General features: G+C 42.0%; 1 protein-coding gene across 1 annotated transcript; it reads left to right on the forward strand.

Moving 5' to 3' along the window:
• Positions 1–10,703: 10,703 nt before the first annotated feature.
• LOC127651349 (receptor tyrosine-protein kinase erbB-4-like) lies at positions 10,704–224,654 on the forward strand. The gene is made up of 27 exons (XM_052137124.1): positions 10,704–10,899; positions 55,324–55,475; positions 81,468–81,654; positions 128,164–128,298; positions 130,297–130,362; positions 140,004–140,122; positions 140,343–140,484; positions 140,609–140,722; positions 140,837–140,963; positions 145,938–146,011; positions 154,191–154,281; positions 155,668–155,867; positions 157,145–157,277; positions 163,263–163,356; positions 165,046–165,200; positions 165,953–165,997; positions 166,439–166,571; positions 169,527–169,649; positions 169,754–169,852; positions 171,322–171,507; positions 196,482–196,637; positions 217,605–217,680; positions 217,806–217,952; positions 219,494–219,591; positions 219,695–219,865; positions 222,305–222,614; positions 223,822–224,654. The coding sequence occupies exons 1-27, from the start codon at positions 10,704–10,706 to the stop codon at positions 224,652–224,654; spliced, it is 4,362 nt and encodes a 1,453-aa protein (XP_051993084.1).
• Positions 224,655–288,358: the final 63,704 nt, after the last annotated feature.

A 288,358-nucleotide genomic window follows, 5' to 3' on the forward strand; every position in this document is an offset into this window, starting at 1 on the left:
ATAATAAAATGTTATTGATTTTTCAGAAAATGTAACTATATAGTGATATATATCGTTATTGTGATATAAAATTACTCATAACGTGATATAGGATTTTGGTCATATCGCCCACACCTATTTGTTTCTATTCCACACTTATACATAATATACACTTTTAGTACCTAAAAATATGTAGCCATTTTCGTGCTTTGTTCTCCATGACCTCAATGTTTGTTGTCCAGGTGAGGTCGTAAGACATTTGTAGTTCAAGTAATCTGAAGTCCTTGATGAATTAAGCAAACAAGTCATTAATGCAGATAGGGACGTGAGATGTCCTTTGTTTTCTGAAGTCAATACAAATATCCTTGTTTTGCTGACACTCAAGGCTAAACTGTGTTTCTGTTTCTTACTCTCCTCTTTGTATACAGATTCATAATGTCCCCTGATTAAACAAATAATGGTATTGTTTCTCAGCATTTTTATAATCCAGTTGCAACCGTTTTGGGCCAAAGAGTATCTTCAAAAATCACCAGGTCTGGAGTTTTCACTCCAAACTAAAATATTTAACAATATTTTGTTAATCATGGTGGTCACATAGGAACGGAAAGGGAAAATATAAATTATATATATATATATATATATATATATATATATATATATATATCAGCCACCGATCAGCCACAACATTAAAGCCACCTGCCTAATATCATGTAGGTCCCCTTCGTGCCACCAAAACAGCTCTGACCCATCGAGACATGGACACCACAAGACCTCTGAAGTTGTCATGTGGTATTTGGAAACTTCTTCCTATAGTGCATACTGCTGCAATCTTTTCCCCAGGTAAATGATGCACATGCACCCGGCCATCCCCATGATCTAAAAGAAAACATGATTCTTCAGACCAGGCCACCTACTTCCATTGCTCCATGGTCCAGTTCTGATGCTCACGTGCCCATTATAGGCACATTCGGCAGTGGACAGGGGTCAGCATGGGCACTCTGACCAGTCTGCGGCTACACAGCAAGCTACAATGCACTGTGTTCTGACACCTTTCTATCATGGCTAGCATTACGTTTTTCAGCAATTTGTGCTACAGTAGCTCTTGATCAGAACAGACGGGCTAGCCTTCGCTCCCCATGCACATCAGTGAGCCTTGGGCGCCAATGACCCTGTCACTGGTGTCCTGAAAATAGATGCTACATTTCAGGATGTGCTACCAAAGCTATATTCGCATAGTGTTAGGGTTTGGGGTAGGGTTAGGTCTTAGTACAGCCTTGCACCATATCACACTGATCTGATATCTGATAGTTATGCAGGTAGCACATCCTGATATGTATTATCTGCCTGACAAGATGTGATACCGCGGTTAACACATTTCATGCTGTTGTAATACAGATTCTCCAGTGCCTCCCGACATATGCTACCCATGTTTTAACTTTACATATCACTGTTTTTACTGCTGGTAGCACATCCTGTGCAGGTAGCACAGATTTTCAGAACACCAGATCACCATTTGCCCTTCCTTGGACCACTTTTGGTAGGTACTAACCACTGCGTACCGGGAACACAACACAAGACTTGCCGTTTTGGAGATGCTCTGACTCAGTCATCTAGCATCACAATTTGGCCTTTGTCAAAGACGCTCAGATCCTTACGCTTGCCCATTTTTCCTGCTTCGAACACATGAAATTCAATAACCAACTGTTCACTTGCTGCTTAATATATCCCACCCCTTGACAAGTGCCATTGCAATGAGATAATCAATGTTTTTCACTTCACCTGTCAGTGGTTTTAATGTCGTGGTTGATCGTGTATATATATATATATATATATATATATGTATATGTATATATATATATATATATATATATATATATATATATATATATATATATATATATAACACCAAACAGCCACAACATTAAAACCACCTGCCTAATATTGTGTAGATCCCCCTCGTGCCACCAAAACTGTGCCAACCCGCATCTCATAATAGCATTCTAAGATGCTATTCATCTCACCACAATTGTACAGAGCGATTTTCTGAGTTACCATAAACTTTGTCAGTTCGAACCAGTCTGGTCATTCTCTTTTGACCTCTCTCATCAACAAGGCGTTTCCATCCACAGAACTGTCGCTCACTGGATGTTTTGTGTGTCTGGCATCAATTGGAGTAAATTTTAGAGACTGTTGTGTGTGCAAATCCAGGGAGTTACAGCAGTTACAAATGAAAGAATCAAACCAGCCAATCTGGCACCAACAATCATGCCATGGTCCAAATCACTGAGTTCATATTTTCCCCATTCTGAAGGTTGATGTGAAAATTAACTGAAGCTCCTGACCCATATCTGCATGATTGTATGCACTGCATTGCTGCCACATGATTGGCTGATAAGATAATCTCATGGATGATTGTTGGTGCCAGATGGGCTGGTTTGAGTATTCTGTAACTGCGGATCTCCTGGGATTTTCACACACAGTCCCTAGAATTGGTGAATGGGTTGGTGCTGTTTGGCGGCTCGAGGGGGACCTACACAATATTATGCAGGTGGTTTTGATGTTGTGGCTGATTGGTGTATATATATCGTGTGTTTATATACCGATCAACCACAACATTAAAACCACTGACAGGTGAAGTATATACATTATATATATATATATATATATATATATATATATATATATATATATATATATATAGATAGATAGATAGATAGATAGATAGATAGATATTTGCAAGTGATTGGCATTTTATTGTTGCGTTGCCTCCTAAAATAATTTAAAAGAAGCTAAAACATTGAGAGAGACACTAGGTGACTTTACAACTTAATTAACAAAGACATTGTTGGAATTTGTTTTAACAGCACGCAATGTGTTTTTAGAGTACAGTTTAGCTTGCTGTTTGCTGTTTGTTTTGCTTTTTCTCTGAAGGGAAAGTTCTGAGAGTTTGAAGTAAAATGTTTATAATTGTTGTCAATTTTGTTAATTGCATGTTCATTTAGCCATTTAAATAGTTTTTTAACTATTTAAATGGCTAAATGAATACCATCAAATATTTATATTTAGAATATTTACATGCACACATATTAAAATTCCTCAATGTTAGGTAGCAGATCTGTGTTTTCTATCTGTGTTTATTCCTCTCAAGCTGGATAAAATTTAGCTATAGTTGTTTAGAAGTTGTGAGATAGTTTGGGTTGGTTCAGCATGGGTGTTACCTCCATATCAGCCTCTAGCTGATATAAGATTATTTATAGAACTTCCCTGTTCTAGAAACTTTTAAAATGCTATGATGAAAAGATTCTGTAAATAAAAAGCTATAGAGGCTTTTGAAAAACTTTTTCTGTAAGTTTGAATATTTTAAATGGTTTAAGGGATTACAAAGACTGGGCTACAAGTCAAGAAGAGCATGCAAGTCGAGATTGGGAACCTAAAGTGCAAAAGAAGCACCACAAAATGACATGATTGCTTCAGCAATTAGATTTTATTTTATATTGCATTTGCTTTTTATGACATTATCGGTTAGGTATATACATTTTAATGTAAGGTGTTAGGATTTTAAACTCGATAGAGCATTAACCTTAAAAAAAAAAAAAACTCATATGAATGGAAGAAAATTTAACTCACTTTTAGTGTCACACAGTAAAAATTTCACCTCGGAACTGCCACAATACGTGTAAAATAACCACGTTGTCAAAAGTAGATGCAGAGACGAGAGACACTGGATCTAATTGCAGGCTTTTAATGATGACAGAGAAACAAACGTGAACTCATACAGCAAAAACAAAGAAATGCAAAACTAGACAGTATATTGTAAAGCAGTTAAATGGAAAGGAGGAGGCGAGAACCGGCTTGACAATATAAATAATAGTTTATGAAGAAATAAACGAAAAACACACAAACATAAACACACAGAGCAGCTGCCTGTAATTCTCTCTCTTTCTCTCGAGAACCGCCATCACCGGCCGCCTTTATCCCTTGCACGCCCCCATCAGGCTGATTGGGGACTAAGTGTGCGTTGTTACATCCCGGCCCAGCCCTCCTTCACTATACATTCCTCCCGGCATTGCCTCAGGCCCCCTCCCCTTCTGCCCTGTCTGCCGGTGGGTCATCCTATCCTTCCTCGACCTGGGAGGAGGCAGGAGGGTAAAAACAACAAAAAACGAAATAGGCGAGGGATAATGGCCAACACGGAGCGACAGAGAGAGAGAGAGGGGGAAAAAAACTCACTCACTGGTTCTCTGATGCGCCGTCACATGGTCCCTGATCACTCCTCCACCCTTTCAGACAGAGGCAGCTGCTCCTCCCCAGGCGGACAGGAGTCAGACTGACCCCCAGCGGACAGAACTTCCCTCCGCGTTCTCGTGACCCATGGGTACTCTCCTCTGCCCCTGGCAGTGGCCCTACCACTCCAGGCGGTCGGGGAGTTGCTTCCCTCCACTCCTCATGGACGGCGGTCCTCTCGACCACTCCGCGTTTCTGGGGGACGGCAGGGCACTCCTCCGCCCTAGCAGGGGCTCCTTTGCTCCAGGCAGTCGGGGAGTCCAGTCCCCACTCACCTCATGGATGGCAGCCGTTCTCCGCATCCAGGTGGTCGGGCTACTCAGTCCCCCAGCAGATGGCAGCGTCAATCCCCTGGGTGGACGGCAGTGTCAAGGACTCAGCGACGGGCATCCCTCCTCCTTCCCGGATTTCGGCACCAATGTAATTAGTTCATTGGAAAGGAGGAGGTGAGAACCGGCTTGACAATATAAGTAATCGTTTATTGAAGAAATAAACAAAAAACACACAAACCTAAACTCACAGAACAGCTGCCTGTAATTCTCTCTCTCGAATCGATGTCACTGGCCGCATTTATCCCTCGCACGCCCCCATCAGGCTGATTGGGGACCGGGCATGCTTTGTTTCATCCCGTCCCTGCCCTCCTCCGCTCTACATATATATACATGCAAGGGTTAATGAGTGAATGTAAAACAGGTGAGAATGATTTGAACAGATGGCCGTAATGAGGGCAGTGCATTATGGGAAATGTAGTTTTGGAAAACACTTCTAAATAAGAGTCCTAGGAAACATGAGGGAGATGCAAAAATGTTATCATAGTCCATTCATTTTCATGAGATCAGATTGACTTTCTCATGAGAAATAACACAAATTAACATTAGGATGAATATTTGGGTTAAGATTTGTCTTAGGGCTGTGTTTAGGACTTCAACATCTAATAGAGTTGGGGTAAGGGTTAGGACTATTTTTGTTTGATAAAATTGTTCCTGTAGCTCAGCAGGTCTTGCAGCCAAGATTGTTGTTTTGATCACATATGCTGGCAAAATATATTCCTTGAATGCACTATAAGCCGCTTTGGATAATAGCATCGGCTGGATGCCTACTTGTCAAATCAGGGGTGTATGTGCATGGCCACTGATAGCCAGCATCCTCAATACAGCACATGCTGGGCTTTTCAGCTGAAAAACACTTTGACATGTCCACACAGAGGAAATCGACTATAAGTGAACTCAGTCTTGTAATCTTTCTGTTAAAGGTTATCGTATCATTGGGGCATTTTGTTGCTTTACTGTAAAGAAATATATTCTTAAAAAAAAAGCCATGGGCACTAGGGGTAGTGTCAACAGTCCCCAAGCCCTGCTGTGAATTCCAAGGTAAGAGTTAGAGCTGTGTTCTCTGGGGATTCATTACTTCAGCCTGTCTGCTGTGGGGAGAAAGATGAATGGAGCTCAGCTCAATGTACCCAGCCTTGCCCCAGTACATCAAGGACTTCTCTATCACCACTCAACTGTGTCTCCCAACACATATCTCTCTCTTCTCCCACCATTTACCACAGCACACCATGTGTTGTCTGTTTTTGCTCCATGTGTTTTGTCATTAAAGTGTTTTCAGATTTATTCTGATGTGATTATGAGTGAGGCTGTTGATATTTCATTTTCTAAATAAAACATTACGAAAGTTAACTTGTGTTTCCTGAAGGAAATGCCATTGCTTGCAAAGCAGAAATGGAATGGTGTTAACATTTTAGGTAAGCTTAGATGTTAGGCTTGGATTTTGCATTAATACAATGCTGAATCCAAGAAGCTTTACTGTTGTCATAAAACTCAGTGCTTGCCTTTTTTTCAGTCGGCTCTGCATGAGAATCAACACATATCTCATTGTTACTATATTTAATTGTTGGATTTACTTGTGCCATACAAATGTTTTTTGACAGCTGCTGTTATGAATGAGGCAGCGAAGGCAGATGAGGAGATGCGGTTCCAAATGCAGTTCAACTTTTATTGATAACTAAACAAACAAGGCAGGTCCACGGAAAATACGGGAACAAATGAAAAACCCTCAATGGGGAAATAAACACAAGACTGAGGAAAAACACGGGCAGGGGAAACATTCCAGGCTAACAACAACATTCAACAAACGACAAGGTAATGGAGGAACGGGCAGGGTTATATACACACAAGGCAGGATGATTACAAACAAGACACAGGTGAGAACAATGACAGTGAACACGAACGGTAACAAGGAGACTATGGAGTTAAATAATGGACAAAAGTGAAAACTAAGGAGCAAGGTGAAACACTACAGGGTAATACATGACATAGCCCCCCTCAAAGGATCGGATCCCAGACGATCCTAAAAACAAACATACAAAAAAAAAAACAGAATCATCCAAGGAATGAGGGGGGGGACTGGCAGACCACGGAGAGCACAAGGGGACACCAGACAATCCAGGGGGGGGGCAAGGGGCAGATAGGTAGACCAAGGGGGGCACAGAGGGCAGACAGGCAGTCCAAGGGGGCACAGAGGGCAGACAGGCAGTCCAAGGGGGCACAAGGGGCAGACAGACAGTCCAAGGGGAGCACAAGACGGGGACTGGGTCAGGTGGCCTGGGAGCTGGCCAGGTCTGGGGGACCGGGGAGGAGCCGCCATAGGAGGCTCTAGAGGCGGAGCCAATGGAGGTGGCGCCATAGGAGGCTCTAGAGGCGGAGACCTGGAAGGCTCTGGAGGCGGAGCCGATGGAGGTGGCACCGTAGGAGGCTCTAGAGGCGGAGCCGATGGAGGTGGCGCCATAGGAGGCTCTAGAGGCGGAGACCTGGAAGGCTCTAGAGGCGGAGCCGATGGAGGTGGCACCGTAGGAGGCTCTAGAGGCGGAGACCTGGAAGGCTCTGGAGGCGGAGCCGATGGAGGTGGCACAATAGGAGGTTCTAGAGGCGGAGACCTAGAAGGCTCTGGAGGCGGAGCCGATGGAGGTGGCACCATAGGAGGTTCTAGAGGCGGAGACCTGGAAGGCTCGGGAGGCGGAGCCGTAAGAGGTGGAGCCGTAGGAGACTCAGGCGGCGGAGCTGAGGTAGGCGGCGCCGAGGGAGGTGGCGCCGTAGGAGGCTCGAGAGGCTCAGGGTGCTCGAGAGGCGGAGGCCTGGAAGGCTCTTGAGGCGGAGCTCTGGAAAGCTCGGGAGGCGGAACTCTGGAAAGCTCGAGAGGCTCGAGAGACTTGAGAGGCGGAGCCCTGGAAGGCTCGAGATGCTTGAGGGGGCGGAGCCCTAGAAGACTCGAGAGACTTGGGAGGCGAAGCTCTGGGAAGCTCGGGAGGCGGAGCTCTGGGAAGCTCGGGAGGCGTTGGCTCTTGGATGGTCATGGCTGCTGGCGCTGGCTCAGGGACGGTCGAGGCTACAGGCGTAGGTTCACTGCTGTCGGAGGCTACAGGCGTAGGTTCACTGCTGTCGGAGGCTACAGGCACTGGCTCACTGACATCGGAGGCTACAGGCACTGGCTCACTGACATCGGAGGCTACAGGCGCTGGCTCACCGACATCGGAGGCTACAGGCGCTGGCTCACCGACATCGGAGGCTACAGGCGCTGGCTCACTGACATCGGAGGCTACAGGCGCTGGCTCACCGACATCGGAGGCTACAGGCGCTGGCTCACTGACATCGGATGCTACAGGCGCTGACTCACTGACATCGGATGCTACAGGCGCTGACTCACTGACATCGGAGGCTACAGGTGCTGGCTCATTGACATCGGAGGCTACAGGCGCTGGCTCACTGACATCGGAGGCTACAGGTGCTGACTCACTGACATCGGAGGCTACTGGCGCTGGCTCACTGACATCGGAGGCTACAGGTGCTGACTCACTGACATCGGAGGCTACTGGCGCTGGCTCACTGACATCGGAGGCTACAGGTGCTGACTCACTGACATCGGAGGCTACTGGCGCTGGCTCGGGGACGGTCGAGGGCTCAGGCTTGCTCACCATGGCATGCGTGGGCTCTGGCTCGCTCACAGTGACATGCGTGGGCTCTGGCTCGCAGACCGTAGAAGGCATGAACTGGGGAGCGGAAGCCTTTCTTCTCCTCCTCCTCCTCCGGGCGGACGAAGCTGGCAGCATTGGCTCCTTGATCACGGCAGGCATGAAGGTTGGTTCGTTGGCAGATGTGAAGGGACGAACCACGGGTGAATGGAGGGTTACCACTTTGGGAGGAGCTATGGGGTTCTCCTCGACGACGTCCACGGTGAACGAGGAACCGCAGGCCAGTAGGGTCTCCTCCACGAATGCGCGGAGTGTCCAGCCGCGCGTTGCCGGTGGCAACCGCTCCTTGAGCGCACTGTTCAGGTTAGCCCGGAAAAATACGACCAGGGAGGAATCAGGGAAGTCGGACGCACTCGCAATTGCGAGAAAATCGCGGATGTGCTTCTCGACCGGACGATCTCCCTGCATCAGGCTGAGAAAATTACAGTTGGCCTGTAAAACCGCTGGATCCATGTTTGGTCGTTTGTACTGTTGTGAACGCGGACGGAGGCAGACAAAGGTTGAGGATCCAAATGCGAGTTTATTGAACAGAACAACCACGATGGGTAAAAATGAAAGCAAAACACAAAAACGCTGGAACACTGGAACTAGGAACACGGGCATGGAAGCGAACATCAACAACATTCAACAAACGACCAGGTAATGGAGGAATGGGCAGGGTTATATACACACAAGGCAGGATGATTACAAACAAGACACAGGTGAGAACAATGACAGTGAACACGAACGCTAACAAGGAGACTATGGAGTTAAATAGTGGACAAAAGTGAAAACTAAGGAGCAAGGTGAAACACGACAGGGTAATACATGACATAAAAGTGAAAACTGAGGAGCAAGGTGAAACACGACAGGGTAATACATGACAGCTGCACTGTGTTGAAGATAGTATGTTAAAGCTTAAATATTTTTTACTTAAAAATAAACGTGGCTCAAGAGTGCTGTATTAGGTTCTACTCCTTTGCACACTCTATCGCTGTCTTTAAATGCAAGTCCACTGTGCTGCATTTGCAGTGGTTAGATACACTGTAAAAAATATGTAAAAAAAAAAAAACTTAACAGCACAACCTGTATATTTTATAAAACTTGTTTTTACTGTGCAGTACCGTTGTTTATATTATTAAATGATAAACTTAACATATTCAACTTCTGAAACTGTAAACATCTTCTTTTCACTTTAGAATGCATTGTTAATCACTGTAATAATTACAGAAGGGCACATGATGTCATGAATTTCATCAACAGACTTTTTTCACACTCCGGGTTTTGGAACACGGAAGTAAATGTTTGCAGGGTAAACACTGACAGCAGTGAATGGGAGACCACAGCAAATATTGTTTTCACTTACCCATTTGCTCCAAGACCACTGCCCTATCCAAGAGACTTCTAAACCAGTCACCTTTCATATAGGCTAAATCAAACATATTAATAAACACCAGCACGTCACAAACACTTAATAAACGCTTTTTTTATAATATAGTAAGACTTGCTTTCTTCTGCACTCAACAGGAGTCAAGATGCACATCTTTCTGTTCTTTCCGCAAAGTACAGTCATAACTGCAATATGCGCGCACTCGGATCTAAATCGCGGCTGGTTTGACCGCAGTCATGCAGATGTCCGGTCCCTCAAGTTGGCAGGCAATGAAATTGACCAAACGTTCAGGGTCACTGTATTATCTACGACACATCTGTAGATATGATAGTCTTCTTCTAAGGTGTGTGACACTAATCTGGAAGTTGTCAATGACTGAGAGACATACAGCTATTTCATCTTGAGTGAATCCTTGATCAAAGTAATGACATATTCGGTCATCCGTTATGCAACAGTGCGTTTAGCTGTTGCCTCCAGATAGCCTTATTGAAAACAACTTTGTGTTATGTCGAGATCACGATGAAAATTAAGTCATGATCACGAGAAAACAACTTTTTGTTATGCCGAGATCACGAGAAAACGAGACAGAAAAATAATAATAATGTAAGGCATCTTTGAGCTTCTGTACCATCACAAGATGGCACCACAGACGGCCGCCTCGGTGTGTGTGTGTGCGTTGTTTTGTTTTGTGTTTTAACTCTTTTTTTTCCGTCGGAACCGGGAGCTCTTTCACCAGAGATGAGCTCATGAACATAAGTGGTACAACTCCAGAGGACTTATTTCCTACTTTTCTTCTCCCTACACTGGACATTTTGGACATTCTGGTCAAAGGTGCACTCACCTTTGCTCATGCAGTGAAACGCCGAAGGAGAGGGAAACGGGCTGGTGCGCTTGTGCGTCTTCGCCAGCGAGGATTATGCACACCGTTACCGGGAATATTTCTCTCTAACGTGCGTTCACTGCCAAAAAACTGGAGGAACTACAACTGCTGTTGGGGAAAAACAGGGACTTTTCTTCATCTACTGTTTTGTGCTTCACGGACACATGGCTTTGTGGATTAATACCAGGCTCTGCGCTGCAGCTGGCAGGCTTCCAATTTACAGAGCAGACAGAGACACAGAACTTTCCGGCAAACCTAAAGGTGGAGGAATCCGTTTTTTCATCAACAGCAGTTGGTGCAATGATGTGACAGTGATCCAGCAGCACTGTTCTCCTGACCTGGAATCTTTCTCCATAAACTGTAAGCCTTTTTATTCACCCCGTGAGTTTGCTTCATTCATGCTGGTCGGAGTTTAAATTCCACCGCTGGCCAATGTGCAGGTTGCACAGCGCATGCTCGCCGACCAGATACTGTGTGTGGAGCGGACCAAAACGGACTCTTTAGTTATTGTCCTTGGTGACTTTAACAAAGGAAACCTCACACATGATGTCCCTAAATTCAGACAGTTTATTAAATGCCCAACCAGAGAGGAGAACATTCTGGATCACTGTTACACCACAGTCAGGAATGTTTATCATGCTGTCCCTCATGCTGCACTGGGAAAATCTGACCACGTCATGGTCCACCTGATTCCTGCATACAGGCAGAAACTAAAGCTCTGCAAACCTGTAGTGAGGACATCAAGGAAGTGGACCAGTGAGGCTGTGGAGGATCTCCAGACATGTTTTGACACTACTGACTGGGATGAGTACACAGAGGCTGTGACGTCATATATCAGCTTCTGCGAGGACTGCTGTATTCCATCACACACCAGGGTGAGTTACAACAATGACAAACCCTGGTTTACAGCCAAACTCAGAAGGTTAAGGTTTGATAAGGAAGAGGCCTTCAGGAGTAGGGACAAAGACAGATTTAAAGAGACGAAGTACACGTTTAGCAAGGCGGTGAAAGAGGCTAAACGACGGTACTCTGAGAAGCTCCAACACCAGCTCTCAGCCAACAACTCTGCATCTGTCTGGAAAGGGCTTAGGCAGATCACCGTCTACAAGCCTAAAGCCCCCAGGCCATCAACGACCAATGCCTAGCCAACGACCTGAACGAGTTCTACTATCTTTCAAAGGAAAGCCAAAGGGGCAGTCCTGAAACCATCCCCCACGACACCTCCCAACAGCTCCAGCCACAGTGCATCACCTCCACCTCCCCCAACTCAGCAGGGGCCTGGGAACCCCCACCAATGTCCACCTTAAAGGAACCCCCCTCCACCCCCCACCCACCTCAGTGATGACTCTTTCCATCCATGAGAGGGACGTCAACAAACTCTTCAGGAGACAGAACCCCAGGAAAGCTGCTCTACCAGATGCTGTCTCCCCATCCAGCTTGAAGCACTGCGCTGATCAGCTGTCTCCATTGTTCACAGACATTTTCAACACTTCACTGGAGAATGTCACGTGCCAGCCTGCTTCAAGTCTTCAACTATAATCCTTGTTGCCAAGAAGTCAAGGACCACAGAACTTAACGACTTGAGACCCGTCGCCCTGACCTCTGTGGTGATGAAGTCCTTTGAGCGCCTTGTGCTTTCTCACCACAAAGACATCACTGACCCCCTCCTGGACCCCCTGTGGTTTGCATACATAGCCAACAGGTCTGTAGACTATGCAGTCAACTTGGCCCTCCACTACATCCTCCAGCACCTGGACTCTGCAGGAACCTACGCCAGGATCCTGTTTGTGGATTTCAGCTCTGCCTTTAACACCATCATCCCGGCTCTGCTCCAGGAGAAGCTCTTCCAGCTAAGTGTGCCTGACTATACCTGCAGGTGGATCACTGACTTCCTGTCTGACAGGAAGCAGCATGTGAGGCTGGGGAAACACGTCTCCGACTCACAGACCATTTGCACTGGATCCCCCCAGGGCTGCGTTCTTTCTCCTCTGCTCTTCTCCCTGTACACTAACAGCTGCACCTCCAGTCACCAGTCCGTCAAGCTTCTGAAGTTTGCGGACGACACCTCCCTCATCGGACTCATCTCTGATGGTGACGAGTCCGCCTACAGGTGGGAGGTTGACCACCTGGTGACCTGGTGCAACCAAAACAACCTTGAGCTCAACGCTCTAAAGACAGTGGGGATGGTTGTGAAATTCAGGAAGAACTCAGCCGTACCTGCCCCCATCACCCTCTGCGACTCCACAATTGACACTGTGGAGTCTTTCCGCTTCCTGGGAACTATCATCTCCCAGGACCTCACGTGGGAGCTGAACATCAGCGCCCTCATCAAGAAAGCACAACAGAGAATGTACTTCCGGCGGCAGCTGAAGAAATTCAACCTGCCAAAGTCAGTGATGGTGCACTTCTACACAGCCATCATCGAGTCCATCCTCACATCCTCCATCACTATCTGGTATGCTGCTACTACTGCCAAGGACAAGGGCAGACTGCAGAATGTCATCCGGTCTGCAGAGAAGGTGATTGGCTGCAATCTGCCACCACTCCAGGACCTGTACACCTCCAGGACCCTGAAGCGTGCTGGAAAGATTGTGGCTGATCTCTCCCACCCTGGCCACAATCTCTTTGAGTTACTCCCCTCTGGCAGAAGGCTGAGGTCCATCAGGACAAAAACGTCATGCCACAAGAACAGTTTCTTCCCATCCGCCACTTGCCTTATCAACAAGGCCCGGTACCCACCCTGACACTCTCCACACTCCACCTCTGGCTCTACATTCCACTGTACTACTCTGCTCTCTTTTATTTTATTCTTACTTTTAATTTATACTGTGTGGACATATTTTTATTTATATTTATATTGCTTATATTTTAATTCTTGTTTCATATATTTAGAGATTGTGTGACACGCGCCTACAACACCAAAACAATTTCCTTGTATGCGTAAAAAACGTACTTGGCAATAAAGCTTTTTCTGATTTTTTTTCTTTTATTTTATAAAAAAAAAGAAAAAATATGTATATTTTATGATAACTGCTCATTAAACAATTTATGTTTTTTTTTTTTTTACTGAAGCATTTTACAGTATTTTACCGTTACAATTACAGACTTTGTTTTACAGTGTAGATGTAATAAAAGAGATTTCATTAAAAAGTATAATGAGTGACAGCTGAATTAGTTACAAAAATGTATGGAAAAGGACAAAATTTATGACTCACATATAGCTCAAATTGCATGCACAATAATTTAGTATGCAAATATTACAATTTCGTCAAAGTGTCGGTTTAATTTTTAATGTTGACCATTTTATCAATCTATATATAATTATATATACATTCAATTGCACACCGAATATTAGAACAAAGTTTGAATTATGTCTGTGCATTCAGAGGTTTGTGCTGAAATAATTGCTGACATTTAATACTAGAAAGTTTGAGAAATATAAATACTGTTCTGCTTTGCAGATATGGAAATAATGAGATTAATCATCGTTACCTCCAGCTAAATGTTTTACATCCTTGACTTTTTGGCAGGGAGTAGCATCAAATATGCGTAACATAGAAATAAGTAAAAGCGTTGGAGGAGAGTGTGAAAGGAAAAAGAAGTGTTTAAGTGAGCTGTTACATACCTTTGACGTGTGAAGAGAACATTTCTTTTGAAAGCCACCCCCATGTTCTCATTCATCTTTAAAAATGGGAGAGATATGGTGGAAAACAGACATGAGGTGATCGAGAATGGCTGCCCCTTTAAACGGGACACTTGGCTGACAGGTTTGAGTGGGCGAACTGGAGGAGGTTAGATGACACTTTTCACAATTTTAGCCCAAAGAACTGTTTTACCTTTCTCGCATCTGTACAGCCATTTAGTACTTAGTGTCACAAATTTATTTTTTACATGACTGGATTTCTTCTTTTGAAATCAGCAAATACCTCAGGTTTTCAAAGACTTCGCATTAGAAACGAAAGGACCAGGCACAAGGTGGCAACATTTGTAACTTTAAGGCTTTAGCAATGTTCATATAAACAATGTGAGATATATATCTATTTTAAAGTTGCAGTATGTGATTTTTGGATGTTAAAATACTATCCCATCCTAGCTTAACATGCAGAGACAACTAGATAAGTTAGTCTACTTTTATATGTAGGTTTAATTCACCAAAATGTGTAAAGTCTTTGGATCTGTGGCACCATCAAAACTCTGTTTGTTTGTGTATGCCAATTAGCAAGACATACTGAAGCTACATAGGTTCAACCAATGGGGTATATTAAGTGACATTTATTCTGAATGCACTGCAAATTTGGTCAAATTTGACATGTTGACTTTAAGTGCCTCTTTAAAGTGATAATTCCCCCCAAAAAATATAATTCGCTCATCATTTGCTCACCCTCATGAAATCTCAAACTCATATGACTTTCTTTCTTCTGCAGAACACAAACAGATATTTGGAGGATATATGAAGTGTTTTTGACCATACAATGTAAGTCAATGGGGTCTAAAGCTTTCAAGCTTCAAAAAGGACATAAAGGCCGCATAAAGGTAATCCATACTGTATGTCTCAATGTTTTCTGAGCATGTTATCACTTTAGCTGAGATACTGACTCAAATTTAAATCCTTCTTAAGTATAAATTTTGGCATCCATGGTACATTTTAAAAGTACTCCCAAAAAACTTAAAATGTGATTTTCATTTCAGCTTGCATCTGCATTTTCAAAATAAAATAACAGCAGACCTGTGTCTGGTTTGTGTACAGTGCGCTGTGCATGCATCAAGCATGAGGAAGTGTGTGAATGAACTTTCTCATGAATGCTTAAAGGAGACTTGGAGATTTATAGAGAATAATGAATTCAATTTTGGTTTCTTCGCACCCAAAGTGATCGTGTCACTTCTGTTTAGCATGGACTAAAACACGTGAGTCAACTTGATTACTTTTATGTTGCCTTAATGTCCTTTGTGGAGCTTGAAGATTTTGGACCATATTGAGTTAAATAAACTAAGCAAAATGTATTTGTATTTTGCACAATGTATTTTAAAGATAGTTTTGTAAAAATACAAATCACTTTACAGATCTTTATTGTAAAGGGTTTAAACAATGTTTTCCATGCTTGTTCAATGAACCATAATCAATTAATGAACATGCACCTGTGGAACGGTCATTAAGACACTAACAGCTTACAGACGGTAGGTAATTAAGGTCACAGTAATAAAAACTTTTACACTAAAGAGACCTTTCTACTGACTCTTAAAAACACAGAAAGAAAGATGCCCAGGGTCCCTGCTCATCTGCGTGAACTGCATGGAAGCATGAGGACTGCAGATGTGGCCAGGGCAATAAATTGCATTATCTGTACTGTGAGACACCTAAGACAGTGCTACAGGGAGACAGGAAGGATAGTTGATCGTCCTCGCAGTTGCAAACCACGTCTCAATGTCAGCGCACCTCACAACTGAGCGCACGCAAGTCAGTGCTCACGTGCCTCACTCGCTTCAAGCCAGGCACAGCGGTTCCTCTCAAACGGTTCACACATTCCCTACAGCATGTGTCCAGATGTGTCGTGGTCACCACAGATGCCTCTTTACTGGGTTGGGGCGCAGTGTGCTACAGGCACCCAGCCGCTTGCTCCTGGACGGGGCCCTGCCTGCGTCGGCACATCAACTGCCTCGAGTTGTTGGTTGTACTCCTTGCCCTGCGGAGGTTTCTCCTGCTGATTCGGGGCAAGCACGTCTTGATTAGTTCAGACAGCACCGCCACGGTAGCGTACGTAAATCACCATTTATTTGGAGTCCTTAGGACTCCTTTGGAGTAAGCCGTGACTCAGGTCGCTGCACGCCACTCACATCCCAGGTGACCGCAACATGATGGCGGACGCGCTGTCGTGACAGGTCTCACTCAGTGGAGAGTTGATGCTCCACCCCCAGGTGGTCCAGCTGATCTGGGACCGCTTCGCCAGGGCACAAATAGATCTCTTTGCCTCCCAAAACATCTCCCACTGCCCGCTCTGGTACTCCCTAATGGAGATCCCTCTCGGCACAGACGCACTGGCACACAGCTGGCCCCGGGGGCTGCGCAAGTATGCATATGTCCCAGTGAGCATTCTTGCACTGGTGCTGCGTTAAGATAGCCCCAACCGCTTTTTAACTCTATGACGAGAAACATAGAGAGAGAAAAGGCCGCGGCTGGCCGGCTCCCATGAAAGTTATGTCACCTGTTTCCGTACGGGTACTGGGAACCTAAGAGCGGTATATGACACCATTTATTGGGGGTGTTGGGGAGGGTTACATGCAGCCAACCCAGCTGCTTCTAGCATGCAACAGCTTGCTGTTGCGTGCAGCTTTCCTAACACCGTAATGCGCCGTAACCTTATTCTCGGCTCCTCAGTTTAAAAACCTGACTCACAGATGCTCGCCTGCTCCACTTTATACTTGACATTGGCCTTTTCTCAAGTTCAGAGGTACGCTCTCAGAATAGACCCCTTGTGTCACTACAATCGACACAACATCTTGTTCTTTCCAACAGGAAACGGAGGTTACAACAGTAACCATGAAGTTTTACATTTACATTTACATTTACATTTATGCATTTGGCAGACCAAATCGACTTACAGTGCAATTATTACAGGGACAATCCCCCCGGAGCAACCTGGAGTTAAGTGCCTTGCTCAAGGACACTATGGTGGTGGCCGTGGTGTTAGAACCAGCGACATTCTGATTAACAGCCCTGTGCTTTAGCCACTACGCCACCACCACCAGGTGTGATGGTCGGACTCATCGGCGCTTTATCGTCGAAGGAATGGGCGTTGCACTGAGGCCTGTACTCTGGAGCAGGGTCTGGGGCAGTTTGTCACAGCATCATTGGACTGAGCTTGTTATCAATGCAGACAATCTCAACACTGTGCATTACAGGGAAGACATACTCCTCCCTCATGTGGTACCCTTCTTGCAGGCTCATCCTGACATGACCCTCTTGCATGACAATGCCACCAGCCATACTGCTCGTTCTGTGCGTGTTTTACTGCAAGACAGGAATGTCGGTGTTCTACCATGGCCAGCGAAGAGCCTGGATCTCAATCCCATGGAGCTTGTCTGGGACCTGTTGGATAGGAGGGTGAGGGCTAGGGCCATACCCCCCAGAAAAGTATGGGAAATTGCAAGTGTTTTGGTGGAAGAGTGGGGTAACATCTCACAGCAAGTACTGGAAAATGTGGTGCAGTCCATGAGGAGGAGATGCACAGCAGTACTAAATGCAGCTTATGACCTCACCAGATACTGACTGATAATTTTGACCCCTCCTTTGTTCAGGGACACATTTCTGTTAGTCACATGTTTGTGAAACTTTTTCAGTTTATGTCATTGTTGTTGAATCATTTTATGTTCATACAAATATTTACACATGTTAAGTTTGTAGAAAATAAAAGCAGTTGAATGCGAGAGGACGTTTCTTTTTTTGCTGAGTTTAGTATTAACATAAAAAAAACACATCATATATCCATCAAAATATTTTCATCATTAAAATTGTGAAGCACTTTGAATAATGTAAATGTTTAAAAAGTGCTATAGCCTATAAATAAAGATGAGTTGAGTTGAGTAATTATATTCGAATCAGCAGTCATTTGCTACTAAGTCACTAACAAAAACAACTACCAGGGATTAAATACAAAAATAACAAATATTTAAAGTATTTTCATTTTGGGTGACTATCCCTTTAAGTATAGAGGATTCTGTCAGTGTCACTCAAATTGATACCTTTCCCCCGAACACATGTTTTATGAAAGAGAAATCACTTCACTAAATGAGTAAAAGAGATGGCTCTTAAATTTAAACAGACTAGAGTGACTATGAAATGTCAAAGGACAAAAGACTTGGTAATGAATTTGAATTCAGATAAACAGTAGTGTTTAAAGTTGATATTGTATCAGTGTGTCTCCATTTAAAGGAAAGCAAAATGACAAATAAGGTATTTTTAATTTCTCAGTTAGTGTCTCATAGAGACCAATGAAATCAAATGTGGGTGTTTACCACATTTTTACAGTTGCCAGGATGTTCTCTGTGGTTGCTACGTGTTTGCCCAAGTCTAAAGAGCTCACCTGCAAGTCAGTACGATATTTTGTGCGAGCCAACTCATACGATTTCTTACGATTACGTCATCTTATAGTATTATTACTATTATTTGTTATTACTTATGGTATTTTTAGTATTATGAGGGGCGGCTGTGTTGATATAAAACACATACCTAAGCCTCAGTGAGATGATGGCAACTTTATGTGATTTTTTTAACAACAGGACCAACATTAGTAGAATGCATGAAAATATATATATATATATATATATATATATATATATATATATATATATATATATATATATATATTTTTTTTTTTTTTTTTTCAGAAATCCATAACATAATAAACATGAATTAAAATATATATATATATATATTTTTTTTTTATAAAAATGTTAAATAGTCATGTCTTTAGTACCTACACAGAAAAATGTTCTGTCGATCCTGCTGGCTGTCCGTTATTTCTCTCACCGAGTCTCTCATCGTGAATTGCATGTACGCATGTGTAAGAGAATTCAATTTATTTTAATAGAATTAATGAGGCTTTTCTATGTGTAAGTTTATAATTTAATTATCAGAGGACATGTTCTGTAATTATATCAAAGTAAAATTACTGCTTCTAATTAAATACATTGTAACTGTTAATTATTAAGTAAATCTACCTAAATTTACTAGGTAAACTGAAGATCTTATTTCCTTGGGTATATTTTAACCAACGTGTGTGAATAGTAATTCACAGCCCCCAAAATCTTAAAAAGATGTGTTCATGCCATCCAAGATGTGTATAGCTTTCTTTCTTCAACAGAACACAAACAATGATTTCTCAGCTCTGTATGTCCATACAATGCAAGTGAATGGGTGCCAAAATTTTGAAGCTCCAAAATCCACATAAGGGCAAAATAAAAGTACTCCAGACAACTCTGGTGGTTAAATCCATATCTTCTGAAGTGATATGATAGCTGAGGGTGAGAAAAAGATTCATATTTAATTCTTCTGTTTTTGGTGATTCACATTCTTTGCACATATCGCACCCTACAGGGCAGAGAGGAGAATTTAACAAAAAATGACTTAAATATACTGATCTGTTTCTCTCACCCACACCTATCCTACCATGTCAGAAACCATGAATTGAGTCATATGGATTAATGTTATGCTCCCTTTATTTGGATATTGAAGCTTCAAACTTTTGGCACCCACTCACCCACTTGCCTTGTGAGGGCCTACAGCTGAGATATTCATCTAAAAATCTTCATATGTGTTCTGCTGAAGAAAGAAAGTCATACACATCTGGGATGCCAGGAGGGTGAGTAAATCATGAGAGATGTTTTTGATGAACTATCCCTTCAAGATTATGCACTATTTCTTGGTCATTATTCAAACGCAAGTACATTTGTGACATTGACCATGTTAACTCCTTTGTACAAAACGTCACATTTCCAAAAGGTTTAATTTTCACACAGTGTTTTTTGGAGCATTCTCAAATCATACTTAAATAGCTCAGCCTTCCCTTATCTCATTATTATTCATAGCTATTCTCACGAATTAATGATAATTGCTTGTATAAAGTTATATAATCCTTTTGAAACTAATGGAATATGGCACATGAAATCATACAGAACAGAATGAACCCGTTATAATTTCAAATGAGGTTAAAGTGTCAATTGAATTAAATGAATATGATGGCCTTAAACATTTCATTAATCTCAATTATTATAAATACAATAAAATCAGCAGATTAATTCCATGAATTCAATATTCATGGATTCAATAAAGATTCATAAGAATTTGTACGTCTCTGGTGGTTCAAAATCAAAATGATTAACATTTGAAATGGTGCCGGTACATTAATATTGTACGTGTCAATGTTCATGCAAACACAAGCAAATTGTTCTGTTAATTTCTTTATTCAAATATGCTGATAATATAAAATGTAATGAAGAAATTCACATTTAATTGGAAAATTAAATGTGAAGTCAGTGTATCTTGAGAATTTTTTATTTTATTTTTGAGAAGCATACTGAGAGTGAGATCTGGAGAGAGTAGCAGTGTTTACTCTCTAAGAAAATGCCTAGAAGTTAGAGAGCACTGTCCCAGTTGAGGACTTCTGTCCACTTTGATACATCTCAATTAACTCATAGTTTGCAAAACACAAAATCAAAAAGTGAAGTTTTCCAAAGGGACATTCTCTCTCTCTGTTTTTTCTTTAATATTAGAAGCACTGAAAACAACTGTCTCAGGTGAAGGCACCTGCTCCATATGTGATGTTGACAGATGTGTGCTGTAATTAAGCTGCCAGAGGTGTTTTCTCATTATTCTAGTCTTCCCCCATGAGGGCCATGTGTTTCTTTGTGCATGTGTGTGTGTGCATGCATAACCACATCTGTGTCATAATAATTATTTGGCCCACTGCAGCGCTCAACTATTTGCTGCAATATCAAAATTATGAAGATCAATTATACACAATGGTACACATGTGTTATAGTGGTGCTCACTATTAAGTTAAACTTTGGAACCAAAGTCATCTTGCACCATTTCTGCTACAGCCATGAATGATACCTGAAATTGTGCAGTAAATATCGTACGAGTTGGCTCGAACAAAAAAGTCTATAAAATACAACTTTAACTCCCATAGAGAAAAATAAACTAACCAATTAACAATGCTATTGCAATTTTCTAAAGTTTAAACCCTTACCCAAACCCTGAACCTAACCATGATTTAAATAGGACAATATGTTTCGTGAAACAAAGAGGAAAGACAACATTAGGGCTTGGAATGGGAAGTATGACCTTCCTCTCCTTGACACACTGCACCCTTAAGCACTAAGTACTCCAAATCTGGGTGGCTTTACAATAGGGAGTTTAGTGACCAAGGTTAATGTGGATCTGTGATATCCCCTGATTTTCTCACAAAGCACTTGGGATTTAATCATCTGTCAACACACACACACGAAAGCCCCACTCATTGTATTCCACCCATCCATGGGGCATATGTGAGCACTCTCAATTCACAACCCATCTCTGGGTGTCATAATGCCCAATGCAATTATTCTGACATGCTGACTTCACATAATTTATAAGACTTAAGATTTTTATCTTTATAAGATTTTTTGTATTGCTTTTCAAGGTACAAATATAATTCTCTAATGTAGGGGTTGGAGTTTAATAAGATAACAGCATAACAGCATAATTTCTTTTTTTTGTGGAAGTTCTCAGTTATGACATATAAGAAACTATTGTTTGCATTATTCATTAGACACAAGGCTATATCTGACTAAACAGCCTTCACATGTAAAGTAATCAGGGTTGGGAGGGTTACTTTTTAAATGTATTCCACTACATATTACAGAATATATACTGTAAGACGTAATTTGTAACATATTCCGTTGGATTACTCAAGGTCATTAACTTATTCTAAATAATTTGGATTACTTCTTCAGCACTGGTCGATTTTTTTAATTGTTTTGACTATAAAAACTCTACCAGTACAGTAAGACAAAATACACATGTTAAAAATACATTCTCTGAAAAACCTAAATATCTAATGCAGTGTTGTTTCTAAAACATGATAAATCAAATTGATCTTGTTTTAAGGATTTTTAGATATTTTTACTTGAAAACAATACAAAAATGATCATCAAGAATATGATTTTTTTTTTCTTGAAAAGAAAATTCCTTTTTTTTGCAAAGGTCTTACTAGAAAAAAAGGAATTATGATCTAACATGAATTTTCTTGATAAAAAAATATGATCGTGCCTGGTAACATGTGCATGTAAAATGGCTAGAAACAGCATTTTAGCTTAGCGTATATATGACAATTTACACAAGGTTTATTTATATTTCTTCTTCTCCAAACGTACTTCTCTGTCTGCTCGTATGAAGGTAACACATCATAAAAAAGTGTTTCACCACTGTTCAAATGCACTTTAGATAGCATCATTTATATGTGTAAATGTTTCCATCTGAAAGCACTTAATATTAAGTGAAACAAATGACAATAAAATGCAAAGTAATCTCTTCAGTAATCAAAATATTTTTTAATGTATCTGTATTCTAATTACCAATAATTTAAATTGTAAATGTAGTGGAATACAGTTACTTATATTTTGTATTTTAAATACGTATTCCTGTTACATGTATTCCATTACTCTCCAACCCTGAATGTAATCACATTTATAAAGTATTGCAATACAGTAGGGTACTAAATGTAACCCTACTGTATTGCATGTAAAATGATGTAACCATACAATAAAAAAGCGGTACCTCACTCAAAAAAGTTAACTTCTCAGTTACTGTCATAACCTCTGTTCACTGATGGAGGGAACGAGATGTTGTGTCGATGTAGTGATACTGTGGGTCTCTCTTGAGAGCCTCGGTTACCTCTTATCTTTGAGAAAAATGCCAATGAGAATTGGCAAACAGAATTTGCATGCCCCTGGACATACGGGTTTAAAAGGAGGGAATCGTGCATCTGTTCATACAGGTTTTGAGCTTAGGAGCCAAGAGTAAGGTCCCGGCCCTTTCAGCGTCTTAGTACAGTGTTTTGGCAAGAGGGAAACAACGTCTCGTTCCCTCCATCAGGGAACGGAAGTTATGACAGTAATAAAGACATTCCCCTTCTGTCAATCACTCAACGTTGTGTCGATGTAGTGACACAAGGGGTCCCTATTTAAAAACGGCACAACACTGAATGTGTTATGTGGACTTCTGATACAGGTGCAAGCAAGCTGTTGCATGCAAAAATATCAGTTGCATCAGACTGTTCAGAGTGTCTAAAGCTCTGTATGCAATCCAAATATGTGTGCAAAGCACATACCATACACAGCAACGCTTGGGCTGGGTCTGCTTCCTCCTGGGGCAGCGCTTGCAGGTTCACTACCTGATCCCTGAATGAGGTCGTAGGAACCTTGGGCACGTAGCCCGGTCGGGGTCTCAGGATGACGTGATAGTCTCCTGGACTGAACTCAAGGCAATTGTCGCTGACAGAGAGCACTTGCAGGTCTCCAACCCTCTTGATGGAGGTGAACGCGATCAGGAGGGCTGTCTTCTAGGAGAGGGCCTTTAGTTCGACTGAGTCTAGCGGCTTAAACAGGGCTCTCCGAAGGCTCAAGAGGACAATGGAGAGATCCAATGAGGGAAACAGGCATGACCTAGGGAACTAAGGAACCTGATGATCAGGTCGTGCTTCTCTAACAACTTACTGTCCACTGCATTGTGTTGAGTCGCAATGGTGGCTACATAAACCTTCAAGGTGGAGGGGGACAGCCACCCCTCCAGCATCGCCTGCAGAAATGAAATCACTGACCCGACTGCACAGCTCTGTGGGTCTTCAGATCTGGAAGAACGCCAATTTGTGAAGAAGCGCCACTTTAGGACATAAAGCTGCCTGGTAGAGGGAGCTCTGACTTGAGTGATTGTGTATATGACAGCTGGTGGTAGACTGTTTAGATCTTCCATATCCCGTCATAGGGCCAGACGTGAAGGTTCCAGAGGTCTGGGAGCAGATGCCAGAGGGTTCCCCGTTCCTGAGAAGGAAGGACCTTCCTCGGGGGAATTCAGGTGCTGTCGCGTGGAGCGTGAGATCCGAAAGCCAAGTCCAAGTGGGCCAGTGGGGGCCACAATAATGACTTGTTCCTCGGCCTCCCTGACCTGGCACTGGACTTGTGCAAGTAGGCTCACTGAGGAAAGCGCAGCCCCCAGGGCCAGCTGTGTGCCAGCTGTCTTGCCGAGAGGGGCTTTTGTCAGAGATTACCAGAGTGGGCAGAATCTCAGGAGGCAAATAGATCTACCTGTGCTCTGCTGAACCGAGCTCAAATCTGCTAGACCACCTGAGGGTAGAGTTTCGACTCTCCGCTGAGCGTTACCTGATGTGACAGCGCATCTGCTGTGGTGTTTAGGTTGCCCGGGATATGAGTGGCGTGCTGACCAGGGCCCCATCCAGGAGCCAGTGGCTGCGTGCACATTGCACATGGCGCCCCAGCCCAACTGGGAGGTGTCTGTAGTAATTACGATGCATCTGGACACCTGCTGTTGGGGGACACCTGTCCGAAGAAAACAGAGGTCTGAATAAGTGATGGCATGAAAGGATGAGAGTCACACGGTATGTGCCGTGGCACCATGCTAATCTCGGGACTCGGGTCTGAGGCCAGTGCTGAAGCGGTCTCATATGTAGCAACCAGAGTGGCGTGACCATCGCTGAAGATGCCATATGCTCCAGGAGCCTCTGAAATTATTTCAGTGGAACCTATGTGCCCGGTCTGAATGAAATCATGCAGTTCAGCACTGACTGCGCATGCTTGCTCGTGAGGCGCACTTTCATTGAGACTGAGTCTAACTCCATGCCGAGAAAGGAGATGCTTTGAACTGGGGAGAGCTTGCGCTTTTCCCAGTTAACCCGAAGCCCTAAACGGCTGAGGTACGTGAGCACCAGGTCCCTGTGGGCACAGAGCCACTGTCGAGAGTTTGCTAAGATTAGCCTGTCGTCGAGGTAGTTGAGTATGTGAATACCCACTTCCCTTAATGGGGCATGAGCTGCCTCTGCAACTTTCATGAAGACGTGAGGGGAGAGGAACAGACTAAAGCAGAGGACTAATACCCTGGCCATCGAAAGCGAACCGTAGAAAGGGTCTGTGCCATGGTATATTGAGACGTGAATGTACGGATCCTTCAGGTCTACCGCCGCGAACCAATCTTGATGCTGAAAGCAGGTCAGAGTACATTTCTGCATCAGCATCTTGAACTGTGGGGAGTCTGTGCAAGGCCCGGTTCAGAACTCGCAGGTCCAACATTGGCCACAACCCACTGCCTTTCTTGGGTATGATGGAGTAAGTGCTGTAGACACCCTTCTCCATCTTGGCTGGAGGGACAGGCTCTATCACATCCTTGCACAGAAAGGTTGCGATCTCTGCACGCAGGGTGGAATGTTTTCACCCTGCAAAGACGTAACGGAGACGCCACTGAAAAGGTGCAGGCGCCTGGTAAACTGAATCTCGTAACCGAGTCAGATTGTTCTGCCCAGCCACCGCGACGGCTTTCGAAAGCGTAAGCCACACGTCCAAGCTCCAGGCAAGGGGCACTAAGGGGATCACAAAGGCAATCACGTGTGACGTACTTGGAGGTGGGGCCTCGCGGCGGGGGGAGAAGGCCACAACTGACAACCATTGATACAAACAACAGGGCTTTAAATACACAAAGGATAATGACTAAATAACACACAGGTGAGGACAATGAAGGACAGCTGGCAGAGATGAAAGCAGGGAATTATGGGAAGTGTAGTCCGGGAACAGATGCCAGGGGAGAAACACAGGGCAGAGAACAGTGAATGTGGCCAATATTTTTTTGGGTTTCAATTCAGAAATGTGAAGCTTATAATTTTATAAAAGCACTTACATTAATTATTCTGTTAAAACTCATGTATGATTTGAGCTGTAAAGTTGTTTACATTATAATTTTTACAATCATTTTATGGTTTTAGGGCTTGATGACATTACAAAGTCATTGTCATTATCACACTAAAACCACGTTAACATGCATATTGTTTATGTCTTTTAACGTTAAAAAAAATTCACTTCCATTGTAAGTGCCCCACTGTCACCCAGAATGTATTATTTATAAATATTTTAAGAAAAGGAGGGCAAGTCAAAATATATTTATGAGGTAACAGGCAGTCTGTTAAGGAGGAATACAAAGTTAACTATGTAATTAGTCTTATAAAAACAACAATTGAATTTCAATACCAGTAATTTCCACCATATAATTATATTAAACACAACACAGAATTTGTGATGTGTTGGGAATTTTCATGAAATTAATAAAAAAATTAAACAAATGACATACAGGTGAAACTCGAAAAATTAGAATATCGTGCAAAAGTTCATTAATTTCAGTAATTCAACTTAAAAGGTGAAACTAATATATTATATAGACTCATTACAAGCAAAGTAAGATATTTCAAGCCTTTATTTGGCACTAAGGGGATCACAAAGGCAATCACGTGTGACGTACTTGGAGGTGGGGCCTCGCGGCGGGGGGAGAAGGCCACAACTGACAACCATTGATACAAACAACAGGGCTTTAAATACACAAAGGATAATGACTAAATAACACACAGGTGAGGACAATGATGGACAGCTGGCAGAGATGAAAGCAGGGAATTATGGGAAGTGTAGTCCGGGAACAGATGCCAGGGGAGAAACACAGGGCAGAGAACAGTGAATGTGGCCAATATTTTTTTGGGTTTCAATTCAGAAATGTGAAGCTTATAATTTTATAAAAGCACTTACATTAATTATTCTGTTAAAACTCATGTATGATTTGAGCTGTAAAGTTGTTTACATTATAATTTTTACATTCATTTTAAGGTTTTAGGGCTTGATGACATTACAAAGTCATTGTCATTATCACACTAAAACCACGTTAACATGCATATTGTTTATGTCTTTTAACGTTAAAAAAAATTCACTTCCATTGTAAGTGCCCCACTGTCACCCAGAATGTATTATTTATAAATATTTTAAGAAAAGGAGGGGCAAGTCAAAATATATTTATGAGGTAACAGGCAGTCTGTTAAGGAGGAATACAAAGTTAACTATGTAATTAGTCTTATAAAAACAACAATTGAATTTCAATACCAGTAATTTCCACCATATAATTATATTAAACACAACACAGAATTTGTGATGTGTTGGGAATTTTCATGAAATTAATAAAAAAATTAAACAAATGACATACAGGTGAAACTCGAAAAATTAGAATATCGTGCAAAAGTTCATTAATTTCAGTAATTCAACTTAAAAGGTGAAACTAATATATTATATAGACTCATTACAAGCAAAGTAAGATATTTCAAGCCTTTATTTGATATAATTTTGATGATTATGGCTTACAGCTTATGAAAACCCCAAATTCAGAATCTCAGAAAATTAGAATATTACATGAAATCAATAAAAAAAAGGATTTTAAATACAGAAATGTCGGCCCTCTGAAAAGTATAATCATGCATATGTACTCAGTACTTGGTTTGGGCCCCTTTTGCATTAATTACTGCCTCAATGCGGCATGGCATGGATGCTATCAGCCTGTGGCACTGCTGAGGTGTTATGGAAGACCAAGATGCTTCAATAGCGGCCTTCAGCTCTTCTGCATTGTTTGGTCTCATGTCTCTCATCTTTCCTTGGCAATGCCCCATAGATTCTCTATGGGGTTCAGGTCAAGCGAGTTTGCTGGCCAATCAAGCACAGTAATACCATGGTCATTGAACCAGGTTTTGGTACTTTTGGCAGTGTGGGCAGGTGCCAAATCCTGCTGGAAAATGAAGTCAGCATCTCCATAAAGCTTGTCTGCTGAAGGAAGCATGAAGTGCTCTAAAATGTCCCGGTAGACGGCTGCGTTGACTCTGGACTTAATAAAGCACAGTGGACCAACACCAGCTGATGACATGGCTCCCCAAACCAACGCAGACTGTGGAAACTTCACACTGGACTTCAAGCATCTTGGATTGTGTGCCTCTCCATTCTTCCTTCAGACTCTGGGACCTTGGTTTCCAAATGAGATGCAAAATTTGCTCTCATCAGAAAAGAGGACTTTGGACCACTGAGCAACAGACCAGTTGTTTTTTTCTTTAGCCCAGGTAAGACGTTTGACATTTGAAGCCCATGTCCAGGACCCGTCTGTGTGTGGTGGCTCTTGATGCAGTAACTCCAGCCTCAGTCCACTCCTTGTGAAGCACCCCCACACATTTGAATGGCCTTTTCCTGACAATCCTCTCCGGCTACGGTCATCCCTGCTGCTTGTGCACCTTTTTCTTCCACACTTTTCCCTTCCACTTAACTTACTATTAATGTGCTTTGATACAGCACTTTGAGAACATCCAACTTCTTTTGCAATTACCTTTTGAGGCTTTCCCTCCTTGTGGAGGGTGTCAGTGATGGTTTTCTGCACAACTGTCAGGTCAGCAGTCTTCCCCATGATTGTGAATTCAACTGAACCAGACTGAGAGACCATTTAAAGGCTCAGGAACCCTTTGCAGGTGTTTAGCTGATTAGAGTGTGACATTTTGATCCTACAATACTGAACCGTTTCACAATATTCTAATTTTCTGAGATTCTGAATTTGGGGTTTTCATAAGCTGTAAGCCATAATCATCAAAATTATATCAAATAAAGGCTTGAAATATCTTACTTTACTTGTAATGAGTCTATATAATATATTAGTTTCACCTTTTAAGTTGAATTACTGAAATTAATGAACTTTTGCACGATATTCTAATTTTTCGAGTTTCACCTGTACATCTCCTGTGATGCAATGTCTAACATTGAAAGTAGAGAAACAAATTCTAGAGTTCCTAAAAGTGCCAGAAGTTGAAAAAAAAAAAAAACCATGAATGCTTTTGCATTAAAATATAAAACCAAGTGTCATTTATTTCAAAGAAACAGAAAGAATACATATAATTCCAGAGCAAAACATAAAAGCAGTTTTTCACTTTCATATTTTTTGTGAGCAACATTGGCTCAAAAAGGACTATTGGTTAAGCCAATGTAGCTATATTGTGCTGGTTGGGATGTTCAAACAAACAGAGCAATGTTATGATATAGCTACAGAGCCACAATGTTTACAATTTGTGGGGAATAAACCTACTTTATATTAAAGTGAGAAATGAGAAAGTATTTGAACACTGAAAAATTACACCTCTAAATTACTTCACCTTTAAAACTCTTTAAAGTGATAAATAAAGTCAATAACATTTTCAATTACAGGCTTTAAACATCATCCATTCACCTACATAATTTATTTCATAGTTCCATAGGTCAAACTGTTCACTGACTCAGATGGCATCTTTCACCTTTCAGCTAACTTCACATGAGTTAATCCTCTCGGGTTTGGCCTTCAGCTGGTAAGGCTGTTGTAGCAGGCTGGTAAATGGCACAGGCCCAGAGTTGAATCTGGATCTGTTCTGATGGTAGTATGAAACTTTCTTGGGCTTTGTGAATGTGTCGAAATTACTGCAGCATACACTAATGAATTTTAATCTACCTGCCTCCTGCTTTCACCTAATGAGAGGCATGCTCCTGAGTGTATAAGCAGCTCACTGAGCTGTGGAGCAGATGTGGCATTGAGCAGAATGGCAGATTCAAGAAACATCACATAGAATATTAACCATTTGGGTGCATTAAACAACCGGTCACACTTCTTGATGCTAAGAGAAAGTGCAAATTCATGCAGTCCACATCTCGGGAAATCATGAACTATTGTATGTATAATTGTATTATACATAGTGAAACACTAAATGCTGATTTATTAATAGCTAAAATCTGTAGAATGTTCTAAGACTGTCAGACATTTGGTTATGAAACAGGATTTGTCCTTCTCCACTTTTTACTCTCATTCAGATTGATCACACTGTGAATTAAGTGATAGAAGGACAAGTTTTGAAGTTTTGCTGCTGAAATCGGTCTGTGCATACCGAATATGGAATCACTGCCCCCAGTGGCTGAAATGTTGTTGAACGTATGGGCAAGTGTGAGCTTCAGTTTCCAGATGATATATCCATAGAGTGGTGCCAAAAATTAGATGATTATTAGTATACAGTAAGACTATTTGTATTTATGTGGACAGATAAATCCAGTTAAATTGGTCATGGATGATGGAATTAAGATTTGATGAGAAACGCTCATGTTTTTTTTTGTTTTTTTTGTATTTTTGTCTTGTGATTGCAGAGCTAGCAAATCTTAGCAAATCTGAGCAGAGTTTAATGTTGAGCTTATAGAGGTTATAGATGTTTTTCTCAAGAGAATATGTTTTTTCTTCAACTGAGATATTAAAGAGATCTCATTATTTATTTATTTATACCCCCAATGGGGATATCTTGTTTGATTTAGGATACTTCTGTAAGGTGACTGTTCTTAGATATCTCATTAGCTCATTGCAAATACTTCACCTATAGGGCAAAATTTTATTTAATTGTATTTTCATTGTATTATAATTGTTCTTGTGTAAAATTGCTGTGTGCAGATTATATATATATTTTTTTAAATACTGTTTTGCACAGCAATTTCCAATCTATTTAAATCAATGCTGCTTCCACCATTATTTTTAATGAATAAAAACTGTGGGAGAATTACACACTTAGAGCACTGAATGAAGTCCTATGATTTTTTTGTCTAACCACAAAACTTGATTAACACAAGTTGCTTGAATTGTCTAGGCACGTATGAGTGTCTGTTTTGTGGGTGAAATGTCCATAGAGGGGCACCAAAAGCAAGTTGTGGAGTGATTTATTTTCAGCTGTGCAGGCAATAATACAGTGTAGAGGAATTCACGTTTTAAAAACTGTACTCCCCGACCCAAACCCCAAAATTAAACCTAACCAACAGTGGAGTAAAAATGTTATGTTAGAGGGAAAAATTCAACCTCTGAATCACTCTCGTCACTGATTACACAAATGTGATTACTTTCTGGTTTTAATGCAGAATACAAACTCAGGTCTCCCTTTCTGCTGATGCAACATGCTTCAGGTCATGCCACAGTGGAAGATATCCTTGTGGATGCTGGATATTCCTATCTGATATTTCAGATTTGTGATATCTCAGATTCATGAGGGCGTTCCATAGTACAATGCTTCCTCCTAGCATCCCAAGAAGGTCCACCACGAAGTTGATGGAACTAGTCAATGAGGACCAGTCCACAACAGTAAAGATGACTGTATTGCCATTGGATGGGGTAAACTAGTGACAAAGTCCATGGTATTATGGGACCAGGGCCTTGAAGGGACTGACAGCAGATGGAGAAGGCCTGCCGGGGGTCGACTGGAAGTCTTATTGCTAACACAAACTGGACAGGCTGAAATGAAATGACAAGTGTCCCGCGCCAGTGATGGTCATCAAAATAATTGCTTGATTAACGCTTGGGTCTTGGTAGATCCTGGATGACAGGCTAGGTTGGAAGACTGCCCCAACGCAGGACTTGCATTTGTACCGATTCAGAAACAAACAGCAGACCCCTAGGGCAATTTGTGGGAATGGTGATGTGACGAGGAGGGCGGCATATGGCCGGGCCATAAGTATGGACACCTGGCACTGAGTTACCCCAATCAGCCGGGAGGGGGATAAGGAGGAGCCGGAGAAGCTAGTTCGAGAGAAAGATGCACACAGAGCTGTGTGTGTGTGCGTCAATGTTTGGTTGCGCTGAAAAGCAGTTTTTGTGTTATGTCTGGTTAAAAGTCTTTATGATTTTTCACAACCTGATCTGGACAAGGTGGTAAGCACTGCAGAGGTCCTGCTTTGTAAAGACGGATGCTCCCTGCAAGAGTCGTAGGTAAGGTATAGCTATTCTTGACAGTGATGTCATTCAACCCCTGATAGTCTATACAGGGATGCAAGGAACTGTCTTTCTTCCCCACGAGGAAGAACCTGCTGGAGAGGAAGAGGGATGAACAATAGTGGACAATATCTGGACATGACTAGCCAGATTGTTTGTTAGGGTGTGTTGAAGCGGATTAGGCCTCAAATGCAGGGGAAATGAAAGTTCAGTATTTATTGAAGGAACAGAGAATACAGAAACAATTTGGCAGTAAATGATGGAACTGGCACAGACTGCTGAATAAAATCTCTGGTGTGGACTTTGAGAAGTGATGGCAACTTGAAGACACCTGGGCTGAGGATGATGATGAGAGGAATGGCAGATGGTGAGTGAGAAGTTGTAATCCACATAGTCTATAAACAGGAATGTCCAACAGGTAATAATCCAAACCAGGAACAAAACTAGTTTAGAGCAGAGGCAGAGAGAGAGGCAAGACTGCATTGACAGAAAAACACTGAACAATATGGCAACTAATGTGACTCATGAGCGAGAATATAAAGGGAGAGGGAATTGAAAACAGGTGAGGGTAATTACCATGCGATGGCACAAATGCACGCTACCATGGAAACTCTAATCACACCAGCCGCTTGGCAAGGAAAACACATGTGGAAAACAAAAAACAAACAGATTCCAGCTCAACAAACAGGTTTTATAATTATGTAGTGTAATGTAGGATCTTTTAATCTTCTACTGTGTGCTATTTTGTTTGCATAAAAGTTAATGTTTATCATTAAAGCCTATTTTATACAGTACAAACGTTTTTCATCTAAATGAAATTAAGCACCCTAGCTGGACAAAGCTTGCAATTACCGTATACTACGTATGGCGCCATTTAAAAATGTGTTAATTAGGAGGAAATAAACCTATATTCTGTAGAACCTCACATCCGAACTACAACAACAATTTGTTTTAACCAATCATCAACGCTCTTTGACTAGCTGAGTTTTCCTAGTTCAAGAATTTCAGGGATGTTCGCGAACAGGACAAATATCAAACAAACACCAAGGCGGAACAAAAATCTCCGTACGTTTCATCATAACTTTAGTGAAACTAAATGAAGCCAGTTCACCCAGTTAGTATATATTAGTTATAAATGTCTATATTTCCAAAAGTTTATTAAATAATACAATTATTTTCAGACTTTTCAAGGGATGTCGCTAGACAAAAGTATTAACTAATAAGCAGAAGTCTGATTTTGATTCTCAACTTTTGCATGTTTTGCTCTCTCGCTCTAATGTGCTAAACTTGTGGTAATAGAAATGAAGGCAGTGTCAAAGTTTTAATGTCTGTCAATGAGTGGTAGTTAAAAAGAGTCATTACTCTCAGTCCATTGAGTTCATTATTGCCTCGTGCTGCAATAACCATATTTCAGAAAACTTAGTGTGAAGCAGTTTGGAGCTCTGCCACTCATTCACTCAGGACAGTATTTATTGATTCACTGTTAAGGTGATTTCATCCAGGTCAAGGCTTGAATCTCATAATGTTTTATTATTATGAAACACTACACACACTGGAGAAAGTCTTCTTATTTAATGATGTTGGTGTGGTGCCAAATCCAAGCACCCATTTATATCGTAATGGTAAACCGTGTTTTCTAAAGGTCTTGTGAGATCTGTATTTATAGCTACTAAGGTAAAAGTTAGGTGTATGGTACCAGGGGCAGACTGAAATATCATCTCTTTACACTGTCCAACATTTAATTTGTCTGATTCAATGGCCACAGTTTTAAGGTGTTTGTATTTTGTGTTTTAGATTACTGGTGTTTGTGTTTATGGTCTTTTTTAAATGTTAAGTTTTAAATTCTATTAGTGTGAAGCACTTTGGTCAACTATGTTTTTTTTTAAATGCTTTATAAATAAAGTTGAGATTAAAGTGTAAATGCTGTGATTTAAATGTTTACATATATAGTTTACATGTGCTGCATGATTCACAGTAGATCAATGGTCTGCTCTGTCATCTGATACATAATGTCGGGAATGATTATCAATGTCTGTGGAGTTTCCAGTGGATGAGCGGTCGGATTTATACATTCATTCAAAGCATGTCTTCCACACTAAAAGATTGCAGCCTTTAATAAAGGTTTAACATGTAGGACATGTCACAATTTGAATTTGATTAATTGTACATTTCGGTGTAAGGAGTAACAGAGCACGTGCTCAAATTGAGCATTTTAAAGCAGTCGTGTGAGTCATACTGTGCACCGGTACCGGATGGAGTCGCTGCTCTGTACTAGGGGTACTGTAGAAACACTGATATCATTACATCTTTTTTATTTTAGTATCGACTTGGCACTGAATTACCAGTACTTTTGACAACACCACAATATATATATTCCGTAAATTTTTTTAACACATTCTTTTTAATACAATTAATCGGACTGAATTAACGCGTTAAATCGACAGCCTTAATATATATATGGCTGTCGATTTAACGCGTTAATTCAGTCCGATTAATTGTATTAAAAAATGCGTTAAAAAACTGTACGCAATTAATCGCAATATTTAACTTGACACAGTGACCTAAAAAATTTATGTTTATGAAGCAACACACCCTAGACGCTATACAAGCATGTCTGAAATTGACGGGTCCTTTAACAAGCCCTCATAATAAATCTCGAACTGATTGACAAATTCACTTGCGAAATGGATTGCTGTGAACTGTATGCCAATGATTGGCTTATGTTCAATAATATGGTAGTAAACAATACATTGTACTCTAATGCCGCTTTTTGTATTGTCTTATTAATGATTAACTCTTCTGCCACAAGAATGTAATGCATTTTAATTATCTGAATATATATATATATATATATATAGAAGGGTGAGGGTCAGAAATCCCTTGTCTCTTCAGATATATCAATATATATATATATATATATATATATATATATCTCCTTTTATATCAATATCTATCTATATTCTGTTGCTTAACTCCTTTAATAAAATGATGAATTAACTATATGCATGATCACATAATCAATTCTATTTTCTTATGCATAACTGAAATATATTTTGAATCATATGTGTGTTAAGAGTTAACTTTTTTCCAGGCACATTCCAGAGCCTTATTTTCTGTCCTGCACGAAGGTTGAAGGTCTCTTGGGAATAAGCTTAGCTGTGATGAGAGGGGGCAGGTAGAATGTTAAACATATGTGATAGATATGTTTTGTGTTTGACCGTTACCTGTCCATAACTAATTATATGATTTAAAATCCTATGTAATACCACTTAAATAGTAGAAGTGTGATTTCTCTCTTATTATTTCTTTAAGGGAAGAAATGATGTTATTTCTTCCCTCTCCTTTGCCTGAGGAGTGAATATTTTTATCTCATTGTTTTGGGTAAAATGGCCTGATAATGTGGGCTCTGGTTCCCTTGTGCACAGAGAAGAGCTGTCGTTCGTCAGTGTTTTGTGTGTGCGTATTAACCTTCTACCCAGGTTTTGAACCTAGGGAGGCACACCAGGCCGACTCGAAGACGCCCGCGATCATCTGCGAGGTCACTTCAGACGTAAATCTCAGGCCCCAGGACGACAATTGCGCTGATTAATGTTGATAGGGCATAGCAATCTATATGTTGTGACTTTATGTTCTTTTAGCCAATCAGGAGTGAAATAATAGAATGTACTCCTTGCAAATGGTATAATTGATGTAAGATTTTGTGTAATGTACGAGTTAGCTTTCGATCTCCTCGTGAGACTTTGCCAAAGGCTCTACCAATTTCACTGCAAACTATTCTTCAGTAAATTTTGGATTCTTTGATTGAACTTCTTGACTCCTGGTTTTCTTTCTCCATATCTGGTCTGGGTCATAACTGTTACACCCCTAACAATATATATATATATATATATATATATATATATAATTTTAAATATTTAAATATAACTATGTATAATTATTTCATCATTATATTTTAAATGATTGTTTCTCAGCAAATATTTGTATATGCGATTAATCACGATTAATTAATCGGGACATCATGTACTTAATTTGATTAAAAATTGTAATCGATTGACAGCCCTAATAAATGGTACTTTGATACTAAGTCAGTACTAAAATAAAAAAAAAGTAATGATACCAGTGTTTCTGCAGTACCGAAATTACCGAGCACTGAATTCGCATTAAAATGCTCACATGCTTCTTTGAACGTGTGCTCTGCTACTTCTTTTACACTGAAATGCACAACTAATCATATTAAAATCATGATATATCCTAGATGTGATAATTAAACCATGAAATGCTGCAGTCTTAGTCTGTATGAGCTGCATGAGCTTTAAATTTATGTACAAAGCAGACCGCTCACACACTGGGAACTCCACAGACTATGAGAATCATATGCGTTGAATGAGAGATGGCAGAGCGGAGCACTAATCCAGTCTGAAGCAATATTTTTATATAATTTGTATAATTATTGTGATTACAAAAATGTATATATTATGTTTACTCACTTGTTTCTCTTTCACCTGTATTGGCAGAACAGCTCCCGCCTCATTGTAAGCAAATACAGCAATGTGTATGTGCGTGGGTGTGTGTGGCTGTAAACTAAAGCCTATTGGCTTGTTCTTTTTTTGGACGAGCCATTCGGGTCCCCCGGGAGAGACTGTTAAAGGTGCTGCGGGAGTACGGGGTGGGGGGGGTCCCTTCTTAGGGCGATCCAATCCCTGTTCGTCCAAAGCGAGAGCTGTGTACAGGTCATCGGCACAAAGTCGAGTTCGTTCCATGTGGGGGTTGGTCTCTGCCAAGGCTGCGCTTTGTCACCACAGTGGTTAAATCCATATCTTCAGAAGTGGTATGTTAGGCGTGAGTAAAAAACAGGTCAAGATTTAAGTCATTTTACACTAGAAATGCCCACTATTACTTGCACATTCTTTTACTTTTGTTTTTGCCAATTTGCATTCTTCATGCATATCGCCACCTACTGGGCAGGGAGGAGCATTTATAATAAAAAAGGACTTAAATATTGATCTGTTTCTCACCCACACCTATCGTATTGCTTATGAAGATATGGACTAAACCAATGGAGTCATATGGTTTACTTTTATGATGCCTTTATGTACTTTTTGGAGCTTCAAAGTTCTTACCACCATTTAGTTGCATTAAAAAGACCTTAAGAGCTAGAGATATTCATCTAAAAATCTTTGTTTGTTTTCTGCTGAAGAAAGTCAGACACATCTGGGATGGCATGAGGGTGAGTGAATGATGAGAGCATATTCATTTTTGGGTTAACTATCCCTTTAAATTGGTAAAGTTTGTACTAAAATTCAGTGTGTGCTGTTTTCGTTTACGCGAACGCACAGTGACTGCCAGATTTCAAATGGAAAAGCAAAGTCCGTTTGCAACTGTGTTTCCCATATCTTACGAGTTTTGGCCCTGTCATATTTAAATAGCAATTTCAATTACCATGTCTGCTTGTTCACTTTCTCAGCGTCGCGTATGTAGCCAGCCAAAACTCAAGTGGAATACTAATTCCCTTAGTATTTCCATTGATGCCTTACACGGAAACCTGTCAATCAGGGTCAAGGGTGGGATTATGCTATGGGGCGTGTTTGTCTTGGGAAGAGACGTCACTCACAGTCGACGGTCAAGATCAAATAAACCGGCGTCTGTTCAGGGCATCACCTCTTTATTTATTTTGTATTTATTTTCATGTTTATTTGACATAGACGGTGGGCCGAGGGCCCGTATCTGCTTTACTTTTCGAAATGGATGATCCCCATGGAGGGAGAACCTGAATTGGTAAAGTTGGGACGGTTGTTTAATTCTCAACGATATGAAAAGTGTTGCCACTCCCATTTATTGCACATTTTCCCCCGAAATCATAATGCATGACCGTAAATATGCAGGCAAACGCGGTTGCCTACTATATCAGTCGAGCCAATAGCGTTGCAAGATACTGACATAGGATTATTATTAACCAATCAGATGTAGCTTATTTAGAACAGCTGTTACACGGATGATTCAGCTGTCAGACACGAGCAGCATCTGCGGCGGCAGCACAGTGACTATCGCCAAGGACATTGTTTTTGTGATTGTACGTATTCATTTAATTAGAATATAATATCTATAAAAAAATGTTTGTTTTGTACACTGTGTTGTTCAAACGTATGTAAGCGTCTCGTTAGTGTCCTTTTAAGTAGGGTAGTTTCAGCTGGCTAACTAGCAGTAACTAGCATGTCTAACGTTAGGTCACAGCTCTGAACCAAAACTACGACATTACTATTAGATTAATGCATCCTTCATTTTAATTCCAAAATCTAAAACAATTTTGGAATTAAAATGAATGTAAGCGTCTCGTTAGTGTCGTTTTAAGTAGAGTAGTTTCAGCTGGCTAACTAGCAGTAGCTAGCATCATGCGATTACATATTTGATTTGGTGTAAAGTTTAAATACTTAATTCTAACGGTAACAACTCACATAGGCTACAGCTCCACTGTATGTCCGCGGATAATTACCTCCGACTGTTTTGCAAACGTTCACAAAAACTCAAGGTAAACATGAACCTCTTGATGGTTAAGACATATTTAATTATCAGTTACATCTGACATAACATTAAAGGGTCAGCAAGCAGCCAATATTATAACCGGCAAGTTAAGAGCTCAAGAAGAACGGCATGTAATAGAAATTAGATTATACTATCAAAGAACATGGGCTATCAACAGAGCAGAGTTATAATGTACATAAACATCGTACAGATTTACTTCTGCAGGAGTAGCCAACACACAAACACACACACCCCTCCCCACATGTGTATTTACAAAACCACATGTGCCCTAGTCATCTTCAAGTGACTTATTGTCACAGTTTACACACTGACAGAGGTTTGTACATGGCAGCTCATGCAGTTTACATGTGCATCTACCCTTAACACAATTTGTTTTTTTACATGAGCAGTGCACAAGTTCCAGTATGGCCTCTGGAGCTGGCGGAAGTGTCATCCAGTCCACTCCGTAGAAATCTCCTACCATCTTCTTTTATTATATTACTGTTAATACACTGTATATAACTATATTATTTGTACTATTATACTGTTACTGCTACTACACTGCACATAACTGTATGTGTTTGTTCATACTGCATATCCATTTCTATTATGCACATTTATGTAATTTATATTACTGTAAATCATACTACTATCTTAAATGTATACTACTGTCTACACTGTACCGAATGTCTTAAACTGCACCACCTATCTATACAATATAATACTGCACTGTATGTCTTTTACTGCACCTCCTGTCTATACAATATAATACCAACCTTCATTTGCAGTTTCTTCAACTAATACTGCCTTCTCTCTTCTCCTTTGTGCTCGTTCTATCTTCGTGATATTTGTGAAATGGCTGTAGCACTCCCTGTGGTAGCCAATGTTAGCTGGTTTGACTAACCGGTTTGTCGGTTCCTGGCTTTGTAACTTGTATGCCTGTACTGCCTCTTCTGCTGTAAGACTTTCTCTGCATTCAAGGTCTTTCCACAGAAACACCGATTTAATAAATTTCTCCCAACTTATGTCTGTGAAGGGAATGGTGGGTCCATTTCCCTCACATATATGCATGCAGCACTTCATGTTTTTGCCATTTCTTCCACAGTAAAAATGTGCGGGAAAAAGAGTATTGTCTGGCTCGTTTTTATCATAGACGTAATAAATACATAGACGCCCAATTGCCCGCTGGAGCATACGTCAAAGTTGCTGCCACATTGCGGAGGGAAACTTTCCCATAACTTTCATACCGGGAATTGAGAAAAATGTGTTTCGTGTGCTGCTTGGGGCTGTACAAATTGCCACACAATTGAAAACAGGTCTCGAGGAATTACCTTTCACAAGCAAGACTGAACATTTGTTTCTGGTTGTATTTGGCCATCATATCCTTGTGAGACCCCGCGTCCACATATGTGGACATTAAATTTTGGCTTTGCTATAGGCAATGCATAATTATTAAATTTTTAAAACAACTGATCTCAGTTCAGCAGACTCGAGGCTGTCATTAACGGGTTAAAATTTCAATGCACCAGGTCATGTGACAAAACAACATGGTGCCAATCTCAGCCAAGTTTGTGTTTCAGAGAAACACCAATAAAACTACATCTGGTAAGAAACCAGCTTATGTTTTCATATTAAAACTTGTTTGAGTCAAAACAGAAGAGTCTCTAGTTTCATTCGATTTGCCATTTTAGAAAAATTGCATCGATTTATTGTGAAATGGCACACTGTTAAACACAATGCAATAGGACTAATGTTCCTTAAAAATCCTACATTCACTGTGCATTATCACAATGAGAACCAATGGACGTATCCAAATGCTGGAAAGTGTTGCTTTCAGAGGCTTTATATTGGGTTAGGAAGAAAAGAAGGTACATTTCAAACTGTTCCGAGACCAGTGCAGACAGACTGCACCCTGGAGGTTACATCATTCTCTAAATAGGGAGCAAGAGTGCAATCTAGTTTTTGTTGTGTTTTTGGCTTGTTTATTAGTTGCTACTATTACAATTCAAAAAGAGAAATGGAAAATGCACACAGCATTCATGTGAGGGTCTCAGGAGGATATAATTAGACATTTCAAAATACTACTGTTATTGTGTCACGAAATGTAGTTTTAATAGTTTTTCAGTCGACAGTGTAGTTGTGTTCAAATCTATGGTTTATTCATAAAGATAGAGCCTATTTAAAATTTTGATCTGACGTTTTCGGAGTGAGAGATCCAGGCGCTCAGCGCTCATGTACCCCACCTGGAACAGCCTTACCTCGGCTAGTGCTACTGACGTTTGCCGCTGGCTCTGATGTCTTGTGGTTAAACATGAGATATAATTTGTCTTGTGTATATCTAACGGGCGATCTTTGGTCTCATTAATCTATAATTTGTTCCTTGGCAAATCATTTTGGCTGAGGGCAAAGTGAAGTTTCATAACTTTATATTTAGGCTATTTTAACGTTGTATCCTATGGTTTTTATAATGTTGTGTTTCCAAGCAATACCATGGATCAAATGTGTGAAATCAGAACGGTATATTTATTAAAGATTACAACGAAATGACAGGACATCGTATGACAAAAGATGGTTACATAAAATAAAAACAGTGAAAATGCATAACGTTACCTCTACATTCACATTTTGTGTCAAACTGAATATGTAGCATAAGTGGGCAAAATGAGTTAACAAGTTCAATCTTTCCTGGGCTAAAAGCACTTCTCGAAAAGATGTGCACAGACAGCAACTTCATATCAGCGCGCCAGTGTGTTGACAAACGCGTCACCAACACCGACACTTTCCCACGCACGCTATTGGATGAAGGCAACAAATACGTCATGCATGTCGGACCCCACACATAGCCGCCTGCTCTATTCGCCGGGAAAATAACCTGGAGAAATTTACCGATATTATAGTAATGTGCAAAGTATGTGAGTGGCAACAATTTTTATTTGCTTTGTTGAGAATTGTAGTGGTTATATATAAAAAACTGGGTAATCCATCCCCAGAGATCGTCTGAAAACATGAAATCTCCCCTTGGCCCACCGTCTAACAGGGACAAATGCATAGAACATTGCTTTATAAAGAATAGGCCTACAAAGTAGATGCCACGCATACATGTTTCTAGCCATGACTAATTTGCAACCCCTGTCCCTGGTTAGGCTTATAAATTTAAAACAAAAATTACAGAGTATTGAGTTTAAGATTTATAATTAATAAAATACATACAACAAATACATCCCATATATGAAATAAGATATGGGCTTAAGTAGATGTGGAAGTCACTATAAATCAAAGTCTAGACACATTTAACAATACAAGAACACAAAAGGGTGCATATGTCTGTGCGTGCTCACATATGCAACATTATGTTTGTATGCATTGTGTTATGTCCTGTACAGTCAGTGTTCACAAAGTTGTTTCAGTTTCAGCCATTGCTTTAAATGTGTATTAAAAACCTTGAAGTCTGTCAATGTTTTAATTTCAGATGCATTCCACAAATGTATGCCTCTTACTGAAAATTATGTCTGACCAAATGTTGTTCTACGTTTTGCGGCTATAGTTTCCACTTATTGTGCCTCTAGTTCTTATTCCGCTCTTTTGTTTATGTACTAGTTGACAGAATATTTCTGGTGCAACGTTGTTCACACACTTAAAAATTAGTTTTAAAAAAGAAAAATTTACAAAACTGTCAAAACTCAAGATATTATGCTTCCTTAGAATGATGCAGTGATGCCATCTTACAGATTTCTTGTCCATTACTTTTAATGCTTGTTTATATAATGACTCTTGACCGTCGACTGTGAGTGACGTCACTTCCCAAGACAAACACGCCCCATAGCATAATCCCACCCTTGACCCTGATTGACAGGTTTCCGTGTAAGGCGTCAATGGAAATACTAAGGGAATTAGTATTCCACTTGAGTTTTGGCTGGCTACATACGCGATGCTGAGAAAGTGAAAAAGCAGACATGGTAATTTAAATTGCTATTTAAATATGACAGGGCCAAAAGTCGTAAGATATGGGAAAAACAGTTGCAAACGGACTTTGCTTTTCCATTTGAAATCTGGCAGTCACTGTGCGTTCGCTTAAACGAAAATGCAAACGGTAATTTACAATTTGCAATTCCTTTTGAATAATGTCCAGAAAATCATTCCATAGCCTAGCATGGACTGGTTGATAATTGAAATGACTGAAAAGCATCATAGCTGATGTGTTAAGTGTTAAGAATGAAAATAACCCCACTTACTATAATGCTCAGCTGAATAGCACTTAAATGCAGCAATATTTCTGACTATTAAGTTGATTAATATTGTGGTTTCATTTTGCAGCTGTGGGTAACTGTGGAATATTATGGGTAAAATACAATTTAAGCTTTATTGGCATTATCTGTGGCCTGCTGTTCATTACCACAGAGAATAATTTCAACCCAGCTTAAAAGTTAAACATGCAATGGACGGCAAGATTTTCTCTGAAAAATTATTTCAATATCGGGTTGTTTCTCATCAAAAATCTTATGACTTCAGAAGACTTGGACTATGACACATGAGTTGCATGGATTACTTTTAGTATTTATTTTTATTTTTTTCGTATTACATTGAGGCACTATCCAGTGCCATTCTATTGAAAAAACGGACTGAGATATTCATAATGACATAAGGATGTGCAAGTTATGCCAGAATTTTACAGATAGCCAGAATTTCACCAATAGCATACATATCTGCCATGATAGTGGTCATAAAATAAAGATGATTTCAATTACTCAGCACAGGTATCAACATTCATAAAGAGTATCAGCTTATGTCTTGTCAAGCTGTTTGGCATTAGCCTAACAGAACCAAGCATGAGCTGTACCTGCTACATTAAGCTCAAGCCTCTTTGCAGGGTTACAATGAGAAAACAGCAGCAAACAATTGGCTGGAACAAGTCTTTAAATCCTCTGTCTGCTTAATACAAATAACTTCCACCTGAGTCTTGCCAGCAGGGGATGCTTCACTGCCTGCTAAGAAATCCTTTTTAACCAAATTAGAGAGAGATAATAAGTCTGATGAAAAGGATTTTTATATTAGGGAATGATTGCACATATTTAGGTTTGTTATAAAGAAATATGTTTAGACCATTAGCAAAGGTGGTTGTAAGGGAAAAGTTCATCCCAAAATAAAAACTTTGCTGTTAAGAATGTTTTGACTGCTGATTTACACACAACAGCAGTGGATAGCGCCTTACTTTAAAAAATTAAAAGTACCAAAAAGTGTCATAAAAGTAGTCCATAAGACTTCATATCCCAAGTCTGAAAGCATAACAGTCATTTTAACAGTGTTGTATAGAGTAACCATTTGCCAAACTTAAGTAAAAGTAATGATACCTTCATGATTTTAAATGTACACAAGTAAATCGCATACCTTTCGGAACAGCTAATTAAACCCATAGCAACTTATTTGATTGGGGGTGCTCATCATTTACTCACTCTCGTGCCATCCCAGATGTGTATGATTTTGGGCTGTGGATGATCGCCAAGGAGACTGCTGTCAAGATGTACAGGGAAAAAGGAGTTATATTTTGGTCGGTTCTCATCCAAAAACAACTAGATTGCTTCAGAAGACATTGATTTAACCACTGGAGACTTATGGATTACTTTTATGAATGTTTAATTCGCTTATAGGTACTTCAAATGTCTGGCCACCTTTGACTTAAAGACTGCAGAACAAAGAAAGTCAAGCAATCAAGTCATGTCAGAATGATCATATTCATGAGATTAGTGTACATGAACCACCTCAAAGTCGTAAATCAGGTGAGACTGTTTTGGAGTGTCTATTTTCTGAGATGGGGCATGTCAATTTAAGAAGCATGGCAAGAATCAAAGATCCAAGAATGATCAAATAAGAAATACATAATATGCAGTGTGTATTTAAATACATGATGTTAAATATATGATATATATATATATATATATATATATATATATATATATATATATATATATATACATATACAGTATCTCACAAAAGTGAGTACACCCCTCATATTTTTGTATATATTTTATTATATCTTTTCATGTGACAACACTGAAGAAATGACACTTTGCTGCAATGTAATGTAGTGAGTGTACAGCTTGTATAAAAAAATTAATGTAAATTTGCTGTCTGCTCAAAATAACTCACAACCATTAATGTCACTAAAAATCTCAAAATTGAGCCCAATTAGCCATTTTCCCTCCCCCGGTGTAATGTGACTCATTAGTGTTACAAGGTCTCAGGTGTGAATGGTGAGCAGGTGTGTTAAATTTGGTGTCATCACTCTCACACTCCCTCATACTGGTCACTGGAAGTTCAACATGGCACCTCATGGCAAAGAACTCTCTGAGGATCTGAAAAAAATAATTGTTGCTCTACATAAATATGGCCTAGGCTATAAGAAGATTGCCAAGACCCTGACACTGAGCTGCAGCACGGTGGCCAAGACCATACAGCGGTTTAACAGGACAGGTTCCACTCAGAACAGGCCTTGCCATGGTCGACCAAAGAAGTTGTGTGCATGTGCTCAGCGTCATATCCAGAGGTTGTCTTTGGGAAATAGACGTATGAGTGCTGCCAGAATTGCTGCAGAGGTTGAAGGGGTGTGGGGTCAGCCTGTCACTGCTCAGACCATATGCCGCACACTGCATCATATTGGTCTGCATGGCTGTCGTCCCAGAAGGAAGCCTCTTCTAAAGATGATGCACAAGAAAACCCACAAACAGTTTGCTGAAGACAAGCAGACTAAGGTCATGGATTAATGGAACCATGTCCTGTGGTCTTATGAGACCAAGATAAACTTATTTGGTTCAGATGGTGTCAAGCGTGTGTGGCAGCAACCAGGTGAAGAGTACAAAGACAAGTGTGTCTTGCCTACAGTCATGCATGGTGGTGGGAGTGTCATGGTCTGGGGCTGCATGAGTGCTGCCGGCACTGGAGAGCTACAGTTCATTGAGGGAACCATGAATGACAACATGTACTGTGACATACTGAAGCAGAGCATGATCCCCTCCTTTAGGAGACTGGGCCGCAGGGCAGTATTCCAGCATGACAACGACCCCAAACACACCTCCAAGACGACCACTGCCTTGCTAAAGAAGCTGAGGGTGAAGTTGATGGACTGGCCAAGCATGGGTCCAGACCTAAACCCTAATCAGCATCTGTGGGGCATCCTCAAACGGAAGGTGGAGGAGCACAAGGTCTCTAACATCCACCAGCTCTGTGATGTCATCATGGAGGAGTGGAAGAGGACTCCAGTGGCAACCTGTGAAGCTTTGGTGAACTCCATGCCCAAGAGGGTTAAAGCAGTGCTGGAAAATATTGGTGGCTACACAAAATATTGACACTTTGGGCCCAATTTGTACATTTTCACTTGGGGATGTACTCACTTTTTGTTGCCAGCAGTTTAGACAAGAGTTATTTTGAGGGGACAGCAAATTTACATTGTTATGCAAGCTGTACACTCACTAATGCATTTGCTAATATAGCAAAATCCTTTTTATTTCACTTTGAAACTTGTGATTATTGTTCATTATAACCAAATATTAATATCTATAGTTAAAGAAAAAAAAAAAAAATTTGAATCTATTTTTTGTGTGAGGATGGATATTTTTTGATACAACATCAGTACCGGAAGTATCAATACTTTAGGATTGATCTGCCCATCCGTGGCTTCCTGCTTTTTCAGAAAGTGAAAAAGATTAAAAATTGCAAAACAGGCCCATTCTGTCCTACTAAAATAACTTATTACGCTCATTACATCGAAAGGACAACTTCTGAACTTGTAACTATGAACTTCCCAGGAGGATTTGAATGCATTGAAACCACAACACAACTGAAGTAGTTTTTATATTGGCTATATGTTTAACATGTGGATTAGACATATAATAAAAAAAATAAAATACAAAAAAACTCATACATAAAATATTTTAACATTGAATGAGTCATATTTAGTGACCATTATAGAGACTGGGCTCTTTTCATTTGGGCCAGTAAGAAACAACCCAGCAACCACACAGAACACCCTGGCATCTGCATAGCAATGTGCTAAAATCACAGTTAAAACAACTTAACAACATCATAGTAACAACCTTGCAACCACCTAGACACCCTAGCAACTGCAGAGCAATGTGTTACAAACACAGAAAAAAAAGTAGCAAAATCATAGTAACAACCTGGCAAACACATACTCTAGCAATGCTTTAAAACACACAGTAGATCTGCTTGACAACTGCATAGCATGCCCAAGCAACCAACCCAAGTAACCACATACTGTATCAGAACACCCTAGTAACCACATACTCTAGCATCAATGTGCTAAAAAATAAATAGAACACTTTAGTAACCACCCAGAACACCCTAGTTTATAAAAAAAAATATATATTGTTTGACATTTTCATGAGCGCTGGTTGATTCATACACATCTAGGTTAAATGTAAAAGGTAAACATGTTTGATTGACTTTTATATGAACAGGTTCTGGAAAGGCAGAAGACTGATAGCACATAAGTTTAGCATTATTTCACAGCTTTCATTATGTTTATCAAACTTTATTCATCAAAAAACTAATTTTGACTTACATGAGCAGTTTCTTGTCTTCCCCAGTGCAGACAGACAACGGAATACAAATTATCTGGTGCACGCTTCGCTTGTGATGTTTGCGATTTGCAAAACTAATAATTCAGAACGATTTATTAATCTTTTTGATTGGTTGAAATGAATCAGATTTAAAAGATAAGACTCACATGATTCATTCATGAATCAGACATCACTATCGCCGATCTGTATGCATTTTTGCATGTACTACTTGTTATTTTTTTTGCAGTGATCAGTCGCAAAAGTACTGAAAGGGTCTGGAGAAATTTATCGGAGTAAAAGTATAGTTTCTCTTCAAAATGTATTGATGTAAAAGTCTACTTCAAATAAAGTACAAACATTAAAAAACTGTTCTTAAGTACAGTAATGAAGTACTGTAAGGATAAAAAAAAATTGAAAATAAATCACATTTAAATAAATAGGCAGTCTGCACTGTATGCACACGTGACATGATAGGTCTAAATTTACAAGACACATTATACAGTATAACGTTATATTAGCTTTCATTGATAAGCATAATTGTAATGCCAACAGAAAGATTACATGTTCTTATTAAACAGATTATTTAAGAAGACATGTTTGAGTAATGTGATCACACAGTTTAAAACTTAAATAAATATGAAATAACAAATAATTAAAATATGGTTAACAGAGAAGATTAGAGCAATAGTGTGCAATGAGAGATTCCCTCTCTCAAGGGAATTCCCTCTCTCTTACAATTCCATCTCTTCTTCCTTTTCTCTCTTCCTCCAATGGCTGGTTGAAAACGACTTGCCTGTAGTCTTTTTACAAGGCAGTAACAAATTGCATGATGCATAACGGCAGTAAGGCTGCGAGTACACAGTACCTTGAACTCTAACCAGATGATATATTAATACTTAGACAGCTCTAAGTATTCAAAGCTAATTCAAAACTGATGACCGTCATTTTAATCCTATTCTGTGTGCATTTGTTCAGTTTCCAGCCAAAGAACTTAAGGCTACGTGAGAGCCCCTTATGATTCAAGTAGAACCCCAATTCCGAAAACGTTTGGACAGTGTGGAAAATACTAATAAAAGCAAAAAGGAGTTATTTGTAAATTATATTCACCCTTTGATATATTAAAAGCACTACAACTTAACATCATCTGATGTTTTACCTTGTGAATTTCATTGTTTGTTTGTTTTTAATGTACAGTAATTTCAAATCTAATGATTGCAATACACTACATACAAAAATGTTAGGGTAGTCGAGTGTTTACCATTGTGAAACATCACCATTTCTTCTAATAACACTTATTAAGCATTTAGGCACTGAAGACACAAGTTTGTTACTTTTAAAAAGTGGAATTTTCCCAAATTCATCCATTATGCATGTCTTCAGCGGCACAATTGTACAGGGTCTTTGTTGCCGTATTATGCGCTTCATAATGCAACACACATTCTCAGTTGGAGATGGTCAGAACTGCAGGCAGGCCAATCTAGCACACACACTCTCTGATTATTCGGCCAGTATGTGGTTAGAAGTTGTCCTTTGGAAAATTCCAGGACGTCACTGGAAAAGATGGTGCTGGATGGCAGTATATGCTGCTCAAAATGTTTTACATATCTGTCTGCATTGATTGTGCCCTCTCAGATGTACAAGTTACCCATGCCATGGGCACTGACACCCCTGGCCCATAGAGACACTGTCTTTTGTACCTGAAGCTGATACCAGCTTGGATGGTCCTTTTCCTCTTTGGTCCGGAGACCACAATAGCTGTTTTTCAAAAATTATTTGAAATGTGGACTCATCGGACCAAAACACATGGTTCCACAGTTCTACTTACCATTTAAGATGAGACTGAACCCAGAGAATTTGGCAGCGCTTCTGGACAGTTTTTATGTAGGGCTTCTGCTTTGCATAGTAAAGTCTTAAATAGCATCTGTGGAATGGTGTTGACTAACAAAGGTTTACTTTGTATAGATCTGATAGATCAGAGATCACACGCATTCAGAAGAATATAATTGACAAATCACTTCTTTTTTTTTTTTTTTTTCAGAATTATTCGGAATTGGGGTTGTACATTCACTTTACATGCATTTATTGCATAACTTTCTCTATGATTGAGCATCAATACATCTGAAACTCCGTCTTATTAAAGCCATAATTATTTCTTTCATTAAATTCTGTAATAGATAGGTAATAAATTTCAGTGCCTCGACAAGGTTTCAAACAAATTCCATGTTCCCTTTACAAAAAGCTTCACTACGATGCTGCGCTGCTAAGCGCTACGGGGAACAACTCTAACTGTGAACCGAACTGAAATAGCGTGTGTAACACGTCAATGAACATTGACCGGAATATATAGCCTCGGCTGATGTAATCATTAGATGCACCTGCGGCCAGGCTATAAATGGATACGTCACCAGGTGTCGTCAGAAACTGTTTTTTCAGAGCGATTCTGTTTCTGTGTGTTTTACAAACCCTGTCAAAACTTTCTTTCCTCTGTTAGGAGATAGAATCAGTTAGGCAGTGTGCAGTGAACGTTGTTCTCTTTTCTCTTCTGTTTAGAAAATATTATATATACCTGTATATATTTCTAAAAAAGAAAGAAATAAAAAGAGAATGACTCAAAGCCGCAAACGGTGCGTGTTCCCCTCTTCTCGCTCTATAGCTGAAGACGACACACACCAGTTTTTGCTGTTTGTTTGGGGGTAAGAGCACGCTGCTCTCGCATTGCAGCAGGGAAGGTGCGAGCACTGCGATTTGCTTTAACAGGCAGAGTGCGTCGTGCTCGCCTCGCTTGCTTCCGGGAGTCAGCACTCACGAAAAAAAAAAAGGTCATTCGTGGGGCTCTTGCATGGATTTGGATGAGGAGCAAGAGACGGGTTGTTCCCTTTCTCTCACTTTCTCCCCAAACCCAGATGGTCCTTCACATGATCTCGAAGCGTGTTCCGACGCTTCTTCGGATCATAAGGTGGATCGCGATTCTCTTCCCGCCTCCGAGCTTTCCGTCCGCGAGAGAAAATCTATGGAGGAATTGCTCGATGTTGTTACTCGTGCGGTTGCCAGATTGGACTGGCCACGCGAAAAAGAGACCCCCAAACGCTTCAAATTAGGGGATAGATTTTATCTTCCAGTCTAAGAAAGGGAACGCCTCATGGGTCCCTTCCCTTCTTTGATAACCTCCATGAAGAGCTTTTTTCGCTCATGGAGAACCCCTAAAAAAAAAAAATTATATATATATATATATATATATTTTCTTCCCGTGTTCACATACCCTCGGCGTCATTATATTTGACTATCGTGGGTGCTGAGGCACGGGGGTATTCAGTAATGCCGCCGGTCGAAGAGACGCTTGCGGGCTATCTCTCGCCGGGCTCGGCATCGTCACTTAAGAAGCCCTCTCTCCCCTCAAAGCCTTGTAGGACAACCTCCACTTTAGTGGGAAGGGCTTATCAAGCAGCAGGTCAGGCTGTTGCTGCTCTGCACACTATGCTGTTTTACAGGCGTACCAGGCTGACCTCCTGGACGACCTGAGTGTGGGTTCTGCGCTTGACGAGCAAGCCTCAGACCCGCCTCGGTCCTGACTGAAGGGAGGCTCAAAAGCAAAGCGTGGCGAGTCGTGCTCCTCCTCCCAGGGATTGGGTACAGTCTCGCCGCCCTCGCCAGCCCCCGAAGCAAGACCTCAGGACTATAAATTCTAGTTAGAGAAAACCCTGACGGTCTTGCGCCTAGATTAGGGGGTAGCTCCCCTCGGGATGGGGCGCGTGCTTCACTTCACCCCTCCCGGTACCCCCTCGAAGCCCCTCCATTCCCGCCACCTCTTGGTGTTTCGGGTTGCAGAGGCTTTCGTCAAAATTGGGTGTTTTCACTGTTCCTGCATTTTATTCAGGACGCAAAACACTCGACAACCCCTCAACAGGAAGTGTTAAAATATAATACCCATCTCAGAGATCCTGGCAGCGTGGAAACTTCTGCCAGATATATTCTTTTCTGTGGGTCTTATAAGGGCGTCAGGATTTAATTCACTCGCCGCTTTTCCGTGTTTCAACGGCGTGTTCTCACTACCGTGAACCGGATTTCTTTTTATGTAAAAACAAAAAAACTCAATCCCCTGGTTAAAGGGGCCATAGTATATGTTCCCCTTCCAGAGAGAGAGTTAGGTTATTACACTAAATACTTCCTGTTTCCCATGGAGGGTGAGGGGTGGCGTCTGGCTTAGATCTTAAAGCTTGAACTACCCGTGGGTGTTCAAGTCCATGATGATGCCTGTCAAGACGGTCGTGTCTCAAGCCCTACAACTCGTTTGGCTGGTCACCATCGATCTTATGACGCACTTCTATACTTCATTTAGAAGTTCTGCCACAACATGGAAAGTTCCTGAGGTTCACTTCCGGGGGCGAAGTCTTCCAGGGTCAGGTTCTTTCACTCAGCCTAGCCCTTTTTATCAGCACATTCACAATGCATGATGTAGTGCTGGCTCCTTGCGACTCCGGGGCATCTGCATTCTGAATTATGTAGGCGACTGGCTGATCCTAGCACAGTTCCAAGAACTGGCAGTTCAGCACAGGGACATCGTCTTAGCTCATCTGTTTTTCTGGGGTTGAGGCTCAACGCCAAGAAAAGCGTCCTCTCTCCCACTCAGAACACTGTCTATCGGGAGTTCAATCACAATGCGGGCACAACTGTCTCCCGCTAGGATTGAGTCCATTCATATCACCCTGAGCAAAGTCAGGCTAGGTCAAGGTTGCACTGTTATCAGTATCAACGATTTCCAGGTCTCAGGGCGACCGCGTCCACGGTGATCCCTCTGGACCTTCTGCTCAAGAGACCATTTTTGTTGTGGCCAAAAGCCAGGGGATTTCTTCCAAGGGCCAAAAACCCCTAGGCTAAAAAGGGTTACGCACCTCAGGCTCCGTTCCCTTTCTATGTGGTTCAGAAGAGGACCTCTTCGCCTCTATGAATAGCGCAATGTCTCCTCTACTTCTCCCTGAAATCACCCAGCCCCCTTGGGTCTGGACGTTAAGACACATACATGACCCAGAATGCGTCTGTATGCATTTCTTTCCGCGGTTTCTCTGCTCCCGGGAGTCTTGGCGATGTTCACCAGCAAGGGTCTTGCCTCCTATTAATGGCGCTGCGCTGGCCGAATAGGATATGTTTCTCGGAGCTAATTCCTCTCCTCAACGGCTCGCCTTTGGCGATTCCGAACAGGGAGGACCTTCTCATCCTTGGCCCAAATTGTGAAACCTTTCATGTCTGGCCCCTAAGGGTACCAAATGAGGTTCACAGGGTTTTCTCTTGAGATTATCGAGACCATTTCAAGTGCTAGGGCTCCCTCCACTTGGAACTCATCTGGGTAGATTTTACAGGGCAGAAGAGGACCTCTTCGCCTCTGTTGATAGCGCAATGTCTCCTCTACTTCTCCCCGAGTCGCCCAGTTCCCCCTCGGGAGGGGCTGATCGTAGTAAGGCATACATAGCACAAATGCGCCTGCATGCATTTCCTTCTACTAAAGTTCTTATTACAGAACCAGCTTACTGCCAGTTTTCTTCAGTTCTGGATTTTCTGTAGAAAGAAGCGGGCACTTGCCTCGCCACTGCCAGGTTCTATGTGGCCACTGCGGTTTGCCATGGCTTGGTGGGTGGGGTGCCCTCAAAGAGGCATCCTCATTATTGCCCGGGCCACGAGGCGCGCGGTCAAGCTTCGCCAGTAGGTTTTAGGGCGCACTCTACCAGAGGGCTCTCCTCCTCTAAAACCTTGGCTAAAGGTCTCCCTCTGCAGCAAGTTTGTGATGCGGCAGGTTGTCCTCTCTGCACACATTCAGTAGATTTTTATAGTTTGGATGTTTTGCCACTCCGGGCTCTTATGCCCTTGAGTCGACATCTCAGCTCATACCTGAACAAGTTTGTGATGCGGCAGGCTGGTTCTCTCTGCTCACATTCATCAGTTTTTATGACAAGTTTGTATTGCGATAGGGTTCTCTTTGCACACATTCATCGAACTTTAAGGGTTAGATGCTTTGCTACTCCGGACTCTTATGTCCTTGAGGCGACATCTCAGCCCATGCCTAAACAAGTTTGTGATGCGGCAGGCTGGTCCTGTCCGCTCACATTCATCAGTTTTTATGACAAGTTTGTGTTGCGATAGGGTTCTCTTCGCACACATTCATCGAACTTTATGGGTTAGATGCTTTGCTACTCCGGGCTCTTATGCCCTTGAGTCGACATCTCAGCTCATGCCTGAACAAGTTTGTGATGCGGCAGGCTGGTCCTCTCCGCTCACATTCATCAGTTTTTATGACAAGTTTGTGTTGCGATAGGGTTCTCTTCGCACATTCATCGAACTTTATGGGTTAGATGCTTTGCTACTCCGGGCTCTTATGCCCTTGAGTCGACATCTCAGCTCATGACTGAACAAGTTTGTGATGCGGCAGGCTGGTCCTCTCCGCACACATTCATCAAAATTGAATGGTTTAGATGTTTATGCTACTCCGGGCTCTTATGCCCTTGAGTCGACATCTCAAGCTCATGTCTGAGACCTCTTGCGTTTTTGTGAGTACACTGCACAACCGTAGGGGTCCGGACAGCCCCAAGTGCTGCGGCGTGGGTATTGCGTTCCCTGTAGCACTTAGCAGAGCAGCATCGTAGTGAAGATTTATGTAAAGGGAACATCTCGGGTTACATGTGTAACCCTTGTTCCCTGAAAAAAGCGGAACGAGATGATGCGCTGCTTTGCCGCACTGGGACGTCCCAGGACTGCTCCTCAAAAAGAAGTATCTGACGACACCTGGTGAGGTATCCATTTATAGCCTGGCCGCAGGTGCATCTAATGATTACATCAGCCGAGGCTATAAATTCCGCTCAATGTTCATTGATGTGTTACACACACTATTTCAGCTCGGTTCACAGTTAGAGTTGTTCCCCGTAGCGCTTAGCAGCGCAGCATCTCGTTCCGCTTTTTTCAGGGAACAAGGGTTACACATGTAACCCGAGACGTTTGTCAGTATTTCCACCTGTTTTATCATTTTGAGAAGACAGACACCTGGACATACTGGCCAAAGTGATCAGCACATTTGGACTGGACAGCTCCTATTACAAAGCACTTAAGTTCTACCTTATAATGAGAGAGATACGTCTGGGTTTGGGAGACTACATCATAAAATCACGAACGACATTAGTTAAGATGATCGTTAAAGCTTAAGTTGCAACATTATCGGGAAACCCAGCCATAGTGAGTATTTCCTTCCAGGGCACTAATGGTCATGTGTCTCACACAAGTGCACATTAACACATTTTCACATGAATCACTGGACATACACTTTCTGACAATCTGATGTTGCTTGGCATGCTCGGGCCATCTGATCTAGCAGAGGGTTCAGCCCAGACCTAGGAAGGTGTTTAATGGGTGGAAATAGGTGTATTTAATTGCATGTCAAGTCTGCCACCACTGCCAGGGTTAAAGGACCTGTCTGTTCCTGTAGCTGTTAGCCCTCACACCTCCTTCAGCCAAACCATCACTGTCCCAGTAATCACAATCATCAACAGAAGTCAACCATTTTTACCCTATGATTTACCAATATGTACGGAGACCCCTGACAATTTACCTCAGATTAGTCTGCAACTCACCAAACTTATCTGCCATTTATGAATAAATAAATAAATAAAAAACCTTACTTGGGGTAACTTTGGGGATGGGTCCCTCCACCCTGAAACAAAGCCAGAAATGTTTTTTGGGTTGCTCGAATGGAGCCTGGGATGGCTGAGATTCTAGGCTAGGATTAATCTCTGGGGACCAGTTTTAAACAATCACTCATTGTAATACTTCATTAAAGTGCCCACTGTGCTTGGCTTGGCAACAATGAAAAGAGAAGCTTGCGTTAAAGCTGTTGCCATGCATACAATCTTTTTATAATTGAAAAAGAGGCAACTGACTTTTTTATCTCATTGTTATGGATGGCAGATTTTTAGTTTTGCAAAAGCAGGTCAGAAAAAGAAAAACCTTCGCTCAGTAATTTGGCTAATTATTTTTTTAAGTAATGACCTGTGTTTTTCTTTCTTTTTTTACACAATACATTATGTATGATGCCAGAGCACCCATATGGAATAAAGATTTATGATTGTGGCCTGAAGACACTGCTTAAATTGTTTGTATAGCTAATGCAGCTTTGGAAAGTTTCCATTGTTTTTTTTTGGAGTACTTCTCTTCCACCCTAATTTTTGTTGGCCTTCATAGATCTAATTGTTTATGAAACATTCAAAGCTTGCAGTGTATTCAAGAAAATATTTTACAAGGTCTTTAATCACATTTCAGTAATTTTTTCCCCTATTTTTTCTCTCTCTACAGTTTGTCCTGGCACCGATAACAAGCTCAGTACACTGTCTGATTTGGACCAACAGTACAGAACTCTTCGAAAGTTCTATGAAAACTGTGAGGTGGTCATGGGTAATCTGGAGATAACCAGTATCGAACGGAACCGCAACCTATCTTTTCTGAAGGTGAGCTAAGATTGAAATCAATGGTACATGTTATAGCTATGTTTGTTTCAACTTTGCATCTGGATGGATTACAGTTTATACATTTTTAATTTTGGCATGTTTTAAAGTGTTAGGTCTCTTAAAATAGACAAATATCTCAATGTATTTGCCTTTGTGTCATTCTTTACCAATTTGACTTCCTTCCATGGAAAATAAAAGAAGTTTTGAAAAATGTTCACACTGCTCTTTTACATATAACAAATACACATGGTGTTCATGAGCTATTGAGCTCCACAAAAGACATAAAAATAAGAATGCACAGATACAAAATGTGAACATATGGCAACCTCGGTGGCAGTCACGAAACTCGGGTTGATGCATATGAGACCGCTTCAGCACTGGCTTCAGACTCGAGTCCCGAGATGTGCATGGCGCCACTGCATACATCTGCCGCCACTTGTTCAGCCCTAGACCTTTCTTTTCTGCAGGCAGGAGTACCCCTACAGCAAGTGTCCAACCATGTTGTGATTACAACAGACGCCTCCAAGCTAGGATGGGGCATCGTGTGCAAAGAGCACTCAGCCACTGGTTCCTGGATGGGACCGCGACTGTGTTGGCATATCAACCTCGAGTTGTTGGCAGTACTGCTCACCCTGCAGAGGCTTTAGCCATTGATCCAGGGCAAGCATATTTTGGTCCGGATGGACAACACAGTGACAGTAGCATATATATACCGCCAAGGTTGCTTACGCTCAAGTCGCATGTCGCAACTCGCCTGCCGTATCCTCCTCTGGAGTCAGTGACTGAAGTCGCTGCATGCCACTCACATCCCAGGCACACTCAATGCCACAGCAGACATGCTGTCATGGCAGGTGACGCTCGGGGGAGAGTGGAGACCCCCCCCCCCCCAGGTGGTCCAGCTGATTTGGAGTCAGTTCAGCAAGCTGCAGAAAGACCTGTTTACTTCCAGAGGATCCTCCCACTGCCCGCTCTGGATTACATTTTATAATGCTGCTTTTTTTTTTTTTGTTAGAATGTTTTGGAACAACTTGACTTGCATTGTATTTACAGAAACACCTGATATCTCCATCAAACTATATATTGTTTGTGTTCTGTATAAGAAAGAAAGTCATAAGAGTTTGAGGTGGCAAAAAAGTGTGTAAATGATGAGAGAATAATTTTTTGGGGTGAACTATTCCTTATAAAAAGCATTTGTTTTTCACAGAGTTTTGAATAAAGAGCAATCTATATAAAGCCAATTAAATTGTTTGTTTGCACTTAGAATCACAATGACTAAATTTAATTAGCTTTGCATTGCTTGTGCCTGTGATTGTGCCTGCTTAAACAAGATTCAGGTGGTTAGTGAATACGTTCTTGCAAAAAAATACTATGCACAAAAGTGGTGCAACTGTTTAGAGAATTTACCCCTCGGCGTACAGCTAATACAGAACATATAAAACAAGTAATCACAACAAAATATCTTTGTTTGTTTGCTAAAGTATGTAAAAAATGTTAAGCATTCACACTTGTGTTCACACTCAGATGTTGATCTGCTGTGTTGTTTTTGCAGACCAAGCTGGATTTGCAGCACAATGGAGCCCCACTCCAATGAATTAATGCTTCAGTTGTTCTGTCTGGCTCTTGTTTTCTAACAAGGGTCATTCATTGGAGTCTCTGTGGTCATTGTATAGTGTGAAGTAGTTTCAGGGCTGTAGTGTGGATGATGAGACTCTCTTGATAGAGTGTTATTATTATGAGCAACCACCTCTCACTTTCACCCCCAAACACAGACACAAACACACATTTAGAGTTCCCACGGTCATGGAAGATCTGGAAATAAAAGGGAATTTATTAAAGAGTATTTTAGGCCCAAAAAAAGTCAATTTGCAAAAACTCTTTAAGAGCATAGAAAAGTAATGGACATTTCTATGAATAAACATTTATTCTAGTTTTTCTCTGCTCTAAAATATTTCATAGGCTAACTGTTGGTTTTGTGTAGTGTAACTTGAATGGTCAAATATGTTAAAACCTGGATGTAAATGACCTCCTCCGAGGGATGACACCTGACACAGCGGCTCAGAGGAGAGGTTCTTTATTCTTTTCAAACACAACGTGCACAGAGCACTTTTAAACAGTCAGCTTTTATCACACACAACCACAGTAATTCTTATGTCCCTCTCTCTCTGTCATGGAGGCCCTCTGGCTGCCTTTTATGCCGCTCTCCCCGTGCTCACTGAAATTAGAGACAGGTGTTAGACATAATCTAGCTCAGGTGTAAGCGCCCTTACCGCTTTTCTCTCCCGGACGGGCGCTTGACCACGCCCCCGCTGCCACATACCCCCACCGCCCGACTCAGGCCGGGGCGCCATCCGGCCTGTCTACCACTCCCCCCCATTTCTGGAGAGGAAGTCGGCGACAGCAATCTGCACCCCCGGTCTATGGACCACCTTGAATTTAAAGGGCTGGAGGGCCAGATACTAACGGGTGATCCGGGCGTTAGTATCTTTCATGCGATGGAGCCACTGCAGTGGGGCGTGATCCGAGCAGAGGGTGAAGGCCCGCCCCAGCAGGTAGTAACGGAGGGTGAGGACTGCCCACTTGATGGCCAAACACTCCTTTTCCACGGTGCTGTACTTAGTCTCCCTTAAGGAGAGCTTACGGCTAATGTACAGCACCGGGCGCTCCTCCCCCTCCACCACCTGCGAGAGTACGGCCCCCAGCCCTCTGTCTGAAGCGTCCATCTGCAAAATAAAAGGGAGAGAGAAGTCAGGTGCATGAAGAAGCGGCCCCCCACAAAGTGCAGCTTTAATCTGCATAAACACCTGTTGGCACTGCTCCGACCATTGGACCGGATCTGGAGCCCCCTTTTTAGTGAGGTCAGTCAGCGGGCTGGTGACATCCGAATAATTAGGCACAAACCTCCTATAAAAGCCAGCCAGCCCCAGGAACTGCCTCACCCCCTTTTTGGTCTTGGGTCTAGGGCAAGTCGCAATCGCCGCGGTTTTGTCAATTTGGGGACGCACCTGGCCATGACCCAAGTGGAACCCCAGATACCGTACCTCCACACGCTCAATCAGCGACTTCTTAGGGTTTGCCGTGAGCCCCGCCCGCCGCAGCGATCTCAGGACGGCCCTCAGATGTTGCATGTGCCGCTGCCAATCATTGCTATAAATGATGATATCATCCAAATAGGCAGCGGCGTACGCGGTGTGAGGTCTGAGGATCCTATCCATGAGTCATTGAAACGTGGCTGGTGCTCCAAACAAACCGAAAGGAAGCGTCACAAATTGGTGTAATCCAAACGGCGTAGTGAAGGCTGTTTTCTCACGGGGACATTGGTGTCAAGGGGATCTGCCAATAACCCTTTGTTAAATCCAAGGTCGAATAAAATCGAGCAGTACCTAACCGATCGAGCAGTTCATCAACACGGGGCATTGGGTACGCGTCAAATTTAGACACCGCGTTGACTTTTCTGTAATCCACACAGAATCGAACAGACCCATCACTCTTGGGAACAAGAACAACCGGGCTGGACCAATCACTGTGGGATTCCTGTATTACGCCCATATCAAGCATCGCATCTAATTCCTCCCGTACTATTTTCTTTTTATGTTCGGGTAAGCGATAGGGGCGGCAACGCACCACCACGCCCGGCTCGGTCTCGATGTGGTGCTGCATGATGTTTGTATGGCCCGGCAGAGGGGAAAACACATCCGCAAATTCCTTCTGTAAATCGGAAACCTCTGTGAGTTGACGCGGTGAGAGGTGGTCTCCACAAGCAACCGGAGTGTTAAGATTGCAGTTTTTGTTTACCTCCAGTCCGAGCTCCGCCCTCTCCGGAACTACTGTGGCCAACGTCACAGAGGCCGCCTCCTCCCTCCACAATTTCAGGAGGTTGAGGTGATATATTTGACATGCGCCCCCTCTATCGGTACGTTTAACTTCATAATCGAGATCCCCTACTCGTCGTGTGACCTCAAAAGGCCCTTGCCACTTGGCGAGTAATTTAGAGCTCGATGTTGGGAGTAATACGAGTACCTTGTCTCCCGGTGCAAATTCCCTTAGCCGAGTACCCCTGTCATACAGCCGGCGTTGGCGTTCTTGAGCTTGGAGCAAATTCTCCTGTGTTAGTCGCCCCAGTGTGTGGAGTTTTGCTCTAAGATCGAGAACGAACTGAATTTCATTTTTACTATTAGAAGGTCCCTCCTCCCAAGCTTCGCGGATGATGTCAAGGACCCCGCGTGGGCGTCGCCCGTACAGGAGCTCAAATGGGGAGAACCCTGTGGAGGCTTGCGGGACCTCCCGTACTGCAAATAACAGGGGGTCTAGCCACTTATCCCAATTTCTAGCGTCATCGTGTACGAATTTACGGCTCATGTTCTTGAGCGTTTTATTAAATCGTTCCACTAGGCCATCTGTCTGTGGATGGTAAACGCTATTGCGAATCGATTTAATGCCCAAGAGCTCATAAAGTTCGCGAAGTGTACGTGACATAAAAGTCATGCCTTGATTGGTGAGGATTTCTTTCGGAATCCCCACCCGGGAGATTATCTTGAAGAGTGCCCCTGCAACACTACGTGTGGAGATGTTGCTCAGAGGCACCGCTTCCGGATATCGCGTTGCGTAATCCACTAGGACTAACACGAAGCAATGTCCGCGTGCTGACCGTTCTAATGGCCCGACGAGGTCCATCCCAATTCTTTCGAAGGGGACCTCGATCAATGGAAGAGGGCGCAATGGCGCTTTTGGGGTGGCCGGTGGGTTTACCAGCTGACATTCACGGCACGCCGCACACCACCTGCGGACGTAACCGCCAATGCCCGGCCAATAGAAATGGGCTATTAGACGGAGAAGTGTTTTCCGTTCCCCTAGGTGACCGGCCATAGGATTATAGTGAGCCACCTGGAAAACCATTTCCCGGCGGCTTCGTGGAATCAATAATTGTGTCACTTCCTCTTTCGTTTGAGCGTCCTGCGTCACTCTATATAACCGATCTTTAATCATGGCAAAATATGGGTATGAAATGGCGATGCCCGGCCGAAGCTGTTGACCATCAATTACTCTCACTTGGTCAAGAGCATGTTTAAGGGTTTCCTCCCGCGACTGCTCTAGAGGGAAGTCCCCCTCAGGGAATTCCCTGAGAGGAGGGGTGGCCACCTCGCCCCTTCCCTCGTCATTCAGAGCAGCCGAGGACGGCCCCGGCTCCGCCTCCCCTGCCAAAGCATCGCACACCTCTTTATGCAGGACCCATCCGCACAAATACCCTCTAAAATATCTTCAAAATTCGGCCAATCAGTACCCAAGATTAGCGGATGAGTGAGGCGGGAACTAACCGCTGCCTCCACACTATGGTTTCTTCCCCTGAATTTAATCGCCAAAGTCACCATGGGATACTTGTGAACATCCCCATGCACACACCTCACCCTCACCAGTTTAGCTAAACCCAAAGCCCCGGGTTGAACCAAGCGTTGGTGGATGGTGGTCTGATTGCAGCCGGTATTCAGCAAAGCTTGGTAAATACCCCCCCTGATCCTTACCGGAATCCGGTATGCTCCAGCCCGATTGGGGGAAGCCTGCAGTACGTCGGAGACCCGCACCACCATCCCCACCTCCATCAGCGGACACTGATCCCGGAAGTGGTCCGGGTCTCCGCACCTCCAACAGGCCGGCCCAGGCGTTGCGGCTGCACTTGTGCTGGCGGGCGCCCCCACCTGAGGGGGAGAACAGCTGAATGATGGGGAAGGGGAGGGTACATTCTCCCAAGGCCGGGAAGCTGGTCTCTGGTACACTCCACGCCTGCGCGGGGCAGGCACGGGCCCTGGGGAGAGAACAGAGCGAAATGACATAGGGGAGGGGGCGAAGGCAGGGGCAGACACAGGGGAAGGGGAAAGAGAGAGAGAGGAGGAGGGCTCGTCCGCCCTCGGGATCGCCGCCAGATGGTCCTCCGCAAGGCGAACGGCTTCCTCCAGCGACGCCGGGCGGTGGCACTGGACCCGCTCCTCCATTTTCCGGGGCAGCCGTTGGCCAAATTGCTCCAGTACCACCTGACCGATAACTCCCTCGACGTCGCGGTCCCCCGCGAGCAGCCACCTCCGACAGGCGTCCCGGAGCCGTTGGGCAAACGCGAACGGGCGATCGGACTTTTCCAACTTCATGCCCCGGAAGAGCAGACGATTCTCTTCCGGGCTCCGACCGAACCGTTGCAAAATGGCTCTTTTTAGGTCTGTGTAGGCCAGGAGGTTAGTTGCCGGCAGTTGTTGAGCCGTGAGCTGAGCTTCCCCGGACAGGAGTGGAACTAGGCGGGCTGCCCATTGTTCATGTGGCCAGCCCCAGATTTCTGCTGTCCCCTCAAACAAATCCAGGAAGGCCTCAGGATCATCTGCTGCCCCCATCTTCTGTAACGTGGGCGGGGGCAGCGTGGAGCGGGGGTCCGGGGTCATGGCTGTGGCCGGCGCGGCCTCCTGGCTGAGGAGGCTCCAGATGGCGTGCCGGTCCTCTGCCTCAGCCCGCATGATCTCAAAAAAATGGTGATCCTGGTCCTGCCGGAGCTCAAGCAGGGACTGTTGGTGGCTCTGGTGTAGTGTCGCGAGGGACTGGAGGACCTCCGTCAGCTGGGAGGACTCTACGGGGCGACCCATCTCCATACTTGGATGAACAAATCCCGGGTTTCGGCACCAGTGTAAATGACCTCCTCCGAGGGATGACACCTGACACAGCGGCTCAGAGGTGAGGTTCTTTATTCTTTTCAAACACAACGTGCACAGAGCACTTTTAAACAGTCAGCTTTTATCACACACAACCACAGTAATTCTTATGTCCCTCTCTCTCTGTCATGGAGGCCCTCTGGCTGCCTTTTATGCCACTCTCCCCGTGCTCACTGAAATTAGAGACAGGTGTTAGACATAATCTAGCTCAGGTGTAAGCGCCCTTACCGCTTTTCTCTCCCGGACGGGCGCTTGACCACGCCCCCGCTGCCACACTGGACTACAATCTGTTTGTAACAGTTCAACATTGACATTAATTTTAATTCTTTAGATGTGACAGAAAAAATATCATGTGTTTTTACATCTAAAGTTATACAGGTTTATGCACGTTAGCCTTATAGTGATCATGGTAAAATCTATTCAGGACTCTTTATGAAATCTCTAAATATTTTTAAATATCCATGTTCTGGATTCAATTGTGGTTTCTTTGTCTGAATGCTGACACCTACTGGTTATTATAAGAACTGTAGTTTATAAGTATTTAGCAATCATCTCGTTTTAGTCAGAGCACATGGTGGAGATCTCAAGACTGCAAACATGTTCTTCTTTCTTATATATTTGCTCCTGAGAATGGCATAATCTGTAAGTTTTATACTCTAAATCATCTTTATGTGATCTTATTATGTGGATGTCATAAGATTGTGGATTTGAGCATAATCTATATTCTGAATATATAGTGTGAGCGAATAGAGATTTCACGTAAGTTTAGATATGCTGAAGATATCATAGTTTTCTGAATTCACATATATTGCATATTATATATATATATATATATATATATATATATATATATATATATATATATATATATACGTAAAGACATTTGATTAGATTTAAATGGTTTCAGTCTATGTATGTGTTTTTCTTCATATTGTCAAGTATGTACATAATCAAAGGGACTTTGTAAGAGACAATATTCTGAGAATATCTTTATTGTTTGTTGCAGTTTCACACAAAAGACAAAAGAAAAGACAAAAGATAAAGGAAAATGGATTTCAGTAAAGAAGTTTGAATTCCAATCCTGTGTATGCCTTTTCCTGGTTCTCGTGTTTAGCTCGCTGCTAAAGCTTGTATCGTAAACGCAGGCCGAGAGCAGAAGAATCCAGCTCTTTTATAATGTTCAATCTGTTTTTAAATCAAAGTAGCTCTCTGGAAATATTCTCCCACACTGTTTTTTTGTTTTTGTTTTGTTTTTTCAAGTTTTGCCCTTGCAACAAAAGGATTTTTTTATTTTGGGATGTGTTAAAGAGTGACTTGAGAATAGGAATTAATTAATCAGCACCAAAACTGTTGAAATATGAAATGTAATTAGATTTACTGATAATTGCAATGCAGGGTAAAATATAAATGAGGAGCACTGTGTGTGAGGATAGAATGATGAATTTAGTTATTTGTTATTCATACTATTTGATTTTTATAGGTTTTTCCTAGTAGTCACTTAAACTTGGAATGGTGGTGGCATAGTGGATAAAGCACAGGGCTGTTAATCAGAAGGTCATTGGTTTGAACCCCCACGGCCACCACCATTGTGCTCTTGAGCAAGGCACTTAACTCCAGGTTGCTCCGGGGGGATTGTCCCTGTAATAATTGCACTGTAAGTCGCTTTGGATAAAAGCGTCTGCCAAATGCATAAATATAATAAATATAAATATAAACAACGACAATTTGTCAGCAACTGAACACTAATAAGTTGACTCTACTGAATTGATTAAGTCATTCCCTCAATTGAATTGGATGTCTCCAAATCTTGTGTAATTAAGTTCAATTAACTTGGTGTTTATATAGAATAAACGTAACTATTTAAATTCAGGTAACTAGATGTAAGTAGACATAACTCAGATTTGCTATTTAAATGTTGTTGTATAAACAAAATCATTTTAATTTGAAGTGAATGAACTGAGTTTGAGTTATTAACCTGAAATTTTAAGTCTGTTATTTTTTTAAGAAAACATAAGTTCAAGGAACTTATACATTTGGGTAATTGTTCCCTTTACATAAAGCTACACTTCTGGTGCTGTGCTGTGCTGGAAGCGCTTTGGGAACACCTTCCTGTGTGTGACCAGCTGTGAATATGTGTGTAACACGTCAATGAACATTGAGCGGAATTGATAGCCTCTGCCGGTGTAATCATTGGATGCACCTGGGGCTGGGCTATAAATAGATGCGTCACCAGAGCATCGTCAGATTCATTCTGTACGTATGTGTTTATACGAGCCTGTCAAACTTTCTTTCCTCTGTTAGGAGTTAGAATTGGTTAGACAGTGCGCAGTGAGCCTTTTCTCCTTTCACTTCTTTCTTAAAAAAAAAAAGAAAAAAAAAGAATGACTGAAAGTCAGAGCAAACTTGTTCCCTTGCTTACGCTCTATGGCCGAGAGGGACATGTATCAGTTTTGCTTTGTTTGTTTGGGGAAGAGCATGCTGCTATCATGTTGGAGTGCGAGCATTGCGATCTGCTTTCGGGCAAAATGCTTCGCTCTCGCCTCGCTTACTTCCGGGAGTCAGCGCCCACACTTCATTCGTGGGGCTCTCTCATGGATCTGGCTGAGGAGCGAGAGACGGGTTCGTCCCTTTCCCTCACTCTCTCCCCAGATCCAGCTGATCCTTCTCGAAAGCCTGAAGTGCACCTCGGCGCCTCTTCGGTTCACGAGTGGGGCGCTGAATCTCTGTACGTTCCACGCACAATAATAAAGCAGCTAACAACAACCCCCCCCACCACCACCACCCCCACCCCCAAACGCTCCAAACAAGAAGACAAATTTCTGTCTGGTGGCCAAAATGAATAAATAAAAGAGGGAAGGGAACCCTATATCAGTCCCTTCCTTTTTCTTCATGACCTCCATAACAAGTATTCTCATTCATGGAGGAATCCTTATACTTCCCGTGTCTTCGTGCCCTCGACGTTGACATATTCGTCTATCGTAGGTGCTGAAGCTCGGGGGATTTGGTGATGCTGCCGGTAGAAGAGACACTTGCGGGTTATCTCTTGCTGGTTTCAGCATTGTCACTTAAAAAAAAAAACACTCTCTCTCCACAAAGCCTTGCAGAATTACCTCCATCTTAGTGGGGAGGGCTTATCGGGAAGCGGGTCAGGCTGGTGCTGCTCTGCACATGATGGCAGTGTTACAGGCGTACCAGGCTGACCTGCTGATGGACCTGAGTGCAGGTACCGCTTTGCTTACTGGCCTATTCGGGGACACTATGATCACAGTTATCTCCAGGTTCCAAGAGGCGGAAAGCCACAAGGAAGCCTTTGGGCAGTTTCTTCCTCGCTGCACTCATGGGGCGGACCCGTCGGCCACCCAGACCCGCCTCAGTCCTTCTAGAATGGAGGCTCAGAAACAAAGTGTGGCGAGTCGTGCTCCCCCTCGCAAAGATTGGAGACAGCCTCGTCACCCTCAGCAGCCCCCAAAGCAAGACCTCAGGACACTAATTTCTAAGAGAAAGAAACCCTGACGGTCTTGCACTTAATCTTGTGGGGGTAGCTCCCCTCGGAACGGGGCGCGCGCTCTTCGCCCCTCCCGGTACCCCCACGAAACCTCTCCATTCCCGCCGCCTCTGGTGTTTCGGGAGGTAGAGGCTTCCATCAAAAAGTTGAGCGTTTCGCTGCTTCCTGCATTTAACCAGGACGCGGAACACTCAACGCCCCCTCAACAGGAAGTCTTAAATTAATACCCATCTCAGAGTACCTGGCAGTGTGGAAAGTTCTGCCAGATATGTTTATGTGGGTCCTAAGAACAGTAGAAAAGGGATATAGAATTCAATACACTCGCCTCTCGTGTTTCAACAGCGTGGTTCCCACTACCGCAAACCGGAGCAGGCATTTATACTGTCGAAAAACTGCGAAATCTCTCAGTCTAAGGGGCCATAGAACATGTTCCCCTTCCAGAGAAAGAGTCAGGTTATTACAGCGAATACTTCCTGGTTCCCAAGAAGGGTGGGGGGTTGCGTCCAACCTTAGATCTTCAAGGCTTGAACTGCCCAATCAGGGTGTCCAAGATGCTAACTATCAAGACGATTGTCTCACAAGCCCAACATCAAATTTGGCTGGTCACCATCGATCTCATGGATGCATATCTTCATATAGAAATTCCGCCACAGCACAGGAAGTTCCTGAGGTTCACTTTCGGGGGCAAAGCCTTCCAGTATCGGGTTCTTTCATTCGGCCTAGCCCTATTAACCCGCACATTCATGAAATACATGGATGCAGCACTGGCTCCTTTACGACTCCGGGGCATCCGCATTCTGAATTACATTGACGACTGGCTGATCCTAGCGCAGTTTCAAGAACTGGCAGTGCAGCACAGGGATATTGTCTTAGCTCATCTGGTTTCTCCGGGTCTGAGACTCAACGTTAAAAGTGCGTTCTCTCACCCACCCAGGGAATCACTTATCTGGGGGTTATATGGAATTCGATCACGATGCAGGCACAATTGTCTCCCGCACAAATCATTTCCATTCAGAACACCCTGAGCAAGGTCAGGCTAGGTCAAGGTTGCACTGCTCATCAGTATCAATGAATACTAGGTCTCATGGCGTCTGTGTCCGCCGTGATCCCTTCGGGCCTTATGCACATGAGACCATTCCAGCTGTGGCTTAAAGCCAGGGGGTTTCATCCAAGGGCCGGTCCCCTAAGGCAAATAAGAGTTACACGCTGCAGGCTTCGTTCCCTTTCTATGTGGTTCAGACCCCGGTTTCTAACCTCGAGCTGATGGCTGTATTTCTGGCCCTGAAATACTTCCTCCAGAGGCTGCCTGCACCAAGACATGGCAGCCTCTGGAGGCTGCACCAAGACATGGCAGCCTCTGGAGGCTACCAAGACATGGCAGCCTCTGGAGGCTGCACCAAGACATGGCAGCCTCTGGAGGCTACCAAGACATGGCAGCCTCTGGAGGCTGCACCAAGACATGGCAGCCTCTGGAGGCTACCAAGACATGGCAGCCTCCAGAGGCTGCCATGTCTTGGTGCAGGTAGGCAATACAGCGGTAGTCTCTTACATAAACCATCGAGGAGGTCCACGTTCACGTCAGCTGAATTTCTGGCACATCAGATTCTCCTTGGGGCCCAGGGCTAGCTCCTGTCACTCAGAGCAGTTTATATCCCTGGATGCCTTTATTCCCAAAGCGCTTCCAGCGCTGCATCTCGTTCCGCTTTTATCAGGGAACAAGGGTTACATTCAAGTAACCCGAGACGTTTTTAGTTAAGACCTGAAATTTTTTATGTAAGACAACATTAGTGTTTACAGTGAAGCTGTTGTGTATAATAATCATATAGACCATCATATAGGTCTGACAATCATTTCCCAAGGATATATAAGCAGGTTTCCCTCGTAATGGTGACTATTCTTCTGGCATCCCTCCACCTCCCCGTCTCAACTTTATATTTTTATTATGTCTACAAATTATTATTTAAAAGTTGTCTTTCTATTTCTTGCTTTAGTCAGAAACTCCGGGGGGATCTCAGAGCTCTAGCCGAGTCCCATGCTTGAGCTCTTGCTTTGTGAACATCAAGCCAAATCTGTTTTCCTTAATGTGCTCCAGGAATATTTGAACCAGTGAACTCATGAAGTGTATTTAGATGTTGTTTAGTATCCAATTTCAACGGTTTCAAGAAGTAAAATTTGTAATGAAATATGTATGAAGGAAATAAAACATGAAATATATAGACCCTCTTTACTTTCTTTACAGTCATTCCTGGTCTTACTGATTCATCATTGTTCATTACTCCAAAGAAACATGCAATGTTTGTAATGTTTTACCAAAATGTAATAAATTGTTCCGTTTACGAAACAACTTTCCTTTTAGACTGATGTTACCAAGCCCTCTTATAGAGGTCAACCGATATGGGTTTTTTCAGGCAGATGCCGATCTTTTGAAATCCGGGTTGGCCGATGGCCGATAAATGCTGTCGATTTATTTTGGCGCTATTTGGCCGATATGTGCTTTGAACCTTTTATTTGAAAGATAAAATGTAACACAAATAATTACTTAAGATAGACAAAATTTCTCAACAAAAACTTTTATTGAACACTTGACCAATCTGCACTTGTACACTTAAATTAAAAATGTATAATGGAAAAAACATATTGTATAAATAATGTATAACATATATATTAAGTTGCAGGATACTAATTATTTGTTGATATGTTGAACATATCAACGAATAATTAGTATCCTGAAACTTAAACCGCCAAAAGATAAACAATTACACAAAGATAAACATTTATATAGGCACAGTGATTTAATTTCAGGAAGGTCTACTAACATTACTGTTCAGGTGTGGTCTAAAAAGAAATCTAATAAAGTAATCAATTGTAAAATAACACTGCCTAGTTTATCATAGATAGATTAATGCTTATTAAAGCAGAAGTTATTCATTCAAGAGTTGTAAGTGATTTTCTCTTTGCCTTTTGTTGTTTGATTCGCAGTAATGGCTCAATTGTCAGCATGTTTATTAGACTGCTTCCCCTTTAAGACCGAGTGCAGATCTAATAGGCTCCTGATGCACCATATTTTCTCCCAACTATTTCCATAACTACGTCCATTTAAGACATAAACTGTGTTTAAGTGAATCTCCAAGCTGGTCGTTTTGACATATTTTTGTGTATATGTGATGCTCTTGTTCTACCCACTCCATACGGGACTCGAACTTAGGTCTCTGGCATGGGAGGCGGGTGCTCTAACAAGGAGACTAAAGGCTACAGTGAGGTTTTACACACTGCACAGCTATCTACCATCTGGCTCCCGTTACATATAGTTGATTGTTTAGAGGCCTATACTTTGCTTGTCTCGTTGCGGTCTGTTTCGGAGCGTGCACCGCCATGGGAACATTATCTCTTGCGCTCTTTTTATTATTATACTCGTCCCGCAATTTAGCAACAGTAGCTAGACTGCATTTTACAACAATCACCGATCGTGCTGATTCTGATGTTAAGTTTGAGTTTTAGGGAGAAATGTCAGTGTACCGCTGTGAAGGGAAGGAATTTGTGCTAGACAGAATGCGGCTTATGTATAAATATTCTTTTTATAATCTTTGGAAGGCGAAATCTAAAATAAAATCAGACTAATATCACAGATCTAAACCAGGCTATGTTTAGTTCTGTCCTCCGTCGTCACTCATTAAACAGGGCTCGTGTTGTGCTCGCTGTGGCACCGCGTGAGAGATCTCTCTCTCTCTCTCTGAATGTGCATAGCCAAATTGCATCACAGACAAATGGTTTAATATTATTATACATAGAAATGGCTGGTGAGATAAAATAACTTTCTCTTTATAGCAATAATAAACGTATTTTCTTAATTTCTCCAGTACCGACAGCAGAAGCGTTAACGTCCGAGCTTACCAAAGCCAGTCCTTCATTAGCCTATAGTGTGTTGGTATTTTTTATTACTTATTTCTCTGCATTGAGTGACAACCCTCTCAAATATAAGACACACAAACAGAACAAATAAAAGTCTCAGATTCACTGTCTGTAATTTCAAAATTCTTGCTTACTTATTGTGACATGATAGCAACCCTTCTGCTCTGATAATCCAACTTCAACTACTATCAATATCCAAAGTAGCCGAACGTCATGTCGAGTTTGTCGTGTTTTTTTCTCGAAGTTGGCAGTAACATATCAAAAGTTTTTAATTAAATATAAAGGAGTTATAAGAATTTAATCCTTACCGTTTTTTCCAAGGAAATTAGCTCCTTCCTTAGGCACTGGATGAGGTCTGCTCACTCTGCTGGAAAATGACTCTAGGGGCAGCGTGCGCCGAAAACGTGTTCCACAACAACACTAGGCTGCCCACAGATGCGCCTGCCTAATAATCAGCTTGATATACTTGGATATTGGCCAATGCCGATTATGTTAAAAAATGCAAAAAAATCAGCCGATTAATCGGTCGACCTCTAGTTATGATGAACCGCAAAGCATGATGGAGAGTTATGTGTCCAATTATCTGCAGCGGTGTGCAGTTACAGGTATGTCCTTATTAGTGGGTAAACGGGAGTATGGCTAAAGAAAAGGGATGTTTGAAATGCTAGCAGCAACTACAGTCAACAGCTTGTCCTATGATAGTAGAGTTCATACTTGGTAACATGGCTACACATTGGCTCTGTTCCAAACTCTAGTGAGCTGCCAAGTTAGACATCATTAGTAGGTATCTTACTCTCAGTGCACAGGAAGTTACAATGTAAAAATAGGCAGCAAAACTATGCTGGCTAATGAGAAACCTCATTTTGGCCTTAATGTTGGGAAGCATTGCATATACCCTTCACAGATAATGCAATAAAATGTCAATTTTAAATATAACTATATTTTATTTATATTGTATATAGAAAAGACCCACTCTATCACCTTTTTATTTGTGTTTGTCTTTTATTACCAGGTCGTTAGCTTAGCAGTAGCCTATGTGCTTGGTGCGGGATAAGTCATCACGTACACACTAACCCGTTTTCATTTGTAAAATCAGTTTTTAATTTTCTAACATTAGATTTTCCAAAAGTATGCTGTGTATTTTCATACATCTCTGTTATTGGTGGAGAAAAATGCAATTTTAGTGTTGATGAGAGGCAGAAAAGTAGCAAAATCAATTCCACGTCCACACTAATCATTTGAAACACCCATTTTCAGTTTCCTTGCGTAATTGTTTCCCTAAGTATTCATCAATAGAGAGTGTTTTCTTAAGTCTCTGTTTTTGCTGGAGGAAAATACAGTTCTATTGTGGATGAGAAGTATAAACATACAGTATCTGGAACAGAACCAGAGTCCTAGCAAGATATATGCAGTGGCATTAGCATTAGCTAATGTAGAAATAAAATAAAGGCATTAATTTTATTCAGGCTCACTGGATCTTACTGCTGGTCTTCGATATGATTGCACTTAATCTTAACCTTACTGAAAGTAAAGGGCAAAACTGATCACGTATCAGCAGTTAGTAATAACTTCTGTCCTATTTTAGAAAGCCACTGTTGTTTCCCATTCCTGGCGCCAAGGTTTCTCATTAAATCTGGCACAGCGCTGTGGCAAGGTCTCAGAGGTGAAATAATTTCCAAAGAGCAATTACAGGCACCAGGAATTCCCATGATTACCATTATATTAAAAGGTATGACTATAAAAGCTAATTATAATTGAACGATCACAATTTATCTGAATAAGGCTTCATCTTTCCCTGCATCACAAGAGGAAATGCTGACCGTTTAAGGCACCAATTTATATCACATCAATTGTACATTCATAGTTGTTTGAAGCAACCTTTCAAATGTACTTCAATCTTTCATTTCTTGGCAGAACATCTGCACATGCCAAGTCTATTTCTCTGAGTTAAGTTAGGAGGAAAAAATATATTTTTGTTTTTGTTAACTTGAAGGCTTTAAACAAATGCCAATATTGCGTTAAGCACAGACCAAGTTTAGCTCAAGAAAAGTCAACCTGCTATTTCCAAATTCACTGTGAGATCAGTCTGGTCACAACTAGCCCCAGTCTCCCCTGTATAAAAATCCATCAAAATGCCAATTTGACAGAAGACTGAAAAATTATTGTTTTGCAAAACTACAGAAAACAGAAGTAGAATAACATTGTATTGTAAAAATAACAGCACTGTGAATAGGAACAAACTTTTTATGTGGGATGACTTTGGTTGTTTTTGTTGTTTTAAATATTGTTGTTATAAAGCACTTTCTAAGACCTACTTTTTTCTAGCTTTTGGTATAATTTAACAACTGGAACAGAATTATGATTGAAAACATACAGTAATTAACTATTTGAATTCTATATGGGTTGAAATTATTACTCACTTTTTATGGGACTTTGTTTAAACACCCTTTTTGCCTTTGTTTGTGTGGCAGTGACCAGGGCTGGACTGGGAAGAGAAATCGGCCTAGGATTTTACATAGCAACTGGCCCAAAAGCCAATTTGACCAATAGTTGTTGAGTGGTCCTTTTCAGCAAATCACTGCACCATTTTTTGGTCCGTTCTGCATAATGCAGTGGCTCATTTTAGCTTATCGCGGCTCATAAGGCCATTTTGCACGACCCACCGGACCCCACGGTTCTCCCGATGGTCAGTCCTCCCCTGATTGGCCCCAACATGCGTCGGCTCACCGGGAAAATTCCCAGTATGCCAGATTACCAGTCCAGCCCTGGCAGTGACTTAAAAGGGGGGGATCAATGCAATCAGGGGTTAGTAAAGCTTGTCGTATCACAACGTCATGTTGACTATAAAACTATTAAAGTGCCCATTTTTATTGGAGTTTGTATGATTACACCCACAAAATTCTATAAAGAGAGACAGGGTCAGGGACAGACATCTCAAAGGGAAAACAGCAAAAGAGCCTTTGCCTTCTGTGTTCCATGATATTATAGTAAGCAACTGAATGTTGTTCAACTGAATTGTTTTTCACAATGGATTTTTAATATCTACCCTGTCACAGCTGGTTTTTATCAAACACATGTGCTGATGTGTCACCTGCTGCATAAATTGGAGCAAATAGATTGCATTTAGCATTGACATTTATATCGTTTGCTCTAAGGCTGGAATGCAAAATGGATGATTGCTGCTCTTTCAGTTTTAGTCAATACCACATTTGCTTAATGTTGATGATAATGAGTTAGCACAGCTGGCCCAAGACATTATATTTTACATAAAGAAAATGATTTAAAAGGCCATTAAGATTAAGATTTTCTCCATTGTAATATTTTTCCCCTATTTCATCATTTTCATCTTAATACCACAATGCAAAAATTAGTTTTACAATAAATATGTTTTTTTGTATTTTTTTTTTTGTATGTGGTAATACATTTTTATTGTATTATTGCAGCTGCTTCAATGCATTTAGGGGTGTGGTCCTGGTCAAGACAATCTCCTGAACTCCAAACTGAATGTCAGAATGGGAAAGAAAGGTGATTTAAGCAATTTTGAGCGTGGCATGGTTGTTGGTGCCAGACAGGCCGGTCTGAGTATTTCACAATCTGCTCAGTTACTGGGATTTTCACGCACAACCATTTCTAGGGTTTACAAATAATGGTGTGAAAAGGGAAAAACATCCAGTATGCGGCAGTCCTGTGGGCGAAAATGCCTTGTTGATGCTAGAGGTCAGAGGAGAATGGGCCGACTGATTCAAGCTAATAGAAGAGCAACTTTGCCTGAAATAACCACTCGTTACAACCGAGGTATGCAGCAAAGCATTTGTGAAGCCACAACACGCACAACCTTGAGGCGGATGGGCTACAACAGCGGAAGACCCCACCGGGTACCACTCATCTCCACTACAAATAGGAAAAAGAGGCTACAATTTGCAAGAGCTCACCAAAATTGGACAGTTGAAGACTGGAAAAATGTTGCCTGGTCTGATGAGTCTCGATTTCTGTTGAGATATTCAGATGGTACAGTCAGAATTTGGTGTAAACAGAATGAGAACATGGATCCATCATGCCTTGTTACCACTGTGCAGGCTGGTGGTGGTGGTGTAATGGTGTGGGGGATGTTTTCTTGGCACACTTTAGGCCCCTTAGTGCCAATTGGGCATCGTTTAAATGCCACGGCCTACCTGAGCATTGTTTCTGACCATGTCCATCCCTTTATGGCCACCATTTACCCATCCTCTGATGGCTACTTCCAGCAGGATAATTCACCATGTCACAAAGCTCGAATCATTTCAAATTGGTTTCTTGAACATGACAATGAGTTCACTGTACTAAAATGGCCCCCACAGTCACCAGATCTCAACCCAATAGAGCATCTTTGGGATGTGGTGGAATGGGAGCTTTGTGCCCTGGATGTGCATCCCACAAATCTCCATCAACTGCAAGATGCTATCCTATCAATATGGGCCAACATTTCTAAAGAATGCTTTCAGCACCTTGTTGAATCAATGCCATGTAGAATTAAGGCAGTTCTGAAGGCGAAAGGGGGTCAAACACAATATTAGTATGGTGTTCCTAATAATCCTTTAGGTGAGTGTATATCACAAGATTCTAATTGTAATACAGTAATGTATTAGATATTAGTATAATACACAATTTTTTTATTTAAATCAGCATTAAGGGAGTGAAACAAATATTACCATATAAATACTTTACAATTTAAATGATATATATTTTTGAGAATTGTTATATTATTATCATTATAGTTTATTCATTCATTCATTCATTTATTTATTCAATGTTTTGCTTTGCACTGCCACTAAAATAATGTCACAATGCAAAGAAATCTTAATGGTCCTTGACTTTATTTTCTTTAAGAAAATTCCAATTTCACATTCCTTTCTTTTGATTTTAGGGGTGAAATTTTGTTCTTGACAGGTTTTATGCGATTGACCCAAAATATCCAATATTGGGGATATCCAATAACATCTTCCTAGATTTCTAATATTGAAATTGCAAACAAAAGTAACATTTTTTTATTTTATTTTATTTTATTTATATTTTATATGTTGCATAATGACAAATATTTTGTTTAAGGTGTTTTCTGGTGGTTTGTTTATTCAGTGGATGAACATATAACTGCATAAATGTGCACAAAATAGGTTGTTTCAAAAGAAACATGTCATGAAAAAAATATGATTGTTTATGGTGCAGGAAACCTTGACTAAAATTATAAATAATATTTATAAAACAAATACAAAACGTGCAGAATATGGCCCCTATAAAGTAACAGAATTTTCAGCCAATTTGAACTTGACTTAAAAAACATTAAATAACAATGGCTTGTTCAATTTGTGCCCGGCAGGCTAATGTACAAGCACTTGTATAACTGAGTTAAGCACGTTTCAGGTGCTCAGGCAGTGAGAGTGCAGGCAACACTGAAATGCCAGTGTGATTAGGATAAAAATGAATAAATAAAGTCGGATTTTGTGACAAGGTTTGTTTCCCCTACAACATTAAATATCCTTGACTAACTTTGCTAAATTTACAAACAAATGTAAATTTCTAATGACGCCTTCAGGAGAAATACAGACGTAAAATGTGAGAAAAAAAAAACCTTTGGGAATGTTTGATTTTTGTGACTAATTTGTCATTACTGCAATGTGATGTCAAATTAAATGGAATCAGAATGTTTTTCACAAGATAGGAGATTTTCACCTATTGTGTCATTGCAGTGTGACATTGGTTTGGGATGAGAGGCTCTTTTATGCATGTTGAAGGAGTGTTACAAAACCCCAGGCATTTACAATAATATTAAATAGGTATAAAGGTGGCCAAGTGGCATTTTGATGGATTTTTATAAAGGGGAGACTGGAGATAGTTTTGACCAGACTGATCTCAGAGTGAATTTGGAAATAGTAGGTTGACTTTTCTTGAGCTAAACTTGGTCTGTGCTTAACGCAATTTGAAGCACAGCCATGAAAGGCCAAAGCAATACAACAATCTCTTATAAGAGATGCTGCTTGTCAGTAATTTGGCATGATGTAATTGGGACAATGCATACTGAAAAATTTGGAAGCAACATAGCAACTTCCCACTTGGTCAAGTCCATGCTCCAAGCTAAAATCCCAGTGTGTATGTATTTTATTATGTTGTCGTTTTTTTTATTTTTTATTATAATTATTTATTTTTATATAATTAATATATATTCAGGATTTATATTGAGATTTATAACTATAAATATTCATATTTAAAACTATTCCTTCAGGAATTATGACAATATATTCAGATTTACAATTGTATATTCATATTTGTAATTATACATTCAGAAAAATATAATTATAATTTATAATATATACAGTACATATACACTGATATATATATATATATATATATATATATATATATATATATATATATATATATATATATCACTAAGAAATAGTAACTAGTTACAGTTACTAGTTACTTCATTAAAAAGTAACTCAATTACTTTGTTGATTACTTACACCAAAAAGTAATGCATTACTGTTAAAAGTAACTTTTTAGTTACTTTTTTAAAGAACGTTCATTAATGTTCCTATTAATGCCCTTTTATGCGTTATGGTCTTACTCTATACAAACACAAAACTGACTTAAACAGAAAGTAATTTTTAAACACTATTTTATTTCAGTCAGACCAGCACAAACTGAATATATCACAAGGATTTCTGAAATAAATAACAAAACAAGCTGAATAATATGTTCAGAATCAAAAACTAAAGTGGCTTCTGCATCATAATAGCTGTTGTTTTGAGCCCTTAAAAATGTTCCTTTCACAGCTTAAGTATGAAAACTTTTAACAATGTACAACATAACAAAACATTTTGAAATAAATAAATGAAAGCAATCTGAATTATTCAGAATCAATTTCGAGAAACTCAGCACCAAAAAAACTGCTATTATTGACATATATTTACAGTAGAAACAGGCTGCATGTTTTCAACAACATACCGTGCAATAGCTTTGTTGATCTGTCCCTGGCTGTGGCTAATAACAGTCCGGTTAAAATCTAGTCGCTGTTGTTTGGCTGGAGGGGCTTGACTCACTTCGAGTGTGTCCACTGACACCGGGTTAGCTTCTAGCTTTGTCGAGGCATGTCGTTTCTGGAGGTGCTTCGACAGATTGGAGTTGCTATTTTTAGCAGTAGATAGGACATTCGAACCAGAAAGACACAGCTTACATTTCACTAAAAGATTTTTGTCTTTATGCTCAACTAAAGTGAAATAATGAGCATATTTCCACTTTGAAAAACTCGTCTTGCTCTCGCCTTGACTCGCCATGACTGTCGCGCATACTTGAATAAACGGAAACACGCCCACAGTGCGTCTGCGTGTTTACAGTGGTTGGCATCCGCCAATCCTACAATGAGTCGCTGCTGTAAACAGGTTAGGCTGTAGGCTACACTTCAGCCAAAATTAATTAATTTAAAAAAGTACCGGACAACGCACCATATGGTAACGGTAACGGAGTTAATTTATTTAAAAAGTAATGCGTTACAGTATTAGTTACTGTCAAAAGTAACTGCGTTACAGTAACGCGTTACTGCCCAACACTGACTGTATATATTATAAATTATAATATAGTTGAAGTCAGAGGTTTACATAAACCTTATCCAAACAGATTTAAACTCAGTTTTTCACAATTCTTGACATTTTATCATAGAAAACATTCCCTGTCTTAGGTCGGTTAGGATCACTACTTTATTTTACGAATGTGAAATGTCAGAATAATAGTAGAGATGATGATTTATTTCAGCTTTTATTTCTTTCATCACATACCCAGTCGGTCAAAAGTTAACATAGTCTTTGTTAGTATTTGGTAGCATTGCCTTTAAATGGTTTAACTTCGGTCAAAAAAATGTTGCTAGCCTTTCACAAGCTTCTCACAATGAGTTGCTGGAATTTTGGCCAATTCCTCCATAAAGCACACACTTTTTCTTCTTTAAACTGTGCTAAATTTGAAAATGTTAAGTGATCTTGAACTCTGGTAAGGCGCTATATAAATTTAACATTTATTATTATTTAACTAATTAATGGTGCCCCATTCTAAAAATTCCTGATACACTTATGGGACATTCACCTGTTTCTGTCAGGACAGGGGCTTGAACCCAGAGTGTGCTGCTGGCAACCCAGAGCATTAACTGCTATGCTATGGAGCTGTGTGGACCCAAACTGCAGAGAATCACAAGAGACAGGACTTAGGGAAAACAAAGCTGTCTTTACTTGTTCTTCTTGAATAAACACAACAGACCAATCATCAAAAAAGCAGGGCTGAAGAAAGTACAGATCCTCAATGGCTTGTTGCTGGCAAAACATATCCAAAAGCATAGAACAAACTTCCCAAACAAGAAGGTCAAAAGATATTGGAGAAAGTCTGTCAATGTAATCAAAAGTAGGCCAAATGGGAACAGGCATTTAAATAAGATCTGCCTAAACAAAAGAACTTCAAGACTGAGCAAAGATACAATCAAAAGCAGGGCTTATACACTCACCTAAAGGATTATTAGGAACACCTGTTCAATTTCTCATTAATGCAATTATCTAATCAACCAATCACATGGCAGTTGCTTCAATGCATTTAGGGGTGTGGTCCTGGTCAAGACAATCTCCTGAACTCCAAACTGAATGTCAGAATGGGAAAGAAAGGTGATTTAAGCAATTTTGAGCGTGGCATGGTTGTTGGTGCTAGACGGGCCGGTCTGAGTATTTCACAATCTGCTCAGTTACTGGGATTTTCACGCACAACCATTTCTAGGGTTTACAAAGAATGGTGTGAAAAGGAAAAACATCCAGTATCGCGGCAGTCCTGTGGGCGAAAATGCCTTGTTGATGCTAGAGGTCAGAGGAGAATGGGCCGACTGATTCAAGCTGATAGAAGAGCAACTTTGCCTGAAATAACCACTCGTTACAACCGAGGTATGCAGCAAAGCATTTGTGAAGCCACAACACGCACAACCTTGAGTAGGATGGGCTACAACAGCAGAAGACCCCACTGGGTACCACTCATCTCCACTACAAATAGGAAAAAGAGGCTACAATTTGCAAGAGCTCACCAAAATTGGACAGTTGAAGACTGGAAAAATGTTGCCTGGTCTGAGGAGTCTCGATTTCTGTTGAGACATTCAGATGGTAGAGTCAGAATTTGGCGTAAACAGAATGAGAACATGGATCTATCATGCCTTGTTACCACTGTGCAGGCTGGTGGTGGTGGTGTAATGGTGTGGGGGATGTTTTCTTGGCACACTTTAGGCCCCTTAGTGCCAATTGGGCATCGTTTAAATGCCACGGCCTATCTGAGCATTGTTTCTGACCATGTCCATCCCTTTATGGCCACCATGTACCCATCCTCTGATGGCTACTTCCAGCAGGATAATGCACCATGTCACAAAGCTCGAATCATTTCAAATTGGTTTGACATGACAATGAGTTCTTTGTACTAAAATGGCCCCCACAGTCACCAGATCTCAACCCAATAGAGCATCTTTGGGATGTGGTGGAACGGGAGCTTCGTGCCCTGGATGTGCATCCCACAAATCTCCATCAACTGCAAGATGCTATCCTATCAATATGGGCCAACATTTCTAAAGAATGCTTTCAGCACCTTGTTGAATCAATGCCATGTAGAATTAAGGCAGTTCTGAAGGCGAAAGGGGGTCAAACACAGTATTAGTATGGTGTTCCTAATAATCCTTTTGGTGAGTGTATATACACATACACTCTAACAAGCCAGGCACAGGTGATATCATTAAGGAGGAAGTTGTGGAAGGACTTGTGCTCTAGGTTCCCCTCTGCTGGACAGACCATGGTGTGACAGTTTCAACTAATTTTATTTTATTAATTTACATTTATTTTAATGTTTTAATATTAAATGTATTATTCACTGCAAAATGTGTGCTTGACATTCCAGATTTTGCTTGATGCCTGTTGCCTCCAGAATAATGTTATTAAATATGCACAGACAAATTAAAATTATGTTTCATTCAGATATGTATATCTGAAATACCAGGGGAAAACACAACATAGTCCACAGTCAATGTCTTCATCTGGTAAGATTTGTTTTTATAATAATTGTATAATAATGATGATAATAATATTAATAATAATAATAATAATAAGTATTATTGTTATTGTTATTATTGTTAGGCTATTATTATGAAAAGCCATATACTAGGCATATGTTATTACATTTACATTTATACATTTGGCAAACGCTTTTATCCAAAATATATATATTGTCGTGTGAAATTTACAGTATATGATGACTGTTATGTCAAATAGCTTCTTCAGGGCTGTACTAAATAAAAAAAACAATGATATTTTTATGACATGTCCTCCCAACCTGTCCTCTCTTCTGATAATGTGGATATTCAGATTTTCCTAAAAATGTTTATTAGTGATAAGTAAAATTGGTGAACTGAAAGGCAAAAGATACAAAAACCGGCACTGCTAGTGTATTAATGTTGTTACAATTACTATAATTGTACTTTGTTTATCATTTATTATTATATTTTTATACAATGTGCATATAAGTGGTTCTTAAGTTTTGTATTGTCATTTCGTCAAAAATATGCATAGTGCCATCATGTATAAATTATCCTTCACAATAAGATTTATTGTCCATAAGCCACTGTGTTCAAAATAAATTATTTAAAGAAAGATTCTTTGTGTTTCATGCTGTACCGAAACCATACCAAAACGTGACCCCAAAACCGAGATACATACCAAACCAATGAATTGTTGTACATAGCAAAGAATGAGAGAGGTAAAAAAAATCTGTTAATCAAGGCAAAACATAAATTATACAGTAGTTGTTCTTTTTTTTTTTTTTTTTTTTTTTTTGTATAGTAGTTCGCTAAAACAAAAGGGTTGTACAATTCATCCCCCCGCCAAGGTCTAGTGCTTTGATGCATCATTTGTTATTCATCATACTGCCTGTAAGAAACGTATAATAAGACTAATTACTGATTACGGCAGTTTTCCTCTGTTCATTGTCTGTCGTGTCATTTAATGACCATAGACATCGTACTTTCTACCCACACTACTTTATCTAACAACTACTACTTAAAATCCAGATGGCTTGCATTGTATGGTTCATGGATGTAGGACTCTTTACTACATAATAATTAATCTGAAATTTGACTGAATTATAGTGACAAAGACGTACTATTGGTGTGGTGAAAGTAAAGATGGTAATAATACTTTGGTGTATACCATGGTTACTCCAAGATTCTTCAAAGAAAACACATTTAAATTTAATTTAAATTCCCTGGAATTATTATGGTACATGATCAGAAAACTTAGCACTACTTTTTAAGTCCCACATCTAGTTTCAATGTCAACTTCCAGTTTACCTGACTGGCTGGAGACAGATGACATTACTTGCTGGCTCAGCTCTTCAGATGGATCTCCATGATGACAGCAGTTGTGTGTGTGTGTGGTTCTGATCAGTACAGCTATATCTAATTAACTTCAATTGCATGAAATAGACCTGTCCTCTGTGGCTGCTAATGATACGCAGTAAGAAACAGATATTGGATGTCAACATGATTGATTTGAGTGGTGAGGGAGGGTCCAACGGTCTCTTGGGCCATTATCTCTCAAATTCTATGAAGGCTGTCTCATTAGTCATACTTTTGGCACCATTAAATTGCTATAATGGCTTAGGACAGAAAGTCTTTGTGGATTTTGAAATCAGAGGACAAATCACTTCCAAAAGGGCTATAAAGCTAAAGTTATAGGAATGAATACAGACTTAATCTTCAGGCAAGCTATTACTGTTGCAGATACTTTTATTTATTTTTTATAATAATAATCACCCGATCACCCCCCCCCCCCCTTCCCCCCTTCCCCCCTTCTATCTCTGCAGTCTATCCGAGAAGTGACAGGTTACGTGTTAGTGGCTCTGAACCAGTTTGACTATCTTCCACTGGAGAACCTGCGGATCATCCGTGGTACTACACTTTACGAGGGACGTTATGCGCTGGCCATCTTTCTCAACTACAGACGGGATGGCTACTACGGCCTTAGACAACTTGGCCTCAAGAACTTGACAGGTATTTTGTCTGTCTGTGTGCCTCTCACTCATCCTTTGCAACAAATGCCCATCACACTTTTTTTTGTGCAGAAGATGTAATTGAAAAGTACACAGGAAAGGGAAAGAGTTTATGGACAGGGCAGACATCATGGACTGAGTTGCAGCGCTTATTTTGATACATTTGTAACACTTAACCCAACATCAAAAAAAAAACAAATTGTCAAGAAAATGAAGCCTGTTTTTAGGACTATTAAGGTTTTTTGCATTGTGAAATTCATTTTATGACAAGTAAGCAAGTCCTCTGTCTGACACATCCGTCTGCATTACAATATGGAGAGAGAAATTAGGTGCATGTAAAAGCATCCCTCCCGCAAAGTGTGGCTTTAACCTGCGTAAACACCTGTTGGCACTGCTCTGTCCACTGGACCGGGTCTGGAGCCCCCTTTTTAGTGAGATCAGTCAGCGGGCTGTTGACGTCCGAATAAATAGGCCAAACCCCCTACAATAGCCAGCCAGCTCCAGGAACTGTCTCACCCACTCAGGCAGGTCGCAATCGCCGCATTCTTGTTTATTTGGGGATGCACCTGGCCATTGCCTAAGTGTAACCCCAGATACCATACCTCTACCCACCCAACCTTTAATCCACACAGTGTGGAGAAGGAAACTGGTGTCAAGGGGATCTGCCAATAACCCCTTGTCAAATCCAATGTTGAATAAAATTGAGCAGTGCCCAACTGATCGAGCAACTCATCAAAGCGAGGCATTGGGTATGCGGCAAATTTAGACACCTTGTGGACTTTTCTATAATCCACACATAACCATACATACCAGTCACACTTAGGAACTAGAACAACCAGGCTGGACCAATCGCTCTGGGATTCCTCTATTACCCCCATATCGAGCATTGCATCCAATTCTTTCCAAATAATTTTCTTTTTGTGCCGGGCAAATGTTAGGGACGGCTACATACCAACACCCAGGCTCGGTCTTGATGTGGTGCAGGATGAGGTTTGTACAACCCGGTAGATGGGAAAACACGTCTGCAAATTCCTGTTACAATTTGGCAACCTCTGCGACTTCATACTGTGAGAGGTGGTTTCCGCAAGTGACAGGGGTGATATGATTAGGTTTTATATTCACATCCTGCCCGAGCTCGTCCCTCTCCGGAACTACCGTAGCAGGGACTGCCTCCCTCCACAATTTCAGGAGGTTGAAGTGAGATATTTGAAGTGCTATCGGTTCGCTTTACCTCATAATCGAGATCCCCCACTCGTTGTGTGACCTGAAATGGTCCTTGCCACTTGGTGAGTAAGTTGGAGCTAGATGTTGGAAGTAATACGATTACCTTATCTCCCGTAATATAGTCCCCTGTTATATAGTCTATATGTTATATAGTCAGCTCTGTCATTCTTGAGCTTGGAGCAAATTCTCCTGTTTTAGTTGCCCCAAGGTGTGGAGTTTTGCTCAAGTTCAAGAACGTATTGAATTTCATTCTTACTGGTTGAAGGTCCCTCCTCCCAAGCTTCACATATGACATCAAGCACGCCACGTGGGCACCTTCCATACGAATGGAGAAAATCCAGTGGAGGCTTGCAGGACTTCTCATACTGTGAATAACAGGGGATCGAGCCATTTGTCCCAATTTCTAGCATCCTCATGCACAAACTTACGAATCATGTTTTTAAGGGTTTTATAAAATCATTCCTCCAGGCCATCTGTTTGTGGGTGGTAAACACTGGTGCAAATTGACTTAATCCCCAATAATCCTTAAAGCTTGAGTAGTGTCCGTAACATAAAGGTTTTGCCTTGATCGGTGAGGATTTCTTTTGGAATCCCCACCCAGGGGATTATTTTGAAGAGCGCCTCTGCAACACTACGAACTAAGATGCTGCGTAGAGGCACTGCTTCTGGATATTGCGGTACACATTCCACTAGGATTAATAAAAAGCGATGTCCGTGTGCTGACAGCTCTAATGGCTTGACAAATCCCTAAAACTCAAACTTAACGTCAGAATCAGCACGATCGGTGATTGTTGTAAAATGCTACTGTTGCTAAACTGCGGGACGCGTTTAATAATAAAATAGCGCAAGAGATACCGTTCCCAAGGCGGCGCGCGCTCCGAAACAGACAGAAACGAGACAAGCAAAGTATAGGCTACTTTGGGTTTCATGTGCGCGTCTAAACGATCAAATATACACAAAAATATGTCTTGGAGATTCACTTAAACACAGTTTATGTCTTAAATGGACGTAGTTATGGAAATAATTGGGAGAAAATATGCTGCATCAGGAGTCTATTAGATCTGAATTCGGTCTTAAAGGGGAAGCATCCTAATAAACATGCCGACGATTGAGCCATTACTGCGAATCAAACAACAAAAGGCAAAGAGAAAATCATTTACAGCTCTTGAATGAATAACTTATGCATTAATAAGCATTAATCTATCTATGATAAACTATGCAGTGTTATTTTACAATTGATTACTAGATTATTAGATTTCTTTTTAGACCACACCTGAACAGTAATGTTAGTAGACCTTCCTGAAATTAAATCACTGTGCCTATATAACGTTTATCTTAAAAAGAACCGTTAAGAATACAGTTGAAGTACCATATCGGTAAGATAGTAATACCATTAAAACCTTAACGATACCCATCCCTAGTTATGCCTGTGCTTCTCTTGGATGCTCTGAATATTGGATTACGTGTCTGGATTGCCCCTTAATTAAAGCTGCATTTGGATCTCAACCTTCGTGTCTCAGAGCAGTTCGTAACACCTGCTTTGTTTATTTAATATATTTGTTATACATTATTTATATAATATGTTTTTACATTATACATTTTTAATTTAAGTGTCAAGTGTTCAATAAATGTATTTGTTGAGAAATTTTGTCTATCTTAAGTAATTATTTGTGTTACATTTTATCTTACAAATAAAAGGTTCAAATAAGAGGTTAAAAACAAGCACATATCGGCCAAATATCGGCCAAAATAAATCGGCTGCATTAATCGGCCATCGACCGACCCGGATTTCAAAAGATCGGCATCGGCTTGAAAAAACCAATATCGGTCGACCTCTAATCTTGAGATTCCACAAAAACATAGTAAGAATAAGAATAACCTTTTGACCCTTTCAAAAGGCATGTGCTCGATGTGATGGTTAAGCTATTTAAAAGTGTAAGAATGTATATCTCCAGGCACAATTTTTTACTTTTTACTTAGACACACACATACAGAGTTCTTCTGTTTTTCTATGCTCAAGGCCTAGAAACCCCTTGGTGAACCTTAGTGGTTCCAGGAGGTTGAATCCATCTAGACCACGCCTCATTCCCTCATGGGACCTCTCTGTAGTCTTGCTGGGCCTACAGAAAGCCAATTTTGAGCCCCTGGAGTCAGTCGAGGTAGAAGCTCTCTCATTGAAGTCGGCCTTCTGACTGCGCTCACTTCCAGCAAGAGGGTTGGGGACCTGCAGGCATTCTCTGTAAGCATTACATGCCTAGAGTTCGGTTCGGCATGCTCATGTGATCCTGAAACCACGGCAGGTGTCCAAAGTTCCCACTACCCCTTTTAAGGATCAAGTGGTGAACTTGTAAGCGCTGCCCCTGGAAGAGGCTGACCCATCCTTGTCATTGCTATATCCAGTGCGCGCCTTGCATATTTACTTGGACTACACAGAGATCATTAGATGCTCTGAGCAACTCTTTGTCATTTTTGGGGGACAGCAGAAGGTGAAGGCTGTCTTCATAACAGAGGATTTCCTACTGGATTGTGGATGCCATTGCTTTGGCATACCAGGCCAGGGCGCACCGTATCCCCTGGGAGTACGAGCACACACCACTGGGAGTGTGGCATCCTCTTGGGCTCTGGCGAACAGCTCCTCTCTAGCAGACATCTGTAGAGCAGCGGGCTGGGCGATACCCAATAAGATTTTGCAGGATTTTTCAATCTTCGGGTTGAGCCAGTTTAATCCTGTGTGTTAACAGGTACGAACAGGTAAGTATGCAGACAGCTGTCCAGGTGTATCTCTTGCACACAGCGCCTTTCCCCTCCCTGAGGGAATATCGTGCACTTTTTTGTGCCCTGGATGTCTTTCTTCCCCTAGCACCCTGTGGCAGGCGAATTCGGCGGAGGCATGACATGCCCAGTACTCATGAAGTGTGCCCTGTCAGATCAGCCATTGTACTTGGGATAGGTGCTCCATATGTGGTGGTTCTCTGTCAGTAAACATATGAGGTATTTTCCATGGTATTTTTATATAATTTTCCATTTGAATTTTCCCTGACATTAAGCCTGTTTCTTCCCCTGGGCAGATTTCAGGATGTGGCACATCCCGGTTGGGAAGTCCATGTGTTGTATTCTCCACATGTTAACCTCCCCTTTGGGCAGTATGCAGTCTCTGTGGTGTCTTTTCTCCATGGGGGAAAAGAACACCTTCCCCGGTGCGAATGTATCTTTGTCCCATCTAAGTTAATTTTTCAGTTTTTCCAAAAAAGAGAAAAGGTCAAAACAGCTGGTGATGTTTGTAAGTACGTCTTGTACTACAACACTCGGCTCCTCAGCATAAACCTGAATGAGTGGTTGCAAGCTGTCTCCTTTTATACCCGTATGTCCGGGGAGTGGCATGCAAATTCCACTCACCAATTCTCATTGGCCTTTTCTCAAATGTCAGGGGTGTTTGGGGCTCCCAAGTTCAACCCCTAGTGTCACTATATCAACACAGCGTCTTGTCTTTATTAGGACCAAATAACAATATGAATTTTGAAAGCTACTCATAGCTGAATTTTGTAATGGCCTGTGTACTGCATATAAATGGCTAGTTAGAATGTTACCTTCAATAACAATATAAAGATGCTTAATTGGAATTATCACTGCTCAAATCAAGCAGTGTGCCATGTACAGACATGAAAGATTGCATCCTCCAATCTAAGAAACAGTAGGCTACCATGATGCTTAATGGACCCTTGGATATGAAATATGTACTTCTCTTAGATATTCTTACTCTTACTTCTACCTTACTGGTGATGATCAATAGCCTCTTCAGCAGAAATATACAACAAAGTAGCCTTTTCCTTCCCTCCATTAACACAAAACTTGACTTTAAATCTTAAGTCGGCAGATAATTTTAGAACATGCAAAATCTAGATGTCACGTCAAACAATTGTAAAACTACTTTATGACATTATTGTTTGTTTTCTGTAACAAGCTCCACCATTAATGTTTTTAATTAAGCTTCATAGTCAATAGAACTTCATTATATATGCAACCACCACTCCAATTTCATATAAGGGAAGAAAGATCACGGATGAAAGATCATGCAGAAAATGTATTGGCTCAAAGCTCTTTTCAGACAACCTTCCTCTTAACACAAAGGACTGTTTCATTTAGCAATGCACTTAATCTATTAAAATAATGATAGTTCATCCAAAAATTTATATTTTATCCTCTTTTACTCATCCTCATGTCACTCAAACTCTTTGATATTTTTTCTTATTATGTGCAACAGAAAAGGTGAGATCTAGCATGTTGTTTAATCTGCTCTTTTTCATACAACAAATTTAGAAAAGGCTGTCAAGTGGAATGTTGTTCTATTGCTCACACAAAGCTATTGTTTGTCAAGAAAAATATTTATTTGAAATATAGCATCTAAACTTTTGACTAATTTAATGGTGATTTATGATATTTTATTTTTATTTTTTTTACAACCACGGCAGTCATCATTAATCGGAACCAAAAGTCATTGCATAGACCAGAATAGTCTATACACCAGTGGCGGCTTGTCAATAGAGAGCACTGGGGCGCCGCCCCCATAAAAATTCCAGAAATATGCATCAATACAAAAATTATATAAAAATGAAATAAAAATAAAAAAATAAAATAGTTTACTCATACAATATGCAGGCTGGTAGTAAGAGCCTCAGCATTTAATAAAAACTGGCTTTAATCGGTTAACTATTTTCTATGTTTTTCAATATGTTTCATGCGGTTTCATGGGCGAGGGACGCCGGACAAATTTTAGGCAGCATGTGACCTGAAGCTGGTCTCTAGTTGGTTTCTTAAAGATTATCCTCCGGGCGCAGGTCGCTGCATCCCTGGCGAATCAGAATTGGATACATGTTATTTTATCCAATCTGATTGGTTCTCGTCACCTGTCATTCAACTTTACGCTCTTCGCCACTACTGTGAGTGCGCAGGCGACTCCGCCAAAACTTTGCTAGGCTGATCACTTTCGCAGAGATAATGGCAGCTGTTAAACCAAACTCTGTCATTGATTTACAAAAAAAACCCTTTCACAAGGCGTTCGCTGGAAGAAAAAAAAGGAAACTCTCTCCATTCCATTGGTGAGCAAAGCAGTGGTTCTCGGCCAACAAAGAGGTGCCGGGCGCTCAGACCAGAAGAGCGTGAAAGGATTGCAGCAGAGGTGAGTTTGTTATAGAAATTAGTCAAAATACCATTGTAATTATTGTTGTGCTTCAGAGATCTCCTGCCCACATATCATATTCTACAGACTCAAGAAAAAAAAAATTGTTTGGTATAAATCCTTACAAAAATCATAATTTTAATATTATACAACAGCATCCCAAAAATAATAAATTGGCAACATCAAAATAAATGATCAAATGAAATATGAAGCCACCAAAAACTACTGTCTTGTATGGGACAAAAACTCAAATGGCTCTATTTTTATTTTGAAAGTCATTGCAACTGTGACAACTAGTGGGCTACTCTAGGTTACTACCTTACATTTACACACACATACATATCTATATATATATATATATATATATATATATATATATATATATATATATATATATATAATTATCTCTATAGGTCTGTGATCCTGGGACACACTAGGGAGCGTTTCTCCTTCACAGACCACCTTGTCTGTGCCACCTTGTTGCAGGGGGACAGGTTTGATGAGTACAAGGATACCTTTCCTGAAGATGCATTGAGCTGCTCAGTGGAAGCAAGCTGAAGACAGAGCTCAGTCTCATCTACAGCAAGGAAGAATTCAAAGCCTGCCGTGGTGCTGTGGACCTATTCCAGCTGTTTATGGAGAGTAATCTCAAAGAAGTATTTTCCTAAACTGTGACTCTCCTAAAAGTTATCATTACCACACCCATGACCACGGCTGAAGCTGAGAGGTGCTTCTCAACCTTGAAAAGAATAAAACCTTTTCTCAGAAACACCATGACCCAGGAGAGGCTGAATGCACTGGTATTGCTCTCCATGGAAAAGAGACTTGTTACTGAGATGACTGACTTTAATCAGAGAGTCATTGAGACATTTGCTGGACAGAAAGAAAGGAGAGCTAAATTTATGTTCAAGTAGTCAACATGCTTTTTGGTACTGCTTTGTATTTATTTTCACCAGCCGCCACTGCTATACACCCAAAATATCGCTTTAAATAACTCTTTAATTTCCATAAAATGCATAAATAAATAATTCAGACAGGGATCAAGTGACATGAATAGATGATGGAGGTATTTTCATTTTTTAATGAACTGTCTCTTGAATGCTTTCTAATACTTCTTGAAGTCTTCCATTTTCCACTTGCCAGTCTTTACTTATTCTTTGTTGAAGTTTGTTGAGTTCTGACCACAATTTCATCTCTCATGCCAATAGGTCTTGAAATGTTCCCTGCAAAGTAATTACGCCATGACTTTACATGCATACAGACAAGAGTCAATATATAATCAGCTGATGCAGATTGTTTAGTGTTTCTGAGAATTAGAGAGAAATTGCAAGCTTTTTTCCCTTCGTAATTAATAAGAATGAACATTTTGTGATCATTTGCATTTAGTATCTACACTCACTGAGCACTTTATTAAGTACATCTGTACACCTACTTATACATTTGATTATCCAATCAGCCAACCGTGCAGCAGTGCAATACATAAAATCTTGCAAATACAGGTCAGGAGCTTCAGTTAATGTTCACATCAACCATCAAAATACAGAAAAAATTTGATCTCATTGATTTCAACCGTGGCCTGATTGTTGGTGCAAGATGGGCTGTTTTGATTATTTCTGTAACTGAAGATCTCCTGGGATTTTCATGCGAACAGTCACTAAAGTTTACTCAGAATGGTGCCAAAAAAAAAAAAAAACACCCAGTGAGCTGAAGTTCTGTGGATGGAAACGCCTTGTTGATGAGATAGTTCAATGGAGAATGGCCAGACTGGTTCGAGCTGACAGGAAGGCTAGGATAACTCCTTTGTACAACTGTAGTGAGCAGAATAGCATCTTAAAATGCATAACAGTCAAACACTCAGGCGGATGGGCTACAACAACAGAAGACCACATTGGGCACATTATTAGGACCATAGTGTTCCTAATACAGTGCTTGGTGAGTATATAACCAAGCTGTATCCCAAATGACACACTATACACTGTGCAAATACACTACGCACTATGCACTCGACCGTCTAGTGTATGGATTTTCAAAGTGTAGTGTTGATGGAACACTGAAGATTTTTACTACACGAAAGCATATGCCAAGTTTCAGCTGTCGAAATTTAAGTTTCAATAGCACATGATGTGTTGCTGCTAGCTTTAGCCTATTAGCTAATCTCAGTTCAATGCTTATCTCAAATAACTTACATTTTCATAAAGCATGGGGTAATGGTAAAGCATTCAACTCACATTAGCAAGGTGTTGTCTTGACAGATTTTTCACTAGTTTTTTACCATTTACCATTAATTTAAATTGTTTTGCAAGGCCAGCACTGCGACCAGGCAAACTTCGCCCCTTCCTTACCCTAAGGAAAGTCACCACCCATGTGTGCATTAAGTGTCCAACATTCAGGGCCATTTCTAGATATAAGCATTTTAAGCGGGTGCTTAGGGCACCCAAGCCACCAGGGGGCCCCGCAAAGCAAGATCTTTTATGTTGTTGTTGTTTTTAATATACTTAAAGCTGCAAGACTTAGGCATCTGTTATGCTCAATTAGACAGGAATGGGGGCCCGCTTGTGGCCTGAGAGGGAAGGGAGAATGTCATAATTTGGTTAAATAAGGACATCATAAGGGTTCTCATAGTACTCTTGCCTTTTCAGTGCGAACACATTACTCGCACAATTTAAATAAAAAAAAATAACGTGGAATAGTTTTGCTGGGGCAAAAGGCCCCTATCAAACATTGACTGATCCAATCACACTGGAGATTAATTTGTTATAGAATTCATAAGATGTAATGGCATGTCAAATGTGATTGAAATGAACAAGGAATCATGCACCCTTTTATGAAGTGGTTATTTTGAAGAAGCTTAATCTTACATTTACATTTATGCATTTGACAGACACTTTTATCCAAAGCGACTTACAGAGGCCTTATTACAGGGACAATCCCCCCCCAACCTGGAGTTAAGTGACTTGCTCAAGGACACAATGGTGGTGGCATCAAACCACTGACCTTCTGATTTACAGTTTACCAGTTATGTGGTTTAGATCACTACACCACCACCACTCTTAATTTGTTAATGACAAATTGTGCCCCATAACTATTGCCCTGTTATGTACACTAATTATCAATATAAACCCCCAGGGGCCATTTACCCCAGGTGTGTGGTAAATGGTCCCTCATCACTTTTTTTTTTATTTTCTTTTTTTTTATTATTATTAATTGTATTCAAAAACCCTTTCTGTTGTTATTTATATTAACACAAATGATGTTGCTCCATAGATTTTGAATAAAAAAAATAAACATTTTCTTGAATCTTGAGACACTTTGTGACCAGAAAAAAAGCTATTTTCTAAAATAGTGAAAACAATGTACGTGTAGTGCCATAATAACTTTGCAAGATAATTTATGGTGATAACTTTCATTAAAACCTTGAAGCCACTGATTATGTAAAGGATCTTAATAAGATTATGATATACATCCTAAAAAAAAAATATTTATATTTTCATTATATTTTTGGCAATCATAGAACCGCAGGGAGATGAGAGAGAATGGATAGAAGGGACAACTAAATGAGTAAATCTTACCCGAGCCAGATATGAACTTGCATTGCCCATATGTACACCATGATTCAATGTAACTTTCGGAAGCTAACCACTAGGCCATGGCTGCAACAGGCGCTTAATTCAAAAGTAATTTCAAAACCGTGCATGTAATCATTTTACCAAATTAAGTCAAACCATCTCCTTAGGGCCTGTGTTGTTTGTGTATAATCATAAAATCACTTGGAGGCCAATTCTCATTTGTTTTGATGCAAACCTGAGAGAAATTTGAAACATTGAATGTGTTTCACATTCACAGGGACAGAAACAGAGTGAAGGATAAAACTATTTTCAAATTCTTCTAGCTAGCTATTGCTTTCTGAGACACTTTATCCTTGGTTCCTGATGTAGCTTTGGTTTAAAAAAGTGTTTATTGAAATGTATTAGCATCCTTTACTGATTGCCTTGAAAAGATGTTTTTTTTTTTTTTTTGGTTACAGGTTGGACATACTGTAAAAACACTGGCGAAGACTCAAGCAAATAAATAGCTGTCTAGAATACATTTGTGCATGTTTACCAAAGCCACAATCTGCAGGGATGTAAATAAAAAGACCCCCGGTAACATTTTGAAAAATAAACACATGCACAGGCTTTGGATTGGTCCTCAGTTGTTTTCCATTTGAAACAGTGCAGAACATGCTACTTCACCACTCTATCTGCTGGCTGTGTGAACACTGAAATGCTTGGTAAACAGCAGACATTAGTCTGAGAGACATTAGTTAGATCAAGCCCCATCCATTAAATGATCACTTTGCATTTTGTCTCAAATGTAACAGTTGAGTACACTAGTGAATGTAGAAAATGAGGGGGGTCTAACATGAATGAAATACAAATAGGATTTTTCTGATTTTCATTACAGCTCATTTAACAAATAAAATTACATCCAAAACGTCCAGGTTACTATTGTAACCTCCGTTCCCTGATGGAGGGAAAGAGACATTGTGTCGAAGAAGTGATACTATGGGTCTCTCTTGAGAGCCTCACGGATCTCTGAACTTGAAAAAAGGAGGAGCTGAGAATGAGGTTCGGCCATAACAGTGGCTCGGTTCAGCGTCGTGGCCAGGAGGACACAACGTCTTGTTTCCTCCTTCAGGGAACGGAGGCAGGCCCGGACTGGCCATCGGAAGCACCGGGACAATTCCCGCTGGCCTGGCGACTAAGTTGGCCTGCTGCCAGCCAGTGTTTTTTTTTTGTTGTTTTTTTAATTATTATTATTTTATATTACTACCTTTACCAGTGATCATTTTTTAATTCGTCATTCAATAAAATTAATATTAATATTAATAACAATTTAAAAAAAAATCATGAATCTGTTAATCTTAACTGACAAGGCTACGATTCGACTTTACACCTCAGACAAACGGTTAAACAGAAAATGCGAGCAGCACCCGATGATGGAGAGAAAACGGCTAGGTGGAGCAGAGAGGGAAAGGACAAAAAAAAAGAAAGCACTCCAAGAAGAAGCAGCAAAATGTTGCAAAATTACTGACCTGTTCAGGGCTTCAAGTGCAGGTCAGTTTCATCTGTAAATACTGTACTTTTTTCTTTGTTAACTTAGTATTGAACTGCTAGCAAATGTAAGCGGTAGCGCCCGTCTAACGTTACATTCATGGAGAAATCAAAACAAATGAGTGCACACAGAAAACTCACAGAAGAAATGTACTGAGGTAAAAATTCTAATTGTTGTTTTTTTATTTATAACATATGATTTAGTTTAACATAACACAACTAAGGGAGCTGTTTTGCTGAATATTATTTTTAACTGTGAAAAACAGTTAATATGGTTTGTGTCTAAAATGTAAGTAACTTAATAATAAATATTAACTACGCTACTTGTTTATTATCACAATTGAAAATGTTACATTGAATTTATTGTTCAATAAACAAGTAGCGCAAATTTTGCTTCAACCGCGGGATGAAACCGACTCAACCCTGAGACTGTAAAATCTCGTAAAGGTATTGGGTGTTGCCCAACCCGCTGCTCTGCATATATCTGCTAGGGAGGTGCCGTTGGCCAGTGCCCACGAGGATGCCACACTTCTCGTCGAGTGTGCTGAAAACCGCAAGGGGGCGGGCATGGCCTGGGTGTGATAGGCCAGTGCTATGGCGTCAACCACCTAGTGGGAAAGCCTCTGTTTGGAGACAGCATTCCCTTTCCGCTGTCCACCAAAGCAGACAAAGACCTGCTCAGAACGTCTAAATTTATGGTCCACATAAGTACGCAGGGCATGCACTGGACACAGCAACGAAAGGGCTGGGTCTGCCTGGCAGTGCTTGCAGGTTCACTACCTGGTCTCTGAAGGGAGTCGTAGGAACCTGGGGAACGTAGCCTGGTCACGGTCTTAGGACGACGTGAGTGTCTGCTGGACCGAATTCCAGGCAGGTGTCACTGACAGAGAACACTTGCAGGTCCCCGACCCTCTTGATGGATGTGAGTGCGATCAGGAGGGCTGTCTTCAGGGAGAGGGCCTTGAGCTTGACTAGTAGCTCGAAGGGGGAGGGGGCATGCAAATTCTTTTCAGCCAATTCTCATCAGCCTTTTCTCAAAGATAGAGGTAACCGAGGCTCTCAAGCGAGACCCCTATTGTCACTACATCGACACAACGTCGAGTGAGTGACAGAAGGGGAAAATTAATGTTCATGTATTTATTTTTTAATTGCTGTATGTTACATAATACAAGTCACTGGTAGGTTTCAACATTAATGTATATGTAATTTAAATGGCAAACATATGTTATCTGAGAACACGGTCTGTACAAATGCTTTTACAAGACAGTCTGCCTTAATAAGTCTTTATTGCCAAACTGATTGTCAAGTCCTGTTAATGTTTCACACTTCTGTGAGCCATTACATTACACATCCTAGCTAGTTGCAAATCTCCAGCTCTCAATTTGAATCCTCACCTGTATCACATATGTTCAGCGCTTGATTAAATGAGTGGCCTTGCTGTTAAAATCGTCCTCACTTTCACACATCAATGAAGCTCGAGTTAGTAAATCAGTCCAGGCTTCAGTCTTCCTTCAGCCTTAAATGCTAATTTATTTCTCCACTCACCTCAGTTCAAGGCAGGGCTCCTATTCTAACCACACCCTACTTTTCACCCATCCAATGTAGTATGTAAACAAATTATTATAATAATTAATATTATTATTATTATTTGTGATATTTTATATAAGCACATATGCCAGCATGGAGTGGAAATCATGATTTTCCACTTATACAATGTAATATATGTTCCCAAATGTTTGATAGGGATGGAAATATATGTGCCATATATTGTGTATTTAGGAAAATATGTTACATTTATGGAAATTACCATTTTTGTAGTATTTTCAAAATTGCTGTTACAAATCTGTTCAGGTATGTGTCATTTTTATGAGCGATAACCATACATGATTATACATATTATACAGGTATATGTGTTTTAAATATTTTGCCATATATTTCTTTGATATGGGTTAGTGTGAGTTTGAAACAACAGATAAAGGAATAGTTCACCCAAAAATTTTAATTCTCTCATTATTCACCTAACCTGATGCTATCCCAGATCTGTATGTGTTTGACAGTCTTTCTTCAGCAGAACACAAATAAAGAATTTTAAAAGAAGATTAGGTCCTTATAATGCAAGGGTGCTAGCACTCTGACTGTCCAAAAATCACATTTAAGCAGCATGAATGTAATCCCTGACTCCAGTTGATCAATTATTGTCTTCTGAAGCAAATAAATTCTTTGTGAAAAAAATAAATTTATAATTAAAACATTATTAACTTTTAAAAGTGCTTTCTGCCAGCAGTTGATGCATCCTGTAACTGTCACATCACGTAAGCACATCGATGAGTTCACGCGAGAATAGAAGAACAAACATCACGCGAGAGTTAGGCCATTACAAACAGAACAGAGCCCTGGATGGAAGCGGCGATTTTAAATTAAAAATGTTTTAATTATCGATTTGTTTCTTACGTAAACCTATCAGAAGACATTCATTGATTGACTGCATGTGGATTATTTTAATGCTGCATAAATGTGAATAAAAAATAGAAAGCCTAAACAAAAAAATCTAGAAAAAAAACAGCAAGGATGGCGATTAAAATTTAAATGAGAGAAAAATGTAATACAATGACAAAAGAGACTTAAAATTTACAATATTAATTAAAACAAACAAACAAAGTCTTCAGGTTTCAGAGGTTCCACATTGTTGGTGCATAATGGCTAAAAGCAGCTTCACCTAGTTAGATCTCAAAAATTCCCAGAGGGGGCCTGGGTAGCTCAGCTAGTATTGACGCTGACTACACCCCTGGAGTCGCGAGTTTGAATCCAGGGCATGCTGAGTGACACCAGCCAGGTCTCCTAAGCAACCAAATTGGCCCAGTAGCTCGGGAGGGTAGAGTTACATGGGGTAACCTCCTGAGTGAGTTGTGCAGGGATGCTGTGGAGAATAGCATTAGCCTCCACATGTGCTACGTCTCTGCAGCAACCCGCTCTACAAGCCACGTGGTAAGATGCGTAGATTGATGGTCTCAGACGTGGAGGCAACTGAAATTCGTCCTCCACCACCTGGATTGAGGCGAGTCATTACACCACCACAAGGACATAGAGTGCATTGGGAATCAGGCATTTCAGATTGGGGAGAATAGGGGAGAAAACAAATGAATAAATAAAAAGAAAATTCCCTCATCATTTACTCACCCTCATGTCATCCCAGATGTGTATGACTTTCTTTCTACTGTTGAACACAAAGATTTTTACAAGAATAATTCAGATATGTTGATCAATTCAATGCATGTGAATGGAGCTTCAAAATTTTGGCACCCAAAATGCACATACAGCCACCATAAAAGTAATCCATAAGACTCCAGTGGTTAAATCCATATCTTCTCTACTGATATGATAGGTGTGGGTGAGAAAAAGTTCAATATTTAAGTTCTTGTTTACTATCAATCTCCACTTTAACTTTTACTTGTACATTCTTCTTTTATTTTTGGTGATTTGCATTCTTTGTGTATATCGCCACCTACTGTGCAGGGAGGAGAATGTATAGTAAAAACTGACTTAAATATTGATCTGTATCTCACCCACACCTATCATATCGCTTCAGAGATATGGATTTAACCACTGAAGCCTTATGAATTACTTTTATGCTTACATTTTAAGCTTCACAATTTTGGCACTCATTCACTTGCATTGTATGGACCTACAGAGCTGAGAAATTCTTCTTAAAATCATTTGTGTTCTGCAGAAGAAAGAAAGTCATACACATCTGAGATGGCAAGTTATCGCATTTGCATAATCAGTGACAAGTGTGATACCCCATCCCCCCGCTGTTATTGTGAAAATTGTTTGGTCGAGACACCTGGCTAATCAGATTTGCAGAACACACACAATGTCCATTGTGCAAATCGGGGACTGAATAGAGGGTCAAAATGCCTCGCCAAAGGCTAAAATCAGGGGCTCAAAAAAGAAATGCGAGCAAACAGAGAGCAAAAGTGAAGAAGCAGAGAGGTGATGGCCAAATTTCTTGCCAAGCATGAAGCACTAGGTATGACAGGCGAAGCTGAACATGGCAAAAGCGAGGAGCTAGTGTAGACTAGCAAATAAAAAATGCCGCTAGCTAGCTTAACCTTTAAATAACGTTAGCACGTTCACTTAACTAGATAAGATATCAATATAATAGATAGATATAAATGCCCTTATAAGTAGGGATGGGTACCAAAACCCAGTATTAAACAGTATTAAATTATTAAAGGCCGTAGTATTGATAAGCTACGACATTATGGTTCTTTTTAACGTTTTGGTGTAATTTATAATCACGCTACTGCAGCCTCTTTACTCTGTTTCGGAGTTGTGCTCCACACACACTGTTACGTCCCCCTTTTAGTTGTCTAGAGGATTTAAGAGTACGTAACATATAGTGAAAAGATTAACTAATTTAAGAGAATTAAATGAAAAGAAAACGGGTTCAGTTACCGAAAACTTGTGTGGTGGAATGAATCAGGCAGAGACACATATGGGTTGCTGCTAAATATAGTTATTTGTAATGAATCATAGCAATACACCCAATCTTATTTACAGAGCAAATAGTGAAACAACAAATATCCATTTACAAAATATGTATACAAATGGTAGGACAAAACAAATAACAAACCAGACAAAGGAGTAAAGGACAATGAGTGGTGCTAAAGCAAAGAAATCAGCAAAACAAAACTTACCTTATATCTATAAATCTCAAGGTAACACAGAAAATAAGAATATGAAAAACAATACTTAAACTACACTAACTAAACGCGCCTTACCTGGTGTGTTTAGACAATTCAAATTCTACGTAGCGTAGTGTAGATCACGTGACATACTACCCTATCCCCACTCTCAAGGTCCAAAAAGTTAGTTTTTGTATAATTGATCAAAGTGAAGCAATGTCACAACAGATACATCAAGTAACAAAAATGATTGTCTCACTAACACAAAGTAGCTATTACAAGTCCAAAGACAAAAGAGAGATAAACAAGCCTCCTTCAGTGTTGTCACTTCCAAGTTTTATAGAGAGAAGGAGAGTCCGGATTGGTTCCTTGAGGGGGAAGTTGTCACGTAAACTTAATGATGATTGACAGGATGAATAACCAATCACTGAACCTAAGAATCATGACAGTGAAGATGAAATGGGAGAAAAGAAAACCAATCGAAATACGCTGCAGCACGTAACACTCACACCCTTAAAAACAAACATCTATACATAATATAGATTTTGACAAAAGGGCTAAATTATTTACAAATAAATAACTACCCTCTTCAAACCTGGGACAAAGCATCTGCAACAATATTATCCAAACCCTTTTTGTACTTTATCTCAAGGTTATAATTTTGAATGATGAGAGACCATCTCATCAACCTCTGGTTCTGGTTGTACATGCGTAGAAGGAAAGTCAGTGGATTATGGTCTGTATAAACAGTTACCGGATGAATTGTGGAACCAACATATACCTCAAAGTGTTGAAGAGCCAACAATAACGCTAGGGCTTCTTTCTCGATAGTGGAATAATTATGCTGATATTTATTAAACTTCTTCGAGAAGTAACAAACAGGATGATCAATCCTATCCGTCTCCTCCTGCAAAAGAACAGCACCTGCTCCTACATTGCTAGCATCTACTTCCAGCTTAAATGGTTTTGAAAAATCTGGGGCAGACAGCACAGGAGCACTGCATAACAGAGTTTTAACATTGTAAAATGCATTTTGACACTCAAGTGACCATACAAACGGCTCTGAAGGACTAAGTAAAGTAGTCAATGGAGTGGCGACAGAAGAAAAATTCCGGCAAAAACACCAATAGTAACCGGCCATACCTAAAAACCTACGTAACTCACGTCTGGTAGTTGGTACGGGAAATTCACTAATGGCCAAAACCTTTGCTGTCAAAGGACGCACTTGACCTTGTCCGACTTGTTTACCTAAATAGGTCACAGTTGCTTTCCCGATCTCACACTTGGTAAGGTTTAGTGTCAGAGATGTCTTCTCTAGACGCTTAAACACAGTTCTCAGCAACGATACATGCTCCGTCCAACTTTGGGAATAGACTATCAGATCGTCCAGATAAGCATGGCAATTTGGAACATCAACAAGCACCAAATTGACCAGTCTTTGAAATGTGGCAGCAGCGTTTCGCAAACCAAATGCCATAACATTATACTGTAAGAAGCAATCTGGTGTCACGAAAGCAGAAATTTCAGATGCCCTGGGAGTCAAAGGAACTTGCCAATACCCTTTAAGCAAGTCGAGCTTACTGACAAACTTCGCTGACCCTACGCTATCTACACAGTCTTCCATCCTCGGTAATGGGAAGCAGTCTGGTATCATAACAGCGTTCACGCGCCGATAATCTGTACAGAAACGTTTAGTGTCATCGGATTTCTGTACTAAAAGACATGGAGAACTCCAAGGACTAATACTAGGACTTGCTAATCCCCTTTCCAACAAGTACTGGGTTTCCGCTTTCATCAAAGCTCTCTTAACCACATTAATTCTATAAGGGTGTTGTTTAATTGAATGTGTGTTACTTACATTAATATCATGATGCAACACGTTTGTGTGGGAAAATCACCTAAAATAGTTGAAAAATTGTGGAGATGTTTAATAATATCCTGCCTTTGATCTGCATTAAGATGAACCAAAAAGTTAGGCAAGTCTGCGAGTGTTTCCGAATTCAATAACCTGGCAGATAATAATGGAGTGTCGGACTCCAATATACCATCTAGATCAGCATCATGCTGCATAGCACTTGGACACATCTCACACCCAACGGCTACTGGAAAGACAGCAGAACCTTCATTTTTTTTAATAAGGGTTTCAGAATCAGCACCATCTCTAGTATGGTAAGCTTTCAGCATGTTAACATGGCATACTTGTTTCTGACGTTTTCTGTCAGGAGTATTCACCACATAATCTGTCTCCCCTTTTTCTCAAGGATCCCATAAGGTCCAGAAAATCGAGCAGATAAGGCGGACCCAGGAATGGGAAGCAAGACCAACACTTGGTCCCCAACTGCAAAAGATCTACTCACAGCATTTTTATCATAACGCTCCTTCATCCCCTTCTGAACTTTAGACAAAGATTCCCGAGCAAAGGTGCAAGCTTTATACAAGCGCTCCCGAAATTTGCTTACGTAGTCTAGCACATTTGTCTTTTCACAACTCTCGATCCCTAACAAACTCTCTTTCAGAACTTTCAGTGGTCCTCTCACCGTATGTCCAAAGACCAACTCCGATGGACTAAACTTAAGAGATTCCTGCACGGTTTCTCGAATTGAGAATAAAACCCAATGGAACCCCTTCATCCCACTCGCTTCCAGTCTCAATGCAATATTTCCTCAACATTGCTTTTAGTGTCTGGTGGAACCTTTACAACATTCCCTGACTTTCGGGATGACAAGCACTAGCTATACGGTGTTTGATATTTAAGGATTTAAAAACCTGAGAGCACAATTTAGACAAAAAATTTGTTCCTTGATCAGTTTGTATGACCTTTGGTAAACCAAAAGTGGTAAAAAACTTTATTAAAGTCTTAACAACCACTTTGGCTGTGATTTTACGCAGCGGAATAGCCTCTGGATACCTGGTAGCAGTGCACATGATCGTGAGCAAAAATTGGTTACCGGATTTAGATTTTGGTAAAGGCCCCACACAGTCCACTATTACATGTTCAAAAGGTTCACCCAACACAGGAATTGGGATTAAAGGAGCTGGTGGAATAACCTGGTTAGGTTTTCCCACATACTGACAAATGTGACAGGTCTTACAATACTGTATTACATCGTGCTTAAGTCCATACCAAAATAAATGTTGAAGGACACGGTTATAGGTCTTGGTTATTCCCAAATGTCCCGACAACAGGTGATCATGTGCGAGTGACAGAACCTGCTGCCGAAAGACAGTGGGAACCACTACCTGGTAAACCATGTCCCACTCATTCTCTGTGGTACCGCTTTTACGCCAATTTCGTACGAGTAAACCATCTTTAACCAAGAAAGAGACATTGCTCAATTCGCCATGCTCTGCCAATTTAAAACATTTTACTAGTGAGGAATAATTTTGAGCTTCAATTAGTTTTTCACGAGTTACAGTTAACGTCAAAGGGTCACTCACTACAACTTCCCTCACCTGACCATTGTCACAAGACTTGGTTTCTACCACCTCCTCGGTTTCTCCATCTGTACCTAAGAAAGAGTCGGATAAAGAGATGTCATTCCCTTTCTTAGATTGGGCACGTGTAACAACACACGCCGGAAAAGCACTCGGGTATTTCTGAAACAACTCATCTGTCTTAGGTTGGGTCGGCAGAGTGTCCAATACTTCCAACAAAGGAAATACCCTTCCCCCGGCTAAATCATTGCCTAAGATGAAAGACACTCCCTTCACCGGCAATAATGGACGTACTCCTACCTCCACAAAGTCTGTCACCACCTCCGATTGGAGATGAATACGATGTATAGGAACCTTCATAACCTCCATACTAAAACTTTGCACTAGTTTACTGGAGCCTACTGACATCTGATCTGAGAAAGGTAACACGTCAGCACATACAAAGGATTGGGCAGCTCCTGTGTCCCGTAAAATCTGAACCTCCACCTGGTCCTCCTTCTTGCCTGTCAATGAAACAAATCCTTTTAATAGAAAAGGCAAGTAAATAGGGTCTGGCATTTCATCTATTTTTTCTGAAAGCAAACTGGATTTAACAGAGTTCACGAAAGCAACTTCTTTCCGCTGAGGATTCTGTTTGTGCTTCAAAGATAAACAGTTTGCTATCACATGTCCTTTCTTGTGACAGTAAAAACACTCTCGCATCTCTTTAAACTTCTCACTGTTCTGTTTAGACAGCTGAGAATTTGCTGAAGACCTTGACCAGGAACTCTTCTCAGCACTTGCTATTTGAAAAACGTTCTTATGCGTAAGCACAAATTCATCAGCAAGCACAGCAGCTTGCGAAAGTTTAGCCACCTTCTGCTCATTTAAATACAGCACCATCCGCTCAGGAAGGCACTGCTTAAATTCCTCAAGTAACATCAGTTCCCTAAGTGAGGCAAAATCATCAGCTTTACTAGAAGTGCACCACTTGTCAAAGAGAATGCTCTTCTCTCGTGCAAATTCTACGAAGGTTTGAGTAGCATTGTTCCTTACAATTACGAAAATGTTGCCTGTAAGCCTCTGGAACTAACTCATATGCTCTAAGTATGGCCAGTTTGACTACGTCATACTTTAAACCATCTTCCAACGATAAGGTAGAATACACTTCTAAAGATTTGCCATTTAATTTGCATTGCAACAGTAATGACCAAACATCTTTTGGCCAACCTAAGGAAGTTGCTATCCTCTCAAAAGCGTTAAAATAACTATCCACTTCGGATTCTCTAAAATTTGGAACCAAAGCAATGTGTTTTCCTACATCAAACGTGGTGGAAACTGAAATAGATGCATTATCACTCACCGATGAGAAGCTCTGCTGAACAGAGGAAACCGATGCAACCTTAGCTGCCTCCATCTCCAACTGACGAAGCTTTACCTCTTTTTCGGCTTGAATTTCGAGCCTGCGAATCTCAAGACGCAGATCCATCTCTGCTTGGCGGGTTTGTGCTCGTTCCTGCGCCTCCGCATGGAGTCGTGCAATTCGCATTTCACCTGTGTCTCCCCTCTCGAACTGGGAGTACCTGGTGAAAAAGGTTCAAAGGGTGACAAGGCTGCCCTGGTTTCAGCCTCCGCCTCAATCACGGCTGTCTCAGCCTCCCCTTTACCCAATTCAGTATGATCAACAAGCTGCCCCTTGCTAAAAGGATCGGTCTCGCCATCTACGTCAGGAAATTTTAACAGTTCCATCTCAAGCAGCTGGTTTATCAAGTCAGCTTTTATTTGTTTTTTTAGCGATTGCCTTGTAATGGGAATACGGAAGTGTGTAGCTATTATTAACAATTCATCCTTCCTACATTTTTCAATCACCTTCAAAGAGGGATTGTCAAGAAAACTTTGCAAATTAAATGACATTTAGTAAGCTTAGTAATATAACAGTTTGCATTAACATGCCTCACAAAGAAAATAAAATGCTGTACCTTTTAGCTAACCTCTGATGCCCATAATAAACCTCTGCCATCATCAATACAGCACACAATTCCTTAATAAACGGTAACAAAAACGAGCCCCCAATTATGTTACGTCCCCCTTTTATTTGTCTAGAGGATTTAAGAGTACGTAACATATAGTGAAAAGATTAACTAATTTAAGAGAATTAAATGAAAAGAAAACGGGTTCAGTTACCGAAAACTTGTGTGGTGGAATGAATCAGGCAGAGACAGATATGGGTTGCTGCTAAATATAGTTATTTGTAATGAATCATAGCAATACACCCAATCTTATTTACAGAGCAAATAGTGAAACAACAAATATCTATTTACAAAATATGTACAAATGGTAGGACAAAACAAATAACAAACCAGACAAAGGAGTAAAGGACAATGAGCGGTGCTAAAGCAAAGAAATCAGCAAAACAAAACTTATCTATAAATCTCAAGGTAACACAGAAAATAAGAATATGAAAAACAATACTTAAACTACACTAACTAAACAAACGTCAATGTTAGATAATTTTGTCATCCAATGTATTTAATTTATTTGTTGATCTGCAATCCCCGTCTCGATACGGCTCAGCTGAGGGAAGAAAGAACTGACACAGAGAACCAATGCTATCAAATCCTTCTTCCACGTTTATTGTCCCAACACTCTGTTTTATGGTCCAGAAAACCACATTCCACTGGACCCTCACCAATGAAATAGTTCTTTACCTTATATGGGGGTGACATACATGTTTGAGCTACGTGCGAAACGTGAGACAAAAACACATTCCTTAGAACATCTTTAGAGCAGGGAGCAGCTGTAGCTACCCCCAACAAGAGATACATAAAAGAGGCCTTCATTATTCCACATTATATCACCAGAGAAGTTGTTGAGAAGCATTAATTATTCCACAATGCCAACTTTGATCCTGAAAGGATCACATAGCCTTCTCAACCAACTTCAGTGTTAGGTACACGCATATAATGCAGCATGGCGATATTATGCCTGTTTATCATTACATTCATCTTTTGCATTAGTAATTGTAGCAAACATGGGCCAAATAATAACATAAGTAGAATGCATATGGCAATCGATATAATGGAAAACATCCAGGGTGCGAATCACCCAAACACATTGAAAATTTCCCCATCTTCCCTGATGTTATCAGCAGCTAATCCTTTATTCAACTTATCCATTTCCTTTCATACCTTCATGAATTCACCATCATCATCAATGTGACCCATATAGCATTTGTCACCAAATATTTTACATATTCCTCCTCCATCTTTAGCCAAGAATTAATCCAAACATTTAATACCTCTTGGCTGTCCAACACTGTCTAGATATACTTCAGGGTCACTTGAGGCATCACATTCTATGTACCTTCGTTTCCGGGTGTTTACCCGTACCTTCATAACAGAAACCTCTTCCTGTAACATTACCATAAAACATAAACTATCATACATTATTTCTAGGAACTGGAATTACACTTGCGACTCCTTGCTGTTGTGTTGATACTGAATGGTCATAGGCAAGCACGAACACCTGCCATATGCAAAGTGTCAGTAGGAATGTCTTCATGTTGACTGTTCCGGGTCCCTCCTCAGGTCCTCCTAATTCACAGATTCCTGGTTGGGCACTGGCGCTGCGTGTTCAGCTCCTCCAGTGCTTTCACCGTTCACCTCGAATCAGTAAGGCCCTCCTCTGGAGCAAGCTTCACGCGGCTTGCGTGGATCCACTGTGGTTGAAGGTCAGTTAGCACCCCCGTTCTGGTCACCGGCAGTACAGATTGGCCCACTTTGGTTCACCTAACTTCGTTGGTTTCAGACACTTCACCAGAACCTGCTGATTCGGAACAAATGAATAGGGCTTTCTGCAGGCAGAGGGAGAGAGATATCATCATTTATGCCATTTAATATTTAATGAGGGAATCCAGATATTCTGCAATCACCACCTCCGTGTCACCTGTGGAGAGAAAGCTAGCGCGGCCTTTGACCCCAAGGGGTCGGGAAAGGCTTACCCATTAGTATTTCAAATGCAGGGATTAACAACAGAGGACGGTGACATTCTGAGCTCAGTCAGCCGAATCTCTGTATTATTTATTTTGCCAAATTTTCACCATTTTATAATTTTACCTTTATGAAAGCTTCTGTCCGTTTAGAATTGCAGTTCCGAGTGTGGTATTGAGTCGTGCTTCGTAGGCTTGTGTCTGTTGTTCTGTGCGCACATTAAGACACAAGACATACATTTTACTGCATTTTGTACCCCATTTATGCAATAAGTTTGATTTCACTTAATCTGAGGCCCAATGTTGTCAGATTCAGATGGATTTACCTATAACAATTTAATGTCTTTTACCAGTATTAATTGTATCATGGAAAAAGTCTCTTCAGCTTGATTCAGCTCTGGGCTTACCACAACTTCCCTTGCAGCCCACTTTGCTACCTCATCAGCATACTTCGAGTCTGTGTATATATCGATTGATTTACCTTTAGCCAAATGGCATGCTCTGATCAACGCAAACAACTCAGCAGCTTGTGTAGATTTATATGGGAGCGAATAATCTTCAATAATTCGATTTGGAAGTTCCATTACAGCTTAACCAAACAGGACCCATCAACGTTCCAATGGTTCCCCTCCTCCAGGGCGGATGATGAAACATCCGGCCTGTATAAAGTACATGTTTTAGGCGATTGAATCAATTATATGTGTCGTCAGAAAATTCACCTTTAGTTAGTAATTGATACCCCGATCAATGTTATGCTGTCATGTGGTAATGTTGTGCAGGATTGTTCCTATCTGGTGAGAGGTATGCACAACTAATGGATGTGAGAGTACAATGCGTTCTGCATGTTGTACCATCAACGCCTCAGCAGTCACTGCTCACAAACATGCAGGGAGGTTTTGGCAACTGCCTCTAAAATTTTTTGACAAGTACGCCACTGGTCTATATGTTCCGCCATGGGACTGAGCGAGGATCGCTGCTGCTGTGCCTGTCGCCTCGTGCACGTACAGATGAAAGGGTTCATCATGAGTTGGTAGTAATGTTCATTTCAGCAGTCCATTTGATAGGTTCCTCAGCCCTTGAGAGTGTTGCTTCTCTCAGGATTTTGTCATATACCGAGCAGTTTGGCACCCATGCTCGACAATAGTTTACTAAGCCCAATAAGCTTTGCATTTGAGTCTATGTTTTAGGGTGTTGGAAGGTATTAATCATCTTCACTCTGTCTGTGGAGAGACATATTGTTCCTTTCTGTAGTTCATGACCCAGATTGAAAGTTCAGTTTCACCCATTGCATTTTTTCTTTTGATGTCTTGAAGCCAGCCTTCACTAATATATTGCACACTGTAGTTGAAGTGGCTGTGCATGACATGATGTCCGGGCCGGAAAGCAGGATGTCGTCAGCATACTGCAATAGACAGGTGGCAGCTTGGTGTCCTTCAAAGTAGCGTGTACTACAGCAGAGAACACAGCAGGCGAGTCTCTAAATTCTGTTACTATTGGCCTCCATATGTGAATGTGAACAGCGGCTGTGTAATTGGCACAACTGACACTGAATTAACACAAATTACTAATAATAAAATGAGTGTGGTCTGCTGGAATTTAGTTAATAGTAGTGCACACATCCGGCACCACTGGTCACAATGTCATTAATTTTCAAATCTTGTGTTAATTTCCATGTATTATTAGCTTTCTTCATAGGATTAATTGATGATTTTTGTGATGAGTGAATGTGTTTCAAAATACCTTGTGACAGGCATTGCTATATTATTGGGCCAATGCCTTGTTCTTTTCTTTGAAAAATGGATACTGTTTGCAGTTTGCTATACTGGTAAGTTAAAGAGAGTTTGGCAACATATGGTCTTACATCAATAAAGCCCGCCTCATCTTTGTGGGCGGCCCATAGCGCTGGGTCTACGTTGAGCATTTCCTGTTTCGCAGCAGAAGTGTTGTCAGACGTTGAGCTGCAAACTTCTCCGTAATGTCCTGTATACACAGACTGAAAATATACTGAGGGAAACAGTAATTGTAATTAGTTAGAATCAAAAGTTATTTTTCCCAATTTTATGCATCGGATTACAGACGAGTCAGGCAAAATCATGCATTTTAAACAAGTTTGTGTTATCTGGAGATGTTACGGGGAATTTTGGTGTCATATTACACTTCACAGGAATGCCATTCATTCCCACAGAGTTCAGAGTGCGTGCTGTAATAGAGCCCTCATAGCAATGCGCTGTAAATGATCTTTTAAATGCGGCAGTTTCGATGATAAAGGTATGCGGTTTTATATAGTAATTCTTTGCATTTATTCAGCGTCTCTGACAATGTTATTGAAACGATTTTATATCCGTTTGGGCACTTGATTAAAGAAATGCAGCTGTTGTATCTTTGCTCGTATTTTTCTTTGAATCTGAATCGAATACGTCCGCGGCTGCAGCGAATGAGTTACCCTTTATATTGTATTAAATCGTGATACAACAGTGCGCATGGTGTCTTTGGTAAGCTAGGGGTTAAAGCTTTGTTCACTATAATATCATGTTTAGGCGGCTTGTTTTGAAACAGAGACCGCTGCATGCATTTAATTAGTCTCTTTTTGTTCAGGACCTATGTCCCAGAATAGTTTTATTTTCTTCCACTCATCGTATGATTCTATATATACACTATTACTATATATTTATAATCTCACTGAGGGTCCGTTCACCCTTTTTTAACCATAGATTTTGGATTTACTCCTGAATTGATCTAACTACGTTTTTTCTTTTTTTTCCTCCTTTTTCCTTTCTCTGACCACCCAGCCAAATTGCTGATGGCTCAGTATTATAATATTATTTATTTCAAAACATCCATTATTTGGATTTTACTTAGATAACGGGCGGCTTATTTCCTGTCCCATAATGTCACCCTTTTAATAATAATAATAATAATAATACAAACAATTTCCCAATCGACACGGTTCCTGCAGATCAATAATGCAGATCAAATTCTCTCCGTCTTTTCCTTAGGACAATTACCGTCCTCTTCCTATTCATACCAGAATAAGGATATCCTTAAAACTGCTGCTGCGGTCGTGGGGTTTTTCCTATTTATAATAGAACAAAAACCCTCCTTCCTATTTATAATAAGGCAAATTCATCCCTCTGAAGGGGCCCCCGAGCAGAGTTATTAACGGAGTTAATATCGAGCCAAATTAAACTAAGTTTTATTCAATTTTATTCAATCTCTCATCAGACAGGAATACCTGATACTTAAATCAGTCTTACCTGTCTGGAGAGATCCCGGACGAGCCCCCAAACTGTTAGATAATTTTGTCATCCAATGTATTTAATTTATTTGTTGATCTGCAATCCCCGTCTCGATACGGCTCAGCTGAGGGAAGAAAGAACTGACACAGATAACCAATGCTATCAAATCCTTCTTCCACGTTTATTGTCCAGAAAACCACATTCCACTGGACCCTCACCAATGAAATAGTTCTTTACCTTATATGGGGGTGACATACATGTTTGAGCTATGTGCGAAACGTGAGACAAAAACACATTCCTTAGAACATCTTTAGAGCAGGGAGCAGCTGTAGCTACCCCCAACAAGAGATACATAAAAGAGGCCTTCATTATTCCACATTACATCACCAGAGAAGTTGTTGAGAAGCATTAATTATTCCACAGTCAAAAAAAACAAAAAAAAAACAGAGGGTAGCACCCGCTCCTTACCTGGTGTGTTTAGACAATTCAAATTCTACGTAGCGTAGTGTAGATCACGTGACATACTACCCTATCCCCACTCTCAAGGTCCAAAAAGTTAGTTTTTGTATAATTGATCAAAGTGAAGCAATGCACAACAGATACATGAAGTAACAAAAATGATTGTCTCACTAACACAAAGTAGCTATTACAAGTCCAAAGACAAAAGAGAGATAAACAAGCCTCCTTCAGTGTTGTCACTTCCAAGTTTTATAGAGAGAAGGAGAGTCCGGATTGGTTCCTTGAGGGGGAAGTTGTCACGTAAACTAATGATGATTGACAGGATGAATAACCAATCACTGAACCTAAGAATCATGACAGTGAAGATGAAATGGGAGAAAAGAAAACCAATCGAAATACGCTGCAGCACATAACACACACACACACACACACACACACACACACTAGGGGTGACCAGATCCCAACAAACCAAATGTAGGACAAACAGTAGCTATGTTAATGTGGGACACGTTACCAATGTTGCGAAGTCATTTTCACTAAATAAAAAAATAAACATCGCAATTTTCCCTGGCGCTATGTAGGCAGCAAAGATGGTGACAGGTCCACCTGCACTTGACCCACATGTGCGCAGTTTGATTGACATCAAACATGGCCCCTTGATGACAGCCTTCCCTGCTTTCTTCACAGCCATTGCATACAATCATTTTATTGACATTTTAGATATGTTTCCAGTGAGATATTGAGTTTATACAGTGTAGTGACTTTGTTGTAAACATTAATTTTGCTACTCTAGAAACAACATTCTTTTAAAAAATTATATATTTTTATCAATTATTTAATAATTGATAAAAAAACTAACCGATAAGGCGTATCAATCAGAGTAATAGTATTGATAAAATCCTAATGATACCCATCCCTACTTATAAGGCAATTATATTGCAACCGGTTGGAATTACTAAAGCTTGTAATTTGCTCATTCTTAGGCCTGAAGTCAGCAAAAAAATAATCAGACTCTTCCTATGATATCACCCTCCATCAGAAACTGAGGGAGAGATGAGCATCTCCACCAGGTCCACTGAGGTAGAGACTAGCATCCCTAAACAGCGAGTGAGTAACACAAGGATGGGTGGGTGGAAGTTGACCGTGCTGGAGTGGGTGTGGATGAGGGCAGTAAGTAGGAGTTGCTGTTTTTGTTGTTGTTGTTTTTTTTTTAAATAGATAAATCCAAAATCAATAAGAGTAAGAAAACACCCTTTATTAGAATATTAGTTTTTCATATTTAGTTTGGCAATGAGCATGTACAAGCAGCGTAAAAGCACTCTGCACAGTAAAAGTCTCCTAATTTGGAAAATGTTGTTCCCCTGTCCATAAATCCTGATGGCCCTGGCGATCAGTCTGGTTAGACATGTGCAATATGCATGTCAAAGTACAAAGAAAATGCTTTATTTTAATTATAGCATTATGCTTAGTTTCACCATGAAATTTATTTTTGAAATGAAAGAAGATTTAATAATACAAAAGAAAATGATGTTTCATTTGTTTGAGTGTTGCTTGCCCAAATAACAGTGCAATCACCCTCACTCAAGGTAAAGCTGTCAGGTGCACAGATGGTCTGTCATCACAAATTATAGTTGTTACTTAGGTGGTATTATCACTAGTAGCATACTAGATCAATAAATCAAGCCAACATTGAATGGGTGTAATACAGTACATTTGCAATGTACACTGCCTCAACGATATCACAGGATCAGGGCAAGTCAGTCCAGAACCACAAGCTGCTTAACAGTTAGACTCCTCAGTGGATTAAGTTGCAGTAATCAGTTTAGATCTTTGTGGTTTGTCATCTAACATTTTGACATGTAAATCAGTTTGGCAGCAGTTGTAGTAAATATTCAGTTTTGTTAATACCCTCATCGTCTATGAAGTTCCTGGCAGCCCTTGAATCAATATTAGCTGGAACATCCTTTGATGTGTATTGCTTTTATAAATATGGATGCTGACAGTTATTTGACACCAAGAAATTTAATGAAATGTATTAGGAAGAATAGATCTAAGGTTAGACAGGAAGCATAATGATGGCTGAATTGGCTAAAACATAAATAGCCTCCTTCAGAAAGTCTATTATTGGTTAGAAAATGTAAAGGAGACAAAAAGGGTAAATCACTATCCAAACGTAATTTGAAAGAAGGATTTAGATTCCTCCAAGTGTTCTCTTTTGTCTGATATATATGATCTTTTCATTGCTTTGCAATGTAAACAAACAAGGCTTTGTTCAGCAATATATTCAGGCATCCCAACCTGCAAAAAGTCATTTCAGGGAGGTATCCCGGACGGAATCTTCTCCCTCTGCCATGGCGCTCCTGTGTCTAGATACACTGTCCTGATTAATTAAGTTCGGGAGAAGAGATAAAAGCCCACCCACACTGACAATTGATTGGTTGACTTACCTAAACAGGCCAATCAGGATGCTCTCTGTCGTCACTTATTGATGCACACACACACGCAAAGTCTCTCGCTCTCTCCCTCTCTGCCGTGCGCGCTACACGGTTTGGAGCACAGTCTAACCGCTCTTGCTCGCTCGCTCTTGATTCCGGGAGATTTTAACTAATTTGCGGGCATCAGGGAGCCGCTATCAATACGCGGGAGACTCCCGGAACTTCCGGGAGACTTGGGATGTCTGTATATTTAGCCAGTCCTTTTTTAGCTGGATGTGTGTGTATATTTAGTAGTGCTTGCTAAGGAGATGAATGATAGATCAAATCATGTTACACAAATACACTATAAATATTTTAGTCTTTTTCTTAATATCAGTCCTGGGCCATGCATTTTAAGTCTAGGCCTTCAGTGCGATTCATGCTATTAAGATAACACAGTTTCACAATGAATAACACGCTATGCCTATCATACATTACATGGCAGTAAACTAATAATACCAACTGACATTATAAAAACACGTCCAGGCACGAAATCCAGAACTTTAAATAACACTTAATGCTCAAGCAAGCTTAATTTTAACTGCAGCACGACTATCAAAAATCATAATTTTTCATATGAATCTACCAAGAAGGTCTATAATACCTGGAAAAATCTATCTAATAATATTTGCGATTTAAATGTTTTTTGCAATAAATTTAGTTGTGCACTTTTCCTAGTAGAATGGAACGCAGCAGTAATTTTCAAAACTTGATCTGACACTGAATACTCAAGCAGTCTAATTTGCACTTAGAAAACTCCTGACGTTGCTGTAGCAATGCAAAAAACACTTAATTTACTTGAAGTGAAAATCCGTCCTCCTGTTTAATAAATTCAGCAATCACATGGTCATGCAGAACGTCTTGTGTTTTAATCCATAAGGATCTCTTTCTCAACGGCGAAAGCAGCAGTGATGACGATCTCGCGCTCTTCGCTTTCAAATTACATACATCAATTAAAGCATGACTGCGTCACTCAATGCTAGCTAGAAGGCCTCGAACGGGACATATCCTAAAGAACACACCCACCAAGAACAAATAAATCAATCTGATTGGCTGATGAATCTGACAATCTGACTTTAGTTGCTCATTCATTTGCACTGTTGAGGGATTCTGTGGAAATTCTGAAGGCCTGACAGGGTGGAGCTCAGACTCATGTGCAGCTTCTGCTAATGAGCTCAGCTTCAGGCATGCAATTTGTGAAACAGCTGTTGCACTTCATTTGTAAGCATCAAGGAATACATTTTGAATGGATAAACTTTTAGTTTTTCTCTATTTGTTTGTAGATTAATTAAGAGTGGAAAGCGGTTAACAATACAAAGGGATAAAGGTGATTGAGAATGAAAGAATGAATAAAATAATAAAATAATATTTATTTATTTGGCATGTTAGGCCAGCAGAGAAGGTTTTGCTGACCCAGAGAATTAAGCCACTGCTTAATATTTATGCATTTCAATTTCACAACAAAATTCTATCAAATTTAATTTAACAAAATGTAATTTATAAAACTTATAATATTTTGTTTTAGTGTTGTCAAAAATACCGGTACCAAGTCGATACTCAAACAAAAAATTATTTACGATACCAGAATTTCTGAAGGTACTGGGGTACCGAGTACCGGGTCTACCCGATAGGCTACCCACGCAGAGGCGGGAACTTTCGAACGCTCACAACAAGCAAAAGATTGTGGCAAGCAAAGCTACTGCAGAGTCTCAACTGAATCATGTCGAAATGAAAAGTGGAAAAAGCCAGGTTTGGAAATTATTTGCATTTGAGGCTGATGAAAAGGGAAACATCATAGATCAGCAAAAACCTGTTTGTAAACGCTGCTTTCGCAATTTTCTGATGAAAGGAGGAAACACGTCAAACTTAATACTGCGTCAAGCCAGCCGCCACTTCGAAATGAGCGGTCAAACTAGCCGCACCTATATTTCGCGGTGCGCGTATACACTGGTTATTGCAGTATGACCGTCAGAACTAAAACAAGTTAATTCCTGCTAAGGCAATTTCACATGCATTCATTTATTCTGTCTGTCTGTCTGTCAGAAAGAAAGGAAGACAGAACGAAAGAAAGAAAGATTTTAGCACACCTCACAACCTGTCACTGCATGATATATTGAAGTCCAAAATAAGAACCCCCCAAAACTCATATATTACCTTTTTTGTCCATACATTCAGAAAATCATAAAAATAAAAGTCCTCGCTTCTACAGACCAATTTCACCTCAGATGGGGAGGACACCTTCTCAAGGTGTGAACTACAATGTTTCAGGACATTCTGATGTTGTATTCCAAAATAAGAGCCCCCCAAAACTCATATATTACCTTTTTGTCCATACATTCAGAAAATCATAAAAATAAAAGTCCTAGTTTCCACAGACCAATTTCACCTCAGATGGGGAGGACACCTTCTCAAGGTGTGAACTACAATGTTTCAGGACATTCTGATGTTGAATTCCAAAATAAGAGCCCCCAAACTCGAATATTAGATGTTTTGTTTACACATTCAGAAAATCATAAAAATAAAAGTCCTAGTTTCCACAGACCAATTTCACCTCAGGTGGGGAGGACACCTTCTCAAGGTGTGAACTACAATGTTTCAGGACATTCTGATGTTGAATTCCAAAATAAGAGCCCCCCAAACTCGAATATTAGATGTTTTGTTTACACATTCAGAAAATCATAAAAATAAAAGTCCTAGTTTCCACAGACCAATTTCACCTCAGGTGGGGAGGACACCTTCTCAAGGTGTGAACTACAATGTTTCAGGACATTCTGATGTTGAATTCCAAAATAAGAGCCCCCCAAACTCGAATATTAGATGTTTTGTTTACACATTCAGAAAATCATAAAAATAAAAGTCCTTGTTTCCACAGACCAATTTTACCTCAGATGGAGAGGACACCTTCTCAAGGTGTGAACTACAATGTTTTAGGACATTCTGATGTTGTCTTCCAAAATAAGAGCCCCCCCAAAACTCATATATTACCTTTTTTGTCCATACATTCAGAAAATCATAAAAATAAAAGTCCTAGTTTCCACAGACCAATTTTACCTCAGGTGGGGAGGACACCTTCTCAAGTTGTGAACTACAATGTTTCAGGACATTCTGATGTTGAATTCCAAAATAAGAGCCCCCCAAAACTCATATATTACCTTTTTTGTGTAATACAATTTTTATTAAAATTTAGTAATACTTTTTTTTAGTGAAAATACAATTACAGATATCAAGAATTATAGTTTTTACTAGTTGAAATACAATTCTTGATATCTAGAATGAGCATTTTAACTAGTAAAAATGTAATAGTTGATATCAAGAATTGCCATTGTTACTAGTAGATTTCGAATTCCTGATATCAATAACTTTCATTTTAACTAGTGAAAATTGAATTGTTGATATCAAGGATTCATATCCTGGAAATGAATAAAAGTTAAAACGGCTTGCCAGCTGAGAGAGACTCTGCCTCGGGGAACTCATCCCGCATCATAGAACGCGATTGCTCGCCACTTATTTAATCATAATATATGTCAGTGTATTTCTTATCATGAAGAAAATTGGCAATATGCAGCTTTATTAATAAGAGAGCACTTTGCACATTAGTTTGGAAATAGTTTTTTATTAATTATATTGTATTCTTGTTTATTTAGGCCTTTTTTTAGTACTTGGTAAAAATTTAAATTAAAAGTTGCAAAAGTTGAAGCAAATATTATATAAGTGTTCTTGTTTAAGCATACATTGTTCAGTTTTTTTATAATTAAAAAATTATATATTTAAATTAAAGTGTTGCTCAATGGCATATTTTTGTTCTTAGTTCTGCTGCTAATGTTTTGTAGACTTTGTTAATAAAAGAGTGTTGTTTAGTAACCTGTTTTTGCTTTGGTACCGAAAATTATATCGAGTGCCATGACATTTCACTGGTATTGGTACCGACTACTGAAATTTTGGTACCGTGACAACACTATTTTGTTTATTTATTTATTTTTATTATTAAATTGCTCAATTCCATTTTATGGAAATTTGTGCATACATCTTTAAATGAGCAAGGTAAACAAGATTCACAAGTAATTGATCCAGAATGCTTTCAATAATATACAGTATATGTAAAATTTCTATAAAATGTGATGTGCCTGATGCAAGAGTAACTTATTGTAATCTATCCAAAAATGTTATAATAGGCACATCAAATCAAATCACTTTATTGTCACTCTACCATGTACACAAGTGCAAGAGTAGGTGAAAGTCTTGTGTGCAGTTCCTAGCAACATAGCAGTCATGATAGTGATGAGACATATACCAATTACAATAAACAACATATTTACACAACACAATTTACATATCAAATGTACACATACTTACACAATAATTATATACAATGTACAGTAAACAATACCAATATAGTATACTCATACAATAAAAAATAAAGAGTATATAAAAATATATATACAGTAGTTGTATTGAGGAGAATATAATTATGACAGTCCAGTGTGAGATATAAGATTAATAAAGTGCAGTGCTGATTATTGATCATGAGAGATCAAATGTTAAAAAGTCTGATTGCTTGGGGGAAGAAACTGTCATGTAGTCGGCTGTACGGGTCCTGATACTGCGATACCGCCTGCCTGATGATAGCAGTGAGAGCAGCCCATGACTCGGGTGGCTGGAGTCTCTGATGATAAACATGATATGTTTATCGCAAAACATTTTCATATGGTCTTGTTAAGCTTAATATTTTACAGGCTTATGCCATAATACGGTACAGAAATCCTTATTTCCATATGGTTTCACCAGTTTAAACCAGTTTAAGGCGTATCAGCTATTCTGGTTGTATATACAGGCATCACTATCATATGACTCCTGATTCATAACAACATTACTGGAGTGTAGGGTTTTGAGTGTTGTAAGCATTCATCACAATTTGAGAACTTAACCTAATGCAATTGCAGTCATGTAAAATATTTAAGTGTATACCATGTAATATCATAAAATAATAATAATAATTAATTATTTGATGTAATTATTTTATAATAATTTACAATAAAAAAGAACTCATGCTTGCTGGGAAGCCAATTATGAAATTGTTGCCTACAATTGAAAAGGCTAAAGTTAAATTAAGAGACTAGTACTAATGCCATCTCACGGCTCTATTGCTTAGAAGCCTGGGAGAGGAAACAGCCCCATTAATAATGTATCTAATCATCATTATGCAGCAAAATGCTTAAACTACACAACATCTCACAGCTTCAAATGCAAATGTAGCTTCACTTTTTATTAAACATTCCCCCATGAAACGTCAGCAAATCTTGAGGCAAAGAATCTGAGAAATTCTGGTGAAGGTGGGTAATTTTTTTACTTAAACAATTATAATAAAAAAATTAAATACATTTAAAATGGCATATTCCAGTATCTTTTTAGCACACAACAGCTCCCATACTGCAATGTCTGTTAGTAAATAATAGGTTATTTAATACATTTAGTGAGATATATATATATATATATACTTAAAACAAGTGACAAATCTGCCAGTGCAACATGAAAAAAAAAAACTGTTATATTTAAGAGACTTTCTCAGAAAGAAATGTCTTTACTGTCTTTAATGTGTTCACATAGAATGATGGAAAAACAAAATGATAAGCTGAAAAAGAAATGAAGAATCATTTCAGAAGCCAACACGTTTAATCACAAAATTATAAACTGATCTTACTGTCCTGCGATGGACTGGCGACCTGTCCAGGGTGTCCCCTGCCTTTCGCCCAATGTTAGCTGGGATAGGCTCCAGCCCCCCGCGACCCTGTACACAGGATAAGCGGTTGACGATGGATGGATGGATGGATGGATGGATCTTACTGTGAATTTGGTGACAATAGGTCAAAAGTTATTCAGCTGAAATCGGTCTTTGCTTCACTAAATCCAAACCACTGCACCTAGTGGCTGAATCTGGAAGTTATCTTGAATGCATATCCACAGAGTGGAGCCAAAACAAGTTGGATTTTTTAATGTAAATCATATAACACAGTCAGCAGAAATGCATATTTTACATTTACTTTACATTTATGCATTTGGCAGACGCTTTTATCCAAAGCGACTTACAGTGCACTTATTGCAGGGACAATCCCCCCGGAGGAACCTGGAGTTGAGTGCCTTGCTCAAGGACACAATGGTGGTGGCCGTGGGGTTCGACTCAGCAACCTCCTGATTAACAGCCCTGTGTTTTAGCCACTACGACACCACCACATTTTAGATTTGAAAAATTTAGATTTGGAGGGAAAATGCAACCTCCAAATTGTGTTTATCATTCATTACAATTGTGAACACAATTACTTCCTGGTTTCCATGGGACCAGAACTCATGTCTCTGAGGATGCTCTAAAAAACATGCTATTAGTAGCACCACAGGAAAAGGTAGACACTTTTGAATGTATGCAAAAATGTCTGAAGGCAGATGAGACATGTCAGTAACGTCAGAATGGGGTTGATTTCAAGGAACTGGAACATTCGGAAGCAACATGTCAATTTCCCATGTGATCATGAAGGGCTTGACGAAGTACACGTAGCAACTTGGCTTGGCGTGACAGGTGAGACAACATGGCTCTGGGATAGATGAGTCTTCAGGAGTGGGCTCTGGGACGGACGAGGCTTCAGGAGTGGGATCTGGGACTGTGGCAGGCATGGGTGCTGGCTCGTTGACCATGTCATGTGTAGGAGCTTGCTCATTGACCGTGGCAGGTGTGGTCGCTAGCTCGTTGACCATGGCACGCGTGGACACTGGCTCATTGACCGTGGTAGACGGTGGTGCTATGGCAGTGGACCGTGGCAAGTGTGGGCATTATGGCGGTAGATTCTGAAGTGCGGTGGATTCTGGCATGGTGGTAACTGTAAGGGGAGAGAGTTCTTCATCAGCCAAATGATGAAGTATACAGTATATACTGAACCAGAGCCCAAGGCCTCCGGACATCATAGAATAGAGAGGTTCCTCTAAGCCCGCATGAAAAAATAGCTTTAGGGAAACCTCTCCAAACTCTAACTGGTCACAGAGCCACAAAAACTCCACATGTTCCTCAAGGTAATGCTTACCTTGGCAGAGACACATTAGTTGAACTGCTGGGTTTATATTGTCGGTCAAGTTTTCTATAACGATGCAGGCAGACTGAACAGGATGACGATGAGTTGACAAAGATGTGAGAACCCAGTTTTAGTGCAGTTTTATTTTAGAAAGTGCAATATATCCAAAAACGTGAGTCCAAAGTGAAATCAAAACGGAATATACAGTAAACCAGAAGACTGGACTTGGACTTGGACTTGGACTAATTGCATGAAGACTGACACGTTGTTACATTAACAATACTCAACAAAGGACTCGAAAACATGATGGCTATATATACTCTTCCTGTGGTAACCAGATAACAAGACAACAAATGACAAGACTGAACTAATAATAAGGTGACAAAACTAATAATAAAAGAACCAATGACAAACTAGATAACAAGATAACAAGACAATGAACCATTAACCAATGATAAAAAAAAACATGAAACATGAGGGTAACATGACAAAACAAGGAACAGGAACAAGGAATTGATCTACTTCATTATAAAAGACTTGAAATTAAGACATGAATAAAATTAAGAACATAACACACAAAACGAGACGCATAAATAGTCGCTATCAAATTGACAGTGCAACAGTTTCACTGTCCTTACACTTGCACACATGGCATATAATTATTATTAATAAAATTAATATATTAATTTAAATTATTAAATTAAACAGTATTAACTTGGGTTTTATGAACCTAATGAAATTGAGTTAAAACTACAATAATACATTGATTTGAACTAATTTAACTAAATTATGTTGGCTCATTGAAATTGATTCAATCTGAATGAAACAAAAACTTTTTTCAAATTAATTACTTTTTCATAAAAATAATATTTGTTGAGTATCATCGATCCTTGTTCAAATATAGGTTCAAACTGTGAATGAGAGCACAACATTTTGTGTAGTTTTGTGATATACTTGTGTTATACTGTGCTATAAGAAATCAGACTTTTTACCTGGCAGACAAAAAAACAGGTGAAAAATATCCCATAGACTGCGAATGAGGGACCCAAGCAATTTAAGGAATATCGTAGAGACTGGGGATTGGGCTTTTTTCACCTGGACCTGTAATCAACCCCCTAACAACCACCCAGAACACACCATTAAGCACTGGCACATCCGCATCGTGGAGGTGAATTATGCAAAATTTCAAATTAATTTATTATTGTTGTAGCAAACATATGTAAAAAGTATTTACAACAAGAGCATCACATTAAACTACACTTAATCATCATGTTAAGATCCTATGATTTGCTTGAGGTTCCACAATGCCTTTTTTTAGACCAATGATCATCTTCAGATTAAAAATAAAAAAGGACTTCAAAAAATATCAGAATAGCAAGGGTGTTTTGCCAAGCTCAGTTTACAAAGGTTCAGTTCATGCCCTCTGTGAGGTGGCAGCCTCTTATCTTCACAAGCCAAACTCTTCTCTCTGAGTGGTTGAATAATGAGAAGAATTCTGAATGTCGATAGGTGGCTGAGTGGTGGAGAGCAGCAGCAATAGAGGGCTATGGATCACTGTGCTACTCTGTAGCCTCTGAGGAGGATATAAGGAAGTGTCCTCATGTACTCACGGAGACTTGTTGCCTTAAAAACTTTAAGACAAATAATTAAACCTCTTTCATAATGAAATTGATAAAAACAATTTATATATATATAAATGAAGGATCATCATAATCCTGAAATGTAGATGTGGAGAAGAAAATTTATCAGAATCAGGAACAGAATGAGCTTTATTTCCAAGTATGTTTACACATACAAGGAATTTGTCTTGGTGACAGAAGCTTAAAAAAGTTAATAGAAAATATAAGTATATATACACAATAAGACTGTATAATGTGTGTGTGTGTGTGTGTGTGTGGATAGCCTTATGGTAAAAAACAGTTATTGTGCCGAAGAACAGTTCTTATGTTTCTCTTGGGCGATAAATGGTTCTGGTGTTCAGTGCTCTGTAGAACTGGCCAGAAGGCAACAATTCTAAGAGATAATGGGCTGAGTGAGTGGGGTCAGGTGTGGGTTTTAAAGCCCTTTTCCTCACTCTGGTAGTGTACAGTTCTTGAAGGGAGGGCAGGGGTCAACAATCATCTGCTCAGCGGTCCGAACTGTCCTTTGTAGTCTTTTGATGTCCAATTTCATAGCTGAAACATACTAGACAGACTCAATGACTGCTGAGTAGAACTGTATCAGCAGCACCTGTGGCAGGTTGAACTTCCTCATCTGGTGAAGGAAGTACAACCTCTGCTGAGCAGTGGGTCTCCCACTTCAGGTCATGTGAGATGGTATAGAGCCCAGGAACCTGAATGACTCTACTGCTGCCACAGTGCTGTTCAGAATGGTGAGGGTCAGTGTTGGGGTATTCCTCCTAAATTCCACTATCATCTCCACTGTTTTGAGCATGTTCAGCTCCATGTTGTTTTAATTGCACCAGACAGCCAGCTGTTTAACCTCCCTTATGTATGCAGACTCATCGTCATCCTGGATAATACTCAAATAAAGCCATTAAAACCATATTCAAAACATGTTTTGAATAAGGAGTGAGATGTTGACCTCTTTCATAGGATGTTGAGTATCACGGACTGTATAGTAGCCCCAAAAAGCATCTGCATGCAAACATTTCTCAGGTGTTCCAGTCTCATTGATTTTAATCTGCAATTTAGAGATGATTTTCCCCATTTAAAATGATCAGAGAATTTGTTAAATGGCTTTCTCAAGTGCTTTTGGCTTTGACGTTTTTATTTTGCTTTATTATTAAATTTCTTTCTCATATGGAAAGCAAATTATATTTGATGTCAAATCTATTGAAAATAATTTTAGATGTGTATTTTATTATAAAACAGGGCACCTAAACAGACTGATAGTGAAGGCTCCCAAATTTGTATTGAGTTAATGATAATTTTTTTTCTGCGTCTTCTGTCTTATAAACATTAATTGGTTATGGCACAGCTGCATGTTAATTTAAATTTGGATGCAATGTTTATTTATTTATTTATTTTATTGGCCTCAAAATAGCCAGGAAATAAAATGTATTTGTAAAATTTTACAAATACATTTTGACTTTTTGTCAAGATTTTACACATTTCAATTTCACGACAAACAGTTTTCTAATACTTAATCAGATAAACAGCTATCTTTTTATATATATAGTAGAGTATTAAGAAGACTTTTCAACTTTTATGTACTGGTATTCAGCAATGAAAGCTCTGCTCCGCTTTTATCCTCAGTTTTGTTGTGCCATTGAATGGAATGAGCTGTGTTTAAAAATGGAACCAGACACTTAATGTCAAGTGGGGGTCCTATAATGTCTGTTGATAAGGGTAACAGTGTGTGCAATGAGTGCTTGCCCTTCAAATTACTTCTTAATATTTTATATATTTTCTCCCCTTTCATTTAATTTTACTTCAGAGGTATTTAATTTATCATGCTCAGAACACTCCGGTATTCTCATTCAAATTAAAGATTTATGAAATTTGTTGTCAAAGGAATTTTTCTACATCTAGGCTTGGGAATTATGTTTAGAAAAACAATTATCAAAGAAAAAATTATGGAATTAAGTGTTTCTCACACAGACTAGATATCCAGCTGTGAATTTCAAAGTGAAAAAATGTATTCATATAGTCTGTTGATCTATTCATGACCTTTTCTCTGGCACACTCAAATTTCAATGTCTTGCAAGTGTTGAATAAAAAATGTAATTGCTCTCACAAAGAAAGCAAATTATTGTAAAGTTTAAACAATTAATTTTGTTCAGCAGTCATCAAGTTCCCTATCTGTCACTAACTCAACGTTGTGTCGATGTGTCGACGGGTATAAAAGGAGTGACGCTGCAAACACACATCAGATATCTTCTTCAGAGCCGAGCGAGCAAGTTCACAGAGCTGAATTCCTCTGCCGTCTCCATTCATCTCTCTACGCTGTTGGATCTACGGCACATTTCATCGGTCCTCCACCTCGCACACCATGGTTTATATTATACTGTACATATATTATATAAAAACACATAAAAGAGTTTAATTTCCTCTAAAAGAGTGGCTCAAACGAAAAACGTATTTTTCAAGATGCCTTTTTCGTTTGTGTATATTTCCTGCTTGCGATCGTTACCCCTCCGCTTTCCACGGCCAGTATCGCTGCCTCTCGTGTTGGGCACTGCCCACGCAGGGACAGCACTTGTGGATGGATCATGCTCTCACTGTGAGGGAACGTTGTGGTCGCGGCTTTCTCTCGTAAGAGGGAAAGCCACCCCAGCGGCTCCCCGACTCTGTCCTTCTACCCACGGTTATGAGGTGGGGTCGGTTAGCGCTGGGGGCAATATGGGGATTTCAATGGGAGCTTCTCCACCTGGAAACCCCCCACGGATCTCCCATTCCCCAGCACGCTTGTTTGCCCCAGAGAGTCCACGAAGTGACCGCCGGCTTGTCTCAGGGCGAGGTTGCGTTCGTGGCTCGTGAAGTGGATGAGCTTTCGATTACAGCATCGCAGAGTGAGTTTGTTCAGTCTGTCACATGCGTCAGGATGGAGTAGAATCCTCTGCTCCCCCCTGAACCCTCGCAGCCCAGTGATTGGTCCCGGGGCTCCGAGCGCGGGCTTACGGCCATGCCCCGCCCCCGTACCTTTCTTCCCAGAAGTACGTGATGAGCTACCTTTTACTGCCCGGACCTGGTTCGCAGGCTCATCCTCTCTCACTACCCTCGACAGTGGGGCTGTCAGGGGGTGCTCGGCGACTCCCCAGGTTGGTAAGGCGATCGCGGTGCACTCCGTCACCTGGCGGAGCAGTCCGAGTCTCCCGTTCAGGGCCCTGGGTTTACATCGTCACTCACAACTGAGCTAACAGTGCCGCTGGACAGGCCACCTCCGCCCTGCACGCCACGGCTCTCCTGCGAGTGCACCAAGCAGTGGCTTTCAAAGAACTGCATGAAGGTAGATCTGACCCGAGATTTATGCAGGAGCTGCGCTCAGTGACTGGTCTCGCCCTCCGAGCGATGATGGTCATGGCGTGGTCTCTCGGGCAGGCGATGTCCACCTTAGTGGTCCAGGAATGCCACATTTGGACCAACTTGGACGAACCAGTTTGGCCTATTCAGCGGCACCGTAGAGGATTTCACCCAGCAATCCTCAGTGGTTAAAAGGCAGACGGGGACCATTCAACACATCCTGCCCCGGTGCAACGCAATGTCTCGCACCCCCGTCTGATTGTTTCCATGGGTGTCCCCCTGCGGCAGCAACACTGGCTCCACCACAGCCCACCCCTGTAGGCTGGCCCCGCCGTCGAGCCACCTGCAGAAAGCAGACACCACCCGTCTAATGGCCGGTCACCAAGAACCCAAGAAAGGCTTCAAAGCGTTCCCCGAGACGGTAGTCCAGGAAGTAGGAGACCCGCTGCACAGGAGCGGGTAAGAGCACCACTCCTTCCCCCGGTGGAGGGCCGAGTGGAGGTTATTTATTTCCTTTTCTTAGTCGTTATCATGACTGCCGGGCACCATTTCTCTCTCTGGAAGGTATGGCGCATCAGAGGCGGGCCTCCTGCAAAAATCTGTCCCTGATGTGATGGTCTCCATGGGCTACGAGGACAAAAATCTTCCTCCCCATCCCAGGCTGTTCCAGGAGCGTTCACAAGGAGCCAGGTAAGTGCTTTGATGTCTCTAGACTCAGCACCTCGGGCTCCGCCCCGTCGCAAAGCCCCGCCTGCTGGTATGTCCGATGCTGTAGTTCCCTTGGTCCCTCTCGCGCGGGGCTTGGGGGCGTGGCTCGCGCTCCCCAATCCGTCGCATTGGTTGATCATGATCGTCCGGCTCAGCTACGCGATTAATTTTGCCAGGCCCCTGCCCAGGTTCAACGGCGTCCGCTCCACTGCGGTTAGAGGCGAGAACGCCGCTGCCTTCTGCGCGGAGATTGCCCCCTTCTACGAAAGGACGCGATAGAGCCTGTCCCTCCAGCCGAGGTAAAGAAGGGGTTTTACCACTACTTCATCGTTATTTAAAAATGGTGGCAGGTTGCGGCCAATCTGAACCGGGTACATCACAGACTCCCACCGAGATGCTCACGCAGAAAGGCATTTTAGCGAGTGTCTGGCATCAGGATTGGGTCACGGCGGTAGACCTGAAGGACGCGTACTTCCATGTCTGATTCCTCCTCGAACCAGACTCTTTCTCAGGTTTGCCTTCAAGGGTCAGGCATATCAGAACAAAGTCCCCCCCTTCGGCCTGTCCTTGTCCCCTCGCGCCTTTACGAAGGTCGCAGAGGCAGCCCTTGCTCCGCTAAGGGAAGTGGGCGTCTGCATCCTCAACTATCTCGAGGACTGGCTAATCCTAGCTCACTCGTGTTACATGTTGTTTGCGCACAGGTCTAGCTGATCTGGATTCGGTTCGTCAAGCACAAGTAGACTTGTTTGCTTCCCCAGAATACTCCCACTGCCACTTTGGTACACTCATGCCCTGATCACCGTTGCACAGATGCCCTGGCACACAGCTGGCCCCTGGAGCTGCACAAGTATGCGTTCCCCTAGTGAGCCTACTTCAAGGTCAGGGAGGACGAGAAGCAGATCCTCTTAGTGGCCCCTTATTGGTCCTCCCGGATTTGGATCTCGGACCTTATGCTCCTCACGACAGCCCCCCTGACGAATTCCCCTGAGGAAGGACCTTCTTCCTCGGCGACGGAGCACCATCTGGCACCCGCGACTGGACCTCTGGAATCTCCATGTCTGGCCCTTGGATGGGACACAGAAGACTTAAGTGGCCTACAACCCGCGGTGGTAGACACGATCACTCAGGCCAGGGCCCCCTCAACGAGGCACCCTGAAGGCCTGAAGTGGCATCTGTTCGCTCAGTGGTGTTCTTCTCAAGGTGAAGACCCACAGAGATGTGCAGTAGGGTCAGTGCTTTCCTTTCTGCAGGAAAAGTTTGAGGGACGGCTGTCCCCCTCCACCTTGAAAGTGTATGCAGCCGATATATCGGTGCATCACGATACAGTGGACGGTAAGTATTAGGGAAGCACGATTTGACCATTCAACACATCCTGCCCGGTGCAACGCAATGTCTCGCACCCCTGTCTGATTGTCGCCAAGGGCGTCCCCCTGCGGCAGCAACACTGGCTCCACCACAGACCACCCCAGTAGGCTGGTCCCACAGAAAGCAGACGCCACCCGTCTTATGGCTGAGTCTCATGACATTTTATCACTGCTGGGTTAACTTGGCTGAAATTAGTTCTCCAAGACTTAGATCTTGGAAATTTGAGAACAAAAATACTATTGATAAGTAGAGTAAATAATTTGAAAAATTATTCATGTTATATTAGGTCTTTTTTTTTTTTGTCCTGCATCTGCAGCTAGGCTATGCTGTACACTCATAAAAATTAACTTGGAGCCAAAGATTAATTCATAAGATGGTTATCTGTGTGTTTGTATGAACCAGAGCATGCTACATCATATGTCTAGAGCACAATTAGACAATGTCTATGAATATAGTTATTATACATAAAGCATATATTCCCAATCTCTACAGACCAGTGGTGGAGGAAGTACTGAATCTCAGTACTTAAGTAAAAGTACAAATAACCAGTGACAAATTTACTTTAGTAAAAGTAAAAGTACCACAATGACAACCCTACTTAAGTTAAAAAGTAAAAAGTACCAGATTTTAAATGTACTTTAAGTATTAAAAGTAAAAGTACTTGCATAACAATTTATTCTCTTAAGGTCTATATTCTAATAATTAAAAAAGAACAGTATGGGCTGTGGCATTGTAATTGTGCTTACCATCTGTGGCCCAGTTTACATTCTGACTTACAATTCTGGTTATCTATCAAGGTTATCTGCAGAGTTAAACACCATTAGCTTAATTAGCATTAAAATACCATTAAAACCAACAAAGAAGACTGGGTATACATCTTTAATATTTATTTAACTGTAACACAAATATTACATGTTAATTGCAGTACATTAACCATTTTAATATTCTAACAATAAAATTGTTAATTACCATATGTTTAAGGCTGTAAACATTTTTGATTCAGTGCATCAGTTTTAATTTGACAGAAACATGTATTCTCTGCTTATAGTACATCTATTTAAATTTTCACACAACTTCAGACTTCAATTTGTGGCGGCCAGTGTTATCAATTCTGTGGCGCACCGCCACAAATTAGTCTATGTGTAGGAAACACAAACACTGATGACTATTGTATGTCGCTTTGGACAAAAGCATCTACTAAATACCATAACCATCCATATAATCATGACTAAAGCCCCCAAAAAAATATAGCTCTTATTTAATTAAAAAGCCAGTTCAAAGCCGCAACGCATCTGTGCCCCCTCTCTCTCCCTCCGTTTCCCGCAAAATATTAACGTTAGCTATCCAGTAATCTACTAACGTTAGCTTTATCTTCCCGGCATTTAGGTCTACGATGGATTTATAATAGCCATAACCATGTTCTTTTCACTATGATTGCTATATGTCAAGATGCATTTCGCAAGATTGCAGCATAAATACCACGTTACTAACCAAAATTAATAGCAGTAACGTACAACAACATGAACATGCAAAAGCAGCGGGGACATTAACTATCATAGTACTAGCTAACGTTAATCATTAATGTATTATTTAATTTTTTGTATAAAAAAAATACATTCTTACACAATCAAGTCAATGTGGCGATTTATGGGCAAACATTTTTAATGAAAATGACATTAATTCTGCTCAGCAACAAGATTGCTTACCTCAACATGTTTCTTCAGATTTGAAGGAGAGTTCTTGAAGGCCAGCAGCTCATTTTTTCGGGGCAGGCATAGTTTACATAGGAACCTCCACGAGTCGTTTTTTGATCCTGTAATTTCGAATAATTCTTGTAAATACGGCCATGGGTGGCTAATTGATTCAGGCTCAGACTCCATCGGATAAGGGCAAGCACCACACCCACAGTGACCCCTGACTGACCACACCAGACTATGCGGCCGTTGGAAAAGCGAAAGGGGCCGGGCTCTAGAATCTTTGGATCGAAGGATCTGATTGGGTCCAGAGCCTTAGTTATAGGGCTCTGATTGGGTCAAAGATTAGCGTTCTAGAATCGTTGGTACTATAGCAACCCATATCTATGGCAACCAAACTTGGCGAGACAAACGTCACGTGCGACGGACGGACGGTCAGGAAGACGTTTTGGCAGGAGAAAAACTGATTTTATGGAACGCTGTAGAAATGTAGAGGAGTAGAAAGTATAATAATTGCTGTAAAATGTAACGAAGTAAAAGTCAAAAGTATGCACTATTGATTCTACTTAAGTAAAGTACAGATACGTGAAAAATTTACTTAAGTAAAGTAACAAAGTATTTGTACTTCGTTACATTCCACCACTGCTACAGACACATTTGTGTGCTTGTGTTCATAATCTCGCCTGATCTTTTATAAGCTCCTTAACTTTCACTGGAATTGAAGTGATTCTTAAATTAGGGACATTTTTTAGAGAGATAAAAAATAGAGAGATTATTTTCAATACACATATTTCATCAGTCATGGAATAAATTTGTTTCATACAGAAAGGAGTAAATGTATCCTTAAAATGAACTTAAGATTAACTGAATGTGTTTTATATGCTCATAAAAGTGTTTATTTAACATAGGTTGTGCTATGATATAGGCTAAATGACTAAAAAGTAATCTCTAATTTATCTTTCATGTCTGTTTTAGAAATCCTGAATGGAGGTGTATATGTGGATCAGAATAAATTCTTGTGCCATGCTGACACCATCCACTGGCAAGATATCATCAAGAACCCCCGTTCTGAACTTCTGGTTGTACCCTATAACAATAGTGGGAACACATGTGAGTACCTACATGAGCTTTTAAAATAAAACCAAGCTATAATAATAGAGAATGTACAGATTGGTAAATCATATAAATTAACAGACAGCAGATGTGCAGTCAAGTGCATGTCCATGCTTTCATTCTGTAATGAAAATAAAATAATTAATAAATAAAAGATAAATAAATTAAAATATTATCTTTTATACAAAAAAAAAACATCCTTTTGCCAAATTATAATATTTATGATATAATATAATATTTCCATCAAATTTAATTCTGTAATTTTTAACTACATCAAATGAATGATATGAATAGGACCTATATACTGTATGTTGCATGTCCTGAGCAAATGTGGGACTCTAAGCAGTTTAATAAAAATGTAAATAATGGAGACAGGTTGTCAGTTGAAGTCCTCATTTAGTTTTTTTTTTTTTGTTAAATCATCTCAATCGAATATGTTACAGAAGTATAAAAATTCACAATCTCTATAAACAATTCCAAATAAATAAATAAAGAATATCAAGGCTATCATAACATTAAACATCAACTATGATTTCACTTCTATTGAAGATTAAGCCTGATAAAACATGAACAGAATAAAAAAACGTATAGAATACGATGAAAATTATACTATCAATAAATAAAGAACAAAACACATACTCAAAGTGATCAACCAGAGACAAATGAATAAGTTTCACAAAATAATTATTAATTAAATAATAAATAATGGACACACGCGTTTGGGCCATATATTGTATATACTGTATATGTAGAGCCTTATCACACTCTTGCTCGTGTGATATATATATATATATATATATATATATATATATATATATATATGAAATGAGCAAGAGTGCGATAAGGCTCTACATCAGCACTGCTGATATTCGGCTGCAGGCTGAATGCCATAGGTAATCAGTGCTGATTTAAAGCCATGATTGTGACTGTGATTGTTGCTTATATACAACAGTTCAATGAACAAGTAAATAATAAAAAAACAATTATGAAAAACTGAGTACGGTCATAAGAAACAAATGTGTGCAGCAACCAAGCCTTAATTAGTAATTCAGAAATGTCACTTTAGAACTAATATCACAGCTTGGGCTGTTTCTAACAAGTTACTGATGAAACAAGGATGTGTGTGTATATATATATATATATATATATATATATATATATATATATATATATATATATATATATATATATATATAGTTAAAGATTATTCAGTTCAATTTGATAATTTTGATAACTCGTAATTTTGTTATAAAATTGAAATGCATACATCTTAAAAGGATTTGAGTGTTAATTCATTAACTCTGCATATGTACATATTTATATATGTAAAATATGAAACATTAACAAACATTATTACATTATATTATATACTGCTTGCACTGACATGGTTATTAGAAGTATATGTTTACATGACACATTAGTAATTAGAAGTAATACATTGAGCAAGGGTTATAAAACAAGTGGACAAATCTTCCACAAGGAGCAAAACAAATTACCCTTGTATTCAAGATGCATAATTGACAGTTAGTCTTAGAAGTCTTAGTACACAACTTTCTTGTTTTAATGGTGTTAAAAATATGAGCTTTGCAGCACAGACAAAGAAGCTCAGACAGAAAAAAATAACATACTTTAACTGCTTAGAATATTGAATTCGCAAATTCCAAGTCTCATTTTCTTCAACCTACAAATGGTTCCATAAAGTGGCCATATGCTATTGAGAGCAGTTTTTAAGTACAGTAGCTTTGGGGTCTTGTTGCAGCTCCTGACAAATTACAGGCCATGGATCAATTAATGATTTCTTCAATATAATCACTCGTAACTGAGTTGATATTGTTGCTTGGGGTCACTCTCAACTACACTCACTCTGTAATTACAAAGCAGTCAATTAAACCTAATCAGTGACAAATCTGAGAGGGAACATAGTATGGTGATATCAAAAACAAATCCCTAGTGAACTAGTGTTGTTTAGAATTAACATGAACATGTATTCCGCAGGCAGAAGGTGTTATCGCTCATGTAATGGCCGCTGTTGGGGACCACAGGAAGATCAGTGCCAAAGCTGTGAGTATTGAAGTGGGCCAGGCAGCAACACAGTACCTAAATGTAATATCTCATTAGTGTTCATAGGTATTTATTCATAAAGTGTGGTTCTATCCCACATTTTGTAAGGGTTAGGATGAGCATGTAAATTGAATTATTTTGGGTTCAGAGATTTTGAAGTTTTAGAACAGTTGTGACAACAAATACACAATAAGTTTTCACTTTAGCATCAAAAATGCTTTACATACAGTGTATTTTATATTTATTGACCTTTGATTATGAGTAGATTTAGCTTTACAACGAGTGCAGATTATTAGACTTTTATTAGTCCCATCTGGATGTCAATTACAGGTCATTCTCAGACAAAGTTTCTGAATATATAGACAGTCTTTTGAATATTATCATAACATTACACATATTTCATAACTAGCATACATATGTGACTTATAAAATGTCAGGTTGCACTTTGAGTAAATTATTGACATTGTAAATCCTTTGAAAAAAAAATCATACAGTTGAAATATCACGTCAAGTAATTTTTATTTGTATAGCGCTTTTCACAACACACATCGTTTGATGTGTGTTCACAGAATAATTAATAATGAATGTAATATCTATAAAGTCTTAGTCATCATTGTGTAGTATAAAATATGATTGCAAATTGATTATATGAGGTTTATTTTAAATAATTCAACAACAACAAATGCCTATGCTGCAAGCTACAATTAATTATGTTGATACAGGCAGCTATGCAGTATCATGCTTAAAACTGTTTCTGAAGCATTGCAAAATATTTCATAAAAAAAATATGTTGACGTAAATGACATTAAAAATATTTAAAAAATTATTTGTCTGTTTATATATATAAATACGTATATAAATATTATACGTATATTATACTATATTATACGTATATAAAAGTATAAAAACTGGCAATTCATTTAAAGCTAGCTCTACACATTTTTTAATACGTCTTCACAGATCGACACATCACTTATCAGAGAAATAGAGGACGCCTACCTTGCACGCTTATATAACAGTGTATGGGGCGATACTGCCTGGACAAACAAAAACGAGAAGACAACAGCTCAAAGATTCCCCAATGCCCCAAAAAAGTCGTCGGAGTCCTTCTGGTTACCCTAGACAGGGGAACAAGGCGACGTTTGCCAACCTGGGAACGGGCTAAGCCTATGATTCTCGCATAGAGCAATAGATGGCCGGGGCCATTACATGCATCGAGGGAAGGGGGTCTTACCCAATTTCCTATTCTTTCAGGAGGAAAAGACCCTGCGGAGACCACACCTACCCGGCGGGGAGGTAAAGTGGTGAATACATCACATGTGTTTTTAGGAGACATGTGGGAGTGGCGCGGTGGTAGATCCAGCCCAGCGAGGGAGTGTTGCTACAACACGGCGATCGGAGGGCTGCCAGAACTACCTAAGGAAAACGCGGGTCCGCTTCGTAAGGGGACCGTATCGCGGAGAATACACACAGGGGGAGTCCGAGTAGGAGTCCTCACCCTGTGGAGCACCTATTCTAGTACAGGGTAGATTGAGTACCCGCAGTGGATTGGGTCGGCAAGTTCCTCCGCTGAACTGCGGACCCATGAGGTCTAGGGAGGAATCGACCAGTGATTTGAGAAGTGGAATCTCCTGGGAAAAAAAGACGCACAATTTTATCTCAACAGAGGGAAAGGGCGCTATATGCAAGCGATTCACCCGGCCAGCCCATCAGTGTGTTACCGAGTTCTACTGGCTTTGACCTGAGAAAACACAGGATGAAACTGACTCAACCCTGAGACTGTAATATCTCGTAAAGGTGTTGGGTGTTGCCCAACCCGCTGCTCTACAAATGTCTGCCAGGGAGGTACCCCTGGCCAGTACCCACGAGGACGCAACACTTGTTGAGTGAGCTCGGACCCACAAGGGGGGGGGGGGGCACGGCCTGGGTGTGATAGGCCAATGAAATGGCGTCTACTACCCAGTGGAAAAGCCTCAGTTTGGAGACAGCGTTTCCTTTCCGCTGTCCCCCAAAGCATACAAAGGGCTGCTCAGAACGTCTAAAGCTCTGCGTGCGGTCCAGATAGGTACGATTCAAATACAATCTGAACAACATAAGTTGGCTCCGCCCTCCCTCACGCATATTTGGTTCATTGGTTGACACTGCGTGTCTGATTGACAGGAACAACAGGTGAGGCTTTTAGTCTGAGCGGACAGTCAGAACTAATGTGTGCGCTTGAGCATTTAGGCCTATATTATTTAAAAAAATATATATATTTTGATTATTCGTATCTTAATTTGTTTTTAAATATTTTTATAAATAGATTCTGATGTGCGAGCCGGCTCCCAACGTTCACTTACAAGAGCCGAATCGATCGCAAACGACCCATCACTATTTCAGATGCGGGTTTCCTGGAGGGGTGAAAATGTCATCAAAATGTTGGGGGGGACAATAAACATAACAACTCAACATCTCAAGAGCAATTTTTGAAGGGGACACCAAGGGGTTTTTGTTGTTGCACCGTTTGCATTTGTATTATTTTATTTCTTAAACAATTATTTTAAGAATATATCATTATATTATTTACAATGCACATATTTTATTGATATTTTAGGGGGGGACAACCCTCAGATGGGGGGGTCCAGACCCCCCCTGCGATTTCCGGATATGGTTTCCTGACACGAAGGACGAGATGCCCACCTGTTTCTGCCCTCTACAATATTTGCAGAACATGACGTTGTTTTCGAACTCTAGCCATGGGAACATTTTGAGCCAATTTGCATTGATTCTATATGTTCTCCCTCCACCAGCTACAGTGGACGTTGAAGTGACAGCTGGGGTCACGGTAGCTTCGCTAACATTGTTTTCAGCATCCCTAACGTTAGCCGTCTCGTGTAAACCTTGTGAAGAGAATTCAATAGTTGAACCTTGTGAATCCCCCTCGCCAAATCCCTCTTTCTCCTCGTCTCTTTTTCGCTGAAAATAAAATGCGATGTCGCATTTTTTCCATTGTTCACCTTTCTCTCTCTGACTGGACCACGTCATCACAGAAAACTCTACTGTTGTTGGCACAAGCCGCTTGTGGAATGTGGGTCTTGTAATTAAAAAAAATTAATCTTAAAAAGGGGGGAGGGGGTTACGTTTGTAATCTATATTCGCACACTGTGCTCGTAAATAATTTTTCCAGTTCGCACAGGTCTATTTTTAGGGGAAAATGCGAGTGAAATACTCGCACTGTAGAGCCCTGCCGGGAGGGATTTAACCGACGGGTGCCTTTTAGGAACCTGATGATTAAGTCGTGCTTACCAAGGGACTTGCCATCTATTGCGTTGTGGTGAGCCACGATAACAGCGACATACACCTTTAGGGTGGAAGGTGACAGCCTCCCCTCCAGCCTCTCTTGCAGGAATAAGAGCACTGACCTAACTGCGCACCTCTGTGGGTCTTCCGCCCGGGAAGAACACCAATCTTCGAACAAACGCCACTTCAGGGCGTAGAGCTGCCTGGTAGAAGGGACTCTGGCTTGGTTGATCGTGTCTACGACGGTAGGTGGTAGGCCAGCTAGATCTTCTGCGTCCTGTCCAGGGACCAGATGTGGAGTTTCCAGAGGTCTGGATGTGGATGCCAGAGCAAAGAAGGTCCTTGCTCAGGGGAATTTGCCAGGGAGGGGCTGTCGCGAGGAGTACGAGGTCTGAGAACCAGGCCCGGGTGGGCCAACAGGGAGCCACTGGTGTGACTTGTTCCTCATCCTCCCTGACCTTGCACAGCACCTGTGCAAGAAGACTCACTGGGGGGAATGCGTACTTGCGTAGCCCCACGGGCCAGCCTTGTGCCAGTGCGTCATCCCTGAGGGGAGCCTCTGTTCGGGCGTACCAGAGCAGGCAGTGGAAGGTTTCTTGGGAGCCAAACAGGTCTACCTGGGCCTTGCCGAACCGTTCCCAAATCAGCTGGACCGACTGGGGGGAAGCCTCCACTCTCCACTGGGCAAGCGTTTGTGACAGCGCATCCGCTATCACATTAAGCTTGCCGGGGATGTGAGTGGCACGCTGCCGGCTCCAAAGGAGGAGACGACGGATGAGTTGTGACATGTGGCGGGAGCGTACACCGCCTTGGCGATTTATGTATGCTACCGCAGAGGCGCTGTCTGACCTGATTAGGACATGTTTGTCTCGAATTATCGGGAGAAACTTCCAAAGGGCAAAGAAAAGAGTCATCAACTCTAGGCAATCGATATGCCAGCGCAGCGGGACCCCTCTCCAAAGGCCCGCAGCTGCATGCCCTTTGCACACGGCGCCCCAACCCAATCTGGAGGCGTTGGTAGTGACCAGGATGCGTCGGATACCTGCTCCAGGGGCACACCTGCCCGTACAAAGCAGAGGTCTGTCCAGGGTTTTAGTGTTTTGCGGCAGGCGGGGGTGATTGTCACACGGTGCGTGCCATGGCACTATACTCGTCTCGGGACTCGAGTCTGAAGCCAGTGCTGAATCGATCTCATATGCATCAACCCCAGTGGCGTGGCTGCAGCTGAGGATGCTATATGCCCCAGGAGCCTCTGGAACAATTTTAGAGGGGCTGTTGTCCCCGGCTTGAATTTGGCAAGGCATCTCAGCACCGACTGCGCACGCTCATTGGTGAGACGTGCGGACATTGAGACTGAGTCTAACTCCATGCCGAGAAAGGAGATGCTCTGTACCGGGGTGAGCTTGCTCTTTTCTCGGTTGACCTAAAGCCTCAAGCGGCTGAGGTGCCTGAGCACCTGGTCTCTGTGAGTGCATAGTAACTCTCGGGAGTGGGCCAGTATGAGCCAGTCGTCGAGGTAATTGAGTATGCGGATGCCGGCTTCTCGGAGCGGGGCATGAGCTGCCTCTGTGACTTTCGTGAAGATGCGAGGGGACAGAAACATGCTGAAGGGGAGGACTTTGTACTGGAACGCCTGGCCGTCGAACGCGAACCGTAGGAAGGGGCGGTGTTGTGGCAGAATTGAGACGTGGAAGTACGGGTCCTTCAGGTCTACCGCTGCGAACCAATCTAGGTGCTGGACGCATGTTAAGATACACTTGTGCGTGAGCATTTTGAACAGGAGTTTGAGCAGATCTCGGTTGAAAACTTGCAGGTCCAAGATCGGTCGTAGGCCGCGCGCATGAATTTTGCATGTTCGCCGTGTACTGCGGAAAAGCGGACGCCGAAAAGCGGGGGTCTGGCAAACTGAATTGCGTAACTGGGTCGGATGGTCAGGTCCAGCCAGCGTGACAGGGTTGGGAAGTGAGAGCCACACATCCAATCTCCGTGCTAGGGACACCAAGGGGACGAGTATTTTTGAAGTGCCCGGCGGGGCTTCGCTGCTGGCGGATCAGGTAGTACGCCGTCGGGAGCCGAGAACGCGTCCCGAGGCTCTGAGAATGGCATTTGCGGGCCAGATGACCCAGAGCAAAGGAAATAGCTCTTATATTGAAAATTTGGGCACTGCTGCCCCGGTTAAGGGGAATGGCAAATGAAATAAATTCAAAAGAAGATTCTCCTCCCGGCCCTCCACCGGGGGACGGAGTGGTCTTACCATCTCCGGAGCTAACGTCTTGGGCTCTGGGTCGTCCATCTCAGGAGCGCCTGGGAGCCTTCCTTGTCCTCGAGGGGGTCCGTGAGACGGGGGAATCTGCTTCCTGCGGAGCGCTTGACGCGTGGGCTGAGAGCTGGGCCCAGGTTAAGGCGGAGCAGCTTGTTGCTTCTTCGCAGGGGGACACCCTCGGCGAGCAGATGGGGCATGGCCCATGGCTGCAGGCTTGCGGCGGGGCAGGATATGAGAGATTGCCTCCGTCTGTTTCTTCACCGCCGAGAACTGCTGGGTAAAGTCCTCGATGGTGTCGCTGAAGAGGCCGAAATGGGAGACTGGGGCGTCAAGAAAGCAAACCTTGTCGGTCTCACCCATCTCGACCAGGTTCGGCCATAGGTGTCGTTCCTGGACCACGAGGGTGGCCATCGCCTGCCCGAGTGACTGCGCTGTGACCTTCGTGGCTCTAAGGGAGAGGTCGGTTGCTGAGCACAGTTCCTGCAGCACGTCGGGATCAGGGCTACCCACGTGCAATTCTAAGCACCTTGGCCTGGTGTCTGACCTGATTAGGACATGTTTGGACATGTCCCGCGGGCCAGCCTTGTGCCAGTGCATCTTCCCTGAGGGGAGCCTCTGTTCGGGCGTACCAGAGCAGGCAGTGGAAGGTTTCTTGGGAGCCAGACAGGTCTACCTGGGCCTTGCCGAACCGTTCCCAAATCAGCTGGACCGACTGGGGGTGAAGCCTCCACTCTCCGCTGGGCAAGCGTTGTCGTGACAGCGCATCCGCTGTCACGTGCAATTCTTTAAGCGCCTTGGCCTGGTGGACTTGCAGGAGGGCCATGGCGTGCAGGGCGGAAGCGGCATGTCCGGCGGCGCTGTAGGCCTTCGCTGTCAGCGAGGATGTTGTCCTTCAGGCCTTGGAAGGGAGTACAGGGCAACCCCGCCAGGTGGTAGGGTTTCCGGGGCATAAGTGGAATGCAACAGCCTTGTCCACCGGGGGAATGGCCTTGTACCCGTGTTCCACTCCGCCGTCGAGGGTAGAGAGAGTGGATGAGCGCGTGGCCGTCAGCTCATCATGCCCGTCCGGTAAGAAAGGAACCTGGGGCGGGGGGGGCGCGGCTGTGAGCGGCGCACATGCCCGTGGAACCAATCAAGTAGCCGTGAGCGGGAGGGGACGGGATTTTCCGGTCCAGCCTCGTGCTCGCGGTACCCGGGATACCATAGTGGACCTCTGTGCATCAGGCTCAGACTGGGCGTGCAGACCCGAAGGTGGCGGCGCAGATGAGTCATCAACATCAGACGCCGCTGTAACGCTCTCCGATGCAGCGGTGATTATCGTCATCCAATTCTGGGAGCTCAAGGGACCAGCAGGCCGGCCACGAAGCGGGCCACACTCATCCCAAGCTCAGATGGGAGCAAGCAAGCGTGCCGGGGAGGCGGGTGGTTCGCGGGGATTTATCCGGCAAACACATCCCGTCATTGTTCCCAAATCGGGGGCGGCTGAAGTGACTTTCATGATAAAATAAAGCGCGACCGCAATACTGACATGGCTATGTTCTAGCCCTGAAAACATAGACCATTCAAAAATGCTGCCTGCGTGTAATCGCAGCCCAGGTACGCCAGGCAGTGTTTAGACCGTCAGAGATGGGTAGAAATCAAACGCATCCAGAAACTACACAGAGGCGGAAACATGTCTTTAAAAAGACACGTCCTGAAATGGACGTTCAACGCCGCTGTGTATTGCTCTTTTAGAGAAAATCACTCTTTTAAACAACTCTCTTAGAGTTTGGGTTTCTGCACTGTTGAAGTGCCCAGGGGCAATTTGCACTGCCGAGCAAGAAGGAGAAATCACCACTGTAATGCGCCCTCAATCTAACAGCATGCAGAGCGTCAGAGGAATAGTGGAACTGGTGTGATTTCATGAGAACAGCATGCACAACCATCGGCTCCGAAGAAACTTTCTGAATGAACTCTAGTATTTCCTCGCCTTTATACCCGTATGTCCGGGGGCGGGGTATGCAAATACTAGCTGCCAACTTCTCATTGGCCTTTTTTCATAGATCAGAGGTATATTCGGTGCTCAAGAGAGACCCCTAGGGTCGCTTCTCCGACACAACGTCGAAGAGAGCGACAGACGGGGAACACATTTTTAAGACTCTTTACACAATTTGGCCAAGATTATTTAGAAAACAAAAGTTGTTTTCAGCACGTCTACCACTTGATATTGCAATAACACATTCACAATTTAAATTTAGAAGTAATCCTAATAAAATCTATTTTTGGGTGAAATTTTGAAATAGGAGTTATATTTGTATGAGTGCACTCAAACAATGTAGTGGATGAAATATTAAATATGTATCATTCCTTTGTGGTTACACCACTTGACATTTTAGAACCATTTGGTCCTGTCTTTGTAAAAAGAAATGGTGCAAATCCCATTTCAAATGAAATGTACAATAACACAAAATATACATTTTAACTAAACTCAAGGATGCCTTTAAAAAAGCTTTTTCAAAGTTTTTACATTTTCTCATCTTGCCAACCCTTTTTTGTCATTGACCCACATATAATTGTTTGGCTGCAATGAAAATAACCTGTTAAAAAAAAGACACCAACAGTTAGGAAGGCATATTGTCAAACACAGTAGATCACCCAGGGAAGGAAAAACATTGTTGCACTGTTTTTTATTACATATTTTGATTTTGACTATGGGCTGATGCTTACAACAATCAATCATGACAATCAGTCATTTTATCCAGTAGAACAAGTTATAGAATTTGGTCACTTATGTAAGCATGTAAGAACATGTAAAGCTCAATAGCTTCCTCTGGAGAGGTTGGTGGATGAAGAGTGTTTTCTGCCATGGCAAGGCAACAAATGTCAAACACAGTATTATCACAGGTCCTCTCTGAAGGCATTCCTCCCTGCAAGCCTGTATCTTTTGTTGGGATACCTCTTTAAGGTACTACCTAGCACCAAAGAGTTGAGGTAGAGTGTACATCATCACTGGACGAAGGCGATTCCGGCGCCGTAGTTGCACTCCGTGGGGATCCAGTATTTTCAGACATTCCCTGGCTGTCTCTTGAGTCACCACGTAGCCAGCCTGGACGCATTTCAGATGCATCATCTTATAACCGTGAAGCATGCCATATCTGTTCAACTGATCCAGCAGAAACACTATATTATTATTATTATTATTATTATTATTATTATTATTATTATTATTATTATTATTATTTCGGACCCCCAAAAAGCGATAGCTCTTGTGAGGACTCTGTAATCTCCTCTGGTTTTCTTGTGACACAACCTGTGGTGATACATTTATGGGTGGGTGGCAGACACAAAGGGAGGGAGGGAGTGAGTGATGACAGGGGATGGCAGGTTCAGTTTTCACCACATAATTAGGGATAATTAAACAGAATACAGCTGCATAGAGTGTCAAGAGTAATTGGGGTGGTGGAGTTTTTCTGACAAATGTCCTGGTGACTTATAACATACTTAAAGAAAAGTAAAGTCACACAAACTCCTCAACTGATGTGAGAGGCTTACTTAAGTAGAGGATTGAGGGAAATAAAACACAAAAATAAAATGTCCTTTATATAGTAACATTTAAATCAGCTATTTTTGTTTAAGTCAGACATATAAAGATGACTGAATCAATCTGATCATATCAGGATACACCAACAAAAGTCATTTTTAAAGTTAAGATCAAGTAGAAATAACATCCCTAAGCTAACAACTCTTTTTATAGTCTAACACAAAAGATCATATGATTATTGAGCTATGGAGAAAGGCAAGATTTTCTGTGAATTGTGGTTTGAATTTCAGCATATCTTTAAAATACTTGTAGTTTAACACACAAGATGTATGGACTATTTTTTATTTAGTATTTTTATGGTATTTTTATTTTGTCATTTTTTGTAGTGTGAGAGTCACTAATTTTGCTGTATGGAAAAGAACAGCCTGCACATTCTGCTAAACATCTCTTTTTTTTGTTCTCATATGGGTTTCAAATGGCATGAGGATGAGTAAATTAAGACAAGTTAAAACTGAATTAAGGGTTGTCATTTTTAAATTTGTTTGTAAACTTGACCTTTCAAAATGTCTGTGTTTGCAGTAACAAAGACGGTTTGTGCAGAGCAGTGTGATGGTCGTTGTTTTGGTCCTTACGTCAGTAATTGCTGCCATCGAGAATGTGCTGGAGGCTGTTTTGGGCCCAAAGACACAGACTGCTTCGTATGTCACATATTCCTTCATTTATTCCTCATTCTGCATGATACTGTACGATTTTACAGTTTAGGTAATGATAAAAACCTAATCATGTGGAAATCAAACCATATGTAACAACTTTCATTCACATAGAGGTGCCTAGAAAAGAGTGCTTCTCTTTATAAGAGCCATATTTTATTTATTAGTTCATGATTTAGGACACGCTTAACTGACTTTGTGTTCTCAGGCTTGTACGAATTTCAATGACAGCGGTGCGTGTGTGACACAGTGTCCTCAACCATTTGTCTACAATCCAACAACCTTCCAGCTCGACCACAATCCTAAAGCCAAATACACCTATGGAGCATTCTGTGTCAAGAAATGCCCACGTGAGTCAGGTTGCCATAAAGATTGCATCATCTGGTATTTATTTATTTTTTATATTTAATAATTACTGTGATTATTTAGTTGTCTCATTAAAACTCTAATATTCTCTGCTGTCTGGCACAACAGATAACTTTGTGGTGGATCACAGCTCTTGTGTCAGAGCCTGTCCGAGCAACAAGATGGAGGTTGAGGAAAATCACATTAAGATGTGCATCCCATGCACTGACATCTGTCCGAAAAGTAAAGAACTGATTTACCATACTTCACATGTCTTTACCAAAGAGCAAACAACCTTTAACATTTTTCTAAAATATGTCAGAAATGTTTGTGTATTTTGTTGTATGTGGTGTTCAGTGTGTGATGGAATAGGTACCGGCAGTCTTCAGACAGCTCAAACTGTAGATTCCAGCAACATTGAGAAGTTTGTCAATTGCACCAAGATCAACGGCAACCTCATCTTCCTCATCACTGGCATCAAAGGGTGAGTCTGAACACTTTCATGCTGACAGAATCAGGTTGTCCCAGAAGACATTTGGGTTTCTCTTTGAACAGTTGTGAACCATAAATGCTGCTATTAGTCAGCTCCTTTTGGTGTGCAAACATTTCAGTCAAGTTCTGAGATATATAAAGCTGATGTTGTTGTTAGTTGTAAATTAGTTTCACCCCGTTTCACTCCGTGATTTCATTGATAAACACTAATTTGGAGAATTGTGAATTTTCGTTGGGTTTAGTGTCACGGGGGAATGAAGGACCCACAAGCAGAGACAGAGTGAGAGAGAGTTCAACTTTGATAATTATAATTCAAGCAGTCAATTCTAGACGCGCCAGCTTGAGCTGGCAGGGAAGCAAAGCCACTCCGGGCTAGAGGAGAGTGTGTTCGTGAGGGGAGTGTGTGAGTGTGGAAGTCAGGAGCCCTCGAATGAGAGTCTGTTGAAGCTAATGAGGTGCAAACGAAACCCAGACGAATCTTCCCGAGACACTGGCAGAAATTGAGGAATCCTCCTCCACAGTCTTGCCCAAGGGAAACGCGGGTCCACCGACAGGGGGACCGTACCGTGGAAAAATACATCACAGGGAGTTTGCCTGAGAAGGGAACTAAGCCTGTGGAGCCCGACTCCAGTACAGAGCCCTGTGACTCATAGTGGGTCTGGACGGGAATTGCTCTGCTGAATTTGCAGGCAAGAAGGCTAGGGAGGAGAACATCCAGGGAGTGACGTGTAGTGGTTGACCTGGGATAGAAGGCGCACTGGATCAACTTGAAGTTGTGCTGTGTGCAAGTGGAACACCCGGTCAGTTGTGCCGTGTTACCGAGTTCTACCAGCTCGGACCTTACAAAACACAAGATTGTAAAATCTGGCAAAGGTATTGGGTGTTGCCCAACCCGCTACTCTGCAGATGTCTGCTAAAGAGGTGCCATGGGCCAGTGCCCACGAGGATGCCACACTTCTCGTAGAGTGTGCTTGAACCCGCAAGGGGGTGGGCACAGCCTGGGTGTGATAGGCTAGTGAAATAGCATCAATGACCCAGTGAGCTAGCCTCTGTTTGGCCTTTCTTTCCGTCATCTGCCAAAGCAGACAAAGAGCTGCTCAGAACATCTAAAGCCCTGCGTGCGGTCCAAATAGATATGCAAAGCACGTACCGGACACAGCAACGAAAGGGCTGGGTCTGCCTCCTCCCGGGGCAGCGCTTGCAGGTTCACAACACCATCCCTGAAGGGGGCCGTAGGAACATTGGGCATGTAGCCTGGTCGCGGCCTCAGGAAAACTTGAGAATGTGCCGGACCGAACACCAGGTAGGTGTCGCTGACAAAGTATGCTTGCAGGTCTTCAACCCTCTTGATGGAGGCTGATCAGGAGGGCCGTCTTCAAGGAGATGGCCTTAAGCTCAACTGAATCAAGCGGCTCTAAGGGGGGTCTCTGAAGGCACGAGAGGACCACAGAGAGATCCCAGGAGGGGAATAGGCTAGGCCGGGGAGGATTCAGTCTCCAGGCGCCTTTCAAGAACCTGATAAAGCTAGTCCCTTACCTAGGGACTTGCCATCTACTATGTTGTGGTGGGCTACGATAGCAGCTACATACACCTTCAAGGTGGAGGGGGACAGCCTCCCCTCCAGCCTCTCCTGCAGGAATGAAAGCACTGACCGAACCGCGCCCCTCTGCGGGTCTTCGGCTCGGGAAGAACCCCAATTCATGAACAAGTGCCACTTTAGGGCATAAATTTGCCTGGTGGAGGGACCTCTGGCTTGGTTGATCGTGTCTATGACTGCAGGTAGTAGATCCACTAGAACTTCCGCATCCCGTCCAGGGGCCAGACATGGAGGTTCCAGAGGTCTGGGCGCGGGTGCCAGAGGGTGCCCCATCCCTGAGAAAGAAGGCCCTTCCTCAGGGGAATTTTCCAGGGAGGTGCTGTTGCGAGGAGCGTAAGATCTGAGAACCAGGTCCGGGTGGGCCAGTAAGGGGCCACCAGGGTAACCTGTTCCTTGTCCTCCCTGATCTTGCACAGCACCAATGCAAGGAGGCTTACTGGGGGAAATGCGTACTTGCGGAGCCCCCGGGGCCAGCTGTGTGCCAGCGCATCTGTCCTGAGAGGAGCTTCTGACAGGGAGTACCAGAGTGGGTAGTGGGAGTTGTCCTTGGAGGCAAAGAGATCTATCTGTGACATGCCGAATCTGTCTGAGATCAGCTGGACCATTTGGGGGTGGAGCCTCCACTCTCAGCTGGGCGAAACCTGCTGTGACAGCGTGTCCTCCAGACATAGACATAGATAAAATGTAAAATAATAAATACAAAAATACAAAATACAAAATTGAATAAGAAAAAAAGAAAAGAAATTGAATAGAAAATAAAGTATATATAGAATACAGAATATGACTATATTATATATATATATATATATATATATATATATATATATATATATATATATATATATATATATATATATATATCTATACATACATACATACATACATACATACATACATAATCTACATACATATATACATACACACATAGACACACACATACACATACGTAGTACAAATCTAAATACATATCTGTTATATACAGTGCAAGGGAATGTAATGGCAGAAGAGGTTGGATGTGTTGGATAAATATAAAAAGACTAGACTGTAAATTGCACATAATTATTGCTCAATGCGGCAGTCTCTATGTGTTGTAGTTTATTTGACCTGTGGGACGTCTCAAGGCAGCTAGCAGATATTCAGATTAACCAGTTTGTCTGCTTCCTGACCTAGGCTATCATTATTAAGACTATGAGCCAAATTACTAGAGATTAGAGTGGCACTTTCCATGGAGTCCATCTCTCTTTAGCAGGTCAGGTCTACCCCAAAATATCTTCCAATTGTCTATGAATCCTATGCTATTCTTCGGACACCACTCAGGCAATGCATGAACAAATAACATGAGCCGATGCCATGACTTACCGCAAATTGTTCGTTATTCCTGAGCGGTGAGGGTTTTGAGATTGATTTGAATCCCTCACAAAATTGTTTGTTGTTGGTGGTGGTTGTTCTTGATAAGCGGTGCTTTGAGATCGATGCAGTAATCTGTGTACCGCAGAGGAGAAAAAATGGGTGCGCGCTGAAAAAATGCACGCAGTTTAACCGCGATAAAAATAGAACGCGGATGCAGGTGGAATATGCGCGCAGTTGAATCCCGATAAGAGAATAATACGGGAAGACCCGATGCGTGCTTAAAAATGGCAGATGTTTAAGGATTAAAGGCTACAAACACAGACTCTAGCTAGGTGTCAGCAGCAACCGGTAAAATACACGCAGATGAAACGGGAGAAAAAGCGGAAGAATCTGAAACGCGGTAAAATGACAAAGGATATAACTATGAACGACGCGGTAAAATGACAAAGGATATAACTATGAACGATGACTATAACGTTGAACGTATGTGAATAAGCAGTGCTAAGCAGGCCACAAACAAACTCTCGTGCAGCGTGCGTGCGTGCGTGCTGTGCCGTCAGAAACAGGAAGTCCAAGGAAGGCCAGAGCATATTACAGTGTCTGACATCATTTTTGCAAGTTCACACCTCCTTAACATTATCTTTAGTGATCTCCGACTGGCAAAGCCTGACATTTAAGGCTATATTTAGCCTTAGCAGCACTTGTAAATTTTATCTGATGTCAGACACTGGAGCCCTGTAAATGCATTTAACAATGGTGGCTGGAGTCCCTATTTACATGTTCCTTACAATAGAACCACCAATTAAAAAAAGCAAAAGTGTGTGTGTTGCTCGCTGTACTACCCGCATCTGAAACAGTCTACCTGGGCCTTGCCGAATCATTCCCAAATCAGCTGAACCGACTGGGGGTGAAGCCTCCAATGAAGGAGACGACGGGCGAGTCGCGACATGCGGCGGGGGCATACGCCGCCTTCGCGATTTATGTACACTACCACGGTGGTGCTGTCTGACCTGACTAGGACATGTTTGTCTCGAACTAACAGGAGAAACTTCCGCAGGGCAAAGAAAACAGTCAGCAACTCTAGGCAGTTGATGTGCCAGCGCAGCGGGGCCCCTTTCCAATTGCCAATGACACTCCTGCCTGTAAAAAGCAGAGGTCTGTGGAACATAAACCATTGGAGAGAAATCACTCATCCCGAGCTCGAACGGAAGCAAGCAAGCATGCCGGGGAGGCGGGTGGTTCAAGGGGATTTATCCGGCAAACAGAGCCCATCATTGTCTCTAAATCATCTTCATCGCCCATCGCACCTGCCCCAATTCCGTAGGAAGGAGGCGAGGCGCTGGGGGTGGCTGAATTGGCTTTCTCTCAAGACAAAAAGACGTATCCTGAAAAGGACGTTCAACGCCAGCTGTGTATTTGCTCTTTTAGAGAAAATAACTCTTTTAACTGCGCTGTCAAAGCACCCAGGGGCAAAAGCCACTGAAGTGCGCCGTAGATCCAACAGCAGGCAGCGTCAGAGGAACAGGAACAGGTGTGTAACTCGCAGCTGACTGTATACACGACCATCAGCTCCAAAGAAAATTTCTGAAAGAACTTGACGTATTTGGCCACTTTTATGCCCGTATGTCCAGGGGCGGGGTATGCAAATACTGTCTGCCAAATTCCCATTGGCCTTTTTTCATAGATCAGAGGCATATTCGGCGCTCAAGAGAGACCCCTAGTGTCGCTTCTTCGACACAACGTCGAAGTGAGCGACAGACGGGGAACTACATTTTGCCAAGAAGGGCAAGATTGTCTACAAATGCAATTTGTCACTCTATTCATTTACATTATTTTTTTACTCTTGGCAGATGCTTTTTTCCAAAGTATCTTACAGTGTGTTCAAGGAGTACATTTTATCACTATTTGCATTTCCTGGGAATTGAACCCATGACCTTGGACTTTTCATGCTGTATCAGCTGAACTACAGGAGCTTTCACACTATAACTCTTGTTGTCTTCGTACTCTTTTGTATAACAGAGATATGTATCATGGCATCGGAGCTCTGGATCCTGAGCGACTACATGTATTCCGCACCGTCAGAGAGATCACAGGTGAGATGATAATTTAGTAAAAAAAAAAATATCTGTTTGAATAACTTGTCAACCATACTGTTGACAATCAAATTAACAGTTTTCAATCCAATACATTTCTCAAAACATTGTTATATTCAGAGTTCGCACAAGGTGCTTGAAATAGGCTTTTTCAAATGAAAGTCGTGGAAAACCCTTGAAAATAGCTATTTTTACAAAGAAGTGCTTAAAAAGTGCTTGATATATAGAAAATCTTAAAATACTTTGCATAAATCATTTAACAAATTAAACGTATTTATCTATTTTCTGAAAAAACACGATGACAGACCACTAGACCACTGCTGAAGCAGGCAGCGCATAGACAGCGCTGTCATGTGGTATCTGTTACTTTTGGCAGTGCTGTTCAGAATGGGCCAATCACAATAAATTTAATGGAGGATTTTAAAAATATATATTTTATAGATACTGCTGTGGCGGATATAACAAGTATGAACCCTTGCAACTATCAGTTTCAAGCACAAATTACTCTCCAGAGTGAAAAAATGATATGAGATGTAAAACGTTCTGAGAATCATCAATGGATGATTCTGTTTTTGTGAGCCGTCTAGCACCACCTTGTGTGTAGAAAATGTTGTCTTACAAAATAGGTTATGTCTGGAAACATTTGGGTCAATATTAAAATATGTTGACAAACATGTCCTTTGACTTTTTTAGCCATGAAAAGCTTTCAAATAGCAATAAATAAATAAATAATAATAATTATTAAAATCATTCTATAACCTAACCTTTATATATGTTAAATGGCTTGATTCTGTTTAGCATTTTATTTAGAAAATACATTTGAAATCAATTGCCTGAAAAAAAATAAATCATTCTTTCTTCTTCTGCTACACCACTTCTATGACATTTAAAGTTATGTATTTAATTTGTACTTATTTGTTTATATAAGCATTAGTGTAAGGCCGAACAAGTGCACGAAAAAGCAAAACAAATGTATTTTTGATAATTTAAATAAATTTAAAAGAATGTTTGTCCCTTAATTTCATGGCATTGGTGTTATAAATGTTAAAATATGTTAATGTTTTAAAACAAATTGAAATACAAAAAGTTAAGGAAAATAATATTTAAGGTCAAAGTTCAAAGGCTTCTTAAATATGCATATAGTGATTTTTCCCAGTGCAGGGCTGGCACCAGGATGTCTACACCCAAAAGGCACCATTTCCGGTAAAAGTCAAAGAACTCTGTGAGAACCAACGTCATAAAAAGTACACAGATGAGCATCTCCACCTAAGACAACACTCCCTACTTTTTAAGGACCATAAAACGCAAATCTTACATCTGCCCTCACCTCAGGTCACTTTAGGATAACTTATCCTGTTCTCGCAAACCTCACTCACATCTGCTCTCTCTCTCTCTCTCTTACCTCACTTCAAATGTAACTTTAAGGACACCAACATCTAAGTTATGACTTATCCTGTTCTTTAATTTGAAAGGTTTTCTGATCATACATGTTTGGTATCATTCAAGTTGTCTCAGTGCAACTGGTAAAATGGTCTCATTCCCTTTCAGCGAAGTCAAATCACAAGTACGATTTAAGAACTTAGTAAAATATTGTATTCTTTCAGGGGCATGACCCCTCCCAGATCTCTCACAGAGACCAGATGCTGTATTCAGATAAGGTGCATTCTTTGTAAACATCAAATGACCTACTCAATCACAAGTTTCAAAGGTCTACTCACAACTAACTAAATTTTAAACCAAATCCTAAATAACATTAAACATACACATCTTAAATAACAATACAATCGTTTGGTACTTAAGGAAGGATGGCAGAGGAGCTTGGGGTCTCTGTAGTCAGAAGACCCACAATGAAAACATTGTATGTCATTTTTCTACTCTACCAGGTATATATTGGATCTCTTATGTTTGGTAAATGTTTGAATGGATTGCAACTTTAATGATATTATTATGCTTGATTCACTGATACCTTTGAGTTTGATTTATTATTTTAATTGTATTATTTGAATGTATTACTATTACCTGGTAAAATAAATTGTTATTATGATTCATTCTCAAGGACTGTTTTCTAGTATATTTCTTATTAACTACAAATCTTTGGTCAGATTTGGCTTAACTAAGCTACTTCAGATGTAACCCATTAGTTAAATATGTACTTAAATGCTAAACGGGATCCGAGAATCTATAATAGAACTTAGCCAAGTAGAATAAAACTGGAATACTAAGAGTAGGACCGAGAATCTGTAAAACAGAACTTAATTGACTAGGGCTTAACTGTGAGTCGAGAATCTATACTAAAGTTCGTCTAAAACTTACTAATAGTTAAAGGACCTGTGTCCAGCCAGCACAGGACCCAAACAACATTGAAATTACAAATGCAGTCTAGAAGAGAGAATTACTAATAATAATAACATACAAAATTGATATTCAGAGCATAGATACATCAACAAGGTTTTTCATAATTGGAGTCATGAAATAAAGAAAAGAATAAATGATAAGATTAATAAAACAAGGAACTCAAATCAAATAATCAAAATATTATTTAATGCACACGATAAGACAGAACACCCAGGAGATCTTCAGCCACGCTATTGGATGCTACTATTGGACCAATAGGTGGACCTTACACCAGCATGTTAAAAAGTTATTTTCATTCACATTTTAACTGTAATATTTTCAAACACAAACACACCCAAAAATAAAAATTATGTTGTACCCCATTGAACCCTCAAAATTTGGTGTTGGAACCCATTTAACCCTCATTAGTGTTAACTTGTTTTGTTCTTGAAACAAAATAAAATAATAAAATAAAGAACAGCAGCCAAGTTGTCCTTTTATGAGTAAAAATTATTTTAACATGTTATGAAATGTTTACCCTCAGCATTTATGGGTAAAAACAATATTTTCAATATTTTGTAAGTTGGAAAGTCAAAATTTTTTGAGAATGACCCATTTGCAATTTGGTTCAGTTCCTCACATAAATATATTGTGTGACTTTAGAAAACATGGATCACAGCACATAAGTCATAAAGACTAATGTTTACGGACCCAGTTATTCACTTTTGTTGGAAAGTGCATTTTAAGGGAGCACACTACAATTTCACATCAATTTCGTCATAAATGAACCAATAATTGTTACTGAGAATATATGTTAAAGATGTACATTGAGATATGCTGTACTTGTAAAAAATGGTGTTTTATAAAAATGAACTGAATGAATACAATATTTTTATTTAATATTAACAAATAAAGAATTAGTTTTGAATGACTTCTGTTACGCTTGAGTAACGAGGCAGACGAGGAGATGCGGATCCAAACGCAGTTGAACTTTATTCAATGAACCAAACCGGAAAACACAAAGGAACAACCCACGATGGGGAAATGAAACATAAACTGAATAAGCTGACCAAGGTAGACACGAACAGGGAACTTGGGAAGGAAAGATACACCAGGTTAACATCAAACAACGATCGACGAAGACTGAACAAAGACACAGGGTATAAATACATGAACAAGGGGAAAAGGGGCCAATGAACGAACAGAACTCAAACAAGATAATAAGGTGATTAACAGAAGCAAACGGCAAACTAATGAGGGCAGGTGAAAACAATGACAGGGAACACGAACGCTAACAGAGGACTATGGAGTTACATAAGGGACTAAAGTGAAAACTAAGAAGTGCAAAAGTGACAAGATGGAAAACAAGAGGGCAACAGTGAAACAAGACAGGGTAACCGTTACATAGCCCCCCCCCCTCAAGGATCGGATACCAGACGATCCTTGACAACAAACAACAAAAGACAAAAATCCACAAGGACAACATGAGGGCACCAGAGGCAAACAGACAGTACAAGTGGGCACATGGGCAGACAGGCAGACCAGGGGGGCACACTGGGCAGGCAGGAAGTCCGGGGGGCACAGAGGGCAAGACAGGCAGGTCCGGGAGGTGCCAGGGGCAGACAGGAAGTCCGGGGGGGAAATGAGTCAGTCCACGGGGGCACAAGTGGAGATGAGGGTTAGGGGCCCAGGGAGGTATCGACCGGGCAGGGACAGGTTTTGATGGTCTGGGAGTGTGCCACCGGGCTAGGACAGGTTTGGGGAACCTGGGAGGAGGCCACTGGACGGGGACTGGGTCAGGAGGCCAGGAGGGAGGACTCAGGACGGGAACAGGGTCAGGAGGCCTGGGAGGAGGCCACAGGACAGGGACTGGATCAGGGGGCCTGGGAAGAGGCCACGGGACTGTGGCTGGGTCAGGAGGTCTGGGGAGAAGCCACAGGACAGGGACTGGGTCAGGGGGCCTGGGAAGAGGCCACAGGACGGGAACAGGGTCAGAAGCCCTGGGAGGAGGCCACAAGACAGGGGCCGGGTCAGGAGGCCTGGGAGGAGGCCACAGGATAGAGGCCGGCTTTGGTGGCCTGGGAGGTGGAGTGGCCACAGGGGAGGCCGGCAGAGCCGCGTGAGGCGGAGCCAAGGAGGACCTCTGAGGCGGAGCCGAGGGAGGTGATGGCTCGGAAGGCCCAGAAGGCGGAGCTGAGGGAGGCTCAGGAGGTGGAACCGAAGGAGGCTCAGGAGGCGGAGCCGGGGTAGGCGGCGCCGTGGGAGGCTCTAGGAGCGGAGACCAAGAAGACTCTGGAGTCTCTGGGGGCAGAGACGTAGGAGGCTCTGAGGGTGGAGCCGTCGAAGGCTTGAGTGGCTTGAGAGGCGGTGCCGGAGGAGGCTCGGGAGGTGGAGCCATAGGAGGCTCGGGAGGCTCTGAGGGCGGAGCCGTCGAAGGCTTGAGTGGCTCGAGCGGCGGAGCCGTAGGAGGCTCGGGAGGCTCGGAGGGCGGTGCCGTCGAAGGCTTGAGTGGCGGAGCCGTGGGAGGCTCTGGAGGCGGAGCCGTAGGAGGCTCTGGGGGCGGAGCCGCAGGAGGCCCCGTAGGCAGAGCTGCAGGAGGCTTGAGAGGCTCTGGGGGCGGAGCCGTAGGAGGCTCAAGAGGCTCTGGGGCGGAGCCGTAGGAGACTCGGGGGGCGGAGCCCTGGAAGGCTCGAGAGGTTCAGGAGGCAGAGCCCTGAAAGGCTCGAGAGGTTCGAGAGGCGGAGCCCTGGAAGGCTCGAGAGGCTTGAGGGGCGGAGCCCTGGCAGGATCGAGAGGCTTGAGGGGCGGAGCCCTGGCAGGCTCGAGAGGCTTGAGGGGCGGAGCCCTGGCAGGCTCGAGAGGCTTGAGGGGCGGAGCCCTGGAAGGCTTGAAAGGCGGAGCTCTGGGAAGCTCAGGGGGCGGAGCTCTGGAAAGCTTGAGGGGCTTGAGAGGCGGAGCCCTGGAAGGCTCGAGGGGCTTGAGGGGCGGAGCCCTGGTAGGCTCAAGAGGCTTGAGAGGCGGAGCCCTAGAAGGCCCGAGAGGCGGAGCTCTGGGAAGCTCGGAGGGCGGAGCTCTGGAAAGCTCGGGAAACTCGGACGGCGGAGCTCTGGAAAGCTCGGGAAACTCGGACGGCGGAGCTCTGGAAAGCTCGGGAAACTCGGAAGGCGGAGCTCTGGAAAGCTCGGGAGACTCGGATGGCAGAGCTCTGGAAAGCTCGGGAAACTCGGATGGCGGAGCTCTGGAAAGCTCGGGAAACTCGGATGGCGGAGCTCTGGAAAGCTCGGGAAACTCGGATGGCGGAGCTCTGGAAAGCTCGGGAAACTCGGAAGGCGGAGCTCTGGAAAGCTCGGGAGGAGGAGCCCTGGGAGACTCGAGAGGTGCTGGCTCTTGGACGATCGAGGCTTCTGGTGCTGGCTCTTGGACGGTCATGGCTACTGGCACTGGCTCTTGGACGGTCTTGGCTACTGGCACTGGCTCTTGGATGGTCATGGCTACTGGCACTGGCTCGTGCATGGTCATGGCTACCGGCACTGGCTCTTGGACGGTCATGGCTTTAGGCACTGGCTCTTGGACGGTCACGGCTACTGGCTCTGGCTCTGGGACGGTCGAGGCTACAGGCGCTGGCTCTGGGACGGTCGAGGCTACAGGTGCTGGCTCTGGGACGGTCGAGGCTACAGGCGCTGTCTCTGGGACGGTCAAGGCTACAGGCGCTGGCTCAGGGACGGTCGAGGCTAGCGGCACTGGCTCACTGACGTCTGAGGCTAACGGCACTGGCTCACTGACGTCTGAGGCTAACGGCACTGGCTCACTGACGTCTGAGGCTACTGGCTCTGGCTGGGTTACCGTGGTATGTGCCGGCTTAGGTTCGCCGGGCGCTGAGGGCAGAGTCAAGGGGGGTTTCGGGCATGGGGCTGCGGCAGGCGGAGGCTGGAGCGCAGAGACCACTCCCTTTCTCCTCTTCCTCCGGGCTGATGCGACTGGGGAGGCTGGGATGCGGTTCCTGGTCAGCGTGGGTTCAGGCTCGCTGGCCGTGGTTGACGAGGGCTCAGGCTTGCTGATGGTAGAGGCCGTAGGCGCTGGTTCGCTCACTGTGACATACGTGGCCGCTGGCTCGCTCACTGTGACATGCGTGGCCGCTGGCTCGCTCACTGTGACATGCGTGGCTGCTGGCTCGCTCACTGTGACATGCGTGGCTGCTGGCTCGCTCACTGTGACATGCGTGGCCGCTGGCTTGCTCACTGTGACATGCGTGGCTGCTGGCTCGACTCACTGTGACATGCGTGGGCCCTGGCTTGCAGACCGGGGCAGGCGTGGGTTCTGGTTTGCAGACCGGGGCAGGCGTGGGTTCTGGCTCGCAGACCGGGGCAGGCGTGGGCTCTGGCTTGCAGACCGGGGCAGGCGTGACAGGAAGAGCCCCGGACAGCTGAAGGGTCTCCACAGTGGGTGGAGGGGTAGGGTCCTCCTCCTCTACGACGCCCACGGTGAGCTGTGAGCCGCAAACTAGTAGGGTCGCCTCCAGGAAGTCGCAGAGCGTCCAGCCGTGCGTTGCCTGTGGCAACCGCTCCCTCAGCGCCGCGTTCAGATTGCCCCTAAAGAAGGCCACCAAGGCTGAGTCCGGGAAGTCTGAGACACTCGCCAGGTTCAGGAAGTCGTGGATGTGGTCTTCAATAGGGCGGTCCTCTTGCTTTAAGCAGAGCAGATGGTAGTTCGCACGTTGAACTGCTGGATCCATGGGAGGTCGATCGTTCTGTTACGCTTGAGTAACGAGGCAGACGAGGAGATGCGGATCCAAACGCAGTTGAACTTTATTCAATGAACCAAACCGGAAAACACAAAGGAACAACCCACGATGGGGAAATGAAACATAAACTGAATAAGCTGACCAAGGTAGACACGAACAGGGAACTCGGGAAGGAAAGATACACCAGGTTAACATCAAACAACGATCAACGAAGACTGAACAAAGACACAGGGTATAAATACATGAACAAGGGGAAAAGGGGCCAATGAACGAACAGAACTCAAACAAGATAATAAGGTGATTAACAGAAGCAAACGGTAAACTAATGAGGGCAGGTGAAAACAATGACAGGGAACACGAACGCTAACAGAGGACTATGGAGTTACATAAGGGACTAAAGTGAAAACTAAGAAGTGCAAAAGTGACAAGATGGAAAACAAGAGGGCAACAGTGAAACAAGACAGGGTAACCGTTACAACTTCTCAAGCATAGTTCTTGAAAACAAATAAAAATTTACTTGAAAGCCCTTAAATTTAACTTTGAAGCATCCGTATAAACCCTGTATATTATTCTTGGGTCCTGATTTTTTTTTTTATATCTGATGAGTTTTGTACTTTTGTTTAACAGTAGTTATAGTGTAATAAAGTCTAATGGGTTTGAAAAAAACGCTAGTAATGTTAGAAGTTTTATTACATTCAGATCGGGTGTGTTCTTACATCAGATATTGCATTTAATGGGGTGAAACATATTGAAAATCTGCAATAAGAAAGAATTATGACTATTGTCCACCATCCAGCTTCAATTCACACTTTTGCTTTGTGAAAAAGCAAATACAAAAAAAGCATAAACACCAAAAGCATCCATTTTCTGATACAGACATTCTCTCAGTTTGTAAATGGATCTACAATACAATGCATTGTGTGCAAAGTATCACTATTAGCCTACTATTACTTATTCTTACGGTTAGGAGTTAGAACAAATCATGCAACTTGTTCCGAATTGCTATGCTTTTTATACTTTTCTAATAATGTGCTTTTAATTTTCGAATCTAGTTAGTGAAAAATAGATCATTACATAAATCATATGTGATAATTCCTTCCAAAGGTTATGTGAACATCCAGTCCTGGCCAGAGAACATGACTGATCTTGGTGTCTTTTCCAACCTTGTTACCATAGGAGGAAGAACGCTGTATAGGTAAAATAAAAATAAAAATAATCATTTGCATGCAAATTTTTTTGTGGTATAGATTATTATTCATTATTATTCCATTATTCATTTTAGTTCATTTTTTTAATGCGGTTCAGTTCTTAAAGTTTGTTTGTTTGTGCAAAATCACACCAAAAACTACACTTTCCTCTCTGATGTTGATTATTGTAATAAACCATAATCATGATGTCCCTTTCAGTTTGCTCCTTACATATAATGAAAGTCCTTTTTGTTGTGTTTAATCTCGCCAGATTTAAAAAGTACATGGTATAAACTAGGTATAAATTTAATATTTTCCTGAAGAACAATTAAAAAAATACAACTAAACAACTTATAAATTTGCTACCTATACAAAATAATTACAGCAGCAGTTAAAGACCATGAAATTGTATATAAGGAATATCAGATATACAGTATATCATGGTACTAAACAATATTCATATACCATGATGTTTACATGCTGCTCTACAGTATTGCAAAGTGTACTATGGTTTTACTATTATTCATGTCCAATAAACATGGTAATACAATGTTACTTTTAGTTGCTGTATTTCTGTTTCTTAGCTTGAATGGCATTTTCTTTAGGCAGAGGCTATTTGCCCTGAGTGCTAATAGTGATAGAGGCTATTTACACTATAGTGTAAAGAGAAACAAAAAGCATCTTCTTTGCACTACAGTAAGTGAAAATAGTGTTAAAATAAATGTGAACCCTTGTGCAAATAGTGACAGATCCTATTTTAACTTCTAAGTAAATACTAACATACAGCATACTGCAGTGTATTTGTTGTGTCCCACAACCCATGACCTTAAACATAACCTTCGCTTATAAAAAGTTACCATTACAACAGTAACCATAGTATCACCATGGCATGTTGTATTAAAATCATAGTAACCACAACATTAGACATGTTTATATTAACAACATATCGCTGTAGTAACACCATGGTTAATTGCATTTAAACTATGGCCTCTTCCAAAAAAAACATGGTTAATACAATATTACTATAGTAAAACCATGGTTAATTTTCCCTGGATCAAGCCTTTCTCTCAACTCCCCACATTCACTTTGACCAAATCACTGCTAGAAAATCAACTTTTATATAAATTTTTACTTATTATTATAAGTAGTATTAAGTATTCACCATCTTAACACACTACATTGATTCAGATTGTCTTTAATCTCTTTGTTTTAAAGAGACAATTTGTATGCAAATAGATGTGCTGTGTGGTGTTATTTACACTTACACTGTTTTCTTTAATGACAGACTGAAATCAAGATAATTGCTTCCATTTGCTCTATGTTTGCTCTAGATTTGTTCACATTGAATATAGAGCAATTTAGAACTCTTCAATAACTCTTCTTTGCTTTGTCAGTGGTATTTCTCTGCTGATCCTCAAACAGCGCTGGATCTCTTCACTGCAGTTCCAGTCTCTGAGAGAGATCAGTGCTGGTAACGTCTACATAACCAACAACAGTCAGCTCTGCTTTTACAATACGGTGAATTGGACAGGCCTTTTCCGCACCAGCACCCAGAGAGCGCTCATCAAAAACAACAGAGACCCTAGAGTGTGCAGTGAGTGTCTTTGAAACAACAGCATTACTACCAAATAAGTTTGAGAATGAGGTGTACTGGCAAATCTACTTCAATGGAAAAGGATAAGTAATCGTCTTCGGTTTTATCAATTTGTCTTATCCTTTGATAGTTTTGCCTATTGGTGACCATCTTAAATTTTCCACTTTATTACCATGAGTTTTTAAAGCAAACATTTGATTAATGAATAATGGATATTTGAAGAAACATTATCATTACATTTTCTTTTCTAACAGCATTTTGAAGTGTCATGACGGTAAAAAAAATAAGAAAAAAATATATAAAAAAAGCATATTTTTATTACATAAAAACATTGTTGCACATTTCGTGGCAAATAATGATTACGACAATAAATTATATTAATATGTATGTATTGTTATATATGTTGACAATAATGTCTGGTACATTTTTTTTTTAAGTCAGCATAAATTCAATTCTGTTAGTTAAATTATTTCACAATGTAAAATATCTTAATGGTCCTGAAAATAGGCTTCATTTTCTTTGTACAAAATACAAGTTATATGTATATTTATATTTTTGTGGTTAAATATGAATTGGACATGTTCCTGAAAGATTTATAAGATCATGTCTGTAACAACTAAATGAACTGTGAATGTGTGAACTTTGTTGCAGTCGTAGACTATCTGAGTATTCATAATAGACCAGTCAGTTATTTCTACCAGTTCTTGAATTTCCATATACATTACCTTTAGGACAAATTTGGAAAATATAGGTAATTAATTTATATTTTGAACATAAAGGCAAATATGTTACATAAGGTAAGGATTGGACTAATGAAACCCAAGTCATTGTTTTCTATGAGGAGCTGATGGAGATGTTGACAGTCAGCGAACACTTCCCACAGTGCCGCACTACCAAGCAGAGCTTAATGTAATTACTGTGATAATAAGTCTGTGGTGTGCAGGATCAATTGCGCTGTTAGCTGGCTCATTCATTAGCCACTTTTCCACACTGCTGATCACAGTAGACTGCTATCCCTGGATTGAACAACAGTCCAGACAGAGAACTTGTAAATCCACACAAAGAGCATATTTTCATTAATAGTTGATGATCCCAGTTGACTATAAAGGACATCAGTTCATTTAATGCTGGGTTTTTATTTGAATTGTATAGATTCATTGATCATTTTCGTATAGAGATACGGTAAATTGATTTGTCACAAAGAAAATTCTAACCTCTTAACCTCTAACCTCTTTGTTCTTTGTGTGTAACTGCATTTCTTTATATGCATTTCTCAGCCCAGCAAAAGATGATCTGTGATCCACTGTGTTCAGAAGCAGGATGCTGGGGTCCTGATCCAGACCAGTGTCTGTCTTGTAAATTTTTCAGCCGTGAAAGGACCTGTGTCAAGTTCTGTAATCTTTATGATGGGTAAGTGTTAAAAACGCATGGAGAGCAAACTAACCTTAGACTATATGTTCATAATGAAGAAAGGAAAACTGCTGAATGTAGTTTCATGGTGAAATTTTTTAAATCTTGGATCGTTCTCTATTCAAAAAACATCATCACTCTGGAAATCAACATGTAGCTTTCGAAAGTTCATATACCCTGAAGTCAACCACATTCAGCAGAATTTCTCCCAAGGGCCATCCCCATCAGACATTTTTGCATCAATTCAAGTGTGAACACATTTCCCTTTAGTGCTAATGATAGCTTGTTGCTTGAGAAACCTCCGAGACATGGTTTCTGGTCCCATGGATATCAGAAAGTAATCATGTTCCCATAAACAATGGTTAGCAATATTCTGAGATTGCATTTTTGCTCTAAAATAATATTTTCACTTCACTGATGGTTAGGTTTAGGGCTAGGGTTTGGGTTAGGTGTAGAGTTAATAAAATGTGCATTTATGTTGCTTGAAGCAGAATTTTCTGCTGCTGAATTCCCATTTTGATCAGTCTTATTCAAACTTCGTTTTGTAGATGATTTTGCCTTTATGCTTCTTATCTATTGTACTCTTTTACAAATGTAAGGTTTAATTTTAAAAGTTTATTAAAAAATGTCACATCCACTTGTATTGTTAGAATGTATAGTATTATAAAAAATGTAAACGGTAGCAAGAAAGTCATATTATTTGCATACTGAATAGCGTTTGGTCTTCTTTTTATATATATACATACATATCATATGTTTTATATATATATATATCACTATACTGCTAGTACTGATACGCCTGGCCATCGAACGTGAACTGTAAGAAGGGTCGGTGTCGAGGCAGAATAGAGACGTGGAAGTACGCGTTCTTCAGGTCTACCACCGCGAACCAATCTAGCTGTCAAAATTTTTAACAGGAGTCAGTGTAAGGCCCGGTTGAGAACTCGTAGGTCCAAGATTGGTCGCAACCTGCCGCTTTTTTTGGGTACGATGAAGTGAGGGCTGTAGAAACCCTTCTCCATCTCGGCTGGAGGGACGGGCTCTATCGCATGCTTGAGGAGCAGGGTCGTGATCTCTGCTCGGAAGGCCCTGGCCTGATGGAAGTGGAGCAAACACCGCTGAAACGAGGCTGGAGCCGGGCGAACTGAATTGCGTAGCCGAGTCGGATGGTCCTGGCCAGCCAGGGCGACGGATTGGGAAGTGAAAGTCATGCATCCAAACTCCGTGCGAGGGGCACTAACGGGACGATCGCTTTTGATGTACCAGACGGGGCTTTGCGGCGGGGGGGAGCAGGTAATATCGCGTCGGGAGACAGAAGAGCGTCCCGAGGCTTGGGTGCTGAGAAAAGACTCAAAGCACTTACCTTGCTCTGCGCACCCGGCCGGGGGACGGGTTAGAGAATGAGGAAGAGGTCCTAGAGAGGCGTCTTTGGAATTGGCAGCGCTGGCCTGCTGGGGCTGAGCAGTCATTGGGCCGGAGGCGAGGGATCTGCGTCCGGGGAGCCAGGACTGTAGAGTTTTGGGGCCCGGGTGCCGTGAGAACAGCACGTACCGGCTAGATGACCCAGGGAGTGAGTAAATCTCTCTTTTTTGAGAATGTGGGTGCCGCAGCTCGAAGGCGGTGCGGCAAATGAAACAAGGATTCTCCCCCCGGCCGTCCACCAGGGGACAGATTGGTCTTGGTACCAGCTCTGGAGCGAACGACTGACTGCCTGTGTCGCCCGTCTCAGGAGCACATCGGAGCTTTCCTCATCCTGGAAATGGTCCTGGAGACAGGGGGCTTATGCCACCTGCGAGGTGCTCAACGCTATGGCTGAGAGCTGGGCCCAGGTTGAGGCAGAGCTACCTGTTGTTTAGCCGCAGGGGGTTGCCCTCTGCGAGCATGCGGGGCGCGCTGGTTTGGTGGCACCAAGGCAAGATGTGCCATCTGCTTCTTCACCGCCGAAAACTTCTGGGCGAAGTTGTCGACGGTGTCGCCGAAGAGGCTAAGCTGGGAGACGGGGGCATTGAGAAAGCGTGCCTTGTCAGCGTCGCGTATCTCGACCATGTTCAGCCAGAAGTGACGCTCCTTGACCACAAGGGTTGCCATCGCCCGCCGAGTGCCTGCGCTTCGTGGCTCTGAGAGCGAGGTCGGTGGCAGAGCGCAGTTCCTGCAGCACGTCGTGGTCGGAACTACCCAGGTGCAGATCTTTGAGTGCCTTGGCTTGGTGAACTTGCAGGAGAGCCATGGCATGCAGGGCAGAAGCGACCTGTCCGGTGGTGCTGTAGACTTTCGAGGTCAGTGATGACTTCATTCTACGGGCTCTGGAGGGGAGTACTGGGCGGTCCTGCCAGGTGGCGGTGTTCTAGGGACACAAGTGGATCGCAACCGCTCTGTCCACCTGGGGGACCTCCGTGTACCCGTGGGCCGCCCCGCCATCCAGGGTAGTGAGAGCGGACAAGCGGAGGGGTCGGTTCCAGGCAGTAAAAGGTGCCCTCCTCGACCGCGTCAGCTCGTCATACTGCGGACATCTGCGTATCAGCCTGAGACTGGGCGAGCAGACCCGAAGGTGGCAGCCCAGACAAGTCATCAGCATCAGATGTCGTCATCCAATTCCGAGGGCTCAAGGGAGAATGCAGGCTGGCGAGCCGCACTCATCCCGAGCTCGGACGGAAGCAAGCAAGTGTGAGGCGGGTGGTTTGTGGGGATTTACCCGGTGAATCAGAGCCCGTCGCTATCCCCAAATCGCCTTCATCGCCAGCCGTGTTGTCCTCAATCCCGTGGGAAGAAAGAACGACGCGGGGACAGCTGAAGTGGCTTTCTCTCGTGAGAAAAGAAAGCCACGACCGCAATGTTGCCATGGCTATGTTCTCGCACTGAGAACATGAACCATTCATAAAACGCTGCCTTCGTGTGATCGAAGCCCAGGCACGCGAGGCAGCTTTTATGACCGTCAGAATTCGAGAGAAATCAACCGCATCCAGGAACTACACAGAGGCGGAAAGACATCTTTAAAAAGACGTGTCCTGAAAAGGACGTTCAACGCCTGCTTTGTGTTGCTCTTTTATGAGTGGGAAATAAACTCTTTTTAGGAGAAGAAGCACTCTTTCAGGCAATGAAAAGCGCTGTCAAAGCACCCAGGGAGAACGCCAGCTGGAAACGCGCCGTAGATCCAACAGCAGTGCTTATCGCCAGTAGAGGTGAGTGAAACAGTGGTGAACTCAGATTGCTGTTGCACAACCGTTTAGCTCCAAAGAAAAATCTTGACTGGCACTTGCTGCCCCGCTTCCCTTTATACCCGTATGTCTGGGGCGGGATATGCAAATTCTGTCTGCCAACTTAACATTGGCCTTTTTCAGGTTCAAAGGTATGTTTGGCATCCCAGGAAGACCCCTTGTGTCACTTCATTAGACACAACGTCAAGTGAGAGACAGAAGGGAACTGTATTTCACCGATTTGATTTGCATATCTCTACACATCAAATGGTATTGCTATGGTTACTGTAGGATTCTTTTATCAAGACTATCTGTCATTTAGATTGGACCTAGCCCCAAGTCTCTTTCTAAACAGAATCATATATAAACTTATGCCTTGTGGATGTGAAAGAAAATATTTAAATAAAAAAAGTAAGAGGAATGGCTTTCATCTAAATGTTACAAGTCAACAGTGTTTGGCCAGTGGTAAGCTATTGCACAGGCCAAATCCAGCTAATTGTTACTTGGGCTGTCTCAAGTACTCAAAATACACTGCCATCTGTGAATGACAAAAAAGGAAACAGTCATCTGACAACAAATTAACATTTTAGTCTGCTGGGAGTTTCATAGAAGAGCTCTTTCGTTGGCACTGCTTTGCTGCTGTAGTCATTAAACAATGGCAACTCCCAACTCTGACCAATATCAGAATATGATTCCCCATTGTAGAAAAATTTAATTTAGTTCCAAAAAATAATCAGCTGTGGGGGAGTGTCAGGATTTTTAACAATGAGTAAGAGTCTCATTACAATCAATCAACTGTTCTTTAAACCATTTTATATTGTTGTGAATCTATGAATGGGGTTAGAAAAAATTCTCAGTTGCTGTCAACTAAAGGTTCAGAAATGAGACTAGTTAAATATATATTTTACTTAAAATAACTGGGGTAAGAGTTTCTGATTATTTAGAGAACCATTTAATTTATAATTTATTAATTGACATTAATTTAATAATTTACACTCTTAGGGGAAAAAAAGTTATAGTTTAAGGTACAAAGTCATCAATGGGGTGGTAAACTTGTTCCGTGTACATTTCTGCAGTGGTTATTTACAATAATTAATGTCTTTGAAATTTATTTTCAGTCTATTTGTCACATCTCTTTAAAGAAGTAAATGCCCCTATGTCAAAAGAATAAATTCAAGAACTGCATAGCTGTACCCTTAAGGTTCTTAGGGTACAATTATGTACCCACATTTTTTACTAGAGGTACAAAAAAGTTTGCTTTTAAGATACCAATCCAGTGACTGCACATGTACCTTAAACAGTAGCTTTTTTCCCCCTGAATGTTTACTCAGTTTATTTAATGCAACATTTTTATATCATTCACTTTACTTTACATTATTTCTTAAAGGGGTTATATCATGAGAAATCACATTTTTTATACATTGAAACATACTGTAACTTTCAGAACATAAAGCAGGCTTTGCAAAGAGACTGTTTTTGAAGAATGGGACAATTGAGAAGTACACTGACCCAACATCATACCTGTCACACTCTTTTCCATGTGGAGGGGGCTTTTTTAAGGAACAGCAGCAAAAAAAGGCCTTTTTATTATGTGTCAAAAAGAGGATGGAAAATGGTTGTTAAAAAAATTACATTATAAATTGTTTTAATTATACAACTATACATTACAAAAAAAAAAATAAAAAAACATAAATGAACAAATAAAATATATAAATGAATATAGAGCATGATTTAGTCCATGTAGTTGGTTTGGGACATAACATTAACATCAATCAACATTATTACACATTTTCAGATTGGAAAACTTCAAACTATGCTTCTTTTCTAATCTAGCATGAGGGCTTGTTTACTCAATTTCCTATTTTATAAAATCAAAGAGATTGCTTTGAACCTTACTCTCTTATTTACACATTTATTGAGACTCTTCTCTTTTCCTGCTTGGAACCACTTCTTAAAATCTCCCTCCGAACCACAGGCTGATGTAAACGAACAAAGGAAATGGTATTGATTGCTCCGCTAAGCAGCTCTTCTGCCGTATCTACCACAATCTGAGCCGCCATCTGCTTAGATAAAATTTAAAGAGGAATGTTTGTTCTTGCCTCTCAGACCAGTACCGTGAAAGATTTTCCCAATTAAAATGCCATTATTTTTTTATGGACTTTACTTAGCTGACTGGCACATTAGCCAAGTTCTCTGCAATGTATGAATATTGTGTCTTCACTACAGATGGTTGTCATTTAAGACGAAATGGAGGATGAATAAGGAACAAATAATACATCACTGAAATGCTTTTGGTTGACTGGCATGTTTAAATAAGTAATAAAGGAATCTTCACAAGACAATGTATTTTTTTTAATTATTATTATCTACCGGTGTTGATAATTTAACCTTAAACCATGTATGACCTTATGACCTAACTCCGATAAAGGAAGGCCATTTAATGTGTTTACATGACCTTACAAGTTGCCGGCTTATTAAGCAAAATCGGTGTAAGATCATGCATGTAAAGGCACTCATTGGCAGTCATTTGTGCGAATTTGTGCAAATTTACAAATAACAAAAAAATAGATGGCAAACCAAAGGCTGTAATTAGTTTTAAAAGGAGTTTGAAATTTAGCTTGAAGCTCAGACTGAATAAATTGAAAATATTAAATATATGGGGTTAGGGTTTGGAGTAAAACCCTAAACAAGTTTTACTTGTATTATTTACAAGTATATATTATTTTTAATCTTTTTTACTCTGCATGTACTGTATTTCATAGTGATTAAGCTTTTGCTTTGTATGTTTCAGAGATGTTCGAGAGTTTGCCAACGGTACTTTGTGTGGTGAGTGTGACAGCCAGTGTGAAAAGGCAGAAGATAAAACTGTAACCTGTCATGGCCCTGTAAGTAAAGCAAGCAATGCCATTTCAAATACCCTTTGATCTACAATGTGTCTGCCCCTTACCATTTAACCATCAGGGACAACTGTTATATTTTTAGGAACTATGGATGTTTGTGTAAATGACATGAATAGTCTACCTCAGTTTTGCCAGTAAGACTTAAAAATACAAGTTGCCTTGAAAGCAGATGAACAAACCTGTCAGATTCTTATGATAACCTGCCTGTCCATCTCAATTCCTGAGCTGTGTAATTAGCAACATCAGAGCTGTCAGAGAATCTAAGAACTGGCCCAGCCGTGTGACACCCATTTTATAACAGGCGATTACATAGATCAAATATGTATGAATTTGTTTATTTATGTTGTTTACTCTGCCATATGAATTAAATAAAAGTTAAGTGTGAAGTTAACTCAAAAAAGTACCAAAAAGTGTTATAGTATACCATGTTTTATTTTTTGTATAAGTTCCATGGTAATACTATGTGTTTTGTTGAGTACAATGGTAGTATTTAAAGTATTGAAAATAGAGAAAAATGCAATGCACTTATGTGGCATAGATAAAAAAAAATCTATTCAACTAAAGCATCTTAAAAATATATATTGGCAAGCGTGTTTCGGCTATGAAAGCCTTCATCAGAATACATTTCCAATTATTAGAAGTAGATCGGAGTATATTCATGGTATTAAAAAAAAAAATATATATATATATATATATATATATATATATATATATATATATATATATATATATATATATATATTTCTTTTTCTCCACTTTTTCTCCTCAATTTGGAATCACCAATTCCCAATGCGCTCTAAGTCCTCATGGTGGCATAGTGACTCAATCTGGGTGGCAGAGGATGAATCTCGGTTGCCTCTGCGCCTGAGACCGTCAAACTTATCTTATCACGTGGCTTGTTGAACGTGTTACCACAGAGACATGTCGCGTGTGGAGGCTTCATGCTATTCTCCGCGGCATCCACGCACAACTCACCGCGCACCCCACGGAGAGTGAACCACATTATAGCAACCACGAGGAGGTTACCCCATGTGACTCTACCCTCCCTAGCATCCAAGCTACTTTGGTTGCTTAGGAGACCTGGCTGGAGTCACTCAGCATGCCCTGGATTCGAACTTGCGACTCCAGGGGTGGTAGTCAGAACACCTTTTTATTTTTCTCCATGGCAGGATCAGATATAAAGTCACAATTGTGATATATAAACACGAAATTGTGAGAAATTGTGTGATTTAAACTCAATTGCAAGATGTAAAGTCACATTTATAAGAAATAATTGCACTTGTGAGGTATAGTCGCAATTACGAGAAATTGAATAAACTCGAGAAATGAAGTTGCAACTGTGAGATATAGTCAGATTGAACTTTTATATTTTTTTCTTCTGTGGCGGGAATAAATATAAGGTTGTAACTCTATGAATAGTCACAATTGTGAGATATTAAGTCAGAATTACCTGAAGATATCAGAGGTGAAGTCAAAATGACAAGAAATAATGCAATTGTGAGATATAAAGTCATAATTACTAGAAATAATTGCAATTATGAGAAATGTGTTAAGTGAGAAGGGCTTGTTTATTTTTTTGAATCCCTGAGACAGGATTAGATATGAAGTCGCTATTATGAGAAAGTGGATTTTCAAATATTCATCTTCCTGTTGTACTTTATTTGCATGCTGTAGGGTCCAGACCATTGTACAAAATGCCTGTATCTCAAAGATGGGCCCAACTGTGTGGAGAAATGCCCTGATGGTCTTCAGGGAGCAAACAGCTTCATCTTCAAATATGCTGAGACCAACAACGAGTGCCATCCCTGCCACCCCAACTGCACCCAGGGGTAAGAGTCCATGTGTATTTATCCAAAATCCTCCAGGACATTCTTTGTTCAGTGGAAATTCATTCGTTCAAACAGCAGAATCTACATGTCACTTGCTGAACTTTACCTGCCCGGTCGGATGACAAATTTGGGGTCAGTTCCACAGGGCTTCAATGTCATCTCCTTTAGATCTAAGAGAGATCATACTACAAATGGACACACATGAAACATCCACCCAGTGTGAACCCTTGTTTCGCTCTAGTCTCTCAAATCAAAGCTCTTGAGATGCTCTAGGACACTATAACAAAGTGCTCCCAATCCCTTCATCTCTCAGATGACAGTCATCGCTGCTGGTTACTGTCATGCGTGCGCTCTTCAGTCACTGTGGTTACTGAATCCAGTCTCTATGACAGCGCTCCAACATGCATTAATTCTAAATGTAGAACTCTTGAGATGATACCAGGTTACACTTAGGCCCATGAAGGAGCATTTTATGTATATGACTCATCTGAGGGAATGAACTCCCAAACAAGGGTGTGTTGATCAGCTGTTGACATGGTACAAGTTTATTTATTTATTTATTTTTGGCAACATTCTCACCATTATACTATTATGCTTGTATATTGACTTTTATGAAGATCTCGATCCGATAAAAATGACCTAAGCCCAGGACATACCAGTCATAGAACAGTAATCAGTATGAAAAACATGTATCACAAATATCTAAACTTTGTATTGATATAATATCAATTTGATTTGGCACTTTGTTGTAGGTGTACTGGACCCCGGATCCAAAATTGTATTGGAATGCTGGACAGGTAAAAATCCAGAATGTTTTCTTCAATTTTATACATCCGTTTGGATTTCCAATCCATGAAAATCCAGGCCTGCAAAAGGCACTCTTTTTAATATTGATATAAATACTGTATTGTATATGAACAGGCCCCCATTAGTGCACAGGCTTACCGTTTGAGCCATTTTAAAAAGCTATTTTATTCTACGTATTCTACATTTATTTTACATAAAGGTGGACACTTTAACTAAGTGATAAATCTGTAATAACCTATTATGATATTTAAAATTGACAAATATATTGGTGAATGTGTTATCTGTGCAATGGCATTGTTAATTGATTATGTCCAATATATCCTTGTTGAAGACCACTTGAAGACCACATATGCAAAAAATAATATATATATAAAATGAAAAAATAGACCATTGTATCAAATAATAGTTAGTTACAGTTTCTCTTTCTCCAGGACTCCTCTGATTGCAGCTGGGGTGATTGGGGGCATGTTTGTGGTCGTAATCGTGGCACTTGGATTTTCTATCTTTTTCCGCCGCAAGAGCATCCGGAAGAAAAGAGCTTTACGGCGTTTCCTAGAAACAGAGGTGAGAGCTAAACATCTGCCAGCATTTTAAACGAGTTTGAGGTGGTGCATTAATTTTATAAACAGTTGGCCACAGAGGACACCTAATATGTCTTTAGCTAGCCACTGAAATTGGTGTGATGGTGCTTGTGTGGGTTTTTGTGGTCTATGGCCAGTCTCAATTTTCAGTTTGAAAGTGCCTCTCTCTCTCTTCAATGGGGAAAACCTCAAATGGAATAATGTAGGCCATTTTCAGATACTTAAATGGAAAGTTATGAAAGTAGGCCTACTTCAAAATGATTCTGCAACCAGTATGTGTGTGAGCTTGAGTGTGTGCATTTTATTTAAAATGTAAGTCAATATTATAGAATCTGCTGGGAGAAGATGTGTTTGGGAGTTTACAGTCAATAGATTGATTTACTCTTTCCCAAGGTTTCAGTTCCTCTTTTTTTGTAGATAAATTCAATGTTGCAGAATTGATTTTGTTTATTTTAAAAGACCAGGAAAAAAACTTTACTTTCAAAAATTGTATCAGAAATCACAATAAACAGTTTACTTTAGAATTAAGTCTGTCCATCTCAAGCCTTATTAGAACTACAAAAACAATAATGCACTTTTTTTTGTTTGATAATTTTCCAAAGATCAAGGTCTCTCTATAATTTATAAAGGAGAATATACTGATATGCAGCTACAAAATGACATATAAGATGATAAAAAAGAACAATCAGAAAAGGAAGAAAATGGAGCAAATCAACAGTGAGATGAGGACAAAATATTGTAAAAGAAGAAACTTTTTTCATCCTGATCTCATAGAATTACACTATTATATCTACTGTACTTTTTTGCTAAATTATTTTTATGTGACATGTTGTATGTGTCCTTGTGAAATTAACATCTGAGGCGCTACAAAAACAATACCTTTGATTCCCTTTCAAAAAAATTGCAAGTAAAACTGAACATTATCTTAAACACTTACTTTTCCCCATGTTCCTTATCCAATGTTATCTTAGGAAATAAAAACACTTTTAGTACATGACTTGAAATGTGATACATTTTAACAGTTGTGTTTCATAACCAACTATATTTACAAGCTTGTTTGAGCATGATCAAAATGTGCACGGGTCAGCTATTAAAGCTTTGCACTTGCAATGCAAAAGACTAGTATACGAGTGTTGGGGGTGCATTACAGAAAGATCCTAACTTTTGAATCCTATCTTATCTGCTTGGTTACTATGAAAATTTCAGTTAGGATCTCACTTAGGGCAAAAGCTATTACAGAATCTTCTTCTCCTTTCAGCTGCTCCCGTTAGGGTTCGCCACAGCGGACCATCCGTGATATGCATATTAGACTTGGCACAGGATTTTATGCTGGATGCCCTTCCTGACACAATCCCCAATGGCTGTGGGACTCTCACAAAAGCTATTACAGAATAACACTTCCTAAATGCATTATCCTATCTTAACTAAAGATGAGGCATGATTTTATAAGAAAAGATAAGAATCCTAAATTAAGTTATGATTTGCTTCTGTAATGTGAATTTGTAGAAAATCCTTACTTAACTGATCAGATCTTAACTTAAGACTTAAGATAGGAATTTTCTTGAATATGCCCCCTGAAGAGCATTAGAGTCAACATGTGAGCCCACATTTGTCATAGAAGCACCTCAAAAGTATGTGGTTGCTTGAGCAATTGCTTTTTTCATGTAACATGCTTTTTATGACAATACTTCCTATAAGTTTACCTTAGGTTAAAGGTGTAGGGTGGGGAAGTAGGGTTTGTTCATTTAAAACTCGAAATATCTGTTTGGGAGAAAATTGTATTCACTTTAAGTTGACATTTCACCTCTGAATTGCTGTAATAGATAAGTAAGGAACCATGCAATACCATTTTGCAAAAAATGTCACTGCGGTGGTGGGGGCGTGGTTGAGCGCTGGCTTGTGAATGGAGAGCAAGATCAGGAGATGAGAACAGTAAGGATCATAACCTGGTTATGATTGTCTCTAACAGCTGTCATTGCAGTGAGAGTTTTAGACGGATTTAAGAGTGAGCCAGATGCCATTGAGGGGGAGAGAGAGCCATGCCTGCACTTGTGTGTGTGTGTGTGTGTGTGTGTGTGTGTGTGTGTGTGTGTGTGTGTGTGTGTGTGTGTGTGTGTGTGTGTGTGTGTGTGTGTGTGTTATTGCATCAATTGTGTGTTTTGGAAGCTTTTGAGATGGAAAAATAAATATTACCTTTGAGTTGGATTCGTCGTCTCCCACTTCCTCCTCTTCCCACTTCCGAACTTGTTACAGTCACCATAGTCACATACTGTAGTTTGCATAAGATCAGGCTGGAGTTTTAGTTGAGGTTTATGGTAGAAATAGGAAGATATTTCAAAGACTCTGTGGAAGTGAATTTGAGAGTTCGGTAGCCATAGATCTGCCACCCATATAGAAGAGTTTAAATTGAAAAGAAGCTGGACTCTGAGGACCAGTGAGTATGTGCAGGAGTATATGAATGCAGTAGCTAATATAGATAATGGGGTGCTAGGCCATGAAGAATTTTGAAGGTTAAGAGAACTATTCTGAACTGAATATGGGATGAGATGGCAAACTAGTGCAGATGGAATAGAATTCAAGTGATGGTGTGTGGAGTTCTTGGTGTTTGTGAGAACTAAAGCTGCTGAATTTTGCATGACTTGTAATCTGGTAATTGTTTACGGGCATTGTGAAATGGGGCATTACAATAGTCAAGGTACAAAGTAATGATGGCATGGATTAGAGTTCATTTTACAAGCTAAGTATTGTATGGAAACATGTAGTGGAACTTAAACAGGCAAAAACCCAGGAGAGGTCGGTTATGAATTGTACATTGATAACAATTGTATGTGATGCCAATAATAAACTTAAATAGATCTGTCCATAATGGTGTCATTGAGTGTTTGGCAGATAAAATTAAAGTTAATATTAACTTTTTTGGTTCTGCTGTTTTGAGCAGTTGGTGGAGCCGTTAACGCCAAGTGGCACAGCACCCAACCAGGCTCAACTACGTATATTGAAGGAGACTGAGCTCAAGAGGGTCAAGATCCTGGGAACTGGAGCATTTGGTACTGTTTACAAGGTACTGCATTCAGGCTGATTGTTATATGAATTTGATGTTTTTCCACATCAATTATTTATATGATTTAGACTGTAATTGACTGCTTCCAATGTCTTCTTTATTAGGGAATCTGGGTTCCAGAAGGGGAATCGGTGAAGATTCCTGTGGCCATAAAGATACTCAATGAATGCACAGGACCAAAACCAAATGTTGAGTTTATGGATGTGAGTACTTCCCAGTGAAACCTTACTTTTTCCCCATAATTTCAAAAATAACAAGGAAAACAGACAATTGGGTGAATTACTGTGAATTAATTTGTCACTGTTCCTTCGAATTGAATAACTGTAAGCACCAAAAACACTGTTTTCAAAATATGTTAAAAAATGTATAATAGATTAATATATTAATATAACTTAATAATGTAAGATTTTTCTCACTGATAACTGAATTTTTGGGTAGTGTTTTGTCAGTTCCACAGTTGTCAATTCCACCCCTATCCATAAAAAGAGTAAATCTCGTTTATAAAAATACTCTACTTGGGTAGTTTTTTGAGCATGAAGATTTAAGTTTAAAATTTTTATTGCTTTGTAAGGGAAGGTTTATTTTATCTGATCAACATTTGATTTGGTTAAAGGAATGTTTCAGGTTCAATGCAATTTAAGCTCAATTGACAGCAATTTGTACCATACTATTTTATTTATTTTTTTTTATTTTTATTTATAAACATATCTTTATTACGAGGATTAACCCCTTGAGATGAAGCATCTCGTTTTTGAGGGGGTCCTCCAGTACATCAAAGCAAAAAAAGAACCAAAACAGCAGAGCAAATATCACGGTCAAAAACCGCACAACAAAACACAACAACACACACACACCAGCTCACAATGCTCAACCCCACCCTACCCAACACGATCCCTATAGATAACATGATAGAGAAACAACCACAACTATTTATTACCTCAAAACATAATTTCAACTCATCCAATTTTTATATACATAAAAACAACATTCAGGTTTATAGTACAATGGAATTAAATGGAGCCAGTCTGTAAACATTAACAATACTCAAGAAAGTATAAACAAAAGATATAAACACAACAAAACATGATTTTAGTGTGTAAAGTTCTATCCAATATTACATATTCGATATGGCCTGATGGCACAGCTATACTCCGTAAGCTGGTTAAGGCTGTAACACTGGTAAATCCCTGAATTTATTAAAAAAAAAAAAAAACATAATATAAGGTCATAAAAACTGAATGCATTATAATTATACGCTAATTATATATTTTTAAATAGTTTTAGTGTATAACATGTTACACTGCTGTCAAGGGTTTCCAACTGTCTCGTATTAGATGGGACGTCCTGAAATGAAGAAGTCACATACTGAATGCCTATTCTTCCTTATTTTATTGGTGAAAAGCATGATTTTAGTGACTTGAGGGGGACCTCCCTCTCTTATTGAAGCACTCAAAATGCTTAAACATCCCGTATTCTTGTGGCAAATTGGCAACCCTACTGCTGCAACCCTATTGCTATTCTTGTTATATAATTTCAACTTCCAACTTATAGTGTCACTGAATTGACGTATAATTGTGGGAGTGTGTTTGACCAAAATGTTCCAGTTTATTAATGAAAACAGCATATACAAATGAAATGTTAAAGTACTTGTGATTCTCTGTTTGCCCTCTAGGAGGCACTGATCATGGCCAGCGTGGAACATCCTCATCTAGTGCGTCTGTTAGGGGTCTGTTTGAGTCCCACTATCCAGCTAGTCACTCAACTGATGCCCCACGGCTGTCTGCTGGACTATGTACATGAGCATCAGGGGAACATCGGCTCCCAGTTACTGCTCAACTGGTGCGTACAGATCGCAAAGGTAAGAGTCCCTGTGAATGAGCATGTTTATATCGGTTGCTGGTCAGTCATTAAAATGTAATAACTATGCTTGTGGATGTATAGTTGCTGGATTACTAAATATATAAATTCTCAAATGTGAATTGTGAAAGCATTTCCTGAATAAGTACTACGTACAGTGATTGTCCAATGACTTCCACGTCATTTGTCAAGTAAGTGTTTTTAAACTAAACTTTTAAACTAGTCTGACTGGCGAGTGCCAGTCAAACTTTTTCTTTGGAGCCGAATGGTTGTGCAACAGCAAGCTGAGTTCACCACTGTTTCACTCACCTCTACTGGCGATAAGCTCTGCTGTTGGATCTACGGCGCGTTACCAGCTGGCGTTCTCTCTCTCTGCACGCTGTGCAGTCTACGCCCCTGGGCGCTTCGACAAACGCTTTCATTGCCTGAAAGAGTGTTTCTCCTCCTAAAAAGAGTTTATTTCCTCTAAAAGAGTTTGAGTTCCCACTCATAAAAGAGCAATACACAGCAGGCGTTGAACGTGCTTTCAGGACGCATCTTTTTAACATGATAGAATTCACAGCCCGTGGACGGGCCCTTAAATGTACAAAATAAAAGTATGTGATAAACAAAACTGCTGTGTGTTACATTGGTACACATGCCACATATCTTTGGAAAGCTAAATTTCTTGATTTTCTATTGATATAAAACATTTTAAGATACAATCACAACAGCAGGTACAATCTATATCTTTGTCAGACCACCAACATATAAACAACCAATAACAAAATTTAGGCAACTCACCTATGAAGCATCATAGTATTCCACTGATCCATAACTTCCTGACAAAAACGGTGTTGTTTCATTATCAAATGTCCAAATGATCAAATCAAGTAAAATGTTTAGTCCAAATCACATTATTACATCAATAAATATCCACAGACTCTTGTTGCATCATTTCAAAGCACCTGGCAGCTGTACCTAAACTTTCACATATTATCGGTAATAACTTCAGTTCAGATGTAAACATTTCCTATATCCGGTATCAAAATGGAAGCACGCACTCTGACCTTTCGATTGACACCTCATTTGACCCAATAGGAGCTTCCATGTCCTGTCCAAAGCCTTCAATACCCAACCACAGTCTGTGTCGAATGTAAGGGCATACCCACTTTCCTTTGTTTACTGATCAAACCAATTACATCGAAGAGTGGAAATGACTGACGCATCGTATAGCCAATGAATTTCTGAAAACAGTGATATGCAGCTTTAATGGGAAGATTAGAGCAAGGTTCTGTAATGTGTGCGCGCAAAATTGCCTTGCCATTACCGAGTGTGTCGTGCGTCTGTGCGTAAAAATATTGGAGAGCTGTTTTGGAACTGTTTACACATTTGGCAATTTAAATATGGTGAAACGGACGTGAAAAACAGGATTTTCACCCCAGGATGTGATATAAGAAGGCATTTACTGTGGAAATAATGAGTTTGGAGATGACATTTCTGAAAACAATACGGATAATTCGGAGGCAGAGGAAATGTTTATGGAGAGATTAGACATTGCTCTGGACAAGTAAGTGTTTTCTTGTGTTTTATAACATATATACTGTATATTCCGCATAAATAAGATTTAGTTTGAATAATGAATACACATTTTGTAATTACCCTTTGTCGTGTGTTTCCTCAGTGAGTGTTTGAACCGTTTGTGCGTGTTTTTTGTATTTGTTTGTGCGTGTGTGAGTTCATTGAGTGTTTGAACCGTTTGTGCGTGTTTTTTGTATTTGTTTGTGCGTGTGTGAGTTCAGTGAGTGTTTGAACCGTTTGTGCGTGTTTTTTGTATTTGTTTGTGCGTGTGTGAGTTCATTGAGTGTTTGAACCGTTTGTGCGTGTTTTTTGTATTTGTTTGTGCGTGTGTGAGTTTTTAGTTCATTGTTTGTTTCAGATCTATTGACATGCTATACAGATGTTTTGTATATTTACTGTAAATATGTATTTATATATATATATAAATGGACGCGAAATATATATATAAATAAATCAATAAATATAAGTTGAAAATAAGAATATATGTTGTGTTTGAGAGTCTATTTGTTACAATGCGGGGAGGTGGGGGAGGGGTAGGCCCATCTATTTGTTACAATGCTGAATTCATGGGGGGAGGTGTAGGCCCATCTATTTGTTCCATAGTACATTGGCAAAGTATACAGTATTTACAGTAAATATACATACAATAATACATATTTACACATATGTAAAACTATATATATATATAGAATACAGAAAAGATGGAAAAGTTGTGTCTAGCTTTGTAAATTACATTTATTTATTCTCACTGAATCAGATAGCGATTGGGAGCCAGATGCGGGCAACATAAAGTGGAGCAGCAGGACAGCACCTCATCAAGAGAGGAGGGCTTTCAGAGAGACCCTTGCTGAGGAGCTGGCAGAGTTGGGGTCTCACTCCACAGCCAGACCCGTATCTCCTGCTCCACGAAAAGCACATCACAGGCCGTTGCACATCACCAAATCTTGCACCGCTGGTCGTCTGAAGTGCAGGCAGTGTCATGCAAAGACACCAGTGAAGTACTCTTCCTGTGATGTGCCTTTGTGCTTTGTACCCAAATGTGACCGCTACAATGACTGGCATGTTGCTAGAAACATGTACAATTTTATAATGGTTTGTAAATACTTTGTGTAAAAATTCATGTAAATAGCTTGTGTATTTTTTATATAAACAAATTGTCCACCATAGCACTAGTTTTGACTATTTTATATGCACAACATTTAGTTTCAAGAAGGGAAAAGGCACTCTAATGTGTTTATGCATCAGTTACTCTGTGTCAGCAAAACTAATAGTGGATCTGGATATGGAATATGATAGCTCTAAGTGTCATCTTTCATTAGAGCCCAAAATTATGACTCTACGTTGAAGCATTCAAAAGTAGTAGCCTTTTTGTCCTAGGTTACCAAAGGGTCCTTTTGGAGTATCCAAAAGGCACTTTTGTAAAACGCCTGGGTGTACCCTTAGAAAAACATGTGTAAAATATTCATTTTTTATGGTATTGTTATAACATTTGAACTTGGACTAGGTAAGGCTTCATGCTGTGATCCCATTGTGTTCTCAAGCTAATAGCTACAAGTTATAGTCATCTGCAGGCATCTGTATGCAAAAAAAAATTTCAGGCAGAAAAACAAACTTCTATTTCATTGCGTTCAAACTTCTATTACTCAAAATCAGTAGCACTTACAGTAATTCTGACTACTGGGGAGAAAACTTCAGAGTGTCCCCTTTCAAATGTTACCAAAACCATGCATGTACTCCAAACGGTTCAAGAACAGCTTTAAATTTACTTTGGGTATGCCTTGATTAGGCGTTTTAGGCTAATTTTACAGGATTGGGAAGAGGTTTTAAAGATGTCTTTCCACCTCTGTGTAGTTCCTGGATGCGGTTGTTTGCTCTCCACTTCTGAAGGTCATAAAAGCTGCCTCGCTTGCCTGGGCTGCGATCAAACGAAGACAGCGTTTTATGAATGGTTCATGTTCTCAGTGCGAGAACATAGCCATGGCAACATTGCGGTTGCGGCTTTCTTTTCTCACGAGAGAAAGCCACTTCAGCCGCCCCCCGCTTCGTTCCTTCTTCCCACTGGATTGAGGAAGACCCGGCTGCGATGAAGGCGATTTGGGGGTAACGATAGGCTCGGTTTCGCGGGGTAAATCCCCACAAACCACCTGCCCCCCGGCACGCTTGCTTGCTTCCATCCAAGCTCGGGATGAGTGCGGCTTGCCTCATTGCCAGCCATAATTCTCCCTTGAGCCTCTGGAATTGGATGACGACATCGCCGCTGCATCGCAGAGCGTCCCAGCGGCGTCTGATGCTGATGACTCCTCTGGGCAGCCGTCAGAGCTGCCACCTTCGGGTCTGCTCAGCTATGGTTTCCCGGGCCGTCGTGAGCGCGAGGCTAGACTGGAAACCTCTGTCCCCCCTCACGGCTACTCGATCGGTTCCTTGGATCAGGGCGTCACTCAAAGCCCTCCTCCCGTCCCCCGGAGGAGGGCAGGGAGGAGAATCCTTGTTTCATTTGCCGCGCTGCCTTTGGGCTGCAGCAACCACATTCTCAATAAAGAGCGATTTCCTCACTCCCTGGGTCATCCAGCCGGTGTGTGCCATTCGTACGGCACCCCGGCCCCAAAACTTTACAGTCCTGGCTTCCCGGACGCAGTTCCCTTTCCTCTGGCCCCACGACTGCTCAGCCCCGGCAGGCCAGCACTGACGAGTTCCGAAGATGCCTCTCTAGGAGGTCTCTAACCCCCCCCCCGCCGGTTGCGCAGAGCAAGGTAAGTGCTTTGAGTCTTTTCTCAGCACCCAAGCCTCAGGACGCACTTCTGCCTCCCAACTTGCTATTACCTGCTCCTCCCCGCCGTGAAGCCCCGCCCGGTATGTCAAAAGCGATCGTCCCATTAGTGCCCCTCGTGCGGAGTTTGGATGCGTGGCTTTCACTTCCCAGTCCATCGCGCTGGCTGGCCAAGACCATCTGACTCGGCTAAGCGATTAATTTCACCCGCTCCTGCCTCGTTTCAGCGGTGTTCGCTCCATTCCGTGTGCGGCAAGAAAGTCAGCGCCTTATGAGTAGAGATCACGACCCTGCTCCTTAAGGATGCGATAGAGCCCGTCCCTCCAGCCGAGATGGAGAAGGGTTTCTACAGCACTTACTTCATCATACCCAAAAAAAAGCTGTGGGTTGTGACCAATCTTGGACCTGTGAGTTCTCAACCGGGCCTTATACAGACTCCTGTTCGAAATGCTCACGCAGAAACAGATTCTTACCTGTGTTCGACAGCTAGATTGGTTCGTGGCGGTAGACCTGAAGAACGCGTACTTCCACGTCTCCATTCTGCCGCAACACCAAACCTTCTTACGGTTCACGTTCGACGTCCAGGCGTGTCAGTACAAGGTCCTCCCCTTCGTCCTGTCCCTGTCCCCTCGCGTACTGTCAGTGTTTTGGCTGTTTTATCAGGTTTTGACCTTTAGAGGTCCTCATGGTGCTATAGTGCCCTGCTTATTCTATTTTGTAATTAGTGTTATTGGGTTCACATGTGTGTCATTCAGATGTGTGTATTTAAGTCACTCTGTTGCATAGCCTCTTTGCTTGGTGTTTAGTTGTTCTAAAGCCGGTTGCCCAAGTAAGTGTTCTCTAACTCTGAGACATTTAATTTCTCTTGCCTGTGGATTGTTCCCTTCTCTGTTAATTTTTTGGTGCTTAATACCTTTGGGAACATTTTTTGTATTTTTTGAGAAAAGCCCCTTTGGACTGATTTTTTGTGCTTTGAGGGTTACTGTTGATGATTTTTGCCTCAGCTGTGGATTTCTGTTAATTGTATTAAAACTTTTTCTGCATCTCATCTTCTTCTGAGTGCGTCTCACTGTTGGGTTCACCATCTCCAGTGGCTCAGTGATTGAGAGTCTGACTTTCACACCAGAGACCCGAGTTCTAGTCCCGACCCTGACAGAAACACCAAGCCAAGATGAACCCAGAGACGCCCAGCGCACAAGAACTCTTCACTACTGTCGCTCAGCATGAGTCCTCAGTCCAACGACATGAAGCAGTGTTAGTCCAACAGGAAGCATTGATGGTTAAGCATTCAGAATTACTGTCAGATGTCATGACCTCTGTCCGTCAGATCTTTGATAGGCTGCCTTCTGTACTTCAAACTTCAGTTCCCCTTGCAGAACCTCGCCTACCTCCACCACAACGATTCTCGGGAGACCCCAGTGCTTGTTGCGGATTCCTCACTCAGTGTTCCCTTACATTTGAGCTACAGCCATCATCCTTCCCTTCAGACAGGGCCAAGATTGCATATGTCATCACCCTTCTTTCGGGTAAGGCCCTCTCCTGGGCAACAGCTGTCTGGAACGCCCACAGTCCCTTCTGCTCAAGGTATTCGGCGTTTGAAGAGGAGTTCAAACGGGTCTTTGATCATCCCATCAGCGGCCGTGAGGCGTCTAAACGACTGCTGACCCTCCAGCAAGGTAGTCGCACTGCTGCAGAATATGCCATCCATTTTCGCACTATTGCAGCAGGGAGTGGTTGGAACAATGAGTCTCTCATGGTGTGCTTCCAGAACGGTCTTTCTGAGGCACTCAAAGATGACCTTGCAACACGAGAGCCTACCCGTGACCTCGAGACCCTCATTGATCTGGCGATCCGACTGGATAATCATCTGAGGGAGAGGAATTTGAGTCGCCAGTTTGATTTCACACCTCCTGCCAGTTTAGTTCCCACAGAGAGGTCACCTCCATCCCAAGGATTCCCTGAACCGATGCAATTGGGTGGTACTCGGGTCTCCCCATCAGAACGTGACCGCCGCATGAGGGAGCGGTGTTGCCTGTATTGCGGACTGCCTGGACATTTCCGTTCTTCCTGCCCAAAGCTCTCGGGAAATGCTCGTTCCCGTACAGGCAAGGAAGGACTGTAACGGGAATTACTCGCATAGCCCCACCTTCCATTTCAGGATTGATTCTCCCCATCACACTTTCTTGGGGAGATCAGAAGCATCAACTTAAAGCCTTGGTGGATTCAGGTGCAGCCGGGAACTTTATGGACTTATCTCTTGCTAGGAGTCTCCAGATCCCCCTCTGACTCACTCGAAACCCCTCTTACAGTTACTGCACTGGATGGAAGACCCCCTGGGTCCCGGAAAGGTAACCCTTCTTACCGTTCCTCTTCACCTATCTATCTGTCAACACCAGGAGGAGCTCTATTTTCATCTGATACAGTCTCCAGAGTTCCCTGTGATTCTCGGTCACCCCTGGCTTCTTCACCATAACCCCCATCTTGACTGGTCCACTGGCGCTATTCTCAGTTGGGGTCCCACTTGTTCTGTCACCTGTTTGACCCCGAGTTCCCCTGACCCTACTCTCGAGACTCAAGAATCCCTAGACCTATCTCAGATTCCCACTCAGTACCACCACCTCAAGGCAGTTTTCAGTAAAAGGAAAGCCACCTCTTTACCTCCACACCGTCCTTATGACTGTGCCATTGACCTGCTTCTAGGTACCTGTCCCCCCAGAGGCCACATCTTCTCCTTGTCTTCTCCCGAGCGTGCAGCTATGGACAATTACATTGAGGAGTCCCTCGCTGCAGGAATTATCCGTCGGTCCACTTCCCTGCTGGTGCTGGTTTTTCTTTGTGGGTAAGAAGGATGGGGCCTTCGACCCTGCATCGATTATCGAGGCCTCAATAAAATCACTATCCGGAACCGTTACCCATTGCCGCTTATGGCCACAGCTTTTGAGATACTGCAGGGAGCTTCCATATTCACCAAACTCGACTTGCGCAATGCTTACCATCTTGTGCGCATTAGACAAGGGGATGAGTGGAAGACCGCATTCAACACTCCCACCGGGCACTATGAGTACCTAGTTATGCCTTTCGGCCTCACCAACGCTCCTGCAGTTTTCCAGGCCCTGATAAATGATGTCCTTCGAGATATGCTAAATCAGTTTGTATTTGTCTACCTGGACGATATCCTAATTTTTTCAAGTTCCCTCAATGAACACGTGGAGCATGTCAGGAAGGTTCTCAGATGCCTCCTCGATAATCACCTTTATGTTAAACCCGAAAAATGTGAATTCCATGTGACCCAAGTGCAATTTCTGGGATTCATCATTAAACCCGGCCATATTCAAATGGATCCTCAGAAGGTCCAAGCAGTCATGGATTGGCCCACTCCTGGGTCTGTGAAGGAGGTGCAGCGGTTTCTTGGTTTTGCCAACTTTTACCGCAAATTTATATTGAAATTCAGCTCTGTGGTGGCTCCCCTTTCTGCTCTCACTAAAGGGAATAATTCTAGGTTTTGCTGGAGTCCTGAAGCCGCGCTGGCTTTTAATGAACTCAAATGCCGCTTTACTTCAGCTCCCATCCTCACTCTCCCAGACCCAGACAAACTCTTCATTGTGGAGGTCGATGCTTCGGATGTGGGTGTTGGAGCAGTGCTTTCCCAGAGGGGGGAGGATAACAGAATTCGGCCATGTGCATTCTTTTCACACCGTCTTACACCTACAGAAAGGAATTACCATGTGGGAGACCGTGAGTTACTGGCTGTTAAACTGGCGCTTGAAGAATGGAGACATTGGCTTGAGGGGGCCAAACACCCAGTCCAAGTACTCACTGACCACAAAAATCTAGAGTACATTCAGCAGGCCAAGCGACTCAACCCTCGTCAGGCACGCTGGTCTCTATTCTTCAACCGGTTTCAATTCATTTTATCCTACCGTCCCGGATCCAAGAATCTCAAACCTGATGCTCTATCTCGAGTATACTCCAGTAGCAACCAAGAAGATTCTGTCACAACCATTATCCCGAGCTCCAAGATAGTGGCCCCCGTAAGATGGGAACTTGAAAATACAGTAAGACAGGCCCAGGCCCAGGAACCAGACCCAGGAGGTGGGACAACCAACCGCTTGTTTGTCCCTAAAGCTGTTCCCTCCCAGGTTCTCCAGTGGGGTCATGTCTCTCATCTGACCTGCCATCCAGGCACTACTCGCACCCTTGAATTTCTCCAGAGACGGTTTTGGTGGCCGACCATCAAGGAGGATACAAAGTCCTTTGTAAGTGCCTGTTCCACATGCAGTCAGGGGAAGGTCTCTCATCGCTTACCTCAGGGGTTGCTCCACCCTCTCTCTATCCCTCGAAGACCCTGGTCACACCTCTCCATGGATTTTATTACCGGACTCCCACCATCCCAAGGTAACACTACCATTTTGGTCATTGTTGACAGATTTTCTAAGGATGGCAGATTCATTCTCTTGCCCAAATTGCCCACCGCTAAGGAGACTGCGGAGTTGGTCATTAACCATGTTTTTTGAGTTTTTGGCATCCCACAGGACATTGTTTCTGATCGAGGACCTCAGTTTTCCTCTCGATTCTGGCGGGCATTCTGTCAACTTTTGGGGGCAACTGTGAGCCTATCTTCGGGATTCCACCCTGAGTCCAATGGCCAAACAGAAAGATTAAACCAGGATCTGGAGACTACACTGAGGTGCATGGCTGCCAAAAACCCATCCTCCTGGTCATCTTTCATTATGTGGGCAGAGTACGCTCACAACACTCTACGCTCCTCTGCGACAGGCATGTCTCCCTTCGAATGCCAGTTTGGTTATGCCCCTCCACTCTTCCCAGACCAAGAAATTGAAGTAGGAGTTCCCTCAGCTCTGCAGTTCATCCGACGCTGTCGTCTGACATGGAGGAAGGCTCGACATAAGCTTCTTAGAGTCTCTGAGCAGTACCAGCGACAAGCTAACCGTGAGACGCAGACCTGCCCCCACCCCTGCGTCCCGGACAGAGAGTTTGGCTCTCCACAAAGAACCTTCCCTTACGGGTTGAGTCCCGCAAGCTCTCCCAGCGATTCATTGGGCCTTTCAAAGTGGCAAGGAAAGTTAACAATGTTACTTACCGTTTATACTTGCCTAGGTCCTTAAAGATTAATCCCACATTTCATGTCTCTCTTCTAAAACCTGTGTTGTCCTCTCCTTTTGCTCCAGCAGGTAAACCTCCCCCTCCTCCTCGCATCATTGGAGGCCAACCAGCTTACACAGTCCACCGAATACTGGATTCCCGTCAGGTGCGAGGATCACTTCAGTACCTTGTGGACTGGGAAGGCTATGGCCCAGAAGAGCGCTCCTGGGTTCCTGCCAGAGATATCTTGGACCCCAAGTTAATTCGGGACTTCCATGTTCATAAACCCGATCGTCCTGGAAGGAACATCAGGAGCCGTCCCTAGAGGGGGGGTCCTGTCAGTGTTTTGGCTGTTTTATCAGGTTTTGACCTCTAGAGGTCCTCATGGTGCTACCGTGCCCTGCTTATTCTATTTTGTAATTAGTGTTATTGGGTTCACATGTGTGTCATTCAGATGTGTGTATTTAAGTCACTCTGTTGCATAGCCTCTTTGCTTGGTGTTTAGTTGTTCTAAAGCCGGTTGCCCAAGTAAGTGTTCTCTAACTCTGAGACATTTAATTTCTCTTGCCTGTGGATTGTTCCCTTCTCTGTTAATTTTTTGGTGCTTAATACCTTTGGGAACATTTTTTTTTATTTTTTGAGAAATAAAACTGATTTTTTGTGCTTTGAGGATTACTGTTGATGATTTTTGCCTCAGCTGTGGATTTCTGTTAACCCCGGCAGCGTTGGCACATCAAATGCCTAGAGTTGTTGGTTGTATCTCTTGCCCTATGGAGGTTTCTCCCACTAATCCGGGGCAAGCACGTCTTGATCCGTTCAGACAGCACCGATATCTCGCCCGTCATCTCCTCCTTTGGAGTCAGCCGTGACTCAGGTCGCTGCGTGCCACTCACATCCCTGGCAACCACAACACGACAGTGCTCGAGTGGTCCAGCTGATATGGGTCCAATTCGGCAAGGCACAGATTGATATTTTTGCCTCCCAAGACAACTCCCACTGCTCCTCTCGGGACAGACGCGCTGGCACACAGCTGGCCCCGGGGGCTGCGCAAGTACGCATTTCCCCCAGTGAGCCTTCTTGAACCGGTGCTGTGCAAGATCAGGGAGGACGAGGAACAGGTCATCCTGGTGGCCCCCTACTGGCCCACCCGGGCCTGGTTCTCAGATCTTATGCTCCTCGCGACAGTACCTCCCTTTAAAATTCCCCTGAGGAAGGACGTTCTTTCTCAGGGACGGGGCACCCTCTGGCACCTGCACCCAGACCTCTGGAACCTCTATGTCTGGCCCCTGGACGGGATGCGGAAGATCTAGTGGATCTACCACCTGTAGTCGTAGAGTCGATCATCCAAGCCAGAGCTCCCTCCACCAGGCAAATTTACAAACAGGAAAATCGGTGTACTTCTCGAGCCGAAGACCCGCAGAGGTGCACAGTTTGGTCAGTGCTTTCATTCCTGCAGGAGAGGCTGTCCCCCTCCACCTTTAAGGTGTATGTAGCTGCTATTGCAGCCCACCACAACGCAGTAGATGGCTTGTCCCTAGGTAAGCATGACTTGATTATTAGGTTCCTGAAAGGCGCCCGGAGACAGAACCCTCCCAGGCCTAGCCTGTTCCTGGGATCTCTCTGTGGTCCTCTCAGGCCATCAGAGACCCCCCTTCGAGTCGCTTGATTCAGTTGAGCTCAAGTATAGGACATGAAAGTATAGGACCGCAAAAGACCGCCTTCCCTGACGCGTTTCATAGCTTTAATATAGCCCCAGTCGCTTCACGTCCTATGTGAGAGACATAGTGAGAGAAAAGGTCACGGCTGCCGGGCTTGCTCCCATGCTAGTCATGTAGCACCTGTTCCCCCCCTCAGGGGTGCGGGGAACCTAAGGTCTGTATGTGACATCCCCTTGGGTGCGTTGGGGAGGGCTACGTGCAGCCGACACAGTTGCCTCTAGCACACAGTAGCCTGCTTTCACCTGTCTCGACAGTTCACGTAACACGGTCAGTGCGTGGCATTTTTAGTTGGGACCCCTTGTGTCACTTCATTCGACACAACGTTGAGTGAGTGACAGAAGGGGAACGTCATGGTTACTGTTGTAACCTCTGTTCCCCGAGGGAAGGAATGAGGCGTTGTGTCCCTCCTGCCACAGCACTAGACCTACCACTGTAAACGGCCGTACCTTATTTTTGGCTCCTCAGTGCAAAATCCTGACTGGCACTTGCTGCCCTGCTTCCCTTTATACCCGTATGTCCGGGGCGGGGTATGCAAATTCTGTCTGCCAACTTGACATTGGCCTTTTCTCAGGTTCAGAGGAATGTTTGGCATCCCAGGAAGACACCTTGTGTCACTTCATTCGACACACTGTCTCGTTCCTTCCCTCGGGGAATGGAGGTTACAAAAGTAACCATGACGTTTCTTGATGGCATGAATCGCACTGAAGACCTAGACTTAAAATGCACAGGCCGTGGCTGCGGCTGAGGTGTAGAGAGAGTAAGACGTCAGCGAGAGAGGAGACAGATTTTGGCACCTGCAATGTTATTCAATATTATGGATGGATGAATGGATGGATTGATAGTCTTTCACACAATTTCTAATTTTATTTGTTGCAAAACCTACAACAAATGTATAGTACTTTTCAAATATCTGAGTTGACATTTAAAGTCTGTGATTCTAAATTTTATTTTAATCTAAAAGTAGAAAGGAAGAAAGAAGGAAAAAATAATAAAATAAAATAAAAAATATATAGGACATGAAATTAATGAGAAAGATTCTGCAGAATATCTAGGTAACTAAAACATAATAACATTTTTGCAGCGATCATGTTAACTCCTTTGTGTAAGCACATTTTGACATGGTTCCCATGGTCATGGAAAACCTGGGATTATCATGGAATTTTAAAATGGTGTTTTCCAGGCCTGGAAGTAATGGAAATGAAAAAAATATTGAGAATCGTAAAAATATTATAGGATTTTCCTTAGTGAATGTACATTTTTCATGTTACGCTTTGCTCTAAAATATTTCTTCCCCTAAATGTTGCTCTTGGTTTAAGCTTGTGTAGAGTAAATATGCTTTTCGTTGACGATTTGAGAGCGATTTTGACGAATTTAATTTCTTTGCAGTAATTTGGTCGAAATGGTCTGAATGATACATTAGTGAATCAGTCTGAATATAGATTGGAAATCACAAATGACTGGAAATGTCATGGCAATTAATTGTTTGAAAAGAGTGGGAACCCTGATTGACCATGTTAACTCCTTGATTTCTTTGCTTTCATTGAAGTGCACAAGATGCTCTATGGAGCATCCTCAAATCATGCTGGGAAACATGGGTCATCAAATTAATTAAATTTGGATATGTTACATACTAACATGCTGTGATTAGTACATGTAAATTTTTTTATCAAATTATTTAATTACATTTTAACTCTTTTAATTTAATTCTAATTTAACTTTGTATTTATATTTAACTTTGTACATATTTCTATGATAAAAAAATATTATGTTTCCAAATTCTTTTTTTATTAAATTAGAAAATAGTAGCATTTTCCCAAGTTCTCTCAGACTGTTGTACCCTACTGTGAGGATATATAATTATAGTTGCTATTGGCACACATAGTCTTATTAAAAATCATGAATTTGATTATGCATTGCATTTTGTGTTTAGAGGCTAACTTGGCATCAAAAGTGACACTCGATCAGAAGATGGCTGTTATTAGAATCATTCCCAGGAAACTTAATTTCTCTGCCAGCAAATGGCTATGCCAAAATTAGAAATATATTAGAAAAATATTAGTTTTCATCATTATATTCACTAGAAAATTATATGTTAGAGACTTTTATCTAAGCATCTTGATTTCATACTTAGGTTATATCCTGCTTGGCTCATTTTTATTACTCACATAGCTCTATCAATGTGATAGGTTAAGGTTTCTCAATATTGTTTTATTTTTTTTTTAAGGGAATGATCATTTGGCTTCACTTAGGTATCTGAATCTTTTCTGATTCGTAGTATGTGTGCTTTCCTAAGCAATGATTATTTGCATGCATGTTTTACCATGAACCAATAAGAACATATTTTTACTTAGAGGTTGATATAGCGTTAAAAAAAAATAGAGTATACAATTAAATATATAAAATAAATATGCATATTGTAGCTCAGATAAACATAAACGAATATGGTAAGAAATCTTCTTCGTGTGTAGGTGCCACAATGCATGTTTATATCTAACTAAGTCAACTCAACTCATTAGTTTAATTGTACTTTTTAGTATGAGCTGTCATAAGCCTACTTTCAACTTTTTCAAACAATCCCTAATCCAAAGTGAATAAGCACCTTTATTTGGCATTGGTGTTCACATTAAAAAATAAATAAAATAAAAAGGAGAAAAGTCTGAAACTATCTAATTACTAAGGTATCCACTACACTAATAGATGTATGGAGTTTCGATTTGGGGGATTGGAAAGTCTGATTGGATCATTCATTTCAAGATGGTGTTTTTCCACTATGAAAAGAGCTGATGTGTTCTCATCACAGATTTGAGTGAACTGGGCTAATTCAAGCAGCCATCAGTTATCCTGCCGCTAGGGCTGTGTGCTCATGAATGATTTAGTAATATTTGCTTTTGAAGATGTATGTGGGCAAAAGAAGACATTTTGAACCAGTTTTAAAATAATACTAATATTTTTATGTCTCATAGGATTGCATGGGTGTTAGCCAAGTGTGCTTTTGTCAGCTATGTGCTAAGAACCTTCCCTCCATCCTTCCTTCCTTCCATATGAACAGACTTCATTCTGAGCTTCCTTCCAATTAACATGCTTCCTCCCTAACTTCCTCCTGAATGAAGATCCTTCCTTCTTTCCATATGAATGCACAAACAAACAACTTCCCAATGAACACACTTTCATTCAACTTCCTTTCTTTACAAATTGTGTTACTTTTGAACTTCCTTTCTTCCTTTTTTCTTAACTATGTTCCTACCAAATGAACAAACTGACTTCCTTACCAACTTAAACTTACAAACAATTGACTTCTTCCTTTCAGACTTCCTTTGTTTTGTCTTCTGAACCAACAAACGAACCTCCTGCCGAATGAATAAACTTCTTTCTGAACTTTCATCTGAGCTTCTGAACAAAATTCCTTCCGGACTTCCTTCCTTCCAAACTTTCTGATTTTCCAAACAAATTTCCTTCCAAGCATCCTCATCCCTTCCAAACTAAGTAACCTCTCTCCGAACTTCCTTTCAAACATTCTTTTGAACTTTCTTCCTTCCTTCCTTCTGAACCTCATTTTAAACTTTCTTTCTAACTTAATTTCTTCTAAACGACTTCCTTCCAAACTTCTTTCCTTCCAAACAAGCTTCCTTCTGAACAAGGTTTCATCCTTCTGATAGAATGACCGATCAGATGTACAAAACTCTCAAATTTCCTTCCTTACAAACATATTTTTTCCCAAACTTCCTTCCTGTCTAAAACATGTCAATTTGAGACAGAAATTTACATACAAAGCTATTATTTTGACATGCACTTTTATTTTTTTATTTTTTTATATTACATTGTGATTACACCTCATTTGTGTTGCATGTGTGTGAGTATTTTTCTTTATGACTTAATATAATTCTGACTTTTGGTTAAGAAACCATCAAGTGTCTTCTATCAAAAGAGACCATAAATGTGCCTGTAGTCCAAAGGATCCATTAAATTCAACCATTAAAGTTTTAATATGTCCCTTATTGGGTTTGTGTTCAAAATGAGTGTGCAGGGTAACAGGTTAGTGCACTGTCTCTTTCAACACAATCTTTATTTTAACTAAATCTTTGATTGATTTGTGCATCTCTGTCATTTACTCATGTAAATTGTATAGAGGCTTCCTGAGTAGTGTCATTTCAGACAGTGTAAAGAGACCATGAGAGTGCTATGAGAGTATATTCAAAATATAGTAATGGGTCAAAAGCCTGTCATCCTTTCGTTCCAAATATCTCTGATAAATGCCAAGTAAGATAATGAAACATCAAAGTAAGTCTCTCATTTTACAGCTGCCTGATTTCAAGATCACGCCAAAGTAAAACTATTTTTAAAGTGTTGTTAATGTATTTGAAGATATAAGTAAAAGTGTATTTTGGAGGTGCTGTGACTGGTCACAATTTATAAAAAACAAAATTCATCAATGGCCAATTAAAATGACAAATTCATTTAATAAGTACAGAGATTTATTTTAAGTATTGCCATAAAATCATGGATGAAACACACAGCTACATCTAAAGTTCAGTCTTAGGTCTTAATAAATAATGAATGATATTTATGCATCTTCTTTTGCAAACTACTTTCAGAAGTTTAAAACTTGGCATTAAGGACTTAAAAAAAATAACTGAATAGCTAAAAAAAAAACTAAAAAACACATGCAAACAGGTTTACCTGTTCTAGTATTTTTCTTTGTACACCATGACACTGCTACTCAAAATTTTTCTTTGATCCACCAGCATACGAAGGAAATCACTTTATCACAAATTATACCATGTTGTCTGATGAATATCCTGTGAATATACTGATCCAAGATGGCGGCGCGGTAGCACGCAGCGGCCACTCCAGATCAAAAATGGTGCTATTTTTGTTAAAAAAGCCAGACTTTTGCGACACATGGACATCGGCACAACTGGTGTTCGTGTCTACCATCGCCAGACACTACTGAAATATAAAAACCAAGCTGCATGATGACCTGCAGGAGGCGCTACGCATACTCTGCTTGCTGCGGAGACCAGGCCTCCAGTCCTTGGCGTCACCTGACGTCGGGGGAGAGGACGTCGTAAGCGGTGTGCGAGGAAGCGGAAGTGCGGCAAGAGGGCGGGGGTCCATGCTAGGCTAAAAACAAACACTAGCCGACCGGCTCGCCCATCTATCCTGCTCTCAAATGTTTGCTCCCTGGACAATAAACTGCACTATATCCGACTCCAGCAGGCTACGCAGCGTGAGTTTAGAGACTGCTGCATCTTTGTTTTCGCGGAGACGTGGCTCAGCGACAGAGTTCCGGACGGCGCCATTCAGCTAGACGGGCTCGCCTCGTTTTGTGCCAACAGAAATACAGCTCTCTGCGGTAAGACTCGCGGTGGCAGCTTGTGTGTTTACATCAACACGGAATGGTGCAAGAACTCTATGCTAGTCTCTAGTTACTGTTCATCGCTGTTGGAGCTTGTGACTGTTAGATGCAGACCTTTTTATTTACCACGGGAATTCACCACTGTTTGCATAACCGGAGTTTACATTCCTCCCTGCGCTAACGCTAAGGAAGCGCTCTGTGAACTGTATGGGGCTATGAGCGAACTGCAGAACGCTCACCCCAATGGACTGTTTGTTGTCGCCGGAGATTACAACCATGCGAATCTCAAGACAGTGCTCCCTAAATTCCATCACTTTGTGGACTTTGCAACGAGAGGGGCGAACGCTCTTGATCTTGTTTACACAAACATCCCAGGCGCATACCGGGCGGAGCCCCGCCCCCACCTCGGCTACTCAGACCACATCTCTGTTATGTTAATTCCAGCATACAGACCGCTCGTCAGACGCACAAAACCGCTTCAGAAGCAGGTGAAAACCTGGCCAGCAGGAGCCATCTCTGCTCTTCAGGACTGTTTTGAGTGTACTGACTGGCACATGTTCTGGGAGGCTGCAACATATGGCGATTCTACCAACTTAGAGGAATACACAGCATCAGTGACCAGCTACATCAGCAAGTGCATTGATGATGTCACTTTCCCCAAGACCATCACCACACGCTCCAACCAGAAGGTGCACACAATGGTGAGGACCAGAGACTCCGCCTTCAGAGCAGGCAATAAGGCAGACCTAAGAACAGCTAGGGCCAAACTGTCCCGGGCCATCAGAGAGGCAAAGCGCACACATGCCCAGAGAATCCACAGTCACTTCCTGGACAGCGGTGACTCGCGGCGCATGTGGCAGGTCATCCAGGCCATCACCAACTACAGGAAAACATCAGTTGCCTGTGAAAAGATGCGCTTCCAGATGCGCTGAACGACTACTACGCTCGGTTTGAAGTGCAGAATGACGTGATGGCGAGGAAGACCACCCCTCCTCCCAACGACCAGGTGCTCTGTCTTACCACGGAGGATGTGAGGAAAATGTAGAGTCAACCCACGGAAGGCTGCTGGACCAGACAACATTCCTGGCAGAGTGCTCAGAGGATGTGCAGACCAGCTAGCAGATTTTCTTACCAACATCTTCAAAATCTCTCTGAGCAGCACCGTCGTTCCAACGTGCTTCAAGGCCACCACCATCATCCCCTTGCCAAAGAAGTCTTCAGTGTCCTGCCTCAATGACTGCCGTCCCGTCGCACTCACAACAATCATCATGAAGTGCTTCGAGAGGCTCGTCATGAGGCACATTAAGACCCAGCTGCCCCCCTCACTAGACCCACTGCAGTTTGCGTATCGTCCAAACCGTTCAACAGACGATGCCATCGCCACAACCCTCCATCTGGCCCTCACCCACCTAGACAAAAAGGACTCATACGTTCGAATGCTGTTCATAGACTTCAGCTCAGCATTCAACACGATAATTCCTCAGCACCTGATTGGAAAGCTGAACCTGCTGGCCTCCCTCTCTAACTGGATCCTGGAATGCACAGCTCGAACCACATCGTCAAGTTCGCCGATGACACGACCGTGGTGGGTCTCATCAGCAAGAACAACGAGTCAGCATACAGAGAGCAGGTGCAGTGACTGGTGTAGAGCCAACAACCTGTCCCTGAATGTGGACAAAACAAAAGAGATGGTTGTTGAGCACAAGGTGAACACTCTTCGCTGAACATCGACGGCTCCTCTGTGGAGATCGTCAAGAGCACCAAATTCCTTGGTGTTCACCTGGCGGAGAACCTCACCTGGTCCCTCAACACCAGCTCTATTACCAAGAAAGCCCAGCAGCATCTCTACTTTCTTCGAAGGCTGAGGAAAGCATATCTCCCACCCCCCATCATCACTACATTCTATAGAGGGACTATTGAGAGCATCCTGAGCAGCTGCATCACTGCCTGGTTTGGGACTTGCACCGTTTCGGACCAAAAGCCCTGCAGAGGATAGTGAGGACAGCTGAGAAGATCATCGGGGTCTCTCTTCCCTCCATCCAAGACATTTACAAAAAACATTGCATCCGCAAAGCAACCAGCATTGTGGACGACCCCACACACCCCTCACACAAACTCTTTACCCTCCTGCCGTCTGGCAAGAGGTACCGAAGCATTCAGGCCCTCACGGCCAGACTGTGTAACAGCTTCTTCCCCCAAGCCATCATACTCCTCAATACTCAGAGACTGGTTTGACACACACACACACACACACACACACACACTCATACACACACACACACACACACACACACACACACACACACACACACACACACACACGTGTCCTGAGTTGCACTTTAATTACTGTCACTTTATAACTGTCTGCTACCTCATTAACTGCTATGTGCATAGAACACTATCTCATAGTATGTTATGTTTATGTTTTTAGAAACTGTCATCTTTTTGCACTACTGTGTACTGGTCGGCGCTGCACTGCCTCTCACTGCACTTGTCCTGTTCATTGTCAGAAATTTCTTGTACTGTCCCGTACTTTTTGCACATGTTTGCACGTGCACTTTATATAGGTATATATGTATTTTATATAGGTATTTTATTTAGTTGTGTAGTCTCATGTGGTCCTGTGTTTGTCTTATGTTGTTTTTATGTAGCACCATGGTCCTGGAGGAACGTTGTCTCGTTTCGCTGTGTACTGTACTAACTGTATATGGTTGAAACGACAATAAAAACCACTTGACTTGACTTGATGCCCACGCATTACAGCAATTCAGACAGCATGCAGTCATGTTTTCCTCCTCCTCTGTAACCCATCCAGGAAATTGGCAATGCTGTTGGGCATGTAGATTTACAATCTAGGGCTGGAGAGTGTTTTTGAATATGAATCCTTCATGCGGTGCAGTGAGTAATTAAACTGCAAAATGTGAAAGTTCACAAGACACAGATAAACACTGAATGGTTTTTAAAATGGTAATGTATGCATTTGGTTGCAGAAATGTGTAGCCAAATGCATGCTCTGTATCAACATAAACATGCATGCAGTTTATTTTAAAAAAATTTTTTATTATTATTATTATTAATATTTATTTCATATTTGTTTAGATGTGCTTGTCAGCTTGTCACTGTCATATTTCTGAGAAAGGTAAAATTGCCTTCTATAAATAGTGAAAAAATTACATGTACTGCACATTGTTTCTTTAAAATAGTATCACAATGCACATTTTAAATATAATTGTCACATGATCTCATAATATATGCAATAATTTAGTGGATTTACCCCTGCATTTGAAAATTTGCATACCGCAAAGGGCATAGTAATAGTAGGTAGTTTGACACTATGCATTTACGAGCAAAGCCATGGTGATAAAATATAACTGTTGCAGAAGGCAACCAGTCAATTCAAGATCAAAGAGAACGGGAAGAGTTCAGGAAAGAGTTCAGATATCTTTTCCTCTGCAATCTCCTCCATAACCCCACCCTCACAACCTTGCCCTCTGCACCCCTACGCATCTTTCTATATTTTTATTTTTTTATGTGTTCTTTTATTGCAACAATCAGCCCACCCTCCTCTTTGTAGATGCAGCTTTATCTTTCCAACTTTAATTAAGCCCTGGTGGTCATGTGCATCTAATATTTGTTATTTCCAATGCCAGGGGTTGGAAATTGTTATAATAGAGTGTTGTGCAGTGAGAACCCTCTCTCTTTTCCTCCAGAGAAACCTAAACCTCTAATAACGAAGATGTAAAAACAAGAGAACAGAGGTTAGGAATGCTTCTCGAACCCTCCCTCCTGCTCACATGCACGCCAACGCTTAAACCTGCTCCTCATGCTAACATGCAAGAAGTCTGTAATACTAAATGGTGATAGCTTTTGACTGGGTTTGCACTTGCTTTAATCTGATTTCAGTCAAATAGTCTATTCCATCACTTTGATGGAATAGAGAGCTTCTGTATAAAAAAGGAACATGAAAGGCAGCGAACAGCCATGCTCGTTGTTTGAATGCTTATTCCAGAAAATCCAGTTTTCTTTATCTCAGAATGAAGAATCCCATTGAAAGAATCAAGATTTTGTTTGTGCAAAGTTCATGAGAACTACTTGATATCAATCCATGTTTGGAAAGTTTCTGCTGACAATAGCAAGTTATATTGACTAAAACCCACACTCACATTTTCTTTTTTTTTATATTATTGCTGTTTGAACATCATAGGTAATACATTTTTAATATTATGTCAGCTGTGCTCACACAATGAGGCTCATAGAATTGTAATAAGGAAAAAGGGCCATAATGGTACATTTATCATGGGAAAGTGAATACAAATGAAAGATGCACTTACAAGAATGTGCCAAGCTATTACCATAGTTTTTCTATTGGAATCAATTGTGAGTCACATCTCTTGTGTGCTTCGTGCAAGGAACACTTTTGTGTGTGCCGTGTGAATCTGCTGTCTGTGTAGAGAGTTCCATATCACTTATTTATGGGATTCCATTCCAAGGTAGTTACCTATGTAGTCAGTTGACAGCAAGGTTTTGAAAAAAAGCAGTTATGTCATGTCTTTCTACTACATGTGTGCAACAGAATCTCTTAAAGCAGCTGTATGATGGATGGTTGAATGTCTATCTCAGTGTTAGAGAGAAAATAGACTTAGCTTTTGTCTGACTCATGCATGCTAACATAGATACCTAGACTGCCTTTAAGTAGCTCTGAGCAGCTCTGACTCAATCTGATTCAAACTTTACTAGAATTTATGATTCATGTATGAGAAGGTTATTGTTGTGAAATATATAGTTAAAGTACATTATATAATTTATAATACTAACAATAATAATTATAAAAATGTAAATAATTGTATTTATTTATTTATTTTTACATTAAATGCATTTTATGTGAATATGTGATTTATTTTATAGTATTAAATTGTATTTATTGTTTTTATTTTATTTATTAAATGTAAATGGATATAAATTAATTTAAATTATAATTAGCCTAACCTTTAAATTATTTAACTTATTATTGAACAATTGCATTTTAATCAGATCACAAAATTAGAAATGTAATTTCTCTGTATGACTGTGAATCCATACTCTCTTGTACCTTATCTGTCACTCACTTGATATTTTGTCAATGCAGTGACACTAGGAGTCACCTTTGGGAGCCCCAAACACCTCTGATCTTTGAGAAAAGGCCAATGGGAACTGGCCACTCTACTGGACATACGGGTATAAAGGGAGCTGGCTTGCAACCTCATTCAGATGTTTTACAGAGCCGAGTGGTTGTTTTCAGGGAGCTGAATTATTTTGTCGAATCCATTCACCACGCAAGATGTTGGATTTATGGCGCATTACAGCGGTTTCTCTCTCTTTTTCACTTGGTGTTGTACAGAGAACGCCCATGGGTGCTTCAGCAGCTAAAACAATAAATTCTTCCCAATAAAAGTGCATATTTTCCTACTTAAAGAATGGCACTGATGGAGCATCTTTTTAAAAATGCCTTTCCATCTATGTATTATTCCTGGTTGCGGTCGCTACCTCGCCGCTTCTGACGGCCACAATCGCTATCTCACGTGCTTGGGCGCTGCCCAAGTGGAGACATATTTCGTGGGACATATTCCTTATTGTGAGAACATGACCATGGCAACATTGCGGTAGCGGCATTCCTTCATCAGAGGGAAAGCCACCCAGCGTCTCCCTTCTACCTACGTGTATGAGGCTGCGCCGTTTAGCACTAAGGATGATTTGGGGACCTCAATGGGAGCTTCTCTGCCGGGAAACCCCCCACGGACCTTCCATTCCCCAGTGCGCTCGTGTGCCCCAGTCGAGTTCTGGGATGAGACCGCCGGGTTCGTGATCTCATTTGGAGCTCACGAATAGGATGAGCTCTTCATCACAGCATCGGAGAGTGTGCTCGTCCAGTCTGACGCTGAGGACTCGGCTGGTCTCCCACTCTCGGGTATGGTCACCCAGTCAAAGTTTTCCTGTTCTTTTGATTTTGCTGCATGCCTGCGTGGGGCTGCGGTACCCACATTTTCAAGAAAAGAGCTGTTTCCTCACTTCCTAAGTCACACATTCGGCACAATTACACCCACACTAGGATGGTTGTGACAGGCCTCGAGGATGATTTATCTCCTCCCCCATCCCAGATCGCTCCTATTGTGGGTATACGCAGCCAGTAAAGTGCTTCAATGTCCCCAGACACAGCACAGCCATGATTGGCGCCTCAGCCCCCCGCTGGGCCCCTCCATCTGGTACATCCGACATGATTGTCCACTTGGTCACCCTCACTTGGGAGCATGGCTCACACTCCCCAACCTGTCGCGGTGGCTGACTAAGACCGTCCGACTCGGCAACGTGAATCAGTTCGCCAGGCGTCCACCCAGGTTCAACGGCGTCCACTTCACCTCAGTGTAGGGCAAGAACGCCGCTGCCTAGCAGTCGGAGATTGCGTCCCTTATACAGAAGGACGTGATAGAGCCTGTCCCTCAAACCGAGATGAAGAAGGGGATTTACAGCCCCTAATTCTTTGTACCGAAGAAAGGTGGTGGGTTTTGGCCAATCTTGAACCTGCGAGTACTGAACCTAGCCTTGCACAGATTCCCGTTTAAGATGCTGATGCAAAAACGCATTTTAGCGAGAATCCGGCATCAAGATTGGTTTACGGTGGTCGACCTGACTTCCACGTCTCGGTTTTACCTCAACGCGGGCCCTTCCTGCTGTTTGCTTTTGTGGGCCGGGCATACCAGTACAAGGTCCTCCACTTTGGTCTGTCCCTGTCACCTCACCTCTTCACAAAGGTTGTAAAGTGTAGCATTGATGCCGTAAAGTGGGAATCCGCATCCTCAACTATCTGCTGGCTGATTCTAGCTCACTCTCGGGATGTGTTGTGTGCACACAGAGATCTGGTACTCAGGCACCTCAGCCGGCTGGGGCTTCGGGTCAACTGGGAAAAGAGCAAGCACTCCCCGGTTCAGAGCATCTTTTTTCTTGGCATTGAGTTAGACTAAGTCTCTATGATGGCGCGCCTCACAAGCGAGCAAGCGCAGTAGGTGCTGAACTGTCTGAAGACATTCAAGCAGAGAACAGCAGTCCCACTGAAACAATTTCAGATGCTCCTAGGGCATATGGTGTCCTCGGCGGCTGTCATGCCACTCTGGTTGATGCATATGAGACTGCTTCAACACTGGATTCAGACTTGAGTCCCGAGATGGGCAAATTAATGGATTTTTACTTCCAGCGACCTTCAAATTTTGAATGTTGCACTCTATTGGTTTCAGAATTCATTGGCGTTTTGATATCTGATAATAAAACCTAAGCTTTGGTCTTTTCTCATTGAAGTTAAAAGGTTTGTACAGTACTTAGTAACTAGAAATTAGCTGCCTGGGCATGTTACCAATATGGCTGCTTATCAGCCCAACGATCCATTCTTGTATTGTCATCTTGAATTCTGCCAACATGCAGCCAGGAATCATGGCTTTGGTCCGTTCCTACCATGGCTCCATTCAGCTCTTCCCAGAGAGAGTCTAAAGGACTGTTTCCCAGAGATTTATAACCCTGTAGCAGATGGTACACAATAATTCAAACTGTCAAAGTATTTACCTGCCCTCTCCAGCACACCCCTGCTCTCTCTTCTCCCAAAGGCTAGGAACTTGCATTTTAATTGAAGATTAACATAAAGCCATAAATCATAGGCAAACTTTTGAAGAGACACCAAGATAAGTATTAATGTTCATTGACCCAAAGCAGCTAAATGGAAGTTAACATGAGTAAGAGAAGTAAGGTGAAGCTATTAAATATTAATTAGATGTCCCACATATTTACAGTCAATATTTTAGGAGCAGAATGTATTCAGACAGGCCCACATTTAAACCCTTTATTTATTTATGTAACGGTGGTCTACATGAGAAAAGGGGAAGTGGGGGCAAAATCAGGTGAATACAGCCTCACTGCTATTACAAGGTTCGCAAGGTGTTTTTTTTTTTTTTTTTTTTTGTATTTAATTTAGCAATTAATTTAGCCTGAAAAGGTTAATGTGTACAATCAAATTTAGTTTTTTAGATCATTGCTATTTTTATCTGCATAACTGAACAGGTTAATGTGTACAATGAAATTTATTTTTTTAGATCATTGCTATTTTTATCTGCATAATGTTTTTTAAATACATTTAAGATAAAAAATTGAAAATCTCCCATTTATTTATATTATAGAATGTTCAGCATTCAACATTTAACAAACTGTAATGAAAACATATACAATTCTGTCATCATTGCAATTGGTGTTCTTTCTTGCATTTATTTTTATACTAAATTGTGATTGATCATGCCTTCCTACCTTATCAATTTAATTTGTATATTTATACTGTTGTTATCTTTACACTGCATAGTGACGATGTGTTCATTAGTGTTAAGGACTGGGTTTACCATGTTGGTTAAAATTATAATCTGTAAATTGTTTTACTTTAACTCCAATATTGTCTTTGGTAGGGTATGATGTATCTGGAGGAAAGACAATTGGTTCACAGAGATCTGGCTGCCCGTAACATCCTGGTGAAATCTCCAAACCACATCAAAATCACTGACTTTGGGATTGCTCGATTGCTGGATACTGATGAAAAGGAGTACAATGCAGATGGAGACAAGGTCAGTGTTTTGAAACATTACATTTTCCAATGTGTCTATACAAAATAAGTTTAGAAATATTTTAACATATACAGTGCTTGAAGTGGGCAGGAAGGCACTGCTGTACTTCTCTAATTTAGTCAACACAGGACCAGCAGTTTTTCTTGAGCATCACCACTCCTTAGAGTCTCCCAGTACAATGTGTTTCTTTGTTAAATGAAATACAGTGGATGATTTGATGCAGTCACCAACTTATCTAACCCTCCGATGGATTTTGAAAAAATTGCACCACAGTCTAAATCACTGCTCTCACTGTACAAAACTCAGCGGTGAGTTTAACAACACCAAGCCACATGTGCAACAGCATCATTGATCATCAGAAATGATCTATGGTCCAGTTCTATCGGGAAGACACGCAGCTTGAGTGAAGTTTAAGATGCCATTTATTTGATAAATGTGGCGTAGGCCCCGTCCGGCGGTCCGAGGGAGTTATGCCTGGAACCGTCATGTCTTGCCGGAGATAGGAGACAGGGAGATGAGCCTACCCCCGTGCGGGACAGGGCTCAACTGGTGATGGTGGGGTGGTGGAGGTTGTCTGTGTTTAGCACACTGAAACAGCAATGTGATAGATTGTGAGCAGACTTATAAAGCAATGGCTTACATGCGATTGGCTAGGAATTACCCAGATAATGATGTGATGATGTACAGCTGCTAGTCTTCCCACTAGAACTACGCTGTGCTTCTATTTCTATCGGGAAGACACGCAGCTTGAGTGACGTTTAAGATGCCATTTATTTGATACATTTTAAACAGAAAGCAATGTCTCTCTCTTTGGTGTAGGCCCCATCCGGCGGGCCGAGGGAGTTGTGCCCGGAACTGTCATGTCCTGCTGGAGATAGGAGGCAGGGGCGAGGAGCCTACCCCCAAAAAGAGAGAAAGTAGTATACTACCCCCAAAAGAGATGATCCTGTTTGGTACGAACCAGGTCTTGTGTGGCGTTCATTCTGGAGAAGGAAAAAATAGAGATGTGAGCATCAGAATTGACATGAAATTTGTGATATCTCTGGTATGGTTGTGTGAAGCCTTTGCAATGGGAAAGCAGTTTTTTTTTTTTTTCCTCCTTTTTTCTCCTCGAGTTTGATTTCGTCCCTGTGCATTTCCTCTTTGTCCTCAAGTGTGATTTTGGGCACTCAGTCAAGAGCCCCTGGTTGAGCAGAATCTATGCTTTAGGCCGGCATTGCTGTGCAGTGTCTTTGTTGAAAGAAACGACATTTGATATGAAAACCCTCCGGCGAGGGAAAAGTTGTTTGAGGCATCTTTGTCGAAGGGGACAACGTGTGTAGATCCATACGATAATGGCGACGTTGCGTGCAGTCCCTTTGTTGAAAGACGTTTGATATGAAAACCCTCCGGCGAGGGAAAGTTGTTTGAGGTATCTTTGCCGGATGGGACGACGTGTATAGAGCCATATGATAATAGCGACGTTGCTTGCAGTCCCTTCGTTGATATGAAAACCCTCCGACGAGGGAAAAGTTGTTTGATGGTTATCTTTGCCAAAGTGAACAGCATACATATAACGCCTTACGATAATGGCGATATTGTCGTGCAATACCTTGTTGAAAGATATCTCGTTATGATGCGAGCTTTCCGGCGAGGGCGGCTGGCTTGTGCGATACCTATGCGAAGGAACCGTGCATGAGATTATGGAAGCCCGGCAAGGGGGAGGGGGGGGACATAGTTATGCGCTATCCTTGCGAACGGTGGGCTTGCTTGGATTGAATCATTGTGTAGGTAAGGATGAGCTGGGGAAGAGCCACCAAGCACCACCAGATATGCATGAGAGCTTATGACTGATGGGGAGTGGAGCTTGTTTGATGATTTGGGTCAAGTTGACTATTTCAGGTACGATTGGGGAGAGCAGCGGCCGAGCATCTTCATTGTAGATTCCAGTATACCTCGAAGGGTGCCTGTAGAAGCTGGTCTGTGGAACTCCTGCGAAGCGAGGGAGGGGGTCAGAGACTACGTTGAAAAACCCGGGAATGTGTCTGGCTGGGATAATGAAGTTACAGGAAATGCTCTGCCATGTCAGATGTCTCATAGGGGACATGATGGTTCGAGGAGGACCAGCCTTTATTGATTGTAGTGACGACTGTGGAATTGTCGCATGGCTATGATGCGTTTGCGTTTCTGGAGGGAACCCATATGATGCTGGCCGTGACGATGGGTGTGGAATAAGTAAGGCCTCTTTTAAACTTCTCTTGTAGATGTAGCTTGCGGAGTCATCGCAAAACAAGGCTCCTGTGGTTCTGGGAAATGTATTTCCTATTTCTGTACTCAAACATATATTTTACCCCATATAGGGTAAAGAACTATTTCATTGGAGGGTAGAGGGTAAGGTTGTTTGCTGGACCATATGATGAAGTGTTGTATGAATGGCGTGGAAGGATTTGAAGCTTGGGTCGCGGTGTCATTTCTTTCTTCCCTCCGCTGAGCCGCATCGAGACGGGGAATGTAGATCGAGAACATTTATTAAATAAATTAAATTATGAAATATCGAACAATGGGATTACTTTCGAAGAGAGCGTCTGGAGCGTAGGAAGCTATATTGAAGAAAGTATAATTCTGGCCATTCCCCTGTGAACCATGGTCCTAGACGGCAACCCCTGAATCCTATGGAGGGAGCCAGATCCGAGAATAGTGGTGTGTCGTCCGGAGATTCTCGGCATCCATCGTCGATTGGTGGGTAGGGGAGGCTGTCTATGGAATGAGCTAGTGTGAGGAGGCGGGAAACGAAGGAGTGGCCTAATAGGGCTGGAGATTGCGTTAGGAGAACCAAACTGACCAGAGAACGACGTGCAAATAGACTTGATCCTGTCATATTTCTTTAGGGGGAAGCTTGCATGGTTAGAGAATAGTGTGTGATGTCTAGAAATTCTAGAGACGTGGCTCGTTGTGGGTTTTTATTTTTATTTTGTTTTTCTCTCTCTCTGATGCAGTGGACAGATTAGTTTTTGAAGGAAGTGTGCCCCAAAACATACAAAATTGTGTGTATGTTTGTGCAAATCATTTTGCACGAGACTGCTTTGTGAATGTGTGTTAATATGAATCGGGATCTTCGAGAATGTGATTCTCGAGCATGGATCAGTTCCAACTGTTCATGTCCCGCTTTACGACCTGAAAATGCAGTATCGCACTTTATATTTTGTGAATACACACTCCTTCCGAATGTGCTTGATAGCTGATTCGACGGCTGATGGGCTAAGTTACCATTGTCTCTGACAGTATTCCGGAGACCAGACACGCACGCACGCCTATACACGTATGGCTGAATTCCGGCATTTACGCTGTCAATCATATTGGTTCTGATTAGTTGTTGCTGTAGTGGTCTGACCACGATGAGTGAATGATTTGTGAAGACATGCCAACGAATTTCTGCACTTTGATGATACCTGAATGATAATAAAATGTAAGTATGCCATGAGATGGGAATTACTCGCTGTATGACCTGATCATAGCGAAATGCCATGCGCTGGTGATAGATAATCTGATGAATAAGGGGAAGCGGTGCAGAGCCTACCGCTAGGTGTCAGAGGCGTGCCGCAACAGTGGTGCTAGCGATGAGAACATGGAAGTACGTCTGGAGTAAGAAAATGCTGCGTTTTATGGATCGCAAAATGGGCCCTTGGAGGCGCTCTGGGAACCTCATTCGAATTGTTGTACCGAACGAAATAAATTCTTTCACAAGGCTTTGGTGAAGGCTATATTAACCCGTTGATAAGTATTTGTTCGCGCTCGGGAGTGACGTCACTCTGCTTACGTTTAATATAATTGCATTCTGATATATACATGCATATATATGTAATTAATGTTAACAGATTATACGTCTTTTCAAAGGTCTAGGTGTTCGACAATGGTATCCGATCTCTGTTTCATGATAGCAATCCTCCAGAAACAGCAATTTGTTTATTTGTGCTGGAAGTGCGACTGAAAACATGCAATATCAAAACGGGACTTCATACCTTATTATGAAATAGCGATCGCCAGATGAATCCAGTTCAGCCTGCTTGGGTCAATTGTCTGTGTCAAAGTTCATTCTATAACATCCAGTAGCACTTTTGTACATAATTATAAATCTTGATATGTTCTCCATTGTTTACATGAGATCTCGCCTGGAAGAATTACACTTCATCGTCGTTCTTCGACAGACTATACAATCTGAGCAGCATTCCTGTTGTAAAACTGTATATTATCTTATATATTGAAGTCTTCTAAACGGAATGAGCCCATCTCAAACTCTACATTTTTTTTGTAGTTTATTTTTTAAATGGAGTAGTTTTCTAGCTTTAAAAATAACAACATATATTAATTCTGAAACTTGGGAATTAAAGCCCAAAGTGTCTTTCAAAAGATACTACAAATGTGTCCATACTCCAAGGGGGCCAGTGAATACAGCCATTTAAGTTGGGTATGTCATTTGCATGGTTTGTGCTAAAAAAAAGGGGGGGGGCGCCCATCAATGGGTTAAACTGTGATGTCATGCTCCCTCGGAATGCTCACGTCATGGACTCGGTCTTCCTAGTGAGTAGGACATAGGGATGATGAATTTAAAAGCACCCATTACGTGATTTGGGCGAGGGTGACCGGCAAAAAACAGGGTATCTTTCTGAATGAAGTAGTGAGAGCCTGTACGATAAGCATTGACTGTACATGATGATATGCCTGAATAATTATCTTAATTCCCCGATGGGGAATGCTCGGGCATGCAGACGGTAAAGGACGTGAAATACTAGCTTTTGATATTGATGCGGATGAACAGGCAGCATTGCAACTTTGTAATGAATAGGTAGCATGGTAACGGAAGGCCAAGACCCATGACTAAATCTGAGTGCATTTGATGGATATGAAATGCACTTGATGGATACTGCCGGAGACGATGATTTTGACGGACTTGGCGTAGAGCACGCTCCTTCCGTGCCGGGTCGTGCAGTTCGATTGAGAGAGATCTCCTAAATGAATGAGATATGGGTGAAGATCCGGGTTTGCTGGTTGTTTACTTCCCATGGGTTTGATGTTGGCAGAAGTTGAGATGAAGTGACACCGTCGTTGGAAAGGCAAGGCGGGCTTCCAGAGATGTTGTTTGCACTGATTCTCCTGTGGCCGGGAGAGATTGAAATGTGTTTATTTGCCTGTGTTTAGCACACTGAAACAGCAATGTGATAGATTGTGAGCAGACTTATAAAGCAATGGCTTGCATGTGATTGGCTAGGAATTACCCAGCTAATTATGTGATTATGTACAGCTGCTAATCTTCCCACTAGAACTACATTGCGCTTCCATTTCCAGGCAACGTTCCACTTCACTTTTAACATCCACTGGCTAACTTCCCTAAGCACTTCCCCTCGAGGGAATCCCTGCCACCATTTTGGAAGTCCGTTCCACTTCGTTAAGTGAGCGAGGGAAGTTTCTGTTGACAGACCATCAACCACTCGATTTTGACCGAGGGAGTGAGCCTACTGATGTAAGCTTCAGTCAGCTCCATATCCCACAATGTAACTCGATTGTGATGTGACAGCAGATTGCACTTCATAAACCCCACCCCCACACCACTCTAATGTATCTTGGAAGTGAAGTTAGGTTAATTAAGCATTTTAGAAAAGTTATATTGAGATTTAACAGCATAATACTTGTATCTACCTGAAACTGTTTATTGCACTATTATAGCCTATGTTCTCATTGTTATGTTAACATATTTTCATTTGTGTAAATCTTGATTAATCCTTTCTAACGATTAATTTTAATGAAAATTTTTAAATGGAACGCAGCCCTGGTTTCATGATAAATTGAGTTATTCAATGGGGTAATGTTTAGAAATGCCGGAGCAAAAACATCATGTTATTGTGATAGCATTTAATTGAAGTCTAGGCTAACTGAAAAACACAAACAATGACACAACTTTAATTTCACAATCTATAATTTTAGTTATATACTATTATGTGTAATTTTGGTTTAAAAGTCATAAAATGTTGTATTTTCAAAGTGATATCGACATGCATCATAAACTATTTCTACTCAGGGAGTGAATATAGTCCCTATTAATAGGTCTCTCAGCCAATGGAAATGCTATGACATCAGAGGGAAACCCAATTTTCAGGAGGGACTCGATTTCTCACAAAACCGGACCGTGGCGCATGTCTTTAAGCTTGTCTGGGCTTATTTCAGTTACAATGCTCTTTAAAATATGAACCAACAACTTCTAGTTGAGCACATTTGGCCCTATCCAATCAAATGTATTTATGCAAATTGCTTAGCAGGTGCATTCAAAACTAAAACTTAAAAAAATACTTCACAGCTGTTACAGAAGTGATGTCAGCTCATATGCCCAAACGTTTTCAACACCAGGTAAATTGAACCTTTAAAGAAAATACACATAAAAATTAGTTTTTATTCTCCACTCTTTAAGTGTTAAACAGGCGTGTCTCCCCTGTTCAGGGTCTGTCGACTAAATTGATAGTCATTAAAAGTGATAATGTGAAGCGCCATTGAACCTGCATACATGCATGTGTCCTGATTGTGTTTGGTTCTATAATCAAACATCAGAGTTCTCAATCCCGAACATCATCAGATCAGTTTGTTCTACGTTTACCAATGATTATCTACACAAGTCTCCTGCACAAATTAATTATAATTGCAGGACAAAGAAAGCTCATGTCCCCCTCCTGAATGGGAGGATAATAGATAGAAAGGAAGAACAGGCATTGCATTTTTTCATTATTTTATCTAAAAAGACAGTTCTACGTTAGATTGCCATTGTTTTCTTTTGTGGTTTAAAATTTTCAAAAATATAGAGACTTTAGCAGATCTTAATGTTCTTCCTCTGTTTTCATATATAATAATCCACATTCATAGTGTGAAGGTGAGGGACTAGCGCAGGGGTCGGGAATTTATGGATTGCGAGCCACAAGTGGCTCTTTGTTAAAAATCAAGTGGCTCTCCGGGTGTCTCACCATTCACCAACACATGAATGTTTAAAACTTTTTGCAGAAAGTGTGGATGTGATTGCAAAGCTTGAAGTCACTAGCACTATTTTGAAATTAACACCCAGCAAATGCAGATTTATTTATGCGCAGTGGCAGGTAATTTTAATTTGAACTGTTGCGGGCAACCTGTAAGATGTTTCAGAGTGAAATATGACAATAAATTAGATGCAAAGATGTGCGTTTGAATAAACGTGTCATTATATTTTGAAGAACCAAATGCAGGTATTTCAGTAATTTTGCTCATCTAACAACAACAAGCAGGTGACCTGTAAGACATCTCGGAGTGACACATGATGTTAGACACAAGATACGAGCTTGATAATAACGTTATTATATTTTATTATAGAAAAACAGACAAATGAAAAGCCATCATTGCTCGTGTCTGATGCGTTGTTTGTTCAGAAGCGTGCAGTGGGACACTCTCTTGTGGAACATACACATGTAGAGTTATCACTCCTTTTTCTGTTTCATTTATCTGAAAACTGTTTGCAAGTATAACGTCTAGGTTACAATTGTAACCTCCATTCCCTGTTGGAGGGAACGTGTCAAATGAAGCGACACCAGGGGTCTTTCTTGAAGGCCTCGGTTACCTCTGAACTTGAGAAAAGGCCAATGAGAAATTGCCAGACAGACTTTGCATATCCCTCCCCCGGACATATGGGTATAAAAGAAGGGATTCGTGCATCTGTCCATTCAGGTTTTGCACTGAGAAGCCGAGAATAAGGTTCGGCCGTTACAGTGGCTCAGTACAGCTTCGTGGCCGGGGGACACAACGTCTTGTTCCCTCCATCAGGGAACGGAGGTTACAATAGTAACCTAGACGTTCCCCGTCTGTCACTCACTCGACTTTGTGTAGAATGAAGCGGCACTAGGTGTCCCTATTCAATCACGCCATGCGTGTAAGTGAGCTGCTGATGCAGGTGCAGGCAGGCAGTTGCATGCCAAAGCAGCAGACTGCATCAGACTGCACGTACCCTTCTCCAACGCCCCATAAAAACGTCATAAAATTTTTAGGTTTTTGGCATCCCCGAAGGGGGGAGACAACCGACGTGCCAAGCCTAAAACTCTCTCTCTATGCTTCTTGCATAGAGTCAAAGTGGCTGGGGCCTTTGAACGCTATAACACACATCGGGGAAGGTGTTTTTTTCCAACTCCTATTCTTTCAGGGGGAAAAGACCCCGCGGAGACCACATCCTGCCCAGGTTGGGGGAGGTTAAATGTGGCGAATATATCACATGAGCTTTCAGGCCACATGTGGAAGTGGTGCGTGGTAGATCCTACGTAGCGAGGGAGGATTTGCTAGAAACACAGCAACTGGGGGACAGAGGCTACTGCCAAAGAAAGAAGAGGGTCCGCCGGCAGGGGGACTGTACCGCGAATAATACACACAGGGGGATGTGGCAGCGGTGCCGTGGTCAAGTGCCCGTTCGTAGAGAAAGAAGCAGTAAGGGAACTTACACTTGAGCTAAATTATGACTAACACCTGTCTCTAATTACAGTGAGAACAGGGAAAGCGACATAAAAAGAGCCCCACCGCCAACAGGGGAGAGAGAGTCTGGGTCTGGAAGCCTATTGTGAAGCTGAAGTGTGTTATAAAGTAAAAGCTTATCCTGAAGCTAAAGTTTATTGTGAAGCTGGCGTGTTGTGGCGCCCCTGTATAAGCCAATAAAAGCCCACTTACCTGGATAGAAGGAACCACTTTTCCTGTGTCCTCCTTGAAGTCTCTACACAGGACTAATCTGTGTAGGCCAACCCTGTGGAGCACCTATTCCAGTACAGAGTAGTTAGTACCCATAGTGGGTCTGGTAGAGAATTCCTCTGAATTCGCGGAAATGAGGGTTAGGGAGGAAAGACATCCTGGGACCACGAATTTAATGGACTCACCTGGGAGAAAGAGTGCACGTGATCGCCTCATTGGAGGGGAAGGGTGCTATATGCAAGCTATGTGTCAGTCATTCTGTATTCCCGAGTTCTACATGCTCGGAACTGAGGGAATACGGGACAAAATGGACTCAACCCTGAGATTGTAGAATCTCGTAAAAGTATTGGGTGTTGCCCAGCCCACCGCTCTGCAGATGCGTGCAAGAGAGGTGCTGTTGGCCAGTGCCCATGAGGATGCCACACTTCTCACCAAGTGTGCTCGAACCCACAAGGCGCGCATGGCATGGGTCTGATAGGCCAAATCTATGGCGTCAATGACCCTGTGGGCTAGCCTCTGTTTGGAGACAGCGTTCCCAGCGTTTGTCTACTAAGAAGACAAAGAGATGATCAGTGCATCTAAAGCTCTGCGTCCACATAAGTACACAAAGCACGTACCGGACACAGCAGCGAAAAGGCTGTGTCTGCCTCCACCCGGGGCAGCGCTTGCAGATTCACTACCTGGTCCCTGAATGGGGTCAAAGGAACCTTGGACACGTAGCCTGGTCGAGGTCTTAGGATGACATGGGCATCTGCCAGACCAAACTCAAGGCAAGTGTCGCTGACAGAGAATGCTTGCAGTTCCCCAACGTCTTCAAAGAGAGGGCTCCGAGATCGACAGATTCTAGCGGCTCTAAAGGGGTCTCTGGAGGCCTGAAAGGACCACAGAGAGATCCCATGAGGTGAACTGGCATGGCCTGGGTGGGTTCATTCTCCAAAAGCCTCTAAGGAACCTGACAATCAGGTTGTGTTTCCCTAAGGACTTAAAGTCCACTGCTTCGTGGTGAGCCGATATTGCAGCTACATAAACCTTCATGGTGGAGGTGGATAGCCTCCCCCCAACCTCTCCTGCAGAAATGAGAGCACTGACCTGACTGCGCATCTCTGCAGGTCTTCAGATCGGGCAGAACACCATTTCGTGAACAAACGCCACTTTAGGGCATAAAGCTGCCTGGTAGAGGGAGCTCAGGCTTGGTGGATCGTATCTACGACAGCAGGTGGTAGGCCACTTAGATCTTCTACATCCTGTACAGGAGCCAGATGTGGAGGTTCCGGATGTCTGGGCGCGGATGCCAGAGGGTGCCCCGTCCCTGAGAAAGAAGATCCTTTCTCAGAGTAAATCACCATGGAGGTGCTGTAGCAAGGAGCGTAAGATCCGAGAACCAAGTCTGCGTGGGCCAATAGGGGGCCACTAGAGTGACTTGTTCCTCGTCCTCAATGACCTTGCACAGCACCCGTGCAAGTAGGCTCACTGGGGGAAATGTGTACTTGCGAGCCCCAGGGGCCATCTGTGTGCCAGCGCGTCTGTCCCGAGGGGAGCCTCTGCTAGGGAGTACCAGAGCAGGTAGTGGGAGGTCTCTTGGGAAGAGAACGGGTCTACCTGTGCTTTACCGAACTGCTCCAAAATCAGCTGGACCGCCTGGGGTGGAGACTCCACTCTCCGCTGAGTGTGCCCTGTCGCGACAGTGCATCCGCTGCCATGTTGAGGTTGCCTGGGATATGAGTGGCATGCAGTGACCTGAGTTTATGTCTGCTATTGTGGTGGTGCTGTCTGAACGGAAGTAGTGGGAAAACCTCCGCATGGCAAGAATTACAGCCAGAGAATGTGCCCTCCACCTCAGGAATGCTTGGGAGCCTTCCGGGTCCTCGAGGACTTCCGAGAGACAGGGGGCGTGCACTTCCTGCGGGACACTCAACGTTGGGGCTGAGAGCTGGGCCCAGGTTGAGGCGAGCAGACAGGGCATCGCTGTTTCTTCACCACCGAAAACTGCTGGGCGAAGTCGTAGACTTTGTCATGGAAAAGGCCGAGCTGGGAGACTGGGCATTTAGAAAGTGGGCTTTGTCGACCCCCATCATCTTGACCAGGTTCAGCCACAGGTGACGTTCCTGGACCACGAGGGTGGCCATCGTCCGCCCGAGTGCCCCCGCTGTGACATTTGTGTCCCTGAGCGAGTGGTCGGTCACAGAACGCAATTCCCGCAGCACATCAGGGTCAGGACTACCCAAGTGCAGATCTTTAATTGTCTTGGCCTGGTAAACTTGCAGGAGGACCATGGCTTGCAGGGCAGAGGCGCTGTAGGCTTTGGTGGTCAGTGACGACATCATCCTACAGACCTTGGAGGGGAGCACCGGGCGATCCTGCCAGGTGGCTGCGTTTTCCGGACACAGGTGGATTGCCGCCCCGCCGAAGACGGTAGTGAGAACGGACACGCGAGGAGGTCAGCAGGTGGTAGGCCACTTAGATGTTCTACATCCCATCCAGGGGCCAGACATGGAGGCAAGCATGTCGGCAATCTGGGTGTCAGCCTCAGACTGGGTGGGCCAACCCGAAGGCGGCAGCCCAGTCGAGTCTTCCGCATCAGACGCCAAGGCGCTCTCCGATGCAGTGGCGAATTCATCATCCAACTCGGCAGGTCCGAGGGAGTAGTCAGACTGGCCGTGAGGTGAGCCGCTCTCACCTCCAGCCCGAACGGAAATCAACTGGGGGGGCGGGTGGTTTGTGGGAATTTACCCGGCGAAACCGAGCCCGGTGCCATCCCCAAATCGCCCCCATCGCCAGCCGGGTCATCCTCAAACCTGTGGGAGGAAGGAGTGACACGGAGGGCTGCTGGAGTGGCTTTCCTTTTTAGGAAGGAAAGCCGCGACTGCAACATTGCCATGGTTAAGTTCTCGCAGTGAGAACAAGAACCATCCACAAACGCCGCCTCTGTGTGATCGCGGCCCAGACACACAAGGCAGCGTCTATGACCGCCAGGAGCGGAGAGAAATCGACCACATCCAGGAACTACACAGAAGCGGAAGGGCATCTTTAAAAAGACGTGTCCTGAAAAGGACATTCAACGCCTGCTGTGCGTGCTCTTTTACAGAAAACTCTTTTAGTGAGAGATAGCTCTTTCAGACACGCTGTCGAAGCGTCCAGGGGCAAAGCTGCAGAAAGCCGCTGATATGCGCCATTGATCCAACAGCAAACGCTCTGCAGAGGTGAGTGAAATAGAAGTGATCTTAGCTCGCTGATCGCACAACCGCTCGGCTGTGAAGAAAAAATCTGAATGGACAGACACGCGATTCTCTCTTTTTGTACCAGTATGTCCGGGGGAGGGACATGCAAATTCTGTCTGCCAATTTCTCATTGGCATTTTCTCAAGTTCAGAGGGAACCGAGGCCTTCAAGAAAGACTCATAGTGTCGCATCATTCGACACAAGGTAACCTAAATTTGAGTTAAATTTTTTTTCTTTAGGCAGCATTAACTGTTTTACCAAAATGCAATACAAACACATTCAATTAGAACACACATTTGGCAGCATTATTTTGGGAACACAAGGGAATTTATTTATTTATATTTTTTATGATTATTATTATTATCTTTAAATTTATAGTTGTCTTTTTGTAGGCTATTAGTAATTTTTCACCTGTTGTCATTGACGGATACTGGTGTGATGGCATATGGAGCGGTTGGTAAATATTTGGATTGGGGAGGTGGTTATATAAGATTTTTTGATCACTTCATTAGTTTAATTACTTTTTATATTTCATTTAAATTGCAATTTGAATTTATTAATGTCTTTTAAGTTTTTTGTGTTTCAATAAATTTATTATATTTTTAAAGGAAAATCAATTAAGCAAAAACATGACCATCACTGACCATCAGCAGGGGTGTTGACAATATAATTGGATATCGCTATATTTTTCAGCCGATTATCATTAAAATATTGTTTACTTATTGCCCAGCCCTATAAGGAACTGAACTTTTTCATGAACAAATGTAAAATGAAGTAATATTATGGAGACCCTCACAGACACGTGTGCTCTATGTTACTTTTAATTGTTGCATATTTTTTTTGTTTTTGTGATTTTGAGTAATCTATGGGTACAATAATAATTTTATTTTATTTAAAAACTATTTTAAATAGTAAATTATTAGTTTTTGCTTGGGCTCTTTCAAAAAAATGCATCAACCAAAAATAAAAACAAAATTGACTCCTTTGTGAAAAATGTTTCCCAACCCCTGGGCGAGCATGTGCTTCAGCCTCCACAAGAAAGTCCATAGCACCCCATAACCCCTCCAGCTAATGTTTGCAACAGCCAGCAGATTATCATCTGTATGAAGATTGTATAAAGTAACATTTTCCCTGAAAATATTTTAGTAATCATGTCATGTGTCCCGTATTTCTGTCAGCTTTTTAGAATCAGAACTAGTGATGGCCGATTTACAAATGAATTACTCAATTGAGTCGATTCCTTCAAAGAATAAGTCAAACAATGGTTGCCAAATTAGCGACTTTCAGACCCCTTTAGCAACTTTTTTCTAAAAAGCATATAGCGACAAATCTAGCGACTTTTTGGACAAACCTTATCTACTTTCCGCAGAGTCACCATGTTTTTGCACCCCTGATGCTGGTGCTCTTTTTTTGCCCTTTACTGCTGTCCGTGGTGCATTTTCTCATGATATCAAATCATTTATATTTCTAAGTAGGAAAACAATTTCACTCTACACAGAAAAGCACATAATATTACACAAATAAATAAAAAAAAAACATTCATTTTTATGAAGGCTATATATGGTAATACAAGATAAAGTGTTAATGTGAACATTACTACACTCATATTAATGCATTAATAAAAACTGTTTATTGCGTATTATGAATTAGTTTATTAGTTAGAATAATAATCAAGTTTTAACAATTTTCATTTGTAGCATAATAAAAGGAATAATAATGGCACCTATTAATTAAAAGTGAATTAAACTTTACTGTACTATTGAATCCATTGATTTACTACAGTAATATTGGAACCATTGTTAATTGTGTGGTAACTGTGCTTTAAATAATTACTGTAGTGAAATGGTTAATTTTTGTACGGGTAAACAAAGAAGTCTAATAATTTTCTGTTTAGGCAAAAAAAAATAAAAAACTATATGAATAATGACTAAAAATATTATTTTAAATTACCCATTTAATCCAAATTAATCGCAAAAAAATTCAATTTAACAGAAGGATCGGTATAGGTATTGGTATCGACGATATTGAACTTTAAAATATTGGTATCGGATCGAAAAGAAAATAAGTGGTATCACCATCCCTAGTGCGAAAGAAAAATAAGACATAACTTCTGACTTTCTCTGCGAGTGATCATTTTTCATGTAAATATAGTCAAAATCACAGCACAGCCGTTGTCTTTGACGTTATAAAATCAGGATTTTAGTAGTGCAGAGCAGCAGCTTGGAGATTGCTTGGAAGTGATTACTGGTTAACATGTAGTCTTAATGGGCGTTGTTTCAGACACATTTTATACTCGTTCCATTGTCTGACAACAGAAACAGAACAAAATGAGAACAGCTTTATTGGGAATTCGGTTGTATTCAAATTCAGTATGTGAGCACAGAGAGTAGGAGAGATTAAAACAGATTTAAAGGGCTGACACAAGGCAGAATGCAAATACGACGCGATGACATCATGAATATGCTAATATAATGCATGACATCATCTAGCGGCATTTAGCGACTTTTTTAGCAGGCTTTAGCTACTTTTCGATGAAAGTAGTTAGCAACACTGTGTCAAACGGTTTAGCAAAATGGTCCGAATCATTCAGACAGCTCACGCACTGTATCGTTCGGAGTGTCTTTCACTCCGTAAAACAGAAATTAAATTACTAGAACAGAAAACAGTCAAGTGGTATATTTACTGTTATGATACACAGAGCAGATGAGGAGGTAAACTTAACTGTTGAAACTTTATTAAGCGCACTCCAACTGCATGTCTCACAACAACTCTCTCCCAATAATGGTGGAGCAGCCTCCAACCCCGGACCCCGCTTTATAACAACCAGAGCCCTTATACCAAGTTGAGCCTACAAAGTTAGCAAAAAAAGCATAAAGCAGTGGTCCCATAGACATTCTTATGGTGGTTCACTGGCGAAGAGACAAGAATAATAAACTGCTTTTGTGAGGAAACAGTGCATAACTTAATGAATTGGCCACCTGTATACTAATCTTCAACATGTTTTAAACTCAACAATCCTATTAGATAAGTCACTGACAATACCATCACAATACCATGGTCCAGTCACAGCAGGCTACTTTTTGTTTTGGAAAGGTAGTTAATTTTGAGAAACTTTAACTAGTGCTGGATGTGCTATGTGAATTAGTCTTTTATCAATCCTTTGTAGCCCTTAGTTACAGTGCTACACATGATATATAGCCTACTTGCAAATAGGTAAAAATGCTGCTTCTAAAGTCACCAGAATTAAATACTTTTGTGCCGTCTTTGCAAAAAGTTTCTTTTGGGGGAGCATGTCCCCAGACCCCCCAATAAGTGTGCAATTGGTGCGCATGTGGGCAATGCAAGTTTGAGTCTGGCTTGTGCCATTTCCTGTCCTCTATCCACTGTTTAATAAATACAGTTGACAAAAAGGAAAAAAAATTATATATATATAATAAAATAAAGTAAAATGGAAAAAAGCACAACATCAAATCTAATGCACATTTATGGAAAAAAAAATTGTGCGTGTGTGTGTGTGTTAGCTAGCAGGGCTTCTTCTAAAGCACTATCTTCAATTCTGGTTTAAAATAAATGTTTAGCATCAGAGCTTTTCACAAGAAACGTCTCGGGTTATGACTATAACCCTTGTTCCCTGAGAAGGGAACGAGACACTGCGTCGTTGAAAACGACTCTTTGGGGAACGCTCCTTAGCGTGAATTATGAATGAAACTATTCCAATCTTGATTGGTGTTGCATCATGACGTAACATGTGACGGCATAACCGGATGCATAAAAGTGACGCCGGTACACATACACATTAGCCTAGCGATGAAGCAAGCCGCTCTCAGGCCTTGAGGGGCGTGGCAGGACGACGCAGTGTCTCGTTCCCTTCTCAGGGAACAAGGGTTATAGTCATAACCCGAGACGTTCCCTTCCGAGGGAACTTCGCACTGCGTCGTTGAAAACGACTCTTTGGGGAACGAATGCCCACTAGGCCACGCACCGAAAAAAAGGCCTGCCCTAGGGTGAAACTGAACTCAGGCACTCAGCTAGGACGAGAGCACACGTGCGCCAGGCGTACTAGGGAGGTGCAGACTGTAAAACCTGATGAAAGTGTGCAGGGTAGCCCAACCGGCTGCCTCACAGATCTCCTGGAGGGGTACTCCCGATAAGAGAGCCCTAGAGGACGCCATGCCTCTAGTTGAATGAGCCCTCACGGCCAAAGGTGAAGGCAAATTAGCACCTTGTAGGCCGAGATAATAGCCTGAACAATCCAATTACTAATGGTTTGTTTCGAGGCAGGAGCCCCTTCTTAGGTGACCCAAAACACACTAACAGTTGGTCCGACCTCCTCCAAGAAGAGGACCTCTCGAGGTAAACACTCAAAGCTCTGACAGGGCAGAGCAAATGGAGCCTCTCTTCTTCTGCCGACACATGAGGTGGAGGATAAAAAGCCTGCAGGACCGTGAGCCGTGCCGTGTTAGAGCGGCACCTTAGGCACATAGCCAGGTCTCGGTGTAAAATGGCTTTAACTCCGCCAGGGGCAAACTCCAAGCAAGCTGGCGTCACTGCCAGGGCTTGAAGATCACCCACCCTCTTTAGAGAGGTAATAGCTAAGAGAAAAGCCATCTTGAACGTCAGGTCCTTGGGCTAAGCCGACTGAAGGGGTTTGAAGGGGGCCAGGGATAACCCTTCGAGAACCACCGCCAGGTCCCAGGCAGGAACCCTGGACCTGGTTGTCAGTCTCATCCTCCATGTACCACGGAGAAAACGAATGACCAGCTGGTGCCTCCCCAGAGGCCCATCACTCAGTGGTGCATGGACGCCGAAATGGCAGCCACGTACACCTTAAGTGTGGGAAGGGAGAGACCAGCAGAGAAGCGATCTTGAAGAAACTCCAGAACTGAAGCCACCGGGCAGTTAACTGGATCTAATTCATGTTCTCTACACCAAGTGGAGAACACATTCCACTTGAGGCCATATAATCTCCTAGTAGACGGAGCCCTAGAGCTAAGTATGGTTTCAACCACCCCGCTGATAGACTAGCATTTAGGTACTGAACCCCTCAGGGGCCAGACCCACAGTTTCCACAGCTCTGGACGAGGGTGGAAGACTGTGCCCCCGCCTGAGACAACAGATCCCTCCTCAGAGGAATCTGCCATGGCGGAGCTATCAGGAGTGAAATTATGTCTGAGAACCATACTGGGCCGGCCACATGGGGGCAACCAGAAGTAGACTGGTGCCCTCTTGGCGGACCCTTTCCAGGACTCCGGGAGCAGAGCGATCGGGGAAATGCGTACAGGCTGAAGCCTCGGCCAAGCCTGTACCATGGCGTCCAACCCCAGTGGGGCTGGATGTGAGAGGGAGAACCAAAGTGGACAGTGGGACGTCTCGAGACGCGAATAGATCCACTTCTGATGGTCCAAATTTGTCCCATATCAACTTCACCACCTCTGGATGAAGTCTCCATTCCCCGGGCCTCAGCCCCTGCCTCGACAGGATGTCTGCTCCCTGATTCTGAACCCCGGAATATACATGCTCTGATAGACAGTATTTTCCCTTGGGACCAAAGAATTATCTGATGCGCCAGTCTGCACAGAGGGCGATCTGAGTCCTCCTTGTCGGTTCAGATAAGCTACCACTGATGTATTGTCCGAACGTACTAGGACATGGTAACCTTTGATGTCTGGAAGGAAGCTCCTCAGAGCCCTGAACACAGCCAACATCTCTAGACAGTTTATGTGCCAAGAATGATGATGGTCCTGCCACAGACCCCTGGCAAAGCGGCCGTCCATGACCGCGCCCCAGCCAGTGAGGGAGGCGTCTGTCGAAGCGGTTTTCCGGCGACATGACGCTCCCAACACTGGCCCTAGGGACAGGAACCAAGGTTTCTTCCATATTAGCAGAGAACGAAGGCATCTGCGCGTTACTCTGATTATACTGAAATGGATTCCCCTTGGGGAAAACACCTTGGCTTTCAGCCACCACTGGAGAGGCCTCATGTGTAGAAGGCCCAAAGGTATCAAGTTGGATGCCGCTGCCATGAGGCCCAGCAGTCTTTGAAACTGCTTTACAGTGATGGCCTGGCCTAGTTTTAACCCGGACACCATCGCCAGAACGGACTCGATACGTGCAGGAGACATGCGTGCCTGCATCGTAACCGAGTCCCACACAACACCCAGAAACGTTGTGCACTGGGATGGTTGTAACACACTCTTTTGTGTTGAGTCTCAACCCCAAACTTCGAATATGGCCAAGGGCGACATCTCGATGCCGAACCGCCATTTCTCGAGACTGGGCCAGAATGAGCCAGTCATGGATAAAATTCAGTATCGCGGATGCCCTGAAGTCTCAGAGGAGCAGGAGCTGCATCCATACATTTGGTGAATGTGCGGGAGAGAGTGCTAGGCGAGCGGAAGAACCCGATATTGGTAAGCTTCAGCCCAAGCGAACCTCAGGAACCTCCTGTGACATGGAAGGATGGGTACATGAAAATAGGCGTCTTTTAGATCTATAGTGACAAACCAGTCCTCGGATCTGATCTGACTCACGATGACAGGAATGGTAAGCATTTTGAACCTGAACCTCCTCAAAGGCCGGTTCAAAACTCTGAGATCTAAAATCGGCCTCAACCCCCATCCTTTTTTTTTTTTTTTTTTGGAACTATAAAGTACCGGCTGTAAAGACCGGACTCCTGTCTGAATGAGGAACACATTCTATGGCCTCCTTCATCAGCAGAGATTGCACTTCTTGTTCCATCACCTGAGCCTGCTCGGAACCACTGTAGTCTGCACCACCCCAGAGAATTTGGGGGCAGTGCCCGAACTGCAGTTTGTACCCTGATTTTATTATATGCAGGACCCATGCAGATATGTTGGGAAGATGATTCCATGCCTCTACAAAATCTACTACGGGAACCAGCCTCTCGAGGCTGGTCTCGAGTGTTTTTCGAGCACTGTTCTCGACTTCCTGAAGCGAGATACCGGCAGGATTTAGTCGATACAGTCCTTGTGACCACAATTGATGTGTGTTTTTATTTTTTGACACGAACGCCACGGTGTGCGTTCGCTGGAAATTGATGTGGCCCGAGCGTCAGAGACGGCGGGAACCGACACCGATTTCCTGAGGACTCGCTGCGAGAGCAACCTCGGTTGCTCTGCAGCGGAGGGGACAGCCCTCCGAGGTTCTACCACCTCGGTAGGACCTCTTTCCGAAGCTTCCACTAAGGGAACCAGCCTCTCGAGGCTGGTCTCGGTGTTTTTCAAGCACTGTTCTCGACTTCCTGAAGCGAAAGACCGGCAGGATTTAGTCGATATGGTTTCTGTGACCACCACTGATGCTTGTTTTTTATTTTTTGACACCGAACGGCACGGTGTGCGTTCGCTGGAAATTGATGTGGCCCGAGCGTCAGAGACGGCGGGAACCGACACCTATTTCCTGAGGACTCGCTCGCGAGAGCAACCTCGGTTGCTCTGCAGCGGGGACAGCCCTCCGAGGTTCTACCACCTCGGTAGGACCTCTTTCCTGAAGCTTCAACTAAGGGAACCAGCCTCTCGAGGCTGGTCTTGGGTGTTTTTCGAGCACTGTTCCTGACTTCCTGAAGCGGGAAACCGGCAGGATTTAGTCGATACGGTTCTTGTGACCACAATTGATGCTTGTTGTTTTTAATTTTTTTTTAATTTTTTTTTTTTAATTATTTTTTTTTTTTGACACGAACGTTCGCTGTGCATTCGCTGGAAATTGATGTGGCCCGAAGCGTCAGAGACGGCGGGAAACCAACACCGATTGTGTGCGGCCATGTAAGCCCTACTTATTAAAGCAGATGTATCTCTGCAGGGCTTACTAGGCAGCGCCGGGTTTTAGCCCATATACCGTGCCCCCAAAACATCATCTGTAATCAAACACTGGGGCTAGAGATACGGGACGAATGCGGTTTACCCCACGATCTCGTTTTAGATATCTTTGTGGAGATCGGGGATAAACGGCAAACCCCGGCGCTGAGTTTGTGATCTGTGCCGCAGGAAACGCACGTCTAATTGCTTTCAACTTGCGTTCCCTGCTCATTTTGTGGCCAGCTGATATTCAGTCTGGCCACGGCACGCGTCACAACCTCAATCAGCTCCTCATAAGCTTGGCCAAAAACTGGCGTGCTTGGCTCACGGTCGTCCGCATCGATGCTGAGCATATCCACTTCCTCGGAAGCAGTGAGCTCAAGCAAGGGGACCTGATCATGGGCAGACAGTTTTTGGCCAAGCTTCTGCACCACTCACAGTAGGCTCGGGATCCTCAAACGAAGAATGAGAACGTGCCGCAGCAGTCTCATTCTCATCTGCAAAATCCCGCTGCGAACCCCGCGATTTCAATCGCCGCGCTGCCTCAACAGACGCGGGACCAAAACGGTGGGGAACGCGAGCCTGACCGTGCTCATCGAAGCACGCCAACCGGGAGCGCAGCACTCTCATGGGTAGTGCTTCACAACTTTCACAGGCAGATCCCTCGAGAGCTGCCTGTGCGTGCTGTGCTCCCAAACAGTTCACACATAAAGCGTGCGTGTCCCTACCCGTAATGAAACGAGGGCAGGAGTGCACGCACTTCTTGAACTGTTCGGTGGCCATAATATTTTTAAATCAGACAAACAACACCAAATAAGACAAACAATTTCAACATAGAGCGCTTGCTGAAGAGCGAAAGCTAATGTGTATGTGTACCGGCGTCACTTTTATGCATCCGGTTATGCCGTCACATGTTACGTCATGACGCAACACCAATCAAGATTGGAATAGTTTCATTCATAATTCAGAGGCGCACGCTAAGGAGCGTTCCCCAAAGAGTCGTTTTCAACGACGCAGTGCGAGTTCCCTCGGAAGGGAACTGGAATGTGTTTGTAATAAATAACATGTTTCTGTGACTAATTCCTATGCAATATGAGCCATTCAGGACCACAACATTTTCTTCAATTTCTGAAGCATTATACATCAGTTCATCACATAAAATAATAATCATTTGTTGTTGAAATACATTTTTGCTTAAAACAATTATTACAAATGTATTATAGATGTCCATCAAATGGATGGCCTTAGAGTGCATTCACTACAGGAAGTTCACGCACCAGAGTGATGTATGGAGCTATGGTGAGTTAAATGCCATGCTTTTGATAACTGGTGTACTGCTAAGTGTGCTTTTCACATAATAACTATATACTTACATATCTCTTATAAACTGTGTAATGTGTTACAATTACTTTTATCTTATTCAGGGGTGACTATGTGGGAATTAATGACATTTGGAGGAAAGCCCTATGATGGGATTACCACACGCGAGATTCCAGACATCTTAGAGAAGGGAGAACGTTTGCCCCAGCCGCCCATCTGCACCATAGATGTCTACATGGTCATGGTGAAATGTTAGTGATATTCTGGAACTTTTAATCTCTTACATATTGCATAAAATGAAACATAAAAAAGCCTATTAGGTGGTGCATATGTGCAAAATGTTGTAATTACACTAACCTAAAATATATTTTTAATCAACTTTGAGATTTTAGGTAAAAATGTATAAATGTATAAAGAAAAGTGTATGTATTAATTCACTACGTTTTCACCATTTTTAATCACTTTTTTCTTTCACTAGTTTATTTTAAAATGTCCTGCGTTGTGACAAATTATTTTTCAAATTTGTGTTATCTTAATTAAAATGAGGTCATAAAAGCTGCATGTATAATATGAATTGAACAATTAGCAAAATGCTGTTTTAAAATAGTTTTAGGAGTACAGCAAGTTAAATTGCAAGTATTTAATGTCCATTTACTGTTAATAAAGTATTGCATTGCAGTGTTGCAGATTTTATGTAAAAAGCTATAACCAAATCATATTCTTGCCCATATATCCACACTGATGTGTATTATGTATTTGCTGTCAATGTTTTCCCAGCTCTCTTTGTGCTCTCCCAGTTCGATTTTAAACAGTCAATTAAGGCATGGAAAAAGAGAGGGAGATTAGAATTATTTGTTCTAATTATATTTGACTGGAAACCGCCATTTATGCGCCATTTGATTCAGGGTAAGACTATGCGATTGTAATATTTATACATGAAATCCGGTTTCATTGCCTTTTTGTTTTTGTAATGTGTCCACTTTAAAAGGAAATTAAATTAAATTAGGACATTAGGAACAGCTGGGTAATCCAAAGTATAAATAAGACATCCAAGTGCAACAGCACCTTTACATCTAGGGGAGACAGGGGCTGTTTATTATACTGGGAAGTTGTCACAAGAGCCATTCAGAAGTCAGATTAACAAAATTCCTTTAAAAAAATAAACCTACCCTGAGAAAGTGTTGCAGTAATTCTATGTTCTGTTCTATGGGCTCTTAATTTAAAACGGTTTTGTGTCATCCGTCATTAGTTTCCCATGAACTATATTCCCCATAATGCACTGCTCTCATCACAGCCATCCGTCTCAATCCTCCTCACCTGTTCTCCATTCCTCCATCAGCACCTTTGCATATAAATACCCTCGAGTTTGTTCTTTCCTGTGTCAGTTTGTGAAGTGTTATGTTGTAATGTTTAGTTGTAGATCTCTAAGCGTTGCTTCCATGATTTATTCCTAGTATGATATATTTTCCACATCCAGCGTGTTTCCTTGTTTGATCCTTTGTATGATATTTGTTCCACTCCATTGTCCTCAATTAAAAGACTGAAAGTTACTCCTGCATTTCCTCTCTTCCACTCCACAAACCAACATTACAGAAATATTCACAAGAGTAAATAGTGCCGTTCTCCCCTAAAGTATAAACCTTATTATAACTTTACATTTTCTAGGAATATTTTCATGTTTCTTTAGGATATTATGAGCATTGCAATGGTTTTGGTGTGAATATTTTATAAACACCATGTATAAAAAAATAATCGGCTTTGCTCTATTGCTGACACTTTGTCTCTCCTCCAGGCTGGATGATTGATGCTGATAGTCGGCCTAGATTTAAAGAACTTGCTGCAGAGTTCAGCCGCATGGCAAGAGATCCTCAGCGATACCTCGTCATTCAAGTGAGAATTTCACTGCAAATATTTTTTTTTTGCTCAGCAAAATGATCATAAGCCACAAGAGGATAACACATTGCTGAGAGTATTTGTGATATTTTTGTCTCAGGGGGACGATCGCATGAAGATTCACAGCCCTAACCACAGCAAGTTCTTCCAGAGTATTCTAGATGAGGAGGAGCTGGATGACCTGATGGATGCTGAGGAGTACTTGGTTCCTCATTCCTTAAATGCTCCTCCCACTTCCCATATGTTCCGCCCACATGTAGACTCAAATCAAGTAAGCAACATGGTACACATGGCACTTCAAACCAGGTGGAATCAAAGGACAAATATTTTTTTTTAAGGGGTCATTGGCTTGTTTTGAACTTTGACACAAAAATAATCACATCAACGTATGACTACCCGTAGTTACACCTCAATAACAGCTATTGGGTGATCAGAAATGTGGCCGACATAGTCATATTGAGGTACTGTTAAGTCATACACACATATACACGGAGCCACTTTATCGCTTTATGTCACTAGTCTCTGTACTATGAAGTCGCTAGTGGCCGTTCCTTCTACTGTTGCTCTAACATTATTGGTGGACAGCACGTCTTGCCATGTCTTTTGAATATATGATAATAGATGATGCATTTCGCTAGTAAAACTACAATTTCATTCTAATTTGATATGGAATCAGTTTTTTTGTCCCTAAAAATGAACATTCTGCAGGGGAGTTTTTAAATGAACTGCAGCAGTGCATATTGCATCATATAATTAAGATGAACAAACTATCAATGTATGAATCAAACTCACTCAGACTCCCGACAATTTCTTTCCATGCATAATATTTTATTATATCCATATATGTGGTTACAGACGAATCACATAGAACAGTGAAATCACTCACAGAAACTTCTCTTGTCTTGCCTGCACTTGACTCCATAGACCTTTTTCACTCTCTGGGTTTTGGAATGAGGAAGTAAATGTTTGCAGGGTGAACATCGACAGCAGTGAATGGGAGATCACAGCAAATATAATTTTCACTTAAAAAAAACCACTATTATGTTTGAATGACTTTCCAGAAGCGGAAATAATAGAGAGTGGTGGATTAAGACACTAAAATGGGAGATTTTAATTTACAGTCCCTCTCTCAGCAGCTATAATGGAAACAAACTCAAGGCTGAGGTAATGAATTTTTTTAACTAATTCTAGGGTTATATAACACAAAGCATAATGTTATACATTTACACTCAATATTTAAAAAATGTATAATATAAAACATTTTGTGAAATTTATGCCGATAAATAAGGTGGAAATGCATCATCACAGTGTGTGAAAAAGGTCTATTACTCTCAAAGGAGACTTATGACGTGAGCTCCACTGAACACTGTCTTCATTTCTATTGGATGTCACTCCTGAAAGTTGCTCCTCATTTGCATCAAATTAAACTTTTCTCAACTTTGTTGTGTCGCTCGCCGTGCCCATATCTAATCGCCAGAGGTCGCTGTCACTCGTGTCACAGGAAGTCGCCAGCTCTCATTGACAATGAATGAGATGAGGACAAATTATATATAAATATAATGTGATAATAATAATAATAAATATTTATCTATATACTGTATCAAAAATTTATGTTATTTGTTATATGTTTATTATAGATATAATTCACTCTAAAGCTATATGTGTAGCTCTTTAATTTGCTGATGGATCATTTGTGTTTAGTTGGAAACACTGAGTGGCACTAAGCACTATATGGAGCTAAACAGCAAGCTTTTGTTTATTATTAGTGTTTGAATAGCAGATTTGTCCAAACCATCACTGGTTGGTCACTGCAATTAATTTAACCTGAATAAAGAATTCTGAATTAATTTCAGTAATATAAAGAACTGTAAAAAAAAAAAAACAGTAATTAAATATTCCCTGCTACCACTAGGAAAGTGTGTATGATCTGTACCTAAAAAGTGCCTAATATAGAAAGATATGATAAATACAGTGGGGGCCAAAAGTGTTAGATCATAATTCTGGGATTTTTATTCATTCATTTATTTATTTTGACTGAAATTGCGGTAAAGTTTTAAAATTTAGATTTTTTAAATATATATATATATATATATATATATATATATATATATATATATATATATATATATATATATATATAAGTAAATAAAACAAAGATGTAAAATAAAGAAGAGTGTTATGGATTTTATTTTTGTGTAAGTACAGTTTATTGTCTGTGGACACATATATACACACCTTCAGTCATTAAACTCTTAAAACTCTTATAGTTCACCCAAAAATGAAAATTCTAGATGTGCATCTAGATGTGTGTGTGTGTGTATATATATATATATATATATATATATATATATATATATATATATATATATATATACATATCACTTGCAGTTAAGAAGGTTCTCTACCATTTGTTTAAATCTAGCATTTGAGCAAGACGTCGTCTCTGCTCCCGAAGTGTTATGGGATAGTAAATTGTTAAGTCGATCCACATTTCAGAATCTTATTAGGAATAGTAGGTAATTCGGGTTTCATTTTCTTGCTTACTGTTTTATGAATACTGAGGATTCGGACATACTATTCCATCGGAATACTCTTTTTGGCATACTATACTGTATAGTAGGGAAGTATGGATATCCGGATGAAAAGAATAACTTATCTAACTCTAATTTCTTGCACTCCCAAGTTAATTTGATGTTCTTCTCATGATTAGAACCAGTTTGGGTATCATGATGGAACTCTGTGTCCTGAGGAGGTGACAGGGACCCGACATCGGGAGGTAGCTGCTGCAGGAAGTGGCACTTCTGTCTCTGGGGGTGTTCCGAAAGCAGGTCTGAACTCCGGAGTAGAGGAGCAGCAGTGCAATGGAAGCTTAAAGAAAAATAGCACAATTCACTCAGTGGAGGACAGCAGTGGCCAGCGCTATAGTGCAGACCCCACTGTTCTGTTGGGAGAAAGAGGACAGAGGGGAGACACAGATGAGGATGGTTATATTTCCCCAATGAAGGAAAAGAGCTCCACAAGTATGTTTACAAATAATTTTTGAAAGGTGTACTATGGTTTTACACCAAAATAAATGATTAATAATCTACTTTTGACAAAGTGATTGACATTCACGTAAGATTCCAGTGATATCAGTGTCCTAGAAGCAACCATTTTATTTTACTTAAGTGTAGTCCTCCCCCTCATTGTGGTCACCATGTTGAGATCATATGACCAGCCAATTACTGCTCTTTGTTTTGATAACTTTCACATTGTCAGACATCTTTAAATAATAACAAAATCAAAGATGCATGCACATTGGACATTTCTACAATAGTAATGTTAATGTAAAATGTTTGCTTTTGCGTGACGGTATATTCTAGGCATGTCAGTTTCACGGTCAAGACCACTTTTGTATCTCAGAGAAAAGTTAACAAAAAAAATTACTTTGAAGAAACCATGAAATGGTACGTTTTGTGGCTTGAAGTGCTTGGCTTTTAGGGTTTATGCAAGTGTACTCCTAAAAGGTTACAAAAGTTTATTTTAGCAGATATACATTTTAAAATGTAAAGATCAGTGTATACTTTGGTTTTTACTTTGTCTGCATACAGCCGAATGATCTCCTTTAAAAATATATTTAATTTGAGTGTTCACGCATATAAAGGCGGTTGGCGCATGCATGCTACTAGCTTTGTCTCTTGTTGTTTACAGGTGATTACATCTTCTATCACTACTGTGTGACTATAACTGCTCAATTGTGCCTCCTTGTGGACCCACTAATTAGTGCAAATGATTCCTGGCATATGCACATACTGCATGCTCAGAGTACTTCTGGTTTTAAAAATTGGGCCGCACAAATTCAGTGCTTAAGCACTTTGCTGATGACAAAAATTTGCATCACACATCCTGTACGCAGACACCTTGGTTCACGGTTGACCAAAGAAAATGGCTGTGACGGTGGAGGCGGGGCCGGGTCGTGATTAGACACACCCGGTCCCTTATCAGGCTAATTAAGCCACTGAGAGGGATAAAGGCCGACTGTGGATGGTGGTGTGATGAGAGAGAGATAATTTATGGTCAGCTGACCGTCATGTATGTTTGTGTCTTTGCACCACCATCCGCAGTCAGCCTTTATCCCTCTCGGAGGCTTAATTAGCCTGATAAGGGACCGGGTGTATATAATCACGACCTGGCCCCGCCCTCCGCCTAATAAACTTTAAAAATCGAATTTGTTTGTCTTCTCTGTAGATCATTTGAATCATGTTGAGGAGAATCCTTTTGTAACAAGACGTAAAAATAAAGACATCAATGCACTTGACAACCCGGGTTACCACAGCACCCCAGACGGAAAGCCCAAGTGTGAAGACGAGTACATTAACAAGCCCCTTTACCTCACCACACCAGTTTACAACACCAGTGACATGAGGAAAAATGCAGTTTCAATCCCAGAGCAGGTGACAACACCAACCCACATAGCAAGCAGCCACGTTTCCGAAGTCACTCAGATGGGTAAACACCATCACCACATCCACGGACCACACGTTCACTTTGCATTACCACCGGTTCAACCAGTGCACTCTGGATCGATGAGTCAAAATGATCAACATATTCAGTCAGATCAGTCAGTCCTTGATCTCACCAGCAAATCTGGCCAGCCACTACCACTACCAGCAGGTCAAATATGCCTAGTCAGCCATCAAGTCCCAACAAAGTCAAATCGTTCGCCCCAACAGTTTCATTTGGCAAAGTCTGCAGTGGCAGGGAAAAGTGGCCTGTCAGGTTACCATGTACAACCAGGCAGCATGATTCAATCAGGACAGATTGGGTCTGTACTAGTGGACAAGGTGTACAAGAATACCTTCGACAATCCTGAGTATTGGCAGCACAGCCTTCCACACAAGGTTACCCCTCAGAACTCCCAAGACCCTTCAATATTCTGCAATAACAAGTTCCCCTACAAGCAGAATGGCCGAATTCATCCTGCTTTGGCTGAAAACCCTGACTACCTGACAGAGTATGGTGTGAAGCCGGGAACAGTCCTGCCTCCTCCTCCATACCGGCAGAGGAACACTGTGGTCTAACATCCAGGTCTCCATACTCTGTAGAGCCTGGTTCTTCTACCAGCACCTTACCTTAAATGTCTTTCCTTGATCATATGTTGGTGAAACATGACAAGTAGTTATTATGTTATTTTATGCTCATGAAAGAGGGCATAAAAATGTGGGGAACAGTAGATCCAACCAAATTCATTGAAAATGCCATTTCTGGAACCCATAATTTTTCTCTACATTTATTTTAAAGTATTGCTCTTACTTGGTGGCACACATTCAAATAAACAAATTAAAGGATTGTTCAGGATTCAATACAAGTTAAGCTCAATCGACAGCATTTGTGGCAAAATGTTGATATGAAAAAATTCAACTCATCCCTCGCGGTTATAGTAAGGCACTTACAATGGAAGTGAATACAGCAAGTCCATAAAGATTAAAATACACACTGTTTCAAAAGTGTAGCCACAAGGCGTATAACTTTATACAGATAAGGTTAGTAAGTAATTTTACCACACTACTGTGTTATCTCATATAATTTTTAAGTCTTGTGGCGATAGTGTTTTTCATTTTAATGTTAATGCCCCATTTACTTCCAATGTAAGCACCTTACCATAATCGCAATTATTGCTTTTTTTTTTTAATAAACGAGTTTCAATTATATTTTGTGGTAATCAATATTATACAACAAATGCTGGTGATTGAGCTTAACTTCATAAATTCAACCTCTAGTTCTAAATCTAGTTGGTTTCAATGTAGGCCTTTTACAAGATGCACAGTAGGTAACTTAATTTTAAGGAGTCTGAAAAACATGAATGTTCCAAATGAAATTCAAGATTTAATTTTGAATTAAAAGAGAATTTCTACATATTTTCTGAAAATATACAAATAAAATATCTGCTCAATAATGTGGATTATAGGAATGGATATGTACTTGAATTTTATATTTTCTTGACTGGAACACTTGCACTTCTTCAGCACATAATTCAGTCCATTTAAAACATGCTGGTAAAACGACTGCCTTCTTGGACAACTTATGTTAGACAAGAAAGGATTATAAAATATGTTCACTAGAACTGCTCAACACAATGAGTTAAATAAGAGGCTGAACAAGGCACTGAGGTAATTGTTCATAATGAATATGAAAACCTCCTACAATAATTGTCAATGAAAGTCAGGGGGTTATCCCCCTTGGTAAACAGTGAACTCCCCTATTGAGAGATACAGAGAATGTATTTTCTGAAAGAATGGCACTGAATGGTTTTCAGGGTGTTTAAAGTAATTTACCTTATCAGTACCTGGATTTTTAAAGGTCTGGCAATGAGTGTCTGGCAACTTAAATAATATTTTGTCGGAACTGTTTGGTTTTGGTCACCTGAGTTGGTCAATATAATATCAAAAAGCAAATGTTTAAGTCAACATGAAATCAAAATTGACCCCATTTACTTTCTTAATATACGTTTCTGGTCTTACTGTGCACACTATGCCTTTATTATTTCTTTCATTAAATTGTAATAACTTGATTCACCTCTGAAACTGTTTTCCTTTTCGGCAATCATCTAGGCCGTGTAGGCAAGGAAAATAATGGTAACCAATAAACAAATAGCTATGAAGGCATTGTTTTAGGTTACTGTTGTAGGTAATGCAGCCTTTCTAAAATCTTGTCAGTAGTTAATCCAGTAATTTAATGTTTGTTTACATACCTTTATTTCTGCACTGTTCACAATCTAGCCTAATCAATTACAGATGGTCCTATTCTACATTTTGCTGTTGTTGTTTATTATTCTGTTTCACATTTAGAAATACACCACATTAAAAAAGTAAAATGGGTTGAGAATGATGTTTCATGTTGACTTTTCAGTCAAACACTGTATGTTTTGTAGTTGATATTTTGGATATTCTTTCATTTGACTGCATTGTGATTCAAACAGAAAATGCCAAATCATACGAATGCATTTTTATTCTGCAGATTTACATGATGACTATGAATTTAATTTTTTATTTCTGAATGCAATGTACTGAGCCTTTGTCGAGTCTCTTCTTCATACATAGATATTTGAATTTGGGCACAATTAGGGTTTTTTATTTTTCTATTTATACAAAATGTCTTCTAGAAGTTCTTTTTGGGTATTTTGTTTGTATTCCATAATGCAAAAAATCATCTAGTTGAGGACGTTTACCTACTGTGTATAGCATGCAGTAGATAGGACATGTGAAAATGTATTGCTCAAATTACTTTTCACAGCAAAACTTAAAACTGCTAAAAGACTCAATTCAGAAAACCTTCAATCTGTTGCGATCCACACAAACAATCACTGTCAATGTTCTGAAATCATGAAATCATGTATAATTTAGTGTACATTGTCATTGCCATTGTCAGTCTTAGACCTCATACACATCAAGTGTAGCACAAATTTTAAAAGTACCATGTAGTTTGTACCATGTAGTTTGAAATCTGCTATCAAATGTAGATTTGTGTCTCTGTGTAGCATTTAATAATATATTGTCTGAAGACTAGTATAGGTCAAAAAAATAATCCCATTTTAGGTGAAGTTTTTACATAAATTTTATGTTAAAATTTTACATAAATGTCATAAACAAGACATTTAATGTTACAAAAAGTCCAATAAGGGATCATATTGCTACAAGATACATCGCAACAGTCTTACTGCCAAATATTATAGAGCTTGATCTTGAGGCACCATTATCATTATTGTGAAATGTTGATTTATAAATAACAATTTTGGTAAAATGTTAATATATTTTAAGTTGTTGTTATACACTGTATTACTGGCCAGAATGATCTCATTCGTATTCATAATTATTCATAAATATTTGTTTGCAAAGTGTGAATGTGGACGTACATTTGGATTGATAATAAAGCGTACTATATTAATGTAACGACAAAGTTTTATGTTCAATATTCTAACACAATCTTGTTGCGGGACTCTCAAACTTTGAATTCAAAGTTTGAATTTGAAACCTTAAAAGATCTGAAAACATTTTATATGTTGTTCATACATAAACATGGTTTACGTTTTAGATGCTGTCATAACGTTGATATTGTGCGTTTGAGTGTCTACCACACATACGAAACATGCTACAACTACACTTACAGTACAAGTAGCTATGATACTAATGAAAAATAGCTCTGAATCATTGTTACAATACACTGTTTACTGTAAACCATGTTACCATGTTCAATATTTGTATTATTTCATTTTAATTATTAACTAAAGGTGGGGTATGTGATTTGCAAAACGGCCGGCAGATTTTGAAAATACACAACTCTTAAGGTCCTACCTTCTCTCCTCCAACGCTGGCCCTGACTCCACCCATTCCAAAAACATGGACGCGCAATCATGCACGAGCGAAAACTCAGATGCGCAGTGTTCTAGCAGTGTTCTAGACTCACTAGTCAAACAGTGCATTCACCTGTCAGACAATTTTTCAGAGCAAATTGTTGACACAGCAGGAGGAGGGGTTCGCATACCACTCTTGAAAGGTGTAGAGCTGATTTTCTCATAACTGTAAAAAAAAGAACATAGCCAGCCCTGGCGTCTGTACAGCGGTCTTCTATTCAAAACAGGATTCATAGAAATGTGGAACAACCCCACTAGCACTATAAAAGCTCTATTCTCCATACATAAATACAATCGCTTCCTGTTACTGGGTCACGAGCTTTGAGTATGCGCACGAACGGGACACGCGCGCCAGGGTGGTGGGGGGAGGGGGGCATGGTACGACCGTTTGATTGACACATTTTCTGTCCAATGATTCTAGATGGTCTTGAAAATGATTGGCTGGAGTTTTTCAAGTCCTGCCCGTTCCACAGATGATTAAATTGCTTAATTTTCATTTCAGTGCTTCTAATTTACAGCCAGTAAGTGGGTTAGGAATAGGATTTCAAGTTATTTTGAAAAAATGGTCAAAAAAGAAAATCACATACCCCACCTTTAACTAAAAATGTAAAATGATGCATAAGGAACCACTGCAGGGAAGCATCTTTTTACGCAAATGAACACAGATTAATTATTTTACGGACTGCTGAGGATAAGTGCAAGATTTGTATTCTAATGTTATATACAAGTATTAGGTCATTTACGGTAATTTCTGTAAGCCATCTACCTAACCATGTATTTACCTTTCAAGTATGACAAACCATCTAGTGAGAAATACAGATTTTTTTTGTACACAATCGTAAAATAAGATAAATAAAAAATAAATAAAAATAAAAAGCATAGTAAAATGTACCACATTTGACATAGTGTCAGTAACTTTGTACTTGTGACATTTGATTTGATCTCTAGTGGTGTTTTCTTGGGTCTATTCTTTGTGTCAGCAATGTTCTGTGGATTTCTCCTCTTGCTGTCTCTGTGGTAAGCTGTGGCCCTTTCCCTCTCTCCATAAGTGCCCATTTTCTTTCTTCTTTACCTTTATCTTGTTTATTAGTTGTAAACATGACTGTTTTACATTGTGACACAACATAAAGATTCATTACTTCTGTAAACCTAATTTTAAAGCAAAGTACTGATATGTCTAGAGTGAATCATCTTATTTATTAAAGACCTTTTTTGATGTCTACCCTTGTTTTGACTGCATTTAAGTAAATATCTTATATACATAATGATCTATGGGAGAATTACTCCATCTGAAGCACTTGCAGGAACATTTGTTTCAAATCTGAGGAGTTTTGAAGAATCTGAGAAGTTATCGATTGTGTGCTAAGATGACTAGAAATATGTAAAGAATTTACAGTGGCCTTTCCAAAAATATTTGCATGCTTAAGCCACAATTATAAATGTATGAAAGTCATTGCATTAAATAACAAAATATCAAACCAAGTGTCATCTGCAAACAAATGATGCTAGACCTTTTTTAAGAGGTAACTTCACTTTTCTGAGTTTAATCACATTAATCACACTAATGTCTCACAAACAGGAAAGTGTCCAAGTATAATAATAAAAAAATATATAATTATATTTAAACCCTATATTTAAATTATTAAAATATATTTAATTTAGGACTGTCAATTTATTTTAAAATAGCAGATTCCTTAACAAAATTCTAATGATTATAAATATATTGCATTTCTGTTGCAGATGACTAAAGTATTGATTAGAAGTCAATATATTTTTAATTTTATTCCCATATCATTGAACATAATTCTACAGTCGATGGCAATCCATTTTGCTATTTGGTTCATTAATCTGTCCTGTTTTCACAGGATGATTCGTGCATTCCCTCTGTACCATTTTTAATTGTCGGCCTATGTACATATCCTTTAACTGTGTGTAGTTGAGTTCCCTATCTGTCACTCACTTGACGTTGTGTCAATGAGTTGACACTAGGGGTCACTCTTGGGAGCCCAGACATCTCTGATCTTGAGAAAAGGCCAATGAGGATTGGCGTGTGGAATTTGCATGCCACTCCCCCGGACATGTGGGGGACATACTTTTTTCAAGATGCCTTTTTCGTTTGTGTGTGTTTCCTGGTTGCGATTTTTACCTCTCCGCTTCCAACGGCCACTATCACTGCCTCTCGTGTTGGGCACTGCCCACATGCGGACAGCGCTTGTGGACGGGTCATGCTCTCGAGGGCATGATTTTGGCAACATTGCGGTCACGGCTTTCTCTCGTAAGAGGGAAAGCCACTCCAGCGGCTCCCCGACTCGGTCCTTATACTCGCGGGTATGGGGGGTCGGTTCGCACTGGGGGTGATTTGGGGACTTTAATGGGAGCTTCTCCGCCAGGAAATCCCCCACATACCTCCCATTCCCCAGCACGCTCGTTTCCCCAGCGAGTTCAGCGATGTGACTGCCGGCTAGTCTCAGGGCGTGTTCGCGGTCGATTACAGCATCGGAGAGTGGGTTGGTTCAGTCTGTCATGCCATGCTTGCCCGGGTGGCTGCGAGCGTTGGGATGGAGTGGAATCCACCGCTCCCTCTGAACCCTCGCGGCCCGCTTACGGCCACGCTCACGCCCCCGTACCTTTCTTCTCGGAAGTGCATGATGAGCTCACGCTATCGAGGTGGGCACCTTTTACTGCCCGGATCCGGTTTGTGGGCTCATCTTCTCTCACTACCCTCAATTGTGGGGCTACCAGGGGTGCTCCACAACTCCCCAGGTCGGTAAGACAATCATCTTAGTGGTCCAGGAGCGCCACCTTTGGCCCAAATTGGTCGAACCAGGTTGGCCTATTCGGCGGCAACATAGAGGATTTCGCACAGCAATCCTCAGTGGTTAAAAGGCAGACGGGGACCATACAACACATCTTGCCCCGGCGCGACGCAATGTCTCGCACCCCCATCTGTTTGTTGCCAAGGGCATCCCTCATGGCAGCAACACTAGCTACGCCACAGCCCACCATGGTAGCCTGGCCCCGGCGTTAAGCCAACTGCAGAAAGCATCAAGTCCAGCAACATCCGCTTCACTACGGTGAGAGGCGAGAACAGCGTTGCACTGTGTCCCTCCTACAGAAGGATGCAATAGAGCCTGTCCCTCCAGCCGAGATGAAGAAGGGGTTTTATAGACTCTACATCATCGTACCCCATTGTGGCCAATCTTGGTACTGCAAGTCGGAATCGGGCTTCGCACAGACTCCTGTCCAAGAAGCTGAATCAAAACCCCTTGGTTAGTCCATGTCACTTGCGCCTTCACTTCCCCGTTAAGGGGAAGGTCACTCAGGCCAGAACCCCTTAAAGATGTGCCTTTTGACCTGAAGTGGCATCTGTTCACTAAATGGTGTTCTTCCAGATGCAAAGGCCCCAAAGATGCGCAGTCGGATCAGTGCTTTCCTTTCTGCAGGAGAGGTTGGAGGGACGGCTGTCCCCCTCCACCTTGATTGTGTGTAGCAGCTATATCAGCACATCATGATGCAGTAGAAGATAAGTATTTAGGGAAGCATGACTTGATCCTCGGGTTCCTGAGAGGCACGAGGGGGTTAAACCCACCCAGGCCATGCCTCATTCCCTCATTGGACCTCTCCTGGTTAAACATTAGAGCACACTAGTGTGATAAATTGTACAGAATGCTTTTATATTTTATTTAATATTGCCAAAATTCTCCACAAATAATGCTTTTTTCACCAAAAAATTAAGATGCATAAGCTCAGGGCAATGAGGCCTACAATCAATAAGCTCCAAAAAGAAAAACAAAACCTATGCTAATTGAAAGAAAACAAGTTGACAAAAAGATATAATCCAATATTTGGTGATAATATAGCATAACGAGAGATGTATAAGCAATCTTTAATAGGCTGGTTATTTTTGACTGGGAACACCAAATTAGGTAAAACATTTCAACACAGCACAAGGGTTAAGTACAAAAACATGGTCATGCAGAATGAAATGTCATTTTACTTAGACAGATCTATGATTGATCCACAGGGCAAGTAATTATACAAAATCAGTCTGTATCTGCCACTCTGATGACAGCATTGTCAGACAACAATTGCTAGTTAATTGGGGTTGCCACACTGACAGTTGTGTTACTTCTTTAACTGTCAGGTTACTGCTATTAAAACTGCTTTGGATGTACTTGTCAAGTCTTAATTACCCCTTGATATTTTTACATACCAGCCCATCCCTTAATTCTCTCACATTTATTTCATTGCAGTGTTACTTTTTAGCATTTTGAGATTACAAAACTGAAGCAAAGCACTGAGATACAATTTATTACACAGTTTACATAGAATATTTAATTCAGATTGGTCACTTGCAAAATTGTGTGGTCAAATATTTTTTGTGTAACGAGTCTTTGGGGGTTTGCAATAAATTTTGTTCTACACGCAGACAAACGTGAAACGATTTTAAAACCGCCTGATCTCACAGTGAAACATTCCAGATCATCTCTGATTATAAAAACACAATTTCTTCCTGGATTCAGTGCGGTCTCCGAACCCGGTTTCCCCACAATGCTGAAGCAACTCACACTGATATTCTAAAAACTTGTAGGAAATTCAAAAGGGAATGGTTAAAAAATTCCAGGTTTTAGGATTACAACCTGAACAGCAATATGTCATCTCAAATCAGTATTTCATTTCCACTTATTTCTATTAATTATTTGGTATGTAGTCAAAGATAATGTACAGACAGCCAATCATGTTGCTTAATAAACCCCTTCAAGATGACACAAGTCCTGATCACCTTGTCTGGCCCTAGACAGGCTGCCTACTCTTATTTGAAATGGAAATGCATCCTGTCGAAATCATATCAGAAATATTCTCGATAATATTTCAAATACATTTACATTCAAAATTAAGAAAAAACAATTTTTATTTACATGTTTTCCTTCAGGGGTCTCATATCCTTGACTTTTCTTATTTTTTTCTTTTATAATTTTTTTGCAAGGCCAGCAATTACTTTAAAATGCCCCAAAAATTATTTTAATATTTGCTGAGTGCCTTTTGTTTTAATAAGTTACAAATTACTATTGCAATGTGTAACTTCTTAACCTCCGGTCATGCTCATCACTAATTAGCTACAGTATGTGAATGTGATTACTTCCTGGTTTCAACGTGGCATCCGAACCTGGGTTTTCCATGCTGTTGACGCAACAAGCTTCCAGTCGCACCACAGGGGAAGGTAAATAAGTCAAGTAATTTTTATTTGTAAAGCGCCTTTCACAACACACATCATTTCAAAGCAGCTTTACAGAAATTCATGCATTAACAGAAAATGAAACTGTAATATCTATAAAGTCTGAGAGTTAGCATTGTGTAGATTGATTAAATATGATTATGAAGTGTGTATAAAAATAAGTAATTAATAATAATTGTATTTAGAAACCCAGTCAGCAAGCTGAAGGCAACTGTTTCAAGGAACACAAAACTCCATAAGATAATGGTTAATGGAGAAAAATAACCTTGGGAGAAACCAGGCTCTCTGTGGAGGCCAGTTTCCCTCTTGCTAACAACATGAATATGATGCTTATATTACTTATGTATGTGCAGTGCAAGTCATTGTTTAACATTATTAAACTAGGTAAGTGTTAAGGGCCAGTGTTTAAACAAAGATTTTGTAAGAACTGTAAGATTAATGACTAATGTCTTTGTAGTTCATCCTGGATTAACAGCAGAAGTTCATATAGATGCATTGTCCTTTGTTAGTTGGCTGATGAAGGCATTTGTTGCCATTTATTGATAGTCTATGTATTCCATTTGAAGAGTGTAGTCCATCATTAGACCAAGGTGATGCAGGCCGAGATCAGTGAAGTGCTTCATAGTTCAACCGGACAGTAACTTTCAGGCAATAGCTTTTGAAGTATCCCATGTCTTATGGATGGAGTTGGCATCAGTTCATTCTCTGAGGTCCATCGTAATAGACTGAAGAGATGTCTGGCTGGCACCGGCTGCATTTTGTCATCATCACTCAGAGACACGTAAAAGTGGAGTCTGATACCAAGCAGGAATGGAGCTGGATCCAGCCGGTTCTGGTGACCTCAGGATAGGAGTCCCGAGGTTGAGACATGGAAACAAATAGAATAATATTAGCATAGATGCAATACAATTTTGTGCAGAGTTATAGATCATGATCAATGTTTCAGGTTCCAGCAGACATAACTTAAGCAGCCTAATTTTGTAGTGAAGTATAAATTAGGTCTATGCCTGGCTAAATAGAGGAGTCTTTAGACTAGACTTAAACTCACTGAGTGTGTCTGTATCCTGAACAGTGTTAGGGAGACTATTCCAGAGTTTAAGAGCCAAATACGTAAAGGATCTACATGCTTTTGTAGATTTTGATATTCTAGGAACTATTAACATTCCAAAGTTTTGCGATCGTAATGAACGTGATGGAATATAGCATGGTAGAAGGCCACTTAAGTACTGTGAAGCTAGACCATTCAAAGCTTTGTACGCAGTTAACAAACTTTTCAAATGAATACGAAATTTAACAGGAAGTCAATGTAACCACGATAAAATGAGGTTAATATGATCATATTTCTTAGTTCTAGTCAGCACTGCTGCATTTTGAGCCAATTGAAGTTTATTCATTGAACTTGCTGGACATACTCATAGTAATGCATTATATAATCTAGTCTTGACGTCATGAATGCATTCATTTGTTTTTCGGCAATAGCAAAAGAGAGCATGTGTAGTAACTTAGTAATATTTCTTATGTGGAAGAATGCTGTTCTACAAACATTGGAAATTTGATTTTCAAATTACATATTGGTATCAACTATTACACCTAAGTTCTTCGCTCTTGAAGACGATGTAACAGTACACCCATTGAGAGTCAAATGATACTTTAGCGGATTATTTTTAGATGTTTTTGGTCCAATAACTAGTACTTCTGTTTTGTCGGAATTGAGTAGAAGGAAATTTCTGGCAATCCAATCTTTGATTTTGAGAATTGAGACATTTTGTTGGGTTTCAAAAAATATAAAATTGGGTATCGTCGGCATAACAGAGGAAACTTATTCCATGATTCCTGATAATATCTCCCAGAGGAAGCATATAAAGCAGTGGCCCCAAATCTTTTGTTTGATTTGACAATTTCTCATTTACACAGACAAAGTGGTAGTGGTCTGCTAAATAGGACCTAAACAGTACTATTGCAACTCCACAAATGGCAACATAATTATCTAGCCTATTCAAGAGACTATCGTGATCTATCGTCTCAAAGGCAGCACTAAGATCAAAAAGCACTAGAAGAGAAATGCAGTTGTGATCAGATGATAAGAGCAAGTCATTAGTAACTCTGATAAGTGAAGTCTCTGTACGGTGGTGTGGCCTAAATCCAGACTTAAATTGTTCATATATAAAATTTCTCTGTAGAAATTAACATAATTGGGAGGACACAACCTTTTCTAGTATTTTTCTACATAAACGGGAAATTTGAAATCGGTCTATAATTAGCCAATTCTCCAGGATCATGTTGTTGCTTCTTAATAAGCAGTTCCCCGTCTGTCGCTCACTTCGACGTTGTGTCGAAGAAGCGACACTAGAGGTCTCTCTAGAGAGTCTTTTGCATCTCTGATCTATGAGAAAAGGCCAATGAGAAATTGGCAGACAGAATTTGCATGTCCCGCCCCTGGACATACGGGTATAAAGGGAGGGAACTGCGTTGGTTTCATTCAGAAATTTTCTTAGGAGCCGACTGGTTGTGTATGCAGCGAGCTGCGAGTCACACACTGTTCCTCCCATCTCTGAGTGTGATTGCTGTTGGATCTACGGTGCATACCAGCAGCTTTCTCCTTCTCTGCACGGCAGTGCAACTTCGCCCCTGGGCGCTTCAACAGCGCAGTAAAAGAGAAATTACTATTAAAAGAGTATTTTCTCTAAAAGAGCAATACACAGCAGCATTGAACGTCCTCTTCACATGCCCTTTCGCCCCTGTGTAGTTCCTGGATGCGGTAGAGTGCTCGCTACTGACGGCCACAGGTGCTGTCTCATGTCTGGGCAGCGATCACACCAAGGCAGCGTTTGTGGATGGCTCATGTTCTCATTGCGAGAACATGAGCATGGCAATGTTGTGGTCGTGGCTTTCCTTCCTCAGAAGGAACACCACTCCAGCCGCCCCCTGCCTCGCTCCTTCTTCCCACGGGATTGAGGATGACCCAGCTGGCAATGGAGGTGATTTGGGGATGGCAGCGGACGCGGTTTTGCCGGGTACGTCCCTGCGAACCACCCGCCCCCTGACATGCTCGTTGACTTCCGTCCGGGCTCGAGGTAACAGCGGCTCGCCTCATGGCCAGCCTGCCTATCCTCTTGAGCCCCCCCGAGCCGGATGAGCTCGCCGCTGCATCGAAGAGTGGTCTGGCGTCTGATGCGGATGACTCGACCGGGCTGCCAACTTTGGGCCAGCACGCCCAGTCTGAGGCTGACGCCCAGATGTCCGACATGCTTGCCCGGGTTGCCGTTTGCGTGGGGCTGGACTTGAACCCTCCGTCCTCCCCACAGCCTAGGCGGCTGGATGATTGGTTCCTCGGGTCTGCGCGCCACTCACAGCCGCCCCAAACCCCCCCCCCCCCGAGTTCCTTTCTTCCTGGAAGTACATGATGAGCTGACGAGAACATCCTTCTCCACACGTCACCATGCCTCTCGCTCATCCGCTCCCACTACCCTTGACCGCGGAGCGGCCCACGGGTACACGCCAGTTCCCCAGGTGGAAAGAACGGTTGCGATCCACCCGTGCCCAAAGAACGCCACCACCAGGTGGGGTCGCCCTGTGCTCCCCTCCAAGGCCCTACATGCCATGGCCCTCCTGCAAGTTCACCAGGCCATGGCTCTTAAAGATCTGCACTTGGGTAGTCCTGATCCTGACGTGCTGTAGGAACTGCGCTCAGCGACCGACCTCACCCTCAGGGCCACGAAGGTCACAGTCGGGCAGGCGATGGCCACTCTCGTGGTTCAGGAATGACATCTGTGGCTGAACATGTTAGAAATGCGTCACTGGCCTTTTCGGCGACACTGTAGAGGACTTTGCCCAGCAGTTCTCAGCGGTGAAAAAGCAGACGGAGGCCATATCTCACATCATGCCCTGCCGCACCTCCAGCGCGGGCCGTGCCCTGTCTGACCGCCGGGGGCATCCCCATGTGGCGCCTAAGAAACAAACAGCTCTGCCTCGACCCGGGCCCAGCTCTCTGCCCCAGCGTCGAGCACCCCACAGTAGGCGCACGCCCCCCATCTCACGAACCCCTTCGAGGACCCGGAAGGCTCCCAATCGTTCCTGAGACGGATGACTCAGGGACAAAGATGTTTGCTCCGGAGCTTGTAAGCAGACCACTCTGTCCCCCGGTGGAGGGCCGGGAGGAGAATTTTCAGTTAAGTTTACTTACTTTGCCTACCCACATTCTCAATAAAATAGCAATTCCCTTTGTCTCTGGGTCACCTGGCCAGCAAATTCCCTCCTGATCGTGCTCACTTTCATCAAAAGGGTGAGGGACCTGCAAGCGTTCTCTGTAAGCGACACCTGCCTGGAGTTCGGTCCGGCAAACACTCACGTGATCCTAAGACTGCGACCAGGCTATGTGCCCAAGGTTCCCACCACTCCCTTCAGGGACCAGGTAGTGAACCTGCAAGCGCTGCCCCAGGAGGAGGCAGGCCCAACCCCTTCATTGCTGTGCCCGGTACTTGCTTTGTGTATCTACTTGGACCGCATGCAGAACTTTAGACGTTCTGAGCAGCTCTTTGTCTGCTTTGTTTGGAGACAGCGTTCCCTTTCCGCTGTCAACCAGAGGCTTTCCCACTAGGTGGTTGACACCATAGCACTGACCTATCACACCCAGGCCGTGCCCACCCCCTTGCGGGTTCTAACACACTCAACGAGAAGTGTGGCATCGTCGTGGGCACTGGCCAACAGCACCTCCCTAGCAGATATATGCAGAGCAGCAGGTTGGGCAGCACGCAATACCTTTGCAAGATTTTACAATCTTAGGGTTGAGTCGATTTCGTCCCGTGTTTTCTCAGGTCCAAGCCGGTAGAACTCGGTACACACTGACAAACTGACCGGGTGGACCACTTGCACATAGCGCCCTTTCCCTCCACTGAGGTAATAGAGTGCGCCTTTACCCCAGGAGATCCCACGACCTTGGCTCCCTGGATGACTCCTCCCTAGCACTCTGGTCTGCAAATTCAGCGGAGGAATTCGCCGACCAAGACCAATGCGGGTACTCAATTTACCCTGTACTGGAATAGGTGCTCCACAGGACGGGCTCCCACGTGAACGTTTAACCCTGTGCGTATTTTTCCATGGTGCGGTCCCCTTGCGAGCGGACCAGCGTCTCCCTTGGGCAGTCCTCGCGGACCCCCAGTCACCATGTTTTATAGCAACTCCTCCCTCCCAATGAGGTAGGATCTACCACCGTGCCATTCTCCACATGTGACCTAAAAGCCCATGTGATGTATTTCACCACTCTTTTCCTCCCACAGTCTGGGCAGGTGTGGTCTCTGCAGGGTCTTTCCCCCCCTGAAAGAATAGGAAAAGTGGGAAAGATCGCTTTCCCTGAGTGCATATGATAGTGATAAGTTATCTGCGAGAAACATAGAGAGACCATGGTTGGCACATTGCCTTGTTCCCCCCTGTCGGGGATAAAGAACCAGAAGGCTTTGACGATTTTATGGGGCTTTGGGGAAGGGTACGTGCAGCCTGGCACAGTTGGTCGCTTTGGCACGTAAAACACCTGCCCGCTCCTGTGTCAGCAGTACACGTACATGGCTCAGAGCATGGCGTGATTTAAATTGGACCCCTATTGTCACCACGTCGCTGAACCGAGCCATTGTTCTGGCCGAACCTCATTGTCAGCTCCTCAGAAAAATCCTAAATGAAACAGATGCATTTCCCTTCCTTTATACCCATATGTTCGGGGGCGGGACATTCAAATTCTGTCTGCCAATTTCTCATTGGCCTTTTCTCGTAGATCAGAAATGCAAAAGGCTCTTAAGAGAGACACCTATTGTTGCTTCTTTGACACAACGTCTTGTTCCCTCCATCAGGGAGCGGAGGTTACATCCGTAACCTAGACGTTTTATAACTGCCATTTTAAAGTTTTTTGGGACTTGTTAAAAGGATAGCGAAGAGTTAATAATATTAAGAAGAGGTTCTGAGATTACAGGGAATACCTCTTTTAAGAGCTTAGTTGGTATTGGATCTAACATACATTCCGAGCTGCTCTCTTGAGAGCATGAGTGTGATCATTGTACCATCTTTAATTCTCTCAGTGGTGGTGGTGGTGTAGTGGTCTAAGCACATAACTGGTAATCTGGTAATCGGAAGGACACTGATTCGAGCCCCACAGCCACCACCATTGTGTCCTTGAGCAAGGCACTTAAATTCAGGTTGCTCCAGGGGGATTGTCCCTGTAATAAGGGCTCTGTAAGTTGCTTTGGATAAAAGCGTCTACCAAATGCATAAATGTAAGATGGATCTGGAAGATTATTAGTGAAGCTGTCTTTAGTGGCCGAAATAATTTTTTACCTGAATACAAGAGACTAGGTAATGATCCGAGATGTCATCGCTCTGCGGTAGAATTTCTATAGTATCAACATCAACTCCACATGACAGAATTAAATCTAGCGTATGATTATTGCATCATTTGTCCTGTCACATTTTGTCTGACTCCAAGCAGTTGTGAATATCGATAAATGCTAATCCTAATGCTAATGTCATTTTTATTATCTATATGAATGTTGCAAACAATTAAAGCTCTATCTACAGTAACTACAAGATCTGATAGAAAATTTGCAAATTCACCAAGGAAATCAGAATTAGGCCTGGGTGATCTATATATTGCAGCAATTTTTTTTTATTTATATCTGACGGTGTTACATAAAGCATTATTAGTTCATAAGACTTAAACTTATTCCTGTCCTCTGAGTAACACCAAAAACTTCACAGTAAATTTAGCAACACCTTCTCCTTTTCCCTTCAGGTGAGGCTTATGTTTATTATAATAACCTGGGGGTCATTTAAACTAATATATTAATCCGGTTTAAACCAGATTTCAGTCAAACAGAGCACATCCAAACTATGATCTGTAATAATTTCATTTACAATCAGTGCTTTGGTTGAAAGAGATATGATATTTATTAGCCCTATCTTTATATGATATTCATCTTCAATTATATATTTTTTTTTTCAAGTTTGACCTAAATCAATTTTTTTCTAAACTATTTAGTGAGAGATTTGTTTGGTAGTTCAGGGAACAGAAACAGTCTATATATGATATATAGGTGATACAGTCTCTATATAAACATACTAGTGCTGATGCAAACATGTCTAATAGGAGATGGCGTTTGTCATTAAGTCATCATAATGTGGCCAATCCAAGGGTACCATATCGGAAACAATGTGCCGACCTTCCGTGTGATCATGTTGCAATTTTCATGTTTGGAAAATTATGTATTTTCATGACTTTGCGCATGCGCACAACTGTAGTTTCAGCTCTGGCCACTGGAGGGAGTAGGGCAGTTAAGAAATTCATAAAGCATAGACTGATTTTAGCTGACATAAAATTCAACCTCCTGTTCAATGTCATTTTTGTCACAGTTCATTACACACAAATTTTGTTTTTTTTTAAATATAAAAAAGATATATTTTTTTTAGGTGTAGGGGATTGAATCTATAATTCATACAGTATAAAAATCATTATGTCTACAGAGAGTCCTCATAAGGATAGCCACACCAACACGTGTGCGTGCGTGTACATGTTTATACTACATTGTGGGGACCAAATGTCCCCACAAGGATGGTAAAACCTGAGATCCCCTAACTTGTGGGGGCCCAGCCAGTGGTCTTATGGCTTTAAGACCACTTATAAGTTTGTGTGTGTGTGTGTGTGTGTGTGTGTGTGTGTGTGTGTGTGTGTGTGTGTGTGTGTGTGTGTCATTTGCTGCAAAAAGCAATCCCCTGGTACCTGCGGTCCTGCGGTTTCTGACTCTTCACATGAGATCCAATTAATACCATCACAGTCCACTCCCTGCTGGAATGTTCCACACGGGGGACACCACATTCCCACTCGCCCATGCACCATGCAAACCCTTGGGTCTTTCTGAACACCCTCCCATCTGTTCACCTCCAACTTATTTTTCCTTTTCTCACCTTTTCTCACTTTTCTTAAATAAACAGTTCACTCATTAATGCTCAGAATGTCATTAGTCACAAATTTTTCTATAGAGATTTTAAGTAACTAATGAAGTCATTTTTGGTATTTTCCTCACAAATAGCTGACCTATGGCTTCTGAAGTTTTGGAATAAACTGTAGCAAATGACTAATATGAACTAGATTATCACCAGATTATTCTACAACAGTGCATAGGAATGGGTGATATGAGCAAAAATATATATATATAATTTGATAATTAAAAGCGGTTCCCAACACTGTTCATGGAGGCCCCCCAACACTGCAAATTTTGTATATCTCCCTTTTCTGACACACCCAATTCAGGTATTGTACTATCCACTAATGAGCTGATGGGTTCAATCAGGTGTGTTTGATTAGTGAGTTATCCCAAATGTGTAGTGTTGGGGGGACTCTAGGAACAGAGTTAGGAACCACTGTTTTAGGTGATAATGATATTTATCACAATATACAAATTTTTATGGAAAGTGATTCAAAAACTTCAGAAAAAGAATATGAAAATACTGTACCTTTTTTTTTATTTATCACTATATCCATATTAATAGTAAACCTGTGATGTTTTATTTATTAAAAATAATATTTGATCTACTCAACATTGTTGTTCAATCCAAGCCAAAATTAGGCTGCTCCCTTTTTAGAATTTGTTTCAGATTTAGCCTTTTATACTGGATTCTAGAAAACTTCTTGGTGACAATAAATTCACGGTTGACAAAGGTTTTATATACTAATTCCTATTTCCTAAGGTAGTTATTCAGTACAATTGCTTATCTCTCCATGTTTGCGGCACAACAAATACTGGTGGGAAAGTTTGTCAGTCTCAGCAACAGTAACTAAGGTAAGTGGAGCAAAGCGGAGAGTCAGTTCCCCATCACAGAGGCCAATCAAAGCTAATAATTATCAAGTTTGTTCTAATTTCTTTCTCTGATTGCCTTAACCATAAATATTTTATTCTTTACCACATTTTTAAAACACTGATGAATAATTCCTAAATGCAAAAATAATGCAAAAGTAACTAATGTCTGATAAAAATAATATAATGATAATTTGTAGTGTAACCTCCGATTGGAATGCGCATCCCCTTCCATGTGGCAGCATTTTCTATTGGTTGACACATTTGGTATACTGATTTAACTGGTATATTGCCTTTTGCTACTGCTTAACATCTCCTTGTATTCCTCAAAAGAAAGTTAATTGTGTTTGGAATGACATTATAGTGAGTAAATGATGACAGAGTTCTAATATTTGGGTGAAATATTCCTTAAAACCATCCACACATAATGCATTCTGTTTTAAATTCCATTGACACCCACAGCAAGCCTCACCTGATAAAAGGTTGCTGACGGAGCTGTCCATGGTGCTATAATCTGTGTTTCTGCCATAACGCTGTCCGTTGTGCTGATAACCCACTATATATGCCACACATGCATCCTCAGCCATTTAAAATTCAAAGGGACATAAATTAATGAATACTTATCTGTGCACCCATGGCCCTAGTTTCCAGCACCAGGCCCTGTTATGTCTAATAATGGTGGGATGAACAGGGGTTGCACAGGGGGTGAACGCAAGACTCTTTGTGGCTGTCACTGTGGGTCCTCAGCTCTATCTCTTAGCTGCAGACAGACAGATAGGTGGCATCACTATGCAGGGTGGCAGGGCTGTTTGTCTGGGTGGTTGTGACACCCTCCGCTTGTGGGGATTTTAATGAGCTCCACTGGGACAAGCATCACCATACACAGAACTGTACATACACAGAGTGGACACAAACACTTTTTTGTTTTGCTATACTTGTGAAGACATCTCATAGACTTTCATTGATTTTATAGCAGGCTAAAGATATATTCTATCCCCTATCCCTAAACCTAACCCTCATAGAAACCGGTACACTTTGTTAGATTTAAAGATTAACATAATTTAGGTGATTTATGAGCATTTTTTACTAGTGAGGACCAGCTAAAATGTCCTCACATATGGGTTCTCTAGCACTTTTACTATACTATAAAATTTGGCACTCACAAGTATAGCAAAACCTGCACACACGCACACACACACACACACACACACACACACACACACAAACACAGACAAAAAGAGTAAATTAACTCTAGAAAGTCTACAACAAGTTCCAAAAGTACTGCTAAATGCTGTGCGGCTCTGGAGTAATGTTGTGATATGTCAATAAATCTCATGTCAACATTTCTGGGTTACCCCAATATATATAATAATAATATTTGTAAAATAAAATCTATTCATACAACCATTATAATTTGTATATATTTATTTATGTTTCTTTTTATTTTGTTTAAAAATGTTTTGCTTTGTGGCATTATTTAATTGGAAGTTAAGAAAAGTCCTAAAATAACTATTACCATAACAGAAAGCCATGTGGATTGATTCCCTTGATTAATTTCCAAAATATATATAAAGCCTTCTATGGATAATATTCATATTAAATTATTGACGATTGTTATTGAAATTGTTGGTGAGATGTAAACACAATTTCTGTAATCAACACTCATTTTACACAATATTAATTCAATTTGCTTAATTTATTTATTAAATCGTGTTATAGGTAGTTAAAGGATAATATGTCTATGGAGTTTAATATATCACGATCAAGATGTGACTGTATAAGGAAAAGTGTATAGCTCAGATCCTGTAACTGGTCATATAACATTCCTTTAAAACTGTCATCAGTTTTAATCACTTTTCTCTGCCTTGACTAGTTCAGTTTTAAGGATCCTTCAGTGTAACTATTTTTAAAAGTAAAAATATTCCATGCTTAATTGCCTTGCAAAGAATGTCACAATGCAAAAAAGAAAAAATCTTAATGAACCTAATACATTTTATTTTATTATTATTATTATTATTTTAACTTTTTTTTTTTTTTTACTTTTTTTTGTGGATAAAATATGATCAGGATGTGTTTTTGACAGGTTTCTTGAAATTCACCCATGTATATGTTGATACATTTTTTATTACTATTGCTGAGAGTCTTATGAAATAAATATAAAAAATGTGTCTCAGACCAAATGCAGCACAGCACCACGTAAACGGAGATAAATATATAAACATAATAAACAAACATGCTCAAATCTTCACAAAACCCAAGTATCCTCTGCATAAATGCCTGCATACAAAATGTATTGTTTTATTTTCAATCACAAATGTACAATTAAACGTCTATTTCTCACGTTGCATATACCCAACCCATGATAGGTTAAATGACTGGTGAGAAGAACAACAAGGCAGATCTGATTTTGTTCATCCTGAACAATCTAATTAAAGTGTCACAATTCATTATATAGGCTATGCAATACCTTGTCAGATGGAAAATAGTAATATCAATCATTTTGCACCCTGGCTCAACCTTTTCTTTTTGCAGATCTCCTTGCTCATTGGCGTCAGCCCTGTTCGAGGCTTCAAAGAGAAATAGGTTTCCCCCAAACACATGTCAATTTTCTTTCACTTCTTCGCTTTTGTCAAAAGACTGTCATGTTATTATGACCTCCCTTATACCTCGGAGAACACATTGTGAGAGCATCATTGAAGGGTCTCATGTCCTTTTTTGACATTACCCATCATGGCATTATGCACGGTGAATGGTAAAATTATGTTGCCTGCTGTCTAGATTGGACTGTCTCTCATTTGACAGTTGATTTTCTCAAGCCTCATATTAGATATAAAAATGTCTTGATCATTTATCATTACCTTTTTGCAAATATGTAATCTATTTCTTGCATATCTGTCTGTTTAAGGCCAGAAACATACTTCACGACAAGTGAAGTACAAGTATGTGAACGCAGATCCGAGTGGTTGACCAATGCATATATATGTTTTAGTGTTACTGTGTCAAGAAGACAACAGAATTTAAGAGCCTCTCAGACTGAACAAGTTTTTGTGCAAAAAAAAAAACTGGAAGCAGCAAAAAGCGTGACAACACAGGTGTTTCATATTGCGCATTTAAAAGTTTACTGTGACGAGGAGGAGGGTGTGGTCGAGCCGTAACGATGGACGCCCGGCACTGAATCTGCCCAATTAGCCAGGAGAGGTATAACGAGGAGCTGGGTATGCCAGTTCAAGAGAGAGAGAGAGACAGACACAAGCAGCTGCTGTGTGTGTGTGCGCATCTATGTGTTTTATGTTATGTTCCAGTTCTTTTATGTCATTAAATTTATGTTGACGGTTCTGCTGGTTCCCTCCTCCTCCTTGCCTATCCTTACCCATTACATTGACATTCTTTTTTGTTCACAGTGTCAATAAGGCTAGAAACATGCTTTATGCAAGTATGTGTACAGTACATAGAGCATTTGGCCAATGCATTGCTAATCCATGGTCTAGATGAACATACATAACGTGCATTCTTGCATACTGTGGCCATAATAAATCTCAGTACTTAAGGGCACGATAGTTATCTTTTAACTGGATGTGTTATCAGAGGTATTATGGATGTGTTATTATTAAGGTCAGTTGCAATAAATATTGATTTGACCGTATTTGCATTTAAAAAGGTAACTTTTTCACCCCTGTGCAGCACCTATAAGGCCAAAACACACACTTTAAGCAATAAAATCTTAAAACAATTTTCACCTAAAACTGTTGCTCTGACATAGCAATAGTTGGCTTGAAAGAGAAAAAAAATCACTGGAGAAGCAGACAGTTCACACTAATCTCTCTATAGCATCCCTTATGGAAATGTTGAGAATGCAATGCATAGTTGTGCTATGAATTGCGGTCTGACATATTTTATTATGCTCCTACAAACAAATCGAGCTTGCGTAGTTAGACACATCTGCATTCACATACTTGCATGGAGTATCCCTACATACAAAATCGTGTACTGTGAGAGTATATAGTGTTCCCTTTACAAAAAGCTTCACTATAATGCTGCGCTTTTGCTAAGCGCTTTTGGGAACAATCCTGCATTGAGACCAGCTGTGAATATGTGTGTAGCACGTCAATGAACATTGACCGAAATTTATAGCCTCGGCTGGTGATGATCATTAGATGCACCTGTGGCCAGGCTATAAAATAGAGGTGTCACCAGCGTGTCATCAGATATTTTTCATTCAGAGCATTCTGTGCTGTGTGTCTCACAAACCTGCTAAAAACTTTCTTCCCTTTGTTAGGAGTTAGAGATTGTTAGGCAGTGCGCAGAACTTTCTTTCCTTTCTCTCTCTGCTCTGAAAAAGTTTATATATATATATATATATATATATATATATATATATATATATATATATATATAAACTTATATATATATATATTCTATATATATATATATATCCCAAAAAAAAGAGAGAATGGCGGAGAAACGTGTTTCCTTGTCAACGTTACATGACTGACAAGGACATGCATGAGTTTTGTTTTGTTTGTTTGGGGGAAGAGCACGCTGCTCTTGCGTTGGGGCAGGGCGGGTGCGCGCATTGTGACCTTCTTTCGGTCAGAATGCTTCGCATTCGCCTTGCTTACTTCCGAGAGCCGGCACCCACACTTCATTCGTGGGGCTCTCGTATGGATCTGGCTGATGAGCGAGAGACGGGTCTGTCCCTTTCGCTCGCTGTCTCCCCAGATCCGGCTGGTCCTTCGCGTGATCTTGAAGCACTCAAAGCATGACTCAAAATCCTCTGAAGAGTTACTCGATGTGGTTACTCATGCAGTGGCCTTCAATTAGACTGGCCACGTGACCAAGAAACCCCCAAACGTTCCAAGTTAGAGGACAGATTTCTGTCTGGTGGCCAAGGTAAGGGAACGCCTCATCAGTCCCTTCCCTTCTTTGATGACCTCCACGATGAGCTTGCTTGTTCGTGGAGGAAACCTTATACCTCGTGCATGCACGTGCCCTCGACGTCGTTATATTCGACTATTGTGGGTGCTGAAAGGGTATTCAATGATGCTGCCGGTCGAAGAGACACTGGCGGGTTATCTCTCGCCGGGTTTGGCATCATCTTTGAAAAAACCTGCTATCCCTTCTAAGCCATGCAGAACTACCTTCATGCTAGTGGGGAGGGCTTATCAAGCGGCAGGTACAACGCCGGAGCAGGAAAGACTTCACAGACTTTGTCCAGTCCATGCCCCTCAGACTTATGTCCACTGCACTAGCCAGTGGCATAAGTCAGGGCAACTATTCGTTTGCCATGGGGGCGGCCGCCACCAAGCAGACTGTCGCATTGGGTGAGGGACCCTATTGCCCTGGCCTACGAGGTGTGCGATCAAGCTTCACCAGTAGGTACCAGAGGGGTCGCCTCCTCTAAAGCATTGGCTAGAGGTGTCCCTCTGCAGCATGTTTGTAATGCGGCAGGCTGGTCCTCTCCGCACACATTCATTAGATTTTATAGTTTTGATGTTCATGCCACTCCGGGCTCTTATGTCCTTGAGTCGACATCACAAGCTCATGTCTGAGACCTCTCGCGCTCTTGTGAGCACATTACACAACCGTAAGGGGTCCGGACATCCACAGTGTGGCGGCGTGAATATTCTCGTTCCCAAAGCACTAATTCAGCGCAGCATCATAAGTGTAGCTTTTTGAAAGGGAACGTCTCGGGTTACTTGACTGTAACAATTGTTCCCTGATAAAAGCGGAACGAGATGCTGTGCTTCGTTGCGGCACTGGGATGCCCCAGGACTGCTCTTCAGACAAAATACCTGATAATGCACCTGTGACGCATCTATATATAGCACTGCTACAGGTGCATCCAATGATGTCACCGGCAGAGGCTATACATTCCGCTGAATTTTCATTGATGTGTTGCACACATATTCACAGCTGGTCACACATAAAGCTGTTCCCAAAGCGCTAATTCACCGCAGAATCTCGTTCCACTTTTTTCAGGGAACAAGGGTTACAGTCAAGTAACCCGAGACGTTTTCATTTAGAAATCATGATTCATCTATGAGTTCACACATACATTTATTCTAAATATGTAATAACATTTAGAACCAATTGAAAACACATACACAAAAATCACAGAATCCCTAAACAGATGTTTAAATAAAAATTTTATTAGAGTAGAAATTTTAGGTACATTTATTTTTATTTTATAAAAATGTTTTTTACATAAAAAAAAAATGTTTCACAAAGTTTTCTGCTTCAGTTGTTGTGGTATTGATTCACATCGTTTCTAGATTATTATGCCGAGTGATCAGATGCATTTTAGACAATTGCAAAAAGCTTAATTGGCCAAAAAAATTTACTTAATCATAAAAATGTCTAGGTTACGTATGTAACCTCCATTCCCCGATGGAGGGAATGAGACGTTGTGTCAGAGAAGCGACACTAGGGGTCTCTCTTGAGCGCCGATATTCACCTCTGAACTATGAAAAAAGGCCAATGAGAGTTGGCAACCAGTACTTGCATGTCCCGCCCCCGGACATACGGGTATTTAAGCGGCGCAAATACGGGAGTTCATTCAGGATTTTTCTGAGGAGCCGGAAATGGTCCGGCCACAACAGGGGCTCGGCTCAGCGACGTGGCAGGGGAGACACAACGCCTCGCTCCTCCATCGGGGAACGGAGGTTACATACGTAACCTAGACGTTCTCCTTCTGTCGCCTTCTCCACGCTGTGTCAGAGAAGCGACACTAGGGGTCCACTTAAAAAGAGCCATGCGCTGAGCCATGTACGTGATCCGCTGATACAGGAGCGAGCAGGTATTCCTACGTGCAGAACGCACCAACTGTATCAGGCTGCACGTACCCTTCCCCAATGCCCCATTTAAGCCATCAGGATTCCTTATCGTTACCCTGGAGGGGGGAACAAGGTGACGGCCGCCAACATGGGAATGGGCCAGCCTGACTGGGCCTCTTTTCTCTCTATGTTCTCGCATAGAGCAACTACGGCCGGGGCCCTTACACGCATTGAGGGAAGGGGGTCTTAGCCCTTATTAGGGTGGAGAAGACCCTGCGGAGGCCACACCTACCCAGGAGGGGAGGCAAATTTTGAGTGGCAAATACATCGCATGGCCTATACTTAGGTCTTATGCAGAACAGTAGTGCGGTGGTAGATCCAGCCTCGCAGAGGGGGGAAGCATACAGCACGGCACCCGAGGCAGCTGTAACTGCCTAAGGAAAACACGGAGTCAACTCTCGTGAGGGGACAGAACCGTGGTTTTACACACAGGGGGAGTCCGAACAGGAGGCCTTACCTGTGGTGCACCTATACCAGTACAGGGTAGCTAGTGGTACCCGCGAGTGGTTTGGGTCGGCGAAGTTCCTCCAAGAGAACTGCGACCCACGAGGGCTAGGGAGGAGTCAACCAGTGTCCCAAACCTGGGATCTCCTGGGAAAGAAGGCACACTGTTTCCCCTGGTTAGGGGAAGGCGCTGGGTGCAAGCGATTCACCCGGTCAGATCGTGGACGTGCCACCGAAGTTCTCACGGGCTCGGTACCTGAGAGAACACGGGACGATACTGACTCAACTCGGAGATTGTAGAATCTCGCAAAAGTGTTAGGTGTTGCCCAGCCCGCTGCTCTACAAATGTCTGCTAGGGCAATGCCCCTAGCCAGTGCCCACGAGGATGCAGCACTCCTGGTGGAGTGGGCTCGGACCCGAAAGGGGGGGCACAGCCTGGGTGTGATAAGCCAGGGAAATGGCGTCGACAACCCAGTGGGCGAGTCTCTGCTTGGAGACAGCATTCCCTTTCTGCTGTCCCCCAAAGCAGACGAAGAGCTGCTCAGAGCGTCTGGTGCTCTGTGTGCGGTCCAGGTAAATACGTAAGGCACATACTGGACACAGCAGTGAAAGGGCTGGGTCTGCCTCCTCCCGGGGCAGCGCTTGCAGGTTCACCACCTGATCCCTGAAGGGTGTGGTAGGAACCTTGGGCACATAGCCCGGTCGCGGTCTTAGGATCACGAAAGTGTCCGCCGGACCGAACTCCAGGCAAGCGTTGCTAACAGAGAACGCATGCAGGTCCCCGACCCTCTTGATGGAAGCGAGCGCGATCAGCAGGGCGGTCTTGAGAGAGAGGCCCTGAGTCCAACTGAGTCAAGCTGCTCAAATGGGGGTCTCCGGAGTCCCATAAGGATCGACCGAGAGATCCCAGGAGGGAAACAGGTTAGGCCGGAGGGAGTCATCCTCCGGCACCTTTTAGGAACCTGATGATTAAGTCGCGGCTTACCAAGAGACTTGCTGTCTACCGTAGTCAGTGGTGGGTCAGCGATAGCGCAACATACACCTTGAGGGTGGAGGGGACAGCCTCCTCTTCAGCCTCTCCTGAAGAAACACGAGCACTGACCTAACTGCGCGACTTCTGCGGGTCTTCGGCTCGGAAGAACACCAGTCCATGAACAGACGCCACTTCAGGGCGTAAAGATGCCTGGTCGAAGGGGCTCTGGCTTGGTTAATAGTGTCTATGACGGCCAAAGGTAGGCCGGCTAGATCCTCCGCGTCCCGTCCAGGAACCAGACGTGGAGATTCCAGAGGTCTGGATGCGGATGCCAGAGCGTGCCCCGTCTCTGAGAAAGAAGGTCCTTCCTCAGGGGAATTCGCCAGGGAGGGGCTGTCATGAGGAGCGTGAGATCCAAATACCACGTCCGGTTGGGCCAGTAGGGGGCCACCAGAGTGACTTGCTCCTTGTCCTCCCTGACCTTGCATAGCACCTGTGCAAGAAGGCTCACTGGGGGAAAAGCGTACTTGCGCAGCCCCGTGGGCCAGCTGTGCGCCAGAGCATCTCCCAAGGGGAGCCTCTTTGAGGGCATACCAGAGCGGACAGTGGGAGGTTTCTTGGGAGGCAAACAGGTCTACCTGGGCCTTGCCGAACCTGTGCCAAATCAGCTGGACCGATTGGGGGTGGAGCCTCCACTCTCCGCCGGGCAAGTTTTGTCTTGACAGCACATTGAGGTTGCCGGGATGTGAGTGGCGCAGCAGTGACTCCAGTCGCTGCTGACTCCAAAGGAGGAGACGACGGGCGAGCTGTGACATGTGGAGGGAGCGCACTCGCCTTGGCGGTTTATGTAGGCCACCACCGTGGTGCTGTCTGTCCTGACTAGGACATGCTTGCCACAAATCAACGGAAGAAATTTCTTCAGGGCAAGAAAAACGGCCAGCAGCTCTAGGCAGTTGATGTGCCAGCGCAGCGGCCTCGGTTCCACCGGCCTGCGGCTGCGCGCCCGTTGCACACGGCACCCCAACCCAATTTGGAGGCGCCGGTTGTAACCAGAATGCAACGGACACCTGCTGCAAGGGTACTCCTGCCCGTAGAAAGCAGAGGTCTGTCCAGGGTTTGAAGGTTTGGCGGCAGGCGGGGTAACTTCCACACCGCGGCGTGCCGTGGCGCCATGCTCATCTCGGACTCGAGTCTGGAGCCAATGCTGAAGTGGTCTCATATGCATCAACCCCAGTGGCGGCCGCCGCGAGGATGCCATATGCCCCAGGAGCTGTTGGAAACGCTTCAAAGGGACCACGGTGCCTGGTTCGAAAGAAGCGAGGCATTCCAGCACTGACTGAGCACGCTTGTTGGAGAGACGTGCTGTCATTGAGACTGAGTCTAACTCCAAACCGAGAAAAGAGATGCTCTGGACCGGGTGAGCTTGCTCTTTTCCCAGTTGACCTGAAACCCTAAACGGCCGAGGTGCTCGAGCACCTGGTCTCTGTGTGCGCATAGTAATTCCTGCGAGGAGGCCAAAATGAGCCAATCGTCGAGGTAATTGAGTATGCGTATGCCCATTCCTCGTGAAGGGCAAGAGCCGCTTCTGCGACCTTCGTGGAAGACGCCGAGGGACAGAGACAGGCCAAGGGGAGGACCTTGTACTGATACGCCTGGCCGCCGAACGCGAACCGTAGAAAGGGTTGATGTCGAGGGCTGAATTGAGATGTGGAAGTACGCGCCCTTCAGGTCTACCGCTGCTAACCAATCTAGATGCCGGACGCCAGACAGAATTTGTTTCTGGGTAAGCATTTTGAACGGGCGTTTGGACAAGGTCCGATTGAAAACTCGCGAGGTCCAAGATCGGTCGTATGCCGCCGCTTTCTTGGGTACAACGGCAAGGGCTGTAGAAACCCTTCTTCGCTTCGGTCGGAGGGACAGGCTCTATCGCGCCCTGATTAGAAGGGAGGCGATTTCTCGCGCAGGGAGTGGGCATGTTCGCCATGCACTGCGGAGGATCGAACGCCCACGAAGGGGGCGGAGTCCTGGCAAACTGAATTGGCGGAACCGAAGTCGGATGGTCCAGTGCAGCCACCGCGGACGAGCTGGGCAGTGAAAGCCATGCCTCTAAGCTCCGCGCTAGGGGCACCAAGGGGACGAGTATTTTGGACGCATCCGGCGGGCTTCGCAGCGGTGCGGAACAGATAACGCGGCGTCGGGAGGCGCTGTGGCGTCCCGAGGCTCTGGTGCTGAGAATAAACTCAAAGCACTTACCTTGTTCCACGCACCTGGCAGGGGGCGGGTTCGTGAATGAGGAGGAGGTCTGATGCTGGTGTCCTCTGGACTCGTCTGAACCGGCCGGCCGGGGAACAGTCGTGGGGCTAAGGGCGGAAGCACCGCATCCTGGGCGCCGAGACTGTTGAGGCCTGAAAGCAAAGTGCCGTGAGAACGGCATTTGCGGGCCATGTGACCCAGAGGTAAAGGAAATATCTCTTTTATTGAGAATTTGGGTACCGCAGCCCCGTCAGGGGTGCAGCAAATGAAAAAACAAAAGATTCTCCTCCAGGCCCTCCACCGGGGGACGGAGCGTTCTTACAACCTCCGGAGCTAACTTCTCGTCCTCTGGGTCCGCTGTCTCAGGGACGCTTGGGAGCCTTCCGGGTCCTCGAAGGGGTCCGTGAGGCAGGGGGCGTACGCTTCCTGCGGTTTGCTCGACGCCGGGGCTGAGAGCTGGGCCCAGGTTGGGGCGGAGCAGAAGGTCTTCTGGCCGTGGGAGGACGCCCTTGGCGAGCAGGTGGGGCCTGGGCCGTGGCGACAAGCTTGCGGCGCGGCATGATGTGCGAAATGGCCTCCGTCTGCTTCTTCACCATGGAGAACTGCTGGGCAAAGTCCTCAACGGTGTCGCCAAAGAGGCCGAACTGGGAGACAGGGGCGTTGAGGAAGCGAGTCTTGTCATCTTCACGCATCTCAACCAAGTCCAGCCATTGCTGACGTTCCTGGACCACCAGAGTGGCCATCGCCTGCCCGAGTGCCTGCGCTGTGACCTTCGTCGCTCTCAGGGCGAGGTCGGTTGCTGAGCACAGTTCCTGCAGCGTGTCGGGATCAGGGCCACCCCCGTGCATGTTGCGAAGTGCCTTGGCTTGGTGGACCTGCAGGAGAGCCATGGCATGCAGGGCGGAAGCGGCGCGTCCGGTAGCACTGTAGGCCTTCGCGGTGAGCGAGGATGTTGCTCTACAGGACCGGGAAGGGAGTACAGGGCGGTCCCGCCAGGTGGTAGTGCTTCCGGGACATAAGTGGAGTGCAACAGCTCTATCCACCTGGGGGATCTCTGTGTACCTGTGGCGCGATCCGCTGTCGAGGGTGGTGAGGGCGGATGAGCAGGTGGCGGTGCGACGAGTGGAGAGGGGTGCTCTCCACGAAGACATCAGCTCATCATGCACCTCCGGGAAGAAAGGAACCGGGGGCGAGGCTGTGAGCGGGCGCCCCACGCCCAAGAACCAATCGTCCAGCCGTGATGGCTGTGGGGAGGATGGAGGGTTCCAATCCAGGCCCACGCTGTTGGCTGCCCGGGAAAGCATTTTGGACATCTGTGCGTCGGCCTCCTCCTGGGTGTGCAAGCCCGAAGGCGGCAGCCCAGAGGAGCACTCAGCATCAGAGCCCACGCCCTCCGATGTCGCGGTGAACTCATCTGCTTCCATCACAAGAGGGTAGGCAGACTGGCTGTGAGGCGAGTCGCTGCAACCTCGAGCGGGGACGGGAGTCAACGAGCGTGCCGGGGCGCGGTTGGTCCGAGGGGGCGTACCTGGCGGAGCTGCACCCGCTGCCATCCCCGAACCGCCTCCATCGCCAGCCGCATCGTCCTCAATCCCGTGAGAAGAAGGAGCGACGTGGGGGTGGCTGGAGTGGCTTGCTTACGGTTGTAAGCAAGCCGCGACCGCAACGTTGTCATAGTTGCGGAAGTGCACAGCCGTGCAAACAGGAGAAAGCCGCTGTTGTGCGCCGTAGAATCCAACAGCATGCAGCAGAGGATAGCAGGAACTCGGTGTGTAAAACGCAGCAGTCTGCAAACACGACCATCGGCTCCGAAGAAATTTTCTGAATGAACTCCCATATTTGCACTGCTTAAATACCCGTATGTCCAGGGGCGGGACATGCAAATACTGGTTGCCAACTCTCATTGGCCTTTTTTCATAGTTCAGAGGTGAATATCCAAAAACCCTGACATGAATAAAGAATGGTATCAAAATGTCCTGCAAGAACAACTTCTCCCAACGATCCAGGAGCAATTTGGTGATGATCCATGCATTTTCCACCATGATGGAACACCATGTCATAAGGCAAGAGTGATAATGAAGTGGCTCAGAGATCATTACATTGAAATTTTGGATCTGTGGCCAGGCAACTCCCCAGATCTTAATCCCATAGAGAATCTGTGGTCAATCCTCAAATGGCGAGTGGACAAGCAGAAGCCCACAAATTGAGATCAACTCCGAGCACTAATAAGGCAAGAATGGATTGCCATAAGTCAGGATTTGGACGTTTCTGTCCACAGTATGCTCTTGACCTAGCAGTGCATTAACTGGATGATGCGGGTTGACTCCAAATAGCAAGTAATGTGGTGAGTATCAAGTGGATGCATTTGGTGTTACATTATAAGCATAATCCAACTCAGGAAGGTGTTCTGGCCAGCGCTTTTTCTTTACAGAGGGAAGTGTACTGTACATAATAGGTCATGGAGTGTTCTGTTAAAGCACTCGAATGTTACCTTGAGGCTGATAGGGGTGGTGAGGGTTTTCTTTAAACCATACATTTTACACAGCTCTGCAATCACGTCCATTTCAAAATTTCTGCCCTGATTGAATGCAATCGTTCAGGCACACCATATTTCATGAACCACTCTTTCAGAAGGATCTTGGTAGTGGTATCAGCTTTCTGACCCTTGGTTGTAAACATCAGTCACAATTCACACATTCTCACAGCCATCAGAGTCAGGTTCAAGCACAGTAAAATCCCCTGCCACTATTCAAGGGGCCTTGAAGCCAGAAATGGCTTCATAAGAGGATGTATCCTTGGCTTAGGCATCTTGGTTAAGATGCACCTTTAGCACTCTTTGATCTACCGCTTCACTTTTTTATACATGGCAACCCAGAAGCATCATTGCCTCAACAGGTTTAGTATGTGCTCAGATGTCCCATGCTGTCATGAACACTTGCAAGGACCTGTTCTTTTAGACATGTGGGTAAGAGCAGCTGTTGACATTCACCAGGATGTTGGTAATTCACAATGTGATAAAACAAGCATCCAGCTCTCTAACACACTTCCATTGATTTATCAGTGACTGTACAGACTTTGATAGTCGAAATCTCTCAAGAATGGTGAGCTTATGTTTACGTTACCAAAAGGTTCTGAAAGAACTGAGAGTGGGATCTTTCAATTGAAAATCCTTCAGATCAGCTGTTGTAAAACCCAGTAGAGTTGGAGTACTTCCTTGAGGGTTTTTGCCTTCCTCTACTCCACACTTTAGAGTACGAATCTGTCTAACCCTACAACACCTTTCATCAGCCAGCACTAAGTCAGGCTCTAAGGATCAAGGATCCTTGATTTATTATATTGCAGGTGGCAAGACAGTCATATTCTGCACCCTCAGGAGCGGCAGGCTCCCCTGCTGATGGCTGCCTAGAGAGGACATCAGTTGTTTTCTGTGATGATCACAAACTTGGAACCAGCTGGTAACTACAGAATTTTTTAGAGATAGCACACTTGAGGGCCAGTAGCTCAAGCTTCATGCTATTCTAATGTCTAATAAGCTATGACTCTACTACACTCACCCTGCTGCTGTTATAAGACAGCACCCAGGCATTCACTGCTCGCATTAGCCTCCAATGTTTTTTTAAATCTACATACCCTTACACAGGAACAGAAGTAAGCTTCTCCTTCAGTATCTCAAACACTAATTGGCTCTCTGATGACCATAAAGCACTAAACTCTCTCTTTGTGGCATTAATCTGCTTGGTACACAGATTCACTAAATTATGGTGGGGTCCGGAAATTCTAGAAAAACCCTCATTTAACTTTTTGCAGTAACTACAGAGCCTTAAGAATGAGTCTAATTCCTTAACTGTACAGGGAATTGTCCACTGGTTGACCATTTCAACTTTACCTGGATCAGTACCAATACCTTGAGCTGAGATCTGATGACCTAAGAAAGTTACTTCTTGCTGCAAGAAATGACACTTTTCAGGCTTAACTTTGAAACCTGTTTCCATTAGTCTGTTTAAAGCTACTTCCAGTCTCTGCAAGTGCTCATGAAAAGTGGGTGAGTATACTAGTATGTCATCAAGGTACACTAGCATGATCTGAAAAATGTGATCACCCATGGAAGCATAAGATGTTAAAATGTTGAAGGTCCATTGCAAACATCAAAGAGCATCCGAGAATACTCAAAGATCCTAAATGGGGTCGTCAATGCAGTCTCACACGTGGACAGCAGCCTGATGATATCTACTAGCTATTTCAATGGAAGAAGAGAACTTTGATCCTTGTTGTGTATGAAAGCTTTCATCTATTCTAGGCAGAGAAAAAGTGTCTCGCTTGGTCTTTGAGTTCAACTGCCTATAATGGACACAAAGCCTGAGACTGCCATCAGTTGTCCTAATTAGTAAGATAGGTGAAACATAAGCACAAGTGCTTTCTCAGATCTATCCTTTCTTAAGGAGCTTGGTGATAAGTTCTCTAACTTATCTATACTGAGTGGGTGGGAAATGCCTATAAGGGTGAGCCACCAGTACATCATCCACCAGGTGAATCTCATGTTGCACATTGTCAGTAAAACTGAGGTCTTCATCCTCGAGAGAGAAAAAAATCAGAGTACTTTATCAATAAATCAATCAGTAAACTGTTTACACTGATCTCTTCAATATCAGCTGAAATTCTCTGAAATCTCACCTCACATGTCTCATTGGACTTCACACTCATGACATGAGACAGAGTACCAGGTCTGGTTCTGGCCTGTAAACAGATGTTTTCTGTGGAGAGGTTCACAACCTGTAAAGGAACGGTTTCTATGAAGACACAAGAGAGGGATGTTCTGGAAACTTATGCTCATTCCACATATGTTTTATAATGTTATGTTATAAATGTTGTCTGTCTGTGTTCACTTTCCAAAAGGAAGCTGTAAAGGGATTTAAGGGAAAGGAAGAGGCGAGAACTGGCTTGACAATATAAATAATAGTTTTAATATAAAACTGAACAAAAAGACACAAACACACTTTTCTTTGCTAAAAAATTATGTGAAATCCTGACCACTGACCACTCATTCATACAAAAAAAAAATAATTTAACTTTTAGTGTTAGAAAGGTCATATGCGAGGAGGCGTGAATGATCATGAATATTGATTGTAATTCACATCTGAGGAGACAAGGACCCCTCCCCTGGGCCTATCACTGAGGAATGTGACAGAAAGAGAATGAATGTGAGGAGACTTAATTATCAAAATCAAGTTTTAATTTAAAAGAAGTAATCTGACTATACATTTTCGTAACATAAAGACTTTACTTAATTTTAAACCTACACTGCCATTTAAAAGAAGTCTCTTCTGCTCACCAAGGCTGCATTTATTTGATCTAAAATACAGTAAAAACAATGATATTGTGAACTCTATTTACAATTTAAAAGAACAGTTTTCTATTTGAATATATTGTAAAATGCAATTTGTGATCAAAGCTGAATTTTCAGCATCATTACTGCAGTCTTCAGTGTCACATGATCCTTCAGAAATCATTATAATATGCAGATTTTCTAATATGGGCATATTTAAAGTGCATTTTACTTATTTACACCTGAACAGATATTTGCAAGCACAAGCCTCGTTGATGACAATGAGGCAGCATAAACACTAGTAAAAATATAATCTAAACATTCCTTTTATTTTAATACCACATTACATATCATATTAATATCATACGGCATACAATTTAAATGCCTGCTTTAGCCGAAACAACATTTAAATGTAACTAAAACTTGCTTATAAGAGTCATATTTCAAATTTCAATATGTAAAATATGTACATGTTTACATAAAATAGCATGTCAACTAATGTAAGTAAAACTAAATTACTTACTAATCTGAAATTGTAACCTCGGCTGGATCAAGTCTCTCTTCAAAATACAAACGTTCATCAGAGTCCCGCTCTTCTTCTGAGGAAAATGTTAACTCTTCGTCACTATCCAGGAGTTTCCTCACTTGTGTATCGTGAACACGCAGAATGAACTTGTTGTTTTTAAGACATATTGGGGGGCGTTTACCATTTGCATTGAGCGCCTCAGCACATTACCATATGAATAGCGGCCTCTGCCCGTGGGTGTGATCACATTAGGTATAATTAGCTGAGCCAGGAGAAACTGTACATCGCTTTGATTCATACAGATTACATTACAGGAGAATATTTGTTTTAAATTTGAATTGTTTTATTTAAAAGTACACATTTTAAGCTTTAGACATATGTTTCATGTTTGTGTGATAAGTAGTCACAGTTTCATTTTCCCTTTTTATTTTCATTAATTTACAAAAGCACCAGGTTTTGTTATTATTGTGAGTGTACACAAATAAAAGCAGACCCTTTATAGTCTCTAATGATGTCTTACACTTATCTGTATGCCCCAAAATGATGGAGAATTTTATGTTGTTTCCGCTGTAATGACGAAAAAATCCAGCAGGACGAACAGGCGCGTCCGTCGACCCCAGAGGGTTAAATGTTCCGAATTCAGCCCCTGTCTCCATGACTAAATGTCTCGAGACATGCATAACACATTTTGATGTTCATCAAGCACAAGTGTACACAAAACACACAGTGAATATAAGCACTACGTGTTGTCCCCCCATAAAAATGCTGGGACTGTTGTGGTGCGCCTGATTACTCTCAATTCCCTCCATGTTTGCACATTCTTACCCGATCTATGCTAGGAAAGATGGTTTATCTGGCATCCTCTGCTGTAAATACATTCAGAGTGACTGCTTTTTATAACTGCCTGATCGAATTCAGCCTCTCTCTCCATGACCAATGGGACATGCAGAATTAGATGTACACTGAACATACATTGAACACAAGAATTGCACGTTGTCCCCCATAAAGAATGCTGGGGCCATTATGGCGAACCAGTTTTCTGAAATAAACATTCCCCCAATGTTCATACACTTTTCCCCATTCAAATACCAGTGAAAAGGGAAAATCGTTGCACGTGGAGGATTTTTTTTAATGAGAATTCTTTGAAGTAATTTAAGAAGTTCGGAACATTTCACAGGCTTTTAGGGCTTATGATCATGGCTTCCGCTGTCATTCCCCTGGGCATATAGCATGCGAGACCATTTCAGTGCTGTGTGAATACCACAAGGGGACTTCAACCATTGACACATGAGTTCCATCTCAAAGTGATGCACTTTTGTTAGTCTTTTGTTAGTGGTGCCGTTTTTGCCATCTCAAGTATGGTTTTTGACCAGAGGCATTTCCAGCATTGAAGGACATCCGGGGCTTAGCCCAGACAATTTTATTTTCATACTAGCAACCACTTCTCTGTAGTCCAAAGTTGGTAAGAGGGTTTTCTTTTAGTTTTGCTCTGGCTGGGCCTGTTTCTACAGTTCCTAAACCTTCCACTCTAGTACTATCCTCGACTAACTCATCCTCTCTCCTCCCTGAATCATCTGTGATGCAAAAGAACAGATACAGCATATAACTTATTGCAAATCAGCTTCAAACAACTAATTCATCAAGTGCTACATATGTCAAATTGTAGACCAATACCATTGAAGAAAATGTATTGGGAAGAGCAGATCAGTGGGATTGCTCTAAGATCTATCATGATTCTTGAATTTTCATGTGCATTACCATAAAGTCATCACAAAAGAGTTATATTATAAAAGAAGTGAGGTGAGGTAAAAAACTTTTTTAATATAAATAATTGATATTTTTTGACACAAATAGTCAAAATGATGTATAAGATCCTAAGTTAAAGGAATACATGAATGACTTTATTCTATGTTCATTGACACACCATGGCATCGAACTGTATATAATTCTCAATGTTCATCTATCAAAATCCTTTCATTAGGAGCATTGGGATAAACAATGTTTCACTTTTAACTTTCTCTAAAGTAAAGTGACTGATTAATTGTTACCAGTTTCCATGCCTGATTCTGGCACAGCTGCTGCTGGCTCCTCAGTCTGTAGCTCATCTTTGCTACCCTCTACAAAACCAATTAATCAAATCAAAGTGTATGTTTACTACAAACTAATATCACAAAACAAGTCACACATACATTTTATGCTAATGCTCATTGGTTATCCTTAGAGAAAACAACACATGATAAACAAGAAAAGTACGCTACGAACGGGACTCGAACTGACATCTCCGGCATGAGAGGCGGATGCACAAACAAGGAGCTAACATGTTACGTCAGTTGTTTGTACACCTTTTGAGGTCAGGAGAGTGAGGTTTACACACTGCACAGCTATCTACCTGCTGGCTCTCGTTACAAGTGCAGTGTGATAAAACCAGTGTTCCTGGCTACCCACTGACTTCTTTTGGAAAAATCCCCATAGCCTCATTTGCTTCATTTTTGCTGTCTTTCCTGCTAACTGCTGTTAACTCGCCAAAATGTAACGTTAGTTGATGTCAACTCCTCCCCTATCTGCTGCATATTCAACAGAGAGGAAGAAACGGAGTAGCCCATAGGCTACCGACAGCAAAGAAACTTATTCTATAGGCTAGATTATTTTTAAGACCTATGTCTATATTTACAGGCTGTATGCAGTATGTGCAAAGCCAAAGCACAGTGAAATAAGGCAACTGATTTCGGGGGTTTACATAGGCTATTGTCCGGTTTCATATTTGTCAGTCAACATTTCAAAATACATTTGGGGCTACACTCAAAACATTCAGGGCTGAAGCCCCGGCAAAATTGGCTGACGCCGCGTCTGTTTTTGACTCTGGTCTCAGAACAGTCTCAGTCTGCGGTCAGCATTTGGCACCCCCAGCCAGACTTGTGGAAGTTATGGGTATGGTCCCTCAACAGGGTGCACTTTTGAATGATGTGTTATCCCCTGCTGTGTTTGATACCATTCTGAATGCTAGAGCTCCATCAACTTGGAAGTTCATAATTTTTTTGCTTCTTGGTGTACAGTGTGGGGTGAAGATCCAGATCACTGCCCTTTCGGTACAGTGCTGAACGTTTTGTTGCCGGGGATGCCCCGGCAATGCTTAAAATATACAGTATCTTGCCGCTATAGCGGCATAGCATGCACTTATCAATAGAGTCTCTGTCTGTATATATTCTCTTATAAGACTTAGACCTTTTCGTCCCATCCACGTTCCTTTATCGGATTTATTTGTTGTTTTAGAGGCACTCTTGGGTGCTCTGTTGAGCCCTTGGCAACAGTTGCTGATAAGTTTATTAAAACGGCCCTACTGGTGGCTTTGGCATAGTTTAAAAGGGATGGTGATTTGCATGCCCTGTCGATTAATTTCTTAGGTATGGATTTTGTGCCACAGTGTTCAAGGTTGGTGTTAAGACCTTGCCTGGGCTATTTGTCCATTTAGCTCACAGACTATTAATTGTCAGGCTTTCTATCCTCCCCTATTTGAGTCTAGCAGCTGCATAAGCTTATGCCTTCATGCAAAAAATCTTATTCGATGGTGCAAAGCGAGCGGCTTTATGGAGCCCATGATGTAGCTCCCTAGAGGCATCATTAAAGCGCCATCAGCCAATAAATTTGAGTGTTTGTATAAGGACTTCAGACCACATGACACTCAGGATGTGTCCCAATGCGATTACGCAGCATTTCGTTCCCACTTAGGGAACCATGGTTATGCTTCATGTAACCAAGACGTTCTCTACAGCATGAGTTAGCTCTCCTATAGCTTTTCCTTGTTCTGCTAAAATAAATTTAACTTGTTCAAGAGTTCAAGGGTTTTTCTCATGTATACCAACAGCAGGGCACTAAGAATCTGCTGTCTCAAACACAACAATTCTGTGCCTAAGTTTGTGACACAATGTTTAGAATCTTCAAGAGACCATAAGGGCTTCATCTCACACTTCAATTAGTGTTGACTTTGGCTTGTATTTCACAAGCTTACAAAGCTCCCCTCTAAGGCCTGCATCCCTAATCACCTCAATGAGCGGATTGCCAAATTCGCATTTGATATTGCATTTGATCATTTTTTCAGGAGAGAACTCAGAATTTTAGACAAAGCATGAGAGTTGGCATGAACATCCTCGGCTTCCATTTGTTTATGGCTATAGAATGTTTGTATTAACTGAAACACACTGCGCTTTTCTCATAAAGCTTCTCTCAGGTACACAAAGTGGTCACATGGTTGCTTTGGTTCATTCCCATCCTCCAATGTTGAACCCTTTTTGAGGGAGAATCTAACAGGTACTCTGTGGTCTGACTTCTAGCATTTAGTACCTTGTTTACTTTGTCAATCAACATGTCTCCCATCTTTGCTGAAATCACCACTAAATGGTTGGATGTGACATTGTCTTGGCACATAAACATAAGACTTGGTTGGCTCTCTTCTCAAATTGGCAATAGCTGCCTTGGTCTTGTCATGCTTTCTGTGGAGTTCATGATTCTCTGTCCCTGAACATCATTACTACTACCTGCACCATGTTCATCATCAGTGTTTTGTAGTACTGAACATTCATCATCAGATTGAGACATTTTGAAATGTTCAGATTATCAGATTATATAACAAATGGTGTCAGTTCACTTATGGGCAAAACAAAAAGTCTCTTAATCAGTCAGTAATGTTGCAACCAAAATATATGTGGCAGAGTGTCTGCATAATACACTTCTTTTCTTGCTTGTAGAAAGTCACTGGATAGGAATCTCATCAAACAGTACCCCAGTGGAATCAGCAGAACTCAGGTGCTTTCTCTCTCTCTCTCTCTCTCTCTCTCTCTCTCTCTCTCTCTCTCTCTCTCTCTCTCTCTCTCTCTCTCTCCTCCAGCAGTCTCATCAGCTTGCCATGTCACCTCTGGCTGATGTCTGTACACTGGGCAACTGCACCACTGAAGTTAGCTTAAACTTAGCTTAGCTTAAATTATTTATGCCTGCATTGATGGTCTTTTTCAAGAACAGCTTGAACCCCTCGCTGAGGGAGCGGGTGCCACAGGCAGCGCCCGGCTGCACTTTCCGCGACTGTATATCACATATATATATATATATATATATATATATATATGTAAAATAAATAAAAAAATTATAAAATGGACAACGGTAAATATGGTTCAACTAAATACAGTAGAGGCCAGTTCCTGCATGTGCACCAAAATGTGGTCAAACTCCAAACATATGCAAACCATATTTATACCAAATAATTTTCAAACGTTAAACAAAACCAGGAGCTCTCTTCCACAGTGTATGTTTTCATGTTTATAACACAGAGTGCTGGACACCATATGTCACAAAAACTCTGGTTCTTAAAGGGGCCACGTCCAATCTATGACCAGAGCCAAACTACACAAAATGTTTCCACTTGGCTAGACTAATTTACACTTAATGCGGACCATTTGGACCAACACGTGTCCAGTACACATGGGAACTTCTTCAATTCTGTTTAAAAAGCATCTTAGGATGCAACTCATGAAGTTCTTTAAGAAAACGCCTAGACTGTAATCTACTGTATGCCCAAGGGGTGGCTACTTTAGAGAATCAAAATTATATTATATTTTTTGGGTGGGTTGTAATCTGATGGAATACAAAAATGAAATACGTAAATGAAATACGGAAGAGGCTAATGTTAAATGAAAATATGAACAGAGCATTTGCCTACCCATATGCTTCAGCATACATCACCGAAATACATGCTTATTGTAATGAATGAGGCAGCGAAGGTTGAGGATCCAAATGCAGTTATCTTTATTGACTAGTGGACAGGCAAAGCACAAAGGAAAGCCCACAATGGGGAAACAAAACATAAACTAGAAAACTCGGGCAGGAGGACACATACCAGGCTAACAACATACAACGATAGACAGCGACTGAACAAACAGACAGGGTTTAAATACATAGACATAGGACAAAGGGGCCAATGAACAAACAGAACTCAAAACAAGATAACAAGGTGAATAAACAGAAACCAATGGTAAACTAATGAGGACAGGTGAAAACAATGACAGAGAACACGAACGCTAACAGGGAGACTGTGGAGCTAAACAAGGGACAAAGGTGAAAACTACGGAATACAAAAGGGACAAAAATGGTAAACAAAGGTGCAACGGTAAAACAAGACAAGGTATATGTAACAGAGCCCCCCCTCAAAGGATCGGATCCCAGACGATCCTAAAGAAAAAAAAAACAAAGACAAAAAACCCACAGAAAACAAAAATGAGGGCACCAGGGGCAGACAGCCAGACCAGGGGGGGTGCAAGAACAAGAAGGCAGTCCAAGGGGCACAGAGGGCAGGCAGGAAGTCCAAGGGGGCTACGAGGGGCAGACAGGCAGTCCAAGGGGGCAATGAGACAGTCCACGAGGGCACAAAGGGCAGGCAGGAAGTCCAGGGGGGCACAATGGGCAGGCGGGAAGTCCAAGGGGGCACAGAGGGCAGGCAGGAGGTCCAAGGGGGCACAGAGGGCAGGCAGGGAGTCCAGGGGGCACAGAGGGCAGGCAGGAAGTCCTGGGGGACACAAAGGGCAAGGACAGGTTTGGGGGACCTGGGAAGAGGCCACCGGACAGGGACCGGGTCAGGAGGCCTGGGAGGAGGCCACGGGACTGGAACAGGGTCAGGTGGCCTGGGAGGAGGCCACAGGATGGGAACAGGGTCAGGGGGCCTGGGAAGAGGCCACAGGACGGGAACAGGATCCGGAAGCCTGGGAGGTGGCCACAGGACAGGGACTGGGTCAGGAGGCCTGGGAGGAGGCCACAGGTCAGGAACAGGGTCAGGGGCCCTGGGAGGAGGCCACCGGACAGGGGCAGGTTCAGGAGGCCTGGGAGGAGGACACAGGACGGGAACAGGGTCAGGAGGCCTGGGAGGAGGCCACAGGACAGGGACTGGGTCAGGAGGCCTGGGAGGAGGCCATCGGACAGGTCCCGGAGGCGGAGCTGAGAGGGGCTCTGGGGACGAAGCTGAGGGAGGCTCTGGAAGATCAGGAGGCGGAGCTGAGGGAGGCTCTGGAGGCTCAGGAGGCGGAGCCGTAGGAGGCTCGGGAGGCTCTGGTGGCGGAGCCGAGGGAGGCTCAGGAGACGGAGCTGAGGAAGGCTCAGGAGGGGGAGCCGAGGAAGGCCTAGGAGGCGGAGCCGAGGATGGCTCAGGAGGTGGAGCCGAGGGCAGTGGCGCCGTAGGCAGCTCTAGAGGCGGAGGCCTGGAAGGCTCTGGGGACGGAGCTGAGGAAAGCTCAGGAGACAGAGCTGAGGAAGGCTCAGGAGACAGAGCTGAGGAAGGCTCAGGAGACAGAGCTGAGGAAGGCTCAGGAGATGGAGCCGAGGAAGGGGGCACCGTAGGAGACCTGGAAGGCTTGGGAGGCGGAGCCGTAGGAGGCTCGTGAGGCGGAGCCATAGGAGGCTCGGGAGGCGGAGCCGTAGGAGGGCACTCGGGAAAGCTCGGGAGGAGGAGCCCTGGAAGACTCGAGAGACTTGGGAGGAGGAGCCCTGGAAGGCTCGAGAGACTTGAGGGGTGGAGCCCTGGGAGGCTCGAGAGGCTTGAGTGGCGGAGCCCTGGAAGGGTTGAGAGGCTTGAGGGGCGGAGCCCTAGAAGGCTTGAGAGGTGGAGCCCTAGAAGGCTCGAGAGGTTTGAGAGGTGGAGCTCTGGGAAGCTCGGAGGGCGGAGCTCTGGAAAGCTCAGGAAGCTCGGAAGGCGGGGCTCTGGAAAGCCCGGAAGGTGGAGCTCTGGAAAGCTCGGAAGGCGGAGCTCTGGAAAGCTCGGAAAACTCGGAAGGCGGAGCTCTGGAAATCTTGGGAAACTCGGAAGGCGGAGCTCTGGAAAGCTCGGGAAACTCGGAAGGCGGAGCTCTGGAAAGTTCGGGAAACTCGGGAGGCAGAGCTCTGGAAAGCTCGGGAGGAGGAGCCCTGGAAGACTCGAGAGACTTGGGAGGAGGAGCCCTGGAAGGCTCAAGAGGCTTGAGAGGCGGAGCCCTAGGAGGCTCGAGAGGCTTGCAAGACGGAGCCCTGGAAGACTCAGGAGGAGGAGCCCTGGAAGACTCGAGAGACTTGGGAGGCGGAGCCCTGGAAGACTCGGGAGGAGGAGCCCTGGAAGACTCGGGAGACTTGAGAGACTTGGGAGTCGGAGCCCTGGAAGGCTCGAGAGGCTTGAGAGACGGAACCCTGGAAGACTCGGGAGGAGGAGCCCTGGAAGACTCGAGAGACTTGGGAAGCGGAGCCCTGGGAGGCTCGGGAGGCTCAGGGGGTGCTGGCTCTTGGGCGGTCCTGGCTACTGGCGCTGGCCCTTGGACGGTCATGGCTACTGGCATAGGCTCTGGGACGGTCATGGCTACAGGCGCTGGCTCAGGGATGGTCGAGGCTACAGGCGCTGGCTCAGGGACGGTCGAGGCAACAGGCGCTGGCTCACTGACCACTGAGGCGACAGGTACTGACTGGGTGACCGTGGTATGTGCTGGCTTGGGTTCGCTGACCGTGGCTGACGAGGGCTCAGGCTCGCTGACCGTGGCTGACGAGGGCTCAGGCTCGCTGACCGGGGCAGGCTCAGGCTCAGGCTCGCAGACCGGGGCAGGCGAGGGCTCTGGCTCGCAGACCGGGGCAGGCTCTGGCTCTGGCTCGCAGACCGGGGCAGGTGTGGGCTCTGGCTCGCAGACCGGGGCAGGCGAGGGCCGGGAGGCGGACACCTGTCTTCTCCTCCTCCTCCGGGCGGACGAAGTTGGCCGTGCGGGTTCAAGGGAAGCCATTGGCGTGGGGCGTTGTTCGCTGACAGGAGGGGCTGTTGTGTCAGGGAGCGGTGAGCTGCACGCTAGTAGGGTCATTTCCAGGTAGTCGCGGAAAGTGCAGCCGGGCGCTGCCTGTGGCACCCGCTCCCTCATCGAGGGGTTCAAGCTGTTCTTGAAAAAGACCATCAATGCAGAGTCCGGGAAGTCAGTAGCGTTCGCCAGGAGGAGAAAGTAGAGAGCGTGGTCTACAAATGGGTGGTCTTCTTGCTGCAGGTTGAGCAGCCGACATTTGGCCCGAATAGCTGCTGGATCCATGTGTGTGGTCTATCGTTCTGTAATGAATGAGGCAGCGAAGGCAGACGAAGGTTGAGGATCCAACCGCAGTTATCTTTATTGACTAGTGGACAGGCAAAACACAAAGGAAAGCCCACAATGGGGAAACAAAACATAAACTAGAAAACTCGGGCAGGAGGATACATACCAGGCTAACAACATACAACGATAGACAGCGACTGAACAAACAGACAGGGTTTAAATACATAGACATAGGACAAAGGGGCCAATGAACAAACAGAACTCAAAACAAGATAACAAGGTGAATAAACAGAAACTAATGGTAAACTAATGAGGACAGGTGAAAACAATGACAGAGAACATGAACGCTAACAGGGAGACTGTGGAGCTAAACAAGGGACAAAAGTGAAAACTACGGAATACAAAAGGGACAAAAATGGTAAACAAAGGGGCAACGGTAAAACAAGACAAGGTATATGTAACACTTATATCATTCACAGCATTTTATGCATTTTTAACCAGGCTTTATGGACATGTATAACAGTTTAAAACAATACAATTTTCATCACATATGTTCACTTAATTGAAAAACACTCTGGGCTATAAATCATTAAATAAGATATTATTAATTTTAAATGGACATACCCAGTCCTTGCATGTGCACAAAACATGGCCAAACTCCACACATACAATCCGTATGCATCCTTCAAAAATTATCCATTAAAAACATTTTAAAAAATATAACTCCTTGAACACATATTTGTAGACTAAATTGTCATGTTTAGTAGTGTTATTAATTATCATCAGTATTCATAATCATTTAGCATCATTATATTTATGCTTCTATGCTATATTGTTTAACATGCATGCCTAAAGCCTTGTGTAAGTCAAAGTTACATAAGTTTTTATGTAAGCCATTTAAAAGTTGCATACATTTGTATGGTTTGGAGGTAAAGTTGATGAGACTGACTTTATTTTTCCAGAGACGTGTTTCACATTATAAGGGGAGGGGGAGGTAATGTGGACTCATTTTAAACAATGAAGTGTTTTTTTTTTCCCTTTGGTAATAAAATAATAGTTTTGACTACTACTGTACATTGTGTGTTCTGCAATATGTTCTAACTTTACTTATACAGAATATCCTAATATATAAACCACCAAGGATGTGACTTACAGAAGAAAAAGTTCTGACGCTGTCACAACTTCTGTGAACAATCCTCTACATTTGTGCAAGTGCATAATTAAGTGTTTAATCCGTTCATGTTCAGAGATTATTTCAAAGAGATAATCAAAGAGATTCATTACCATTTGTTTTCTCCATGGCCCTGCTCTCTGAGTACTACTGATCCTCAAAAAAATAGAACTATTATGATAAGTGTATTCATGATAATGTCTCAATTAATTGATTGAAGTGTATGAAATAAGCTTAAATATTACACTACAGAAACTTAGCAAGCATAATACTTAATAAGTAAACACATTTTATATATATAATGATTTTTGTGAAATATAAAACAAACATACTGAGCACTTTGTAAAAAGTTCTTGAATCATATTTCTGCACAAACCCGGGCCAGACATTTTCTTTGCAATCCTTTGTCGACTTGGGTGCAGGCAGATGCAAGCTTTTTGTAGTTGGTTGTAAGAACAGTGTAACAGAGACCCAGACTCGAAGATGATGTTTGAACCCGAAGGCAGGTATTCATTAAACACACAGTGTAAGTAAACAGGTGAGTATCAATCAGAAGATGTTGAACAGTAAATGATGAGCAGTACACTGATAAGTCTGTTTTCATATAGGAAGTGAGAGACCTCGATGAGCCACACTCACACACATAAGAAAGGGACACAAAGAGAGGAGAAACAGTTCGTTGGAAACATTGGCGAGAAACCTTGGAGGATTAGTTTGATATCGCTGGAGTGGAACTTTTAAGATTTCACTGGAGAACAGGTGAGTAGCAGGTAAGTGAGTCTGTATTCCATGGGAGACCAGACATCAACAACTTCTTATTATAATTTTTTATTGCCGGCTCGCATTCTAAAATAGAGCATTACCGCCATCTAATGTGGCTTACGGATCAGAGACTCTTTCCCTTCTCTTCCCAGACATTTCAGGACCCATGCTTTCAATGGCACTGCGTGTTCAGATCCTCCATTTCAGCCTCAAGTCCCTCAATGCCCAGAGAGAGGAGGGAAGGGGAAAAAAACAAACAAAAAAAAACTTTTATGGCCTAGCTATATTCTTTCAATTAACCGAGTTCTATTCAGAAATTGTATTAATAGACTATCCCCCTCTTACTGGATTTAAAAGCTTCTTTAATGTTAATTGTTGTTCTCCTTCTGCAATTCATCTGTTAGTTTATTTATTTCCACTGTATATCTGTTACACTGTATTAATACATGTTCCACTGATTCTCTAACTCCACACCAATCACATAATCCTGCAAGATGTTTTCCTATTATATACATTGAGTTAAGTCCTATATGTCCCAGTCTAGATAAAATACAATCTTCTTTTCTCCTCCCACCCGAATTCCTTCCTCTTCCTACTAATGGTTGTATTAAATGTAGATGTCTCCCATATTGTTCATTATCCCAGTAAAAATGCCATATTTGATTTAGCTTCTTTTTTATTATTGATTTGATTTCTGATTTACTATACATTATATGCATGTCTATATTTTCCTTTGCTATTACTTGTTTTGAAAATGTATCTGCTTCCACATTCCCTGATACTCCAATATGCACAATTTGTGAATGTTTCAAAGCCTGCTTAGCCAGATGGTCTGCCTCCTCATTTCCTTTAATACCCACATGTGATAGTACCCACAAAAAGTTTACAATAAGTCCAGACTGTCTTATTCTAAATAGACTCTGCATCTTCATATATCAAATCTTGTCTTGCTACAGATATTCCACTTGACAAGCTATTGATAGCTGAAAGTGAATCTGTGCATATCACTGACCTTGTAGGTTGTATTTCTTGTAGCCATTGAAGTGCTATGAATATTGCTACTAATTCTGAAGTAAATACAGAAATATGATCAGAGATTCTCTTTGAAATTTTAACTTTAAAAAGAGGTATATAAGCTGCTGCTGCTGTAAATCCAGAATCTGAATCCTTTGATCCATCTGTATAAATTTGCACTGCATTATAATATTTTTGATCAATATATTGTTGTGCCGTTAAACTTTCCAACACATTTCTTTCCTTGTTATGCTTATCTTCATACAGCTGAATGTCCACTAGAGGCATAGGGAAAAGCCAAGGAGGTATTGCTGACATAGCGACAGAAGGGGCAATGTTGATATCACTAATTCCTATGTTTTGTGCCTCCTTATTGGCTGTCAATCCAAAGCTTGTTAATTTGTTATACTCGTATTCCCAGCAATCATTCAAGACTTTCTTAACTGGATATCTACCCGAATGACCTTTAATATTAGTGCAATATCTCATCTCTAATTTCTAGAGGGATTTCATCCATCTCTACTTGTACTGCTGTTACTGGAGATGATCTTATTGCTCCACAACATATTCTCAATGCTTGTGATTGCAATGCCTCAACTTTTAAATGTAGCGTTTTAGATGCAGAACTGTACACCATACATAATCAATAGCAGCTCTTATTAGTGTACAATATATACTTTTAAGAGACTGACAGCATGCTCACCATTCAATTCCTGCCAAACACCTCATTATATTTATTGCTTTTTTGCATTTGTCTATAATTTTCTGAATATGCACTTTAAAATTCAATTTTTAATCATCCACATTCCTAGGAATCTAACTATTGATGTTTGCTCCAATTGTTGTCCATACATATTAATATTTATTGATGGGTTAATTTTTCTTTTTTTTGATTTATTGATGGGTTAATTTTGCCACTGAAAAACAAAAACCCCATTCAAAAGCCCAATTCTCTACCTTTCTTACAGCAGTTTGAATACACCTCTCCACATGCCCAACATTTCGTCCTCTCTTCCACAGTGCCCAGTCATCTGCATATAAAGACCTCCCTATCCCTGAATCTATCTGTGGAAAAAACGTCATTGATCATTATGTTAAACAGAATTGGACTGCTAACACATCCTTGTGGTGTTCCGTTCTCTACTTGATATACCTGAGAAAAAGCAGACTCCACTCTCACTTGTATTGTTATTTTAAACAAAAAATACATAATCCATATCATAATCTACCTTTTACTTCCATTCTATCCAATTTTATTAAAAGTACCTCTTTCCACATCATATCGTAAGCTTTTTCAATGTCAAAACATACTCCTACTAACACTTCCTTGTTTACTTGGGCCTTTCTAATTTCATCTTCCAGGCATAAAACAGAATCCATTGTGTTTCTCCCTTTTCTGAAACCACTTTGGAATGCAGAGAAAAGGTTTTTCTTTTCAATAACATATATCAATGTGTTCTTGACCATACGCTCCATTAGTTTGCCTAAATTCAACGTTAATGCCATGGGCCTGTAGTTAGTGGGCTGCGAATGATCCTTCCCTGGCTTCGCTATTGGCACTGTGATCCCATGCTTGCAGTCAACTGGTAATTTCCCTTATTCCCACACCTTATCAAAAAGACTCAGAATAATATTTAGAGATGTTTCTGATAGGTGTGTTACCATCTCATAACAGATGTCATCTCTACCTGGAGAAGTTTGTTTTACCCCAGCAAGCGCTTTCTTCAGTTCAAACAGGGTAAACTATAAATCTAATGTACATCCTGATGGTCCTTTTTCCCCCAGAATTTGAGGGTTCTTAATCAAGCTCAGATTTCTATATATCCTCATTTTTCTGTTATATTTGAATTACTATGCACATTAGCAAATGTTTCTGCTAACACCTCTGCTTTTTCACTGTCTGATATTACTGATCTATTGTTATATACTAAGACAGGAATGTTACGGTTTCTTTGTTTCCCTCCCATCTTTCTTATCATACTCCATACTTCATTAATTTCAATTTCTTCTCCAATATTATTACAAAATTCCCTCCAATATCTTTTCTTAGATGTCCGTATTACTCTTCTCACTATAGCCTGTGCTCTTTTATAATTAATAAAATCATTATAATTGAATGATCTTCTTACTCTCTTAAGTGCTTTATATTTTTTTTTAATTGCCTCATAGCATTCCTAATTCCACCATGGGACAGCTTTTCTCCTGCTTCCTGTCCTCTTATTACCAATTACTTCTTCAGCTGTACTCCGAAGAACTTAACTTACATTATAATTAAAAGTGTCTACATCCTCTATAGCAGGGGTCACCAACCTTTTTGATACTGAGAGCTACTTCATGGGTACTGAGTCATACGAAGGGCTACCAGTTTGATACACTCTTCTGAAATAACAAATTTGCTTAGTTTGCCTTATACATTATTAATAATGTAAAGACTCTGATCACGTTAATGATTTCTTACAATAATTACCAACAATGACAAGGTGGGAAACAGATATCAATATTCAGCACTTTATTTCTATTTATCTCAGTAATTGTAAAATGTTCAGATGATCACTTACATTACATTTCTTAGGAAAAATGTCCCATTTTCACTAGCCACTGACAAACCTTTTAAACAAATCATGAGCTATGTTGCACCATGTTTCAAAAGGTTATCAATTATGTACATTGTAATGTCTGTAATGTAGTGAAAAATCTTAAATATTTTTAAATAAATCTTGTCACATTTTGAACTAATGACCAAATCTGCTGTATTTTTAATAAAATAATAACTGTTACATGTCATGAACACACATTTTAAATTAAACAATTCTTCAATATTTTAATTAAACTTTGCCATGGCACTGACATGTTGCCACTGACATCTGGTATAATTTTCTTTGTTAGTGGGACGACTGGCATTGCATGCTGTTTACCATTGTATTGTAATCTGGTGTGTAACTTGACACTGCAACTGTGAGTAACTCTTTCAGATGTGCATCAGTGAGGCGTGTTCTGTGTTTGTTCTTGATGAAGTTCATGTCAGAAAATGCTGATTCACATAGATAGGTAGAACCAAACAGGCTGGCAACCTTCATAGCTGCTGTACACACACACACCACTGTACTTCTCTGTGTCAACAAGGCACCAAAAGTTTGGTGCAGCCTGGTAGGCTTTGAGGTGGAGGTCATTTTGCAATGTTATGATTTCAATCTCCACCTGTCCAGCATCCAAGTTGAACGTTGTACTTAGTTGCTCAGCAAAGCTTGTTGTGTCCACATTCATGAAAGGATTGGAAATGAATGATACACATGGCTCAAGCTGATCTAGGTCACAAAACCTATTCTCAAACTCTTGCCCAAGTCTGTTTATGACTTCATAGTACTTGTCTGCAACTTTGTCAAATGTATCAGATGCAGAAGCATTGTCTTTCAGCACTGACTGCACAGAGGGAAAGTGCAGCACCTTTTTTTCTCTGTAGATCCACAGAGAAAATGTTCATTTTGGCTTTAAATGCATTTAAAGCACTTATCATATTAACAACAGTATTGCCTTTACCTTGCAGCTCGCAGTTTAATTGGTTTAGTTTCCCAGTAATGTCCGTCAAAAATGCAATGTCAAGTGTCCACTCTGTGTCCTCTAGCAGTGAGACGTCTTTGCCTTTGGACTGCATGAACTCTTTGATTTCACCCAAAAGTGACAAAAAACGAAGGAAAACTCGTCCTCTGCTGAGCCATCTGATTTCTGTGTGTAGTAGCAGGTCACCATATTCAGCTGCCATCTCCTCCAATAGCACTTTGAAAATCCTGTGCTGTTTTGCTTTGGAGCGGATATTGTTTATGATTTTCACAACGGAGTCATCACGTGCCCAGAGCCGATCACTTTGGCACACAATGCCTGCTGGTGAATGATGCAGTGGTAATGCAGAAATTTTGGGAAGTCTGGGTCACCTTTACAGTGAGCGATGAAACCTGCATGTCGGCCAATCATAGCAGGAGCCCTATATGTGGTCACCGCTACCAGCTTTTCCAATGGTACCTTTTTCTGCACGAAAAACTCCTTCACTGTGTTATAAATGTCAACTCCCCTCGTAGTTGTCTTTATGGGCAGTAGTGTCAGGAGTTCTTCTCTTGTGGAGAAATCTTCAAACACCATCCGGATAAAAACCATCAGCTGTGCTGTACTACTGCTGTCCACGGACTCGTCGCACTGGACGCTAAACCACCTGCACCTCGCCAGATCCCGGTCCAGCTGACCGACCAAGTTACTGGACAAAGCTGACACTCGTCTAGCCATCGTAGATGCCCCCAGTTGGACGTCGGAGAGAGTGGCGATTACATCGCTTCCATATTTCTCGTCTTTAAGTACAGTGTTAGCAATTATCATCATTGCTTCTTTGACAACTTCTCCGTCTGAAAATGCCTTCTTCTTCTTGATCAGGAAATGCTTAGCTCTAAAAGAGGCTTCGTTTGCTTTTTGTGACTTTTTCGCCAGCCTTGTGAAAAAAGCTTGTTGCTTACCCAAAGCTGTCTTTAGCTCAAGGGCTTTTTCTGCCCGTAGTGTGCTTCCCGGTGGGTAGTTAGTAGTTTTTGTGATTCGTAGTAAAGTGTCTCTCCACATTGTGCCGCTTTGCCGTTGCCACAGTCGCTCCGCATATAAGACACACGCAGGTTTCTTTTACAGTCGTAAAAAAGAACTCCCGACTCCCATTCGTTGTGAAAGTGATACGTTTTCTTTCTTTTTTCTGCCATGTTTTTGGGGTAAGATACTACGTTCAGCACCAATCTTCGCTGCGCCCTCTAGCTTAGCCTACTCTCCACGAGCACTGTATTGTCACACGCACAATACTGACCGAACTGGAGTACGTCAGAGTTCACCTAAACTTATCTAAACTTCATGTATAAGAAACATATTTTTAAGATATTTTCATTTTTTAAATCTGTATAAATGCAAGTGTGATTAAAAAAAAGTATCACATTGAATATTTTCCCTGTGCCAAATCAATTATTGTATAGCTTCCATCATTAATGCATACTAACCCGCTCCATTCTAGCATGTCTTCTATTATCTGTCCATTATGATCTGTTATTCTACTACCCCATAATGTACTGTGAGCATTAAAGCCACGACACCACACTACTTTATAATTTCCATTCCCTCCAATATTTTCTAATGTATCCTTATTTAACCTGTCACATTGATTATACAAATGAATTATTCTAATACTCTGTGATCCTTCCCAAATTTCCACCACCACTACCTCTTGTTCCACATTTACCTCAACTATTCTATACCAATACATTGTTTAATTAATGTTGCCACCCCACCACCATTTATTTTATGTCTTTCTCTTCTAATTGTATTATATCCATGCATTAAAAAATTTAATTGTGGTTTTAGCCATGTTTCTTGCACACAAATAATGTCAGGATCGTTTTCTTGGTTATGTTATGAATTTATTGAATTCTTGTCCATTGGCAATTAAACTTCTTGCGTTCCATTGCAAGATTGTAATCACCATTATGAACCACCACATGCTGTCTGACTATTTACTGTATGTTTGCTGTTTGCATCTTAAGCCTTTTGTTTATCATATCTACATTAACATCCTCTAATTCCAAGTACTTTTCAGCAGCTCTGATAATGATTTGAATTCTTTCTGTCCAACTTTTGTTTTGGGCAGAACAATTCACCACTTCTGCCATGAATGCTATGAATGACACTTTATCTACAATCACTTCTTTCTCTTTACTTGTTCTTGCAACATAACCTTTTGTTGTGGAATTGTTGCCTTAGCTTCTATAACTTTTGTTGTCCGTTTTAACTTCTTGAGAGCTTCAGCATATGACAAATCCTATGTATACCCTCTCAGGTAACTTATTCTCATCAAAGTTTAATACCACTGAGAGGCCCAAATATTTTCTTCAGGGATTAAACATACTACTTTATGCCTGACCAGTGATTAATTCCAAGGGCCATTTTTTGTTGCCTGCCATCTTTACAAAACAGCATAATTTTAGCATCCCTGAAGGTCTTAACACTTTCAATCGTCCCTATTATTTCTTTCAGTGCATTTGTTAATTTCAAAGGGTTGATGATATTTACAGACTCTGTAATAAACTTCATCAATACCTTAAATTCCTCTTTCCTCCTTCTTGCCAGATGATTACCCTTTTCACTGTCCGTTTCTGATATTTGTCCCCAACTTTTCTTTCTATTCCTAGCTTCTACCACCTTACATTCATTACAAGCATTTCCTTCTATATCCGCATTCACCATTTCATCCTCCATTTCTAGATCGCTTCCGGAGTCTACCCTACTTCCTACCATCAGCACTCCAGTCACAATCCAGCCGTCACCAACCATCGTCCATTCACAGACATCAACTGAGGAGTGAGTGTGGCTTATGTAGGGAGCTGATTAGCATGGTGATGAGAGACAGGTGCAGATGATTAGTATTTGGAAGAGAGGGAAGGCTGTGTGTGTGTGTGGCGAGAGAGCTTGGTGAATCCGTGATACACAGTCTGGCTCGCTACTGAAGAGGCCCTCACTGCTGTGGATGCTTTTCATGAAGCATTTAATAACACTCTTTTGCCTGTCTGGTATATGAACTGATTTGCTTGGAAAAAACATGAAGTAGCAGCAAAACAACAGGACTGAAAAAAATAAAAATAAAAAAATAAGAACAAACAAACTGTCCAAGCTTTGTGAGGGTGTTGTCACACAAATTGCTTGACATAACATATTAGAAAAGAAATTACAAGGAGCAACATGTGTTAAATAAAAACTCTCAAAGCTACAATACAAATTAAATGCATATTCTGGGTTCACTACAAGTTAAGCTAAATCCACAGCATTTTATGTGGCATGATGATGATTACTGTAAAACATCATTTTGACTCGTCCATTTAATTTTTGACAAAAAACAAACAAACAAACAATAAAGTATGTTAGAGTGAGGCATTTACAATGGAAGTGACTGGGGGCAGTTTTGGAGGCTTTAAAGGCAGAAACCTGAAGCTTAAAATTTCCTAAAAGCACCTTATTTCTTCTGTTAAGACTTGTGAATTATTTAAGCTGTAAAGAGGTTTAAATTGTCCTTTTAATTGTCATTTTATAGGTTTAGGGTTTACAGCGTTATGTTGTCATGGCATTGGAGTTGTAAATTGGATATAACTTTACACAGAAAAGGTTAGTGTAACGATTTGTGTGAAGCAGGAGAAGGCAGACGGGTGTTTAGGATCCAAACGCAGGTTTTACTTAACAAAAATGAACTTAAACAGGAACAAATGAAAACATCCACGGGGGGACAAAACTGAAACCAAAACACGAACACCACGGGGAAACACGGAACTCGGGAAACACAGCAGAACAGGCACGGAGCAAACATGCATAGGGAAATATTAGACGACATGAACATGAAACGTCAACGAATGACAAAGGGAAGGGGAAGCAGCGGGATTTAAATAAAGAGACACGGTAATGACAAAACAACAGACAGGTGCGGACAATAACGCAGAGAAGGGCCGGGAAAGACGGGAGGTGTAGTTTACACAAGGACAGTGAGACTCGGGGCGGACAACAGGGAAAACGTGACATGGAACGTGATCGGTGACGGGTGAAATGGAAAACCCAGGGCAGACAACAAGGGATCGAAACATGAAACACGGTGCAGATGACAAGGGATTGTGACATAACCCCCCCTCAAAAGGCCCGGATTCCAGACGGTCCTAAACAAAAAGACAAAAATAACAAAAACAAACAAGGACCAAGGAGTGAGGGGGTAGACCCGGGGGGGAACAGACAGACCAAGGAAGAAACAAGAGACACAAAGACAGACTAAGGAGGCACAAGGGACACAGAGACAAACCAAGGAGGCACATGGGCAAGGAGGCAGTCCAAGGGGAGCACACAGGGCAGACAGGAAGTCCGGGGGGCACAGAGGGCAAGAGGGCAGTCCAAGGGGCAGGGACAGGTCGAGGAGGCCTGGGAGGTGGCCACAGGACAGGGACAGGTTCAGGAGGCCTAGGAGGCGGCCACAAGACAGGGACAGGTCTAGGAGGCCTGGGAGGCGGCCACAAGACAGGACAGGTCTAGGAGGCCTGGGAGGCGGCCACAAGACAGGGACAGGTCTAGGAGGCCTGGGAGGTGGCCATCGGACAGGGACAGGTCCAGGAGGACTGGGAGGCGGCCTCAGGACAGGGACAGGTCCCGGAGGCGGAGCTGAGAGGGGCTCTGGAGACGAAGCAGAGGGAGGCTCTGGAGGCTCAGGAGGCGGAGCTGAGGAAGGCGGAGCTGAGGATGGCTCGGGATGCCCAGGAGGCGGAGCCGAGAGAGACCCAGGAGGCGGAGCCAAGGGAGGCGGAACCACGGAAAGCTCTGGGGGCTCAGGAGGTGGAGTCGAGGGAGGCTCACGAGGTGGAACCGAGGGCGGTGGCGCCGTAGGCAGCTCTAGAGGCGGAGGCCTGGAAGGCTCTGGAGTTGGAGCCGAGGGAGGCTCAGGAGACGGAGCCGAGGGAGGCCCCGGAGGCCGGGCCAAGGAAGGCCCAGGAGGTGGAGCCGAGGAAGGCTCAGGAGGTGGAGCCGAGGAAGGCTCAGGAGGCGGAGCGTAGGATGTTCTAGAGGTGGAGCCCTAGAAGGCTCTGACGTCTCTGGGAGCAGAGCCGTAGGAGGCTCGGGAGGCAGGGCCGAAGGAGGCTCGGGAGGCGGAGCCTTAGAAGGCTCGAGAGGCGGGGCCGAAGGAGGCTCGGGAGGCGGAGCCGTAGGAGGCTCAGGAGGCAGAGCCGTAGGATGCTCTCGAGGCGGAGCCCTAGAAGGCTCTGGGGTCTCTGGAGGTGGAGCCGTAGGAGACTCTGGAGGCGGAGCCGAAGGAGGCTCGGGAGGCGGAGCCGTAGGAGGCTCGGGAGGCGGAGCCATAGAAAGCTCTGGAGTCTCTGGGAGCAGAGCCGTAGGAGGCTCGGGAGGCAGAGCCGTAGGGGGCTCAGGAGGCAGAGCCTTAGAAGGCTCTGAGAGGCGGAGCCCTGGGTGGCTCGAGAGGCAGAGCCCTGGGTGGCTCGAGAGGCTTGAGAGGCGGAGCCCTGGAAGGCTCGAGAGGCTTGAGAGGCGGAGCCCTGGAAGGTTCGAGAGGTGAAGCCCTGGAAGGCTCGAGAGGCTTGAGAGGTGGAACCCTGGAAGGCTCGAGAGGCTTGAGAGGCGGAGCCCTGGAAGACTCGAGTGACTTGAGGGGCGGAGCCATGGAAGACTCGAGTGACTTGAGAGGCGGAGCCCAGGAAGGCTCGAGAGGCGGAGCCCTGGAAGGCTTGAGAGGCTTGAGAGGCGGAGCCCTGGAAGACTCGCGTGACTTGAGGGGCGGAGCCATGGAAGACTCGAGAGACTTGGGAGGCGGAGCCCTGGGAGGCTCGAGAGGAGACGCTGGCTCACCGACGGCTGGGGCGACAGGCGCTGGCTCACTGACATCGGGGGCTAATGGCTCTGGCTGGTTGACCGGGGCTGACGAGGGCTCGGGCTCGTTGACCATGGCTGCCGAGGGCTCAGGCTCGTTGACCGTGGCTGCCGAGGGCTCAGGCTCGTTGACCGTGGCTGACGAGGGCTCTGGCTCGCAGACCGGGGCAGGCGTGGGCTCTGAGGCGGATGCCCGTCTTCTCTTCCTCCGGCGGGCCGATGAAGTGGTCCGCATGGGTTCTTGGAAGGCGACTGGCGCAGGGGTTTGCTCGCTGACAGGTGTGGCAGGGAGCGCCAGGGACGGCTGGAGAGTCTCCGCTGTGGGTGGTGAGGTAGGGTCCTCCTTGGAAACGCCCACAGTAAACGGAGAGCCGCACAACAGTAGGGTCGCCTCCAGGAGGTCGCGGAGGGTCCAGTCACACGTCGCCTGAGGCAACCGCTCCTTCAGCGAAGGGTTCAGGTAATCCCAGAAGAAAACCACCAAGGCAGAGTCCGGGAAGTCGGAGAGGCTTGCCAGAGCAAGGAAGTCTTGGATGTGGTCTTCTATGGGACGGTCCCCCTGTCGCAAAAAGAGCAGCTGGCAGTTTGCCCGTAAAACTGCTGGATCCATTGTGTGGTCGTTCGTTCTGTAACTATTTGTGTGAAGCAGGAGAAGGCAGACGGGTGTTTAGGATCCAAACGCAGGTTTTATTTAACAAAAATGAACTTAAACAGATAGGAACAAATGAAAACATCCACGGGGGTACAAAACTGAAACCAAAACACGAACACCACGGGGAAACACAGAACTCGGGAAACACGGCAGAACGGGCACGGAGCAAACATGCATAGGGAAATATTAGACGACACGAACATGAAACGTCAACGAACGACAAAGGGAAGGGGAAGCAGCGGGGTTTAAATAAAGAGACACGGTAATGGCAAAACAACAGACAGGTGCGGACAATAACGCAGAGAAGGGCCGGGAAAGACGGGAAGTGTAGTTTACACAAGGACAGTGAGACTCGGGTGGACAACAGGGAAAACGTGACATGGAACGTGATCGGTGACGGGTGAAACGGAAAACCCGGGGCAGACAACAAGGGATCGAAACATGAAACACGGTGCAGATGACAAGGGATCGTGACAGTTAGTAAGCGATTTTATACTAAAATCATGTTAGCAAACATATTGTTTATGACTTGTGGCTATACTTTTGAAACGGTGAGCCTTTTAACATTTATGGATTGGCTCCATTCACTTCCATTGTAAGTGCCTCACTATAACCTACATTTTTGCTTTTTTTAAAGAAAAGGAGGGAGAAGTTGAAATAAATTTTTGTGGTAATCAACATTATGCCACAAATGCTGTTGATTGAGCTTAACTTGTCTTGAACCAAGGATATTCCTTTAAGGTATCCGCTAAAGCTGGTTTCACACTAGCTGACTTAAAACTATTTTGGCTGAAGGTGTCACATTTGCCGACAGTTTTGCTGACATCTCGATCCCTTCAGTCTGAGATATGTCAACACTTGCACATTAAGAATGGTGGAGGGGTGACAAAAATGCAGACTCCTCAACTCTCTCTGATTCCCTGTCACGTGGAGCTCGAAAATAAAATTTTAATAAACAACTTGTGCTTCCCGTTGTGTGCAGAACCTGCATAAGTTATGGCAGATTACATGATGTTTGTTTTCTTTATTGCAGATGAAGGAGAATTGAGATGAATTCAGAGGTTTGAATTTTACATGTAAAAACCAGAAACAACACTCATTTTAAAAAGGTTATGTGCTGCTTAATATATTTACTGCTGTGTGTACAAGAAGAAAGTCTAATAACAGCCTATGTTTTTCTACCAATAAAGGATTCCATATTTTTTTATAATTTTGAATGTTTTTTTTTTTTATTATTATTGGCCATGAGAGCAGGTACTTTTCAATGCAGAAATAAAGCAAAAAACATCTAATGACAGAGAGAAATAACATGGACATTTTACAGTTTTTGGTCATTTAAAATATAATCTTGTGAAAGAGAAATGAACCATGAAGAAAATGCAGCATCGTAACTATTTTAGCCTGTTTCTGAAAAATCAAGCAAGCTGCAGCACTGAAAACACTCCAAATCACTCTATTACAATTGTTTATGCACAAAGAAACTCCACATGACAGGGAATCAGAGTTGGAGAGAGAGTTGCTGTGAGTAGGTATGTTTTTCACCACTCCACCATATTGTATCTGCAAGTATGTCATACCTCATACTGAAGAGAGCGAGATCTCAGCAAAACAGTCTGCATTTGTGACACCCTTGGCAAATCCGCTGCCAATCGGTCTGCACAGTACTGCATGAAGTCGAACTCACCTCTTAACTTAGCAGGGAGTCCCGATGGTCAAGTGATTATGGACAGCCAACTGGAAGATGCTAATGCATGCTTCATCTCCCTCTACCTGGCTGGTGAATATGTTAAGATAGTTCACACCTGAAATCAAATCACTGGAGAAATCTGCTAGTGTGGCATTGACTTATTAGTTGAGTGAATTAGCATTTGGCAAAAGCTGTAGGCTGAAGTATAGCTAGTATTTCTCAAATTATAATGTACAATTAGATGGTCATTATTGCGAAATATATCTTGACATGGTAACCAGTAAATTATAAAGTTAGTGGTCATTACACAAATATTTGTCCACAGAATGCTGTGATCAGAATCAGTATCAAGATCTGTGTAATGAGGGTATTTGGATGATGGTTCCAAAAAGTTGCTATTATACTTTTCAAGCCATTCTGCCTACTCAATATTTGGTTGGTGGATTTTATGGACTAACCTTGTAATCTCAGAATTTGTTATTAGTTTAATTTTCTCTACTGGGTTGTTAGCTTTTTCCTATGAGATAGAAATGTAAATTTTCCATTAAAATAAAATGGTTTCAGATCAAATTGTCACTCTTTGCATTCATAGTGGATGGAGAAATAGAAAATAGAAATAGAAATAGAAAAATTACAATTTTCCCTGCAGTGGTGGTTTTTAGAGTGCACTACTGAGGTCTAACATCAATGTCTGCTGTTTGAACTGGTCTTGATGAATACTCTGCTCTCCAAGATGCACAATTAATTTCACAGTACCGTGGACAGATACTTTTATTACACTATTGCAATCAGCAGCACATATCTCACCAACAGTGCTGCCAAGCTGAACATGCTAGTCTTTTAACACCGAATGCTGATAATGCACCATAGACAAAATAGTAATTATTATGGCGATACTGATCCCTCTTTCCCCTTGGGTATCTGTAAAGACATGCTGCTAACCTACGTAGAAGATTTGCTCCTCATGTAAGTAGCTCTGATTCATTTCTGCTAAGCTCAGGGGGTCTATTAAATTGTTCCACTGCATCTAAAAAAACATTTGGCGGTCCTTTTGTTGCTGATAAATCATTGTAAGGCAGAATTAGTGCAAGAAGCCAAAGGTAAGAAAAGTGTTAGTAAAAGTAATTATTTTAGTTTTGAAGTATGTACTTTTATAAACTTGTTTCATATTTTTACATACATACAGTGTTAGGTAGTAATGGACTACATGCTTGAAACAGATTACAAAAATTAAGTTCTTGCAATTAGATTTCATTACATTTTTAAATGAGCATTATCATATTACGGTTCCTTTTAATGGATCAATTGATTATAAAATTTAGATAATGTAATCTGTTAGATTTCATGTTTAATCATGTTTAATGAAAGGACTTTAAATGATTAGTTTCATCAAAACATACAATAAGTAATCCAGAAATAATCATATTAGATTACCTCAAAATTGTAATCTAAAATCACTAGTTTTGTAATTCATAATTTGTGAATTGTATGATATATATAACAATCAATAGGCAATGAAGATATTGCCATTTTTTTATATATATTTTAGGCTATTTTGTAAGATTTTAGCATTGTTATTACATAACAAATTTCCATCAAAATAAATTGCATAAATTTGAATTTTAACTTTAAAATGTAAATATTATGAATATATATATATATATATATATATATATATATATATATATATATATATATATATATATATATATATATATATATATATATATATATTATTATTATTATTATTATTATTATTATTATTAAAGATTACTCAATTTGATGGAAAGTTTTAATGAAATTAAAATGCTAATATATTAAATATAGGCAAATATTAAAATGTTTTCATGAAATATCATGTCCATAGTACAAGTGGTGGGAGACATAGCAAAATTTTTTTGGTATAGGGTTTGTTAAAATCCCTAACACGTATTAAGTATTTCTAATTATTCACATTAAAATGGCATTGTTTGTTTAACCATTTCAGTACGAAAGTCCTATATTGTACACATCATCATATTAATCCTTCATGTCCAGCCTTTTTTAGCTCTTTCTTAAATTCTTGGTAATTGTTGGGAAGCCCTGGAAGGAAATCCTGCATCAGTTCCACTCCGATTAGTCATCAACCACAGAGAAGCATGGCCACTGTCCGTGTAATTTGCTTTAATAGTGAGACAACCCTGGATCTGTTTAAAGTATTGAATACACAGAATGTGCCAGAGGCCAGAAAGTGTGAAAAGCAGGCAAGAGGAGTGGTGAGGTACAACTTCTAAACAACTTCTCCTAGGCTATCAAATTAAATCCTCTATCTAGGCTTCAAATAATTTCTGTAATTAAAAAGTGATTACTTCCAAGAAATTTAATGCTGAAATATGTTCAGTAAAAAAAGGCAAAAAGTATAAACAAAGCCATCAATTTCAGTTGATGTGCTGTTTTTGGAGAAGTATCAGAGAGCTTTGACTCCGAGGTCTGTTGGTACTAGACGATGATTATGGTAATGCAGTCTCAGTGAGTGGCTCACAGCCCCCAGCAAGGAAATAACACTGCAATGAAATAATAAAAATAGTTTCTTCAACACCAGCATTGGTTGCACAAATTATAGATGAAATTCCAAACTTGAAAAATGCTGCTTCAATGGATTTTAAGGCACAAGCCCCCATGCATCATTTCGCAATGGTATTACTTTAGTGCGAGTATTTCAGAGATGATTAAAATGGTGCAGACCTCTGTGAAATTGTAAGTGGTTATGTCTCTGGAGTGAGTTGGTGCATGCATTTACTTGTTGAATACAAGTTGAGAAAAAGCTTAAAAAATGTGTGCTAATTCTTTACACTGTGGATGTTTTCTGAATAATAAAGAACAAACTTTGAGAAAAATTCACTGAATAGGTGCACCAGTTTTGTGCACTGTATTTCAGTAAAAAAAAAAACATCTCATTCACTTCTTAATACAACTTACTTGTTTACTGAACTACTAATACTGTTTAAATAGCCACTGGTACCGTTGCACCATGTATATATAAATTAATCATTTATCATTCTTTTCTGTGCAAAAATGCCTCCTGTCTTTTCAAGCAAATTGAGCTTTTTATAGAGTGCAACCACATTTTCACCCAAACAGATGAGGTTTTGAAGTGAAATGCTCTAACGAGTTTTAAATAAACAAAACCTACCTCACTACCCTAAACCTTAAAACTAAACCTTCGGTTGATAGTGTCATAAAAGGCAATAATAATATTGAAAGGCATAATTGTTGAAGCAACCATATAATTTTGTTGTATTTCTATGAGACTGTCAACTCACATGCTCTTCAGGAATCGTACCATGGTCCTTTGAATCGCAAGTGCAGCACTCTTCAGTGTGGTCTCATGAAATTTGTATGAGCATTGCAATGTTTTTGCCAAACTGAAATGATGTGCTTCATTATATGTTTGGCTGCAGTTTTCAAGTGAATTGTTCAGCGAGGAGCTGACCAAAACAGAGCAGATTGAGGTTGTAGATCAAGGTTTTTAAGATGAATTTAAGATGGCGGTTTTAATAAGTAAAACGTACTTCCCTAACCTAAAACTTTGCCCTAAACCTAACCAATAGTGTCCAAAAAGATAAATGAGAGTTTAACAAAACAGACATCCTTACCTTTAACCAACACCTAACCCTAACCAATAGTGTTTTAAAATGCAAATTCCAAATAAAAAAAAGAAAACACTCATGAACTAAAGCAGCAATGTCAATTTGTGTCGTTTCTATGCAACTTTCAATTTTGTGCAACTTTGGCTGGATTCAGACCACAGCCGTTGAACCCAGAGTCCAACATTCTATCAGGTGAGCTACCAAGCAAGCTAAAGATACTGGAACAAGTGTGTATATGTAGATGGGTCTGTAGTACAAGTGTTAACATTTTTTGTTTTTCAAATCATGCGTTAAAGTAAAAAGATTTTGACATCATAACATAGAACGGGGGTGAGTAATAAAGCAAAAACTATGTTTTTATAAAATCAAAATAAGCAATTGTACTCTTGATTTGTGTGAGAATGATTAAAACACACAGCTGTTGTAGCACCTAGTGTTCATTTCACCAGGAAACTGCAGCAAAAAAATAGAAAGCAGCATGTACAAGTCAGTTTGCAGAAATATATATGTATATATTGTAGAGTAACTTTCATTCTATGAGACCAGGTTGCCACTTTCGGTTGAGCTACTGCGCAATTTGATTGTGCTAGAAAACAAACTTTTAAATGTAGTTGGTTATGTAATGTGTTAAAATGTTTCACCTTACAGGTCAGGCACTACATAAAACGTGTATTGTTATAAGACGGCATTGTGTGAGGAACAGAGAAAAATGTGTTTATGAACTGATAATCTACCCTTTCACTTGCAATTTGTGTGAAAATGAACTGGCATACAGTGGTGGCATCATAACATGTCCGCACTGTAAGACTATTGGTGAACCATCTGCAGTTGTGGATATATGTGGGTTTATGTGGTACTCTGAGTGTGAAATGAAATTAATTTGACATACACGGGCGCATGACAACATGCTTTTGACAGCATACTCTTGCAAAATGGTAACAGCATGCCCTCACTCCAGAAAGGTTCAAGAATTATTGAAAAGTAAGAAATACACATTTACAGTGTCCCCAAAACTTATTTGGACAATTAATTGGCAAATTAATGATTTTACCAACTGACCTCAATGTTAATTGGTGAGTGGTTGTGGCGTAGTGGGCTAAGGCTAAAGCACAAAACTGGTAATCAGAAGGTTGCTGGTTCAATCCCCAAAGCCAGCACCATTGTGTCCTTGAGCAAGACACTTAACTCCAGGTTGCTCTGGGGGAGTTGTCCCTGTAATAAGTGCACTGTAAGTTGCTTTGGATAAAAGCATCTGCCAAATGCATAAATGTTAATTTTCAGAGAATGTATGAGGTCAGTTTCCCTTAAATTCACACAGATGTCCTAGCAGAGTAAACACATGTATGGTTCATCACATTAACAATGGAATTGTTCTACTTGTTTTTGACCAGTGTTGGGTAAGTAACACAAAAAAGTAATCCATTACAAATTACTTATTACTTTTATAAAATTGATTACTGATTCACTGATTACTTTATAATAATAAAATTAGTAATGTGATTAAGTTATTTTCTAAAATACTTTTCACATAAAAATGTTTTTTTGCTCAATGAATTCAAAATAATGTCTATATTTCCTCCTTGTTTATTGCCCATAAAGTGTTATACTTTTTGTAAAACCAAACCAAGTGTGCTAAAAACAAAGGCCTCTTGTTTTGTTATGTAATTTAATGACATTCATGCATTTATAAAGCTGAAGTGTGTCATTTCCATACTGATCGTAAATTCGGTAACAGTAGGTCGAACGTTTTGATGCTTAATGGAATTCGAACCACTGCCTCCCAGTGGCTGAAGCTGGAAGTGTTGTTGAACATATTGGCAATTGTGAGGCACCAAAAGCAAGTTGTATTTTTAGCTAAACACCCTAACCCAAACTCCAACACTAAACCTAACCGTCAATGGAGTAAAATTTTTATTTTAGAGTGAACATGCAACCTCTGAATTGCGCTTACCATTTATTATGTGAACGTGATTCACATCGTTGTTCCCATGGGATCAGAACCATATCATGCTTCAGGGCAGTGTGATGACACTCATCTGCAATTTCAGGCAAATGGGGTTGATTTCAGGGTAGATTAACTTTCAGAAGCAACTTGTCAATTTCTCAAGTGATAATGCTGTAACTTCCACTTGTGCCACTAAACGGAGTGGCTAAAACATAAACATTGTTTTCAAACAGCTTTCCCGAATACTCGTCCCATCTGCCATTGATCAATTTAAACTTGATCACCAACCAACTACTCATTTAATTCATCCTGTAATATTCAGTTAATTAATCGTATAATTCATTCAAGTGCTGTAGCGTATCATTACAAAGGCTTGTGTAATGGTGTGAAAAATTTATAATTCATCAAACTTTGTTAAATAGATGGGTTGCTTCTCAATCAGATGCAGAGAGAGATTGAGCAAGGGATGATCCACATTTCATTAAGGTGGGGGAGGTTGGAATATTAAATCAACACCAGTATTTAATTTAACATCAGCACCCAGCAATTAGTCTTTGTGCTTATCGAACATTATAATAGCACTACTTCCCTGTACTGCATGAGTTTGA

Source organism: Xyrauchen texanus, chromosome 11 (assembly GCF_025860055.1).
Source record: "Xyrauchen texanus isolate HMW12.3.18 chromosome 11, RBS_HiC_50CHRs, whole genome shotgun sequence".
NCBI classification, from domain to species: domain Eukaryota; kingdom Metazoa; phylum Chordata; class Actinopteri; order Cypriniformes; family Catostomidae; genus Xyrauchen; species Xyrauchen texanus.

Coding starts and splice junctions, on each gene's coding strand:
- LOC127651349 (XM_052137124.1), top strand. CDS start 10,704: ATGGCTTTGTGGATTAATACCAGGCTCTGCGCTGCAGCTGGCAGGCTT. Junction 140,485..140,608: donor CTGTGTCAAGAAATGCCCAC/GTGAGTCAGGTT, acceptor CTGGCACAACAG/ATAACTTTGTGGTGGATCAC. Junction 166,572..169,526: donor GGCGTTTCCTAGAAACAGAG/GTGAGAGCTAAA, acceptor TGTTTTGAGCAG/TTGGTGGAGCCGTTAACGCC.